Source organism: Semicossyphus pulcher, unplaced genomic scaffold (genome assembly GCF_022749685.1).
Source record: "Semicossyphus pulcher isolate SPU_LCO1_2020_fin unplaced genomic scaffold, fSemPul1.0.p SCAF_16, whole genome shotgun sequence".
Classification (NCBI taxonomy): domain Eukaryota; kingdom Metazoa; phylum Chordata; class Actinopteri; order Labriformes; family Labridae; genus Semicossyphus; species Semicossyphus pulcher.
Window position 1 is genome coordinate 23721645 of NW_027211670.1, and position 262583 is coordinate 23984227.

A 262583-nucleotide genomic window follows, 5' to 3' on the forward strand; every position below is an offset into this window, starting at 1 on the left:
AACATTTTAAATAGTTTCCTTTATCAGATAAAAACCTGACACTTCCATAAACACATGTAGCAGAAAATCTTTATGAGACAGTGTTCAGCTTTTGTCTGCATGGAGAAAACATTGCACACATGCATTTGCAACATTACCAGTGACAATTTAATTTGCAAGCCCAACTTACAAAGCTGCAGCTAGGGATAAATAAATGGATTACATGTTATTGATTCGATCTGTTGCCGACTACTTAATCGATTAATCAAATTGAGTAATTTTTCAATGACGGTAAAGTGAATATCTTTGGCTTTTAGATGAAACAAGACGTCGTCCTGGGCGTTTGGAAACACTCACCAAAATGACTCCCTATTTTATCAATGAAATAATTAATCGGTTAAGCTAATCTAAAAATAATCACTGATTAATTGACATTGAATTAAACATACGTTGAAGCCACACCAACTTAACTATGGAGGTTACAACATTTTGGATTCATGGTTTTGACACTGGACAGAAAGACGAGGGCTCAGAGAGACGAATCGATCAGTGGATAAACAAACAGTGAACGGTGCGTTACATCCAAACATGTCTGCCTGTAAATCTGTGCAGGAGCAGCCTGCTCTCTGTTACATAAGGGCAGGACAGGACGGGAGTAACTGACCTCAGCGATGACAGCATGTGGTGGAAACAGGATGAAAGGATTTGCAGGTTTCTGAGCTTGCTTACTCAAGGAGGGACGCAAAGTAAACGCAGGTTTTAAACATGTTTCTGTCTAACTGGAGTTACACTACAGCTCCAAAAAGGCTTCAGCTAAGAGTACAAAAAGTTAAGATATGGAGGTTTTTGTAATAGGACAGACTTCAAGTGGCTCACTTTTGCTTTTAAATTACATTATTTACAGTCTACGCTTCTACGGTTTAGTGAGAGACAATCAACATAGACATTTGGCTGCCACGTTTCTTCCTGGTTGACTTAAAGGAGAGGAGTTATGATAAGCACACTAAAGGAAGAGCTTAGTTTAAGGAAATGGGCACACACTAAATAAGATAACTGGTTTGGAGGAGGCAGTTTGAGCATCAGCCGTCAAACTGCAACAAGCCAGAGAAGAGGTTCAAATGCAGAGATTATTATAACCTCATTTTGTGACCAGAAACTGCTGCTAATACAAGGCGGATCAGCTAAGGATTACATGTGTATCAATGAGTGTGAAATGATGATTCTGCAGACTAATGCTTCATTAAATCAAATTACAAGGACTCGGTGTGTTTGTTCACTACATTAGTGGTGAACATATGTGACTGTGTTTGATTGTTAGTGCAGACACAGGAGATGATTTCTCTGTATCTTCTTTTGTTTTGACTAGGAACTAATAAAAGCACATTTAACTGAATGAAAATGGTTCAGTTTGAGAAGTCAGTGTGATCACACACGCCTATTTGGTGTTTAGAAGCCCTTCAGGGCCCATGTGAACTATTCAGGGATGTGCAAGCTCTAAGCTAAAGCCCATTAAGAAATCAACGTCCCAGCGCACAGTGAAGGGGAAGTTTGGATTAGTTCAACCAAAGGGCTTCTTGTATTTTAACAATATGAACAGAGGGACAAGGAAGAGACAAATGTAGACATGTATCATCAACCCAAACTGTTAAGCGACATCAAAGGAAGCTACATGTTAAAGGCCTTCAAATGAGCCTTACCTGAAATCCACCTCCGACTCTCATCCTCTACTGCAGTTTTCCTCTGCGCCCTTTAAATCCAACAAGTGTCTCTTTTTGCGTTTAACAGTCCGTGAAAGCAGCATATCGACGAATAAAACGCTTTCCCATCGAACCCCGATCAAAAAAACAGTCAAACTACATGTTATCTCCGCAGATAATCACTCATTCTGATCACATAATCTCACCGGCGGTGCCCTCCCTGCCGGTGGGTGACACGAGCTTCCTCCAAATCCAAGGAGAGCTGTGCGTCGCAGGCTGCGCGCGCCCGTGCGCAAAGTGTCCTGGGCATTATCCGCATTAGCTGGAATTACACCGAGTGTCTAGCAGGGATGTAGAGGAGGGTAAATCTAGCCAACCTGCTCTCACTGTACACACCTAACTTATTTGTGTTAAGCGTCAAGCAAAGGCTAAGATTTTAAATACACCGACAACGACTTAGAAAGTGATATATAGAATAGTGCATTATAAATTAAAAGTATCTCTATAAATGTTTTTAAATATCGGAACAACATGTGTGTTTTTATTGATTTTGGGGTTTTTTTAACAGCAAAAAAATAATCCACCCTCCTTTTCTCATTAACCAAAGGTTTACACGTGGCGCAGATACATTGTCCTTGTCAAATGTCAAAATAAAAGCATTTTATTTGTCGGCACAGTGACATTTTACACCTTTAATTTTAATCAAAATGCGTTTCAAGACGGTTTCCTTGTCATAAGGAGGAGTATGTTGTCGAAGTAGGCTACCTGAGTGATGTCCGTCTCCCTCAGAGCTGCAGGACATTTTGGACTAACTGACCCAGATTAACATGCTGTAATCTGCAGATTAGCAAATCAGGATCTGTGACCACTCGTGTTTATATTGGCTGGAGACGTTTTCATGATGCCACTAACGTCTAACATGCCGATATTCCAGCTGGTGCTTTATTACTGTATGTACAGTTTAAAAAAAAAGATTATGTACTTAATCTAAGATTACAATTAAATATTTACCTGTACATAATTTTTTTAAATAAATTCCTGCACGTCTTGAATCCAAAACAAATGAGACTGAGCAGCAGATTGTGTTGACATAGTTTATTTATATACGACTATATCCTTAAATAAAGAAATTTGCTTCGGAGAAACTGACATTTTTGCAGAAATGTCCATCCAAGTCTTCCATTGAGTGTGTTAAATTGCACTGTAAAAAGTCACTTCTGCAGACTCCTTCCTTTCCAGTAGCCACAGTGCTTCTATGGGTGGATGCAAACTGAAAGATAATGTTGAATTTAGCATCAGTGGAACAGCTCATCTCAATTTTTTTTGCAGACTTCTTACTGTCTTGAAAATTTGCCAGATTTAGTAGAAGCTACTAAATCAAAGTAAATTCTAAAGAATGCATCCAGTCCAACAGTCCCTCGTCATTCCAAGCAGCTGGAAATCAGCAAAGCAACAGTCCCAGTCATTTTCTCTGCAGCTCTACGTGGCCTCATTGGCTTTAGGAGTTCCCTCTATGGTGGCCTCTGAGCTCTGCTGTTTGACGTACTGCTGCAGCAGGGCGGAGAGGTGGGAGGGGTGGCGCTGCAGCATTAAGGCTGTGCGGGAGGTCATCATCGTCAGCCCGCTGACCAGCTGACCCTGGCTGATAGTCATTGACGGCAGTTTAGAGTAGCTCACCACTCCCTGAGCGCTCAGTAACGTGTTCTCTATACAGGCTCCTGTTGAGAGGTGAGAGGATGAAAAAGCTGCAGTTAAAAGTCTCAATCACAGTGTGTTTAATTTGTCTTTCAGTGCAGTTAAGAAGAGTCCAGCATGTTTTTATAGAAAATACTGTTTCTATTACCAAACCTGAAGAAGATAAGCGAACAGGAGATAAACGTACCTAGGAGCGTCATCTGTGGGCTGGCCCTCAGGACCGACAGCATCTCCCTCGCCTTTGCCTCTTTACTGACAAACAGAACTGTGGGACCGATGAACAGAGGAGCCAAGTTGCTGTACATGCTGTTACTCAGGAACGACCGCATCACCTGACAAAGAGCACAAACAGAGATTAGAATAAACTTTATTGATCTAAAAGTAAGTAAAAAAACTAAAATGATAAAGAGTTCATAGTTGTGCAGCATCGCATTTGTTCTGAATAAGGGACACATGTGCCAATCATTATTCTAATCATTTGTGATAATACTTCTAAAAGAGGAAAAAGTGCACAACTACAAAAGTATTACCTCGTTGGGGAAGAATTTGACAATGATTCCATGTTTATGAAGTCTGTGCTTCAGATTCAGCATGTCTTCAGCGTTGCTGCCGTTGTTCTGGACCACAGCAACCATCTTACACTCCTGGAACACTTGCTTCAAATACCTCTTCTTGATTAACACCAAAGGGCTATCCTGATAGAAAAAAAAAACAGAAGACTTTGGCTCAAAGTGAAATGGAACAAAAGTGGGAAAAAAATAAATGGGATCATCCATACTGTGTATGCTGTTGCTATGAGTGCTTGAGGTGTAAGGACAAAGATAATAGGCATTGAAGTCCAGTTACAGGGTGAGAATAAATTGTCACCCATGTTCCCATATATAAAGACATAATTTAGTCGACTGGGAGCAAAAGCCTGTAACCAGAAGAGTGTGTGTGTGCTCTAGCTTTAGCAGCTTAATGACAATGCTTTGAAAGTAACATGTTTGACAGCTATATATACTGTATTTGTATAATGTTTTGGTGTCCACAAACCTTTGGCCATGTAGTTTTGATATGACGTACAGCTCTGGAAACTCTCTAACAATGTTATGTCTCTTGGGCCTTTATTTCATAAAGACAGTAGAGAAATTGTAAAAACTCGTCAGAGAAAGGATGACAGTTACCTCCTGGATTTTTTTGGTTTGGGATGGATAGGCGCCTGCAGGAACAACCCGTGTAGGAGGAATGTATCGTGTAACAGCCATAAGCTTCTGCTTTACGAAGTGCATGGGTCTCTTGTGGCGAGTCACAGCCTTGGAGCCGTGCCGAACACTTTGTGTCAGGGGAAGCCATGCTGAAATGCAAAAATAAAGTCAGATTAAAACCTGCAAACGTTAAACTTCTGTGACAGAAAGCCCGAAGCTGCTGTGCTAACACTAGCTTACTTAAGCGTATACGCTGTAAACGAGGCACAGCTAACACTGCTAGCTTTAACCAGTTCTACAAAAAAAGGGCAACAAAGTTCTGTTCTAACTTACTAAAGGCAGATACTTAATAATAAAGGTAGAATATTTACACTACATTACCCTGCTTCGGTAGTAATTTAACACACAAGGTCGCCGCCATCTTTCCGGAAATGTTGATTCCGGAAGTGACGTTGAAAAATGCTACATTCACAGTCACATCGACACAAAGATAAACACGCTAGGGAAATTGTGGAAGTCAATCAAAAGCAGATCAACGGTATATTATCGTGTTAAATATTAATTATATTCGCCATCAAGTTAATTCTAATACACAAAACAACATTTGCCTTATATTTGATCAGGTAAATGGTTAGCATTTGGGGGGCATTTTACTAAAGGTTTGTTGACACTTGGGTATATGTTTATTTAACAAAGAAATAGAAATCGATAATTCTTTTTAAGTCAGAGATTAAAACTATTAGATGATACCGTATATAGTAGCTGGCTGGGGTAACCATTTGGGTGTAACGGTTTCCTCTACGTAATACCCGACACGACTTGAATGCAGCATGACGCACCGATGTTCAAAATTAGTGTTAAAATTTGATATACTGTATAAAAAACGCTACATTTATTTTCAATCAAAGGCCAAATGTAACAATGTTATTTCAAAATTCGTCAAAAACTCAAAATCTCGGTTTAGTTAAAACGCTTTCATAATATTTTACGTAAGGGAAGATGCGTGGTTACGTCAGCGTCAGTTTGACAAGCATGAGGCGCATACTCAGTACGATTTTATTGAGGTATATATTATGTAGAAATCCTCCTCCTCATGTCTCTTTGACAGCGGTTAAACGAAGTCTTTTTGTCCTGAATTTCCAGCGGAACGCAACAAGTGACAGTACAACCATGGACCTGAGTGACATGAGGAAGAAATACAAAGGAGATGAGGAGGTGAGTGCTAATATGAGACCTTGAGTAACCTGTGCCAGGTGTGATTACACCGTGTCATATAAGTTCATTAAATGCCTCTTCCGTGCGCCAGCAAGGCTATGATGACATAAGTAGACGTGCAAATACTGCAGTGTGTACTGTTTTTATTCCAAACTCGTTGCAATGAATACAATAGTGCAGCAGCTGGAGAAAGCAGCAGATGTTTCGGTCCATGACTTCTGGCCTGTGCAGCCAATTAGAACAGCTCTAACAGACTACAGATCATCATTTTAAGGTAAATGCATTCATAAATATTTGGTTATTTTGTTCACAGTGCTTTGAGGAGAACCAGCTTGCATCTCTGGACCCAATTAAACAGTTTGGAAACTGGTTTGATGAAGCTACAAAGTGCCCTGGAATTGGAGAGGCAAATGCTATGTGCATTGCCTCAGCCACCAAGTAGGTTACACCAACGTTTGATATGAAAATGCATATTGGTTTTCACTTTCTCACAGCCTAAACTTTATACCTATCTGTATAGAGATGGACGTCCGTCTGCTCGCATGGTCCTCCTGAAAGGTTTCAGCAACGAAGGTTTTCGTTTCTTTACCAACTATGAGAGCAGGAAGGGTTCTGAGCTGGTGAGTCAACATCCAGCCTCTTTGTGACCCTATTATCTGACCTTAAAATCTACTCAAGGCTTATTTTTTTCATGGTTTAACAGATTATACGATATCTTAGTGCATGCATGGCATAATTAATGTGTCAGACTTCCATAGATATAAAACAGGAAGTAAAATGTCAAAAGTTTTTAATTTGAGGGCTGAGTGTGGATCATCTATTTGGACAGGTTGTTGTTTAATCTGTCAATGTCCCTGATTCTAAATTGTCTTGTTTATTAGCTCTACTTATTTTTATTGCACATCTATTATGTTTTATTTTCAGGCTTCTTTTTAATCCTGTGAATCAGATTTGATCGATGTTTTTGTATTAATTCTAGCCTTATTTTTTCTTTGTCTACAGGAGAGCAACCCATATGCATGTCTGGTCTTCTACTGGGAACCTCTTAACAGACAGGTCAGCAGCTTTCATCAGCTCATACATCATCGTTTTTTGAAATGCAATAAATGTTCATGTATTTTATTTTTGTTAAGCAGATTCGTATTGAGGGAAAGGTGGAGCGAATCCCCTTCCAGACTTCGTGTGACTACTTCCACTCCCGACCAAAGAGCAGCCAGATCGGAGCCGTCGTGAGCCGACAAAGCAGTCCCGTTCCTAACAGAGACGTAAGAACCAAAACTAAACTGTAGGTTCTGCGTAAATGTAAAGGGTTAAGTTAGTTATTTTTGTGTTTTTTCTTTTAGTATCTTAGGCAGAAAAATGCAGAACTGGAGGAGAAGTACAAGGACACAGAGGTGCCGATGCCCGACTACTGGTAAGAACAACTTTTATTCTTTACATGAAATTAAACTAAAGCATCTTAAAATGATCAGAAATGTTCTTCTCCTTTCATGCATTTTCTTGCAAGATTCCTCGAGTAATATTGACAGCAGTAACATTCACAACGTGCTCACTTTCATTATTTCGACATATAAGTGATGTCAATCTTCTCATATTACTCTTTGAAAGAAAGCAAGGACATATATGTTCATAAGTTCATAATTAAACTGTCCTTTTGTCAACAGGGGCGGCTACATCGTGAAGCCGTACTACATGGAGTTCTGGCAGGGTCAGACCAGCAGACTTCACGACCGCATCGTCTTCACGAAGCCGAAGGACGGAGAGTCTGAGCCGAAGGAGTTTCAGCACGCTGCAGAGGGAGGCTGGGTGTACCAGAGACTGTGCCCATGAGAGGAAAGCGCTCATTAGACTCAGGGAAGGAAATCTCATCTAATCACTGGTGATTGAAATTTGACATAACTGATCATCCGTAGGTTCTGAATTAAGGCATTAACGTTGATTAAATAGGTGCTGCTATATGACTGATCAACAAGCGGATCATCTGTGTGTGTTTGAGTCTAACCGTGAAACCTCCTTGATGTCAGACACATTGTTCTCAGCAGGTTTTCAGAGCTGTGACCTCACTTGACTGCAATGACTTCACATTTCCCCTGCATCATTAAATGAAAAGACAGTGCGTGTCAGGTCATGTCAAATGATTTGCAGTACAGTGAGTTATTTAACAGTGTTAGACGTGAAAACGGTGTCCTATTTCCTTAAACACACGATTTGTACCTATTTGCATCCGTGATGTCCATTTTCAATGTTTAAGCAGTCTGTAATGTTTGATTGTACTCGTCTGTGATGTCCTTAAAGAGTTCAAAGAAGGCTGCAGAGTACAGTTGGTAATCTTTTACTTATTATATGGAAAAAAAGAGGCAAAATCTGAGACGTTTTGTTGTTTGTGTTGGAGTTATAAGTTATTGATTTGCAGGAGAATATCTGACAAATAATTGAACCATTTCAACCCAAATGTATACACAGAGTGGCCACTTTGTTACAAAGGTTTATTCTGATGCAGTCATGCACAACTACTCTGCCATAAAGTCTATTTTTTTAGATTATTTATGGGACAGCAGGATAGAGACAGGAAATGTTTGGAAAAGAGAGAGGGGGATGAGGGCGGAGTCGGACCTGTGGCCGCTGCGTCCAGCACCTGCTCTACCCACTGAGCTCATCCAGCACCCCATAAAGTCTACTTTTATGCCCCCAAGGTTAAGTGTTTGTTATAATTCAGTTGTACGTTTTAGCATTTCTTCTATCCCAAAAATATAATATCGTCCAAAGCAACGGCACTTTCGTCCCTGACCTCAGAAATTAACATCTGATTGAATGAACACATTCCTGACTCACTTAATTAACTCAGTAAAGGTAGAATTTAAGGCAGAGCTGTTGCATTGAATTGCAATAAATTGTACTAAATATTATTTTCAGGAGAAATAACAAGAATCATAATCAAATGTGGCCACTGACTCAAGATTTTTCTACATGTTTCTTTAGCTGCAGAAAAATTTACATTTTTGCTGAGTTCTTACATAAGATTAAAACGGTCATGTCGAAACAACCAAACAGTTTTTCATGTAATAAGTACTAAACTACACACCAGAAACCTTTCATGCCTACAGTTGCATTCACTGACCCATAACTTTCAAGATGACAAAGAGGAGTTATTCTCAAGTCCCTGATTTTAGCCCACTCCTCCTCATGCTGAGTTGATTGTAGCAGTCTTAGATAAGACAGTGGGTCTACCTGCCTTTTAACGCTGAGATTAAAAGAGCTGCTGATTTGAATTGTGCCAACTGTGATGTGTTGTACTGTTTCAGAATGAGATTGTTGTTAATCATTTACTGATGGAAGAATGTTATTTTGTGGAACAGAAGCAATAATAAAGTTTGATTTGTATCTGAGGACTGAGAGCGTGTTTGTCCAGCAGGTGGCAGCAGCACGACGCCTCCAAGCCTCCAAAGACAAAGTAAACTCAGTTTGACTAAGTACATTTACCACCGTTCTTACATAACATTTGTTTTTTCTGTCACCGTGCTACCTTCTACTACAAACACATTTAAGAGCAATACTCTGAGTCTTTTCCTCCATGACATTTGTCTGGCAGCTGTTGCAACTTAAGATATTTGCAAATAAAGAGTTTATAGAATATTATGTTTCGCCATGAATCAAATACTTAACCATAACAAGTAGAACTTAAGTGAAAACTCGATTCATTTCCAACTGTTTTGATAATAATTGAAGTAAAAACTGTCAATTAAACTTTCTTTATTTATGATTAGATAACTGGGCTGTTGGTTGGAAAACCTTGTTTCAGAATATTTCCATTATCTATACCACTTATCCTGCTCAGGGTCGCAGTGGGGCTGGGGCCGATCCCAGCTGTCATTGGGCGAGAGGCAGGGCTGACACACAGAGACAGACAACCTTTCACGCTCACACTCACACCTACAGGTGATTTTAGAGTCACCAATGAACCTAACGAGCATGTCTTTGGACTGTGAGAGGAAGCCGGAGTACCCGGAGGGAACCCACGCATGCAAACTACCCATGGGCCCACTACGTCCGAACCGGGATACGAACAAGGAACCTTCTAGATGTGAGGTGACAGTGCTAACCACTGCACCATGCAACCCAGGATAATGCAGAATAATTTAATTAATCCTCATTTGCACCTGAAAATGACGAACTATTTACAACAGTTACATCCTGCTTTTACATGTATGCATGAGTAATAATAATCTAGTGATAGAACATACAGTCTCAGGGGGACACATTTCTACTTTAATACATCAATTATATTTTAAGTTTTAAATGCAGGACTCTTGTAATAAAGTATTTTTACAGTGTGTAACAAATGCCTTTACTAAGGTAAAGGCTCTGAATACTTCCTCCATCACTGCCGAGTCACCAGCAGGGGCGTGTCTAGGGGGGATGGCATGGCCCCCCTGAAATCTGATTGGCCACCCCAAAATTCTGAACTATGATTCGCTATTTGCCCTGTCAGCTGCAGGGCTCATGTTCAAATCAACTTTTGGGGCAGCTAGTAGCTTTTGGATATACGTCTCCTATTGTTGTCCTTAAAGAATTAAGAATGGAGGATTTATAAAGTTTAACACTCGGTTTGTGTTAATTCCTACATTGAAAACTTATTCAAACAAATATAAGATCTGTGTGATACCTCAATGTTAGTAGTTCTATGATCAGTGGAGACAGAAATAGTAATGTTGGTCATGTCGATTTGCCCTGTACAACATCAGGAAGATCAGACCCTACCTTTCAGAGCATGCAACACAACTGCTGCTACAGGCTCTCATGATATCATGCATTGATTACTGCAGCTCCCTGCTGGCAGGCCTTCCTGCATGCACATTCAAACCACTGCAGATGATCCAGAACGCAGCAGCGCGACTGGTCTTCAATCAACCCAAAACGGCACACGTCACTCCACTGCTCATATCCCTCCACTGGCTCCCAGTCGCTGCTCGTATGCCTGCCTACCTGAACGCCCTCATCCAGGGCTATACTCCATCCCCCCGCTACGCTCTGCCAATGAAAGGTGCCTGGTACTCCCATCACAACAGGGCCCTAAGTCTCTAACTAGACTCTTCTCCTCAGTCGTCCCCCGGTGGTGGAACGAGCTACCAAACTCCACTCGGTCCGCAGGGTCCCTTTCGCCTTTAAGAAGAAGCTAAAGACCCAGCTCTTTATGACCTCTGACCTTAATGATGTTGATGCTATTGATGATGATGACATCGAGGATGTAGTTTATGCTGACTAGGATTTTCATGATGATGATGATGACTATACTGATCGTTGTTGTTGCTGATGATGATGATTATTATTTTTAAAAAAAAACGGCCTACACACTTCCTGTCAGCACCAGTGTCTGATCGCACTTGAAGCTGTTTGTTGGCTCTTCCTGACTTTGTTCCCTCCTGTCTCGATCGTTGCTTCACTTGTATTAACTCTCAGATGAACGTCGCTTTGGACAAAAGCGTCTGCTAAATTAAATTAGTAAATAAATGTAATCTGGACGTGTGTGCGCACCCATACTTTATGTCCCCCTGCACAAGTCGGTGCCCCAGATGGGCCACCCCAGTCACAAACGAGTAGACACGCGCCTGGTCACCAGCAGCTGGTTTGTTCTTGAACGTCTGACCTGCCGTCACTCTGACATAATCCCACTTTACAAACCGTAGAAGCACGGCATGTATCGGATGTCAGTGTCTGCTTTCTATCACCATGTCAACAAAAAGCAGCGCACGCTGGCTCGGGTGAAAACAAAAAGTTGTCTGAGTAACCTGAAGCTAAAGCTAACACACTTAAATCACCAGCGTACATGTTCAAATATTGGAGACATACCTGCGATTCTGAGCGTGCACCTGTCTGCAGACATCACACAAACACAACGTGCTCCTTTATGTTGACTCATCTTGTTACATTTATTACAAACAAAATACAAGTTTCACGTCAGGATTCAAGAAAAGATTATATAAACAACGTTTTAACTTTCATTTTGCATATTTTTAGAGTTTCCACAATATTTCATACACAGATAAAAATCAAATCTCTTTTTGCTTTGGTCGTAAAAATTCAGTAAAAATTGACTGGGCTTTGGTTGCACTGTACACACACATTTCTTCACTTCTTTAGTGATTGTTTAGACGTAAAAAAAGGACTTTTAAATCCAAAAATCTTCTTTCATAATAATAAAAATAATTTACAATAATGTTCCTGTTCATTCATCAGGATGTTTGCATTAATGTGTCAGCTTCTTCTTCATGTTACGGATCATTTTTGAGATAAATAACAGCAGTTTGAGCACAGAAAGAAATAAAAAGTAAGCACATGTTTTTGTTTAATGGTTTTCTGCTTATGTTTGTGTAGGTGTGAGTCCGCAGGTAACAGTATCTACCTGGGTGTGGTGCCAGGTGAGTGTTTATCCAGCTTGCAGGTTGCACATGTCGTGCCACATGATGTTGCTTGTGTATTTTAGCCCTTTTCTTAGCTTTTCGAGGTGTGACACTGATGTATGACACGTGTGATCAAGTATGTGCATTTTTAGCGCCTGTGTGTTATTTCTCAGTCTTCTTTTTATGGTTCTCGTCACTGAGGTTGTGCTCGGCGAACAGGTTGGGGTTCTCGGACAGCGTGGCTCGGACCTTCTTCTTCTCCTTGAAGCGTCCCGAGTGGGAGACTTTAACGTGGCGGCCTTTGGTGGCAGATTTGTCCACAATCTTCTCCAGCCTGGCGTTGAACTGGCTGTCCATGTGGTCCTGAGGAGGGTTGTTGTTGCTCGGGTGCTCTTTGTTTCCCGTGTTGCTGCCATACTCGGCCGGGATCTCGTACAGGACTTTGGATTCAGACTTCTTCTTGCGGGAGAAGGTCAGCTTCCACCAGCTGGGGTCAGCCATGGCACCAGCAGAGACTGAGGACTGACCTAAAGGACACAGAGCACATATTAAAGGGGGGTATTATGCTAATTTCAAGCTGTGATACCTGTGGAGTAGCTTAGCATCATTTACAGTTTAAAAAACTCCTCATGTTTCTCACAGTGGTGCTCTGTGCAGGCCCTCATACAGACTCTGCCTGAAACGACTCAGTCAGCTCTTTAAGAAACCCCGCCCCTACAAGCCAGCTTACTTCTGATTGGCCAGCTCTCCGAAGCCTGCTGAGGCTGCACTTTGTGACGTCAGAAAAAACTATGATGTAGTGATTTGGTTTGTCTCCACAAGAATATCGGTAAAAGTCAAAGACGATCGAGGAGGCCTTTCAGATCCGATAGATTTTAACTTTACAAAACATTTTTATTTTCTCATCCAAACAAAGAAACCATCTTACAGGCGTCACCATCTCACACATCAGGCTACACAATCATGTTGTTACTATTTTCAGTGTCATTAATAATCTTCCAAACTAAAGCATAAAAAAATAATAATAAATATACAAAACAGGGCACAAAAGTGATGCAATAATTCCCAAACTTCAGCAACGCTCTGTGGAGTCTGTGAAACACTTCTGAGGGGGTTTTGGGGAATTTAGACTTCGGACTTCGGTATCTCTTTAATCTCGGTTATGCCCTCGTCTGAAATTGTTTTATAACTTTAGTGAATCATGTTTACAATCACTGAGTTATCATTAGCTATCTGACGAGGAAGCTGCAAAGTGTCTTCAACTGACAACTAGCTTTTGGCTTTATTTATACGGTGCTTCTTCTGCTGCTGCTGTTTCCTGCCGTGACAGATCGGAGCTTTATAAATAAAGTTTTATGTTATTATTATTTTTTTTTTTATCTGTGGTGATGTTTCTTTTTCTGTCCTGCAGAGCACTTTGTAACCTTGTTAAGAAAATAGATGAATAAGGTTTATTACAATTATTACAAGTAGAACTAAACATTGTGAAGGCAGAATGTACGGAAGCCCTAAGCGGACATGCATCCATACATTTTATTTACTCCGTTTTCCCGTGATAGCAAGTTATTTCTGGTCGTTTTCTCGCGATCTGACTTATTTATCCCATTATTTTGAGATAACAAAGCTGGTTTTCTCGTGTATCTCGTATATTTACTAAATTGTATTTTCAAAATCAGCTGTAACTTTGTAACTTTGCCTTTAATATGCTACATGTGCTGCACTTCTCTAAAAGGTACCCCGTTAATGTTTTTAATGAGACATCACCGCCTCTTTATCGATCAGCAGGTTCTCTTTACTAAACAGATGTGACCCATCTTCAGACAGCAGACTGTCGCTGCGGATGCTTCCTCTCATCTCAGTGATCCGGACCTGTAACCTGATGGAGGACGACACCTGACTCTCTGCTCTCAGCTCATAAATGAATGAACATCTGAAGAGTATCACCTGTCCCTCCATGTGACCTGATATGAAGTCAGAATGCTTTTCCACTGATGAAGAAACAAACTTCTGCGCTCAGTGATATAACAAAGTGACGGAGCCTCACAGACTCACCTCTGGATTCTCTGTGTTTTAAGCTGCAGTTATTCAGGTCTATGAGCGGAGCTGTTACCTTCAGTCAGTTATTGTTATTCTCGGTCTCCAGGCAACAGAGCACAATGCTAAAATTACTTCCTCAATAATTCAATGCATCAACTCTTTGATGATGAAAGTCTTTGTGTCGTGTCGGGTGTGTCACAATGTGAGCTGTTAATAATATGACACATAAAACGAGCCTGGAAATACAACACACACAAAAACTTACACTAAGTTTAAAGCTGTTTTAAACTTCGCTTTCTTCAGAGCTTTCAAACACGTCTTTGTCAGCAGACAGAGCTCTGAAGGGGAAAATAAAACACTGATTTATCAATACACTTTCTATTTGCAAAAGTTACATTTCTGATCTCTGACTCTGTTTTCTGCATATTTTTGTCTTCTATTTTATTACTGTACTGTATACTGTATGTAACCTTTATATACATATGTGTTTTTAAATATAACCTTGTATGTGTTTTTAAATTGTATCGTGGATTTTTACGATCAATCATTCAATCTTTCAGTCTAAAAGAAAATACAAAAAATAATAAGACTATAAAAGACTTCATTTTAATATTTTAGTCTTTTAAGTCTGTAAAAATGCAAATGTGGGTGTTTAGAAAGACTCATTTTTATTATTTTTAGGTGATAACATCTATACAAGATAAAAAAAGGAATGTAAAAGACTTATTTTTATACATTTTTAGTCTATAGAAAGAAAAAATAGTAATATATTTATATATTTTAGTCTATAAAGTCTATAAGAAGACAAAAATAAGTGTATAAAAGACTTAGTTTTAATAGCATTAGTCTTTAAGGTCTGTAAAAAACAGAAATTAGAGTATAAAAGACTTACTTTTGTTTTTTATAAACTTTATGGGCTAAAAATAATAAAATTAAGTTTATTATTTTTAGTCTATAAAGTTTATAAAAAGACAAAATAAGTGGCTGAAACAATAACTTGCTTAAATCCATATTTTAAATCTTGTTTTTTAAATCGCTTATTTATTCAGATATCCTGCTTTAGGATCAGAACATTTCCACCGTCCTTTAACCTCTAACAACAATCTCTCCTCTGTCTTATTAGTTGCCAAAGCTGCTCTTATGTGATTATAAATAAATAACAGAGACAAGGAGTCAAAGTGATTCCAGGGCTGACTGAACTTAAAAAATGTACATTTACGAGGAAAAGTAGCAAAAAGTCTAACAGTCTTTAACTGAAACATTTCATAGTTTATTATGATGTAAAGATTTTCATAAACGCCTTTTAAACTTCAAACTTTGAACTCTAATTTAAATAAAAATGTAACTTGAAGCAAATTTCAGCTCATAAACCAGGTGGTTTTACTAAAGTAATCTTTACTTTATGAGGGCTGACAGAAGGTAAAGAAACCCTCCTTTGGTGTGGTCACGTTATCATGCAGCGCCTATGCAAATACAGACCTGCCCTCTGCGGGGACGCTCGTCCTCCTCTTATCTGCGGCATGTGATGTTTGGCTGCTGGCACGCACGAGCGGTGCAAAGGTTCAGGAAACAAGTGACCAGATTTCTGATTTTGGGTTTAAAAAGAAACCTCAAAACTGAAGCTTAAGGAACTCTTTTCTTAACATAAGAGCCTTTGTGCTTCATTAAGGGTGGACCTTGTGTTACCTCATGGCCCTGTGTTGCTTAATTAGACCTTTTTCTGACCTGGTTGTTCAGACGCTCAGGTGACAGATCGTGTTTCTGAGCTACTCATCATCAAAAATCCCCTCGTTTCCCAGCTGATTTAAAGCAACAGGCGTGTGTTTAGCCTTAACAAAAGACAGGTTCCTCTGTAACAAGTGTTTACACAGCATTTACATAGTACTGTTGACTTTTCCTCACACAGTCTCTGCGGACCAAGGCCCGAGCAGCACTTTCACACCTTGTTAAGTCAGAGAACACGGCGGTACGATACGCTCACATATTTCTTTTAGTTTGCCGTGTTTGACTTGGACGTGACCTTTGAGACAAAAAGCTCTGTTGACATAAAGGAGGCCCTCCATAGCTCTCTTTAATAAGTTACTATATTCAGTTATGTGCGGGTGAGCCTCAGAGATCACAGCAGGAAGGGAACACTGTGGACACTTTCGGAAATCACTAACCAGCTGCAGAGACTTTGAATAGAGTCGAGGCTCAGAGGGCACCAGAGACTGTGAAGGAGCATTAGAGTCTCAGGTTTCGGCCTGCGTGCCAGCTTCACTGCTGACCCGTAACAGCGAAGTCCAATGAGATGATGAAGAGTTTTTCTTGCCTGAAGTTTATTCCCACCAATCTAAGTGCCTATAATTGTTTTAGAAGTTGTTTTGTGAACATAGAAGTCACAAAATGTTGAAGGAAGTCAAATCAACAGCCCTCACAGGGTCTGTAATATGTAATAAAATTCATTACAAGGCTTTACAACTTTGTTATCCTCACTCAGGATCACAGCCAAGCAATGACAGTAAAATAAGAGGAAACAGTTGTAAAGTTTCTCTTAAAACAACAGCAGCATCTCTTTTATTTTAGGCGTATGTTTTAGAGAAGGTGATAAATAAACCCTCATAAATACGTCTCATTTCTTCCCCAAGTGTTTCTTAATATCAGACATTGAACATTTGCATCCATCTCGTATCCAACCACGTCTAATGTTTTCAATTCATCAACTAATCATTTGTTCTATTTACCATCAGGAAAAACTGTCTAAAAATGCCTGTCGTTAAGTCCTGTAGCCAAAGATGAGCTCATTAAATGTCTTGTTTGTCTGACAAACACACAAAAATGTTCATTTAAATGTTGTGGACGACGAGTAGAAGCAGCAAATTCTCACACTGAGAGCATTTTTACTTAATTTGATTATCAATATAGTTGCATATTAATCAATATGCTGTCGCAGATGACTGTTGGACTGTGAAACTGCAGGTACAACAGTGGACATACACTCACCGGCCACTTCATTAGGTACACCTGCACACTCTGACAGCGCTGCCATGGATTCTACTGTCATGAAGTTTAGTTTTTGTTGAGACTCAGAAGTGTGTAAATAAATGATGTTTATTAATAAGGCCGTAGTTAAAGGTGTTGTACTGAACTACATTATATTGAGATGTGTCTCTAATTTTTTGTCATCCCTCTTTACATACACATGAAGGGGCCAGAGTATTAGGAACACCTCTGAATGTAATGCAGCTCATTGCAGCCCCACCACCACTTATGACCTTGACGCTGAAATATCATTGAATTAACACCTCTGTGACAGCTTAGGAAAAAGCCTGTACATGACAACATGAAAGCAAATGTTATGGCTGAGCTGGTTTATTGGATTACATTCCATTTTTCAGGTGTACCTAATGAAGTGGCCGGTGAGAGTAAGTTTTAAACTTATTTTTTACGCCTAAAAAGAATCTGATATTTTAAAATATATGATGATGAATTAGAAAACGTTGGATGCACTCTCAGGCAAATGTGCACTCTGTTGCACATATAAAACCAACAAGAAGACATGAAGCATCTTAAAGTTGTGTTTTCTCACCGTGTTGATGACGAGCTGGATGAAGGAGATTCTCTCAGACGTGAAACTGTCCCGCCATCATTACAAACTCTTCCTCCTTTATGTTTTCTTTCTATTCTTCTTCTTCTTCTCAGGTGATCAAGAACAGGTGCAGCATCTCTCTCCCTCTCTCTCTCTCTCTCTCTCTCTCTCGCTCCCTCTCTCACCTTGTCCCTCTGAGCTCTGCAGCACACACCCTCCTCAAACACACATACACACACCTAGAGCCGGCCCAGCTCAGTGTATGAGTGAGTTAATGTTGCAACCATGTGATTTAGTGCGGCCCAGTCACCATCAAGATTACTGACCTCAGAGTTAATGTGAACCCGAAACTGCAAATAAATCCCCTTTTATCAGGCTCACTTTTAAACCCCAGACTTGGTTTAATGTGGAATTTGGACACAGAATAAAGTCATCTTTGTTTTTAAGTTTTCTCATTCCTGATACAAAACTCTGGGTAATTACTTTAAGCTGGAGGAAGAAAGAGAAAGAGAGAGACAGAGAGGAAGAGATTATCTGAACGAGGTGAGCGCCCCTGATGTTTTGCATGAGTCACGTAAAATCCCAGACACTGAATGGCAGCTTACTTTGCAAGTTTGGTTTACATTCAAATGACCTGAAATTAGGCCAATGCAGAGGCTCTGCTAAAGGCTGCACATGCAGGGATTTAATGTCACTGTCTGGGGCATTTTAGTTTATTTCCTGCTTGGAGTTCAAAAGAAAGCAAAGTGTTATATTATGGTCTGATGCAAGTACAGAAAGGTCCCCTTTAACACATGTAAATGCAGTCTGCTGAAGGGTCAATCATCACAAACCCAAAGAACTTTATTATAAGTTCTACAATTCCAAAGTTTCAAAAGACACCAAATACTCCAGGTTTAAATTTGGGTAAATGTCTATAAAATGATACACAAGACATCTTGACTTGATGTTAAATGAGCTGTGCTTACCCCCTGTATTTTAATTTTATGCCACTTTATACCTCTACTCAACCACATGAGGGTAAAATATCATACTTTCAACTCCACTTTTTTCCTCTGCTTTCGTTGTTCCAAACCTTTTTGCCCTGTGACGCAAAAGTGCAAAATGCTTCTTGATTGGCATCACTTGAATATTTGTTTGATGTCAAAACAGGTTATTTCCCCAACCACCCCACTCCAAAAAAAGGACTGTTAAAAGAAAATGCCAACAAATTTACACAGATTTGTAAATTAGAGCTTTAATTTTCTTACTTCATCTCCTATTAGTCATCTCAGGACCCCTCACCTTTAATTAGTGACCCTTTGGAGGGGCCTGACCCCTAAGTTGGAAACCACTGAGCTAAAAAAAACCTGAACTGTAACGATATAAAATAAACACATATTGCTGAAAATACTTCCGGATTTTGTATATACAGGATTATTCACACAATTGTTTTTCCATTGTTTATTTGAGTAAAGAATCTACGGACTTTTACCTGCCTAAAAACTCACCATTCTCAGCTCAGGGAGTCAGTTGAAGAGCAACAACGCCCTCTATCGACAGATTTAGACACTGGATTTCGACCATCCACCATTCAGCTGCCTCTGTCAGCATAGTAAATTCTCATTGGTCAGTCCTTCCAGCGAACGTAACACCACCTCATTCTATTGGCTGTCCTTCTCGTAACGTGTCATAAACAGTGGAATACGGATGGTGACAATAATCCTGCACGCGAAACGTTTAATTTAACATATAATGAAGGCATAAAATAGTTGAAGGGGTTTCGTTTGGAAAGACGGAGAAAAAATGGAGGTAAGCTCAAATAACGTCTTTCTGACACGGTTTTAAAGAAGCCTGCTAGCTAACGTTAGCTAGCTAGCTGTCACACAGTCAAAGTCCAGTTAACTGCAAAAGAAACACGTCTCAATGCTATGTAAATAAAATATCTTGTGCCCTCTTTTAGACTTTCTCCTTTTCTCCGTGTTGCTGTTTTAAAATGAAAAGTTTCACAATGATACAATATTTTCCCCTGTGCAAGCTACTGCTACTAAACATGGTAAAAAAAGTGTCAATTGCTAATGTTTTGACCGTTTTCTCACTTCAACAGAATATTCAAAATCTTCCAATCGACGTACAGACCAGCAAGCTTTTGGGTAAGAAAGATACACATAAATGCAATGGGCTGTGTATTCCATATGTTCTGTACGTCCTTATGATTCTTCTCCAGCTGAATTATAACCAACTGTTGCCTGCTGCAGCAGATGAATCTAATGATGCCACATTCACAGATATTAATGCTGTTGGATTATTTCGTGTCCACAGACTGGCTGCTGGATCGACGTCACTGTAATCTGAAATGGCAAAGTGAAGTAAAGGTTATCAGAGAAAAGATCAATGCTGCCATCCAGGACATGCCGGAGAACGAGGAGATCAAGCAGCTTCTCTCAGGCTCCTGTAAGTCACTTTGAGCACGAGACTGTGCTTCTTGTCTTTCATCACCACATCCAAATGACACTAGTTCTTAAGTGTGGTGTTTTTTGATTTTTAAAATATATATATTATAAATATTTTGTCATCAAATATATTGTTCTTCCTCCTCATTTTGTGTATGAATGCTTAGTTTGTTTGTTTTTGTTGATAGACATTCACTACTTCCACTGCTTGAGGATAGTGGAGATTCTGAGGGGAACTGAGGCGTCCTCCAAGAACATCTTTGGCAGATATTCGTCTCAGAGGATGAAGGTAAGAATATGCACACAAACTTCTGTTGTTTTTTAGAATTTCTATCACTGATTTCTTTGTGTCAATAATTCAGAATTGTTTTGTGTTTGTTTTTGTTACAGGACTGGCAAGAGATTGTGTCCCTTTACGAGATAGATAATATCTATCTGGGTATGTGTAATATGATACAAGGGAAAATGCACTTCTCTATGTATTTATCATAGCTTGACAACATTTGTATCACTCGTCTGTAGTTTATAGAGAAGGAAGGCATTCCTAAGAACATGAAGCCAGGATTGTTATTCTGTTAAGCCAGAAAGTTAAGGCTATATTTCTAAAAAGGTGAAATCATTAGTTTTTCTTGCTGCTGTTCAGATTATTTCTACATCATTAATAAAGAATATGAGGACATAAAGCTATAGATGCATGTGTGGACGTCTTTGGTTAAATTAAAATCTGTTTTTGTGTTCCAGCTGAGGTGGCCAGCCTGCTGAGTCGCAATGTGAGTTATGAAGGCCCGGCTCTGAGGAAGCAGCTGGCGAAAGCTCAGCAGCTTCAGCAGGAGCTGAGCAGGCGAGAAGTGGAGTGTCAGAGCTCGGCCACAGATCTGAGGGGACGCTACTATGCTGCCTGCAAACAGTACGGCATCACTGTACGTACAAAAACAGGGAGAAAATTAAAACACTAAAACTTACAGTGAGATTGTGCAGTGTTCAGGAGTATTTTATTAATGGGCAGGTGGAATGACATGGTGTTGTCTAGACTATCGCTCCTGTTGCTTGATTTTATATTTCTCTGACAGGGAGAAAATGTGCCTCGAGAGCTTCAGGCTCTGGTCAAAGACTTACCAGCGGTTCTTGACGAAGTTGGGACGGATGCAGCAAAGTTAGAGGAGCAAATCCAACTTTACTCTGCTTTCACAAACTTTGTATGTGAGTGGTGAGTATATCATTAAAATACCGTCTATTTTCATTTGAGCTATTTGCTTTGTGTTATGCTATGTAACAACCTGTCACAATTCAACACTCCCATGTATCTAATTATACATTTGTTTCTAAGTAATCATCCCAGCATTACAGCAATAATCATTAGAACCATTATTTAAGCATTCAAACTATTGAACATTTTCACATTTTGTAACATGAGCTCAAATGTTTTTATTTGTAGGTCTGACCCAGTCTTGCCCATGCTTACGTTTGCTCAGAAGAGAGGAAACGCAACATTTTATGAGTGGAGAACGGGAAAAGTCCCCACAGTTGTTGAGAGGCCGGTCGTGGAAGAAGCAGCTCCTGAAACACTCACAGAGGAGACAGTGGGTTTTGGTGTCTATGTGTTAAACTACTGCGTAATAATGTGTCAATTCAGCTAATTTTCCATATCACTGACTTTGTGTTATTGTCTTTTTTTTTGAAACCCACTTTAGATCGACTGGGGGGACTTTGGCAAAGGGACAGATACTCAGGGTGTTACCTCTGGCATCACAGTTGAGGATGGAATCGACTGGGGAATCAGTCTGGAGCCGAGTCCTGAGGCAAGACCCCTAAACATATCTGCATTTTATATTTATTGTCTGTGTTTACATTTTATTTTTTTATCAATTGATAGGTTAACAACAAAGAATATATAATTAGTATTCATTACAATCATAATTAAGTCCTTTCCTTTAATACAGTCTAATTCCCAACCAGGGGTTCAGAAGATGTTGAAGCTTTTCGCTGGGGGACATCAGACAGATAAAACTTCTGCTCTTATGTTTTTCTGTTTTTCTTACTCGACAGGATGCTGGTGCTGGCGGTATCGACTGGGGCGACAGTGAAGCAGCTCCCATTGAAATAGAAATTGTGGATGTGGGGACGGACTGTAAGTACTTTTTTCCCCCTTTTTTTTATTTCCATTATGCCTCCACAACATAATGCTGTTGAAATGTTCCTTCGTTGAAGTCCAGCATGTGATCCTGTAGGTCCTGAGGGTGTGGCGAGAGGGGAGGATGCTTTAAGTATACTGGAGAACTCTCAGTCGCGCAGCCAGTTTATTGATGAGCTAATGGAGGTAAAGACTACAGTCATCTAGTGTCATATTACCCTTTTAAGACCATAGACCCACTTTATCTTTCTGTATAAATCAATGTCATTAACATTGGGCTATTATTATAGCCCTAAGACAAACCAAATATGAAAAATTAAAAACATGGCTGCAACTTGTGAGTATTTTCATAAATGTTAAAAGCATTATATTATTATTTATTTAAAGAAAATTGAAAAGAGAGCAAATGCCGACCATTTTTTCCTACAGTCCAAAGTGATGTTTTTATTCTGGTCTTATTTTCCGTTTTAAAGATATAGAGCTAAAATCAATCATATTGGACATTTTTTGCCCAGAAACAAGACTTTAAATCAATATCAATGTTGCTGAATGTATAAATAAGCAACTGTGTGCTTACAAATTCACTGTCCCCTTTATACAGTGATTTAAGGGTATTGTTTTTACAGCTTGTTTCAACTGCCCCCAAGTGGCCAAATGGAGTTAATGCAGGCTTAAGAAGCCCCCTTTCCAATAGTAACGAAGCAGAAGTTTTACATTTGAAAATTCTAAACCAGTTCCTCAAGACAAAACAAAAAATGCGAGTGTGCGTTACAAAAATATTTGTTAAAAGAATCCACAGTAATTGCTTTAACTTGCAGGGAGTAGCAGGTAAGTTGAAGAATAGACAAAAGCTAAATAAAATGTTGAGGTTGGTTTAGGGGGAGCAACTGTTTTTACTGAGGCATTCAATTGTATTGTTTTATTTTGATCATAAGTCAGATTTTCCTCAAACATGTAAACGTGGTTTAATGTTTTTCTACAGCTGGAAGTGTTCCTTACCCAGCGCATCAGTGAGATGGGAGAGGAGGGAGATGTAGTAGCTATGAGCCAGTTCCAGCTGGCCCCGTCTGTCATCCAAGGCCAGACCCGTGAACGTGTCCGAGAGATGCTGTCAGAGGTGCAGGACCTCCTGGGCCGGCTCACCTCTCTCCGAATGCAACACCTGTTCATGATCCAGGCGTCACCGAGGTACACTGCCATAATTGTTTCCTTCACGTATTTGTGAGTTTGCTCAGTCCGAGGTAACTTTAGTAACAATCCGGATAGTTGGCATGGAAATTATGGGAAAAAGGAAGAGAAACTGTGTTCAAACCCCTTGTTTTCCATAAGAAACATTATTCACTCTTTATTTAGGTATGTTGAACGTGTGTCCGAGGTGCTGAGACAGAAGCTGAAGCAGGCCGACATTCTGGTACTGAAAGGTGCCACTATGGTTGAAAAAAGGCAGGAAGCCCTGGAGGAGCAGTCCAGACTGGAGCCTCGTGTTGACCTGCTGGCAGGATGCACCCGAGAACTCCAGAAACTGGTATTGGATTACTATTTCTGTTTGATTAAGTTAACTGGGCTGGCAATTTTCCAGCTCACTACAAAGAAACGGCTGTGTGGCCTTTTTCTCACCCCTAAGAGTAAAGTAAACACAGGAAATAGTTGGCATAAAGATTGTTATATTCATGTTAATGTATCCTAAAATAAATGTGCAGCTGCAGATTAATGGAAAGGATATATATATACATTGCAGAGAGGGCTCATATAGTCATTTAATATACTTTACTAATTGAAGGATCTCAGCATGTATCATTGCCAGTAATTCTGACTGATTGTTTTTTTGTTTTTACAGATTGAAGCTGACATTTCAAAGAAATACCACAAAAGGCCAGTCAACCTAATGGGAGTTAACATATAGTGCAACACAGCTCACAGATGCTCACTAAACATATTTTGTAATGATCTACTCAGAAAAATAAAAGTGGTATTTAATTTTAGGTGTGGTGTGTTCTTTACAATTTCTGGATTAAGACTGTGTAGAAAACTATGTGCGTCCAAGTATTTCTTTGTGTATTTATGGAAGTTCAATGGTCTATTATAATTTGGTTTATCAATTAATAATTTTTGTCATTTTATTTTATGTAAAACTTTAATTGATAATGTGTATTTAATTAAGGTACTGGACCAGGGAGTGCATTGCACAGTTAATATCATATATAAAACAAATAATGTATATTTTGTGTAAAAAAAAAAAAAAAAAAAGGACATTGAGTACCAGTACATTTTAAGTAGCAAATATTAAAGTCTGTTAGTTCTTTTTTTTTATTTCTTTGAAGAGAATACATTAAATAAGTTTGTTGCCGGTAAATAACTTCAAAATGTGACTCTATTGGAATAGTCTGTATATATATATATATATTTATTTATTTATTTTTTACCGTTGGGGGATTTTTAGTCGGCTGATGAAAGCTCGCCACTAGAATGTTCTACGCATGCTCTGTGTGAAAGCGTGTTTTGGTGTCAAGCGGTGCTGCTAGGCTAGCCGGGCCAGCTAGCAATTCTGCAAGTCATGGTGGGCCATTCAATGAGGAAAGGCTGGAGAATGCTATATCGGGCAGCACTGTGGAACTTTTAATGAAACAGGACTAAATGCTGTTTTTAGGTGGTAGTGGACTTTAGAGCATGAAGATACAGTTGCAAAATCTCCATGCGTAAGTATTAAATCAAGACATTTTCAATTAACTAATGCGTAAGCCGACATATGATTTGCAGTGATTCATTGCACTGGCTGACGTTAGCAGACAAGTAGATGAAAAAGTCTTATTTTTGGGTGATACCGTAACGTGTCTTGTTGAAGACGAAAGTTACTTTTTAAAGTAGTTGAATGATTAAGATAGTTAGCGGTAAACTAGCTTACAGGGCTAGCACAGTATAGGTTGTGAGTTCCAATAGTAGTGTAGCATTTTCGCTAAACCCCACCCATGCTTTATTCCTATTGGCCTGGAGTAGCTGGAGTCATGTGTCGTCACAGCGCTCGTCGCATGTGAATGGCTGTACAATCCGTCAACCATCTTTTCACCACTTGTTGCTAGGGAGATTGTTTGATGCTAGCCCCAGCGGAAGTGGGTAGTCCTAAAAAAAAAAAACAGTAGAGGTACCTGTCACTTTTTAAGGGAAACAGAGATGAAAGCGAACTAGCTAATGTGACGACTTGTCTTATAACTGCCACTTTATGTTATTTAACAAGGTTATATTTGCTTGTATAAAAACAGTAGCCGGGTCTTAAAACACAAGGTAGCTAACGGCTAACGTCATAAGGACGAAGATAGGCGCAGCTGTGCGCGAGGAGGGAGGGACCCTGCCTGCCTCCTAACGTTGTGCGTGTGCTAGCCAGCCCAGCGAGCTTTCTCGACTCCCTCATTCACCTTCAGCAGCACCCACAAGAAGTAGTTGTCCTGTCAAGGGTGGGGTGATGTCTATAGCTTTCAACAACTCTGGTCTGAAGAATTTTCAAGAAAGAAAAGGCATTGAGCGATGCGAGCAGACATCACTTCTCTATTCTCGAGTCGATGGAGTGGTTGCAGTTGGCTTGCGAGTCCTGATTTTATTCATTAACATGTGCTACATAATGCAAATGTAGGTAGGTAAAGCTTGCCTGGCTTAGGGCTGAAAAATGCATAATTTTGTTGAAGTAATTTTGTTTGTAGTGTAGCAATAAAATGTAATTTCTCACTTTTGCCAGGAATGGGAACATGAAAACCTTATGAAGAACAAAGCTTTGAGCACAAACTGGACTCTCTCTGAGTGGAAACCCCATCCTGGATCTCATATGCCTTCTAAACAAACTGAATCATTTTGAAGACCCTTCCCCTCACTATCTTTTACCACTTTTTATGTTTACATATCTATCTCTGTCTTCTAGTACAACTACAGAAGTACTGATCAAAGGTAGTTAGCCCCCTTTTTGTTTTTATTTTTTACTTTCACCTTTTGTTCCTTTGTAAAGAAATGCTTTACCTGAAAAAGTACTTCACAGAGGGCCTGATTCAGTTCACCATCCTTCTGAGTCTCATTGGGGTGCGGGTGGACGTTGACACCTATCTAAGCAATCAGCTGCCCCCACTGAGAGAGATCATCCTGGGCCCTAGCTCAGCCTACACCCAGACACAGTTCCACAACCTGCGCAACACGCTGGACGGCTATGGCATCCATCCAAAGAGTGTGGACCTGGACCATTTCTTCACCACTCGGCGGCTGCTGAACCAGGTGCGCCAGCTGGATCGCCTCTCCGTGCCCAGTACCGAGCTCAACACCTGGCTAGTGCATCGTGACTCTGAGACTGTGGTGTCCCCCAGCAGCCAGTCCAGCCCCAGCATCACCCTGGACAATGGGGCCGGCCTAGAGGACGTTAACAACCCTGACGCTACCCCGGCCATGAGGGGAGGAAGTGGAGCGCCTGAATCTACATACAACCTGAACGCAGCCGACAGCAGCCTGGGAGCTGTGGCCCCAGAGGGCAACCAGGAGCAGGGCAGCAGGGATGGCAACGACGACCTCACCAAAGAGGTACTGCAGCTTCTTTCTGTCTTCACTTTGTTAACACCTGGGGAGCATGTGTCAAAAGACAGGGCTAACACCTCCTTTTGACATTTGCTTGTTGTCAACACATTCACAATGATGAGAGCAGGATTTAATCACATTTTAATGTTAAAATAAGTTGAGAAATTAATGTTAGATTTGTTTCCTGGCTCTACTTAGTGGTTGACTAATCTTGCAAGTAGTCATCATCATAATCCCCGGATGTTGCCGATAATTTATGATAGATGCAGAAAAACATTAATTAAACTTAAGATAACTTGATCAATCACAAATACTGTTATAGTTTCATAACAATGGGGAATTGTTGCATTAAGCTCGTACTGTATTCCTAAAAACTAAAACATACTAAGTGAAGATGAACCATTCGTATTCCACAGCCCTGGTCTTTTATTAGTGTCAGATATTTTTAGTCAAACCAGTTGAGTCACATTTGTTACAGCTGTGATTGTGGTCACATTTAATGTTGTTCATGTGGGTTCTCCTCGGATAAAACCACAGCGAACAGACTTCTCCTTTGATTCTCTCTCTTGAAATGGGACAAAACACAAAATAACAGTGCTATTTTTTACATTTACCTGAAAGATTTTTACAAACTTACTTTGTATGATAGTTTATTGTTTATAAAGGGTATAAGATGAAATGTATCATTATAGCTATGTGAGGAAACTTGCACATAATGGCCATATTGATGCAGGGAAGTTAGGAGTGACACAAAGTCATTGTTTGGAGACTTCCCTCTGATCACATGTTAACCACCATGTCAAAGTGTTTTTATCATGGTTGCATCATCTTCACTTGATGTCTGTTACATGATCTGCCATGATCTCCTGCCAAGTACTCTTGTGTAAAAGATAAACAGTCTAAGTACTATTATTTTGTAAACAAATAATTTAATCATAGGCAGCACAGATATGTTGGGTTTCATTTGCACTTTCAATACATTATACGCCTACCTGGTTATTAAAGTCACTTTTCTCTGCACAGGGCCATTTTTCAATGGTTGCTATATGTTTTTCCAGGACATTGACTTGATTGACATCCTATGGCGACAGGACATCGACCTCGGTGCGGGAAGAGAAGTGTTCAACTACAGCAACCGGCAGAAGGAGAGCGAGGAGGAGCAGAAGCCCAGCCCACATGAAAACAAAGACGGGAATGAGGAACAGGAGAGCTGGAGAAACGGAGTGAACCTGCAAGGTGCTCAGCCAGTGGACGGGGAGACGGGAGAGAGTATTCCAGAGCAGGTTTGTGGACTAAATGTGTCTCTGTATTCTTCTGTTTTATCCAGTGGAAGGTGGATTTAACGGTCCTTTTACACATGAAAAGAGCTTGAAATTTAGGAGCTGCACGCTGGTGATATAAGATAATTCTGCTGAATGTGAAATTTTATTCACGTGGAGACCTTTCAAGCTTGTTTCTTTTTGTCCACCATTTGCCTTAAAAAAAACGTGGACTGAGATATTACTTTCATCTGTAAAAATGCTCAGTTCAGACATAAGAGTTTCATCCCTTTGTTGAGTCACAGCAGCCAGTGAGTTAAGTCCCAGACAGTGGAGGGAGAGATCAAGCAAATCGAGCTGAATCGCATTTTTTTTAGTGCTTAACAGGCAAGAGAATTTTCTATCGGACCAGTAGCCACACACTGAATATAGTCCTTATAAAACTACTGATGCCCACACATGCTGCACATCCAGGCAGATATCTGTGGCATCAGTTAAACTATTAGACAAACACACAGAATATTTATTAGGAAAGCACTACAAACTCATTTTAAATAGTAAAATTGTGTCCGTCTATGAACAGAAATAAATTGGCCTTTTAATCAAGACACAAAACAGCAGACAGGATAGTTGGGTTCATCAACAGTGTCAGAATGATGGATGTTTAGTCCCTAACCTGTTTGGTTAATTTGAACTCAGTGTTTCAAGGTTCATTTATTTCTCATTATGGAACACGGGGTTGCACAACAAAATGTAAGATGCAGCCTCTTTATGCTGCTCAAGAAAAACAGTTGTGAAGGTGAAGTGCAGAGGACTCGAGGAATCTTAACAGTCTGATAAAAGACGTCTTTTTTGTACTGTTTGTTAAGTTTGTTGCGTACAAAATAACCGCACGGAATAACCACGGCTGACGAAGACTCCTTTTCACGGTGGTCTGCGTCAAATCGGACTCCAGCTGAGTCGTTTGTGGCCTGAAATCGAAGCGTATCACCCGCAGGATTGTCTAACAGTTTATGCAGAATTTTAGCAGGAATTCCAAGTTCTTCAAAGTACTAATATGACTTCCATCATGTCTATAACCCAGTCCCAATCTCCACCCTAAAGCCTAAGCACTGGCTGGACAATCACGTTCATATACGTCATCAGGTTGGTTATGAAATCTGGGTAACTACCAAAGGAAAGTCTGCGTTTGGCTTTGAAAAGTCTGCATCAGAGCCCTCACGTACTAGATTATTTGACAGTGGGACAGCACTAAGCGCCCACACACTTACCGGGAACGCGCCTCAAAGTCTGTGAGTGTGGAGATTGGGATTTGGCCTCTGTGAACACAAACCAGACCAGAAGTAAAATGCAACATTTTTTGTATTTGTCTGGACCAAATTAGTTGAACATGAAAAGTGAAACCATAAAAGCATCATCAGGGGTTGACAATGAGCACAATTTTTCACCGGGTCAACGAGCCAGTAACTTTCAAAAATTCACTGGCCCTGCCATTAAAACCACTGGCCCTGAAATGATGTTATTTCTGTATTATTTAAGGTCAAATTTGGTTTCTCCTTATGTCAGGGTTCTTATTACTATATGTGTTCAATTGTGGAACTATTATAAAGTCATAAAAATAGATAAAAATAATCATATGGGTATAAATAAAGAGGTTTATTAATAACATTAACTTTTGAAACGAAATCTTACCGTCTCCTACTTTCTGCAGGTGTAGCAGTTAGAAGGAAACAGTCCGCGGCACGTTCGCTCCGTGAACAGTCTGTTTATGTGGCCACAGCGTTAACGTGCATTGGGACAAGGTGTCGCTGATAACGGGAATACACACACTTATAGCCACCTCGCGTAACTGCCTGTTTGCCTCCATCATCCTGCAGGTACATCTGTGACGGCAGAAGCGTCGCATGCATGTTTACAGTTCAGGTGGCACACAGACTCTGCATGCACAGCGGGGGGGAGTAAATCTCCCTCGTGTGTACGAAAACTAAAACTTGTGTGTTTATACTAGTCTGCGGTAGCTTGCTAACGTCAATTAGCGTGTTCTAGAATCTCTGTCGCGAGTGAAGCGACTAGCATGTAACGTGTTGTTGACAAAGGCCAAAGTGCCTGCAGTGATTCTAACATTGGAGATTACTGCGGGATTCTGCGTAGAAAGTAATCAGTCCCATCCATCGGGACTGTGAATCTCGGGAGGTCTACTATATTGTGTACACTGTGGGCTTGTGGATCCTACTGGCACACCGGGCCAGTTAAATGCTTTTTTTACCCGTGGCCCGACGGTATGCTTTTCACCCCCCGGGCCAGTGCTTATGTCGAGCCCTGATCATGTTTTTTGACTGTATTGGTATCTCTCTGTTTTTACCCAGCTCCCAGGAATCGGCTCACAGACTTCGCTGTCTCTACAAGAATGCTTGAGGCTGCTGGAGGCCACGTTTCCTTTTGGAGAAGAATCTGAGGTAAAAACACAACATTTAATGCCCTGAATGTATCGCTAGTATCTGTAGAAGAAGTTTGGAATATTCTGCTTGATGTGACAGGGTTTTTGTTTATATATCTATATGTGATTTTCTGTTAGTTTCCAGCCCCGGTTGTCAACCCAGAAATAGTTTCCAATGAAGCTCCTTCTACATCTCAGGGCCTTCCTCTTGCACCACAGCTGCCCCCAGCAGAGCCTCAGTTAGACCTGGAGCAGCAGTGGCAAGACATCATGGCCATCATGGAGCTACAAGTATGTGCCCTTTGAGATGCATTTGCTTTTATTGAAAGTGTATCTTTATAGGGCGATAGTGTAGTATGAAAGATGCTTCCTCAAAATGTGAAATAATTCAACCATAAAAGGGAACAAAAACAGAGATTTAACCTCATAACAACATGAGTTATAATTAGAGCAATACATTTGTATCTCCACTAACAAAATCCTTCTTTCTTTCAAAGGCGATGGAAGTGAACAACACTTCGGTTCACACCAACTCCAGCAGTGTTAATGGCACAAGTGTGACAACTGAGTCCAACACTGTCGGGAACTTTGAACTTTCAACTGGCTCTACACCAGTAAACCAGGATGTCAGCCTTCACCAGGCCTCCCTCCCCAGCTGCAGCCAAGACTTTCCCCAGATTTTCAATCCCCAGTTGGACTCAATTAGCATCACCCCAAGACCCACCTTGCCCAGACTTTCTTCCAGCAACTCCAGCAACATCAACTCCACGTTTGGAACCACTAACCTGACTGGGATCTTTCTCCCACCTCACATTAACAGTTCTAGTAACAACATTACATCCACACCTATCCTGCCTGATCCGTTCAGCACCCTCCTAGAAGAGTCTATGCTCGATGAGATCAGCCTGCTGGACCTCGCCATGGAGGAGGGTTTCAGCCAGGCCCAAGCTTCACAGCTGGAGGACGAGCTTGACTCAGATTCTGGTCTTTCCCTGGACTCCAGCCACAGCCCGGCCTCGCCGAGCAGCTCTGAGACATCCTGCTCCTCTGCAGCATCTTCCTCATCAACTTCTGCCACCTTCTCGGAGGAGGGAGCTGTGGGCTACAGCACCGACTCTGAGGTTGCCACTGTGGAGCCAGAGGAAGGTGCTGTTGGGGGTTATCAGCCCGGGTACAGTAAGCTCTGCCGTATGAGCTATCAGGACCCCTCCCAGTTTCACAGCCTCCCTCACCTCGACAGCATAAGCCACAATCACACCTACAACCTGCCACTCTCCTCTGCGTTCGCCGAGCACCCAGAGCTCCCACTCTCAACTGGGAAGAAGACCGTCCGCGACAAACACAACTCAAAGCTTCAGACTCATCAGGACCTGCTCGACAAGCACTCAAGTCGTGATGAACGCCGAGCCCGGGCCATGAAAATCCCCTTCTCCAACGAAAAGATCATCAACCTGCCTGTGGAAGAGTTCAATGAGCTTCTTGCAAAGCACCATCTGAGCGAAGCCCAGCTCGCCCTCATACGAGACATCCGCAGGCGCGGCAAGAACAAGATGGCCGCCCAGAACTGCCGCAAGCGCAAGCTGGACACCATCATCAACCTGGAGCAGGGCGTGCAGGACCTGAGGCGGGACAAAGCCCGTCTGCTGAAGGAGAAGATGGAGTTCATTCGTTCCCTCCGGCAGATGAAGCAGAAGATGCAGAGTTTGTACCAGGAGGTGTTCAGTCAGCTGAGGGACGAGGAGGGCCGGCCCTTTCCTCCCAGCGAGTACTCGCTGCAGTACAGCGCAGACGGCAGCGTGCTGATCATGCCCCGCTGTGTGACAACTGCCGAGCAGAACCGTAAGCCCGAGAAAAAACAGAAGGACAAAAAGAAGTGAGGGGGGGCAAACTGCTGTGTATTCTATAACTTTGCTAAGTCAATAAGAAAGATTTCTGCAGATGCAAGAGAGATGTCCTTTTTTCCTTTAAGAAGATTCTGGTGAGTAGAGAAATGGCATTGTTGACTACTCTTCCTGCATAAGTTTCTCCCTTTTTCATTCTGTTCCTACATTTATTTCCTGGAAACGACTTTGAAGCTGAAGTAGCTCTTCGTTTGAGTACTGATATTTCATTATTTAGTCGGGGGGAAACAATAAGCAAAGAGGAGGGATATAAAAGGACATAAAATGAGCTATTAGAAAAATTTTAGCTGCTCTTGATCCTTTTGCATCAAACCACTGAGGATGGAGGAGATTTGTAGGGCGAAACAAGGGACTGGTAACGAGAAAAGTCGGAGTACGAACACTGTCAACAAGGATGGTTGGATTACCTATGCACGGAAGGTTTTAAAGGACTATCAGATCACATCCCACCCTGGAGACTTTTAGTGATTTTTATGGTCACTGAGGCTTTTTGAGTTCAGGAAAAGAACATCATCAAAGGTTGTGAAAGTTAGATACCAAAGGCTAAAGAAAGTCCATCATTTTAGGATGCCGTTAACACCTTTACTAACCAAAGGTTGTATGGTGCACATCCCTTGATCTGAGTACATCTTAAATGCTCAATAACTGCACTCTAATTCTGTAGGTTTGTATCGCAAATTCCAGTTTTTGAGTCAGTTGCATCTAAGTTTGGAAGGCCCTGAAGAGATTGGGTTTGTTGTGTGGCTGGAGGATGTTGACACAAGAAAGAGTCAGAGGTTGAGAGTTCCCGGGCTGGCCGCTGCTAAAGGAGGCCTGGAGGTGAAGTCCTGCAAGAGGGGCGGATGGATGTTTTAGGGAGGAGGCACACTGCATTGCTAAACGTATCAACTTCCTTATAAATTATACATAGCACTGTAATTTGTCTTTAAAAGGCTTGGCTATATGCATTTTGCTGTGTCTGTCGCTATTCCTTCGCTGCAGGTTTAAATAACGGGAGCTGCGTTTAGGAAGGCTCTTATTAACTGTTCATAATCTGTAGTATAAGCAAGGTTAGAGGTCAATCCACATCAGCTTTACATAACGGTCTACACCCTCTTTGTTTATTTAAACACTTAAGTCAGCAGAGCCTGTATTCATAAGAGGAATTTGAGTTGGAGTGAAGGGCCAGGAGCGCCAGGAAGTACTGTATGATCTGCAGCTCCGGGCTGTCACAGATCAAATTTACAGATTATTTAAAGAGGTGTTCCGATACCAATACCAGTATCCAAAATGCCTCTGATACTGCTAAAATATCAGGTATCGGGGAGTCAATACAGTACAAATTGTCTCTTTTATGGCTGCAACAAGCAATTACTGTTTCAGAGCGGCGGAGAGGGAAAGGGCAATGCTAGCAAACACTGTCACGTTAGTTAGCAAAAGCCAGCGATCAGTGTTTTCAAATCACACGTTTAAAGGCTCTTTTATTTAAAGTTGCAGATAAGATATTGAAGTGGGAAATAATACATTTTAAAGCAGGTTCTTGATTAAAAATTAGGGTTGCTCTGACACTTTTCTGCGGACAGCAGGGGTCATGAGCTGAGCTGATGCTAACGCTAAAGGTACTCATCTCGTTTCGAGGTTAGGATTCCTTCTGTGTACTGAGTCAGGCCTTAAAACAATAAAAGCACTCGTACCACATCCATACAGGTTATGTAGTATAGCACACAGCTGTTAGATAATAATAATATGATTTTTATCACTCTGGTATCGGAGGGGTTCTTGCTGCTCGCTAATAAATTGGTATCAGGAAGGAAAAATTGGTATCGGAACATCTCATTGTTTTTCCTTTCCTCTTGGATGCCTCGTTTTTAAGCGTAAACTTAAAACAGGCTACGTGGTCGCTGTGGTATAGCGATATCTCTTTAACTTATTAGCCAACATGTCCCGACAGAAAGCCACTGGAGGCAACTTTTTAACTGCTGTAAAAGCCGAGCTGTTGGCTTGAATATTATTAGTCCTGTTTTTAAGTTTTTGTGTTGATAACAAAGTGAGCCGAGTTGTTAAACGAGATAAAAAGTTATTTGGACGCGTGGTTTGTCGACGTGTGTTACGGCCACTTTGCTTTGAATGCCTTTATTTCACAGACTCATTATCTTCACTTTAAATGTTTTGAGAACTGACGGGGAAAATGTTCTCAGAGTAGAAGTGCTATTACTTGTCTTTTTGAATGAAGTTTGTCAGTACATGTTGCATCGCCCTCTTTTTAAAAATATAAAATAGGTCAATTGTTGCAGCTGAGATAGCAGTTAGGCTAGAATATCTACAAGAGGCTGAACAGAAGTCGCAACATTAAGATGATGTCCAAAAAAATAGATTTGAAAGGAGAAACATCCTCATTAAATGTGTTATTCAGGCATGAAACTCCGGTTAACATTCACTTCAGTGTAACCCAGTGCGACACCAACTATTTAGTACTGCTACTACTTAGTGCACTTTTTTTTGTCTGTCTTGTTCTGTAAATATTTTCATGTTTGTGTTTGTCATGATTTATGTAGTTTGTCAAATGTCTCCATAACGGTCTCACCCTCTGCTTTGAGTTTGGATGTAGTTCCCTCTGTTTTGAGATATTTGCTGGCAATCAAGAATTGTTTTTATTGATTAATAAAGTGTTTTTATTTTCACCTGTGACTCTTGTGTTCTGGCTGTCATGAATGGTACATAGTTTATTAAACTGTAAAGTTACAACACATTACTCAGAAAACTTGCTTCTTGAAAAGAGGCTCAAGACAACCACAACTAGCAAACAGACCTGCAACAGTTAATTTAATCAGTGAGCAGACGTGTAGAAATTATTTTGACAATCCATTGGTTGTCTCGAGCTAATGTGCAGCTTTTCTGGTCTTGCTAAAGATTGAATGGAACATTTTCTGATTGTTGACGGCCAGTGATTCCCAAACTGTGGTGTGTGTACCTCTGGTGGTACAAGAGCCTCACTTGGTGGTATACTAGTGTCTTGCTGAAAAGCCTGACAATTATACTCCAAGTGGGCTAAGTACTCATCCCCAAAAATGTAATTTAATTTAATATTTTTTATTTCATATTTTGGACCATTTGAATTAGTTATGTAACATTAGTTAAAAGCATTTGGATTGGGACTGTTCAGTACTTGATTAAAGCAGAATGAGTGGGATTGAGAGTAGGGGGGGGGGAATCACAGGGTAATCTCTATTTACAGATTCTACATAGAAATGTAGAAACGATCTGTTCTAGATCAAACATTCAACTTGAGATAAATTCCCTTGACGCTGTGACACGAAAGCCGTCCACATTTCCCGACTTCCTCGAATGCATCAGAAATGATCGATCCGACCTCCGTTAAACAAACGAGCATTTTAAAAGTCGTTTTCTTCTCTTGAAGACAGACCTGACAAAGTTTCATTCTGACTCATCTGCTTCATGATGTCAGAATTTTTCGGCAAACGCAAGACTCGTTAATTAAAGTAAATTACAAGAAAACAGTTTATTTTTCTGTAAACAATGCAGCACGCAGAAAAGGAAGTCTTGACTGGAAGTCATTTGTCGGCAACTGCTGGCTACACGCCCGGCATGTTCACCGTTGTCCCCTATAGCCAATGGGATCTGAGGTCGATCGCAGTGTAACTCACTATACGATATGCGATATGTGGCCCACAATAACAATAATATCACGATACAGTGATTCTGTGATAAATTGATATATTGCAAGATAATCATATAACAATACATCACAATATCAGATTGATTGAAGAATACAATATGCCCCTAAAAAGGTCAAGTGCTGGATTCATGTATTTATTCACTTCAATTTGGTGTCAGTTTCACAGAATTTGACACAAACTGCGATGAAACAATGAACGTGTTTCCAGTCTAAGTTTACAGAACTTTAGAACTGTAAAAACTAATCAGGACTTTGGATTTGAAAGTGTCTGTCGCATCTCTTAACTTGTTTTCGCCGCTGTCCCACGTTATCCCGCTAAGCTTCTTCTTCTTCTTCGGCCAATTAATGTCCGTTCACATTACCCTCCTTCATGTCATAAGCGCCACCGTGAGGAGTCATGTATCGCAGGGAAATCTGTTTAGAGTGCCATATCTTTGTAAATAGAAGTATTGATATTTGGCGCCAGCCGATCGATAATTGTATTGCACAAACCAGTAGGACTATATATTGACGAATCGATATTTTGAGGATGCCTTATGGTTAAAAAAACAAGCGACAGGCTGTGTCTACAAATACACCTGACATTTCAAGACTTCCTCCCACCGATATATTATTATTATTATTATAAATAATGCTACAGGCGAGCTGGCTTTTTCATTGTTAAAATGGTCTTAAAAGTTCTGAAATCTCTGCACTCGGCTATTTTCATGGGGAAATGTTATAGTTTATAGTGGCAGCCCTACCAGGTAATAACCCTGTTGTAGTAAAAGTGACACCAGCATGAAACAGCACGTTAACAAAAAGTGGTTTATTCTCCAAAAACCGACAAGCAAGACAGGATAATGAAAAACACTACAAAGATTACAAATGACCGAATTAATCACTGAAAATTTTCATAACCGTACATCAAACAAGTCCTAAGAAACAGCTAAGATGGACACAGATCTGCCCTCGAAAGCACCAAGTAAAAAAACATAATGGCACACTAATGAAATAAAAACATCACCTCACTGATACGATTCAAGAGCAAGATGACGGAGCACTGTACCGAACGTTGTGTGGAACTGATACTGACGTAGCCTTAAAACTGAGCTGGATGCTGTAAAGTAACGCTGCTTGTACATTTACGTTGGGGATTTGTCAAGCAAACCTGAAGCTTATTTACAGTTTAATTGTATCCAGATAAAAGTAGAATCAAATGAGAGATACTACACCAAATGACGAATGAGTCCAATGGTGTCTTGCTTGTCTCAGTCCCCCCTCCCGACCCCCCTGTTGAAAGTACAATGAAGTTCAAAACTACCGCTTCTTTCTTTCCCCCTGCCCCGCTGCCCTGTGTTAGTTTTTGTCGTCTTTTTTCTCGTCTTCGGTCGGATACGAGTGCCAAGTGAGTCTCTCCTCGTAGAAAGAGATGACCACCTGCGGACACTTCACGTTAGCCTCCTTCGCCGGCACCAGGTCGGCTTCATCAGAGTTTTTCCTGCACGAAAAACACAAAAACAAATGTAACTTTTGAACATCTCACGACGCATTTTAATTCCCAATCAACCAAGGTAGATATTTAGTCACAGTTTCAACATCTGTCCTGTATGTACGATGCATACAAACCATTTCATGAGAAACATAAGTTCTCCTGTGGAATCTGTGGCGCCAATAATCCGCTCTGGATCCAGACCTCGAGCAAAGCCCCTTAGCTTCTCTGTCTGAGGATCAAACAACCAAATACAACTTAGATACCAACAGCACATAGAATATCAAGGTTCCTTCCTTAATACAAAACATATGGCGTTTGGCAATCTTATTTGCCTCTTTGCATATTGTGCAGACAGATAGATAACGTCCAATCGCTAGTGGGACGTGCTCAAAATCACTTATGTAAATATTCTGTTAATGCACCTTACTGTTGCCTTTTTCCTCACAAATTTGTCAGACTGCAACTAACAATTATTTTCCCTATTGGTTCATCTGGGCTACACAATTAATCCAAATATTATGGATCTCCCAAAATGGCCAAGAGCATCATCTACATCCCAGATGCTGCAACTTCTGATAAATCATGTGCAATGCTTCCGCTTATTTATGAGCACCATGCACAAAATCACTTTATCTTTTAGTATCAGGAGCAATACAACCTTTTCTTAATTATTATACAACATACATTACATTCTGTATCATGTGCTATCTTTACATTCATAATCTTGTGCAATATAAGTTTTTACTGCTTTATAACTGTCAATTTAATTGCCAACATTACTTCCTGCTTACTTTTGTAGATAACTTATTGTAATATTGTTGTTCTGTTAGGCACTGTCTCTTCTGCATTAACCCTAACTCTTCATATGTGTTTTCACAATATTTGAGTGTTTTTTTGTATTTCTCTGGAGATATTTGGCACTAGAATTTGCTTCGGGATAAAGTTCTCTTATCTTAAAGGGAAAATGTGTTACCAAACAGCACTATTGTCTTATCAGTGCAACTGTAATGAGAGCCTGTGGTTTCTGTGGTTAAAAGTTCCCCCTTGATGGGGTGTAAGGTTAGCCTAAACTTATCTGCTCTGCCCACAAAAAAAGCTGTTATTCATGGTTTTATTTAGTTAAAACTTCAAGCAGAGCAAAGAAACACTAAACAGTTCTTCAGTGTCAGTTTTAACACATTTTAGTTATATTCTTAGTTTTATGTTAGATGTACCTGTATGTAAAGTAAATGATTACTGATGACACAAATTTAAAGTGGGGTTACAGTTAGTCACAGAAGATATGATGCAGTCTTTGTCTTTGCTGCTTCATTGGTGTTGTCTGTGTGTGTCAGTGACTCCCTGAAACGATAGGCAGAGTGACTGTTTCTGGACTCTAAAGAAACAGCAAACACTGGGGACTCACATCGTCTTTTTTCTTCTTTGTTTTGCTTTCATCTCCTTCTGCTTCTCCGGCCGCCTTCCTCTTTCCGTCGTGTGCCAGCTTCTGGGACTGCAGAAACTCTGCAATCAAATCTGGACAGTCCAGGTTGTCTTCAGGCTCCCACGTGTTATCTTCACTGCAGAAACAGGCATAAACAAAAACTGTATTTTTGTGTTTCTTGGTTAGAATATACTAAATCAGATAATGACAGAAAAACAGGTAAAATATGCAGCAATAAATCTCCCTAAAGCACTCACTTAGAGAAGCCTTTCCACTTCAGAAGATACTCTACTCTCCCTTTCACCACCCGCCGATTCAGGACCTTTTCCACCACGTATTCCTCCTCCTCCTCTTCTTCCTCTGGCACATCGTCTGGCTTCTTCTCCTTCTTCTCAGGTGTGGTCATTTTACTCTCCGCTGCAAACAAACAGGTGTAATGAGCAGGTAGTTCCTGTAGACAACACCCATCCCTTTAGCGGCTGCTGAGATTTAAAAGTGTAAACTGTGATTACCTGCAGGTGATAATATTTCAGATGTTTACATTAATTTGGGAATCTTTCTCTTGAGTTATAAATGGGTAACAAACATGTAAAGTGCCACATTAACAACGTTTCCCACCCATTGACTCTTGACAAACACCTTTACCGCACAAGGACAAGAGATACAGAGAAAATGATGTTAGAAAATAATATTTTAAACCTTCTGTAACAGTGGGGACATCGTTAGGGGGTTCTGTTGTCAGGCTCATACTCATCAGGTAGACCTGGGGACCAGCAGGTTCCTGGTCAACATGGAGATTGTTGCATGATGGAGGAAAGCCGGAATCAATGTGGTAGAGAGGAGAAAACATTGGAGAAGGGGGTTTATTGAGGAGATGCATGGGTAACACTTTGAGGCAATGTGGATTAACAGTGATCGATATGTTTTTTCCCTTTGTGATATTTTTTAAAACTAGAGCCCGATTGATATGGGATTCTTAACACCGATACGAGCTGATGTAGTGAATTTGTTTTAGCTAAAATGACAAATCAATCCCAATACTCAACTAGAAAAACTATGCAGAGGTACTCAGAAGGCTGCTTTTTCTAAATCACTCAAAGCATTGTTTTCAGTAATAATATAAACATATAGAATGGTACCCGTATGTCTTTAACAGGCCTCTAATAGCCTGATAGTTTATATAAATAGACATCTGCAGCACTTGTAGACGTTGTGTCTCAACTCCTCAAGTTGCTGGGACTGTAAACAATAACCATCGCAACAAGGAAGTCCAAGCCTTAATATCAGTATTGTCTTTCTAAATACCTCTAAAGCCCCCCAAAATGTTCATCTCTCCCAGACATCGTCGTCAGACCATAGCTGATGGCTTCCAAGGTTGTAAGCCCCAAAATATCGGCCAACCAATATATCGATCAGGCTCTATTTAGAACACACTTTATATATGTTTTGACCCAGTTGTCTAATCTGCATTGCCTGAAGTTACCCATATATCATTACTTTATATAATTCATTTGATCTCTTGGGTGTTGGGGTTATTGTTACAAGTTTGTTTTTACAGAAGCTGATCACCTTAAACAAGTAAACAAACCCCAATATGTATCAATTCACTGATCAATAATACAGCTGTGGCAAACCGGGGACGTATTTATGGAGGTGCCTGGTACTGCCAGCATCAACAACAGTGCACAGGAGGTTTGCAACACCTGGCGGCGGCTTAGCAGACTGTAATGTTAATGTGCCCATGCAGAGCTAATAATAACATGAAGCAGGCTACTTTAAATTAGCATAATAATGGTGTTAAAAACATTGTGCATCCTCAGTTAAGGGTTTCTGTCTCTAACATTAGCAAGCAGAGAGAAGAAAACACCGCACGACAAAGCCTTGCAGGGACCCTCAGTTTGCAGCTCCTCCATATTGCTTTTGCGTTAGCAACTAATGTAACATACTCCGGGATGTCTGCAGATTATGATGATTATTTCTGCTAAAACGTAATGTACAAGGTGTTTGAGGATTATACATTAGGCGCAGCGCCAGTTTTCATTGAAAATTTGCACATTAACAGCTACCTAATGTCAGGCTCGTGCACAATCAAACGTTACCGAAACAACACGTTTGGAGGGAGGAGGGAAGACAAAAATTGAACTCACCGATGACTTACAATTAAATTTTTTAAAGTTCCACCCCGAACCGAAATAAAACAACACGAGAACCTCTGCCTCGCAATTGTACAGTTATAACGTCGCTGTGTGTCCTGATTTGTTAAAATAGAGCTCCACTAGCTTGACTACAGTGAAATGTATCGTTTCCGCCCCTTCGTCTGGTATGAGAGAAGAAAAAAAGTCCCCCTGGTCTGGTGCTGCGCGAGGACCGTGCAGCTCCACAGATTGTTAACTCATGTGGATTTACTCATCAACGTGACAGGAGGCGGGCGTGCTGCGTGCATGTGATGTGTAGATCTGTGACTGCGGAGTGAAGGCAAACGGCGGAGTGGATCAGTGGAACGGCCCTGCCTGCATGGCAGATAGAATACATAAATACAGAAGATAAACAGAGAACTTAATTGATCCATTTTGACCTTATCAATTTCAAGTATGAGACATGAAGTAGATTTTATAATGTACATGACTTCCCCAGTAATTTACACGTCAGTTTTTGTTGGAAATTTGGTTTAAGAAATATTTTCTGATGTGAATATATTATGTTTTAACTAAAACAATCTTATTCAGTACCCAGGTGTTCAGCAGGTTAATTTCAGCTGTGGGGTAAAAAAAAATTGTATTGTAGTACAAAAAGGGTCAAGAAGGGGATTTTTCATATTCATATTCACATCATAGGTATCACTTGACTTGACCTTAAACAATTCTAAGATTTCCCATTAAATTAATAGGTTTAATCATTTGTGATTTGAATGGATTATAACAAACAGAGTCTCTTGAGTTTAAGGAGTTAACAGACCTGATTTTTCACCAAAATTGAAATGTTAAAGGCATAACATAGATGCAGTCAAACAAACAACAAACAACAAACAAAATCTGTCAGGAAAACGTTGGGCTCGATGTCCTGACAAACTAGAATGTGTTCAATCCACACAAACGCAATACTACCGAAATAATATCTACATAGTAAGATACGACCAATAACTATACATATATATATATATATACATATATATATATCTATTTTTTTATACAGTCTATGTATACGACCGCTACGACTCACTACCACCTACTACTGCAAGTTGAGCTAAAGCAGACTCGGAATCCGCAAGTCCCTTTTGTTACGTAATATAACGCAAAAACAAAAAACTGCGGGTTTAGCAGCTTTACTGAAAACGGCCACGTTTTCCTCTAAATGTGTGCTCTTATGTCTTGTATATTATATCAACTCAAGGACTAACTTCATCCACAACTTTTTTAAGACAAGGTTGAGTATTAATCTCGTAAAAAAAACCCTGCAAGTTGCTCTTTAAAAACAAATTTTAATTTTAAATCCACGCTCCCTTCCGCGCCTTGCTTTACTTATGCCGCGCGCGCAACCCCGGAAGCAAATACGTCATGGTATGACGTAGCCGCGGCGCTTGTGACTTGCGAAATGGAGATAGGAGGTGTTCGGGAAAACAAGCCTCTGTGTTTGAGGTTTTTGTACTTAAATAAAACAGAAACCTCGACAAGAAGGACATCATAGACAACAGCAGGCTGGATATTAACACAGCAGCAAACTTACACCTCATGAAAGTAAGTAATTATCGTGTGGAATTAGCCTTTAGCTAGCTGATGTTTCCTATAGTTAGCCTGATTGTTTAGAGTAAGTGTTGTCATTCAGGCCAGACAACTAGCTGCCGTTTGAAGAGTCGTTAGCTGATTTTAAATGAAATAATGTTACCTGTTAATTGGTTGGGGTTATTACTGGTACATAGGTGGTTTTGTCTTTTTTTTAAAATTTATATAACTTTGAGATTCTTTGCACTGTATGAGAAAACGCCCATCGTAGCTAGAATACTTTTGTTTTGAAGAAGAAATAGCCACTTGAAGTGTTTGAATTTGTGGCAAAAGGTGTTGGAAGTTAGTTTAATGATCAATATTGCCTGCTTTTTTCATATATCCTTACAGTTTAATTCCCATTAGTCGTAAAACGTTTATTCGATTGTCAGAAAATCAATTGAAAGCTATTTTGACAATTGATTAATCGTTTATGTGTAAAGGGGGAATGCCACATTTCCATCGGTTCTAAGTTGTCAATATGATGTTATGCTGTCCTTTCTCTATTCATACCATTGTACACTGAACATTTTATTGATTTTGGCTGAGGTAGACAAACAAAAGGAATGTGGAGACCTCACCTTGGACATTTTTTCCTCCAATATCTGACATTTAATGTACATAAAAAATTGAATAATCAAAAACCCAGCAAATACATTATTAGATAACGGAAATAATAGTTAGCTGCAGCCCTAACAGGCACATTACACTCCTAACTCTCTGTTTGTTTCACCAGGTTTATGAATGGTATACCCTGACATTGAGTTATGTAAGTCTGGCCTCCCAGCTGTACAGTACAGACTAAGCCAGCTACTATAAGTCCTGGAGGGGTTACTCTGCCTGTTACTCCTTAAAAAAGCTCTTAGGAGTCTGAAGTCTTTACTCCCCTGAATTGTAAAGAGAAATGACCGCAAGAGTGACTCAGTGGGTATTCACTGACCAACTTCTCTATTGTATGAGTCATCATATAAGATGAACCAAGCTGGGTCTTCTGATCCTGTTCACTGAACACCCCCTTTAATGCTTTCTCCTTTCTTTGCAGTGCAGCACTCGATAGGATGATCAGCAATCAAGAAGAAGATGTAAGTTACCGTCATTAATTCCAATATTTACACCTTATGAGAATGAACTCTCGCATTGGTGAGCCCTCCTCTTTTTAAGCTTCCAGTAAATTACCAGAGAACAACTCTACCGATGCATATAAAAGATTGAGGAAGTTGATCTCTTTGAATAGTTGGTGGTATAATGTGTCACGCCTGCCAGTAATCTGCTGTAGATCTCAATCATTTCAACCAGATAACAATAAAACTCAAAGCGTCACAGTTGTTTTATTATTCATTTATAAGGTGAAACACTATTTTATTGTCTCTGACCTTCAGGAGTTTGTTGCAGTGCGGGTCCAAGATCCCCGCGTTCAAAATGAAGGCTCATGGAACTCATATGTGGATTATAAAATCTTCCTACATGTGAGTATTAACAATTAAATTAAACTATTTCTGGTCACTTTAAGTGGGAGATACTTTGGGAGTTATTTGTTTTAGAGCTGAATTGATTAGTTGATTAATCATTCAGTCAACTGAAAGATTGTTTTGGTACATTTTCAAGTAGAAATGTCAAACATCCTCAAGTTTCAGCTTCATTTACATGATTTTTAAAAGGTTTTTTTGGGACTGTTGTTAAAAGAGAGACATTTGAAGGCCACAGCTTCGGCTCTGGAAAATGGAGGGGGCATTTTTTAACATTTTCTGATTTCTACTTTTAAGAAAAAAAGTCAGAATAATCCACAACAAACATAGATGTTCGTCTCTTATTTGTTTTACTTTGGGATTACCTACACTGTGATTCAAACTACGTACATTAAATGTAAGTAAATCTTGAAATTCACCTTCAGTACACTTAAAATAAGAGAATACGATGATACTTAGAAATAGCTTCTCAACAGATGAACCCTTATATACTGCTGTACTTGTCTTTGACACTCATCCCCAAAGTAACGGCCTCTACATACATCAGCTCGGCCTCACTCAGCAGATAGATTTCCTGCGTTGTGTTTGGACAGGACTTGATGTTGTTGTCCAGGCAGTTGCCTGCGTTGAGGAATGCTGTGTCAGCAGCAAGTCTCCATGACTTGACGGATGTGTTGTGCGAGTGTTGACTCATGAAATTGGTTTAAGTCATGTGACCTCACATGATCACTCATCATTTTGTCTGTCATTGATACGCCTACACACGAGGGTAGAAATTAGAAATCCAGAGCTCAAACAAGCAGATATGAGCTCATCTCACCTCCACAGACACAAATCTTTACATTATTTTAACTGTTCAACCTAACCTTAAACATTTTGGGGACATTTGTAGTATTTCAAAGTTATGTTAAATACACCTGAACATGTCTCATTGTCCATTCTGTTGGGCTGCAACTAAGAATTACATTCATTATTTATTCTGTAGATTGTTTTCTTTATAGCCTGATGAACGACTTTCATCTATAAAATATCAGAAAATAGTCAAATTATATTTCCCTCAGCCCAAGGTGAAGTCTTGTTTAGCCTGGCCAACAGTCTAAAACTCAAACATATTCAGTTAATTATCTAACAAGACAAAGAAAAGCATTAAACAGTCACATTTTAAAATCTGGAACCAGGAAATATTTGGCATTTTTGCTTAAAGGATATAATCAATCATCAAAATACTCGCCAGAATATTCTTTTTACTGTGGTCTCGTGATGTGTTGATGAAACGTGGGGTCACAGTGTGGTTGTAACTTTTATCCTCTAATGGAATTGGTCCTCTGCTTTTATTCTATGGGAACAGACTGATTGATTTTGGCCTATCACAAGGAAGCTTGTTATACAAACATCCCTGGACTGTGTCACACGTCACCAGCACGAATCTGACATGTGATAACGCTTAACGCTCTGCCATTAGGTCAGCAGCAGTTTAACAGGTGGGGTCTGAGTCATACCTGCAACAACACAAGTGACGAGATTAGTTGTGTAAAATTGTAATATGTCATAAATTAAAGGATAAGGCTGGTGGATTATATGTTTTTCTCATTGTCAACAAATCCCTTGAAAAGGCCAAAAGCAAAAGTGTGTGAGCTCTCAGAACTTGTTCCTTCTGAAGATGCAGATCACAAATATTCAGTTTCATTTTTAGCATTTTTTCTTTAAACAGCCGCTCACTGTAGTTTTAATCAAAGTCGAAGCCGAAAGTTCAAGCAAGCGGAAAAAGGTGGATTTTCGGGGGACTATTTTTAGATGCAGATTAGTTAACATGTTGTGCTCTACTCAGTTAGCAGGACGTGTATGTGGAAGTCAAAACAAATCAAATGCGTGTGTTTATGGTAACTTCTTACTTATCAACCAGTGCAAAGAGTGGTTCACTGATGTTTAATAGTCTTTGGATGACAGTGGAGCTCTATGGCACAGTGGAAAAATATATATTAGACTTTTGACACAAAGACAGAAACTGTTAGAAAGATTACATTATTAGAAAGTTGCCCATCTAACCCTTTAATGGGTATCTACAGTAGCTCACACTGTGGCTCTGTATAATCTATTATTGTTGACTTAAATACATGTATTTCTTTTCAACTCCAGACCAACAGTAAAGCCTTCACAGCCAAGACGTCCTGCGTGCGCCGGCGCTACAGCGAGTTCACCTGGCTCAGGAAGAAGCTGCAGAAGAACGCCGGTTTGGTGTAAGTTAAAGCTTGAGCAGCTTGTTGTTTTAGGGTTGTAAGATGTAGACGGAAAAGTTTAGATGACAAATGTTACAGCTTTAATTAATTTGTCGGTTTAAAGCGACACTGTGGCTCAAATGTCACATGAAATGGGTTGCTCACAGTGACGTTATTTAGCATAATCACTATAAATCTGTGCTTTCCTCCAGGCCTTTGGGGTATTTTAGCATCTGTAGGATCGTTGTTTCAGCTTCCTTCACGGCTCTGATTAGATCTAAATGCTCCACCGTCTTCCAGGCAGTTGTTTTCAGTGAAACCCCACCCAAAAAACTGCTGTACACTCCAGTTAACAACTTGACGATGAGCATCGTGAGGCATTTAGCAGCTAAAGAGCCACGTCCCTCCAAAGTGGGTGGAAACCAGAACAGAGTTAAAATGAATGCATGTTAGACGTACATTCATCAGGAGGTCAAAAACCCGACTCAAAATTCATGATGTTGTTGCTCTGAAACTGCTGGATGTATGAACAGAAAACTGTCTGCTAATACCTTTGCATTATCAAAGTTAGAAGGAGATATTAGGTCAGTGTTTACAGGTTGTTTTGCTTCAGTGCTGCGTAAAATAATTCTGACTGAATGCAGGTTTCATTTGTCACAACAACCCAGAGATTTCAGTAAAATCACACATTTTGTACCTGACCTTTTAGGTGACCTTTCACTTTTACCTTTATTACTCTGTGGTATAGTGTAAACACCTTTGTCTGCATGTTCACTTCCACATACTTGGCATTTCTGCATCCTTTTTATTGGAACATTTAAATCTACAAACATGAAGTGTGAAGTGTTGTTTGTCTGACTTCTCCTCCCAGGCCCGTCCCCGACCTTCCTGGAAAGTCTTTCTTCTCCTTCAGCAACGAGGACTTCCTGGAGGGGAGACGGAAAGGACTTCAGGTCTTCTTGGACAAGTCAGTTCTTTTTCTTTAACTATGTTATGCAAGCTACCTGTGAAAGGTAACTTCCTGATAACAAATGTTGATACAGTTTTAATGTTTTTGTATCTTTACTCTTGCAGGGTGGTTCACATGACGGTATGTCTGTCAGACAGCCAGCTCCACCTCTTCCTGCAGACTCAGCTGCCGGTCGGGCACATCCTGGACTGCGTGCAGGGCCACACTCCGTACTCGGTGATGGACGCCATCCTCACCTACGCTTCGTCCAATCAGGGTTTCGCACAGGCTCAGGAGGAGGATTCCATCAAGGAGCCAAGTCTGACGGTTTCGTACGAGTCCATGGAGAGGTAGGCAGGAACTGAACTATTGATGCAGATGTAGTGATGTGGAAGTAACCTTTTACCTTTGCCTTTTCTCTTCTGTGTAAATTCAGTTCACTATAGGTGAGTCATGCGGTGTCTGGCACGCTGCCAATGCAGGAAAGGATCTAGAGTGTGCAGCATAGTACAACCCACCCTTTAACTGAAACATTGAATCTATTAAATATATAATTGAAAATCAAATTACCCTTCGCTAAGCACCTCCCTTGAACGTTGTTGTGGCAAACTTCAGGATGTTGTTGGGCTTTCCTGCTGTGCCTTTAGGAGATCCAGTGTTTGGATCAAGCCCACGATATGCGAGCAATATCCTGACACGCTTTAAACAAAATGAGAAAGTGGGATCATTTAGTTTTGCTAGCAATGGGCTAAAACATTGGAAGTCATAACTAATCATTAGCTTAGAATAAAACAATATATTGATCTACCCTGCTGTTGTTCCTGTCTATGATTGTCCTTGACATGAATCAAGACGTTGGGTGACAGATTATATTCAGGGTGTAGCTTTCAAATGTGACTTCTCTGATATTTGGAACTATTTTTCCAGAAATGTTCTGTTGTCTCTCTTGGAACATCTCTCACTGTTAAAGCTGAAAACGCCATAATATTTACATGCTGGTGCGAAAGCTTGACAGGCATAGCAACAGTAACCAAGGGGGGCGGGACTTAGCGAAGGGTCAATTGTTTAATGTAGGTTTGTATGATATATTCTGAAGTATTCATCTGTGACTGGACGCAGATAGATCCTCATTTCTGTGTACATTTTTGATGTATTGAATTAAAGGAAAGGGTTTTATATTCTTTCTAACTAAGAGCTGGATAGAAAATTGATACCACAGAGTGAATGGTGTTGAAGCTAGTTAGCTTAGCTTTGCATAAAGAATGGAAATGAGGAGAAACATCGAGCTTGGCCCAGTTCACAAACTGGACGAAACATAACCCTAAAAAAACACATATTCTCATGTATAAACTTCCTTGTGTGAACAGTCTAAACAAACAACATGTGTCAGTTATTGAGCTGTTACGTGCTGGTATGTAGTTTTCTTACAGCTGGATAAATCCTGTTTTCCTGTGTTTACAGTCTTTACGTTAGGCTAAGCTAATCAGCGTTGCCTGTAACTTTATATTTCACACACAGACATGAGTTGAATCTTCTCATCTAAAAACTAAAAGCTAAAGTGTTTTCTCTCTCCCACTCCACAGCCCAGCTCCTCATCAACCATGCCCACAAACTAAGGACACCTTCAGCCCTGAGCTTCTCTCGTGCAGCGAGCCCAACCCTCTGGAAGGTTTACTGGAGTCCTGCGATGAGGACACAGCTGAGCTACAACACAAGGAGAAATCTTCAATAAGGGTCCTTCAGAAGAACAACCATCTAGAGGCAGTGGTGGAGGACTGTTGCCCAGGAGAGGCAAGCTTTTTTGTGGGTGACAGCCCGTATGAGAGCCTTAGTCTGGCAGAACAGACCCAGCAGAGGAGCTGTCTGATACAGACACCAGTGGAGGTGCACTCGCCGATAGGGACTGGCTTTGAGGAGGTTAGCGTTGTGACATTTGACACAGAAGAAAAGACTGTCCCTCATTCAGACACAGAGGAGAAGGATGATCATGAGGAAAGGTCTGAAGAGGCAGATTTAGAAAAGGCCAATGAGCCAGAAAAATGTGAAAATTCTGTAGAAACTTTAGATTTTAAAGACGAGGATGTCGGATCTCAGGAGGGTGCTCTGGAAGACGTCTGCGCTGGGAAGCAGGTTTTAGAAAATCATGTCATCTCTGAGGATAATTGTCTCGAGTTTGTTGGTGGCACTGAGGGTCACGTTGCTGATGTCAGCTGTCCGGAGGAGCTGAGACACTCTGACGGCCAGGAAGAGCCAGGTAATGAAGAAAGTGACGAATTGGAGAGCAAAGACGAGATGCCACTTGAGCCAGAAATCCAAACAGATACTTGTAATGAGCACAGTGTCCCAGAGGTGGAAAACAGCAGTGACAGCATCGTACAAACGGACCAAGAAGAAGCTGAACAGGAAGTGGATTTGATTAGGACCAAAGACGAGAGCGACGAGGAAAGCCGCTCGCTGCCATCTTCCAATGAGAGCATCGTCAAGGTCAGCGATGAAGAAAGCATTTGTGATGAAGCTGAGGACTCGATTCAGGAAGCGAACGGCTACATGAAGACGGCACTCGAGGATGGCACTCAGTGGTCAGAAGTGGAGCCCTCTAGTGGAAACATTCTGGACCTACACATGAACGGATGCCCTGTGGAAAAAGAGGACATTTCCACGCAGGAGGACGAGGACCTGCATTTTACAAGCGACATCAATGACTTGAACTCGGCTGTGACTGGAGGAGATTTGACTGAAAACAGTGACTTCAGTGTGATAGAGACCAGCTGCTCGCCTGTGTTGGCTGATAGCAAATGTTCGGAGCAGGAAGCCCTGGATGCGTCAGAGGAGGCTCAGGAGGTGGAGGAGCATCAGTGAAGCAGCTGATTGACACCTTTACTTCTAATTCTAACACGCACATTACCTAAACATACACTGGGAGCTGTTGTTGCAAATCCTCTGCTCATTATTCTGTCTTCACAATGTGGATGTTCTGGTCTGTTGTGCTTTAAGAGCACCACATCATTCGTACACTGTGCTGTCATTCATGTTGTAGGTATAACTTTTTACTTTTTGTTTTTTATAGCATATTTTATTTTAAAATCTTCATTTACACTCAGGCACACTAAATATCAGCACTGTTTTCCTCCGCTAACTGGCTTCTCTACTGTGGATGATGGGCTTGTGAACAGCAGAGGGCGCCCAAGGTCACAACAGGGTACATGCATCGAAGTAAGGGGTTGAATCATGCATTTGTAAAGAGCTAAAGGTTTTACTGTCGTGTAAACAGATAAAATTACAAGTTTTATGTGACTGCTCTGGAATCTAGTTAAGTTATTTTCCTGTGTACCTCAATAACAAAACACCTGAGAGACTTATCATGACCTTTAATTTAAAGATAGATTAAATGTTCAACTCTTTTAAGACTCACATGTTTGTAGGTACGTTGAAAGAGTTTTTGGTTGCTTCTCCTACAGACTGTCAAGAGGTACCTTCCTGAAAATGCTTTCTAAGGTTTGGTTTAAGCTCATATAATAAGAAAACAATGACTTTATTCATAAACCATCTTTCAAAACGGTCTTAAAAGGTGCTTCAAAAACAAAGTCAAGAGGACAATCAAATGCACAGTCAACAAATAAAATAAAGTGAAACAGTTAAAGTATAGATTCAAAAATAATGGGAAAAGTTAACACATGTAAAAGAAGGAAAAGACGTGCAGAAAAAATAGGTCTTGATTAAAAAGAAGACAGTGATTTTTTTTTTTCTCCTCCGGTTAGCCATTAAAATCGAATAAAATATACATGATTTGAGGCTCCAAGATGAATCTTCAAGTCTTATTTAGTACCAGTTTGGATCTGTGCTTCCTTATCGAGCTGCAGTTAAAGGACAGTAAGAAAAGAGGAAATTCAATCCAAAAAAAGGGACAAAATTCAACAGTTATTAATTTAATTTTTTAACTCTTTGAAATGTAATCCAGAAGATTTCCATTTAAATAAATGTCTGTTAAGTCTCTATTTATCGCTGAATGAGGCAACACAATGGTGATTGAGCCTATGGCCCACTGATGAAAGCCTTTGCATTTGCAGTGTTACAGACAGGGTGTCTGTGGCGACTGTGACGGTTCTCCATCAGCCAGCAGTGGTTGGTCTGCCAGAGAGGGTAGGCGGAGCTAAGCGGCTGCTTTTCCGCTCTCTGCAAGTGTTGTGAGTAAACAGTAATCTACTATGGCTGAACAAACAAAGAAAAGATGGATGACTACAGATACAACTTCAACAAGAAGAGAAACAAACGCTCAGATGAAGCAAACAGTCTGAAAAGGAAAGCGACCGTCAGCCAGGAAAATCGCGAGTTACAACCGTCTGGTTAAATTAGACGTATGCGCCTGCAATTGCCTTTAATCACTATTAGGTGGCGATAAAAAACAAAGAAACTGAGAACTTTGAGATTATATTTTTAACTTTGAAGACTGCAGATTTTTTTTTGTAGGATCGCTAATACTGAAATTATTTACAGGCAATTACAGCAACCAAGACTCTGTCAGCGTACATATGAACATGTGAGCACTGTTTGAAGACTTGAAAATATAAATTCTATATTTAAGTCGCTGCAGAAGCTCACACATCTTTTCCTGCTCTTATTTAAATAATGTGAAACCTGTAAGAAACACTGTTATTACAACTGTCCTACTGAATTTCAAAGCTGATGTAACGAGTCGTCTAGAGATGGATGGAGCACTGTATCAGACACGAACTTTAAACCTACTTAGTCACAGTTAAAACTGGGGCAAACTAATGTACACACTGTTTTTCTCTTGGCACACACTACTCTGAACAAACTATGTCACATAGGATATAACAACATAATGTCTCAGCCCAAAAGATGACCAGAATAACAGTTTGACATGTGGCAGCAATGGTAATAAATTACAATAGTTATTTGTTCACTTTGCCACAGAATTCATTTCTGTTACATGTTCTGCAAAATCACACCTTTAGGACAACACGATGGTTTACATACACAAAGCTTTATTAATGTGACTTCTTTTTCAACAGGTTATTTATTTTTTATCGGGAGCTATATTTCTTTTAACTGATGGTCAAAGTGAGAAAAGACTGTTTTTGTTCAACCTCATTAAAGATCTGTGAGTTAATTTAGTGTGAAACTCTGTTTTGTGACCTCATTGTTTTCTCACACACTTCAGCTGCTTCTGTTTTGGAGTCTCTCGTTTCGTTGCATAAAAAGGGACTCGGAGTTTATTGTGCGACTGCACACAGAAACGAGCCTCGTCCGTTATCCTGTGTCACAGTGGGGTCTCGTAGGTGGATTGTAGAGTGCTGGGTTTTGCTTTCTCTATACGCTGTAAATTATCAGGTTATTTTTATGTTCAGAGGTGAAGCCCCTCTTTAAAGGAGACTTCTGTTTTATAACATGGATCGACAAGGGCAGAAATAACAACCCGAGTGACTGTGTCCATGTAAATACACAAACTATATATTGTTGTTTTATTTCAAATAAATAGTTTTTCCTTGTTTACGGTGGTACTTGTGACTGTTTTTTAATATGACGTGGAGCAACCCGGCCACATAATTGCTGAAAATGTAAAAACCACACTAATGGATTACAACAGAAATATCAGATTAAAAACACACTGTGTAAAATGCATAAACAAAGGAAAAGTCATAATCCCAACTGCAAAACAGCGATGGACAATATTCTGTTCGACAATTTGGTAGCCTCAACGGTTTTCAAAATGTTAAAGAATTCTACTGAGACAGTGAGCGTCAAAATAAAAGCTTTTTTTTAACTGAGGAGAAGCCATGGCAACCGTATCTGTTCTCACAGACTGATGCTGTTTCTTTGTCTTGTTCTAATTAACACATCAACTATAGGATAACTTTATCTTCAATAAATAGTTCTTCTCGTATCTTTAGTTGTGTATCATGGAATTATTTATTTCTTGAATGCAGTTACACCATCTTGCAAAACACAAAACAAGTCACTGGAGCAATCCTGCCCCCTAGTGGCGGAAAATAAAACCACACGCTGGATTTCAACTGAGAAATCGGACTCCAGCAGCAAATATTGCCGCTATTTGGAGCAATTTCTCTAAACTACTGCAAAAAGAATGCATGTTAACATATTTTACATATGGTACAGAACATCTGCCACATTTTTTATGATGTATGTCAATAATACAAAAGAAAAATCGACATATTTTACCCCATTTTTAAAATGTTATAGTGCAAAAATTGCAATCAATTTGCACTAGACCGGCCTAAATTATTTCCACCAATGAGGACGCTGTTAGTGATTTTTCTAATTAATAAAGGAATTATTTAGTCTATTTAAAATGTGTAAAAAAGTCTGATGTGTTAAAGGTGAAGGTGTCAAACGACAAAACAACAAATTATTTCTGTATTTTATAATTTTATGATGATATAAAAAGGCAATCAGCAAATCGTCACATTGGACAATCTTTTATTTTTCTACATAAATAATTTAATCGTTTATCAAAATAGTTGTTGCTTAATTTTATGTCCATTGACCTGATGTCAGTTTTAAGCTCTAGTTTGCACATCAGTATTGTCTTTGCATTGATAGTGTACAGGAAGAAGTTTGTCTGCAGCAGATTTACAAGAAATAATTTACAGATTAATTTCAGGAGGCAAAGAGGTGTCGGAGCGGGCTTTGTGTGAGATTCATGGCCGGGTGTGTCGGCAGCGGAGCTGTAGAAGAAAAACACAGTCAGAGGATCATGCATTAATAATTTAGTATTCATATTAAGCTGTGCCTATCTCACTGTATTAGGGAATCATTTTCTTAAATAGGACAACTGGCGCTGTAATCATGCTTTTGTTGCACATATTTATCCTCACCCATTGCCCATTGCAGCGCTCAGATTGCTTAATGCAGTACTTCTTCCAGCCAGCAGATGCCATAAATGGCAGGTCAACGACTGAATCCTACCTCAATGGCACTCTGGATGAGTACCAGGGGGACCGTTTCTGTGTATTAGGCCACAGTAATGGTCCATAATGCTGATGATAAGAGAGTGCTGGATACCTGTTGGAGCTCACAGGATGTAGGCAGGGTGCAGGAAGTCCTTGGGGACGATGCCCACGGTGCCGTTCAGCTCGCCGACCCACCAGCCGTGAATGTTGTACTCCTGAACCCAAAAGGAACAAATAAAGAACCGTAAGTCTCCGAGGGGTCCGAGGACAAGTAAACGAAGCAGGATTTAGCACCAATCACACATTTTTATTTGATTTGAGTGTACAGTATGTCTCTTAAAACAACCATTCCAGTGATTTGAACTGCAATCATACGTGGCCCTGATCCCTTACAGTGGCCACTCAAATGTTAAGGTTAAAAAAGCCGTCTTGTACTGCACACAAAGGAAATCCGGGAGAGGCTACCTCACTAGTCTCGTGGATGTCGGGGTGCTGAGCCTGGAGGATTTTCAAATCGGTAAACAAGACTATTGAGACAGCGAGCGACTAAATTAAAACAGCTTTTTTTTAACTGCTCAGGAGCAATAACGGCAGCCGCCTGTTCTGCCAGACTAATTATAAGATGACTGCCGCACAAAATCAAACAGGAGCAGAGTCTTACATTTTTACTTTCAAAATAAAATGCTGATTGTAACCTGAACTGGCCACTTAAAAAAAAACACCTCAATTAAGAAAATAAAAGCTTCTTTTTTTTTTACTGGTAAAACAAAATAAGTAGATTTAATAAATTGTGTTTTGTTACTTCTGGAGGGTGATTGCATTTAATAAATTAAAAACAAAAAAGTGTTCTACAACCATTTGATTTGTTTTAATCAATAAAATGATATTTAAAATAAAATAAGGGTGTTTCTTGATTCTTCAAAAACAATTATATCTGACTTTTCTTCACAGAAAATATAATCAATCAGATTACTGTGTATTTTATTGTTGTGTTATATTTGTTTATGTGAGGCACTCGGTAATGCTCGGCTTGAAAAGTTCTAAACAAATATATTTAATTTACAATTTATTTATGTACTTTATTATTTAATTAGTATTATAAATTACTAAATTAAAGAAAACGTTTTTGAGCAACTTCAGAAATTTGACATTAAAAATTCTTAGTCTTACATGAAGGCTTAATGTGAGGTTTAAATACTGTCGGCTAAATTAGCTACTGTTGCTTTTTCAAATTTAAATTTGCGTTACACTTTCTTGGGGTTTAAAAATTCACCCAACTGAGAGATTTTGTATTTTTGCCTTCAACCATCATAGAAAGAATAAGAGTCATATCCATGTTAGATAAAATGTGTACAAACCAGTTTACAGGAAACGTGTTAAATCAAGTCATTAATGTTAGATTAATATTTTATAGTTACAGCCAAAAAAGAATAAAAAAACGTGCAGACAGACGACACATTTTCCTTCGTTTTTCCAGATCTAAAAGCCACACAGTCACGTAACATTACATTAACGTTAACACAGTTATTCAGATTTATGTGTTACATTAATGCACAGCAGACTTATAACCTGTCTGCTTACATTGCAATGTTTTTAATTTTATACTGTTAGATACTTGCACTCACCGTGTGTACAGCTTTCAGTCACTTATTGTTCATATTTTGTATTATATTGTTTTTATATCCTTATTGTTTCTTGTTATATTATTCTATTGAAGTTCCCCGACAGCTCCTAGCGACCTACTTTTAAAAAAATTCTACCTCTGTGTTTGTTTCTGCACCAAAGCACCGAGTCAAATTCTTTGTATGTGAAAACCTACGTGGCCATAAACCTGATCCTGACTCGAATGAAATAAAACCTTTTGTTAATTCTTACATCTGTTTACAAGCTTCTTGTGACACACAAACAGCCAGACGATCATCTGATCACAGCAGCTGGGCTCTAACTAGATCTGTAGTAGATCAATATTTGGCCGGAGACCAGAGGGGCGTTAAAGCCCAGCAGAGGAGACGCCAGCCGGCCGTCATTTTTCTGCCCTGATGGAACTCGCCTCTCCTCTGTTCTCCGGCAGATTGAGAACGGCTGCGTGAAGCGTTTATCTCTGCGCCGAAGAGAAGAGGAAGCGGTCAACTACACACAAGCACATACGACGAACATACAAGCACATATAAGCAGACACACAACATGTTTTTCCTTTGATTACCGAAGATGTCTTAGATCAGAATCAGACCTCTCTTCTTGCTCTTACAGGTCCTCGTTGTAAAAACACTCTGACATGATGAACGGCTTTTTGTCCAAGGTTCAGCTTATCATCCGGACCTGACACCTCTCTGAAGCCAGAGGAATGAGGCCTGCAGCTAATGAGCAGCATTTGGACAGCAAGGATGAATGAATCGCTTCGAAAGTGATAAACCACGAGACTCAAGTGTTCTTACAGCACAAACAGGTAGCCACAATAAGCTGATTGTCCATCCAGGCCTCATCATTTTCCTCTACGTGCCTCACTGACAGCTCAGACTGGGATGTCTCAGTGTGCTTGGCTCTCTGACAAACTCTGACTGGCAATTCAGTGTGTGTTTGAGCTCATTACGCAGGGGAAAGTTAGGTCCGAAATGGCCTTTTTATGCTCCCCATAAGACTGTGGAGGGAAAAGCCCGGTTGCGGTGAGCTGGCTCTGGTTCCCAAATTCGTGATATCGTGAACCGAGGAGGAGGAGAGGGGAGACAGACGGACGGGGGGGAGGCATCGCAGAGAGGGAGCGAAACAGTTTTTCTCTCCCTTGGGGGCGTCGCAGCACTATTCCACCAACCGTAGTGACAGAGAGTTTTATTTATCTCCGCGGCCCATCTGTGCAGTCGGTCTCAAATTCTCCCTGAGAAAGGTCTTTTGGATTATCAGCGCCGCCATTTTAATACAACTGCTACATCACAGAGTGGGCGCCAATGGCGGTGGAAGTCTGTCAGGCGTGCAGAGTCCATCTTCCTCATACTTGAAATGGGTTCATCCAGAGTACACCTGCTGTAATAGGGACATTCCAAGAGGCGTGGAGAGTAAATTATCCAAATGACAAAAACTATGCTAACTCCTCAATGTCCTCTTCCTTCTGTTTGTTTTCCTCTTTTTGTCTTTTAGCTTGATTTGTTTTCATTTCATTTTGCATCTTACGCCCTGAAATGCTAAGTTTGGGGCACAGCAGAGGCATATTTCGGCTCATGGTGGCACCTTGAACGAGCCGTCGAGTTGTTTAGTATTCATATGAAGTGCTAGATGTTTCCTCCAAGATGCTCAGGGGATAAAAATCGAGCGTCCCAGGGTGGCAGACTCCTGAGAAATGTCTGCTTTTGTCTCATTAACAAGGTGACAAAAATCAGAGAGTGTTTGCTGCAACCTGGATGCAGATCACATCGGCTCTGTGCGGGAGCAGAGGGAGGGGGGGTGTAAACAGCGCCGTGTCGTGGCGGCTGCGGCACGGTGACTCGCTGACCTCCCGGTGACTCCTCCGCCGAGAGCGCGGGGGAACGAGCGTGGGCGGGGCTGGCACTGAGAGTGGGTTGCCATGACAACACCTGCAGTGTACCGGCGCGATCGTTTATTTACCACTCAGGGGGCTGGCTAATGGTGGCATTCTGATAGGCCCATCGCTCATGTTCCCCGACCGGAGGACGGATTGACAGCTACCCGAGCCTGAAGCGAGGAGAAGGTGAGTCGAGGTTGGTTGGGCGCGGTGAAAGACAACGAGGTGAAGCGAGAGGCGGGAGGCGACACAATCATGCACCTAAACAAAACACAGCTATAACATCTCTCTCTTTAAAAACAATGCACCTGTTTTGGGGAAATTCTGCATATTCTGAGTGCATGTCCTCTTTTCCTTTCTCATCTTGTTCCCAAACGCACACACACACACACACACACACACACACGCGCGCACAGATGTAACACACACACTCACACACAATCCCAAATGCATACAAACTAGGGGGAGTGCTAATAAGCCTGACACATGAGGCATCTTTCCTCGGCCACCAGCTGACTGAGGCAGGCCTTGGGCGTGATGGAGCGCAGGAAGTCTCTCATTGCCCTGCCGCTGAACCCGCCGCCTGGGTGTTACAATCTCTCCCTCCCTCCCTCCCTCCCTCCCTCCTTCCCCATCTCCAACCCCCTCCCTCCTTTTCCTCCCTTTCCCCCTCTTTCCATCTCTCCTGTAGCAGCCTTTCCGCTCGCATCCTCTCTTGTTTTTTCAGTGCGTCTCTCTCTTTCTCCTCTACATGCACTCAGCAGATACTCTGCAGCTCTCTGCAGTTCTTTGATCACAAGTGGTCCCTCTAACAAAGAAACATGGACACCTCCACCGTGATCTGTAACACACTATCAGGTTAGCGAGCTCTCCTCGCTGCTAACGAATGACTTATTACCTGAAACTGCAGAAGGAAAAAAGTGCTTATTTTGGGATGTTGTGGGGATTTTGCTCCAAAAGAAATCCGTCCAGAAATATGGATGATAATTCCGCACAACCAGAGATGGAAATGGCTACTTAGTGTCCGTTTTTTCCAAGTGGGCTTTTAATTAAATCAGTGAATTGGCTTCAAATTGGAAACATGACAGAGCATGAGAACGTTTGAGAATATCTCAGGGACGAGGAGATTTAATAAAAAGAAAACCTACTTGCTCCTTTCTAATGCACGCCTGGGATTACAGATAGCTCCTTAACTTAATAGCAATTTAAAGTGGATTTGTGTATGCCACTGAGTGTCTGTAATGATGGCTGTTTACGCCGCCCCTCATTTATAATAATTAAGCAGAATGGATTGGGGGGTGGGTTGCTCGGACGCGGTTCTGGGCTATTGGCTTGGGCTGAATAATGACCTACTGTAGTTGACCGGGGGATGACCGCTGCCTCCTGCATGACCCCGAACCCCAGACTCACCCCCTGCTACTTTGGGTGGTAAATAGGATGTCTTGCCTGTCTATAGCGTCTTGGTGTCTATGGCCACAATAGCAGCCAGGGGTCTTTAAATGGGTGTGTGACAGAGAAAAGGAGAAAGGAGAGGGGGGACAGGGCTCACACAAAAGAATAAAGGGATCCACGCTCTTTGTCTCTCTTGCTTGACTTTTCCCATCTGATTGTTTGCCCACTTTTCCTTTTTTTGCAGCTGCATTCAGCCGGTGTGACCTGTGGGCAGCGGGCCAAACCATCTTGTTAAACACAGAAGGAGCCTGTTATGACCCCAAAGAGAGACGTTCACAGGTAGCCTGCATGGAAGTGTTTTTTTTTAACACAAATTGACGTTTAAAATTCCTTACTTCCATTTTTATGCCACAACTTGTGTTTTTACGAGGCCATAAATCACAACGCATAAATCTATAAGGCGGTAAATCAGCTTTGGGTGTTTGTATAAGTTGTCATGTAATAAAACCATCTTGCTACAGAAACAACCACAAGGTGTCAGTGGTGTCCACGCTCTCATTGCCACGTCTGTAACGGGCAGCTGCAGCTGAACACTTTGGCCAAATGCGTTATGACGCTCTGCTTTGGGAGGCGCGCCTGATTGGCTGGCTCGTCTCCCTCTCTCTGGGTTTTGGTTGGACGGCGGATTGTGGAGGAGAGGTGAGCAGGGCGATGGAGAGAAAGAGGAAGAGGTGGCAGCAGCAGCGCTTGCCAGAGTTTTAAGGACCCTGGACGGGTTTGAGCCATAAATCTCTTCCCACTCCATCCCGCCGTTCTCCATGAGTGCCTGTGGGAATACAGGAATGTGACAGCTGACCTGTAGAGCCCGTGTCTTTTGATTCGGGATACATAAATTAGAGGGCAAGAATGCAGGACAGCCTTATGGTGTGGCGTGGGACATGGCCGACAAAATGCACAGGCATTACACGTGTCAGGGTGAAGCCAAACAATCGCCTTAAGCCACTGTTATAAATTATTCTGATGCTGCAACAACACGCTGTAAATCCCCTGACAAATATCTCGCTGCATGATTCAGGATGTGATGCAGCGAGAACGTGTCACAACATCTCAACATGTTCCAGCGAGTTTAAAAATCTGAGGGTGTCATTCTGCAAAAAAACAGAGCTCACCAGTATTTGTCAGCGCACACTGGAACGTCAGAGCAGAGCCATAATGCGCATTAGAAAAATGCAAGCTCTCAGAAATGAAATGCCAGAGCAAAACTCGGGAGATGGATTTCATGGCGTGTTTGTACCTCATGTATCAGCACGCCGAGCGTCGTCATCGAGCTCTGCGGAAAGCAAGTTAGGCATCGCTGAAAACGGCGGCAGAGGCGCACTACGAGATTAATCCCCTCGAACTAATGGGATTCATATGAGTTGTGAGGTCCTTAATTTATTTACTTTGTCAGCGACACACAGATATGCACACACACAGCAACACACACGGGTAAAAAAAACACACAAATACAGTAAAAATGCCCCCACTTTACAGTAAGTGAGAGATCAATAATGATGGATGAGGGCCTTTTATACAATCGGCATGTTCTCCTCAGTTCACAGCCATATGACACCACGCCTGTGGCTATCCCATTCTGCACTTCAGCAGTCAATCACATCCCAGCTTTAAAAATAACAGTTTGTTAGCACCATTGATTTAGCACTTAGAGCGTGTCCTTATTACCTTGTAATTATGGTCAGTGTTGACATAACAGCACAGACAACCAGGCCTCCCACCCTCTAAGAGAATTTATGGGCCCTGGTTTTATTACGGCCATTTCATGTGTCTGGGTCCCCAGTTAAGCGACAGACTTGAGTTCTAGCCAAGGGCCCGTATTTCACTCATCGAGGTCAGGGTTCTCAGGAATCCCCCGTAAAACTGAACGCCAGCGTCGACACACAGAAGACGCAGGGAAGCCCTCCCCAAGGGCTCATTAAAATAAACAGCCGATTACAGGCAATAATCCAAATAATGCTATTCAGGAGGGGAACGTGATGCTTTTAGGACGCAAAATGGGACACGGGTGGAGTCACGCCGTCACACAATACCAAACACTCAGAAGCCGTCCGGAGATCACCTCTTAATAATTTACAACCAGCCCCTCGCTTTAAATCCATTAGAGGATAGTTAGGATACTCTCTGGTAGTCTGTCACCATGTTATGACTTCTGCGCACAGCTTGACAAAACAAGAGTAATCTGTGTTATTAACACTGCGAGATACTACAGCCAAGTCTCGCTTCCAACCTGGACTTAGTTTTGCTTTTACGGTCTTCAGAGAAGCAGTAATCTGACCCGTACGGTGAAAAAAGATCCGGCGGGCAGGGCCGAGGCAGATCTGAAGCACAGAGCCAGGTCCCCTTTGTTTCCTCAAGTACGCCGCCTTTGTCATCACGTGTGAAAAATGGACATGGCTGTTTTGACATTTTCCCCTATCAACCAGCACACACAGACAGAGGAGGCTGGCATCTCATTAATCTGCCGCTGCCAAGAAGCGCTCAATTAAAAGTCCATCTTGTGTGCAGAGCATATTTCACCTGTGCTATATCTGCGCTTACAAACACAAGGCTCCTTTTTGATACTCTTTGTTTGTCTAAACTGTAACAGTGAGAACATTAATGTTTTAAAACCGTATATAACAAATAATTAATATTCAGTGGCTCCAACTGCTGATTAAAGATGCAAAAAATCATGATGTTGATCATTTCTCAAACTCTACCACATAATTACTTAGAAAACAGCTGAATATACGGCAATTTCTTCCTCCCTCTGCTCTTCAGATAATTTAGCCTAAACACAGAACATGATGATTCAATTTCAGAGCATCCAATAGCAACACTCAGGGAACAAGTCCCTGAACGCTGCAGAGTAAAAGTGCCTAAATTACAAGCCATTGATTTCCAGTAGGGTGGCTTTTCACTGGTAGATACTCTGCATGTAACTACACGATGGCCATAAAACACGAGGAAATAGATTGAGGGAAAAGAGCTGAGATGCAGGATGGCTTCACCTGCAGTTTATGTCAAACAGAAAGGAAGAGCTTCGCATGGCTGCCTACTCAATTAACCCCTGTGATAGAGGCTCCATAATGAACAACAGCACCATTACGCAGCGCCCGAATGGCACTTCACCCTAGTGGCCCCCGGAAAAAGACAATGCCACTGTTGGTGCTTCGCTGCTGCATCGACACAGAAGCGCTCAGTAACAGAAGGGTTTAGATGTTGGGGATATCAGCATGTTCAGGAAGTAAATGAGGACACAGTGATTACTGGAGTTGATGTTGTTTAACCCTTAAATAATTGCACATTGTACACATTTACATCACATTTAACTCATTTTAAACTACTAAAATTGCTCCGGTAATTATGTCAACGAGTCCAGGGTGCAATCAGGAATGGTTCCCATTAGAGATGAATGACAGAACAGTAATCTCCCATTTCAACCGGCTGGGAAACATGTGTCCAGAAAAACCACAGAACTCTGAGAGAACTTTAAATAACCTCTTTTTTTTGGGGTGTATTTTTTGCTGATGCTGACCTTGCTGATGATGTAGATGAGGTCTCCTCTCTGGAAGGCCAGCTCGTCCGGCTGGTCCGCGAGGCAGTCCCATAAACCCTGGTAGTAGTTAGCGTAATCTGATGACCAAGCTGAGAGGAAATGCAGAGCACGGATTTAAACAAAAGAACAAGACAATGTTCTTTTCTCAAGTTTTAGGCAAAGACCATCACGGCAAAGCATCAAGCTGGAAGTGTTCTTGTTATTAGTGAAAGGCTGTAACGAGGGTCTGACCTGATTTGTTGTTCTTCTCGCTGCTCTCATCTGCTGGATCTGGGAAATCCTCTTCTACAAACACAACAAACAAAATGATATGTGTTAATGAACAGCTATCTTTGTCTGACTTAATGTTCAGCAGCAGGAAGCATTTTTTACTAGATATTAAATCCCAAACATCCTATTTTCATCTTACGAGACAAAACAGTACAATGATTATAAGAAGCATTACCTGCTGTGGGTCTGACTCAAGTAAAAACTATTTATTAGGTTTCATTCTGTCTCACACACTTCAGGAAGAATTTGCATTAAAGAAGCTTCATGATGGAGCAAAACGTCACACGATACAAGATGTCTATTTGTCTTTAACAAGCCTAAACTCTTCCATGAGGATCATTTGTTCACATTCGAGAGCCAGAGAGGAAAAGTTAAAGAAAAAGGAGGCTGTCTTTTAGGCACGCGGCGGAGGCGGACGTGTCATCGACTGTGGGGCGTGGCACCCGGTGGTCTGAGAGGTGACACAGTGATATGCCTGCCCTCTGTCTCCCACATCCATCCTTTACAGGAGCAGGCTGACAGCCACAGCCACAACCCAGCAACACTATCCACCTTCCAGCACAACCTGCGCCTCTGCTTCCAGGAAGACCGGGACGACACACACACACAAATCAACACACTGAGACACACACACTGTATATCCACATGCATATTTGAGTTTGCACAGAGTTTGTATATTTTTGATGTTTTCTTTCTCAAACACAGACATTGACTGAAATGTTTGCATAATTCACGAAACAAAAGGTTATTTTAAATACATTAATTATGGATATTTATGGATTAACTACTGAAATATTAAGTGAAGAAAAACAGGTTTCAATTCTGTTTGCTAAAGGTCCGAACATTTGTCCAGTACTCTTCCACTGCTGCACAAAGGAGCATCCTTCAGTCGAGAGGCCACCGCTACGGGCCAACGGTTTCTATATCAAAGTGATTTAATTTTCCAGTCAATAAAATCAGTCATCAGCACCAGAGCCAATACCACCATCGCTCTGCAATCTGCCCTCAACTGAGCCATGTTCAGAGTTTTGCTGCGACAAAACTGTGGGAGCTCATCAGAGAGAAAATGACGCTTCACTATCAACCGACATTTCTCCACTTGTTTGGCTACTAAACGTGCAGCATGTATCTGATAAGGGTGCAATAATCTCCTGATGTTAAACATTAACAACTTCAGGAGATGGTGTCAAACTTGTAAAGTAATCTTTAACATGCATATGAGCGAGGATGATTATACAACGGATATACAATCATTGCAAATAAAATATTTTAATTCTTCAAATACAAACACAAGCAGCTTCCATCGTCTGATCACTGTGTAGAAGCTGTAAGTGGGCAAAGAGAGGTGCAGAATGATTGATAAGTGAAGGGGTGAGAAAGTGAACGAAAGAGCCCGTCATTTGATACGCCATCTGTGGTCAGGGTCTGTACCTCTTCCCAGATGGCTTTGAACGCTGGCGTGACAGTCTGAAGACTGATCTCCCTCTCACCACTGATTTTGGCAAAGGTAATGTACTCAGTGAGTGAAACAGAATCTTGATGTATCTTATTTAATAGAAAGAGTGATGGACGACGGCCTGGAGAAGATCAGATCACCCCTTTTGTCCTTCTCAGGAGCCTGTAGCCACCCTGACACATGGGGCTGTCGCGCCCTCGGTAGGGACTCACAGGCACTGTTCTGGGGTCTTAATCAAACTCTAATTTCTATTAAAGGAGTGACAGAAAGAGCTGCAGAACTATTTTAAGCCCAGAGAGATGCACTTTTTTACTCCCTTTCAGCTAAATTGCTGTTGCTAGGCAATTTTAGCCAAAACTCTGCTTAGTGGATTGAATTGTAGGCTATTTGTTGCCTGGCAACATTAGCTAATTGGACATGCTATGACAGAGCATTCGACAACAACACAGCTCTCGCTGATTTCAACAACATAACTGTTCCTCCACAGATCGCTCTCTCTGTGAGATAAGGAGGGAGAGCGGAGGAAGCTGGTTTTAGTCGGGATGAAGAGGATCCTGTGTGCCTCTGCAGCAGCAACCTCAGTCCTGACAAGCTTATTAGTGTGGCTTGATTTAAAATGAGTGATCAGTCTGGGTGTAGTGGTGTTAGGGAGGCACCTGGAAACACAAATTTCAGAGCCAGGGGAGATCATCACTGATGCTTCTTGCTGAAAAAATCCCCTAGGGCTCGAGTGTGAGTGTGTGTGTGTGTGGCAGAGCGACTGTGTCTATTTGTGTGACTGAGTATCATGAGAGTTTGTGTGTGTGTGTGTGTGTGGGTGCTCGTGTGCCCATATTCTCATACCTGGCAGCACCTCGTAGATATCCTCGTCCTCCTCTTCGACCTCCCCTGACTCATGCCCTCCTCCCGGTTTGCCCCTCAGGTGCGGGAGCTGGGCAGCACCGGGCCGAGGCGGGGGAGGGCCGCTCACCCCCTCAATGTCATCATAGGTCTCCTCTTCCTCCTCCTCGTCGTCATCGACGGGGATGAAGTTGGAGCTGAGATCTATGGAGGAAAGGAGAAACAATGTGACGGGCAGCGTTAGCGTCAATATGGAGCACAGCGTGGCACAAAAGACTCACACGTGCATTAAAGAGTGAAGTAAGAGAAATAGTCCAAGGGTTCTGACACGTGCTGTGAAGTAGCAACAACAAGCAATGGAGGCTTATTTCCATACCATAAACACACTACTACTTACAAGTTTTTTTCACTAAGCTATCAGTTTATTAAAGCGAATGGCTTTTATCTTTTAGAGCCTCGGTTTGTGTCTTCAAAATGCTTGTTTTGTCCAGTTAATAGTTCAAACTACTAAAATAGCAGGAAGAAGAAACCAGCAAATCGACAGCCTTGTGATTATACCATATGTAAAGAGCTGCAACAATTAGCTATCTAAGCGATTAGTTGATCAACAGAAAAATAACCAAAATATAAAACCAAAAAATAACTAAAGTCAGCCTCACAAATGTGGAGATGTCCTGCTTTTTTATCTGGTTTATTTCATATTGGATTTGGATTTCTGACTGACTAAATGAGACATTCAAAGACATTACCTGGAAGACAGGGATGGACATTCTTTATATTTTTCTGACATTTATCCACCAAACAAAAAATCAATTAATCTAGGAAATAATCTGCAGATTAACTGATAATTGTAGATTTCAGCACTAAATACAACAAAGCACCTTTCCTTGTTTGTCACACCCCTCTCTTTCCCTCCCTCACCTTGCAGTTCCTATATTTATTTTTAATATCTCTATCAAATAAAAGCAGAAGGCCTAAAATGATCTGAAAATAAAATACATTTTTATAAAGGACCCGAAAATGAAAGTAAATGTTGAGAAGAAAAGTCAGCATTGTTCTCAGGTTGACTCAGAGGCTGAGGAGGGTAAATAATCACCTACGAGTTCAGGATCAGACTGTGTTTGGTAGTAAAACTGGGCTGGGAGGAAGTAAGACAAACTGCACAGTGTCTGTTACTTCCCGCAAATCAGTGGCCCGGGCCGAGCCCATTTTAGAGGAGACTAGGCACGAGTGCTCGCTCAGATGGAGGAGCCGTCTCATTGCAGGCGACTGGCCGCTGCAACACAGGGTATCAGGTCCTCTGCCGTACACCAGCGGCCAAGCAGAAATCAATGTCACTGGAGGATAACCAGAACAGCTACCAATCAATTTCCTGTAAGCTGGAATTCGGTAGGAGGGTTAGGGGAGGAGTGGTTGGGGGTGGGGGGGTGCTGTATGATGGTGCACATGACATGGTGGTTGACATGTCGAATGAGGAGATTCAGGACTGGTGTGTTCGGCTGTTAATGATGGATCAGGTGGTTTTCCTCTGAGTCAGAGATGATAAAGGGCTCCCTTTCATTTCTGACCTTTCTCCCCCTCGGAAACAACCAAACTCAAGTAGAAAATAGACGGAGCTATTCAAGTCAATTTGATCTCTATATCTATATCTATAAGACACACATCTTTATAAAAGACACAAAGCTGAAAAACAGCACATGCAAAAGGAACCACAAAAACAGAAGAGCTTTCTTACCTCTAAGAACAAAATTGATTTGGTCCACCCATTCCCTGGCCTCTTGAGGACTGCTGGCAGTGAACTGGTGGGAAAGAGAGGCAATAAACTCGCAATTATCATCACATCTAACGGTGCACAGATATAAAAGTGATTCTTAATCTCCGAGCCGTAAAATAAAATCTTTTCCTAGCTGTCAAATAAGGAAGAAAAAGAGCAAATAACAATTCCCCTTTTTAAAAAGGGAAACATCCGTTAAATCTGTCTCTGAAATTAAATTAAATTAAATTCCTGGTGACCCAGAAAACAGTGTTTATGTGCCACACAGACATGAAGAAAATGTCCTTCACATGGGTTAAAGACGGACTTGGACTGGATTTGTGAAGTCAATCCAAATATATTTCAGAACATAACCATATGTTGCCATTACAATCACATATAGGGCAACTACTAATGACGATTTCAATTATAATTTACTCTGATGATTATTATCTATTGCCGGTTTATAAAATGTACAAAAACAATGTGAATCCTAATTTTCTTAAGTCCAAGTTTAAGACCTTAAATGTGTTGTTTTGTCATTTAAAATGTCCAAAAATACTATTATTAAATCCCAAACTATAAAACAAGGTCAACATATCCATTAAAAAATAACGTCCAAAAGGTCAAAGATTTTAGCACATTTGCTCAAAAAAGGAAAACAATGAATCAATGTTGGTTAATTTTTGTGTTGATCAATTTGTTGGTTAATCCACTAGTCAAATAAGGTTAACGTTCTTTTATAAGGAGCCATTAAATTAATTTTTGACAGTGAGAAAAGTATCTGTTATAAGCTCAGATTTGCTGTGATGTAGATAACTGATGGATAAGAAGGGCTAATTTTAAGTAAGGACACTACCATAGCCTCATTAAGTCTTGGTACCATTTTAAAAATACAATCTAGTCATATTCCTTTATTTAGATTTTCTAGAAACATACTTTTCTATCTCAGTGATATTTACAGGCTTGTTGTGGTGATACACACCTGGAAGGCTCGCCGTCCGGGAGCAGAGAGCTCGAAGCAGGCGTTTTTCTTGGAGTCTTTTCTCAGGTTGGTCACCAGCTGCACGCTGTAGTCGTTGATATAAAAGGAACCCTTCTGCTGCTTATCTGCAGAGGGGAGCGCACACGTGAGGATTTAATCTGATTCAATCTATGAGCCTGTTTTGTTTCTGTATGTCGGCGTTTCAAACGAACCTTTATCACTCCCAAAGTAGTAGAATATTGAATTGTTCAAAACGCACCATCTCTTCTGCCACTCTGAGCCGAAGAAGCTGTGATCTGGAGAAAGATGACAATGATCAGCCCATATTAAAATCATTTCTTTATATATATTTTCAAGTATTTTTAGATTATCGGCTCGTATTTTTATGCTGATATACCTCTTCGTTTCTTCTCCAAGTAGCCTTGCTTCAAGATGTTGCTGAGGTCCTGGACTGCCACAGGGGGGATGTCAAAGTCTGTGAACAGAGGGAGTTAATTAGTTAATACAAAGGTAGAAAACAGTTAAAATGTTCCCAAAGAAAGAGCAAATATATATAATTTACAATGATAGAAAAATCAGAAGCAGCAACAGAGACTTTTTGTATTTTTCTTGATTAATTAGTTAAAAAACAAGTTCTTAAAAGAGTTTCTTCCCATTAAATAATCGACTGATGGTTTCAGCACTCACGTCTGATAATGTGCACCTACTTCATTCCTAAGGCAAAACACGCACACACAAACACACAGCATGCATACCAAGTCTCCAACCCTGTGGATCAGATACATTCGTGCAAGGCTTTAGGAAACTGGGGATCAATACATGTACAGTGCTGCTGAGCGCTGCAGTCCATTCATCAGCTCACATTGCACTTTTAATGGGAGTAACCTTCCTGTGGAAATTCAAACAACTCTCTTCAATTTGCAAAGTCAAATGTTAGAGATGAGAGGACAATTGCACCGCTTAAGAGGCTTAAGTTAATTAGTGCAGTTGTTGGACAATGCAGTGCACATAGTTTTTAGCTTACTGAGCGACTTGTGCTGGAGAGAAGTAGTTTCAAAGAGGAACTTATATGTGATTATGTTTTTCACTGTAGACATTATAATCACAGTAAACATATTAGAACATGTGCTTCTGTGCTTCTTCTTTTGTCATTAAGGGGAACTTGTAAAGCAGACCTCTGGGTCGACCTCAATGCTCTTCTTCCGCCCTGTGCTTGCACTGAAGTACCTGGCTTTCCCATGTGTCAAAAACAAAGCTTCCTCTGAATACATTAGTCAACAGGCATTAGCCTTGCAGGGGGAAAAAAAGGCAAAGGGAGAGCAGGAACTGCCTTGTTAGTTTGAAACACAGGAACAATTTAAAGACCATTTACACTAGTCGGTATGACACCCCATTCAGACCACTGATGACAAGGGAAATGCCTGGAGTACATCCCCCTCAGAGAGGACCTGTTTAACTGCTGGGAAAAACCAAACATGTCATCCCACAACTGGTTTAAATAAAGAGCATCCCCCCACCACGAGACAAACAGGAACCTCAATCTCATTCATAAAAATCAGGACATGAAAAGGCTTCCAGGTTGAACGCCGACTCCATCTATGGGCTCCTCTCTCTCTCTCTCTCAAAGACGTGGTTTGGAGTTTATTTTCAGGGTCTGAATAACTTTGATCTAGAGAGCAGCGTGCAGCTTTTTGCTTGGCTAACTTCCCAGAGATTTAAGTTCAATACAATCCAGCCTGTGATCCCATAACCCCGCACCGCTCCAGCTCGTGGGCCTGACGGATGAGCGGGTCATTCCAGAGCAGAGCCCCAGACACCTCACCGCACTAACACGCTCACATATCATCAGCCTGCCTTTGTGGATGGACTGACCGGTGACACTATAAATACACAGGTGCTAAGGACTGTTTTGTCAAAGAGAACCTGATTCAGTACATCATAACAAACAGCTATCATTATGCTCCCCCACCTCATCTATCCGCCGGCAGTCCGTCCATTTTTTTTTCTCTTCTGGATCTGCTTCCCTGTTGCGGCCCACTTCTAATCCCCTCATCCGTCTGCTCACCTCGCTCTTCATTTATCTCAAAAAGGTCGAGCCCGGCTAATAGATGAGGAGGTGCAGAATCAACACAGGATCACTCTGATCTGCCGGAGTCAATAAACATTACACATTCATGCGTGCTTAACACTTTGACGCCGCGTGACCTGACCTCACTTCGGCAACCAAACATGGACTTTGGGTGAAGCACGTACGCAGGGAAGCAGCACGAGCTAAAAGCTTCACACTGCTTGATGATGCTTAATCCCACCCTGAACAAAAGCAGGACCTGATTGGTCGGGCACTAACGAATGCCTCCTTTAATGAAAATTACACACTAACACCTCTTTGGGACCCATGCAATTTTAAGTGGATATTCCAAGGTAATGTTATTTGAAAATAAGCAATCTAGGGCGTTAAAATACCCCAACAACCATCATGGTGTTTGAGTTTTGAGTTTGACTACAGGCACAGAGAGACACATTAATGCATCTAATTAAGCCCTCATCAAAAATCGCAGACAGACGGCACTCCTTCATAAAAATCATAAATTGCGTTATCAATTATTCAGGGCAATGCCTTGACTTCATTTTCATCCCTTTTGCGTTTTAATTAGCACCATCCACAGCTTTGGTATTGACATTAATTTGATGGCAATTTATTGATATTTCAGCATAACCTATTTAGCTGAGTGCAATTACCAACAAAGAGAAGCAGACAGATGTGATGTTCGAGCTGCTTTTGTAAATCAAGGTGAGGAGTTGCAAGGCGCCGCTAACTGAATCTAACTGCTCTCGGTGGTCATCAGGAAGGAAAGATGTGAGTCATCCTCATTTCCAAATGGAGGGAGATAATCAATAGAAATTGACCAGAGATATGTGTTTAATTGATCCTGACATATGAACATTTCCATAAGCAGGCTGACCTGTGCGCTGATGAGTGCTCCGTTCTGCTGCCTTCCTGAACTTGTTTGAAACAAGAGGGGGGGGGGGGATACACAACAATGCATCTGAGCTGCCAGCGGTTTGCCACAGCCGCACTCTCATTTGGTTATTCACACTCTCCCAGCATGGTGTTATGAGCTCAGCAGTTGATCCCGCAAGAAAAGGCTGATTTATGTAAGCATGACCAGAGGGAGTTAATGTATTCTCTCATTAAAATCCACTTTACTTAGGCTGAAAGTCAATCAAAGGCTGGATAGAGAGTGAATCAAAATGAAGGGAAATGGTTGGGTGGGAGGGCTAATATGTTACATTAGATCTAACGGTGGTCATAATGCAACAAAGATGTTATGAAAACACAAGAAATGCACAGAAGATGTTGATGATGCTACAGAAGATGGAGCGAGCGGTCGCTGCAGCATCTGTTCTGTGAGACGAAAGGAACGACATCAATGGCAGGGTTCAGTCACAGCAGGGGGACGTGTACTCCAACAGGCAGGAGCACTGTGGTACCCCCGGCTACTGAAACATCTAAGACAGCCCGTTCCACTGAGAAAAACTGTGAGGAGAAAAAAGCCTCCCTCTTTTATCTACTTCTGCTTTTTCATTCTTTTAATTTCTGTACATAATCATGTTACTTAAAATTATATGTGTGTGTTTTACATACATGCAGTGTCTTGTAGTACCTTGTGAGACAGGCTAACTGCTTGAAAAGACATGAAAATAAAAATGAATCTAACATATTTGAAGTCGACATGACTCTGATGTCAAATATCTGTTGCCTTGTGTGTCGGCTCTCTTCTTTTTAGTGATTGTCTATGTGTCCTGTGTTCACAGTGTTTGCTTGAAAATCCTTACTCCTGTGATCCTCTGTGCTTTTGAAATTATATTGTATATTTTTAGACGTTTGTGATGCTTGTTTCATCTGCGCAGGGCTGCAACTGCTGATTATTTTCATCAACGATTAATCCGTCGATTCAATTGATCTTTAAAATAAAAAAATGGGGAAATTGGCTTTTACTAGTTCCTTATGCTCAAGTGGTTTTCTTTGTGTCTGTTTTGTAACAGAATACTTTGATAGTGTAAATATATGTTTTAATCAGGATGGTAACCTTTTCTTTCACATCCCCTTTTACGTTTCACAATTTCATTTCCGATAGTTTCAGTTGCAGACTTTTGTTAGGCGGGTGTATATCCGAACTAGGTCCCGTTCTCATCGTCCAATCGCATCTGTAATCTTACATTATCATACTTCTATTGCTTTATATGTAGTTAAACACATCTCTCCTTTACGAGCTGGAGGCAAGCCAGCGACTTAAAATTGCTCTCTTGCTTGCTGCCAAGTAGTCCGCCTATAGTGTTTTTTTGAGGAGGTCTTTTTACATATCTGAGCACATATGGCAATTCTTTTGTCTGTTTTTTTTTTACTATCAGGATACTTCGCCTATCAGTAACCCATCTTCTTCCAGCTGGCGACCCGAGGCTGGTGCGGAGTGAGCATAGAAATCATGACAAGAAAAAGAGTCATTTCCTCTACCCGAAAAAAAATCCTCAAAGCTTATAAAAAAACACCAACAACGAGCCAACGAGATGCAGCGTTACTGTTTAGTAGTCTGCTCGAACAACAAGAAGCAGTCATGGCTGCTCATGAGAAAGATAACACATGTACACAGCAGAAGTACCTGTGGTTGAGACGGCCCTCAGTTGGGGAAAAGGAGAGCTGTTTTCTACTCGAGCTGTGCTGTGTTACTTTGAAGCAGTCGATAAGATTCAGTTAATAGCAAAGCTGTTTGTTTCAATGCTTTATTTATATGAATTTCATAAATATACAACTGTTAAATGGATAGTAACCTGCATGACAAATAAAGTGTTTAATTGAACCCGAACAGAGGCAAACAAAACTAACTCTGAAATACTAACCTGTGAGAGGCTGAAGTGTAATTATTGTATATTTATAATATTCCCTAAAAACAAGTTTATTTTTCTTTCTTTGCTTTGGTCGTTGTTTGTATCAAACTGCCAAAGGACCAGGGATTAAAATGACCCTTATGCTTTCTCTCATAGATAACTAAAAATAGAAAGTAACTACAAAGCAAGAGAATCATAGTTTTTTTTTATCCAGAGGAAAAGATAAAACTACATCCAAAAACACAACACACTGGCAGCATAATCTACAGGGAAATGCATCAGTTTACACGGGCCACTTTACGAGATGAACTGCTGTATTTAGGAGCGAGTAGCAGAGGTGACCGCCCTCATAGCACAGGTAGAAATCAAAATCAGCCAGTCCTCGTATGTTTTCTTTCTCTTTTGCTCAGTCCTTAAGCGCGGGGGCTCTCACAGCGCCTTTCGATGCAAGAGGTATTGCATTGAATGCAGCATCAGGGGGCAGGACCTGACCCCCGTGTGAACTCTGCTGATGAGGTGAAACAGAAGGCAGAGAGAGGCTCCCCGGCCCTGAGGGGGCTGCAGGGGAGGAATGCTGCTGACTCTACAGACGAAGCGAGCGAGACCGCAATCCTCTTCGATACTGTCCTTGATTAGGAAAAAGGATTCACTCGGTGCACCTTCACCCACCCGGCGCTCAATCTGCGCGCGGGCCAAGCTAAATTGATACATTTTTCCTCATTACAGTAGAAGGCCTCTGCTGCGCGTCCCTCCAGCGAGGCGGCCGTCAAAAGGGAGGAGAGAGACTGAGAGGCACTGAGGTTAAGGGCAGAATGTCTTCCCTGCCCTCCCATCCTCCCCCTGATTTGATTAGGACTCCAGTCATCGATACATAAACCGTGTTTAGGACCTCCTAATGCATGTGTTTGAACCAAAGAAAACATGCAGTGCATTATATCAGGCCACATGATGCCTGTATGGATGTCTAATAATGTTTAATGGGGCAGAGAATTAATGTAGGAGTGATTAAGGATTCTTTTTCTTTTTTTAATCAGGGATGTCGATCAGATTAAACAACAAATGTCTCCATCTGAGTTGAGATAAAACTTCACGTCTGATGAAGAAATAAAACTTTTCTTGATCAGGTAAATACTTTGTTTTGGTTTTCTTATAAATATAAGGCAGTGCAGAGATATCTGCTGTTTGTCCCTTTTATTGTCCGACTGCGTCTGTTAAAGTTGATGCAGTTTGGAGGAAAAAATAATATATACTTGTGTGCCTCTTTATATAGATAAGTATAGATATGAAGTAATTTGAGGCTCCTTTTTGCTCCATTTCTACGCTCAAACATCACAGGCCGGCCACTGTAAAGACACTAAGGGGCTAAATTTACTATGTGACATCGGCTTCCCCCTGGGCAGCCATAAGCAGCGTATACAGCGACCCTGAATTTCCCTTTTCTAGATTTACTACCACTATTCAAATGCTTAACTGCGGATACAATGATCCTCTAATCGCTGGGGATGGTTTTCAGCTGCTTCACTGACACAGACAGAGAAAAAAAGGAGTAAGAATATAAATACCAACAATGGAGGAGTTCGGGCCCACAGGAGAGCCTGCATATCTGTGATAAAACCCGATATAACACAGTCAACGACGGAGCCCGGAGGCACAAACACTCAGAGAGAATCCACACACTCGCCCTCTCAATGTGCAGTTATTGCAACTTTAAAATGTGCCTGTTATTTCCACTAAAACGCTTTAAACATAATTTTAGCAATAATAGTAAATAAAAATATGTTTTCAAGGGGCCATGTTATTGCACTGTACGTTCTCAGCAATATCTCATGTCTATTACCTTTTTATATAATTGCTCTTATTTTATAGCCACTGCTGTTACATATACTGCCAATAAACAATTAATGTCATTATTCTTTGACTCCTTCCATAAATCACCTGGCAGTCCGTGGGCAACAGGTGTCACAGGAAATGTTTTCTGTCCATGAAGAAGCTCTGAAAAAAGAGTCGTGCTTGAATCTGACGCAGGTGATTACACATCAAATTAGCTTATTTTTTATTCAGAGGAACAAATTATTATTATTTCTAATTATTGGGAATTATATAAATCAAATAACAGTTCTCAAAAATACTTTAAATAATATTTATTCTGGAAAGTTTTCCCTCTTAAATGCCACTATTGTGTTTTAAATCTGTAGACCTACTGTACATATAATTTCTGTGATATGTTTAAATTACATCTTTTAGCAGATTTCCTTTAAATCTTTTATATAAAGACCTTTTTGGAACAAATAACAATATGTTGGAGATGCAACAGGAAATAGTAATGATTTTGAAATAAATAAAATAAAACATAAGAATTGTGCCGATAAAGAACTTCAGGCTCAAAGTGACAAGTTGGTAAAATAATAACAAAATCATTGTGATTTTTTTTCCACAAATCATTTGTTCTATATAATATTTAAACTTTTTTTTAATGCACCCTTCATGAATTTGTTCAAAAATAAATGACTGAATAAACCGGAAAAAAAGGATCGAATTTGCATTTTCGTCATTGAGAGGAAAACGGTAAATCTTCCTCTGTGACAGTAACTGCCACAGAAGTCGTTTCAAACTGATATTATGAAAATGTACAAATGAACTCATAAAAAATATACCGCTATATGAAACAGCAAGCGTGATGCTTATTTTTATTTTGCACTCATATTTAATTGTTCTGAGTAACCGAGATGGCACTGAAGATTAAGCAAAGTAGCCGGACCTACTAAAGTTAAAAATCAATAATTTCATCTTGTTTATTTAAGCCTTGCATTAAATAAAACGTCTTTCACTGCTATCAGACTGGTTAGTATTCAAATTATAAATCATTGTTTTCTTTAAATACGGCTGATTAGAGCTTTTTTTTAAATTTACTTCCTTTCTTTATGAAATATTTTACCAATCCCTCAGCTTCTGATTTTGTCTCTTTGAGATAAGCTAACTTACAGCTCAGGAATCTGTGAATCAATGGTCAAAACATTTTCATCACAGATAACGATTCTTACTACAGCTTATAAGCCCACGGCAGCCCTGTCCCACTTGGCGCACACACGCGCTGCAGACTTTTTCCAGCCGTGCAGAGACCCCGGCGTAAAGAGGGATGCATCCCCAACATCCTGGAATAACTCCACAAGGGCATGTTAATGACCTTAAAGTGCTACATTACAGCAACAATTAAACAGAGGGATCCCAGAGGCATTGGGAGCCGTCGTGTCACTGTCTGTGTACAGGCCAACACATCTCTCCCATCTCCATTTATTTCCCTAAGAAATCAGCGGGGCCACCTGGGCTTGGCATTGAAACTTCATTCATCTCCAGAAATGGATTCCAGTGGAGGGCAAAATCAAATTCTCATTTGCAAGGCAGGGGGAGAAAGAGAGGGAGTGAATGCAGGAGGTACCTGGGAACGCTAACCTCTGGGTGAACCCGCCGCATCTGATAGTTTTGCTATTTGTCTGTGACATTGACAGCTCTGGGGGAGATTAGGAGCCACCCTGCCCCAGCTTCCCACTTTGCATTCTGCCTATGTGCCTCTTTACAGATGGACTGCTGCACATTTACCTTCGCCTGTTTTCCCTGGGTTTCAACACGACGCCACACCAGAGGCAACGGAGGGATGTAATTATATGCAGTGCAACAATAAAACAAAGCAAATGAGGGGAGAGCTGCATCAGAGGGCTTACAAACCGGGAGGATGCAAAAAACACTACATGGTGTGGCTTTTGGTGGGGGTGAAGCCGGAGATGAGAGTGATGGATGCCCTTCGGTTAAATACGTCCAAATCCCCCCTTCAAGCCGCTCTCTTCTTGCCAGGCCGTGTGAGTGAGTGTGTGAGAGAGAGTGTACAAGATTAATAGTGTAAACAGCGAGGGAGAGAGGGAGAGAAAGGCAGCCGGCAAAGAGAGAGAGAGAGAGAGAGAGAGAGAGAGAAGACTATCAGCATCTGCAGCAGCACAGTAGCCCAAGGGGAATAGAATGAACTTTTGAACCCTGGTGGCAAGCAGTCGCAGCGATGCACAGAGCCTGCTCCTGCCTCGTAATGTGTGTGTGTGTGTGTGTGTTTCTAGAAAAGCACACGAAGAGAGAAGAGGAGAGGAGAGAGTGGAGGAGAATGAGAAAGGGAGGAGGTCATTAACATATCCCTCGCTTCCTTGCAAACTAGCAGCCGCAATCCAAATGTCATGAAATCCATACACCGATAAATGACTGAAAAATTAATCTCCAGGCAGATATTGTGACCGATAGATACAGTAGATAGCTCTCGCAGACTCCAAAGAAACTTTGTGACTGATGGGAGTTCTGTGACAAGAAGGCCAATCATTCACACAACCCTGGACCGAGCGCAGACAGGTCACAGGTTGGCCAAGCAAGAGGTCAGAGGTCAAAAGTTCAGTATGTGGGCAGACAGCACGACCAGAGGCCGACAAACCTGCAAGGAGGTCATTAATGCACACGCGAAACACCGTCCAGGTGCTGCATGAAGACACAAGACAACCTCGGATAAAACGTCACAAAGCAAATAAAGGAGACATTTTTCATCATTTTCTTCTCTCTTTCTTTTAATCCAGTTTAATTTCTTTTCCCGTGAAGCATCCAGAGACTTCCGTTTCCTCCATGACTTAATTTGACTTCAAACACACTCAAGGGCCAGTTGGCGCTTTAAATATTGCTGATTAACCCCCTAATGAAGCATAAATCCGTCAGCTGGCATCGTTTTTCCCAATTTCACCAGCCAAGAGACCCGGGCATGCACCCTCAAAAGCACTTCACTTTATATAGCTTTTTCAAGCTTCAGCCAAAATGACAAAATTTAAGATTTAATATTCTATTTTCCAGCAGCGTGTAATAATGTTATACTGTGCATTGGGTCCTGTTATTCAAATGAGGAACAGGCAACAGCGACGCATAACTTCAGATTGGTTATCCGACGGCATTTTATTGAAAGTAATTGGTTCAGGAAATTGGGCGAGCGCAGTAATCACTGGCATGAGTCCTGCTGTCTTAATAAAAGTACACAACAGAGCACACCTGCATTTACAGATAAAACTTGTGTTTGATTTAAGGTTGAAGTCATTCTTTAAAGCAAAAAGTTCCTTTGTTCCTGCTTCTGAATTGGAGCGAAATGTAGCTTATCTTTGTTTAATGCAACATTTAATTAAAACATTTTTGGACGCGATACAAACTTCAGCTGCAACAATTTGACATAAACTGGCAATTGTCCAATTTCTACTGAAATAATCTATTAGATATTTTTAAATGTAAAAGTCATAATTCTCTAAATTTCAGCGTAAACTGAACATTTTTGGGTCGTGAACAACAGAAAACATTTGAGGACATCGGCTTTGGTTTACACTGATCTCTATCCTTTATTTAATTGCTGCAACCCTAAAGCAAACAATATGAAGAAATCTGCTTAGCCTTTAGGAAATTCTGATCTTTACAATATGTTGTACAATACACGCACAATATGTGTATTTTATATACTAAATAATAACATACTAACCTGACAGTATAATTACATTTCATCGTCAGTTGAATCACTACCTTCCTATATGTCAAATAAAATGATTTCTGAGACATTTCTTATGTCTTCCAGATTTTGTACTGTAAATCATCTCAAAGAAAAAGCTTGTACGTTTAATTGCTCAAAAAAAAATGAGTATAGCATAAAATAAAACGCACGTGAGCTCTTAGTTAAGTTAATAAATTCTTTAGCTCCACACCTGGTCAAATGCAGACTTCATGGTACATCATAAAAGAAACATTATGATCACAAAGGGGAAGAGCGAGTCATATCGAAAGTGTCATCTATCCTGCCCGCCTCCTGAAACAAAGCTCTTCCTGCAGCGCTCTGTCATCGCTGCAGCTTCACAGCAAACATCCCCGAGCGCCCAGCGGCGTTCCCCAATCAAAGGAAAACAAACAGGCCATTTCAACTTCGTAAACTTGACCTGCAAACAGCATGACAGGGCTAAAAGCCCCACATCTCCTGCTGTCTCCTGGGGTCTATATCTGTGTGTGTGTGCATGCGTGTTCATGTGTGCGTGTATGTTTAAGAGATTCTACTCGCCAGGGGGAAAAAATCGAGAGCATATATCTGTTTATGTATGCAAAATGCACTAGAATGGCGAGAGTGAGCGATGGAAGGAGTGTAACAAAAACCCAGAAAATGTGTGTGAGCCACAAATAGCACCGAGCGAGTCAGAGAGAGAGGTGGAGGGTGCTGAAGGGGGCAGACGAGGCTGGGGTGAGGCTGCAGGCGCGGTCAGGTCACCGGTGCGGTCGGCGGGTGAAACTCAGTTCACATTACCATGCAGACACCCAGGCTAACAATGGAGGCTCCATCTGTTCCTGTCAGCCATTACAAATCTGGTGTCACCCAGTCCGCTGAAGACAACAGGCCACCGCATCTAATCAAACGGCACAGGCTCCTCCTGCGTGTAAAAGCAGCCATCGACTTCACACTCACTCACTCTCTGGTTAGGGAACAGAGAGCAGCGAAGGCAGGCAGTCGATTACCACGGATAATACATTCTCCGAGTCACAAAGTCCCTTTTGTGTACAGTAGGCTCAAATAAAATGATACAATTAAACTAAGGAGAGCAGAAACTCCATTTTCTACCATCTCCTCACAGCCAAGCGCTTTTCTCTAAATCACTACATTATCTTTCATTTTTGCAACAAAGGTTTTGTGCTGATTTTTGCATTAAAAGGAGTAAAAGGGAATTTAAATAAACCCAAATCGTCGACCATTGAGGATTGTTCCTCCAAAATTGCCACTGATTTCATTAAGTGGTCGTGCCATTATTTTCCACAAACCCTCCCTCTTCCATTGAAACAGACCGCCCAGCAGAAAAGTGTGAGCCATTTCTTTCAACCGGCGGTGAACAGAGAATGAACTCTGAACTCCACATGCCCTTTCAGCGAGGACACAGGCCATTCACTACGCTAACACGGTCGCAGTCGCCCAGCAATAAAAAAAAAAGACATACAGCTGTGAGGTGGGAATTTTTCTTGCAGAGTCAAAATGTTATGATTATTGATCCAACAGTGAAAAGTGTGTTTTTAAGTGTTTAGTTTTCAATTCTCAAAGCAAAATGCAAATGAAAGAAAAAAGGAAATTCTGGTTCTGCTGCATAATTGGCTATTTCTCCCATTTAACACAGACAATGGTGCCAGATTACACGAGAGCGTTTACAACCATCGCATTCAGTAACAGAAGGCGTAGTTTGTAGCTGGGCGTGTTACCATAATAGCCTTAAGGGGAAATTTTTTAAGCATTTTATAGTTTGATTTTGTTTGTTTGCCCGAGGAAATCTCGCTTTGTTTGTTCGGAAATGAACAATTCTGAAAAAAATTAAATTATCATTGTCTTGTGGATTTTCTTCTCCACCATCTGCCGTGATTCGTTCTCTCTATTTTTCTAAAGTTACAGAGAAAGGCGGCAGTTAGTCTTCAGTGGGCAGAGGACGGAAGAGTTCATTATGTCGTTTCCAAATAGGGAGATCAGTTTTGACTAAATCCAGCTGGCACTGACGCTGTGACAACAGGTTCTTTTTTCTTATCGGGAAATTCCACATGAGTCCAGCATTCCCTCAGGAATGGAGCTTAAAAATCGCAGGGTAAAGATGGGCACCTAAGGCAGACGAGTCAATAATGCCCACCTGCGGCATGTCACGTCAAGGGCTATTAGCTGGAGCATAGAGTCAGAAATACAAAAAGTCTGAACGGGAGGGAGGGCAAGTCGGAGAAAGGAAGATAGAGAGAAAGATTGATACAGGGAGAGAGGGATGTAACACACATGGCCCCTCAGGTACAGTGTTGTATTTCAAACCCCGGTTGTGAAAGAATAGAGGGGCTTGGGGTCAATCAATCACGGCATTAGCCCGCAGCTACAAAGCCTCCTCTCTGTGTGGGCCGCCTTCATGCCTCCCACAGTCCACACGTACAGCTCAAGGGGAAAGATCAAGAGCTGAGGATCCGCCACTGGAGGGAGCTCTAGGTCCCTAATCAGAGCTTTGTGAACCACCAGCCAGCCACCCTTTTCTCCAGCATGAATCCAGCCTACCTAGTACCTGCACACTGGAGGAGGAGAGGGAGGAGGAGTCACTGATGTCACCAGAGCAGGCGAGCAAGGTAGGAGGCCAGCAAAAGGGGGGAATTTCACAGATGTGGTCTGTTTTTTCAAATTAAGAGGGCGAGCAGCAATATACAGCAAAAGGGTCTGACTGTGCTTCCTGTGGTGAGGTGTAGGTGTGCCAGCGAGGAGGGCGAGGGTTGTTTGTCAAAAGTGAATTTGTTTGGTTTTCTCAGAGGAATACTGCATTGTCTCCTGTGACAAAGACTCCTCCTTTTTACATTTTCCTTTGTTGGTGCACGCTGTAGCCTTTCAGCAGAAACGCATACATAATATAGACATGTACGTTTTACTACTGCGTTTAAATCTATTGTCCTTGCTTAAACTTGACTGAGCCTCAAGCTGCATATGAATTAGGGCTGTTATGTGCTGCTCAAATACAAAATTCTTTACTTTGCATTTCAACTTAAAAAAAGCCATGAGAGGTGCTTCACCCCGCATAGACGCCCAGATAAAGAATTAGGCCTTTTTCAGCTCAGATCTCTGCACTGCGCAAATAGTGTAAGATAACACAAGAGCCCACACACACATACACACACACACACACACACACAAAGGGGAATCTGACTCAGGACTATTGTTAACTTACACTCAGGGGCTCCATCGTCCTGGTAGTCAGAAGCTACTGAGGCGTCGTCTGATGGGGCAGAGCGACCCAGACTGGAACTGCGGTTGTCATCAGAACCATCTTCATCTCTTGAGTCCGCTGAGTGTGTGAATGCGTGTTCATGAAAACGTGCATTTGTGTGGAGAAGAAGGAAAAAGGCATTCTTTATTAATCCAACAAAGAGAAATTACATTTTTTTTCACTCAAAATACACACATGCAAAACCTAAACCTCAATACATGCATCAATATATAATAGAGAGATAAGGCAAACATTACTGAGTGAGTCAAGTAAGAAAATCCAGTCTTACAAAAACATAAATATACTACAGAAATCAGTGTAGTCAGAGTAGGTAAAGTAGTACTTTGATTTCAGGGTGGTTTTACTTACATCTGAAGGGGAACTCTTGAGGATTCCTGTAAAATAAAAATACACACAAGCATTAAAATCTTGTTCTGCGCTTACATCTTCAGCTCAGCTTCAGCAGTATTCAGTAACTGTTTCCTGTATAGAAAACCACAGAACCCAAAAGTTCTCTGCAGGGAGCAAGAAAATCATTTCATGCAGTGCAGGCAGCAAGTAGAGACGTTTCCTGTATAACCTCACTTCACACTTCTTGTCAAGGTTTCAGTTTGTAAAGAATGTTTACGAACTTTTGATCATTACTGGAAATGATGTTGTATTAAGATTAAATTATTCTGATCACAGATTATTCTGTGAGATATTTAAAACCTTTCCTTTCCGTCCTGAAGGTGACACCTATTAGACTTCCTTGAGATGTAATTTTACAAACTGCAATTACAGCAACAATTAAGGCTCTTCTGTGGTATTAAAAGCAAAACTTAGATAATGATGTAATGACAGCACATTGTGACACTTGGTTAGTAAAGCATCTATCTGTGCCTCTTGCTGATTTAATGCTGCATCTACAAGTAAAATCCTACTTCATATGGACGACCCTGAAGTTATTCAGCAGGACTTGTCTTGTCTCTTGGGCATCTTCAGTCAGGTCTTCATCTTGTAGGAGCTCTGCTACAAACAGCTCACAGTCTAAAGAGAACAGAAAGCACTGTAAGTATGGCAACCATGATGTGTTTTAAAAAGGACACAACTCTGAAGGATTCAAACACTGATTAGTTTATATGATTAGACTTATAGTGAGTTTAAGAGATAAAGATACTAAAGTACAAAGACATAATCCTTTTATCACATGTTGTCCTATCATCTGTCTGTCACAGTCACAAATCCAGACCTTGAAGTACAAACTAAATGTCTTTAGAGTTTGAGAACCACCGTGTGCCATCTAGCACTGCGATGAAACCCGTACACTAGATGGAAACAACAATATAAACACCTGTCCACTATAACACACTCCAACAGAACAACCTGTCAACAGTTTTCAGTGCAACTTGTTTCTAAGCACATACATTTGATAATTGTGTTTTGGTGTCCACTGTCTGTTAGAGATGCACCAACTAGTTGTACGCAAGTGTGGCAGGGGATCTTATTGTTGTGATGTTATAGTAGCAGAAGATCTGTGAGCATCTCTCTCAGAATCTGGTATGCTTGTTCTGCATGTTCCATTTGGCTTTGAAGAAGCATCTGTAGAAACAGTTTGCTAACCCACAACCAAGCTAACATTAGATACACCTGTTTATTATTTGCTCATGGTATTTGCGCTTCAAACGTTTGTGAAGGTTTTTTTCACATGAACTTAAATATCACCAACAATCTGTCTCCAAAACAGTTCGAGTTGTTTTTTAAGAATAAAAAAGTCAGTTATCTTATTACAGTTTCTTAAATGTGAACACTTTCTCTATATCTCTTTGTTTGACATTGGAGGAAGCCATCTTTGACTTTGAGAAGCACCGATCAACATTTTCTGACATTTTAGACCAAACAATTAATCAACTACTAGAGAAATTAATCATCATATTAAGTGTCCATAAACAGTATGTCCATTAAGAATTCCAGACTTTTTGTATCTGCTAGTCTTTTCTAATAAGATGACGGGCTTTACATGTGAAAATAAGTCCAAAACACAGAGGTGAGACACGACAAGTTCAAAGGTCCGAAGAAAGGAAGTGGTTAAAAGCTAACTTGATTTTAGACATGCTAATATTACCCACTGAGAAAGACCCGTGCTTGTTGAAACAGGTTGTCCTACCCATCGCTTATCTGATTACATTTCTTTATATCCTCTCCAATGTTACGGCAACAGACCAACAGATGCAAATGTTCTTCCAAAGGCACTGTTTGCTGGCCTGGCAGCACATGCAAATGTAGTGAAATACTGTTCGTGTAGGCTAACTGAACATCACAAGCTCATGATTGTTGCAAGACTTTTTTAAGCAAGAAAATAAAACACAAAGATGGAAGAAGTAATTTTTAGTTTTTTCTCTTAATGTTCACTAGCAAAAGAATCGTATCGTAGTATATTGTATATTTTCATTACATTCTTCTTGAGTAAAAAATCAAGAGATAAAACTTATTCCCAAAGAAAAAAAGCATCATTAGTAAAAAAGAATAAAAGATTACCATCCAAAAGCCTCCTAATGTCGATCGGGATCGTCCCCATCCCTGCCTTTCACTTGTCCAATTGAGACACTTCTGCTTGCTGACTTTTCAGACTTCCTCTGAACCTTCACGATTTTGGTTTTTAATCCACAAGACAAGCTATAAACACCCAGCAACTGTCATACTGTTACAGCTTCATGGCAAGATAAGGGCCTTGCACACACGCTCACACACAAACTAGAGAAGCGTCTAACCACCTGTGTCCTTTTGATCTGAAACCTAACTTCCGTGCATGCATCTAGATTTGCACAAAACGGGGTGGAGCAGGTCATGACAACTTCCTCTAGTTTCTCATGACATAGTTTCACTGACGCTGAAGGAAACCCTTTCATATAGATCTACAATAACACAAGCCTAAGTAGGGACCATAATCCTGTACATTTGCTTCCCTATCAGCATGGAAGCTTAGCGGAACTGCCTGTGATAAAGGAGTGAACAAACATAAAATATATCATGTACATCTGTGTATTTGTGGTGCAACACTTATGAGTATGGAAACTTAGTAGTTTCTCTATCTGTCACATTAATACCCGTAAGTAGATAAAATAAAGCAGAGTGTTTTAGTTTTTTAAAAATGACTGTCAACCACCTGTATCCTTGTATAAACATTTTTCCATACCCAGTTTCATTTTACAAGTGCTGTAAAGGATGCTGAAATCTACCTAATCATACCTTTAAACCTTCCACCACATAACCTGGGATCAAACAGTCTAAGTTGGCAGGCACCTGGACTTTGAATCTCTGCAAGCTCCAAATACGCTGCTCTGTTGCAGATCTTCCGCGGCTTGACCTCACTGCAGAGTGGGAAAAGCACACAGACAATTTCCCCCACAGAGATCAATAGCAGTATTACTGTATTGAAGGAAACATGTCAGCAAAATAGGATTACCTTTGAGAGTTATTTTAACTTTACAAAAAACCTATTCAAACCTTAAGGTCCGGGCTGTGTGTGAGGGCCCTGAAGTGCGATAGGGAGTTGAAATAGTATCTAAATATCACTCTGAAGTCAACACTGCACCAAACAGCATAGAAACGACCGAGAGGAAGCATACAGCACATTGGTGTATTGGAGAAATTACTCAGCATTACTTTACATTTAGCCCAGGAGTCAACTGGCCTTAATGTCTTCAACACGGGCATGTTCAAGGCCCTAATATACAGGGTGATTTATGTTTTTTCACCTAATAGCTCCTCAGTTGTATTAAGCCTGTGCTGATTTAATCCCCAGAATTAGAGAGGAAAGACTCAAACAATAGTAACTGGTTTATAAGTGTCTATGTCCCTGTTTTATGGAGAAACAAATAATGATGCAAGTATTTCATTATTTTTCACACAGTCACATTATTCAGCCTTTTAAATTCTACTACACCCTACAACACATCACACCCTCACAACAGACTGTTCTCCCTGCTGCCCTCAGGTCGGCGGTACAGGTCCCTGAAGGCACACACCAGCAGACTGAAGAACAGTTTTTTCCACCAGGCCATAAGACTTTTAAATAAATAAAACCTCAACACACACAAGTGCAATTAAACCTCTTTAGTGCAATACTCGCTCATGAATGTGCAATACCCACAAGTGAATGTATATCTCGCCTCTGCCATAAATATGTATATTGCCTAAGGTCTATATATTTAGAAAAATGTACATATTTCTTAAATATCCTTATTTTTATTTTGTTTTATGAATGCATCCTGTTTTTGTTAATATATTTCATTTTATTATATTTTATATGTCCCTTATGTCTAATATTAACCCTTTGAATTGGAGCCTCCCAGCATAAGAACTTCACACAGTTCTACTTGCATAACCGGAGTGACAATAAACATCTTGAATCTAAATCATCTAAAAATGGTTTAAGTAACATTTTACGGAATGTAGGCGAAAGCCTTAACACTTTCACTACTGACAGCTATTATAAGCACTGTCCAAGCAAATTTAGCTAAATAAGAGTCACTAAGTTCCTTCAATAAAAGTCATATTTAAATTACGTATATGGATTTATATAAATATTTGTTTGTGTGGTACTTTGCCCACCTTTTAGTTTAATGTCCCTGTATCAGTAGTAATCAGACGACCCTAGCTATTCAAATTATATTTTACCGTTTAATACAGGAGTCACGTGACTTAGCCACTTACGCTAACCTGCTAGATGACCGTTGGACCGGAAATGGTGAGTTTGCGCCATATGTTTCTTATATTTTGTCTCTGTGTACGTTTCCTGTAAGCTCACGCAGTACTGAACATGTTTAATTTGACTATTAACATGAAGTGTAACGTTAATTGTTTATCATTGAATTTAAGTTAACTTGTAGCAGATATCGCTAAGTTAGCCTACGTTTTTGTTGCTAACTTAGCGATATCTGGCCTTAAACTGCCTTTACGTTGTTGACTAGCAAACTAGCCAGTTTAACCTGGAGGGCGTTCATCAGCTTCAAAGCTTGATTAATGTTACCTGGCCTCTGAAGGCAGCTGACGTTCGTCTTCAAACTACATTATCTTTGAGTAAGTCCAGATGGTGATTCATTTGGTTTTCTGTTATGTACACGAGCTGCATTTTACCACGACAGTTGGGCGGATGCTGCATTCAAGTACTCATATCCTCCCTATCCCATACCCGAAGTTGTACATTTGGAAGTCAGAATTTTAGCACACTTTCTCTTATAATTTTATTGTACACAGACAACATTTGTCAAAGATGCTATTAAGGAGGAAAGGAATTCGTTTTTAGTTTTTTTTTTAAATGTAAGTGTACAGGTTTGCTACATTTTGTGGCTGTGCTGCCTTCAAGGACAATTCAAGAAGTCACAAATGCAAATTATTCAACATTTAGACATAACAGCTAATTCATATGATCAGTGTTACACTATCTTTACCGTAAATAGCCATTCCTGTCAATTCTGTGTCTGTAATTCTCACTTTCACTATTTAAATCGCAACATTCACCACTTTGATGGGTGTTTAACTTACATTTGAAAACCAATTAGGTTATTTCTGACAACACTTGAATGCAGCATTACTAAATGGGTTCCTCACTATTATATCTGACAGGGCATGGATGAATGGTTTATATTACCAGTTAAGGGGGAACAGCAATGGGATGGACTGGACTGTGCTCTTATATACACAGTTGTAGAGGAGATATTGGTTTTAGTGGTAATAGAAATAGTGCTCGGCCTGACTGTCACCTTATTGATCCTGTATTACTGAAACACTACAAGGAAAGCTATCAAGAAACCAAAGCACACAGCTCACATGGACAGTATTCACTGCATATCAATTAAGGCTATGTTGGACTAATGTAAAATGCATCTTGCCTTTTAAAATGTGTGTGTATTAAAGCTCCCAAGAGAATTATTTCATATCCTGGGCAACATCACACAGACACACACATGTATTTATTTATATAGATCCCAATTAGCCAAACAAAGGAAGCAACTGCTCTTCCTGGAGCCCTTACTACATCAAAATGTATAGCAATTATATCATAACAAATTCAAGACAAAAGAAATAATCAAAATTTGGAACAAGCAAAATGCAAAAACCAAAAAGACAATAAAGTCAGTTATTTACAGTATTTTTACAGAATTAGGTCTTTGTGCAGCTTCTTAATCACATCTAAGTTGTAATATAATAGAAGGCTGTATCCATGGATATTTGCACATTTTATTGAAATTTTTTAAACCCATGAATTTGTTTTGCATTCCAAGGCCTTAAGAAACTAAAGATAAGTTCTGGGTGCTGCAATATACTCAAATCATGCAATTCTTAATGTCTCTTATCCTGCTGTTGCGTTTATACTTCTTAATAAGTTATATTTTCCATCTTAGTAGCATGCTAAGAGCATTTTTAGTTCAATGTATCGAAAGTTTTGTTGAGTATTTTTCAGTATTTCATGTCCTCTCTACAGGAAGCCACGGGGTCAGGGCGAGTTGAATCCCATGTCAGAATTGTCCCCACGTTGACCTGCGCCTGACTGGCCTCCCAGCAAAAAGCCCCTGTGAAGGTAAGAGGAACTGGGGTCCCCTCCCCTGGAAAAGAGGTTCCCTCCCCTTGACAGCTCCACAGAGCCCCAGCCACCTGCCTGCTGGGTCAGCCCCATATGAAAAGGGAAGCCCTTTGTAATCCGACGGGGATTACACCACCCAACAATGCACCGCTGAAAGAGCGACAAAAGCCCTGTATCAAACGCCGCTGAGGGGGAGCAAGGCTATGATCTCCCGCTACTACCAACACTGACTCCTCCGCCACCTCTCATCTCCCCAAGAGGCTCTCCCCCCCTTTAGCATTCGCTGCCTCTGTCCTCCTTCTGCCCTCTCATCTTTAGGATCTGGCCTTTTATCAGCGCATTCCTTTTCATTTGCATTGCGGTGTGGGGAGGGACAGAGGGTCTCTCTGATCTGATAGAGCCAGGAGAGAGAGTCAGGAGGATCCTCAGGGCATGAAGGGTGTGTGTTTGAGTGTGTGTGTATCCTGTCCTGCAAACACACACACACACACCACGCTGCATTCTCAAGATAGGCAGAAACTGAGAGGGGCAAATAGCGAAGCACCCATGCCTGTCTTTCAGGCTTTCAGGTTTTTCTTTATCTTTATTTCAAGACAGGAAGTTATGCGGTTGAAGGGCTTGTTTTTATTCTGAATTAATGTCTAAAATTATGCAAAAAGCTTAAAGTGGCAGGTTATACTTTTACCATATCTTCCCAAATCTTTTCATAAATCACTCTGTAAGAATAAGTGTCACCTTTTCAAAGCAAACATCTCAAGTTGGTGCTCAAACGTGGCCCTAATTTAAACATGTCACAGCATATTCAAACCCTTGACTTTCTTCTAAAAAGAAAGGTGTGTGGCCTGATCCTTAAGAGTCCGCTGTAAATGTTTGTGTTGCTGGAGGAGATAAAAAGAGGTAGTTTACTTTTCGGATTTCCTCAGAATCATTGTATTCCCAACCCACCCATTGCTCAAACATATGTCAGAGTGTGTGTGTGTGTGTGTGTGTGTGTGTGTGTGTGTGTGTGTGTGTGTGTGTGTGTGTGTGTGTGTGTGTGTGTGTGTGTGTGTGTGTGTGTGTGTGTGTGTGTGTGTGTGTGTGTGTGTGTGTTGGGGGGGGTTGAAGTAAAAAGTGATGATAGATTGAGGACACAAAAGACAGAAGAGCGAATGTGCGCTAAATCTACAACCTTCAGTCGGCGACATATTGACTGACTCTTGGAAGCTTGTATTCAAATCAATGTTAGCCATGAGAGCATTGAATGTAAAATCATTCAAATTGTATTATGTTAGGATATATGAGCCATTTCAAAATATTAATTCAGCATTATTTGAGGTGTCTGTTAAGGATGGCAGTTACAGCTCGCTGTGGGTGGACTCGACTGAGCGATTACACACCTCTATTACATGTGATGTATGAATGTATGAGAGGGACCTATTTTTCATTACCAAGACATTGTCCCTAGAGGCAGTTGTTAAAGAAGAATCTGTGAATCATCCCCCTGGAACAACTGGCCCAAGGAGAAAAGAGGAAAGGGGAACAGGAAGAGAAGGGAAAAGGGGGAAGCGCAGCGCTATTGATAGTCGTGCAATTGAGAGACTGGAAGGACGCCAGAAGAATGTGTCTGCCTGTGCTTGTGATCCTGCACACCGCCGCCTCTCCCTCTGTCCAGTTAATTGGAATACAAAGCAGAGCGGGGTCGATGAGAGAGCGGTGGTAGTGAGGAGAAAGAGGGGGGGGGGGGGAGCTGCTGCTGTCTGTCTCCAGCAACGCTCAACCTTCACTGCTCGCTGGGAATTGACTGGGGAAACCAGCAAGCGAGACCGACACACTGTCACTGGTAAAATGAACTGTCACCTTGCATTTCTCAACCTCCTGGCAGCATCGAATTGGCCGCTTTGAACCATGTGACGTGACACTGATTGAGTTCTGGTTTTCCCCCCCTCCTGGGCTCCAAAGGAAGAGGCCGTTTTAATTTCAAGTGTACAGCCGATCCATGCAAAGTATCAAAGCAGCGGCACATCAACGAGCATCCTTTCTAAACGTGCATCTTTACTCAAAACAGCTCACAGGCGCTCTCTTCTTCCTCACCACCCCTCATTATTTCATTGTGCTGCTTCGTTACTCTGCCTCTCAGCTGCTCTTGTTTTTCTTACGGCATATAGTCATGGCGGTCTGACAGGCACACGGAGGAGGAAAACTATTAGGGGTAGCCATTTGGATCCTGGAGGCAATCCCAGGGAGTATTAAGATGTTAACCCTGGCCAAGTCACTTGTCTCTCTCAGTTACTATGCTGATGGAGAGGGGAAAGGATGCAGTCGCAGGGGGGACCCAGGAGGCTTCAGGTCGGCTGGCGCTTCCAGATCCAATCGAGCCTGACTCGGATGGGGGATGGTTGTCAAGAATCTCCCAGCCTGGGCTAAAGAGAGCCTCATAACAAAGGAAGACGAGAGCGTGCCATTCATAACTAGACAGCATTTCTACACAAGGCTTCCGTGAACAAAAACAGCGGAGAAATCATGTAAATTAAGTCATACTTGTAAAAATCTTCTAAATGAAAATGCGTGTGACTTCCAACAGATTTATTACCTTCGTAACTCTCCTAAGAAAGTATATTTTCCTATAAAAATATATATTATTTTTTGTTAATTAAACATATATTTGACCCGGTGAGTCCAGCTGGATTACAGGATCTCTTTTGTCCATGCCAAGAAAGGAGCAATACAGTGTTTCAAGCATACCATAAAAACGCATAAATCAACACATGCAGTATCATCTCCTGAAATAATACGCATAATGACGAACAAGAAGAAACCGATCTAGCTAGGGAAGCAATTACAAAGCCCTGTGAATCTGCCTGCAAACCCTTCAGTGCATTTTTAATGTTCCTAATCTGGATGATCTCATTTTGAATGCAAGTGTTTCAAGGCTGCAGAAGTGGACAGAAAAATTAAGGCCTGTACCTTCAAGGAGAGACATTTTATTTGAACGCATTTTGGGTGTAAAATACCCACAAATATTTTAATAATTAAATAATTGATATCGTATGGAAAACCTTTTGACCCGCTGCAGTTTGCACCTTTAAAACAGGCATACAGCTGGTGTGTTTAGCTGTCTACAATATCTGATTTAAGTGGCCTCCTTTCATGTATTAATTTTCACATTTTTACTTCTTACTTGAGCTGCTTTAGTTTGCCAATTTATCAATGAATGATAATTAATCAGCAACTATTTATACCAGTAGTTCTCAACTGGTCTCGCCTCAGGACCCACCACCTCCTCATCATTCAATTTCAGACTTTTTCAACCACTCAAATATATTGAATAAAGAATAGTGCAGTTTGGACGTGAGACTGAACGAAACATCACAGTATGTCAGAATCACAACAGACAACAGTATAATAGTCAACCAACGTGGTGGCAGTGCATAAGAGTAAAATCTTCCCTTTGATTTAATATGCTGAAAACTGCAACATAAATGTTTCAGGGATGTAACTGTAGCTGGGATTACCCAATCAGTGAATACATGGAGTGTAACAAAACTACACTACTACTGGCACATCAAAGGAAACCTGTGTCCTTCAAAATAAAAGCGCAGCATCAACTTTTTATTTTCCAAGCACACATCCTGGACCCACTGACAACAGCTCCCAACCCACCAGATGAGAACCATAGACTTAGATCAACCATTTGATATATTTTCAAGCAGAAATAGCAAAAAGGAAAAAAAAGTGATGGTTTCTCAAATGTGACAAGTTAGTTTTTATTTGTCTCACATTATAATAAATTCAATCTATTTGGATTTTGGTTTGTAGGACAGAAAAGACATTTGAAGGCATCACCTTGTGTTATTTTGAAGGGCATATTTGAGTGTTACAGACTTAATTAATTGAGTAAATATTCTAGAAAATATCCAATATTAAAATAATTGTTAAAAAGTTGCAGCTGCACTTCTTACCTGACAGTTTTTCTCCGGGCAGCCATGAAACGCCTTCTCCATCCTGATAAAAGTTGATGGACTGTAATAAAACACCAGTGAGATGATTGAATTGTGACTTTATTGTTCTACACCTGAAAAGGTCTGTGAGTTTTATTCTCTAAATATAATAAAATATTGTCAGTATTGCTCTGCGTGGTGATAATTTGTCCCTCACACTTCAGCAGAAGCTCCTTCATCGTCCATTTGTCTCCGTACCTTGTCAGAATACTTCTGTATACATGACAGATAAATGGTGTAAACCTGAAGAGCCGTGTTTGATATCTGCCAATAAAAATGACTCCCCTCCTCTGTGGTATCTCTCAGATGACCAACCCCCCCATCTGCCCCATGAATACTGTATCTGGTTCCCCTTTGAAGCGCTGGGTCCCTGCAGAGTGACATGCGACAGAGGAACTGGTAGAAAACCAAGGAAGTGAGCCTGGCAATAGACTTGTAAAAGAGCCTGCAACAACTGCAAGCAGCATGGGGTACAAACAGCACTGGGTTGACCTCAAACAAAGTGCAAGGGGGGGGGGCGGGGGGCAGCTAAAGATGTGTGAGATATCTGAGGAGAGGGAGAGGCTGCAGAAGAACTCATGCTTGTGCAGTCAGGCGGCGTTTTTGATTATTTTCGTCACCATGTAGGATCTTCCTTCTCGTCCCTCAGTGATCATTACCCGTTTGCTGCTGCTCTCCTCCTTGCCCTACATTCTCCGGCAGAAGGCAAAGAGGCTGATCTGAAGGTGAAAAACATCCTCCTCCTCCTCCTCCTCCTCTCCCCCAGCTGAACATCTGTCTCTGAGTGTTGGCTGCAGCACCGACTCTGACACCTCCAGATGGAGAGCCCGCTGGGAGCGCTGAGGTATTACCTCCAGAGATGGCAGGGATCACACCTCTGGAATGAAGCCCCACACTTGTTTTGCGCACCGTCCCCTTTTTTTGTTGTTGAATCTGTCACTATTCACCACAGCGATCGTCACCTCCACAGTCCTTGGCCTTGTGACTCGTGAAGAGGAAGCTTTTGTAAAGAAATGCATGTCAACAAACCCGCTCAGCCTTTTTCCAATTTACAGTAATGGGCCGTATGGTATTTCAACTGTAACTTCTATTAGTGGAGCCGTATTAATTTTTAATATAGTTGTGTAAGAACTGCATACTCATGCATATATATTTCAAATGATTGCGGATTTCCATTTCCTGGAAACAGCTTTTTCACAGAGCAGTTTTTAGGTCTCCAAAACCAGATCGTTAACTAAATGAAGTTTCGTCTTCTTCCTGTTATTATTAAAAGCGAAACCTGCGGAAATCCAAAGTATGAGAGGCCCGGAGTTCTCCGAGCCACTCTGCTGTCTTGACGGATTGACTCTGCATTCATTTGTGCCTGAACTCTGCGTGAACCTCAGCTTTAGGAAAAAGGGCACCAACAGGCCGGTGCTGCTGGGGCAGAAACTGTGTGCACAGACCCAACACCCCGTGCAAATATTGGAACTGCTGCCCCTTTAACATCGCATGAAACTAGGTGGTCAGGTCGGGCAAACGTTTAGCTGAAGCCAAATGAAATGTGGATTTATCGACTTATTTTCTCAGTTTTTAAAAGGAAAATGTGTTTTTCCTCTAAACTACAATATTAAGAAATCACTTAGATGTCATTGCAACGTGTGTCAGCTGTATCCAGGCAGAATTTGGGTAACAAATCAAGGGTGAGACCTGGCTCCTTGGAGTTTGTTGTCATGTTTAGAGCCCCTGGAGGTATTTCGAGGTGAAAAGGTCACTGGGAACCACCCCATGTGTTGTGAAAGATTCCTCTTGTCACATTATGCAAGAGGCCTTTTAATAGATGTAAATATATAAAAAGAATTTGTGATGCGATTCAGAAACGTTCATATTTAGAACAATTTATTATATACATAGATTTTTTTAAAAACAGGAGGAAAGGGAACAAATTCTGTATCAAAAGTAAAAGTTTTTGTTACAGTCGAACCGTCTTTTTACATAAAACAACAAACATTTTCTTTTATTTTAAAGACTTTATTAAAGTAAATCATCTCAACATTTGTCGCAAAATACCCTGTAAATAAATAGTGCAAACATCGACACTGAGTACTTCAGTGCTCCAACACAAAACAAAGCATGGGCCTATGGTAGGGAGGTTACAAACACAAACACAGATGAGACTTTTTTTTAAAGTTTCTCAGCCTCATTTTTTAAAATCACATCAGCAGACACACAAATACCCTGTTTTCCACAAGTCCACGTGTATTTTTCACAGTGTTTCTGGAATGGTGAGTCTGAGGAAAGGAAGAGAAAACAGCTCTCAGGCCTCCACAGTCATTGTTTTTATTTTTAAGTCTTTCATGGCTCACAGTCTTTCCCCTTCGCCTGTGGGGACGTGTCAGGCCCGGACACTTTCTCCACAGGTGCCGGTGTTTTGACCAAAACGCAGCCCAGTTTCTCGCGTTTCTTCTGCTTCATCCTGCGGTTCTGGAACCAGATCTTCACCTGCGTCTCGTTGAGCTCCAGACTGGCGGCCACCTCCACCCTCCGTGCCCGCGTCAGGTACTTGTTGAAGTGGAACTCTTTCTCCAGCTCGGTCAGCTGCTTGGTGGTGAAGTTTGTGCGGATTACGTTGTGCTGGCCGGGAACCCCGAACTCCGACAGGACTGCTGTGGAGAGAAATGAATGAATGAATGATGGAGGGGAAAAATGAGAGTCATGGAACTGAAGGAGGTGTGAATGAAAAATGTGAGAATAAAAATGAAAAATTACAGAACATTAGTCACTAAATAAATGTTTTCAGAACTATTTCGCCTTCATTATATGTACGGAATTGTGTTTTTACGCACTGTGAGTCAATATGACTTCAATTATTACCCAAAAGGCCTCATTGCTTCTCCTAATGTCTCTTCTACCTCGACTCTTAAATGTGTTTTATGTTAAACAAACCTGTTTTAGGAGGATTCCTCTTCACTTTCATCCAGTCGAATGTTTTCGAAGTGTCTTCCACATGCTCCAGATCCTTCTCCTTGCTCTGGGCCGGTAACCTTGTGTAAACACTCTCTGGATATTCTTGCAGCCTCTGATCCCCGCTGCCATAATGTAAGTACTGGTTGCCGGTTGCAACTCCAGGCCCACAGCTGTCCCCGGTGTAGGGAGCCATGTTTGTTCCCAGGGGTGAAACCTGAGCATGAATGTAGCTCCGGTCCTGCTCGGGTGCGAGGCCGTACTGGTGATGTCCGTAGTCCAAAGGCGACCCGTACATGGAGTTCCCCTGTGTGGCGAACTGTAGGTCCAGGTTGACGTGTGCCTGGTGGTGCAGAGGGAGGCTCGGGGTCTGGTGTGGCGCAGAGGTTGCTGCAACTAAACGCCCGTCTGGTGCGTAACTATCACTTGTTGCGCACGAGTTAGACGACATGTATCCATGGTTTAAATTGTGGTATCCGGCCTTGGCACTGAAGATATTTGCGCCCCTGTTGCACACGGGGTAGTCTAAGTAGGAGTTCATCTTGGACCCGGGCCTGTTGTTTGTTCAGAACTGATCAAGACCGAGCAGTCATTAATCGCTGCTCCCTTTGCCCTAACCCTTCTAGGTAGTATGTCAAAGCTGTAAAAGTGCCTTCCACCCTCATATCACCTTCCTGACACACCATGTGACCCGCTAAACGCCAATGGCAAAGGACCTACAGCACTCTGTCAAGTCTGCGGGCTCGTCCATCAAACGGCTCGCATTTACATGACAAATACTTCAATCAAACGCGCTCATCCATCTGATAAGAACACAAACACGGGGACACATTTTGAGGCTGCAGCGTTAGAGGAGCCGAAAATGACAGATTAATGACGAAATTAAAAAATAATCTCAGTAAATTTGGGTCATAATAATAACAAACAGGAAGTTATAATGGAAGTAATAATATGGATTAAACTATTATCAATCTTATAATAAAGAAAGAACCTCCAAAGAATAGAAAAGAGGACACTTACTGTCAATTCATTAGTGTCCAAAAGATGTCAAATGTTTCTACTTTCTAACTTTTTAAAAACCAAACCAAAAAGAAAAAATACAAAAGATAATTTTTCATATTGACCTTTTTTAAATGTGTTTCCTGTGTGTAGTTTTAATGATATTTTTCTTTTGTGCACTTATTTATTTTCTATCTCAGCGCACAAAAACATTAATTGTAAATAAAATTGTGACACTGAAACTACGCTTTTTATGACTGTTAATATAAATGTGTTAAAACGGTACATTGGCTTATTACCAAAACATGTCTTCTGCTTGAATCCTGCAGACAGACTGAAAAGCAGCCAGTGAATTCAGTGATCCATCATGCGCTCTTTTTACGCACTGACAGCTTGTGTGGCCCACTTTGCCCATAAAAGAACAAAGACACATTTAAGAACCATCTAGACTTTTTCTCGCTTTTTTGTTTCGTGCTTGAGAGTTTACGACACCAGGACTATAGTGTAATATCTTATAAACCTATCACGTCCACACTGAACCGTAAGGAGCCTGTAATTAAGTAAGAGTTAATGTGATGTTAAAGACCTCAAGTGCTAATTAAGCTTTTACGCACGAAAAAGGATATTTAGCATTTTTTTTAACGTTTTGGCTGCTTTCAGTCCGTGTTTGTGTGCTGGTTTAAAGAGGAATATTTACCCAGGAGAGTCTCTTGTCAACAAATTGTGTTTTTATTTAAGTAGCTGAAATAACAGCAGCGAACATGTCAATTTAAAATACACAGGGCAGGTTTAAAACATGTCCTAATGTCTGCAAATATGATTATAAAAAGGCCCATGCGTAAAAGTTAAACACAACGATGGGTAGAAAATGTACAAGATGGATAAATAAATATAAATACAAATAAATAGTTTTCAGACGAGTATTTCGATAAATTAGCCAGAAAAATAAGAAGCATGCGTCTCGACAGATCAGTGAAGTCTTTCCTCGTGATTTAAAGTTTTCGAGGAATCTCGTGCGCTACAGATGAGTCAGTTTTGGAGCCTGCAGGATTCTGTCCTGAGCGCAGCTCTGTTGGAAATACGACCCGTTCAGATCCACGTTAGGGTCTGTTGTGTGTGCGGTGTTGTGTGTGTTGTACTGCACGTGAAACTGCGGGCCGTGCGTGAAGCCTGGAGCTGGATATTTGGAGTATTCTGCAGGATACTCCGGCTGGGACTGATGGTGTTGTTGGGACTTGAGCGGAGGGGAGGCCGGCTGGTAATCCCCGCCCAGATGGACATAACCCAGGCTCGACAGAGTGGGGCTGCCCGGGGCGGAGGGGGAGGACGGGGGCGAGGAGGAGGAGGTGGTGTTGGTGAGGCCCTGCACTCTCTCGTCCTTCTTCTGCTTCATCCTCCGGTTCTGGAACCAGATCTTGATCTGCCTCTCCTGCAGGTTGAGCAGGCTGGCCATCTCCACGCGCCGCGGCCTGCACAGGTAGCGGCTGAAGTGGAACTCCTTCTCCAGCTCCACCAGTTGCGCGCTCGTGTACGCGGTGCGCGTCCTCTTGGCGTTCGGGCTCGCGCTTGGACACTCCTCGTTGACGGTGCAGTCTGTGGAGACAAACAAGTCGGGCAAACAGGAGAGTTGTGATCGGTGGGTGAAAGAGGTAAAGAGGAGGTCTCAACATTTTTATGATTATGACTTGAAGACCTTTCTCAGTAACTCCCCCCTTATAACTTTTACTTTATTGTTTAATTATTAATAAGAGCCCCACATTTGTGAGACTGGCACAACGTGTTCTTCCAGTCCATATTTATATAAGTCAACAGTGTGGACACTGACAGGAAGGAAAGCCAACAACGAGAGGATCAATTAAAGACTGAGGTTGAATAAATAAATAAATGTCATTTCTTATTTTTATAATTTATAAGTAAATCCCTTTGAGTACATTTTCAGTAAAAACAAGTCATAGTTCTCAGATTCTGGCTTCTTTAATGGGACTATTTTCTGGCTTCTTTTCTCCTCTATGACATCATCTTTGGCTTTAGGAAACATTTCTGACATCCAACAGACCAAAAACAGAGTGATCAATGATTATAATATTTGGTTGCAGCTTTAAATCTTATTAGGAAAAAATGCAAAGGAAAGAAAGGAGAAAGACAGAACAAAAAGAAAAACAAATATCAGCCCTATAACCACAAGGAGAGAGATAGATGTGGTGATGCGGAGCTTTGGTGCCGATTAAGTGGAATAATAATCAGAATCTAGGCCGACCAGGGCAAAATATAATATATAATATATATAATATATATACGCAAGATTGGATGTTGATATTCTTCAAAGTTGATCACAAAGTTACAGATAAATATCATTTAAAACTAGAATGTTATTGTGGATAGTTTTTCCTGCTCTAAAGAAAGGGGTCAAAGGTTAAAGGGTGATATTTCATTATTAAGAGCCTTAAAAAACGACATTAATGCTAACAGGTTGTCAGGCCTTCTAAAGTGTTTATAGTTTAAATGAAGGGAAGATCTCATAATAACATTTCCCCTTCTAAACTCTTTCATGTGTATTATCTTAAATATTATTTTTACGTTTCTATCTGTAAAGCATTTAATCTTTTTTTAAAGAGTGATACAAATAAATTTGTCTCTTTAAATGACGTCATAAAACTGACACGAGCCTGAAACCTGCGCCAAGGTGTGTTTATCCTCCTGCTACACGTCAGACTGTGTTTGATTAATGGCCTGCTGACCTTTTGAACCTGCAGAGGAGAAAATATCAGATAATTAACTGCTTTAGAGCTCGTTAAATGGAGCCTCCACGAAAAGGCCTCGCTTCTGTCTGAGGTACAGACCTGCGATCCTCCTGCTGTGTTTCTGATCGGAGTGTCTGGACTCTTTCATCCAGGGGAAAATCTTTTTGCTCATGGGGAACTTTTGTTTGGACCTCCGGGGGAACGAGCGCTCGAAGGCCTGCGCAGCCGCCTGATGATCGCACCCGAACCCGCTGACATCCTCCAGAGACTCCCTGAAGAAGTCGTGGTGCGGGATGTGTTGCAGGTTTTCGCTGCTTTTCTGCATTTCCATGAATCGCGCGGCCCCTCTGACCTTCTGACGGAGCGCTGGCAGCCAAATGTCACATGGCAGGTTTCCAGAGAGCGCTGGGCTTCTGGCCTGAGAAGGGGGGAGAAAAAGACGGAGACAGAATCAGGGAGGAGACTGCATGATCCATCTTATCAACTCAATAGTGTGCTGACATGAATAGCAAAGCCTCTCGTGGACACAGAGGCCACGAAAATAAAGAGATTGGAGGAAATAAACCCTCTGGAAACCAGATCATTCTGGAAAATCTGCAGAATCTGTGCAGAAATAAAATCATTTTCCTTTTATTTACCCCTAAGAAGTGTGAATCTCAGTAAGACTCATATAATTTTCGTTTTTGTTTGAATAAAACAAAAAGAATATAATGCTTTCCGGTTATTTCTAAACATTTACTCCACAGGATAAATGAAAGACGAGCAAGGCAACAACACCAGTTAGTCTGCACACAAACATAAACAGGCTTTTTAAAGGAAAATGCATTTAATTTAATATAAACAATCCGGGAATTGTTTTGTATAAAACATAAACAGGCCCACAAAAGAAAAATGCATTTAATATAAATAAAATATAATTTCTATTAGTGCGTTTCGTGAAATTAAATTAGCCCTGCGCCTGTTAATAAATAACAGCCTTTATTCAATAATGTATAATCCTGTCTCTGGCATTTTCAAGCAGGAAAATTAAATGTTGCATCAGGATCTGGTGAAAAAGTCATCCATCAAACATAAAATAACACACAAGTCCATTGTGCGCTGCAGCTGTTTGGAGCCTGGACCGGAAACAAAAAGAAACATCTTTCCACCAAATATCTGTGATTACATTTAATGCAGCCTTCATACGAAATTAAACAGAAGAGAATTATTAAGCAGCAGATTTTTAAAGACGAAGAGAGGCGGTGTAAAAGAGAGAGAGAGAGAGAGAATAAGTCTGGAGGCATGCAGCTTTCTGAACTCTGGTTGAACCGCGGCTGGAGTCAGGCTCGTAAATCATAAAGACACATCACCCAGCCCGGCTGCCTTACCTCCACAGCCCACATTCATCCCGACCTGAAACAATCCGCGCGGAAACAAACATACATCCTGCCCCCTCGTGCTCCTCTCACCTTTTGGAGAAACCTCCCGGATTATTGGAATAATCCGTGCAGAGAAAGCGGCTCTGTGGCGGTGCTGCTGCTGCTGGTGCTGCTGGTGTGGCTTTGCATGAAGCAGAGTGGACAGTGTTTCTGCAGCTCACACCGCCCTGCAAAGCATTTCTGCACACAATGTCAGCCTGTGTGTGTGAGGGTGTGTGTGTGTGTGTGTGTGTGAGGGTGTGTGGGAAAAAGAGACTTTCTGCTGATCATGCAAGCTCATATATGGTAATAGCCTCTGCGATAAAGACAAGACATGCCTTTTTCTCTACATCTTGATGGGAATAAAATGAACTTTAAAGAAGCTAAAATATTTTGCCTTTGGACTTAATTTTAAGTGGATTTATATCAAGAAGTTTGCATGTTAAGAAGCCACAAATGCATGAATTAAAAGACCTCGAAATGCTTCTTTTTTAAATATAAATTCTGCAGAAATTAAGTTGCACTTTCATCCCTTAAATAACACTCATATGGGCACACAGGCGTCTCTGTTTTGTGTGTAATAAACACTCCTGGGAACGTGTCCAACGCTGTAATAATAAATTCTACATCCCCATTTAGGAGCGATGCCAGAGCTGCCCATAAATAACACAGGCAGAGAAAGCTATCAGTATTTAGTCTGCTTCTTCTACACGCTCACATACCGGCCGCATTACGTCCTGTTTCTAATTTCAGTCAAACAGAGTCGCTGTTTAAAATAAGAGCTCAGTTCAGACTGTCAAAATAAAGGCCTGACGCGTCTGTGCACGTGCTGACCGTCAGACTGATGCAGGTGCTGGTGGCGCGCGGGGATCGATAGGCGGCTGCTTTGATCTCTCATCTTCACGTTCAGCTCGATCGCTCCGATTGGCTCTGAGGGGTAATATTTAACTAATTAATGCAAAGGAGCGCCTTTGATCTCTGAGCCGTGCACGTCGCCCCAAAGAGCATTTAAAAGCAGAGTGGTCAGATCTATAAGAGTGTCTCCAAAGGTGAAGTGGCAGATGCTGGCTATGTTGGCCTTTTTGTACATTATTTAATCACGTGACATTCATATGTAGCTGTGTTTTGTTATGTTAAATTAGCTACTGGGTGTCCCTTGGAGTTAATAAAGTATGTTTCTAATTCCCTTTAAAGATTATAAAAAGTGTGGATGTATAGTTGCCAGTTTATTGCTAAAGCTAATGCAGCCAGGTGCAGCAGACCAGTAAAAGCAGTTTGAAACGCAAGATGTTAGCACGCTACCCACTGGACATTTTCTGGAACTTTAATCCACATCTTTAGATTTTATAAGTTTATAGTTCCCAGGGTATCATAGATTAGATAGTTATGACAGCTGAGCTAACTCCACCCACCGATGAAGGCCATGTGGCTTAAAGCTCGGGAAATGTGTAGCTATCTTTATGGTTTCTTCTTTTATAGCCTAGAGAGGAGAGTTTAACTTTATTTAGGTTAATTGTAAAGACAAAGAATGTCTCTATAGCTTCACATAATAGATCAAAACAAGTCTATACACATAAAAGTCCGTTTGTGAGGTGCACATGCTAAAACTAATGCTAACAAAGCCCCGGTGTCATGCAGGATTTTGTTCAGATTTTGATGAAACTGTTGTAAAAATGTGTGGATTCCATGTCATTTTTAATCTGTTGGTAAACATCACACATGAACAACTTAAGTGTCGGCTCGAGGTCCACTAGATGGAAATATTCAGGAGGTTTTAGTAAAAACATAAAACATGAACAACGGAGCTCCTGAAGCTGATTGTAGGGGAATTAAATTGCCGTTATGTCGGCCTATGAGAGCTGAACTATTTGCAGATTATTGTAGAGTAAAATGTCTCCACAGCTTCAACATGTTTCTGTACATACACGTAAAAGTCAGTTTGTGAGGTGCACATGCTAAAAATAATGCTAACAAAGCCCCAGTGTCACGCAAGATAGTATTCAGTTTTTGATGAAACTGTTGTGTGGATTCTCTGTCCTCAGCTAGAAATGTTTTGTTCTGAGAACGTGCGATGTTTTTAACAGTAGAAGAACGTTCTCTGAAAACATTCTCAGAAAGTTGCGGTGTTTATATCACATTTCAGGAATGTTTTATAAATCACGTTCTGAGAGTTCAGGCCGTACTAACATCCTGAAAAGATCCTCAGCATGTTGCAGTGAGCAGGTTCTACCTTTGTTTTTATGTCACATTGAGCAAATGTTTTATGAAAGGCGTTCTGACGTCCGAGGCCTCAATAACATCCTGAATATCTTCAGAATGTTGACGTTCAAACGTTTTGTCTTAGTATAAGTTTTAACGTCACAAGAACTTTATTTGAAATTATAAATATCCTTAAAAGGTTCTTTGAATATTAGATTAAAACGTTTCTTTCTAACGTAATTATAACTTGTAGCTAATGTTAGCCGATGTTATGGGAACGTTCCCTGCTAGCTGGGTCATCACTAATCTATGGAGATTATAGGGCCTGTGTCCCATCCACTTTTTTCTTTACAAAATCGATACATTCAGTGTTTTCAGAGCTCTCAGTTGAAAATAGTTCGACTTTTGGAACACCGCCGCGCTCGTCAATGTCACTTCTAGCCCACTGACCAATCAAAATCAAGAAGGGGTGGGATGCACGATATCAACTTTGTCAACAACAACGGCGGTGGAGAAGCTAATTGTTATTAGCTTCTATAACACCAGGACACGACTCCTTTCCATTGTTTTATATTTTCTAAATATTAAACACACAGAGCGATTTGAAACAGACTTAACAGTCACTACCAAGGAGAGCAAAGTGCCGGCAGACAACCTTTGTAACCTAGCAACAGTAAGCGGAGGTGAGAAGCACTCTGAAGTTGAGGTCGTGGGTGGACACAGGCCCTGCAGCTATTTAAGCCTGTATCTTTAGTCCCTGCCTTCGCTTGTATTGCATATAAAAGCTATAATAAACATATGAAATACCAATGACACTGCACTTTGGACTGACAGTATTAATGTGAACCAGAGTATACAGTTGAAGTAATGCAGCTCTGCAAGGGCGAGGCTGTAGCTGCTTGCGTGCAATGCATCCTGGTATATGTAGGCACAGCTTGCAACAGCTACGAAAGCAGAATGCAGCTTTCTCAGTCGAACACACTGTGAGGAATTTATCACTTCAAAAGAATACATTAACCACCAACACTGATTCAAATATAGAAGTTGTTCTAATGACATAAAGATTCGAAGAAGAAAAGGAATCTAAATTTTAAATCTTGTGCATGTTGAAATGTCCAGACAAACATTTGGATTTTTGAAAGACAAATGAAATTTCACATTTCACTGTCTGAGCTGAAGGTCCTCTTACTGGAAATATTCAGGAGCTTTGAGGTCAAAAACATCGTCAACAGAGCCAACTCCTCAAGCTGAGGAAGGCGATGAGATGTGGCCTAATGAAGCTCTGGACATTTCCAGTGAGTGACTCTTCCTTTTCAGACGGCGTATGGAGGAAGTGTTTGAGTAAAATGTCTCTAAAGCTTCACACAAAAGGTCCAAACCTGTTTGCACACTCAGTTCAGAGGTACACATGCTAAAACTGATGCAACAGCCCTTTAACCAAACATCTACTTTAGTCTGAAGGTTTGCAATTTGACACATAAAGTTGGAGCTTAAGGCCCACTTACGGCACTGTTTCAGGAGCTTTTAGCTTCTAATAACAATGACAGTTGAGTTAAATCCATGAGCTGATGAAGGCCATCAAATGTGGCTTAAAAGCTCTGCTAAATTTCAAGTATCTGGACCTCTATAAAATAACTTTATGGAGGATAGTGTGTTCTCAACATTGACTGCATATACATGGGGATACAGAGGTGTACCTATTACACTGGCAACTTAGCATACACAGAGGCATAAATCTCCCTGATGGCCGTTATAGTGCTATAAAAAGTGTCATATAAATACAAAGAAAATCAGCAATAAGTGCGCTGTCTTCAGAAAGTCTAAATGTTCTGTGATGTATGAGGAAGAGGAGGAGGAGGGGAGCATGCAGATGGAGCGACACAATAAGTCAGTGTGCTGAATGAAGACGTACAGTAGAAATATAAATTCACGTCTGATCTCTGTGGCCTGTAGTGGGTCACACACACACACACACACACACACACACACACATGAACACACAGTTATCGCTCAGAAGTGACAACATCCCTGAGCTGCACTTTACATCCCGTCTTCATGCAGCCTGACGGACATGTGCACCCCCCTCCTCCTCACCCTCCTCCTCACCCACCTCCCCCTCCTCTATTCAGCGCACAGGCCTGCTGACAATTAGCTGCAGGAACCACGTGTCCACATGTCGAGGATTTATGTCTCTGAATGGAGTCAAAGACAGTTGAATCAACAGTAGCTGAACTTTGGTTTCCCACATTGTGAGAGAAAAATGCAAATTAAATAATTAAGGATAAATTTAATAAGTTAAGACATTTCTTTTTTTCCAGCCAAATCATAAATAAAACTTAACTTTCAACTTTGAATAAAACATTTACACAGGAGCTTTAAATCAACAGGTCACTTCTGTAACACTCAATGTTTATAAGCAGTACGCACATTTAATGAATGGTTTATAACACTATTTTATGTTATTATAAGCAGATAAATATGTTAAATTTACTGTGTTTACATATAACGTTGAAGTACTTTTAGGATATTTTACTTGAATATTCAGAATCAGTTTTATTGGCCCAGTGTGTGGGCACATACAAGGAATATTACTGTTTACTTCACTCTCAATGTGCAGACACGCACGTTGACACACTCCACTTAAAACACTAAAAACTAAAGCTACTATTTACAGGCCTATGGATACAAATATATATTAAAACGTATTTAAAAATATATGTATGTATCTATGTATATATATATATTATTAAAAAAAACAACAACACTTAGACAATAGATTAATGAACAGTGCAAAGGTGCATAGATAAATATTGTTATGAATGGTTGTTGTGTATATATATATGTATGTATATATATATTCACGTCTTCTCCTCCAGTTCACACTTTGAAGTCAAATATTGTTTCTTTTTATTCCTTCATTTGTGTAAAAGCTTTATTTACTTTTCAAATTAACATAATTAACACAAAATGTAAATAAACTATTAAATGATGATGTTTTATCAAAGATTAGTCACATGAATTAATAGAATATGCTCAATCTTTATAAGCTGCAGCATTAAAACAATGAACACATTCATAATATCACACATATTGTTCCCTGCACAATGACTCCTCTTTCTTTTGTTATTGTTTGTATAGCATTAGCATTTTCATGCTAATACTTTTGCACTTTTACTTCAGTTTGAATGAAGACCTTTCCTTGTATCAGAGTGTTTAAATGCTGCAGTATTTCTGCTCTTACTTCAGTAAAAGATCTTTATGCCACAAGTGAAGGCTGAACAGATATTAAATTATAACTGTAATTAAAAATGTTCATTATAGGAGAGATTATAAATATTCTGATTAACACTGTACATTAATCATTAGATAAAATGTCTTTACAGCCACATTATCATGTGTTATAAACCATTCATTCACTGTTTTTCTGCTAAATGTCAAACCTTTCCATCAACACAGTAAAAATGTTTGGTATAAACTTACATGTCTGTGGATCTCATCTCGTCACCAGAGAGCCGGTTCTCAGTCCGGTCTGTTGGGAGTCGGTTGGAGCAGTTTGTTTGAGGTCCTCCTCACGTTTCCCTGCAAACTAAAACTCCTCCTCGACCGCAGGCCGGTGCCGCCGTGAAAAGAAGACAAATGATGTGCTGAACAATGAGCCACATTGAAGGCCTGTCCTGCAACTTTCACAGATGTCATATTCTCCGACAATGTGCAGCTACGAGAAGAAGAGAAGAAGAAAAAACACCCTGAAGAAGTGCAGCATGAGGACTACAAACCAAACCCCAGTCAGAAAAACAACATTTTAACACATCTCACCAACATGAACCAGGGTCCGTGTTATTCTCCACTAAATCAAACAGGAAACACTTCTTAGCTTTTTAAATGTTTTCGTCCCCACTGAGCTGAAATGTCATCACCTACATACTCCCCAAGACGCGAACTTGTGGCTGCTGCTATATTTACACAAATTCGGATCTACAGGGTATATATAGATGACAGGTCGTCAGCCTGAGGCGGCATGTGGACAGAAGCTTCAGCCCTCTCGGAATGAGGCTATTTAAAGCATCCACTAAATAATGTACTGATATTAAAACCCACATTTTACTTAGACGTAGTCTCGTCCTAAATGGACCCTCTTACAACTTTAATGAAGGGTCTATAACTGACTATAAACTGCTTTATTAATGGTTTATACCTCATTATAAGCATGTAAACAACAAACTCTCTGCTTCCAGGTTGTGACAAATCCTAATCTTCTGCTGTTGGATCCTTTTCTATCAGGTAATAAGGCAGTTAAAAATGTATTTTCAGATGCTCATGGGTTTCTTATTGTCTAATAATCCACCACACATGCAGTGATAATGCTAATAAGTCGTTAATAAGGGAGTTTAATCCACCGAGGCTTCAGTGATGTTAATAAATCATTAAGTCTGCAGTTATTCATGTAAATAAAAGACAAATAAAGGGGATTAAACACTAAGTCTGCCTAACAACAGATCTATAGTTAGTGATTAGTTAAAAATATGGCACCAAAAACACTTTAATCCACCATACAGACGTTTATTCTACAACTATGTCACCTTATATCGTGGCTGTTTTATTTCTCTGTTATATACAAGAGAGCATAAACAGGCTATAGTCACTTATAGTTGCACAAAATCTGCACATTATGAGCAGTTAAAATAACAATGAGTGTCTCTGTCACAAGTTGCAGATGTGTAAAACATAAAGCATGGAATGTATCCTGCTCGACGTCGTGGTCTTTTACTGACGCTTAAATGTTTGTTGGCCATTTAACGCCAAAAGAAAGGTGAACAGTTTTTAGTCGTCCACCAGTAAAAACTACTCTACTGTTATTGTCGTTGCTGCTGCTCAAGCTGGAGCTAGTTTTAACTGTTTTATGTAGTTTAGTCCAGTGGTTACCAGCCTTTAGGGCAGGCCCCTCCAAAGGGTCACCAGATACATTTCAGGGGTCGTGAGACGTTTAAGGGGAGAGGAATTCTGCTGCATACTTCTTTTTGGGGCATCTTTGTTGTTTGTTTTGTGCAATATTAAAATATTTGACCTTTTTGAGCCTCAAACAGTCATCAAATGAAAATCTGGGGACTGAGGAGAGGAAATGTTTCTTTTGTCTCAACTCGGCCTACATTTTATCGTAACAGATCCCAAGCCAAAAAGTTTTGTGAATCACAAACTGAGTCCCGTTAAGACTTCTGTAATGCTCTCTATGCGGGTACATCTCAAGCTTCCCTTCACTGCCTTCAGTTGGTCCAAAACGCAGCAGCTAGTCTCTCTGGTTCAAGAAAACATGATCATGTAAGTCGATCCTGGCCTCCCTGCATTGGCTTCCTGTTCATTTCAGTCGTGATTTTAAAATGTTTCTACCTTTTAAAGCTCTCCATGAGCAGCCCCCTCTGTGTATCATTGACTTCCTGACCCGAGATCCTGGGCACCTCTCAGATCAGCTGATTTGGGGGTTCACTGGTTGGACCCAGAGCCCGCTAAAGACTAAGGGCAATCAGGCGTCTGCAGTCTGCGCTCCCAAACTCTGATGACCTTCCTGTTTGCTAAATCTGTCTCTGCTTTTAAATCTTTAAACACCCTTATTTAAGTTTTTCTTTTAATGCGTTGTCATTTAGCATTTTAGTATTTTAAATTGTATTTTAAGCTGTTTGTAAAGCACTTTAACTTTGATAAGAAAAGTTGTTATTATTACTAATCTTTCAAAATAAAGTTCCAGGTTTTGTTCTTTTGCACCAAAAAGAAACAAATAATTTCAGCTGTTAAACACATGTAGAGGTGTAAGAAGAACATATTCTTCACTGAAGTGTAGCAGAATATTACAAAACATAAAAATAACAAAAGATAAAGAACACAGAAATTAGGATGTATTATTTTAGATGAAGCCGTATGTAGTTATTAAAATGAGCCACAGCTTCAGCAGCTGCAACATTACACTGATGAAAACATTAACTCATCATAAGGTTTAATCTAAAACATAATGATTGGTATATTTTGTTTCTGGGCCGGTCTACATGTTGATGCTGATTTTTCTTCTGTTGAAAATTTGAGTATTTTTACACAATAGTCGTGCTGTTTTTACTAAATAATAAAAGCCATGCAGGTTTTCACATATCAGGAATTTAGTAGCGATGCACGATATTGGATTTTTTGCCGATATCTGATAGGCCGATATTTTCCAACCCTTTGTGCCGATTGCTGATTTCAACACTGATATATTCGGCACATGTTTTTTCCACCAGAGAACATTGAGTCTCCCCTGTAGTGGAATTGATATCATGCTTATTGTAGTGGCCCACTGGCAGATGCAGAAATAACATAATGCAGTGCTTTATAAAATGTGCACATTCACTGAGCAATATAACTAAAGTACTTAAACGTAGGTTATGTACAAAATGCCAGATTTATGTGTATGTAACATTTTCTTTTCTTTTTTTAGGGAGTCATCGAGCGTTTAGGCAGAATTAAAGCATTGTTTTATCAGCAGAATATATCGTCCATAATCTGCAGATACCGATAACATGCCGATAATATCGTGCATCCCTAGAATTTAGCTCGGTGTGTTGATGTATCATTACAAACATAGTATAAAGATAAGGATAAAAGCAAGTATTACAAGTACAATTATGTTTAAAAACAGACGATACAGACGTAAAATATTGATAAAGCAATCTGAGAAGTTTTACCACTTTTGGTGTTAAATTAAAATAAAGTTGAGGCACTTAAAGTAAAGTATAAATACCTCAAAAGTGTCCTAAAGTGCAGGACTTCATCAGTACAAAGAAATATTTACCGTCTGTTTTTCACGCTGGGATTTAAAGCTCTTCTAAACCTTCACATCTCTCTAACAAACACCCTCTCTGTGACTCTGGTGTTTCTGAAACCTACAGGCCCCTCGATGATAAGAGCACGCGCAGAGGAGGAAGAGAAACTCATCCATCATCCTGCGGGCCGGTCTGAGGCGCCCTCTGCTGGCGGAGCAGCTGCACTGCATCCTCCCCCCCTCTGACCAGCAGCAGAGAGGTGAACACACACACTCGCAGGCTGCCAGATGTTCAGCATCATGACACACACACACACACACAAACACAAACTGACCTCACAAACAGGAGCTCAAGGTGACATTTGTTTCATGTATGTTTTAATTCTGATTAAATCGGTGAAGCTGAATTAAAGTCAATTTGAGGGGATTTAAAATGGCTGATTTGCTTATTTAACTGCAGAATAAATACATCTTTCTTATTTAGATTTAATGTTGGAACAGATTTGTGATTTTATAAGCTAATTTATTTTGTTTGAAATGAAGTTAATATTCTTTAGATACACTTTATTCTAAAACTGTGACAGTTATACGATTAAAAGTGGTGTTTGTGGTGCTTTAAATGTGGCCTTTTAACCATATTATGTGCTTTAAGCTCATCTGTTGCACCAACATACATCAAAGTTTTCTATTCACATTTAAAAGCATCATCTAAATCTAAGTGCAAAGCAGAGCAGACAAACGACGAACTGAATTCTGTTAATTTTACGCAGAATGTTTGCAGTGATTTTACTTTTCAAAATAAAAACATCTAAAAAAAGATAAATAGAATATTTAAGACATAAAAAGTCTTTTTTTCTAATGTGCAAACACAGTTTTCCTATCAGGTCTGAGTCTCCATCGTGACAGTGCAAAGTGTGGCAGCAGTGCGCTTCCTCCTGACGCATCTGCGGCTGCAGTCTCTCCCGTCTACTGACCCAGCGATGATCCCCGCCGCCATGAATAATGCATGAGATCCGGCTACAGATTACCCCTATCAATATGCAATACTCATTACGCTGGTTAAATTGCCACTTAATAGTTATGAATATGTGGAAAATGTCTGGGACCCATATAGCCCACCACTGGTTTTAACTTTTTTTTTTTTTTAAACCTGAAATGAGTTTGAGGAGACTTTGAAAATATTGCGGAAATCTCCCGCAGAAGATAACATCATTATGTTTTATAAGTGGACCGGTAGACAATGCACACACAGGACACATAGGAGCGAGGGGTCTTTATGTTAAAGCAGTGAAGCCTGCGTCCACATCAGGGTGTCCGAGACTTCACCTTTGGCCGCTCGGTGACTCGACAGACCGGGATAAATCACTCCGCGCGCTCGCTCAAGTTCGTTTCATGTCAGCTGCACAAAGACGCGAATTTGTCTTTTTTTCCCCCTTTAAAACATTTCGCAAAATAAAAGCACTTCTTTCTTTTTCTTTTAAATACGAGAAACTCTCATTAATATTGGTAAGTGCTGAATAAAAAAAGGCCTGTAGAGCCATTTAAAGTAAAAGCTTTTCATTAAAAATATTGCAGAATATGTTTTCTTCTTCTGTGGAAGAAAATCTGGAGCTTTTTAGGAAAACGTGCCGCAAAAGCCACAATAAAAACTCCAATTTAAATCTGATATTTCAGAATAAAATATTAGCAGCAGTATTATTTTAATGGAAACATTATAGTCAAAGTTTTTCCTTCAGTTATTACCGGACATCTCTGCCTTCCTCGTGCAGACCAGCCTTTCCAGTCCCATCCATGCAGTTAAGCCGTCACTTTCATTCAAGGTTGTGAATTATATAGTACATTGTCTACTCCCCAAAACCATAAAACCAACTTTATGGACCTCACGTGACTTTTCACAGTCTGTAAGTAATATAGGCCTATACAATCTTTGGCAAGGGGGGATTTTTACCAACTTCAGCCTTGCTTATACCTGAAAGCCAAAGACACTCTTTTTTTTGGTTGTTTGGATATTACCACCAACATATTTTCTCGCGTGGGAAAAAAGCGCACCTCGCTGCAGAAGGTCAGAGGAGGTAAGTTTGGAAAAAGTTTGTTTTCTTTGCTGCAAAACGTCGCGTGAGATCTTGTTTATCATGTGACTCTTTGAGGTTAATGATTAGCGAGTTTACCAGAAGTTGTTACGCGTTTGTTACAAAAATAAAAGCCCTAAATAGAGGCCTGTGGCGTGGCTTTAATTTGAAGATAATACAGTCGAAGACACGTTCAAAGCAATTGAGAGAAACTTTATTTCCAAGCGCTATGAGTTCACTTACAAATACAAAAAGCTTATTGGCGAAAAAAGCTCACATCACTGCCTATCCACAGAATAACCCTTTGCACTAAAAATTTATCACATTGACAGGTTGAATACATTTGCATTGCTCATAATTAGACCTAAACAATAATAATAATCATAATAACAGATGCACAAAATATCCTATAGAGCTACAACAATTGGCTTGTGTATGAAAGTTTGAATGGATCTGGCCACAAGATCAAAAATAGCATTAAAAGTTACACTAAAGCGCTTTTAAATGGCCCCCGGAATACATTAAGTAGGTTTACATTCAATGAAGAGCAGCATATGGTTTGGAAACTTCTCCTTCCTTTTTCTTTTCTATAACTGTACAATGAATTTACTCCTGTTAGACCGTGAGGAAGTCACAATAAAGAGCTCAAAGTTGAAACACCTTCAAGAGAGACAGAGAGAGCAAAAAGGACAGATAATTCATTAACACCCCCCAGTTATTATTTACATCTTCTTTTCCCCCCAGTAGGACATCTAAGCTATCATAGAACAACAACAGGAACTAAAAATGGCATTTTAACACCACAGGATACTTCTTCTTCTATCACAATAGCATGCTGGAAGGAAGGTGCTGCGCTTTTAATAGCTTTACAGTACTCATGGATTCTTTTTTATGTGTTTTTCTTTACTATTATTATTTTTTTACTCCCCCCCAAAAAAGTTATTCAGTTGTGGAAGGCGCTGCCTCCCGTCACCAGGCTCATGCTTTTCAGTTTATTGTCCTTCTTCCACTTCATCCTGCGGTTCTGAAACCAGATTTTGATCTGTCTTTCGGAAAGACACAGGGCGTGGGCTATCTCTATCCTCCGCCGTCTGGTGAGGTACCTATTGAAGTGAAACTCTTTCTCCAGCTCTAGCGTCTGGTACCGGGTGTACGCGGTTCGGGCCCTTTTCCCGTCAGGTCCAGTCATATCTACAATTTTACAGAGAATTTTACAAAATTAGCAACTGCACTGGAAACACCACAACACAGGAGGACAGCAGGGATTGACTGCTTGATTTTTGGCTTCACTATGAGGATGCACAGAGGGGTCACACAACATGAAAGATGCAGGGAGGAAGCATGCAACAACAAACACTCCACGCTTTTTGTTTTTATCGCCTTTTCTAACTCCAGCTCTCTCCAACAGCCACTCCTGCACATATTCCCCCACATGTAAGCGCCCAGGTCCACATCTCCTTACGCACCCTCTCCCTGGCTGCAGCTGCACTTAACCTCAACCCCAATCTGAAGCCAACAAACCCGCAAACACTCCACAAAAACAGCCCGTTTCAGCCTTACACACCACGCTGCTCACTCATGCAACACCTGACAGATTTATGGCACACACATCAGCGTGACATCCTTCAAATATAAATATTAGTAGAGGTGTAAATATACCATGGCTTATGTGCAGCTTCCGCATCCAGGGGAATATTTGTGGCGATTGGCAATCATTTGATGTATTAGTGGAGGAGGTGGCGTTGGGGTCCTGGTGCTGCTGCTGCTGCTGTTGCTGCTGCTGCTGCGCCCGGGGAACAGAGCTGGATCCGCCGCTGCTGTGCGCGCCCTCCTCGGTCTCGGAGGCGACGGTGGCGTCCTCTATCTCCGTGAAATGAGCGCTCGTGCTTTTGTTGAGGTTGTTGCCGCTCGAGGTCGCGCTCCGGTCAGAGGGAGGAGAGGGGCTCTTTAGTTCCAGCGGCTCCCGGCTGGCCGTGGCGCACGACGGCGGCACCGGATCTGGAGAGGACAGCGAGCAGTTGGGCGTCTGTCTGTAGCGGGCGTCCTGACCGAACCCCCGGGCATCCTCTCGCACCGGCCCGAAGTGGTTGCCGGTATTGGTGCGGTTCACGGTTAGGTCCATTCCATTGTAGTTGTAGCCGAAGGACCCGGAGTGCATGGTGCCAGGGTCTCTGAAGGAGCCGCTCACAGCGCCGTTAGTCCCATAATTTAGTAACTGATAGTCGGAGCCATTTGGATAGCGCCCTGAGAACGAGTTTACAAAGTAAGAGCTCATTTGCTTGGATTTTTAAAGCCTCGATTTGTAGATCTTTGTCGCTATAATCCTGTGTGCTTGCACGATTTATGGATGCAATCATGAATTATAAGCAATGAAGCCCTACTGTACTTTGCCAGGTATGCGGCCAAATATGGGAGAGCGTTCGGGAATCACGTGCCTTTGTTGACCAGTCGTAAATCCTCACTGATGACTTCAAGAGGTAATTCATGCTCCATGGTTACAAATGATGACGAAATAATGGTCGTTAGGCTCCAGTCAATGGTGCCTCCCCGCTGCGCCCCGAGAGCCGCGCAGGCAGAGAGCGCCATCTTCTGGACAGTTGCGGTACTGCTCCCACCGGGACGCGCTGTCAGGCCGCGGAGTCATCCATCATTTATGTAACACGCTGATAATGTAGGCCACAAAAGGCTCAGGTAGCACATAACAGCACTTATCAGGGAGGAGAGTGGCAGTTTAACGTGCGGAGCTTTAAACCGGAAATTATTTTAATCTTTACACTGATTTTATTTCGATTTATGGGCTTATTTTGACTCCAAAAGCACCCTGTAATAATATATATAGAAATAATGATAATAAAAGTGAACGCAGCTTTTTCTGGAGCATGAATGACGCCACAAGATTTTCCAATATACATCAAAAAGCCTTTATTTCTATGTACAATTTCCTAAACAAAATATTGCACACAATATCCAGATGTGCATCGAACACAGGTGAACAACAATAAATAACATGTAACATCTGTACAAATGTGGATGGCACAGCTGTAAACAACAAGCCTATAGACTAATATTAATATTATTATCATCATTATTATTATAGAACAACTACAGCACAAGATGTACACCAGAGAAGGACTGAGCCTCTTTTAATGTCATGAGGGGACAAAAACAAGGAAATCAAAGTCAGTCGATGAGGTAACAACATTTTCAAAAACTAGACACTAAAAATTATTTACATTTTGGCGGATTTTTGCATAGTCCCCTAAATAAACACACGAGCACAAGGACAGACAGGTTGATTTTAAAACCTAATGCAGACAGTATCACCGTGCACACACTGAAATAAAGTCTCTATTTCTAACGTGGGGTTCGCAGCACTTTATCTACAAAGAAATGATACATGTTATTATAGGAGTGTGCACACAAACACACACATGCCTCTCTTTCTTTCTTTCTTTTCTTTCAGTGTCCTTTTAGCTCTTTTTCTCCGCCTGCTCCTCCTCCTCCTCCTCCGCTGTCTTTGAGGGGTTCAGTAGTTTGTTCTCCTTTTTCCACTTCATCCTGCGGTTCTGGAACCAGATTTTGATCTGTCTCTCCGTCAGGCACAGCGCGTGCGAGATCTCTATCCGGCGCCTCCTGGTCAGGTAGCGGTTAAAGTGGAACTCCTTCTCCAGCTCCAGAGTCTGGTAGCGGGTGTAGGTCTGTCGGCCCCTGCGGCCACTGTTGCCAAACGGACCTGGAACATTAAATAAAGAAAAAAATCATCGATTAATAATTCAATATTCGTGTGAAGTGATTTTCCAAAGTGTAGGAGAAAATCTACCTGACAGTGCAGAAATCTGTAGGCGCGTGTCTGAAAATACAATATAGAGGTAATTCAACTGTAAATCAAAGTATTATAACATCAAATAGAATATTTTATTGTGTATAAATATGCTGTAGTAATAAACTTTACTTTGTTGTACATATCTTTTCAATTTCCCACTTTAGCAGCCTTTTCCTATAGGTGCGTAAACGCCTCACAATGGCACACACTAGCTTATAAACATTTTAAAATAATCTAATCTTTAATTTCTATTTATTCTCTATCAGTGATTCTTCATTATGTCCATATCACACATCATAGTGAGTTAACAATCAGCTTTACTTTCATTTTATTTTGAAAAATCTGCTAAATGATGTCATTAACGCAGCTACACTTGGATGTAGCCAGTAATGTGTACAATGCGTAAGTGCGTAAAAGTGGCCTCATGGTGCGTTTCCTCTCTTATAAGAGCAGTGTAATGTTCTGTAACGTTACAGTAAAGGTGTACAGTCATAATCAACCTGCGCAGTAACGAGCAGAGCTTCAATCATGGTTTTGTGTTTTGATTTTTAACGTCAAATTAAAATGTTTGTGTGTTTATTCTGGACATTTAAAATGTTTATACTTAATGAACGTCAAAAAAGGCTCAGTCTGAAGGTGCCTGGAACTGTAAGAGCTTTAAGTTGAAGCTCGGATGGTGTAGGCCAAGTCTGCATGTGTGTGCGTGCGCGTATGTGTGCATGTGTGATCGTGTATGTATCTATGTGATGATGATGATGAAGCAGCCGAAGCCCTGAAGGCGCACAAAGATCCATTAACGATCATCTAAAACTCAGGTTATTTGATGTTTCTGTGCGTAAAGTTAAAATCAGTGCGAGTATAAGACTCTGCGCAGCTGTCAGGTAACTCTGTGAGGCTCGGGACGCTCACTCCATCACGCAGCGCGGGACTCTTTTACCTCCGGGCTGCGTGACAACAACACAGTGAAAACGTGCGCTTCTGTACTCACCGGCGGAGCAGGCGTTCATCCTCTGCATCCACGGGTAGATCAGGGTGGAGGACTTGTCGTCGAGGCTGCTGCTCATGCTGACAGTCTGCTCCGCGCACTCCGCTTTGCGCTGCTGATGCTCCTGAGTGACAAACAGAGGCTGCTCCTCGCGGCTCGAGAAAGCGCACGAGCCCTCCGCGTCCTTGTAAAAAGTACCGACCGGGTTGTAGTCGCAGGGCGCTCCGCCGCTGGCCCGGCCGTAGATGGCCGCCGCAGCTGCGCCCGTCTGCTGGTAGTAGGACGCGGGGTAAACCTTGTCCTGCATGTTGGCGGCTCCATATGTGGCCGCGTTGGAGTAGTGTCTTAACGGATCGGTGTATCCCGAGGAATATAACGGTATCTGACCCAGGAGAGAGTCCTGTCCTCCCGGTAGAGACACGGGAAAAGTTGAGTTAACAAAATAGGAACTCATTGGGTGGACAACGGGGTGTATATACTCCGGAGGAATATGATTTGTTGTCTTTTATAGTCCAAGTGGTTTTGCCATTACTTTATCCGAGATTTGGTTTTTGCTGAAAGGGGGGGTTGCGAGGTGCCACTGAATACAGAGGGGAAGTGTACCATCTGATCAACCTCTGGCCAATCACCGCAGCCTGTGTTTGCACTATTGCACCCATGGGGGGCTCTTGTTGCGCGCAGGGGTCCCCGGTGAATCGAAATGAAGCGCTCGAGCCTGTCCTGGCTTTGCGCACGCTCACGCACACGCTCACAGATTTGCTCATAAAATCCAAAAAAACAACATACATGTAGGAGAAATGTTTGTGTGGTAACTTTGTGTTTCATGCAAATACACTCAGCACAGGCAGACTTCTCTTTCTCTCCCTCACGCGCACAAACATACACACACAATGCAGAAAAGACAAAATAAAAACGCAATGAAATGCCAAACACTTTGCGCATTATCTCCATTTACGCACAAAACACCAGCGAACATCCCCCCCTCTCCTCTCTCCTCCTCTGCCTCCAGCCTGCTCCTCCACCCTGCTCAATAATCCGCTGTAACTCATGAACTGTTCTCAGACCTGCAGCAGGAAATCTAAATAATCAGGATCTATAAATAGTTTATTAAAAGAAGACGAGAGCTTCAGTAATGTTGGGTTTTCATTCTTTTAAAGGTGCGAGCTCGTCCTGATGTCTGGGACTGAAGTGCACGAGGACGTGCAGAGAGCAGGAGAAAGGACACGCGCTTGTGCACAGATCATCATCATCTTCATCATCTTCATCCCCCGTGATAAAGAGTAAACTAATAACCAATTAAAACAAATGTGTAAGTATAAGTGTTAATCACCAATCAATATCCAATATTTTGAACGTAGTATTTGGAGGTGTATGCAGATCGATTTACCTCATTATAGCTCCATTATTAATATCATAATGTTCTTTAATGTTACTGTTTGTTTCATTATGTATCGATTAAGTTATATAAGCTTATTATAATTAATAACCTCCAGTTTGAGAGTCTGCTCTGCGTAAAAAGCATTTAATAAATAAATAATGAAACGATGTTTCAGGATTTTCTTGGTTAAAAATGTCTGAATTTGTTACATTAAATGTTTATTCTCATATTTATGATTCTTATAATTTAATAAGGACAATTTCTACCTTTAAATTCGTCTTTGGGAAAGTCACCTGATGAAATAATAAATAAATAAAAACAACGAATTGGGCGCTGAAGTGTTAAAATAATGTGACTGGTTATTACAGTGTTTAGAATTAATAAAACTTGTTTGAATTAAAAAGATTAAACAAAAATAAAATATTCATATTTATCGTCTTCGCTTTTGCTTCACACGTAGCGCGCCATGCAGGCCTACACATCTGTGTTTGGATAATGTCCGTTATGAAAACATTTGTATTTAAATGTTTGTATTAAATATTCGTATTATTTGGATTCAGTTAGTAAACGACATCAGTCCTCCAGCAGGCCGCAGCCTCTGCAGACTGACAGCTGCTGCTCACACCTGGAAACAAACAGCAGCTCTGACACAGAAACACCAACGTTTTCACATCACAGCAAAACACCGCAGCATCGAACCAGAGGCAGGAAAACGCTGCGGAGGCGCCAGAAAAGCAACAAAACACTCAAACGCGTCCATTTTAAACTCTGCCGTTTTTGAAGAATCAGAAATATGCCACAAAAAGAGCAAAAATGTGTGAAAGACTTTAAATATTTGGATAAAAGAGACGCGAAACAGCTCGATGGAGAGACAGCGCCGCGCAATAACAAACCAAAAGGACGTCTGACGCGATTTTCACAATAAAACAAACAATTTAATTTGAATGAAATAATCTGAAATCGATAAGAAAGTAAAACTGAGGTAGATTTAGCAGAATTTTAAGAAAATTACGCCTCAGCATCAGAACAGGCCCTGTGTGACCATCATCGTCAACATCATCACCATCAGACACGAGCCTGTCTGGCCTGCAGCTCTTCTGATTGTATAACATCATTAGCAGCACGTAAGGCCTCAAACACGGATCGTTTTGGATTATTTACACTAATTTTAACCCAAATGTTCTCCTCTGTTTGAGGCGCTGCAGCATCTCACGGGTTAAAACAGACAAAACAGCAACTAGTTGTGAATCTCTCTCACAGCGCAGGAGGAAAAAGACGCTTTGGATGGAGGATAATCACCATTTCTTAAAGACTGATGATCTTATTTCCTGTAATCCAAACAGCAGGCCTACAGTGACAGTCCAGCCACAACAGCGCAGCAGCGGCGCACTTGTGCTCAGATAATCGCCGGCATATTAGAAACATGGTGCCCTTACCTTTGTTGATAATCCATCATCCGCTGTGTGGGTGCCACTCCTGCAGAAGCTGCTCTCGCCTCCTCGCGGTGCTTTCCCCCCAAATTCCCCACTTTGCTCAAGTGATGTCCTGAAAGTAATCCCAGCATCCAGGAGTGTGATGATCCCTCATTTTCACGCACATATAGCCAGAAGAAAACACATTAACATGGCGCACACAGAGAGGAGGCACCGCGCGCAGGCTCCATCGCCCACTTTGGGGTAAAATTACGCACGAAAACAGCCGCGTGCTTCCCAAAAACAACACTGCATTTACAAAGAGCCAAGAAAAAGGTTGTGTTACTACTGTTAAGTGAATGAGCGGGGAAAAAACAGCAGCTGCAATATAACCTCATGGGAAATAAGTTCCCATTCCTGCTGTCCACATGACCGCCAGCAACCAATCCCCGAGCCGCGCGAGTCGTAAACTTCCATGGCAAAGTTGTAAATTTTCATAAACAGCCGCCGTTTTTGTGCTTTAGACGCGCTTTCCCATCGCCATCTTTATTTTCTCCAAGGCCTGAAATGTTTAAATGTGAGGCAGGATTTTTGAAAAAGGAGGGAAAGTGTGAGGATGTGGGAGAGTGAGGGTGACATTGTGCGTCATGCACCTGGTCCTGTTCCAGCCTCGAAGGTCTGTACAGCTTCCTATTGTCAACTGTGGTGTCATCTGGATGTTTAAGAGCTTCAATCTGAACATTTTTCGCTCCAATCTCCCTAAATCCTGAACCTGCTTTGATCTATTTCTTTAAATTAATTCCACCTGAATAATAGATCCCTAAACGAGGATGTTTGGGGTGATTTTTTGGGTCCAAGGTTTTAGATTTTTGCATTAAAGATTTTTATTATGATCTCAAAATGGAGGATTTTTTTCCTTTCGTCGTTGCAGATGGATTTAACCAAACTACAGGCCAAAGATGGAAGACGTGTTCAGGCTGATTCAAGTCCTGGGGGGAATTTAAGGTCACAAAACTTTTCTTTTAATCAGATTATCAGGACAAAATGAAACTACCGTCTTTAAGTCGTTTAGTTTAAATAAATTCTTCATTCTCTTATTTTTTCTTTTATTATTTCCGTTTTCTTTGTTTCAAAAGGTCCTTTTCAGTCTGGATGCTGCTGATTTCCACTTCCAACGACGATTTCCGACATTTATAGACGCAATAAAACCATAAATTCCTTGAACGCAGCACAGTCCTCCTCCGCTCTCACGTGTGGTTTTCGTTTTGGCCTCCAAAAGACACAAAGTCCAACAACGGGACTGTCGTGTCCGTTAATGAGTGTTTTTAGATTTAAAAAAGAAAAAGAAAAAGATTAAGAATTACGGGTTTAACTTTATTTTCAAAATAAAAGCCTTATCTTTTGATCTACTTGTTATTTTATAATCATCTCAGATTAATGAAGCTAATTAGGCCTTTTATTGAAAGCTGTGTGTGTAGGCCTGAAAATTTCCCTTTAATTTTGCACTATTTTACTCCAAAGTCTCGTTGCTCTGCAGGCGGAGGCCTTTCATAATAAAATATATTTAACAAAATCTCTGTCGATTCAAATCAGACTTTAAATTGATCTCTTTAAGGCCTTTCCCGCATTTTTACACATTTAAACCGGTGCATTATTTATTTATAATTATATAATTAAACCAGCTGTTTCTGAACACTTTATTAAACGTGGCCTGTATTTCCTACAGGACGCAGCAGCTCGTGATGCTTTGGACCTTTCGCCTCATTGGGTCGATCAGTTGAAAGTTTTGTCTCGTTTTGTCTTCAGTCTGCGACCAAAACAAAGACACCGGATGCAGAGGTGTTGTAAAACTTTACGACCTCTTTATCCAACTGAAGAGCTTCAAAATAAAACCACAGCAGTGAATTTATTCTCCAACACTAATTAAAAACTCTGCAGGAAAAACGATTCTAATAATAAAAAAGTATCTTAAAATATAATTAAAAAAATTGTTAACATGCTTTTTCCTGCAGAATCCACAAATGTAAGATATTCCTGACAAAGATGAAACTAAGTCACATAAAAAAAGTTTTATTTTCCATCAGTGCGTTAAAAAAAATCCATACAGGACTGCAAATCAAATGTCCGAGAAAAAGGAAGCAGAAGGCCTTTATATATTTGTTTATATAACCCCCCAGTTTATCTTAAACTTAAACTAAGGTTTAATCTTAAATTAAAGCACTTACATTCTGAAGACATTTTCAGCTCCCATCAAAACCCAATAATCTGAGTTTGTTAGATAAAATCTTTAAAGGTTGAGTTCATGTGGAATCAGGTTCTTCTGCTTTTATTTTGGCACTATGTTTTCATTGTTTAGGTGTGTGTGAGATGTTTCATCCTGAGAGCAGAACATTACACATGTGAGCAAACACACGGCGGGTAGGAAAGTTAAAAAGCCATCATGTTGTGTCTGTGGAGGTTTTGTGGTGGCAGGCAGAGTAAACTGCAGTCTCATTCATCAGGCACAGTGTGTTTGTGTGTTTTCACAGTTTTAAAGGCCTCTCTACCTCCAGTCCTCCTCAGCTCCTGAAGGTCTACACAGCCTAAATCTGGACTCCCCGCTCCTGCTTCTCTTCACTGCCCTTTCCCGTGCTGGGGGGCTCTGCGGGAGGAGTTGCGGCCCATGTGAGAGAAGCCAGGCCTCCGGACCAGGGGGGCGCGGGTGGAGACGACGAACAGGCTCTGCAGGGCGGCGGGGTCGTGGGACGTGTGGGTTGTGCAGCGAAGGCCTCCTTTAGGGACGTGGTTTACGAGCGGGATGCTGGGACGGGACAGGGAGGTGGTGTGGGAGCTGCTCCTGCTGTCCTGCCTCGCTGGCAGAGAGCTGCCGGCTGAGGACGAGACAGAAGAAGAAATCTGACATGTTGGAGAAATCTAATAAAAAACAAACAGGCTGTCAAGTTCAATTCAAGTCTCTTGTTGATTTTTGTTTTAAAATCACTGGAAACTTTATGATTTTAAAATAAACAATTCAGACAATTCTACTCAGACAAAAAACTCATAATAATCAAAATTTTATACCTAAATTAAAAGTAAAACTAAATAATTTAAGTTAAATTAGATTCTTCTTTGTTATAGGACAGTAACAGAAAGGAAGTATTTCAACTGTGCTTATTGAAAACAAGACAAACTATATTAAAATATATAAATATATATCTAAATTAAGACCACAAACTAATTATTGAATCTTAAATATGTCCTGTGTTTAAAGGTAAGTATTTAAAAATGTAATTATTGAATATTAACACTTTTTTCCACTTGAAACTAAATGAGTTTGTTTCCTTACAGTAATATTTATTTTTCTAATATAGCAGAACAAAAGTTTTAGGTAACTTTTATTACAAAGAAAACATAAAACAAATACTGCTGTAGAAAAAAGCCAGAAGCAGCTTGTAATCCTCTAAAGAAAACCCAAAGGGAAAAAAAAAGACATAAATAAATAGCCTTTCTGCCCAATCACAGCGTCCTGTGTGCAGGTGTGTTTACCTGGCCAGTGTATCCTCTGGGCGCTGATGGTCCTGCGCATCTCTGCCGCTCGGTTGTGGCTCTCGGTCTGCAGGAAGCCGGACTCATTCAGGCTCCTCTGGTCCACCGAGGGCCAAACACGCAGCTGAGTCATGTGGGAGTGGAGGTGCTGCGACACGGCAGGGATATTACGTCAGTTTAATTCTGCTTCATGATGATTTAATTAGCTGCAAATTATCAGAGATATTCAGCACGACGCCCTTCAGGCGGCTCACAGTCACCGACAGTTTCAGCTGTTTATGAAGAGGATAACATTTGTTCATGTTACTATATGACTGTTTTTTATCCATCATAGAGCTGTGTGTGATTTACATTTAATATTCACATTTAAAACCAACGCATGAATATAGATTTACATCATATACTGTTGATTTCTACACTTTCAGAGATACAGTTTGTATTGGAATACAAGATGCACTGCTCGGCCTCTTAGAGAGACTAGCTTTTAAGCATATGTCTCTCAAATCCTGCAGAAAAGTTTAATATTCTTTGTGTTACAAGAAAAGTTGAAAATCTGATTTATTTATAAGTCAAAATTACATAAATCTGCCATTATTTTGATAATTGGTGGCAAATTCGGTCATTTTTCAAGCAGATTTTTGCTGATTTATCAAATGGGAGAATTCCCAGGTTCTCTTTTTCATGTATAACTGTAAATTAATGTCCTGAGGTTTTGAACTCTTGATCGGACCAAACCAAGACATTAAAATGGGCTCAGAAATGTGTATGAAAATGTTTGTTTTAACATCTCTGGGGAAAAAAACATAAGAGACCGCTCTAAATGTTCCTTAAATCAGCGTCTCTCTCTTCATGTCATGGCCGGCCCAGTCCAGATCTGAACCCCATTGAAAACCTCTGAATGTGATCAAGAGGAAGACGGACGCTCACAAGCCATCAAACAAAGCCGAGCTGCTCCAAGAGCGGCCTAACGTCACCCAGCAGCTCTGTGACAGACTGGAGGAGAGCGTGCAGAGATGCATGAGAGCTGAGATTACAAACCAAGTATTGATCTGTGAACTCGTCCTGAGTTAAAACATTCTTTTATGTCAACATGAACTTGTTTTCTTTGCTTCATTTGAGCTCTGAAAAAAACATCTTTTGGTTTCTTAACCAGTCGACATTTTCTGCAAAAAAAAAGACCCGAATGAGAATATTTGATTTGGGAGAAGAGAGAAATGTTGTTCACAATAAAACTCAAGTTCATTTTACACAAACAAAAACTTTTAAATAGAAGAACCAGAGAAAACAGATTTTTGCAGTGGTGTCTGAATTTTTCCAGAGCTGCAGGTTGAACCAGAAATCAACAAAATAGTTGGCAGATGAATCGATATTAAAATAATCCTTAGTTTGCAGCGCTAAAATTAAGTCTGAAACTGCAACCCAATTACGGTTTTTTCTTTTCTTTACTTTGGAATAGATAAGAATTCATTTTAAGTAGATATCTGCAAATCAAACTATGTAGCTGCAGGTCTGGGATCGATTAATTGTGACGTGAACAGGACCGGAAAGGACGAGCAGGGTTTTCTTTTCTGTTCAAAGAGATTAAAGGAAAACTGTTGCATTTAAATGCAGTTAATGTCTTTCTAACGAGACATTATTTGTGTAAATGAATCTGAATTTTGATTTTTCAGGAAACATGATTGTAATTCCTTTGAAACAGCCACATTTAGTTAAATAATATTGGATTATTTTAGATTGGACCGGTGTTATCCTGGGGTACCTGTCGAGGGACCGGAGCACAGGGCTGCTGCTTTGTCCTCTGTGGAGGAAACTGTGTCTCCAGCTGAAACACAAACAAGCAAACAAAGTTAGGATCATTTAGCTCAAACTACATCATGTTGGCTGTTATGAATAAGCACTTGTGGTACCTGTATCTGTGTCTCACCTTGCTCTGCTGTTGTCTCGGATGCGTCTGTTTATTCTGCTGGTGGCTGCCGGCGTCCTTGTTGTCCTGCAGGACCCCCCCTCCTCCTTTCCGGCCCTTCAGCAGCTGGTGGATCTGGTCCACCACTCCCAGGTCCTGCAGCAGTTTCTTCCTCCGGACCAGCGCGTCCACCCGCTCCTGCTCCTCCTCCTCTTCTGTCTCCTTCTCCTCCTCCTCCTCGTCTGTCTCCTTCTCCTCCTCCTCTCTTTCTTCCACCTCCTCTTGGACTTCTGCAGCCTCGGGATCCACCGACACACCGGACAGAGGCGGCTGCAGAGAAACATTTGATTCAATTTGTTTTTATTGCCTCACTATTTGTGCATTCACAATATATTAGCAATTACTGTCAGTGAATAACCTTGATAACACTGTTTGTTTCTCCTGTCTTGACAATAAAATATATTTTGATTTGAAATAAGAGGCATCAAATAAAAATGATCTGCAGGAATATTATTCTAGCTTTATTTAAATTGTGTAAAAGTACATTTATTCTAAAGGGGTCAGCCAGAATATGAACCATCCATCACAGCACGGAGGCTGTTTAACGCCCTCTTGTGGTCACATGTGGAAACTCACCGGCTGCAGGTCGGAGTCATAGTTTGAGATGGGGGGCTGTGTTTGTGTTCGTCGTTGTGGTTGGACTCTCTCCCCTGCCGTCTCCCCCTGCAAGTCTCTCCTCCGGCCTCCTCTCTGGTCTCGCTCCTTCTGCTCCTGCTTCAGACGCAGCTCCTGCAGTTGTTGTCTAAACACATGAAGACACAAAGAAAATGTTTTACCTCTAAATAAATCCATGCAATTGTTGTAGCAGATAAGTAACAATGATACTGATGAAAATGAGAGAAATACATTAAAAAAGTATTTCAATCTAGCCACTTGTAACTCAGTACATTTACTCAAGAACTGTTCTTTAGTACAGATTTTAAGTAACTACATTTATTCAACAGATTTAGGTACTTTAACGGTCAGGATTTTGCATACAAAGATATGTCGAGCTTGCACATACGATGTCTCTAACTTAAAGTCAGTGTTTGTGACGAGGAAGTTTTCACATCATGCTCGTATTATTTGTCTTCTGAATCATAATTGGCTCCAAACTCATTTTGAAGTCATAAATCCTGTTTATAAATTCACATATTAAGCTGAGATTTAATGGGACTCAAAGAAAATCTGCCTTCCAGGCAAATGTGAAAACAAGCTCAGCTAATGAGGCTGAAAATTCATAAAGAAGCAAGAAAGAGAAAAATGGAGAGAGTTCAAGTAAAGGGGAACTTTAACGCTTAATCTGTTTTTATTATGTAAATAGCCGTTTTTCCACAGTATCTGTTTGAGTGGATGCAGAGAGACCTGGATTTAGACAAAGAAGAAGACAAAGAAGCAGAAGAAGAAAAACACAAAGAAACAGAAAAAGAAGAAGAAGACAAAGAAGCAGAAGAAGAAGACAAAGAAGAAGACAAAGAAGCAGAAGAAGAAGAACACAAAGAAGCAGAAGAAGAAGAAGACAACGAAGCAGAAGAAGAAGACAAAGAAGAAGAAGAAGAAGGTGTACTTTATTAATCCCTGAGGGGAAATAACGTATTCTCACTCCGTTAATACAAACATGCTACACACACATCGGCCCAAAATGCATTAATGGTGAGATGTCAGAGTGAGGGGGCTGCACATGGACATGCACCCCGAGCAGCTGGAGGATTCGGTGCCCTGCTCATGGACACCTCAGCAGTGCCCAGCAAAGGACCTGGCAGTTCTCCAGCTACCAGCCTCACTGTCATGGTTGGTCTGTACCCGGACTTTAACTGACCACCCTCCGGTTCCCAAGCCAAGTCCCTACAGATTGAGCTACCATGTACCCAAGCTTACGGCTAATTGGTTCATTATTTAGTAAATTATACGGCCAAAAAGAGCAAAGAATACGCATGGCAACTTCTCAGAGTCTAAGGTGACAGTCGAAAAACTAAAGATAGTGAATTAAATAGTATAAAAAACATAAAGACAATAATAACAATCCAAATATTCAGCTTGATAATTACTTTAACTCTTAAAAGATGATCAGAAGTTAATTAAAAGACAAATTAACCCGAGTCTGAGGAAGCACTACAAGAAACCTGCAGCTCCTTGATGATACATTTCTATGTGCTGATATAGGCCATCAATGCAACAAATGCATATTTACTCTGACTACTTGTTGTTAATTTATATTCTCTTAATTAACTCTTAATCACTTCAGCATAATCTACCACTTGTGTCAGGATGCAGAACCTCATATGGCTGCTGTTTAGCGGCAAGTTGAATTTCTTTGGTTCCCTGACGCACCTGTATACGCGATACAACGTTTTTACCTTCTACAACTATCAACACTCTCCACCTTTACCCACTTTTTACAGTTTCACATAGAAAAGGATCCACGTGCATCACTAACAGCTTCAGCTCTTTCCTGTACTGTATGATGGCGGCAGGTACCTGGCACACTCCTCTCTGGCCTTGGACGCTGCCGTCTCCTGGAAGAGCGAGCTGCTGTGTTTGAAGTACTTGTCGTATTTCTCCGCTCCCTCCCTGGGGTAGATCCTCCTGAAGCCTCCCAGGTGTTTGGCCTCGTACCTCTCCATCTGCTCCACCGTGGCTGCCTGGCACTGACGCAGCTCCTCCGACCTGGTGGCAGAACACACAAACATCATTCAGGTGTGGGAGTGTGACCTTGGAGCGCAGGAAAAATCACATATAATTAGCGAATGACAGAACCCTACCTGGCCTCTCTGGAGCAGTTTTGCTGCAGCCTGTCCTTCACCCTGCGTCTCTCCTCTTTGGTGATCTTGCGGCGGTCGCAGGCGCCCAAGTTGATGAGAACCAGGGTGTCGAAGAGCAGCGCGTCCTTCACCTCGCGGTCCAGCTGGGAGTCGGTGGTGAAACTCGGGGAGTGATTCACCTGGACGCACACATATAAACATACTGATTTATTTAAACTAAAGAGGATCATTAACGTTTTAACACGCTGAACCTCATTAAAAACTACTTTTATTTTGAAATCTAGATCCTTGAGCTTCAAAAGATCCCAAATATGACTGAATTTTAGGGAAATGTGTGTAAAAATGATGCAAAATATTCACATTTATGTTTGATATTCAAAATATGATGTCATGTTACTTCACCTCCAGCACCCAGGGTCTGAGCCGGTGATCCAGCAGCACATCGAAGCCCAGGATCTCGAAGCAGGCGCTGCCGGTGGTGTGGTTGGGGAAGCAGGTGTGGTAGTTATGCTTGAGGATGGGGTGAGCTGAGATCAGAGTCTTTATGATCACGTCCTCGATGTCGTTCCACATCTTGTCTGTGTTGCAGCTGATGGACTCCAGGAGCTTGTTCAGGGTGGACAGCTTTCTGGAGGACAAACAAAAAAGCATTTAATATGCAGTAGATGAAGTGCAGTAAGATGACTGTGGAGGTATTTACCGTTTGCTACCCGTGTCCTTGTCACGGAGAAAGTTCTCGCTGTTCTTGTTGATGGAGTAGTTGGTGAGATGCATGCACACGTCGTCCTAACAGAAAAAGACAGAGCCTGCCTGATGAGCTTAGCGTATTTCTCTGCAAGATGCAATATGAGCTGCAAAAAAATATTGATTGATTAATCAACAGAAATTAATCTGCAACATTTTTAGTAATTCAATAATAGTTGTAGGAGCCAAAAGTGGGATTGTTGTGGCATCATCTAAATGTGATTTGTGGGTGTTGCTGTGCAACTGCAGCACTGTTGTAAGATCGCTGGGCCGCTGTGTCTGATCACGCCGTCCGTTTGTTTGTAGCGTTGTTTGTTTCATCTTGATATTGCTGTGTTTTGTCTGTGCCTCCTGCTAAAGAGCAGCTAAACTGCCTTTGGTTGTTTTTAGGCCTGCCTGCCAGCCAGCCAGCCAAACAAACAAAGGTAGTAAGTTTACTGTCAGGGTGTGCATTGGAAATTCACTATATGAACCTGGATTTATGGAGAAATCAATAAAAGAACTGTGTCAACTGCAATCCGTTCTGGCTGCTGATCAGCAAATAACGGTAAATAACGTAAAAGTTGTTTACAAACTACAGCGAGGCGCGTCAGGCAGGTCCTCCTTTAACAATAGTTTCAGAATTTGTAGTTTCAGAAGTAAAAACAGCAAATTTTCTTCGATTTCAGTTTCTCTGATGTGAGATTTTTTCTGTTTTCCTTGAGGTAGATAATATGTGTTTGACTTTCCATGTGCTCTGGGAGATTGTGAACATATTTACTTCCAATAATCAAAAAATAATCAATACTGAAATTAATCCTAAACTGCAGGCCTGGTTGTTCTAAATGTTGCAGCTCCCTGCTTTACTCTTCTACTTTATTTGTACACAACCAGGGTTACTTTGTGGCATTTTAGTGCAGGTCTTAGTGATATCTATTTCTTATATTTTGTCTGAGAAGCTCTGTTGGATGTTATGGTAATTTACTACAGCCACAGCAGGAGCTTTCCCCAAGGACCAGGAACCTTTGGATGACCAGGGTCATTGTTCTACCCCCCAAGAAAGCGCCTGCTTGATTGGTGGCACTTTCCAAAAGAACAGGAACTTCTGCATATTAAAAATCTGCAGCCCTGCCTGAACCGGATGTTGAGTTCTTCGAGTTTAGAGTCTCACCACATTGCCTTGTGTCGGTTCGTTGTACTTGGTGGTGCAGAAGCGAGCCAGCCCCTCCTTGAACATGAATATGCTGAACGGGTCACATGACGTCACCAGCACGTAGATTCTCAAGTCAAACTTGTACCCGTCGATAATGAAAGGCTGAGAAGAGAATGAAGAACACCTGTAAATTTCCACCTGCATGTGTATCTGCAGTGATGCTGTTTAAACAGACCCTCACCCTGGAGATGTAAACCTGGCAGATCATGTGCTCTCCCGGCTGAATGTCTTTACTCGATCTGGTGATGAAGATGCCTTTGCCTTGGCACCCGGTGTCTGGCTTACAGATGTATGTTTTGCTCTTTTTGGCCCTGGTGAAAGCCTGGAAGTCGCTGTAGCTGCAATCAGAACAGAAGTTAGTATGTTAAAACTACACAGAGGAAATCACAGAGTAGAGTGCACACTGACTCTGCAGGAAGGCACCACGTCCTGGGGAAGATGTTGTAGTCTTTGGGGAACAGCTTGAGCATACGGTTCATGTTTCTTGCCAGCGAGTCTTTGCGGCAGATCTCGCTCATCCCTGGGAAGTGGTTTATTTTCTGCAACGACACAAGAGACCCACAGGAGGGGAAGGGTTCTGTAAGCAAGGACTGTCGCCACAGGTATTTCATAAGGTGTTTTAATTTGTAATATTGCAAGCAGTCGACTAAATAAACCTATCCGCCTTATTAATTCAGTGAAGAATCGTTGGTGCCGAATAGCTCCTGCACTAAATTACCCACTTAGATCACAAACTGATTACCTGAGCTGAAAAACTGTTATGAGCCATGAATACTGCGCCCTGAAGAAAAACACAGTCTCATAATCTCAATGGAAATCTACATCTTTTATTAGTCTGTGAGCAGGCACATCGAGCAGAAGAATTAAATTACACATAAGGATATTACAAACTGACAGAGCAGAATGACGAGCCCCCCACGCTTCATTTTCTGTTTAATTTGTATGTTTGATTTCAGTTTAATTAGCCTTCAATGATGACGGCGGTAATGTGTCTGGTGTGAGTGTGTGTGAGTGAAATACCTGGTAACGCTTCATGTCCTTAACGCGGTCTAAAGACACGGAGCAGTCTGTCCAGAACAGCGTCCAGTCTTCACCCTCCATTGCCTCCCTGAGCCGATATCTGTGAGCAGCACGACGCACTGAGACGGACAAACAGGAAGTGGTATTTGCAGTGTGATTAGTTTGTATGTTTCTTTTTCAAGTGCACATTTTTCTGCTAAAAGGACTCATCCAGGATCTATGGATAAACCAGAACAAATAGTATACATTTTAAATACACTACATGGCCAAAACTATGTGGACACTTAACTCGTACACCCTTACGTGGCTGCTCGTTGTTTCCAAAACCATTAGCATGAATCTGCTGCTACATCAGCCTCCACTCTTCTGCTTTCAGGCTTTCCACCTGTTGTTCAGTGTTGCTGAAGGGATTTGCTTTGTATCAGTGAGTTTCCTTGTTGAGGTTGGTTGATATAAACAGTATGTAATCTCCTGATGCAGACCTACAGCAGTCTTGTCAATCAGGGGCTTTGTTACAAGGTTTCAAAGGTTTGCACTGAGTTGGGAAAAGAAGCCTTCTCCTGCTTTATTCCGCAGACTTGGAATCCTCTGCAGATCATTCTATATATTATTATTTAGTCCCATTGTAAGCCTGTTACAAGTCCATGTAACAAAGAGCGACAAATGTTCTCTCACCGTGTGTTTAATGTCTGTATTTGCCTTATTTTGTGTAGACATTAGCTCAGCCTGTAGGGACTCAAGCTTGAGAACCAGAGGATGGCTGGTTCAAGTCCTGATACGGACCAAGCATGGAACCTGGGGCCGCTAGCTGGAGAGGTGCTGTGTCATTTCACGGGCACTTGAGGTGTCCCTGAGCAAGGCACTGAATCCCACACTGCTCAGGGCGCATGCCTGTTTGTGCATGTGTGTATTTCGGGCCTATGTGTGTGTAGCATGTTAATAAAAGTTTTAAAACAAAAAAAAACACCCAAGTTGATCGAGCTTTGAGTTTATAGCACCTGAACTATGTAACTATTTAACTAAGTTAAACATACCTGTTTATACAGGTGTTTGGGTTTACCTGTTTGCAACACATCCGCAGTTTTGCAGTCTATTTTTATTACTTGGCTCTGGAGGTAACGTGATAATTTATTATTTCACACACTTGCACGTTGTATAATCTTTTAAAGCCCTTTATGACCTGTGTCTGTGAAAGGCGCTGTATAAATACATTTTACTGACTTACAGGACCGCATGTCTTTTATGTACTACATTTTTGTTGTTATTCTATTGAAGTAGTTATAGGAGCTGTCGTCTCCTAACTTTAGACACTTTCTGCCCTCAAGAGGTTTTTACCTCATTTCAGGCTTAGTTGAATAAAAGTACCCTTGGTGTCCACATACTTTTGGCCATGAAGTCTATCAGGTGCTTCCCACTGTTCTACTACAGTCTCTGTTTTCCTCCAAGTATTCATACATGACTTAAGTGTAGAATGATATGGATCTCTGCACTTAATAACAGAATAACAGACACTCATGATTTGCAGTGTTTTGGCCCAAACGTACCACTTTCATATTTGCAGTTGGCGAGGTTGATCCACAGTCATCTGGAAGAGAAGAGACACAGAGAGAGGGACAGACATCTGCTTTGCTGCAAGGTCCTACAAACGCCTCATTATACGCTCATCTTCCTTTTCTCAAGATAATGAGGACGAGTGAGGAAACAAAAACTTCCGAGCCTCCAGGACAAAGTTATAAAATCATAATTGTCAGGGTGCTCGCAGGTAATGTAACTGCAGGAGTACAAATAGAGGAGATCCAGCAGTAAAGTACCTCTTCTTGCCTTTTCTCCTCTTCTTGCTGATGGGCGGTGGGATGCGGGTGCAGGCTTCAGTTTGGCTTTCGCCCTCCTCCCCCTCTCCGTGCTGCTCGTATTTATGTGCATCACTTCTGTCTGGGCTGTCCACAGGTAGACCCATCCTGGACGAGCACAAACACAAACAAAAAGCTGCTGTGATCCTGTAGACAGAAAGGTTTTATGCTACTTAATTTTATCCCTAACTTAAATGTTATGTTTAATAGGATGTGCTGTACAGCCTCGCAGTGAAATCCAGTCAAACAGAACAGAGTACATGCTGTAAGTGCACGGATGGAGTCATGTTTCCGTTTCCATTTCTCTCATCAGGTGAGTGCTCTGGCTGTCAGCACACTGTCGCACGGCCCGATCAAGAGTTATTGTGGCAGCACGGATACAAATAGTGGATTAAAGTGCAACAACAGCCAGGGGGATTAAGGCTAACAACAAACAGAGCTTAAACTTTTATTGCTTTACAATATACTCAATTACAAAACTCTAAGTACTCAAAATACTAACAAGCATTAAAATATCTCCGCCTTCTCTTCTTTAAAGGTTGATTTCAGGTGTTTTAATGTCCTTATGATTGTGTTTTTGAGCAGCCAATTTTTCATCAGCACTCTTTTAATATCATATTTCTCTTCAACAATGTTCAGCCACACTCTAAGAGTAAGGAGGTCTGCTTTGCACTACTTCCTTTTTTGTAACTCCTGACTAAGAAGAAAACAGTCCTCATGTTTTATATCTTCCTGTGACAGGTTGCAGCACAACCCATGTTTGGTATGTTTAATGTAGTGTCACCATTAATACAACACGTGCATCATCCTTTTTCCAACACTTCCTAGTATATAATGTCTACACATAAAGCATTTTTAAAATGTGACCACTCTGGGCTGAGATGTTTCATCCTGAGTGACGTGTACTCTCATTAATAGACAAACAACATTAAACAACGTGCACGAAATCCTTACTTCATGCTAATTTTAAAGCAGGTTTAAAGTATGTAGTAACAAAAACAAGTACACTCAGACAGGTTGTAGACTAAAAACAATTGATTTGAGCATGCAGTTAGCGGAAAATCTCCCACAATGCAATGCACAAAAAATGTTTTTACCATTCACAGCTGGAAAAAACAACAAATACATTTAGATAATGTTGAAACTGTTCCAGAAAGATCTTTTCTAAAAACAAAGTTGACAAGAACATTTAGTTTATGTTTGTGACGTTTAATTGGCAGTTATACATATTTCAAGTAACGTCAGTTTAGAATAAAGCGGTTCAGTATGGTGAAATTAACTTCTAATACAGTAAACTATGACAGTATGTAGTTAATCAGTATGTAGTATGGATTTGTTCAAGAGTCTACAGCTATGCTAGGGGCTTTGTGAGACTGTACTTGAGCTAAATGCTAATATTATAGGGGCAGCTGTGGCTCAGCAGCTAGAGATGTTCGATTCCTGACGGCTGCATTCCCATGTCAAGTGGCAAGACACTGAACTGGGATTAGTACTGACTGACTGTTGGGCACTTTACGTAGCAGCCTCTGCCATCAGCTTTGAGTGGTCGCAAGACTAGAAAAGCGCTATATAAGTACAGTCCATTTATCCGCATGACATGCTCATAATGACCACAGCATGTTTGCATGCTAACATTTGTTAGCACTAAAAAAGCGCAGTTGGAGTGCTGGTTTAGCTCAGTTGGTAGAGCAGGCGCCCCATGTACAGGTCGCAGGTTCGACTCCCGGTCTGTCATTTGGTGCACGTCATCCCCCACTCTCTCTCCTCCCTACATTTCCCGCCTCTCTTCAGCTGTCCTCTCTAACACAGGCAAAAGCCAAAAAAAATCAATACCAAAAAAATAGTGGCAGTTGAGTCTGATGGACACTAGATGACTTTTACAGGTGAACTATTTGTAGTGGGGTTGTATGAGGAGCCTGTCCGTGGTAAGAGTATTACAGATGGTGATCATTTATATTTTCTTTTATGTGCAACTCTTCTATAAACCTCTGACAAAAACAGCTGTTCTTTGGCATAATAGAGTGTGTAAGTTATTACGGTTTTTCCTCAAGGTCAAGTTAATGTTGACCAAATTTTATCATAGATGATCAAATACTTGTCGAGACAACCTCATGGTGGCGTTACATGAAAAGTTCAGATCACTAAAGTTGTGAGGATTCGTCCTGTGGGACACTTTAGAGTCTGTTATAAATTTTATGGCATCTATTTAATAGCTTTTGAGATATTTAAAGTAATAAAGAACATTGCTTCTTTAAAGCCGTGTTGCTAGAGAGGCTAAAGATCTACAGGTTTATCAGGATAAATTCAGACTTGTTCTTCTGTTAAAGTCTGTCTGCACTTTGACCCGAGCACACCAGCCAGCAGTCATCACAGCAGCGTCTCAGCTCTTCACCTCAGCCTCCTATCTGGTGTCTTGCAGGGTGAAGGGGAGTTCAAGTTAATAGTGATCGTGACAGATTACGGAGGGGGGTGTTTGTGATGGCAGTAGGGAGGGACACCCCGGCTACACTGTGGGAGGTTATGGTGCCAGGTAACGGTATTCTGATCCAACGGTCTGGATAATCCTGAGCCTGAACTGTGAGCTTTACACTGGGCCGAGACGCCCCGCTGACCTCAGACGGATACGGTTACAGCGCCGCAAAGGATTTCTCGGAGGTTCTCCTTCAGTGTGCAACAACAACTACAGGTACATGAATAACACCTTTGTGTACCTGTCCTCAGTGAACAATTACTGGATTCAGTATGAAAGACTTTGTTAACTGCTTAGTGTCATTACATACCATTCAACATTCAAACAACAAATTGACACGCTATGCTGGCATAAACTATCATCTCATTTACTTTAAAAGCTTTTTGTGCAACATTACAGGCATTGAAGACAGTTTTTAAAGACACTACGCATTAAAATGTCTGTTTTAATTAATGTCATAAAAAGGAAGAAAAAACAAATATTAAAGCCGCAACTAATATTTGGTTTAATTTCTATTAAATTACCAATAGTTTAGTCTGTAATGATGCAATCACAAAATGACTTATTATAAGTCACCAAAGCCCAATATCATTTCTTAAAACTGATGGTTTTGCCCAGTCCCAAACCCAAAGCAATTAAATATGAAACAGAAAACAGGAAGGCAGGAAATCTTTAGCAACATTTTAGCGACAGAGGCACACAAATAAAATTACCAAGTTATTATTAATTATTACCAAAATCACGATTACATTAAGTTCTTCTGTTTGCCTTGTCATATATATTTGAGCCAGGCTTTTCTGCACAACTCACATTCACTTTAGTTTCAGAAACACCAAGCTCAAACTAATGCAGTCTGATACAACAACAATTAAGCTATCAATGTTCAGCCATCATTTAAGCTGTTTTAAAAAGGTTGTAAATTTAGCTTTAATGGCTAAATCCCTTATTTATTTCACCTCGCTTGATATGAATGATGTGAACAAAACATACTAATCAAAAAATGTGTGGAATGCATTTTTACAATGACACACCTGGTCGTCCACATAACTTAGATTTTGTGAAGTTATGTGTTGTTGTCTGTATGGACTGTGATTGCTGGATCTCCTCTGTCTTACACTGAACAAACACAACCGTGCACTATGTTTTTGGCTTACTAGTTTGGTAATAAAAAAACATGTAAATATTCGAGAAGAGTCTAAGAAACACACTCTGCAGATCCTAGGTAAGTTTCAGCTATTTGAACCTCATATTGACACCTGAGTTACTTTACTTACTAAATAGCTTTCACTCACCTCCACTGTTACGCCCATGTGAGGACAATAGTGCTGCAAGATGCCACGGTCTGTCTTCCTTTACGCCCCTTTGACACAAAAATCTTGGTCTCAAGAGTCCTTTAGGACGCTGTCACACTCCTCAGCAGACAAACCAATGAGCCACATCTCGACCTTCAGCACCGTCTGCCTCTGAAAAAACAAAAAGAGTAGATTTGTATCAACACAAGGATGGCTCGCTTCAGATTGACTTACACACTCCTGCAACAGGCCCAGCGGTGGATCTGGTGACCAATTAGAAGCTGAAGGGACAAAACACCTGATCCCACCTGACATGATGGACAGAAAATGAGCGGTGGACCTCAGCGGGGAGCGAGCAGAGAGGGATAATCCCTGATATTTGTTGGCTGAAATAGGAGAAGTGTTTTTCAACACCTCGAGTTGTTAAATTTAAATCAGTGCTGAAAAGCGTTGTGAGGTGTAAGTGAACAGGCTGGACATCTATCTCCTTAGCCAAGTTGAAATGGAGTACCTCCAGTTGAAGCTTAGTCTAGCATTGCAGACATTAAAAATGGAGGATAGGCAGTGCTGGCGAAACAGAAAGCAGACAAACATTTTCCAGGTGTCATGACAGCCAGGTATGAGTCTGATAAAACAAGAGTGGATTATAACGAGGTGGAAAAATAACTGGAATTCTTCGACAATCTAGTGCTGATTTTTTCCATTATTTATCAATCAATCAACATTAATTAATCATTAGTTGACATGCTACACCCTTCCACACTCACTTGTCTAACTTTTATCATCCTTATAGTGCTTTAATGATCACCCGCTAATCTTCCAGCACTGATATCAGCTGTTGAATTTAATTATTAAAAGTCATGTCTGTGTGTTTGTGCAAAGCTTTTGTGTGTCTGTGTGTGTGAGAGAGAGTTACATGGGCAACATGAGCTCTCATTCAATTACAGAGCAATGCAATTCAAATTTAATGTGACAGTGGTGTATTTTTATAGAGACATTAAACGCGCTTGGGAAAAGATTATGTGCTCACGCTATTATTTATAAAACACAGTGTCCTTGGTGTGTTAAATCAGGACCAGTTTTGTGGAGTAGTTTTATCTGTGAACAAATAGAGCTTTTGAGAATTTAATATGCGATTCTTCTTAATGATTTGGAAATGTTTTTAAATACTGCTCAACATTATTAGCAAAAAAAGAAGAAGTTTCGGGCTTCGATTTCTAACCACTTGAGGTTACATGCAAAAATAAATCCTTCTACATACAACTTCCACCTACTGCCATCTCTTGTTTTTTTAAATTTGCAATTGTAGTCCAATGCAATGTCTTGAATTCTATGCAACTGCAAGGCTAAATTAACATTGCCACATTAATGCCAATTGTATGCTGCTGCCACTCCACTCCTTTTCAGAAGAACATATTGACCCTTTTACTTCACTACATCTTTTTTACAGGTTTAGTAACCTGTTACTTTTCAGATCCTGATTTTATATTGAAAACATCAAATCAGTATAAAATACAAGACATAGTTGTATATTAAAAAGACCAAAAGTAAAGAAATAATCATTATTGTATTGCTTGTTTTACCAAAGTAAAAGTAAACGTCTTCCACTCCTGTTCGTAAGTATGACTACTTAATTAGTATCCCGTAATAATTAAATACAGCACGACTTTATACGTTGAGACCAGGAGCCACATTTAAAGAAAAACGTGTCTATTTCATTATCACTGATTAAGTAAACTATATGAATATTTAGGTAAGTCAGTATCTGAGGTTTAACACACGAAACCAAGCCTTACTTTAAGCTAACATCATGACTTAGAGCTAGCATTTATGCTATATGTACCGTGCTGTTTCTATGGTAACGGAATGCTGACTTCTTTCTAGCTAGCAAGAGACTTGACAATCAATTTTTAAACGAGGGAAAACGCCGTAAACGTGACTTTACCTGAAGAAAAACCGTCTCCTTCCTGTTCCCGGTCAGAAAAATGAACTAAACAACCTCTGTTTTAAATCTTGTTGTTATCCGGCGTGTTGAAGTCTTGGTTTGACGCAAAAACGTAACCTTACAAATGTAAACATGAATGAACTCGAGTCACACACGCGCGTGTGCCTTTCATATGGAACGGCCCTGTTTCGCCTTTAACCAATCAGAAGCCAGTAGTGTGAGAGTACCCGTCTCTCATTGGTTCTCGGCTCACCGATGAATGAAGATGCTCTCACAGGATGATCAACTGGTGCACCTTGCAGTGTAGGCGGTTTCCAGATAACGTATCCCATCAGAGCAGGTAATTCTAAAAGAAAGATAAATAATACATATTGAATAATATGTACAATATATAATGTATTATTTGTATAAATAATACAAATGTTTTAAATATGTTTAGTATCATCCCAAATATATCATACGATCATTAGTTTTAAACGTTTTTACACTGTTTTCAATGAAGATGCAACGTTTTAGTCGTTTAAACGTTTTTATATTGCGCTTTAGGTTCTCCAATTGGATGTAGTTTAACTGTAAACAAAATTAATTAATGAATTTAATCAAATAAAAATGTATTATTTATTTATGTATTATATATTCTTATTTTTAATACTATATTTACTGACTTTATGTCTTTTATGTCTTTGTACTGCTGCAACACCCGAATTTCCCCCCTGGGGATCAATAAAGGATTATCTTATCTATCTTTTTATAAATCATAATTTTCAGTATTTCATTTCCTTTTACCCCAAATATGCGTTTTAGTAGAAAAGTGGAGGTAGGAAGTGTTAAACTCTATCAGTGGATAGATTTACAAGGAACGTTGTTGCGGATAAATACATCTAAATTAAAATGGTAAATGTACGCAGAGGGAAGTAAAGTGAAGAGTGTGGCTCCCTCTTGTGCTTTTATCTTACACTGCAGAAGAGAGCAGCGAGTTATTAAGAATGGCCTACATTTCCCACAACCCAACTACTGATACCTTCAAGGAACATCGGAAATACGGCCGCATATGTTTGATTTGTGTGCACATGAAATTAAGCAATGGCGAAGTTTGTCTGAGCTACACTGAGGTCATGCTGTGTCGTCTTGTCAGAGTCCAGTTTCTGCTATTTTGTAGCTGATTTATGTTTTTCATACAGAACAAAATTATTCTAACCAGAGTCTATGTTAACTGTGACTTGACTAAAAAGTACCTTATTTTGACTTAGTTCAGATTCTTTGTATATATATACATGAATACTTGCACATACTGCACATTACCATTATGTTGATCCAATTAAACAAAAGTATTTCGTTTTAATGTATTTGAAGGTGTAAAAATGCACAGAAAATACACAAATGTAAAAAAAACATTCAAAAATAAAAGATCATTTCATTTTTGTGTAAAAGATCATTGAAGAAACTACGACGGACATTTTGGAATCACATTTTGATTAGAGGTTTATTTGTAGCATTTTCTTCGTAAAATATGATAATATTGTTCACTGTAATGTAACACTTCTGCAGGAAATCACAGAAGCAAATCTAATGAAACTTTTGCTTTGGAAACTTGTACTTTACGCGCCGGAAGTGCTACGTCGTGTTTACATGCCTGGCAGTACAAATATCCGAGGAGCACCTGAATGCAGCACAGCGCCTGGTTCTGGCAAGCGGAGCTGACTGCTGATCGCGTTGCTGTGTCAAGTGACAGCAAACATGTGAGTTTATTGTCTTAATCCAAACATTTTATCCTACTTTAAGTGTTGTAAAGACAGCTTGTAGTGATATCAGTGTTTATTATCAAATAATAAGTTATATAATGTTTCGGGTGCGGTCTTTAGCATTCTTACTTTCGGTTTCTTTATATTAATGTTATTGTTTAAGCTAACTGTCATTAAAAGTTTTTACAACAGATTAAATAGTATCTCTTGGGTAAAGGAGACGTTTGAATACATATCTCTAGCCTTTTTAGCTCCGGGAAAGTGTTTTTAAGTTAATTGTGGATGTGTAATCAGTTTGGAAACAAGTAAAACCGAGATTGTAAGTGCGCAAAAACAAAAAAAACAACATCAGCAGGAAGTAGGAATTTAAATCACTGGTGCTGCTTTCTGTAATGACACACACCAGCTTGTAGCACCTGCTGTCATCAGTCAGACACATGCAATGTTGTTTCCTCATCAGTCTTATTATATTTACTCAGCATGGAGAGCCCTACAGAGGCTGCTGACTCCTCAGCACGTAGCTTCTCCAAAGTGGTGTTTCAGGACATCCCTCACTCATACCCTCCTTCAACCTCCGTCACCTGCTGCTACACCCTCACTGACTCCTTTCAGCCGAACCCTAGGGACTGGGTGGGCATTTTTAAGGTAAGATATCACGACAGATTTGCTTTTTATGTAACTCAGACATTTTTTTTTTAAGCTAACTTTTCTTGAACAGGTGGGGTGGAGCACAACAAAAGATTATCATACCTTTGTGTGGGTGGAGCCATGCCTGGATGTGGCAGGACAGGAGTCGGTGACGAGGCAAGCTGTTTTTAAAGGCAAGAAATATAGTTTCACTTTCATGCTGGGGGGTAATGCTTGGTCATGTTTGTAGCGTAAACATCCTGTCAGAGGTTTCTGAAAACTCAGAGTGTCTGATGTGTAAAAACATAAACATAAATTTATGTTGCAGTTTCTTCAATCTGTTTTTTATAAAGCTGCTGTTACACAAGTCTGATCCACTGGCTTTGTGTTGTTGACATAGCCTCTCAGTGCATTCATGCCTGGGACAGTCAGGTCATGGAGTTAGATTTTGTTTTCCATTTAGCTGATAAGTCCAGCAGACAGTCAGTTTCTATTTGAGTCAAATATATTTTAAGTTTCTCTCTATGGTCTTTTAGACTAGTCTGTCTTTTCTCAGCACATTCTGCCACATCTACAGCACATGCTTTAAAGACATAATGGGCCTTTTTACAACATTTTGAATAGTAATTAATTTGACCATTTTTGGGATAAAAGATTAATTGTTTCATTTGTCATTTTTCAGGCAAAAATGTCAAACATTTTGTGCGGTCTCTACTTATTGTACATAATGATTTGTTGCTGTCTGATGTCATTTTTTATATTTAATGAAGAGTCTCTGGGTTTTGGACCAAAGAAGCTTTTTAAAGACATAGCTTTGTGCTCTGGGAGACTGTGATGCGCAATGTCCCCAATTTCTAACATTTTATTGAGTAAAAAATGACTCAATAAGAAAAGTGTTGGAGTGTTTTAGGAAAGTGTAATATTCTTGGACTTCTTGGATCGTGCTCTCTTTCAGTCCCTAATCTGTTCCTGTCCTGTCAGATTACTACCTGCCTAAAGATGAGATCGAGTTCTACCAGTTCTGCTATGTCGACAGCACCGGCCAAGTCCGAGGAGCCAGCACTTCTTTCTGCCTCAGAAACCCAGCAGGGACGTGCCTGGAGAGCAGCCCGGACGATGACCTCCTGGTTATCACAACACAGGTATCAAATGAGAAAGAAATCATTTGCAGTGTGTCTGTTCCTTTGATAGCGTTGCTCTGTGTGACTATTGAGGAAATACTTGATTAAACCAACTAGTAACAGTGTTTTTAAACTAGCAAAAGGTTTATTGACTGGTTTTCTACACGTAAAAGATACAACAGTTTATATCAAGTCTGAGGGCAAAGGTAAATAAAGCTTCTTATTGACTTAATGTGTTTTGTTGAACTCAGGAGCAGGTCGATCAGAGCGTACGGGAGAAAGCTGAACTGCAGAGAGAGCTGGATCAGATAATGGCGGAAAATGAGACCTTAAAGAGCGCTCTACGGCAGGGACAGCAAGAAGCCACCACTCTGAAGGTATGCCTATCTATACGCTAATTGTGCACATTGTGCAATAGACATAGTAGTTAGTTAGGGTTGAACTTTGAAGTTTAACACCGCTCGGTTTATTTCTACAGGAGCAGAATGAACAGAAAGAGAAAGAAAACGGTCAGCTGGTCACAGAACTGGATCAAATGAAGGAGCAAAATAAAAGCGTAAACAGCGTCTTACAGCAACAGCTGAAAGAAATGGATCAGTTGAAGGTTTGTGTTTAATCCATGTGTGAAATTCAAACTCTATATCAATGTGGAAACCTAACTCTGATGTTTCTTCTAGGAGGAGATGACTCAGATGACAAAGCAGACGCAGCAACAGGACGAGACGGAGCGGAAAAAACGGAGTCAAAGCTTGTGTGAAGACGCAGCAGCGAGACAGAAAGAGGTGAGATCGTTTTCATCTGCTGGTTAAAATTGAATGTAAAACTTAAACATTTAAAAGTCTAACAACAACTACCTCTGTGTTATATATGTGGTTGTGTTTTTACTTGCATTGTTCCAAATGTTTTTAACAATGTTTACGCCAAGAAAAACTCTTTAATTCAAGGTGCGTTTTACTTTGTCGCCTGTGTTTCCATGGAAACACCTCATGATGCATCAGTTAGCTAGAAATAACACAACAGGAATAAACATCAATTAGCATAACATAAAAGCTTTAAATCAACATTGCCTGCTTTCTGCCTGACTCACATCAACTATAAAGACAACAACTCCCATGATCCCATGCTTCTACACGGCATCAAACTACTGCATCTTTTGTGATTGCTTTGATTGATAGATGAATAATAATAATGTCGTATTAATGCTTCTTTTGTTCATTTTGTTTCAGACACACGCTCAGGAGAAGTACGACCGCGCTGTGTTGAAGATCAAACAGCTCAAAGCGGAGCGCGAGGAGCTGGGGGGGAGGGTCGACTCTCAAAGTGTGGAGATTACCACGTGAGTCAAATCGTTAGAGTCAATGACAACTTTAAGAACGTGTCACATGATGTTTCCACTAATCTTTTTGTGTGTTTCAGGCTGAACTCCAATCTTAGAGAACAAGAGAGAGAACTGTTAAAAATGAAAGACAGCATCCAGCTCCTACAGGTAAATCTGCTTCGATATTTAACTCTTTTGTTGGAGCTTTTATTATTGGTGTTATTTTACATTTAGTCATTTATTTATTTATTTTTTGTTACTTTGTTTAGGGAAGATAAAGGATTTACTTACCATTTGTGTTTATAATATATTTGAGTATTTAGGCTTTTATTTTGAAAGAATCAGTAGTATTTGCACCGGGTGACGTGTACATGTGGACAGGTAAGATAGGGTGGGCGGGCACCAGGAAGGTGAACAGTTATTTAGGAGGTCACGGCGTAAGTCACATGAGCATGCCAATTATCACTGATTGTAAGACAAAAAAGAAACTGTGATGTGATTATCTGCGACCAAATCACAGCTGTGATGATATTCAGTACGACATCACGACCTCGAGTTAAACAAGCGGCAAATAGGCCTCGTAGTAAACAGTAATAATCAACAACAGATTCATTTTTGCTCCCTCAACTCAACTAGTTTCACAACTTAACTGAAACTGGACCGTTGCTAAGCAACCCAAACATCCTCCTGCAATCTGTGTCTCCAGGTGACCACAGATCAGCTGTTTTTATCATGTACATGTATCTGTTTGTTTAAATGTATCAACCAGTGAAATCAGAGTCTGCTGTGTGATTCAGAGGTACCAGCTTGATCATTGTAAATATACACAGTCCGCTGTGATGTTAATTAATAGTATTCAAAACACCCGGCTGAGGTGGAGTGATACACAGAGGGAAAAGTCCCAGTGATGATGTACTCTATGTCAGCACTCATGGAATGCCTCTTACCCAATCCGATTACTTGGTTGGATGTAACTGTTGTATAATTTGTTTTATCCTGGTACGATCCACTCTCCCCCTGCCCCAGCGGCTGGTTTGATTTTGAGTTTTCTTTTTTGTTAGTTGACCAAATCACCAATACACTGTGGGTGTTTTTTTGTGTTTATATTCTGTTTTTTAAACCCCATGTAAAGTCCACTCTCTTAATACTTCCTAGCTTTTGTATCCTGTTTTTTAACTCAGGCCATACAAAAATATGTAGTTTAGGTTTTAATGAAGGCTCATAATTTCCTAAACCAGCCGCTCTCTTTAGGAGGAAATAATGCATGTGTAGGGGACTTTTTTCATGGTGTATTAATCCATATCGGGATGCTGTATCTGGGATTAAGTCCAAATTAACCACAGAGACCTTCAGCCTAGTCACTAGCTTTTCCTAAGATTAAACCACATCTCAAGGATTTAATAAGCTGGCCCATGTGGGATCATGAGACCCAAATAATAATGAGCGTATGTAAATGGGTGCGCGGGTGGGAATCATATCCCCTGTCTCGGTCTAAATCTAATCTGTGAAGTTTGATTTAAATTGAGGTTATTTTGTTTCACATTTTGTTTGTATTCAACCTCTATTTAACCAGGAAGTCCCTTCAGATTAAATTCTCAAACAAACACACACTGGTTATAAAGGAACATGTCGGCCAGTGCATCAGTGTGGCTCACTCGTGGGTATTTATAGCTGTTAAGAACAATACAGCTCTATGACACAGAGGAAGAAGAGATCATGATGTTACCCGACAGATCATGGTTGGTATTGTTCTAAGTGGGATTTGTTGACAAGAAATAGAGTGATTAATCTCATCCTTTTAAAGCAAACTGTGTTGGTAAAAGTACAAACCTCTAACTTTTAACTTCTTTGCAAGTAAAGCAGAGTAACTCATTTGGGATTACATATTTGGATCCAGACCAGAGCTTTTGTTGGTCCTGTATTTAAAGGTGTGCTTTACCTGTGGCAGGTGGACCTTCAGAGCAGTGAGAAAGAGAAGGGCAGGCTCTCTGAAGATGTACAGAGGCTGAAAAGCGTCACACAGAACATCGACGACCTGACGAGAGAGAACCAGGAGTTAACCAGGAGGCTGTCGCAAATGGAGAAACTGCAGAACAGTCCAGACGACGAGCTGAGGGTACGAATATATTTGTTTCTTGTAAAGATATTGAATTACTTTCCTTTGCTTAATGCTCTGTCTCCTTCAGGTGGAGTATAAGACTCTTTCCAGCAAGCTACAGGACACTCAGGCAAAGTTGTTGGCTGAGAAGGAGTCGTCCAAAACTGCAAAGTGGCGAGCAGAGAATCTGGACAAAGAGCTGCAGGACACCAAAGAGCAGCTGAAGAGACTGATGAGCTTGTATAATGTGGCCGAACAGGCGACGAGCAAACAGGAGGTGAGTTAAGTATCAGACAAAATCTAGGCCTTTGTGTCGTTTGTGGAAAAGTTTTTTACTTATAACCCTGACTTTGCTTTTTTTAAGCAAGATTCTTTAGTTCCAATGACGAAAGAAATCCTATTTCTACATCAAACAAAGACATTTAACGAACAATGATAGGAAGACAACCCTTTCCTGTTTCAACATGACAATGACCCCCAATCACAATCAGCAAGCAAACTTTGTTTATGTAGAACTTCTCGAAGTTCCGTAGAAGGAACAAAATATTGAAATGGGGGAATATAAAGCAGGGAAGAAAGTATGTGAATGTCTATAAAAACATAAAAACTCTTGGTACTTCCTGACCTCCCTCCCTGCCTCTAACCCGAGTCCATAGGTTTCCCATTGGGGATGTAAATCTTCAAAAACAGCTCACAAAAAAATAGTCTCATCACAAAAAGAAGACTTTAGTTACATCCTAAAATAGCTACTGACTAGTTTTTATCAATTGTTACTGAAACAGGGGGAAATAGCACATTTGTTGGGGCCGATGATTCTACATTTTTTGCTTTAGGGCCTGTGTCCACTTCTGCTTCCAAATTTCAAGAGGAAGGAGAGGCTAACTTTTTTAAAGGAAACAAACTTCATCAACGTGATTTAAAAACCCATTTGAATAATAGAAAATTGATTGCATAGCTAAAATGTGTCCCCTTTGAGTCTGTTTTAAATCGCCTAAAATGTTCTTTTATTCAAGTAAATTTTACAAAGTAACATAAAAACAACAGACAGGAAGGTGTCCTGGTGTTAGCAGCAGCTCGTCACCCCTTCTTGATTTTATTTTAATTTTAATTCGGTGAGGGAGAAGAGATGTTCCAAAAGTTGAACTATTTTCAACTCAGAGCGCTGTGAGGGCAGCGACACAAAACGCCGAGGATGTTTTCGCCATTAGCGGACCCATTGAGTATTGCCAGCATCGGGAGGGTGTATGTGGGACTGATAAATTACAGACCCATGTGTGACAAAGTAATCTCAACTTTTTCAGCATCTCAAGAATTTCAGAAGCAGATGAAGTGTAAATAAATGTAAATACAGGATGCTAAACCCAGCGGAGATCGGTGTACATTCAAATTCAGTGGAAAGAAATCGCTCTCAGTTGTTTGCATTTATGCTAAAATATCACATGGTGCATAAGTCAGCTTCTATGTGTGCTAAAAACTCTTAATTATTTACCAGATGCTGCTCAGAGAGGCACGTGGACAGATCGAAGATAAAGACATCATCATCAAGGAGAACGAGGACATAATGAAGCTCGAGAGACAAGACAAAGAAGAGCTGACCAGAGAAAACCAGGTAAACTAAACTGTCCGTTCTGATTGGTTCAGGGTGTCCACGGCTGCTTGTTCACTTGTATTTCCTCCGTCAGATTCTCATGAGAGACAACGAGGGGCTGCGGAGACTCAATGCTGAGCTCCAGGCCGCTTCCCCCGCAGACCCACCAGAGATTCATCCTGACCCCAGCGTGCCATCGTACACCTCTTCCACCAGCTATGAGTGGCAACAGCCGCAGATATCTGAACAGGAAGAGCACCCTTATGAGACCATAGGTGAGTACCAGACGGCTTCCAAAGCAGCTAAAGACAATTAACGATAAATCCCTTCAAAATAAAGTTCCCTTAAAATGAAACCCAAGAAGTTTGCATGCTTTCTTACCAGAGATTTTTCAGATGAGAGATTTATACCGACTTCCTTTTCTTGCAGCGAGTATTGAACCAGAACCACAACCACAGCCAGAGGAAGAGGTGAGTCAAAACACTTCTCAGGAAAAAAAGGTGAAGCATTTACGACAGTGTATGGACTGAAGGGCTCATCATCATGTTTGCATTATCCATCCGTCCATTATCTATACCACTTAACCCAAGGGTTACAGGGGGGGCTGGAGCCTATCTCAGCTGTCATTGGGAGAGGCGGGGTGACACCTGGACTGATCAACAGTCAGTCACAGGGCTGACACATAGAGACAGACAACCTTTCACGCTCACACTCACAGGCAATTTAGAGTCACCAATGAACCTAACGAGCATGTCTTTGGACTGTGGGCGGAAGCCGGAGTACCCGGAAGGAACCCACGCATGCACGGGGAGAACATGCAAACTCCTCACAGAAAGGATCACTACGTCCAAACTGAGAACCTTCCAGCTGTGAGGCGACAGTGCTAACCGCAGTTTATTTTTTTGGGCCATTTTGCCTTCATTAGAGGACAGCTGAAGACAGACAGGAAATACGGGGAGAAGAGTGTGTGGAATGAGAGCACAGGGCGGGAGTCGAGTTTGTGAAATAAATGTCTGTTAAGTCACTATCTATCGCGGTGATTGAGCCTATGGTGTTTTCCATCAGCCAGCAGTGGTTGGTCTGCCAGAGAGGGTAGGCGGAGCTAAGCGGCTGCTTTTCCGCTCTCTGCAAGTGTTGCGAGTAAACAGTAATCTACTATGACTGAACAGACAAAGAAAAGATGGATGACTACAGATACAACTTCAACAAGAAGTGAAAATCCAAAGAAGAAGAAACAAACTCGACGCTCAGATGAAGCAAACAGTCTGAAAAGGAAAGCGACCGTCAGCCAGGAAAATCAAGAGTTACAACCGGAGCCAACCGTGGACGTCACACATGCAGCACTGTCTGGATATCTGGGAAGTGTGCTCCCGCAATTACTGTTTATCACCATAGGTGCCGCCAAAGAGAACAAACAAATGTCTTAAGTTTTTCTTGATTCTTCTATCCAAAAATCTTTGCAGCTCAACTCCCTACTCATGTTGAGGCCAAACATACTTTGTTTCCTATCCCAGCACTCGACACAATTCCTATTGCTAATAAGTGTTTATATTAACTTAATATTTCCAGTCAGTGTTCGCTAAGACGCCCTTAAATATCTCAATGACACACAGATGAAATTATAAAAGGTGGTTAAAAATGGACTCTTGAATGAACTTGTATTCAAACATATCAGGGTTAAAGAAGCAGGACCCCGAGGTGATTTTCACACTCCAGCCCGAGTGTGACTCGTCTGTTTACAGTTTATTTTAGCAGCTGGTTTAAAACATAATCCTCTCCCTCTTCTGTTACCACTCCTAATGTTCTGCCTCTATTTCTGTTCCCAGGCGTCTCTGGTGTGTCGTCACTGCCAGGAGAGCTTCCCTGGAATTACCCCAGACGAACTGGAGCTGCACGAGCAGAGCCACAGAGTTTGCCCCTTCTGCACGATGATCTGCGACAACATGGAGCAGTCGGTGTTTGAGGATCACGTCTACGGACACGAGCTCTGAGAAAAACACGGGGTCGAAAAGGTCGCGTCGGGTGTCATGTGGATGTCTGGAGGAGAATAACGTCTTACAAGTTGGGCGGTTGTGTAACCATACTCATGTTATGTTTTACATGACTTTATCTGACTATTTTACATTTTTCAAAGCATACTGGAGATTTTTTGAGAGGGTTTCCGACCTTTAACACAATTTGTTAACATTATTTGTCCAGTCAGAATCAGCTGGCAGAGACATGAAACCATCCTGAGTTATGTAATCCATCCCAGCGTACATGATGTCCTTGTTTATTTTGGTCTAATGTTATCTTGTCATTGCACAGGACTGCATATAAAAGTGGATTTGCTTTGGAACAACTGCAGCAAACTAGCAGATAACCGGGCTGGAGATCATTTCACATGTTTTTATACTTATAGAGGTTCTGTATTGATGCCCAAAAACACAAACTTTTCATTTACCTAACAGAAGAAGTTTAAGTTTTAAAATGTTGAATGTTCTTGTCTGAACACGAGCAGGCGTGTTTGTCTGAAACACATCAGGCTGTTGAAGTCACATATTAGCTTAAACTTTTTCTTCTCATATTTTTCTTTGTATTTTTAATGACGTTTCCCTCATGCTTGGCACTAGTCTTATATTGTGCCTAACTTAAATCGATCATAATCATAGTGTTTATAAAGAAATCAATGCAACCCTGAGAGGTGATTTAGCCAAAAAAATATTAGTCTGATGGATCCAAAGATATGTGACATCAGCTGTGGACAGACACTCACAGGACAGAGCGCATGACCGCCTCCAGGCTTACACCTAGCTGAGATAATAAACAACATAATGAATCTGTTGTCCGCTGTTTGCAGGATATTTTGGACACATTTCTGTCTGTTCTAAACGGAGAACTGATGTTTGATTCCCCGCCTAACACAACGCTTTTATAGAACAAAATGTACAAAAATGATGGTAGGGATTACTTCGTTTCGAACCCCTGAAAGCCTCTGCACTGAAGTTACAATGATTGTTTGAAGTATAAAGTAATGAGAGGTACAGTTTGGAAAATAAACAGCTGTAAGGTAAATATGATCTGTCATAAATAGGCTAAACTATGCTTAAACCAAGGAAGTGGACTAAACTATGATTTAAACTAACAATGGGAGATTTAAAACTTAATATCTTAACAGTCTGGCTTTGCACTGAAACTCTGATTAACGGTAAGAAGATCATGCTGATTTAAGTGTTTATTACCTTTGGTTTCTTTTGATTTTACAATGTAGGACGACAGAACGAATTGTTGATTATGTAAAAAAGGAAATCGTCACTTAACAATTCAAATGAATAAATGTAAGTGCATTTATGACCCTGTCGAAATAATAAAAAGAAACTGGTTAAAAGCAGCAGATTGAGTCTTTTCTTTAAAATGATTTGTTTATACAAAAAAAATACACGTTCTGTACATTAAGGTTTTTCCATAAACACCCACAAACCGTGACACCAAGGGGAAGACACTGAATTTATCTGCAGTGTTTTGGAACTCAAGCAGCGCTCTGTGACTCGTTAATGTCACAGAGGAAAGTTTTCCCTCCTCACGTCCAGAAAATGACCTCAGAGGAGAGTTCGCCTGACCTGCCAGCTCCAGTGAACCAGCCAGCGCCATCACATGATGCCGTCACCAGGCACATGTGTTTACCACCAAGTCTCTAAATCTGTCAGTGTTTCTTAAGGTGTCATCTGATTGGCCTCCTCCGGTGTGACATCACGAGAGGTCAGCTCTGAGAAGAGAGCGGGCAGCCAGTACTGAGGCTCTCCAGCTGCCTGAGAGTCCAGCCAGGCCAGGCCTTCTTTCAGCAGGTGATCCTGGAGACATGAGAGTGGTGCGTTAGGGTAACTGCAGGTTCACTATCTACAACTTGAGATAAAATTACTCAGAATTATTTATTATCAAATGCCTTTTATTTGTCTTTTTCAGTAGTTCACAGTTCCATAATAAATAATTCCAATGTGTAGGATTAATCATTATTTAAATCAATCATTTTTTATTTATGTAGCGCTAAATCATAACAAAAGAGAAGGACTGGACCGTATAAAAAGAAACAAAAAAAACTCACAGCAAATTCAAATGATTGCCACTGTAAAGTAATTCAAGTTTCTAAAAGTGAAACTGTCCTTATTAAGAGGCGATGAACTTCCCTGCTACTTTAACTAGCAGTAGTATCAGTGCATAAAAGCCGCACAATCTCAGTTTAACTTTACAGGTGTGTCATATAGGTGTGACAGCCCACAACCAGATACAAAAACAAGACCTGAAAAACCCTGCAGATGTTTAAGAGTCAAACTCGCATAACGTGACCTGAAATGAGTTGATGTTTACTCACCAGGACATGACAGGCCCGTTCCTTCTCCCATTTGAGACTGTCCTTGATCTCACTCACCGTGACATAGCCTTTTTTCTAGAAGTGAACAAAGTAAATAACAAACAAACATGACCTTTCTTTTTGGAATAACAGACCCTTTGTTAGGCAGATAAGCTGTAGAATCTTTCTGCTGGCATTCAGACATACAGAGTGGGTTTAATTCACACATGGCAGGGCTGCGTTTTACCTCGGCCAGCTGTAGAACGACGGTGTGGTCCATGTTGAGCTCTGCTGGGACTGACTGGACCAAGTAAGAACCGCCAACAGGAATCATCCCAAAGCCGTTACCCATCACCTTCAGCTTCTTTATGGCTCTGACCAAATCATCTCTGGGAAGCACATATTCAACTATTTTAATAATCACACACATCAGGACTGACACATAGGCATTAAATGATTAAAATTACATTTAGATGAGTAAGGAAAGAATGAATAATAGATGTGTAAATAGTTATTTAATAAAAACAGAGCATTTAACCATGAAATATTTAAATAATGACACTTACTGGCTCACGTCCTGGGCGTATTTACCTCTTCCCTTTAGCACTCTCTGATGGAGTTCATCCAAAGTAATAAGCCCTGAAAGAAAATAAACATCAACATTTAAAAGCCAGCAACATTATTTGGTGTTTAAGACTGGATTATTATTGTCTTATAATATTGCCATGTTGACATTGAGTTGAGATCTAAACACAGCCACCTCTGATAACAAAGCCTTTTCGTCATCTCATTCTTTCTAGTCAAACAAAATCAACACTAAGTTTTGAGTTCTTAAATAAATTACAAACCTCCATTTCTGTGTTTCAGGGCCAGGCACACTTCAATAATCTGTACCCCGAGCTCATAATAGAAGTCACCGACACCAAGCATCTCAGACCAGAAACCTTTGCCAGCTGTGTGTGTGTGTGTGTGTGTGTGTGGTGGGGGGGATAAGACAGAGAGGTTAAAAAGTGAATTTGAAATTTAAAAAACAGTGACCTCTAAAACGATGGGCTTTAACAGATTATATTCCAAATGCTTCTCACAGGCCAGTGGGTCAACTCCTATGGTGGCACACATTTCCTGAAACTGAACCCTGAACTGTGAGCTCTTCCGGATTTCTTGTTTGTGTTTGCTGGCAAATTCCTCGAGGTTTGATTTGAAGGTGTCCAACTGCTTCGACATCTGGCAGTTAAGAGAAACGAAAAAATATATATATATATATATATATATTAGTTTTTAGTTGAGTAAAATATTCATCAACAGTAGGACAAAAGTGGAATAATGTATGTACACAAAAATACACATATGGCAGCTATAGACATACTGAATAACTGTCTTAATAAGTCATGTTTTTATTGTTGTCAACAACAAAAATTATATCTCTTGACACAAGAACTCACTTGGACAATTTGGTCCTCTGCAAGAACATTTCCTCTCTCCTTATATTTAGCCTAAACACAAAAACACACAGGTGAAAGAGCTTCTCCAACATTATGAGTCAATACAAAAACACAAATATTCAGTATCATCTGTACTCAGACTTACCTCTGCGAGCTTCTTTTTGGCAATTGCTCCCGCACCGACACCTCTCCGCATTTTGCCTCTTGTCAGTGCAAACTTTGAAAACGGAGACTTTAAACGACTAGTGCGTTAATCGTGGAGTAACGCCAGGTAAGAGTCTTTCACGGCAGGTAAGAGTCTTTCACGGCAGGAAAGAACTAAGATAACCAAACAAACGCAAAGTGCGAGGGTATCTCCTGCCTTTGTCACAATTCTCCGCTCAACACGCACTTTGCCCTTAACGTTAAGTTTCAGATTAGAAATTCACGGTTAAATTAAACTCCAAAAGTACAATTTTAGGAAACGTATGTTGATTAGGCGAAATATAATGCTACTTTAGCATAACTGTTCCTTTTTTAGTGCAAGGAAGTAGTGTACTTCCTGGTTAATGATGTCCCCGTTATATTTCATACCGCCCCCTGGTGTCTTGGCGAATATTGCAGGGCAGTTTTATTTTTAATTATTAAAGGCTTTATTCTTAAAGACCATGTAAAATTTGAACCATGCGACAGAATAAATCACCGAATTAAAGAAGACAAATAGGACAAAAAATGTAATAAAACTTTACACTATATAAGAGGATATATTTCATGACATAACCAGTTTCCAGTTCAAAAGAATCAGAATCAGAAATACTAACACTAAGTTATACATAAGTTTTTATCCAATGAAATCATGAAATGGGGCTAATTCTACACAGCTTAAGCTGCCTTTTCTTATTAACGATTAAAGATACATTTGCTTTTTGAAATTCAACCTTCAGCATATTAATGGAAGCGAGCAAATTAAGAGAGAAAAGGTGAAATAGAGATGACCAAGCTCAAACAACACTATATTCATGGTGAAAGAGAAAATTGTGAACTAAATCACAGCTGAACAAGAATAATATAATAAATTGCTGGACATAACACAGGACTCTAAATGGCCAAAAAGATAAGTCAAAATTGTAGCTTAAAACCAAATGTGTGAAGGAGAGTCAAACATGATTCAAAGCAACATATTATGTGTAAGAATTAAGTCTCTTGATGCAAAAAAAATTACTACTTTCAGTCTGTTTGAAACAAAACAGTGATGGTGGCAATGGATCATTAAGTCCCTGGTAAGTTAAAACGTTTTATAAGCATGAAAATTACTCAATAGTGGATCATTTTTGTATTTACATGAGAGCAAAATAAAAGAGATTACTCAGCTATAAGAAATTAGTAAATAAGGTCACCATTCCTCTTGATTCACATCAGTAAATGCATCCATAATGTTGGAACTGTAGTACAAAACAAGATGTTACACAGTCAAATTTATGAATCAAAGTAAACCACATAAAAAAACATTTTTCTACTTACATATGTTGTTTGTTTGCTCACCAGTCAATCATTTTTGGAGGGAAAAAGCTGTCATGCCTACAGGAAGGGTTCATGTAACTTCCTGGGTGTGTCTCTTTTTTTTCCCCTTCTTCTTCTTTTGTGGGGCTAAAAAGACTTAATAATACAGCAGCATAAATTTAGATGGCCAAGAGGAAGGGTAAACATATAAAGTAGCTATAATCAAGTGTATGAACTGATACATGAATTTAGATTTTAAGTATATATATATTTTTTTTACTTTAAATAGAGAAATCTTTGAAAAAGGTGGTGTTTACCCTGCTGGAATCCATTCAAAAAATCAGTTTATATTTAGTTTCCTCAGAAATGTGAATGGGAAGGAACAGGAAAACTTTGGGAAGAGTACTTAATTTTAAATAGCATAATGTTAGTGTTGTATGACTAGTTGCCTTGCATAAGTAGTTTTAGTGTTATGTCAGTAAAATGGCTATATGTTAAGATTTACTGCAGCTCTCTGTCTCCCCCCGCTGGCGCCCTTCTGATCAAAACCTTCAAAACACAAGAAATGGCCATCTAACAAATTACGCATGCGCAGTAGTCGGCGCTTTAAAACAAGTCTTGAGGAGGGAACATGAAGGCACTTGCAGGTGGACTTACATTATAGTCGAGGTAAGCTTTAAATACACAAATATTTGCTTTTTTGAACTTGAATCTCCGAAAAATGATTATTTTGACTCGGCCGTTGTAACCACTTCTCTCCGGACCCGCATTTTGTTGGTTAAACCAGCCGGCTAACGTTAGCTAGCTAGCTAGCTGTTATTGTTTTTCATGATTTCGCGAGAACCAAAATGGAGGAGATGGCTGCTGCCAGTGTCCTGCACAGCCACTCCCGAGTCCTTTTTTCAAGCCCTCGCTGTAAAATGTCTTCCATGACGCACTACTGGGTTTAAATTTTCCCAGCATGTCTATTTCGTCTCAGAATTAGCGCCTGTGTATTTTTACTGCAGTGCTAATGTAGCTTAGCTTGAATTTCAAACCGAACGATTTTAGGAAAATGATTCCCGGGATCAGGCACACGATGTGTGTTATACTTTATTCGGTTTGTCCAAGTATTAGTTGCTGATGCATATGTAGTATTTTTTACCTCAGAGACAATATACCTCCAGTTATACATACAACACTAACAGTACAAATGTCTGTATTGTCTTTGTGTTGTAGGACAGAACTCCTCATGGGAGGCAGCAGTGGTTGAAATGCATCGCCGAGGCGTTGCAGGATGAGAAGTCGTCGTGTTCGCCATGACGCTGAGAGCCACACTGTTTCCAAATACAGGGTTCAAGCAGGACACTGACTCCATCGACTTCGACAAAAAGTATTTCGGGCCCGCCACTCTGAGTCCTGTGAGCCTCAAGAGGGAGTCCCGCGACTTTATTTTAAATGTTCAAAACGTACAGGGGGGCGAGATCCCGAGCAAATCAAAGGACTTAGACCAGAATTACATGACAAGCAAAGTTTCCCTCGCTGCCACAGTTTCTGAACGAGTTCAAGGAGACAATAAAACTGTGGGGATTTTGTCCCCTGTCAGACAAATGGGGGGTGAGGGAACCCCAGTGAAAGGTAAACCCCTCTCTGCTGACACTATGGATAACCCTCAGATGGCTGTGAACAATAACCCCAAGGATGGTGGTGCTGATGACAGTGTGAAGGGGGTCGTCCCTGGAGTCCTTGGCACTGCATCCATTGAACTCTCCTCTGAGGGCAAGTGGAGGAACATCAGGAAGACCCCTGCTAATCCCCACACACAGGCCAACTGCCTCCGGCAGATCCTCCTCCTCCAACTGGACCTCATCGAACAACAGCAACAACAGCTGCAGTCAAAGGACAAGGAGATAGATGAGCTCAAAGCAGACAAGGAGACAGTATGTAAAAGCACTTTTAAGCAAATATTATAACCTCCATTTCTGTGTTATAATGTGTTGATTTTGTAAGCATATAGGTTTCATCTCCTCTTCTTTTGCAGCTGCATGCACGCATTGAGCGCATGGAGCGTCGCCTGCAGCTCACAAGGAAGGACCCGCCGCGTGACAAGCGCCTCTTTCAGCCTCTGGAGCCATGGACCCCTGACAAAGAGGACATGTGGGATCTGGATATGGAGGAAAGTCCACAGGCCAACCCAGCCACTCAGCTCCCCTTTAGTCGAGGTGGCAAGGGTCAAAAGAGGTAAAACTACAATAACCAATGTTGGACATGTGATATTAAATCAAGTCACGGTAACAAAGCTGATTTTAGAGAGGCGAAACAACAGTCCATTAAATGTATTGCTTCAGATTTTGTCTAAAAGAAGTCGTTTTCATCACTTAATTTCGTTGTAACATTGTCGTAGCTTTTAATTCTTTATTATTATTCTTTGCACATGCAGGAAATCTTGCTTTGGAGATCCAAAAGGTCAGAGATCACGTGGTAAAAGTGCCAAACTTAGCCCCCAGAAGCCTGAGCTTCAGCCCGGCTCTCCTAATCAAAGAGAGCTGCGCAGTAAGGAAACCCCAGAGAGTACAGTCCCTATGAGATCAGGGGCAGAAAGGGACATTATGCTCCCATGCAAAGAGGAGCCTGAGCTGAGCTGTCAGATGGAAGATCTGCCCTTCATGTCTACTACAGAGATGTACCTCTGTTGCTGGAACCAACCTCCTCTGTCCCCTCTGCGTGAGACTTCCCCTAAAAAGGAGGAAGAGGTGGCCAGTGAGTGGACTCCTCATGTAGTACATGATATGCTGATTGTTTGTAAGCCTAACCTATATCCCATCTTTAATCACTATATCCATCAAATGTCCTGCACACACTATCAGTGAGTAACTTCCTCTGCCTCATTCTTCCCACACGTCAGTTCCATCTTGGAGAGAAAATCACATAGAGCCCTTGGAGGAGGAGGACTCCTCTTGTAACCCTGCAGAGGTGAGACAGTTAATGAATATTTAATGTTAATTTTACCTCTAGTTTGAAATGTTCTCTCACATCACATCCTAGGGTATTAAACGCATGATTTTCAAGTGTGAATTTGTGTTCCCTAAAGCCGCTGGACGACAGTGTGTTTTTGAAACGCCACATGAAGCTGGAGTTGGATGAGAAGAGGAGAAAAAGGTATAAATCACTCACTTACATAAATAGATCTGAGATGTTATTTAACATGTTCTTGTAATTGATAAAAGTATCCTAAACTGTCAGTCCAAGCCTGTAGTTTTAACATTAAATATCTTATTTATAGTCAGTAGGCTTAAACTGTCACTGTCGATCAATCTGCTGGTACTATTTATTCACTCCATGTAATGCGAATTACAGGAAGGTCTTGTCAACCCATTATAGTGCTGTTGTTACTCAAAGATTACTTTTGAAACTGTATTTTTATATTTGACCTTGAAAAAGAAAACTTAGCACAACTGAAGCTACTATTTGTTTTGTTTTTGCCAACTTAAACGCTCACAACGTGCAAACAAGCCATGCAAAGGATAAATAATGTGATTATTTGCATCACAAACATGTAATAAATACAGGAGATTTGATATTTTTATTGCTTTGCTACGGATGGAATTTGTGGAACAGGTAAAGTTCCCGGCCTTTTGTGAAATCTGCAGGATACAAATAATCAGTCATTTCTTGCCGCTGTGAAGCAAACGCATGACTCAGCAGCTCTGTTGTCCTGTGTGGGATGGTGCGAAGATTGGTCACTTGTACTGTCTTATTTTCTCCTCCTTACATTTTTATGAATCTGTGTGTGTTTCAGATGGGACATCCAGCGAATCAGAGAGCAGCGCATGTTTCAGCGTCTGCAGCAGCGCATGAACAGGAAGAAAGTCGTCACGGAGACCGAGCCTGAGCTTTCATCCTTCTACCCCGACACTGAAGATGGTGCGTATACATAACTTCATATCCAACAGCAGCATTGATTTTTAAACAGATTCAAGACAGTTTAACGTATTTCTTTTTACTCTGTGTCTTCCAGTTGAAACCATAGTGATCACTCCCTTCTTGCCTGTGGTTGCGTTTGGCCGACCGTTGCCCAAAATGTTACAACAGTAAGTTGGAGCTTTTCATGATTTTCTGTTTCTGTGCGATGAGCTCAGGCTGGCTGGATTCATACAATAATGGATTCAGCCTCTGAATTTCTCTGGCTATTGTAAAATGCAGGAAATGGAGCCAAATAAGGAGCAAGCTGATCCCACAAACTACAACATTTACAGCCTAAACTATCTGAATGAACATTCTTAGATTAACAATATTTTATCTACCCTTTAAACTGGATGGAGATCTGGTCATTTTGAAGGCTACAGCATATGATTTAAATTCATCAACCATTTGCAGTAAAATTAAGTCTATAAACTAACAAAAGTAAAATATTTATCCTTCCTCCAGGAACTTCGAGCTGCCTTGGCTGGATGACCGAAGCCGATGTCGCATCGAGGTGCCCAAAAAACACACGCCTCACCGGACCTGTCGGAAGTGAAATCCACTTGGCGCTATCAGTGCAGAGATGCCGCTCCATGCCCCGATTACAAAACATCCCATTTGTCTCGGGAAGACAAGTCACCAGTTGCTATACATATATACATATATATATATCTGCTGTTGCTTTCAGAGAGTTCATGACTCTCCAGTGTCAACGTGTTGCCGCAGACCAGCTGATCTTCTGCTCAATATTATAACAAGGATGGGAGAAAGCTGCGCCATTGTGCGCCCTTGATATTTTTGGTCTCATTTACACTTCGAAAAGGGAGATTAAATGCTTGATGCAACCAGATTACAGTCCACGTGTTTGCAGCTTAACGGTTATGTGCATGTTCTGTAACATGTTGTAGCAGCTGTGCCATCCGAGAAGGATTTCATCACCAAAAAGTGGAGTTTCAGTCACTTTGAATGCATCATCAGCAGGATGAAAAGATCTGATGCCATTCTGAAGAGCTTGAACGTGTAAGACATGAGCGATACAGCTTCAACTTTATGTTCTGGGTTGTGCAACCACTCATTCTGCCTAAGTGGAAAAACATGTCAATCTGACTGTATCGTGCTGTGTATTGCCTATACTTCAAATACGATTTTATCAATGTTTGATGTGATATCAGGAGTTTTGAGCCACACGCAGCATGAGTTCATCTGGAAAAAAAAGCATTCTAGTCAATCTAATGTAAGAAAAAATGAAAAGCCAACAAATGATTGTTCTGTGTTCCTGGTTATAAAAAAACAACCGCACGAACAATTCGACGGGTGGTAAACTTGGCGTGATAGCCAACGTTCTGTTCCCTGTTTGTTTCTGTTAGTTTATTTTCTATGTGAGTTGCATGGACTCTAGCTGTTTTAAAATGGTAGCATGGCTTCACCCCAGAATGGAGAATACTCTCCGCTCATCGGGCTACAAAACTACAAAGTATTGTTCTTGAAAGCATGACTTCTGGCTGCTCTGTTCAGTGAGCACTGCTGCCTCTTCGTAAGGCGATCTGATAATAACAAAGTCTTGATCTTAATTTCCGTGTTTCCAATCTTAACGCTTACATCAGTAAATATTAGGCAAGTTATGTGTATGCATTGGTTCCTTGAGGATGCCGATATTCAAGGGAACCAATTTAGACGATAAATAAGCTTTCTAGCTGTAGATCTAGCGATGTTCACCAGTTTGCTCTCTAACATGCTGCCAGTTAATCTCTCCGTCTCCGAGTTAATCTCAGTTCACAATGGCTGCGTTTGATTTCTTCTCTTCCCCGCTGCGTTTGCTGAAACCTGTTTTACACGATGATGCAATGGCTTTCTGCAGCTCCAATACTTCAAACTGCCGGCCGCATGTGTCGGCAGATTTTGGAAATACAAAAGTTGATTTTGTTTTTGTGTACATAGCTTTCCGAAACAAATGTACATAAAACATGGCTGTTATTTTTTTATTATTTAATGTTGAAAGTGTTCAGTACATTCAATATTGTTCTATGATTGTATGTTGACAAATTGACAGTTTTGAAAGTTAAATTTTTTTGGAATAAAATTAACATGTCTACGATACGTTGAATTTGTTGAGTTTTTGGTTTGACTTTTAGTCTCGAATGTGGGTTGAATACTACACTTCCCATAATGCACCTGGAAAGTACTTTAATCAAACACTCCCTGTCCATATCTGCAGTTTGGAATGCATGGCTTCCTTTAAAGATTTGTAGTCTCCAATTCTAGATAACCTTGGTGACATCACAATGACATCATCAGAGTCTCATGCTTCATCAATCCATTATCTATACGGCTTATCCTGTTCAGAGCCAATCCCAGCTGTCATTGGACGAGAGGCAGGGTACACCTTGGACTGATCACCAGTCAATCACAGGGCTGACACATAGAGACAGACAACCTTTCACACTCTCATTCACACCTACGGGTCAATTTTAGAGTCACCAGTCAACGAGCATGTCTTTGGACTGCGGGAGGAAGTCGCAAACTCCATGAAGAAAGGCCCCCTACATCCGAACCAGGATTCAAACCATGAACCTTGTAGCTGTGAGGCGACAGTGCTTACCACTGCACCACTGAGCTCAACAACAGAGTTCAGAAGTCTTTCTTTAGACTTTGTTTGTTCATGAGCTCTAAGTCTTACTTTGGAAACAACATGGAGGCTACAGAGATGTGCTCTTTTGTCCCAGACTGGTTGGTCTTTTTTTTTAAGGTTAATAATAATCAATACATTTTCTAACTAATCTAGGTCACTGTATGTAGACAACAACTAAAGGAAACAGCCACATGAGCCTTATAAAGTCAGCATAAAAATGATATGCAAGAAGGGAATTCATTAAAAGTTTCTTAACTTGGTGCTGATTCGGCTAAGTTGCTAGAGCAGATGATCCATGTAAGTCCATGATGTATCTACCGTGGGTTCGACTGTAGTTTTGTGTTGTGTTTTCTGTGTGTGTCTCTCTCCTGTGTTCTCGGGTGCTGCTCTCCCTTCACTGCAGGTGATTAACCTCACCTGCGGGATGAGTGTGTGTTGGACGTCAACTTGCTTGTGTTCTGTCTTCGAGGCCTTCGTGTTTGTTGTTAGTTGTAATTTTAGGTTTAATAGTCTTTTGACTTATAGAACAGCTTCCCTTTTGTTTTTGTCAGCTCGCTTTGTGTTCCTATTTTGCTTTAATTTGTAAATAAATTCCTTTAAATTTGCTTATACTTTGTTCCTCCCTTCTTCTTCCTGGGTTTTAATTTGTTACTCCCCACATCCCCTCTCCATCTTCGGGGAACGAAACATCCCCATATTTCCTGTTACCCTTCACTGTCCGATCTAATAAAGGCAAAAGGCCAACAAAATAATCTTTAAAAAGGTTTCTTAGCATTAACTTACTTTCTTCTTAAGCTGGTAAATCATGTACCAACATTTTTGTTTTGACTTTGAGGATGTTCAGATAAATTCTCCAGTCTGGGACTAATTTTAACTTTTACTCAGACACCACAGGAATGCAGCTCTTCCACATGCACAGAAGTCATTGTACACCCTTTATTGTATTTTAAAATGAGACAACCAGTGAGTTAAATCTGGAAAAAATGTTTATTGAATAAAGAAAATCAAACCAAGACAGTTTATCAAGAAAACAACACCTCCGACTCCTTATTAACATCGTGATGACAATGCTTCTGATCTAAGAAACATCACCGACAGAACTGTTACCGGGCAGAAAAACAGGAGTGCTTTCAGGCTGGTGAAGAGTCAGTTCAACACACCTTTCTTTACATTCCAAACCATTCTGTGAGTGACTTTAGAGCCTGACTGCTCTCAACTCCCACAAATAACGAGAACCAAAAGTCATCAAAGGCAAACATCTGGGCTGAAAGCGTTTTTATATGATCATGAAGAAAACCAGCCTGATGTACAAAATGTGTCCCCCATACAAAATATCCACCTCCTCACTCATGTCACTAACTTTTATTTGGGTTCATCTTAATATTAAGTTTTAGTGTTAATTTAAAATGTGAAAACATCATGCCTTGAGGAGTTAGTATTTATACAAACTGTGAAATAAATCCTCACTTTTTCTTTTTTTGTATCTTTTGGCAATGTCTTAAATGAGACAAGAAGACCCATGAAGGATAATGACCCTTGTAGGTGTTTGTTTGATAAAATAGATAATACACAAATAAAAAAGAAAACACCTCAAACAGAAAGCCATATAACCCACACTGTTTGCTGAAGCCGCCCCTGCTCAGCCAGTTATACCTTCAAAAGAATCTGAACACAGAGATTCGAGTATGCTTGTTTCTGTATTAACAATCCCTCCACAGTGTCTGACGGTTTTAATCTCTCCGCAGGTTATTCAGCCGCTCCTCCAGATCTGCGTCTGCGTCAGCCAGGGCGGCCTGGGGCTCCGCCTTCTTTCCTCCAGCCACCGACAAACTTCCTCCGGTGGTCGGGAGATCTGAAATGATACAACAGATCATAAATAACAGGGAAAAAAGTGAGAAGAAACACTGAGAATTTATTTTTATTGTGCTTGAAGTCTTGAATTTCTTACTTGACAGTTCATCGGACAGATTAAGACCCAGCTCGTCCAGCACTTGGGACACGATGGCGTCACTGAGCATGAGACACATCATAAAAGTCAATACATAAAATGTAGTGGGTAAATTACAATATATCAGATTAAGCAGGTATGTCTGGATGTATAAGTTAAAGTAGCATTCCATTGACTCAGTTTTGCTGTTCTTTTATTGAGGGACTTGCTGGAGATGTCAACATTGATGAAGTACAGGCCGTGGTATCCTGACTTTATGGGTCTTGAAACTCTGGAAACTGGTGCATCTAAGTCCTACCTTATACTAACTTTGGTTTTTCGTAAGATTGGCAGCCTTCAAGAAGACAAAGGCTAAAAGCAACTGACAATTTAGATCTTGGAATTGCGATTCCACAGTTATATAAATGTCGATGAAAGGAAGAAGTTAAAGATGTCTGATCTCTCACCTCTCCTCCTCGTCATCCTCATCACCCATGGCATCGTCGATGGCGTCGTTCATCATCTCCTCTTTCATGTCCATGATTTCACTCTGTCTTTCAAAGTCCATCATGATTTTCTGAATCTGAGGCAGTTTCAGCTGTGGAAATGAAACAAACATAAGACTGTCAACCCGGGAGGCTTAGTGTTTATTTCCTCTGTGTAGTGCAAGTCACTAATCGTTTTAACAAACCTGTCTGTTCATGGTTGCCATGGCTTTTGTGACGCCTTTCATAGCCTGTGCCATGCTGTTGTTGGACTTGAGCGTCTGTATCTTCAGACTGACAGCCTGAATGTTGGCTCTCATCATGATGAACTTCTTGACGTAGCGCCGTGTGCGGACCAAATCCTTAGCCATGATCTTAACTGCGTCCTGTTAAAAAACACAACTTGTTGGATTTCTGTAATACAACTCATGCTATCGCCATGAATCAAAAATTATCTCCCTCAGCCTCACCATTTGTCCCTGTTTGGCCATTTTCTTGATGTCAGCGATGATCTTCTTCTCCTGTTGCTCCAGTTTCATTCGCTCTCTGTCCAAATCTCTCATGGCTCGGTTGAGAGCCCGCTGATTCTGCCTCAGCATCTCCTCCGGAGTCTTCCTCGACCCAAACAGGAAATTCATCTGTTTGGAAACACGAAAAGGAAAACATCAGTACAGTCTAATCAAATAGGAAGACAATGATGAGTTCTCAGTTTTATATCATTTTAAAGTTAATGTCTTTGGGCTTTAGCCGTTTGGTTCGTCAGGGCATGACAAGTGAAGTTGTCACATTGGGTTTTGGGAGTGATGATTCCATTGTTTTCTGAAATTTTAAAGACTGCATAATAAATCGAGAAAATAAATAAAGGGTGAAAACGCAGCGTTAATGCTGAGATGAAGAGTCAAGAGGGTTTTGTTTATTTAAAATATTTTTCCTGTGCTTTTTCCTCCCTTTTGGAAAAAGATTGAAAAAAAAAATACACTCCTGCTCTCATGAGTAGTCAGTTAATCAGTGAGTGCACTTAATCCAGAATGTCGCTTTCCACACGAAACGTTAAATGAGAAATTTAAACTTGAAAAACCTGAAGAATACTAAGAACAATAAGTTGCATAACTAATAAGTTTTTGACAAAACATGTTTGACAGTCAATCAATTTGCCAAATAAAAAAGTTGACCCTTTCCAGCTTCTCAAATGAGGAAACTATTCACAGTTTTTTTCTGATCTTTACCATGAGAAATGCTGTGTTATTGTTAATGCGTTTGTCGGGCAAAGCGAACAATCAAGCCCTCGTCACTTGACACACCAGAAACAGTGATGTCATGTAATATAACGTATGACGTAACGTTGTGATGGAAAAGTTGAGGCATCTGAACTTTTCTTCCCATTTGGAACCAACACTGGAAAATAAATAACACGGACTTTCTTTTACACAGAACAGTAAACTTCTAACGCCTTTTCAGCCATGTTACTGCCAATGACCTCCTATTTTACTGGAAAATACTACTCAGCAGTTAGTTATGTGAACAGAGGCCTATTAGGAAAGCTTAAGTCTCCTCTCAGCCGTGTTTTATTTCGGCTGTCCTGTCAAATCTGTCTCAATATCTTCCATGATGACTAGTTAGATGTTAGCCCGAACACCACGACAGTCAAAACCCGCTGTCCGAAAGCCAACCCGCGGTGTGTTACCTTCACTGTGTCTGGAGCTCGACGTAAGAAAACGATAATCCTCAAACTAAAAGCTGTTTAGGGCGTCTTCCGACTTCAACTGAACACAATTTCGAACGATTATTTGTTTTCTTTCCGACACTTCCGTGTTGCGATAGTTTCACTTCCGGGAAATGACGTATATACGTAGACAAAAAGAGACGTAATTTCTTTTTACCGGCGTTACATACGTGAAGTTCACGAATCAAAGAAAGAAACTTGCTTTCAAAATAAAACCGTAATTTATAAATCATTGACATTTTTTCAGACATTTTAAACAGTTAATAGATACAGGAAAACTGGACAAATAATACTTATTAATATGCAATGGACAAACAGGATTTTGACTTAGACTAAGTTTAGGATCAAAAATGCACATCTATCTATGTGCTTTAACCATTCCAATGTTGTTGAAATTGTCTTTTTATGTATTTACTTAATTTCTTTTTTGCTTTATTTATTAAATATATTTTAAAGCCATTCTTTTTTTTTATTCATTTTGCATTCTTTGTTTCCCGAGTTAAGATAAAAATAAAAAAACATTCATGCCAACGGTTAGACTTTTATTTTATAGGTACACTCAGTCGACATCCGTTCGTAAACCAGCGAACTTTACGCTGCCGGATGGCACGTGCGGAATTCAATTTAAGGCTAGAAATACAAGTTCAGGAGAGAGACAGCTCGTGTTGGAGGTTGAACAAAGGATATACTGTAAATGTCAGTCAAAGCGGACTCAATATGTATGGATTATTGGACTTCTCCGGCGGTTTAAGCAGGCTTTTCTTGGGCAGCTTCCTGTCTTAGAGCCACTGATATATTCACAACTAGCCTACTTCAAAATGTGGGTATTGAGTTTTGCACATCAGCAAAACTTGCTACTTTTTTGCACTAGAAATTTGCACAAGAGTGTATCAGTCACCAGGGTGGGCTCTCAGTTTGCCTACTACCATGTGACCGCCTTTCTTGAGAGCAGCAGCAGCAGCATCAAACCTTTGGTGAAGAGACGACGCAGACTAACTGATGAACTGCAGGACCGTGAGGGGTCTTTTCGGAGTAAAACATGGAAAAATGAGACCCCAGTGTTGCAGAAGCCAAATCAGAGGAGGGGAGACGACTCCAGAATGTCATCTGAACTCAGGAAGTTGTGTCTGGAGGATTTCCCCTCAGACAGGGAGAGGCCAGTGAGACAGAGTCCAACACAGGACTCCAAATCAGAGGAGTGGGAGATTGTTTTTGGCATCTCCCCCTGCCTCTTGGCTCTCACTCAGGGTAGAAGAAAGGCTCGTAAACTGTTTGTTAAAGATGGAGAGGCCTCTCATAGGGCTTCTGTGTTAAAGGTGTGTGAGGAAGCTAATGGGCGAGGAATCCAAGTCCACAGGGTCAGCAAAAAAGATCTGGATAAGATGTCTTCAGGGGGAGTGCATCAAGGAGTTTGTCTGCAAGCGAGTCCTCTGAGCTATCTCACTGAAAACAAAGACTCTGCAAACAAAAGAAAACACAACACCGTTCCTCTCTGGCTCGTCCTGGAGGGGATTCAGGATCCGATGAACCTGGGCGCCATCCTTCGCTCTGCTTACTTCCTCGGTGTGGACAGGGTGGCCAGCAGTCTTCACCACAGCTGTCCGTTGTCTCCGGTGGTCAGCAAGGCCAGCTCAGGCGTCATGGAGGTGATGGGCGTGTATGGGTATGAAAACCTTGAAGAGATGCTGAGGTCAAAGGTGGAGCAGGGCTGGCAGGTGGTTGGCACAGTTGGAGCAGAAGCAGAGGAGTCTCAGATTCCTGTCACTAAGTGTTCGGACTTTCAGATGACCAAACCTACGCTGTTGTTGATGGGGGGCGAGGGTGAAGGATTGTCTCGGGAGCTTCTCCCTTTATGCCAAACCCTTCTTACCATCCCGGCTGGCAGAGAGCTGTTCCCTGGTGTAGAGTCCCTTAATGTCTCCGTAGCTACAGGAATCCTGCTGCACTCCCTGCTGTTCTCCAGGAAGTCGACCAGAAGATCACGTCCATAAATATCTGCCTGGACTTAAACTGAACATGCAAAGGAGCAAATAATATTCAGATGTTTCTTTTAAGGATAAGGCTGGTGATATTCTACATTTTGGTCATTGTCAGAAAAAAATCTATTTAAAGACTTTATTGTAAATTGTAAAGCCTGATATATCTTATTTCTTACCTCTTCTGTGACACTCTAGGCAGGGTTACAAGTTCTTTCTAACATACATGGTCCTGCTGCCAAAAATACCCACTTGAGCATCAAATGTGTATTAATCCGCTGCTGAAAATAGTCCCCAACAATTGCACCATTTACTCCAGATTGAGTACCTTCAGTTTAAAATTAAAGTGCCCACTCATTTAAGATAATTGCTGAGCCCTTTTACGAATAAAACCATATATTTGTGACAATTTGTTCCATGTTTTGACGGTAAAATAATGTTCCAGACTTTAGACTTTTAAAATGCGTCTCTGAAAATAGATCATATTAATCGGCAGTGTTTTTTCCATATGGTATGAAAAACATATTCTGCTTGCTGGGGTTTCGTGGCCATTATAGTGAAGTAAAACATTTGATTTTATTTAGTTTGAATAAAATTATATTTTATCATATTGACTCTTGTACATAGTTCTCTTGTTTTCTGTTTCTTTTTCTGTCTTATAATTTATTGTTTTGTCTCCACATGCACACACACTGTGGATAGTAACTCCCATGGTTAGCTAGTACTAAGCACACTGAGGTCATGTTCTCATTGCATTTGAATTACACATGGTGTTATTTTTAAGGCTAATATTAACATGTTTGGAGTCTACATTGTAAGATTTCAGGATTCAGGGATTTTCCATTTGAATTGAACTGATAATTCAAATGATATTAAAGAGAAGCATTTGGGACAGTGAAATGGATTTCTTAGACTGACTTTGACCCTGTACACTTGGTGCATGAGCACAGTGATAAGTCAGGCTGTTCAGTCTGTGTATTGTGCATTTACCCAGATGTTAACATTATACAGCGTCAGTTTTTCTTTTTATGTCTTTCTTCAGTCCTACTTTTATATACTTAATCCTGTTTGTTGCTCTTTTTTGTGTTAATAACAAAATATGAATAAATATAAATCAGAATATTAGTTTATACTATAGTCTGGAAGTTTATATATATAGCACATTTCAGTAACAAGACAATTCAAAGTGCTTTACACAAGACAACAGAAGCAAGAAACACATTATAAAACAAGACATTAAAAAGCTAAGTGGAGATAAAATATAAACAGCTAAAACAGAAGCCAACATATAAAAAGACAGTTATAAAATGTAAGAATAAAAGTTACAGTGCAGATATAAATTATCAAAATAGTTTAATAAAAGGCAGCTTTAGACAGGTGAGTCTTGAGCCTTGATTTAAAAGAAGTGTTTCAGCAGACCTGCAATTTTCTGGGAAATGTTTCTGAGAGAGTAACAAGGAAGGCAAAACTGAACATTGAACCTTGTCATAGAAAAACATATAGATTATTATTAATTTAATTTCAAACCAAGGTTTATATAGCACAAACAAGGAAAATCAAATATGGACTATTGTTTCCACATACGTTTGGCCATATTGCGTAAATTAGACAAACATTATTGCTATGCCCCAGCTTGTTTCTGTATATCAGTATTTATGACAGACTATAAAAAAGCCAGCCGATTGTCTGGAAAGCTGACAAATACAGTACAGAATAACTTCACAGACGCTGTCCACGCGGTGGCAGTGTGCACAAGCAGAGCTGCCAACCAACCAGTTTGGTGACTGAGGAAGAAGAGTGGCGCACACAATGCACTGCACGGCTGACAAGGGTTGTGTCTCCCTGATTTTCACGATAAATTTCCAATTCAGTGGAAACTTGTAAAGGGACAGCAGCGGAGCCGTTCTGTTTTTCTCTTCATATATTTTCACTCTGGATTTAGTAAGAAAAATAAATCGTTGACCGGAAACGACGGCGAGGGGTCCAACTAATCCTAAACACTGGATTACACAGTGAAGGCTTCATGAAGGACCTGCCCAGCCCAACGGGGGCTTGGCCGACACCCTCGTTTATGGAAATCGACACCGAGGCTTTCATATTTGGGCCTTGATTTTTTTCTTTATGATGGAGGCGGAACGAAAGAAGAATTGCGTGTGAAGAAGCGAGATATCGTAATTACATTTGTGATTAGTTGCGAAAAGCTTCCGTATTCTGTCTGCTTCCTTTAAAAAAATTGAAAGGTCTTGCTTGGGGTTTAGCTGGCTAACAGCTGGATCGGCTAACGCTAGGTAGCCGGAGTGCTAACGTTACGTCTTTCTTTTGATGTGATGCGAATTCAACCATTACTATCGGCCATCAACAACTCGGCTTGAGGAAAATCTGCTCTCCAAGCCGCGGGATATTAGTTAGCTGAATTGTGTGATGTCCGGCGTTTCAGTTTATACAGACAAATTTTAAGAATATAGTCGTATTCTTAGGTTGCTGGCTGACTATATTGTACTGTATTGAGTTAGCCGTATACATGCTAACCAAATGAGCAAAAGCTAATTGGCTACACTGACCTATCGTTAGCTAACATTAGCGTTAGCTACTTTAACTCAACCAGACAGGTCATTTACTTTTCGTATTGGGAGTAATTTACCGTAGCTGTCAACTATATTACCTAACATTTAACAATAGCACGGTATAATGTTACGACCACTGGTGTGTTAATGTTAGATTTGTGGGTTAAATGGGGCCTTGCTAACAAGCTAACCGTATAATTTTGCTAACGGGCAAATAAATTTGTCAGCGTGTGCAGAAATTTACGAAATCCTGGACGTAAGAGTTGTATTGAGCAATGCAAACGTTGGCGTGATTTTCTTTTTGAAGTCTGTCTAAAGACGATTTAGCTTTGCTTTGTCTATAACACAACCAGGCTTGTCCTTTTTTGTTTACATGCGTATAACTTATGTCGGTTGAATTTCTTGCTAGCTAGCCGTTAGCCGTCTACGAGACACAATCTGCTATGTCCTGACATTTGTGTGCGTCGTGGTTATTTTAAATTCCCATGTGGATCTAGGTTTTCGTTCAGGTAAATTGAAATGACTCTAAAATTTCGCCGGAAGAAAGGCACTGATGCCAATAGACTGTTGTCAAAGGACGGTAAATAATAGCCACTGGTTCCATTAACGCCATTTTAACAGGGAGGGCCTGCCTGTGTAGTGGTGTTTTATTTGCGGTTCGGTGCCTTCCACCGGACCGGGACTTGAACAAAGTGCCTTTGGCCTCACTGGAGTTACAAAAGGAGCTGCTGTCTGAACATGGAGGGCCCGAGCCGGAGCACTGGATTCAGGCAGAGCCGACGGTCCCGTTCACAGCGCGACAGGGAGCGGCGGAGGAGGAGAGTGGACCTGGCGGAGCAGAGGGCCACATCCCTGTCCTCAGGCTCAGATCGGGAGGCTTGTGGGACAAACAGTGTGCTGGGACCCGGTGGGAGAGAATGCCGGCCCGGGTTTGGGAGACACAGGCCTCCACGCCGGAGGAAGAGAGAGTCTGTGTCCTGCGAGGAAGACATCATTGATGGCTTTGCTATTGCGAGCTTCATCAGCTTGGAGGCTTTGGAGGTAAACGTCTTTATTTTACACGCTGTCATCAGAATCAAAATAAAGTTTATTGGCAAGTAGGTTTACACATACAAGGAATTTGACTTGGTGTTTAGGTTCAGAACAATTAACAAATAACTAGAATAAAAAGAAGTTAAACCCCCAACTATTTAACAGTAGTACTCCTACTATCAGGGACCTTAAATAGAATAAGATAAAAAATAGACAAGAAGAATTAGATACAAAAGAAATATAATACAAAATATAAACAACAGGTGAAATGAAAGAGATGTCCAGGTTTGTGCAAGATGGTGGTAGTGCAAATATACAACAGTATACAATTATAAACAGAGTGCTATGTAAACATAAAGTATATAATTCCAGTGTGTCTTAATGTAACACGTAAATCTGAATTAAATCAGCTGTCATTGATCACACCCAATTTTTTAGTTAGTTTACCAAGTTATATGTCACAGTTTATTATAGCATGGCAGGCATTTGACTGTAAATATGGGTTGGGATCAATCAAATATTTGCATTAAAACTTGATGACTGGATCAACTGCATGATTATATTTAAACGTTGTCCTCTATACTCCTCTTCATAACGTCAAAACATGCCTTCATCCCTTCAACTAAAAGTGTGAAAAAGGTGCATATTGAACTCCTCAACTCTGACACCATTTCTTGCTTGGAGAAAGCAATACACTCCGACCCCAAACCCCAAGGCATCCCTGTGATGGCTTTTGGGGGCCTTAATTATTCATGTTCTAATTCTGTGAGGTGTTGATGAGCTGCCAAATGGCCTTTCAGAAAAGAAAGGGAAAGACAAATCCACGTTAGGTATAATATAACTTCTTGTATTGTTGTCTATCTATCAAGAAAGAGGAGGGAACTGGTTAATTAGCACACATTTCCCACCATAAGATAAGATAGAACTTTATTAATCCCTAAGGAAATTATATCCTTTATCACCACGACTTTCAACATTATATCTTTGCATCACCATGCCAAGATGATGACACTAGACAAAATTGGCAACCTTATGAAGATAAAATAATCCTTTAATGTTATTAAATAAGCTTTCAGGGTGAGTTGGATGGCATTTCCCTTGATCACCGCATCATGAAAGGAAACCAAATAATCTCTTAGTCGGAAATGTTGTAATGTTGCCTATTTACCCACAAATACACTTCCACTATTGTCGTCACTAACTTTATATGACAGTCAAAGATCGATGGCCAGTTAATGTCTGAAACAACTGATAAAAAAGTAAAAATACCACAAAAGATATACTGTTTTTATTGGTGGAACTTTATTTCCTTTCCAAATTACCAATTTCCTGCCTGAATTAATTAACAACAGTACCTCCCTGCAGTTTTTCTGTTGTAAGATCATTTAATTACCAAATGAGCAGTTCCACCTGATAGACAGACAGGCTTTCATGACCTTCAAGTCTTTATTCCAAAAGCAAGTATCTGTTTTAGCGGCTGTATTTTTCTATAACAAACTTAACTTTAAGGGCTCAACCAAACTAACTAAAGGTCTAACTTTTCATTAGGGATAAATCTAAATTTTATTATTTAAACTATCAGCTGTTTTGAAAATAAAATATCAGAAAATTAATCTTTAAAATTGTATGTAACCGGATGTCCTCAAATGTTTAGTTTGTTCCAGAACCAGACGATATCGGGTTTACTAGCAGAGGAGTAAAAAAAGCAGTAAATGTTCTTAGTTGAGAAGAGTCTGAGAATTTTCAGCTTTTTTTTCTGTAAAGAATTCTTAAAATGATTGATTTAATAGTTGACAACTTATCCATTTATCAATTCAACTCAAAACCAAATCCTTTTTTAACCATTGTCTTTTTCTTTGTGCATTTAAATCTGTCCTTTTTAAATGACTCAACAGAGAAGTCATTGCATATATGCAGCAGTGGGCATGTCATTCCCAATGTTGCACTTGTTTCATCCATTGGAAAGATATTCATTTGGATTATGTCCACCTATACTTTTCTCTTATACAAGCAATCAGTTTTTATTTATGGTTCAGGCACCTTTTTTCTCTGGGGGTTGAAAGAAACACTTCGTACTTGATCTGCCTTTGCATTTAAAACGCTGGTTCTCAATCTTTTTAGCTTGTGACCCTTCAGAGCCAAGCACAGCCTCATGACCAAGTGGTTATGTTTATGAACAGTTTTACGTCACTGAGATTTTTCTCCTTTTAATCCAATCATTTTTAGGGGGCCTGATGTTGTAATACTTTCCAGTATCTCACTGGAAAAAAATGTTTTGTCAGAGAGGTTTTGGTTAAACTCTACAGCCGTCTCTTAGGCTTGTCATTAATTCTTTAGACATGGTTGACAAAATACAGGAATCAAACTCAATGCAATTTCAAAATACAATCTCCAAAACGCACCATGTAATTGAGTCTTCACACAAACAGCTGTAGCTATTGTCTCTGCAGACTGTTGTCCTGCATTACATCATTCTGCTCTTTCTATTTTTGCGATCACTCCGAGTAGGAGCCGCTGAAATTAGCTCTGTCGGGCCCTGAATTGGCATGTAGCTAGCTTCTGGCCTTTGCCCTGAAGCAGACACATTCATGAATATTGGTAGCTATGTAAACACTGATTTATTCTCCTTCTTATCAGATGGACTGCTCTCTGAAGCCCAGTCAGCACAATGTAATGCCGGGAAGGAGGAACAAGGGGAAGAGAGGGCCAGAGGAGAACGGTGGAGGGCCGCTGTCTGAGCCGGAGGATGAAGCCCCGCACAGCTGCAAGAGAAATAAGAGAAGAAGGATGGAGGTGAACACATGACTCCACTGGGCTTTTATGTTGTGGTCTGTTTATCTTTTCACCTGAGATGTTGGAGCTAATTCCTCATCAAATACAAATGTTAACATTTCCTCAGTGCTGCTCACCTGTACGTCCCGCCTTTGTAAACGCCCTCGTAAAACTGGTTTAGAACACATAACGTTGAAGGTTGTTTATGTTAAGCAAGGCAAGACAAGTTTATTTATAAAGCACCATTTATACATGGAGCAATTCAAAGTGCTATCCCAGTTAAAACAGAGCATTAAGAGCTTTAAAAGAAATATAACATTAAAACAAAGACATTACAATACAAAATAAGAATAAAAGGCGAGTCCTTACATCTAGGAAATATTGTTTTTTTATCAACATATACTTCAACCTTTGCCTTTTTCTTTACAACTTTATTGCTGTAGATGATATAATTAAATTCAAATTAGTACTTTTGGAGCTTATAGTATATATTCTTATTTTCCAGGGACACCCTATGGAGACTGGCTACATTGTAAGTTTTCTAATACTGAAGTGAACTTGATGATGTTATGTCCTGCAGCACTGCAACATTTTTACAGACTGCTTTAAACCTGTATATTGATCGAATGTTATTCTTCTTTTAGTGTGACACTGAGAGTGATACAGGAGACAAGGTGTGTACTACTGGCTTGTCTTTTCAATATCAACTGCATTTTCTTTTCATTAATGTTCACTGCCCGTCATAGTTTAAAAGGAACCACTGTTGTCATTTCCTGGTTAAAACTGAGTGGTTGCATTTTTGTGGTCCTGAAGTAGACAGTCACACATGATGCAATCTTGATGTGGTGTAAGGAACTGTTTGCTGTAGTAAAGATTAAATTAAATCTTTGTTTTTCTCCCCATCTAGGCTTCCGACAATGACATGGACCCAGTTTTCACAGTCAGTACTAGAAAAGGTATGAAACACTTTTTTCTGCTGCAGAACTGATGCATCCACTGGCCCTCATGGCTCTATATTTAGAGCCCAACAGAAGTTTACTTAAGTAGCTCGCATTGTTTTATTCTTGATTTTTAAATCAAGGGGATGTTATCGCTTATTTTCAGCAAATATTAAACTCACTGGAGACAGATTGACATGCGCTTCTGGATGCCAGAGCCGGTACTGAGCTGAGCACAGCCTAGCCTAGCTAACAGTTCATCGAACGAGGCATTGGTCAGCCCTAAGTAGCTAGAAGAAACACTACATTTAATACGGATTTGTTCTAAACACAGCCTCACTGTCCCTCTGTGCTGCAATGTTCAGGAAGTCCAAACACTGACTGTTCTTTTCTCTTCAGTTGTGGAGCCTACTCCCTCAAACATGGGCACATCCATGGGCAAAAGCCTTCCGCCTCTACAGGCCCGTTGTGGCGGCGTCTCGCGGTTAATGGTGACCCCGAGAGTATCTGGCCTGGAGCGAAGTCAGGAGAAAAACCTGGAGTCGCATTTCCCAGAGCCTCTTTCTTCTTCTACCTCTTCTGCCCCCTTCGGCCTACCTTCCCACCCAGTCACAGCCTCAGGCACCGTCCCCCGGCCCAGCCCCTTCAACGGCAATGGCAGCCGCCACAACAACAGCCCCCCGCTCTCCAAACCCAAACCCTTCGTCACATTGCATGGACGATCCCACTCCATCTACAACAACAGGTATGTAAACTATCACTACCGATGTCATGGTTTTGTGTTCTAAATGCCAAACATGATTCCTTATTTATTCTTCTTCTCTACTCAGGAGCAGCACCCCAGTCAAACCTCCCTCATCTGTTGCGTCTTCCTCATCCTCCATGCGCCCCCCGACTCCCTCCACCAGTGTGTCGCTGCCCTACATCAGGGGCTCAGGATCCTCAGGGCCCCTCAGACCCCCGTCCCGAGCCAGCTCTGGTGCGCTGTACACGTCTTCACCTGGCCTGCCTCCCCCTCCTCCTCTGCTGCAGGGCCCCTCCCACTCAACAGCTGCAGGTATGATCAACAGGAATCCTGTGCACTACTGTTTCTCTCTGTTAGTGGGAACACAATGATTATTATGGTAGTAAAATTAACCAAACACAGACCTCCTCTGGCAATTATTTCAGTTTGTCTGAGATGCTGAGGAAGTTGTGTATTTATGAACTTAGGGCTGATCGCATCAGGACTTCAAGTATGAAGACTGGACAAGTAGCACTTAAAATCTGGAATATAAGTCACACCGGAATATAGGACGCAGTCTGTTTTTGGGGGTATTTCAGAGGGAAAGGTTTTCTACAGCTATTTATTAATAAAAACGTGTATACAAGTTATTTCAACAGCAATCCTGCTAGCTAGCGGTAGCTGGCAGCCTTAAGGTAACGTTGATTGCTGTAAGGATGGCGTCTGCAATGGCGATCATGACGGCGCATGTCCATGACGAAGCGTTGGCAACAATCTTTTTTTATTAAAAGTGTGTCTTGTACACTGAATTTTACAGTATTTGAAAAAGGGTCTATGATATAAAAAATTGACAGGATCGTGACAGCATTTTTGCCGATAATATTGATAAGATATTGCCTTTTTTTTGCTGCATATGGATAGATCAAACAGCCAGTCAAGCTCCAGAAATAAATGTGACAACAGCCAATAAATATGCAGCTTTTAACTAGGCATGTCTGACATTAAAACATAGAGAGACCTGACCACCAATCTTTCGTTCCTAGATGTTAAAAATTCTAAGTTTTAACCGGATGAAGAATTTTAGTCAACAAATTAAGAGAAAGAACAGCTGAGCTAATGCGGCAGCTCCGCTCGCAGCTCCAGAAGCCCCGTCAAAGCCAAAGAAAACAGATTATAGAAACCATGTAAACAGAACTAGCATAAAAACTGAGCTAAAGTTGTAGCTGCAGCAGCAGCAGCTCTACTCGCAGCCCCTCCTTACGTCTCATGTGTTCTAAAGAGCGTTGAAGAGAAACAAGTAAAAAGTTCCTCTGCACTATATGATAACTTAAATAAAACTTATGAACCCTCCGGTCAGTCTTCCGTCATTTGAGGGAACTTCTCAAACTGGCGGCATGATCAAATTAATTATATAACGTTATAAATAAAGAAAATATTGTATGTTTTAACAGCAAGTGCTAAAAGCAGGCCTTTTACTCACCTTTTATACTCAAATTTAAGTGCCAATCTGCTGTGATTGTGATGTGAATGTTGTATTTTCAATATCTCTTCTCCCTTATTTTGATACCCTCTACTATAGAACAAGAAATTATACGTCAAAACTTAAACTCCCACTTCTTGAATTCACAAGAGCGCGAGGGCAGACGCAGCGTCCCCGGGGCTGAAAACAACGCAGCAGCTGCGGGCCGCTCCACTCCCGGTGGTCCATCAGCATCCAGCTCCGCAGCGGGCTCCTCAGGCCGGACGTCTCAGAACCAGCCGAGCCTCCCGCAGCTGGCCTTCCAGTTTCATCAGCACAACCACCAGCACCAACACACGCACACGCACCAACACTTCACGCCCTTCCTGCACCCCACAGCCACCGCACCGCCTCTGGTGAGATGCTCCCTGCTGTTATTGCTGAACATCTGTGTCGTACTTGAAATTCCAGTGTGGCTGGAATGTGGACAGTGTTCAGTTTATTGTGATGCTTTAACCCTCGTACTGCTTTTGTCTTTTAGTTTGATAAGTATCCCGGCAAAATGGACGGGCTGTACCGACACCCTGTGAGTACTTTCTGTAATCTTACTGATTATGTAGCTGATTAAAATAGATTAAATTGTAAAACAACAAGGCTGAGAACATATTTCAGCTCCTTCGTAGGCACTTAAACAGTTGAAACTATTATATTTGTATGAATTTAAAAACCAACATTAATTAAATTAAATTCCTCAGCTCTTCTGGCTCACTAAAATACATGTGTCTGTATCTTGGTAGTTCTTCCAACAGTACCCGCCGCCCTCAGTGCCGAGCATCCAGCCTGTGATTCCTCCCACTGGGCCTTTCAGCTCCTTGCAAGGAGCATTTCAGCCAAAGGTGAGAAACACTCTCTTTACATCCTCGTATTAATTACTCCTGGGTGTCAACTAGACATCAGGGGACCTCTCACATTACCTGGTGTAATCTTTGCCAGGTTGACTGTTCATTTCATCACCCACACTGGGACTCCGCTGATGAAAATATGATAACAATTAGGATAAACCCGACAGTGTCAACAGGCGCTTGAGGAGCAGTGACCCTCTCACAGCAGGGCAGCCACAGGGCCTCATAATGACTCGAGCTTCTTAATCTTGCATTCATGCCTATTTCTGTCACAGAACCTGTTTACACTTTTAAATGCATCTGCCTAATCTGATCACAATAACCAGGAAGTCACACTATGATATGATCACTCAAGTAGTCAAGGAAGCATTTAATCACACACTCTAATCACCTACCCACCTCTCCTGCCATCAGTGCACGACGAGGTGGTTTGTTTTGTTTTGCTCTTTCCTGCGCTTGTTTGCAGGTCATATATGACCTTGTGCTTCCAATACTATGTATATCTTTTGTGCTTCCTAGTGAGCTAGGGCTGTGACGGTGGATCAAGTCACCGTCATCAACCCTTTATTATTTTTAAAGGTAGACCCAGTGATGTTGCTAGGTACGCGTCCAGCACCTCTGGCACATTAAAATCTAAAGGGACGCAGTAAACTCACTATCCATACATCCCAGGGACGCGCCTCATCTTTCCATACAGAACGATACATTATGAACAACAAACTCGTTTTAAAAAATCACAGTAATCAGCAAAAGAAACCTGGCTCCCAGAGTGCTGTTCTTTCAACCTTCTGCGCATCCGATTGGTGCTGACGGGCCCATGTGCAATGTGACGTGCTAGTTTAGCCGCTACAACAACAACTCACCGATCACCACGGATTTCATTTCAACAAATAACATGCTCTGTTCATGTTGACGATGTTTTACCATTTGGTAGACACGCTGTAGTGAAACAAACAAAACATACTCCGGCAGCGGTTTACCTCCATATGTTCGTGGCGTTAGTGTTTCACCGTGGTTAGAAAAGTTGTGCAAAACAAATCTGGGACTTAAAGCCCAAATGACTGCTGAATACCTACCTGTGGGTCTATTTGACCTTGATGTGACTTAGACAGTGACAAACTTGCAAGTTGTCTGCTGGACACCCTGGAGACGCATGTTTGAACCAATGACTGTATATATAGATGAATGACACGTCTCCATCTGCTCTCATTTTACGGAATTGATGCCAAAATAGCCCCCGTCATAGGCGCTGCCATCTTGTGATGGCGACATCATTTGGAGTCAGAGTTGCGCAGTAGAGATCGGGCGAGTGGTGTGGCTGTAGCCACTGCCACTAACCAAAACAAACACTTAAATTACCTATAAAAAAAACCCAGCTAGTATCCGGCACGCCGGCGTGTTTAACAACAGAACAGCTTCTTTGTGTTGGTCTGAAGCAGACGTTCACAGATATGGGAACTTTGACTGTAGTGATTATTTTAGTTTGGTTTCCTCTCACCGATCGTCCTCCACTCTGCTACTCGGGAACGGATCGGCTGCAGGAACCGGATTTGTCAACAGATCTGTCAATCATCATTTTGACAGCATCAAATACGTAATTAAAAGTAAACATGTCAGAAAAATGAACACTTGGACATAAATCAGCATGATAAGAACTAACTATAATGACAGACACCATGTTTGGAAAAAAATGTATTTGACGTGGATTTAGATTTTGTAGTTTGACTCATGTCCCATCTGTTAACATGGAGGAGGCGGGCTTTATGACCTATACTGCAGCCAGTCAGCAGGGGGCGACAGAGAGGGTTTGGCTTCACTTTTAGGGAGCTGTCATGCGACCATCTTTTTATACAGTCTGTGGTTTGAACAGGGTCAAAGTGATTTCAGCTTCTGATCCAGCTTGGTTCTTCTGGCTTCTGCTGTAGTGAGAACACATGAAAAAGAATAATATTGGATGTAAATCAGATGCAGACCTCTGTAGGTTGTTGCTGATGTGTTGTGCTGTGTGTGTGACAGCCTCTTGTCCCTCAGGGAACGGGTCCTGATATAAGCGCACGACTCGGGGTTGTGCCTCACCACCTGCAGCCCAAAGACCCCAGGGTGAGTTCAACATGCTTACTTAAAACCTGCATCATTACTCTAGAGATTTTCTTTGTTTGCAAAGGACTGAACAGGTGTCAGTAGAGAGTATAAGATCAGGATGTGCTGAAACGTGGGCCTAGTCAGTGCAGTAAAGAGTGCAAAACTATTCCTGCTACAGAGTGAGAGTTGTTGATTAAAAGTGGTTTCACACTTCTGTTCTCTTGTAGCTAACTGATCCATTTGGGACATCGTTGAAAGTCAGTAATGTAAGCAAAAAACAGCTGTTTTTGAATCCCTTGGCTCCTTAAAATTTCCAGCCTGTTTTACTTTCACTGCTTCACTCACTCTTTGCACTAATCTCACTTGTAATCTTGACTGCTATCGGTCTGTTCTCTGCCCTTGCACACCCAGTTAGATTTTACAAACCCTGAATTTACCCTGTGATTAATGATGTAGTTGTAACGCCCCCTATGATTTTCTTGTATTCCCGCTTATGCATTTTTCACTCTGTTTTATATCCTCAAATTTATACTGATCTCTCGTGAGTAACATCTCCAGCTAAAGAACCTTGTGGAGAAGCTAGATGAGATATTTCTGAACAAGAAGAAGAACGTCTGACTCTGTGTGCAAAGGCTTTAAAGTTGTACATGCAAGATTCATGGAATAACTTAGTGAACCCCTGTGATCTTTCTTGTGCTGTGCAGAAACCAGGAAAATGGTGTGCTATGCATGTGTATGTGGCCTGGATGATTCTGAGCCATCAGAAGAAAGTAAAAGTAAGTGTTTCGTGCATTTACATTGTGAATTAACATCAAATTTTATGAGAATAAAGTGGTTGTTAAAGGTATAATAAGTAGGATTTTTCCTTGCATTTTGTCAACAACACATTCAAGCTCGGCCCCTCCTCCTGGGCTCTTCGTCACCAGAAGCTCACCCTCACTCTCTCGTGTGAGAACACACCTACCCCACCAAGCTAACATCGACAGCATCACAGTTACCTTTGTGCTAGCGTGCTAACTGCCGGTTACCGTAGCATGCTAGCTAATTTGCTAATTTGAACCACTCCCACACTCACCTGTACACTGTGATTGGCTCAGGGAACCACAACAGCGCCCCTCCTGAAAACGTCCTGTGCAAAGCAAAACAACAGAATAGACGCAGAGGGAAGGGTCTCACAAGAGTCTGCACACACACTCACCAACACACATGTATAGAGGCCCATAGGTGGTTATTGATATTACATTATATTAGTAAAAGTCCATATCCTACTTATTATACCTTTTAACAAGATATTCAATCAGGAGACAGAGAAAGGTGCTGTGACCCTTTAAATGCCTGGTTAACTGTTGTATTTGTTTCTTTCAGCTGATGCAGGCTGATCCTCACAAGTTGGACTTCCGCAGTGACCTGCTGGCCCGTTTTCCTGGAGCTGGGGGTCTTGGTCCTCTGGGGCCCATGGGAGGAGCCATGCCTCCCAATCATGATCTGACCAGACCTCCCAGTCTGTTCTCAGCCACAGGTGCATGACCTAAACTTTCTAACGGAAAGTGGATTTACCCTCGTATTCATTAACAGCTGCTCATGGCTACAAGAGGGTGTTCAAGCTGTCTTTACGTGTTCCTTTAGTTTGGTTTTATGGAATTGTAAAGCTCCCTTTAAATGCCATCAGAAGGCTGTCTGATTCTCTTTTTACAGGGGTATCTAAAGCGGACTTTTGCAGATATTAAGACATTTGCAGGAACCAATAACACTACATTAACACAAACACAGTGAGGACCCAAACTTCTAAAATTAGTATACGCCGCTGAATGCAGCATGAGTCATCAACGTTTTTGTTTACCAGGGACATGACATGATATAATTGATACATTAAAAACATTATTTTTTTGTCTTGTTGGGCCCGATACTTTTGTACGTAACACGGCGCAAGATATATTTGGTAACCAACTCCTGTAATGATTTGCTTTACGTTTAACTTCTAAAGACATCCCGTCCTCTCATCCCTGAGATCTGACAGCAGTGCCATCCTTGTCATAATATGAATTGTACGGGGAATTTGAAGCATTTAACTACTTAAGGCATTCTTATTTATTTTTCTACTACTCCTCTCCCTCAGGGCCGGTCAATCCATCTTCGGCTCCTTTCATCTCTCCATCAACGCCCCACTCCTCCTTCCTCACACCAACTGCACACTTGGGTAAGAGCAGCTTGAAAAAGGGCACATTTGTATGTCACTCGTGCACCACAACCAATGTATGTCACCGTGGTTTACCCATGCCAGATTTTACTTTTACCTAGAGCATTTATAAATGTATTTATTTGCGGTAATGATGGAGTTTCAATAGCTGTTATGATGAATGAAACTTTAGCTCTAGTTCTGATGTCATCGAGTGGTGTTGTTGTCCATGTTCTCACATCTGACGGCAGATATATTAAAGGTTCAGCATAGCTTTTACTCTTTTACTATTGATGTTTGTATTACACAGTAAGTCTAATGTATATCTGCTTTTGTCTTTCAGATCCATATGGCCGATCCCCACCCTTCACCCCACTTGGAGCCCTCGGTTCTGGTGCCTTTGGAGGACTTGGCAGCCCGACACTGGGTCAGTCTCACTATGTCTCAACTCTTAAAACATAAAGCTTTAAAGAGAGTGGGTGAAAAACATTTAGTCCTCTCACCAGTGCAGTGTCAATGTGGTATTTAATGTATAAATCATCAACAAATCCCTCTGCATACACTGATAATAAACATTTACGATGGGCTTGTTGTAGCTTGTTGCACCTATCCGGGCTCACATCGCCAATCAAGTCTGTTCAAATCCTTTTCCCATTGCCAGTGGAGAATACTCTGTTCGGTATCTTTTCCGCTGCGTCACTACTGACGTCACAAACGTGCAAGAAACCTGTCGCCTTATTCCTTCTTCCCCTCGGATCAGAAGAAGCTCTCTCACCTCGCTGTCTTGCAACACATTCGTTGTTGTATGTTGTTCCTCTGTATTTACGCTCCATAGATGCCTCCACAACTAATCTGGCATATTTGCTGGACAATAAAAACATTAATTTATTTCATTAAAGACATGTTATTAACTTGTATTAAATGTCTTAAAGAAGATAATTTAAAGGTAAAGGTAAGGAATGATCAAAATATTAGCTACTTGTTCAGCTCATCTGCAACAGTGTGTTGGGATTAAAAGCTAATTTATAGCATATATCGGAAAGGGGGGAAGGGCAACATCCAAAGACAGTTTGTCTGTTATTTCCTGTTATTCTCATGTTAACATCCTCTCTTGCCATTCTCAAACGGTAATTCTCAGTGAAGAAGAATGAGGATAAAATAGACATTGTATAGTGAGCAATGCAGAGGCTTTGTCAGTCATGTACTAGTAGAAGGTCAGATGCATCAGTATGAGTCGAAGTGAAGACAGGAAGCAGTCCAAATAAAAGTCTAACATGACGTCCTGATCATTGGTTCAAGCTTCAGTTGTGTCGAAACCATTAGACCCATGTGGTCTAAGCCACTTGTGTTGATCAAGATTTCCTTGCACTCTGAAACGGAGGCTGATCAAGCTTATACAAGCAAGTTCATTATCAAGTTTGACTGACTTGATAATCATTCTCACCAGGATAATATTAGTTGCTAAGGAACAAACATGGTGTAAAATAAATAATGTGTTTACATTGACCACTTTGCGTCTAACAAAAAATGTCTTTTTGCTTCACAGCGAGCTCCGTCTTTGGCCCTAAAGATTCCCCAGTTGGAGGCTTACCCACCCCCAACCATCACGACCCATGGAACCGCCTACACGGTGGCCCGTCTGGGTTCCCTCCTGGCCCCAGCTGGGCTAAAGGCGCAGACAAGCGGGACGAGAGGGATCGAGGGAAGGACGGAGAGAGGAGAGATATTCCCCACATCAAGGATGAAAAGGACAGGTATGATTCCGCTGATTTCAATACAGCCTTTAAACATATTAAAAAAAGGCAGGGAGAACTTGTGAAGGACATTCAGTGATATTTTCAGCAGCCGATAGTGCAGAAGTTAAATCATGTTTGGGGACATATTTGGTGTTGGAAAAAATCCAGAACAGCAGGGAGAGGGGCTGTGAAATCAAAAGGGTTAGCATACATAGGATGCTAACCTGCTAACTAGCTCGTAGGTATTGCAGTCTGGGTAACTGGCAGAGTTTATAGTCATAGTGAAGGGATGTAAAAAGTGCAGGATGAGACATCAAACCTTTTTTATGTTTTCTAGAAAATGAAAAACTCCAACCAGACTTTTACTAGTAAAAAACTGTGGTTGCAGTGAAACATGCCGTTGGGACACTAGTATGACTTTCTATTATGTAACTGTTGTGCACGGTGGTATGACGTTTGGTATGAATGCGTTCCATTATATAACTTGTGCTCATTATGTTTTGCAGAGACAACATGCTGTATGGCCGACAACCTGTGAGAATGTCTCCAGTCGCCCCCTCGTTCAAGCCCCGCAGTAGCACCCCAGTCTCCCACATCAACGGCCACAGCAGTTCCCTTGGAGGGAGCAGTGGGCCCATCGAGGACCTGACACGCAGCCTAAACAGAGACAGAGACCGCGAGCGAGACAGAGACGGGGATAAGAGGCTGCTGCCGACAGTGTCTTCACGGGGGCTTCCTCTGGGCTCTTCATCTTTAGTAGCAGACAGGGACAGGCCGCGGTCTTCCTCATCTTCTGTGCTCACTACTCCCCCGCCCTCCCGCTCAGCTGCATCTCCTTTGGACCTTTACCCCCGCTCACTTGCCTCAACAGCACACAACCACCACAACGATTCCTCACACTCCCAAAGAGACGGCAGCCTCCCGTCCTCCTCTGCAGCTTCTGCCTCCGTCACTTCTTTGTCTCAGGCCAAGAAGTCTGACCGGACCACAACACCCATCTCCAAACCACCCCTGCTCCTCCCACCGGTTAAAGTTAAAGAGGAGCGGAAAGAGGAGCCTGAGCCCATCCCCATCACCCTTCCTCCACCAGCGCCCAACCACAGCTTTGACCGCCCAAACAGCCATCCCCACCACCCAACTTCTGGTACCCCTTCCTCCTCTTTATCACTGACTCCCACTCCTGGTGTCCCCCTCATGCAACACACTCCAAACCATCCTTCCCACCAACACCTCTCCCTGCTGGACCGTTCTAGAGCCATTGAAGCTTATCTGGGGAGCCAAGCAGGGGCAGCAGGGTTGGTCATGGGTCCAGGAGGAGAACGTTTTGCCCATGGTCCAGGCCAGGGACCGTCACACGGTCCACATAGCTACACCTGGGACCCCTGGAGGGAGCTGGCAGCTCAGCAGCAGCATCATCAGCATCGCAGGGAGGCTTTGGCACTTCGCACAGACCCTCATTTAGCCCTAAGATCTGATCCACATCTGGCCCGGCTGCTCCAGCATCAGCGCCTTCTGGAGGCAGAGAGGGTTGCAGCTGTAGCAGCTGCAGCAGCAGCAGCCAACCCTCACCACCCTCCAACATCTACCTCTTCTGCCTCCTCTGCTGTCCGCCAGGAGTTTGGCCTGATGGGACATCACTTTGAACGGCCTCCTCACCTCGGACCCCCAGGAGGAGGACTGATGGATGAGGAGCAGCGTGCCCAGATCCTGAGGGAAGACTTTGAGCGAGCGCGCTACTTTGGGATGCACCCACACCTCCCTCCTGGCTCCCACCTCTCAAGCCCCTCTCATGCTGCTACTGCCGCTCACCTGGAGCAGCTCCACCCCGGCCTTCTCGCCCACTCGCTCCCTCATGGAGCATCTCCTGCTGCCCAGCACCACCACCACGCCGGCCTCTACGCCCGTCTAGGCCATCTAAACCCTCACCACGTGCCCAACGGCATCCTGGCAAAGACCCCTGCAGGCCTGGTAGGAGCTCTGTCAGTGGGGGCACCACCTCCACTCATTCCGTCCATGACCAGTCGGTCGTCCACACCTCCCCGCAGACTCGGAGGGCCGGGTGAGCTGGCACTGTACAGCGCCCACAAAGACGGAGAGTCCAGATAGTACAGGGACACTGGAGGAGATTAAGGGAAATGTCAGGATCACCGTGCTGCTCTCAACCTGCCCCCTTTTCCTCTTGCAGACTACTAAACCCCACCCTCCCAGTTACACAACCATACCAGCTACAGTCCCCTGCCTGAAAACGCAGGCCGTGACTGGCTGGAGGTGACGGTAGGGAGGGAAGTGCAAGACTTGGAATACGCGCAATGGTTCTATCAGTGCAATTTAAAGGTACATGGTTTCTGTGCATCCTTGGTGTATTTTTATTTTATACTGGCTGTTGTTATTACAGTAGTCAATTTATAAAGCTGTATGAAGAGGCAGAGGACAGCTTTTCTCTCATTTGTCAGGTGAATTATGATCCATGCTCTTCAGCAAGCCTTTCCGGGGGGATTGGAAATGACTTCCAGAGGGATGTACACTGTGAAAACATGTCAAGGGTTCATCCTGGGATATTATAAAGCCCTCCTCTACATAAATCAACCCTGATTAGGTATTGTGGATGAGGGTCTTTAGAAATACAGTGGTAAAGTGGTGCTTTCTGTTCTGTCTTTGTGTCTTTTTGTCATTGTGAAAAGACAAGATTACTGATGAGACCATTTTAAAGAAGATTGGTAAGCATCGCACCTCAGTTTCCTGCTTTACCCAAAAATCTAGAACCCAAACCCTTCAAAGCTTCACTGATGAGATTCAACCCTTTTTTGGCTTGTTTTGTTTAAAGGATGAATGGCGACATGAACTGTGCTACACTGTGTGAGTGAACACAGTATTTTAGAGCTTCCTGTAACTGTTTTCCCAGTCTCCTCTCGACTATATGTGCAGGACCAGATTATAGTAGTCTAGAGAAATTGCCTTTGTAATTATTATTCTTAACATTAATTATCTTCTATAATAATAAATATATTCACTGTTATGTTATTTGTCTTTGTTTCGGGTATCAACCAGTACTCTCTCCCCAGGTAGTAATCTGTTTCAAATCATGCAAGAGACGAAGCAAAAGGCTTGCTTCACACGGAAAACTTTTTAATGCTTGTGAACATTAAGCCGTCTCCTTTGCGACCTCTGGCCTCTTCAAGGATCTCATCTATGACTGTGTTATGCTGAGAGGGATGTTTGCCTGTGTGTCATTGGTTGTGTGTTATATCCATTTTGGGACTTTGGGAGCCTTGTACATTGAACTGTCGAAGTTGTTTCATCAACAAAATAAGTTATATACATGGATAAGTGGGACATCTGCTGAAGAACTGAAAAAAAATATATGTACTTGTGTCAAAGGACAACTAGACAGTGGGTATCCTGAGAGGGAAAAGACTGGGTCGATTATTTTAATATGACCATTTTATACCTTTCAAACCCCTCCCCTAGAGACCACAAAGATTAATTATTAAATGAATTGTTGTTTACTCTGTTGTGTGGGTCTTTTGTTCTGAGTCTTGTCATATTAGGACAATTACTATTATTTTTGTCAGTGGTTTATCCGCCAATTATGTTCTTTATTACAAGATTGATACGCAGAATCATAAAACAGTGAGAAGAAAACCACAACATTTTTGAGATTATATTGAAACCTCATGTTTGCTTTGTTTGACTACCAGTTCAAAGCCCTAATATCAGTTACATATTGTCTAATCTATCTGAGAAGGCCAAGACATCTAAAGTATATTTACATAAACCAGTGAATTTCTGGTATTTTTGGTGAAAATAGAGATGAATTCACTATTTTTCAACTTGTTGTATTTTAGCCTTTTTGTTATACTAAATATCTCAGCTAAACTACTTACCCAAACACAGTGCGACGATTCATTGTTAATAAAGTATATACCGGTATACTTATCCATAAAGACATAAAAGGAAATTATTAAGCACCTCGAGTCATCTTTGATTTAAAGGGAATATAGCAGGTTATAAGTACTCCACACTTAAGCAAGAAACAGAGGGGAAACTTAAGAAAGAAATCTTACATATGATATACTGTTCCTTTTGATCATAAGTTTATCCAAATAAAAAAAGTTTTATCATAACTTTAAGCTTCATCATTATTGACGCTTAGGGATCAAACGAAGTTACATCAAAACTATTGTTACATCTTCGTATTGCAGACGGTGAAAAATATGACCTGAAACTGTCCGAATACTGTCAACTATCGCAGTAATGTAATTAAGTCGGTTATTTATAAAAATCCTCGTGGTTACAGTAAAAAAAAACCGATCGAATAGAAACATTTCATCAAGTTGGACGCTAAAGAACAAACTACAACCAGAAGTATCAACATTTCAAGTGGCGCGCTTGACGATATCTCGCGAGATGTCAGTGTGCTCTGTACTTTGTCAGCAGCAGCGATCCTCCACCATTTCGCTGCGTAAAGTCTCCTCCCCGCGACCGCTACATTCTGCGCCGAAACCCAGTCTCTCCCGGTCCGTATTTTAACTTCTTCCCACAGACCTAGTGGTACCTCGTTGGGTACCGGGAGACAGTTTGGATTACTGGCATAACGGATTGAGTGTGATTTTACGCGGATGACGACTCCTTCAACGAGAATTTAGTAAAAGAAAATTGGTCGGAAATTTCAGGTAGGTGGGAACTTAAGATGGCGGCCTTGAGAGGGAGGGGGGCAAGGAGGAAGTAATGGGGGAATTGAGGGGGGGCTCAGACTAACGAAAGGACACAATCAGACTGCATGTCGCTTGGTAGTATGTTGTTGAACATACTGCGTTAAAATGTATTTGTATTATAATTAACTGAGCCGGAATGACGAAACAAAAAGCAACAGCAGCGAAATCGATTCACTGAGACTGTGCTTAACGAAATACATCGCATTAGAAACATCATTTCCTTGTTGTCGCTTCCAAAGTGCCAGCCGTGGGACAGTGTGGGTCCCCCTAAATCCCCCGTTTAATCATTGCAAAATTTATATGGAACTTTAGAAAATTTTATATTTGCTCTTTTTTATATTCCGGTAGAAAGTAGTATGTATAAATGCTTAAAACGTAATAATTTTAAATCATTTATTTTTGTAGAAACAGATTTGACCCCACGCAATGACGTCACGAGCGATTGTTCCCCTCTGTAGTGCATGCAGAATCGGGGTCTAATGCGACTTTTCAGATGTTTAGTCTCATTGCTAAGTAACTTATCAAATGTGTCCACATAACCGGGATTCTTTGAAGCTGGAGCAGCATTATGTAACTGCGGGTGGGATGGGGCGCCTGCGCATCAAATGAACGCACCCTACTAACTCTTGTACCTTGCTAGTTAGCAAGCTTTCCTTAAGTGCCACCCAAGCAGTGTTTTTGTAAAAGCTAGCGTTAGCTAGCTAACCACACTAGCCCAACCGGCAGTGTTAGGCGTTAACCATTTAATTGTATAGCTTTTGGAAAGAACACGATCACGAGCTTTTGGAATCATTGCCACATAAGGATAGGGATGAAAAGTCGATTCATTTCTCTTCTTTTCATCTGCTATACGAAGCCAGAACACACAACTGCCGAATAAAGACGCAATTTCGTATGGTATATATTTATCCACAACTTCATGTGCCTACAACTCCTAACAATTTATACAATTTACATTTACAAGAGCACAAAATGAATGACTGGAGGCCCGCGCGCTTGGTCACCGGCTTTTAGCATGAGAGCGCGTGCTGCAGAATTCCTAACATCTTCCTGTGGGCGACTGCAGCAACTTGGAGCTAGCTAACGGAGCATCTCGTTTAGCGCTGCCTCACGGAGTATTTTTATTACCGCTGCAGATGCCCTGCTAAAACAGTCAGATATACCAACCATAGTCCTAGCAGTTGTTGGCTAGCCTGGGTATCTGAGTGTTACTGCTGCTCTCGTGACGTGACATGTTACTCATCGTCCCACACATTGTGATATTTTTGTTTACCAATATCACATCTAATGAAATCCATGCTAGCTTTAGCTCCAGTTTTATTGCAAAACTCACTATAAACCCAAAACCGTTAAGTTGAGGGATATGCAGTCCCTCCTTTGGTCTAAATAATAAAGTTCCCAATCCGTTTTTTTTCTGCTTCCTCAGAATATGTGGAGGGGACCCTAATTTCAGCATCCTGGAAGTAGAAAGCACAGAAGATCTGTGTCTCACACCACAGACAGGTGAGAAGTTTTTGCTTTGTATGCATCCACTAACTCTGAATGTTTTATCATGTCAAACATTTCCCATTAGCTATCTTATAGACTTTATTTAGTCTCGTGCAGTAAGTAAGTTTAGTCTGATGTAGATGTAGACGTGTCAAAGCTTTTTTTTTTTTTATCTCTTTAAAGACAGTGAGTTGGATGACTTGCAGGCAGTGAGGAGCATACAATGTCATCTATTTGTATAAGCACATATACAGAAAAATAGCCACTGCTGTATTGTTTTGTTTAGTTATTTTCCCTGTGCTCTTTAAGTCCCTCAATAAGTTTCCCACTTGGTCCAGACTCATTGTTAAAAATCTCTATTCCCACAGGTGCAGTGTGTAGCCGGGGCAGCACAGAGGAAGGAAGCTCTGGGGAGGAGGCGGTGCGGCAGCGTGCCCCTCCGGCTGTGGATGTGCTGGGTGGCAACTCCCAGGCTGCACAGAATGTGGCTGGGGAGTCACCTCGGCATGCCCCGCAGCCGGTCGCAGCTGCCCCCCGCCCAGTCCCTCCGTTCACCAACCCGTCCACTGTGCCATTGCCAGAGAGCAACAACTCAGCATTCCTCGGCATGGATAACACACCTGAGACTCTCCCAATCAGCAGCAACCCTAAGGACAACATCTCAAAAGGAGTCCTTGCTGAAGGTGGCGGAGTTTCAAGGTCCTTGCCAACATCCCTCAGTGAGGACTGTGGTTCCTCTGCTGAGATGCAAAGGCCTCCAGCTCCCCTTTGTCCACCCCTCACCCCAGATACACAGATTGACAGCACAGTGCAAGAGTTGCAATACGGGTCACAAACTGATAAAGAGAAAATCCTCTCACATAGTCAGACAAACCAGATCCAGCCACCTAGAGAAGGTTCTGGACTTGTGGTTATTACAGAGACAAAGGAGAAACAAGCGGTCACTTTGGAATATAAACAAGAGACTGGAACAAACCTCGAACTTAGTGGAAAAGAGCACACAGGCGGGAGTATTCTCCCTCAAACCCAATCTCAAGTCTGTTTCACAGCCTCATCTCCATCTGTCCCACAATCAAGTGTTGGTTTTAAGGTCCAAGACACGACAGAACTTGGGGCTGTGGAGCAGTCTGACAGGGAACCACATGTCCACGCAAATCAAGGGAGCCATATACCTCCGTCGGGAGATGCGGAGCAGGCAGGTGTTCACCAGGACTCAAAATCATCTCCGCTCCCTTTACCATCAACTGACAACGGGACTAAACAAACTGACCTTTCAAAAACACAACCTCAAATCATCAAAGAAATCTCAAATGATGCCAGAGATATTCAAAAAGCGAATTCTTTGGGATCAGTTGAGATATTTGTTGACTCTTCTCACACAGAAACACAGCCTCCATCTGCTGAAATACTTGAGACCCCAAAGGCAAGAGAAACACTTCCCGGATTATACGTTTCTTCTGGAAAAGACAGCTCACTGTCTCGCAGTAACATCCAGACGAGCTGTGAAGGAGAGCAGGTTGAGAGTAGCACAGGAGAAGAACAAACTGACACCTCCTTATCTGACTTCACAATGCTGCCAGAGTGCTCCTCCACACAGGAGAGCCCCTCGAAACCCTCTGCTGCACCCCCTCTGTTTGACACAGGCGTAGTTGTCTCACTGCAGGCGGAGCAGGTTGTTGAATCAGAAACATCTCACCCCTCTGATCAAATCTCAACAACAGAGACACAACTGACTGCTCAAGAAATAGTAGTTGTCAGAGAGGAGGCTCACATCAGTGGGGACTGGGCTAACATGCACCTGAATCAGAGTTACCTTGTGCAGCACGAAGACGGCAGCGTCTGTGAAGCTGCCATCGTGAGCGAGCTGAACTCTGAACTCTCTGCTGGAGAACCAAAGCTGTATGAAGAAGGCGTTCAGGCGGATATGGAGTTACACTCGCAACCTGTGGAGGTGTACGAGTTTTGCGGCCTGGTTGAGGAGGTCGCTGAGGAGACGGTCTGTGCCACCAGCAGCGCACAGATAGCTCACTCTCCAGGATACGAGGTGAACTTATTCAACGCGTTACTGGAAAACTCTGAAGAGCACCTAGAGTCGCATCTTGAACCATCTGTTCACACAATTAATGAAAGTGGCACTGTCATTATTTCCCAGCAGCCCTTGCCTTTATCACATGATGCAAATCAAATACAGGCTTGCTCTAATGATGATGATTCACATAGTTTGTCCATAGAAAACACAGCAGTCTCTGCTGTCGGGCAGCATGTGGTGTTAGAAGCTAACCCAGCTGGTGAAGTGGATAACTCAAGTGAGGTTTGTTTAGTTGAAGTAGCTGCTGTTCCATCTGACTCATTCACTAATGAGCAGGTCAACGCAGCAGAGCAAACACAGGTGAGTGATTCTCCTGTTGTTCCAACAGAACCCCCAAAACAGGAAGCAACAGCTGCTGGATTACCTCTCATATCCTCAGTTGTTACTAGTGTGGACATCTCGGTGCATGTTTCTCATGTAGAAGATCAGATCCCAGGCGCCACTGTTGTTGGTGCCACAGAGGCTCCATCACTGAGTATTCTGAGTGTGCCCACAGAAACCAAACCAGAGGCTTCCCGCACCACTTGCTCCTTTGGTATAATTAATCCAAATCTGCTCGTTCTTAAACCAGGAGAAACTCCTCTCCTGAAGCACCCACCCTCCCTTTTGGCACATGTGTCCAAGCAACAGAGTGCGGCTGGCGAGCTGGCCAATGCCCACAGCTCTTGCTCTGGCACGGTGTCTGAGGAGTGCCTTCCTCAAACTGTCCCAGCAGCAGACTCTTTATGTGCGTCTGTGGCTCCTGGCAGCGACAAAAATCAGACGCAGTGCTCCGTCAATAATACTCCTGTGACGACGGCTCCGCCTACAACGAGCGGTAACATCTCCCTTCACCTTGACCAGGCGGCGTCTGTCACCCACACACCTTCAACAAGCAAATCTGACAAAGAGGCCTTAACTGTTAGCGAAACTTCAACATGTGAAGCAAGTGATCCAAAAGACGCCGTCACCCCACCTGCTGACACCCTTTACACGCTCGCAGCGTCAGTGGAAGGGGAGGTTGTGGCATCTACCAGCCTTGAAGACCACATCGGCCAGCCTGACTCGCTCTACATGGAGGAGGAGAGCGAGGACATGGAGCAGGACGAGCCAGCGGAAGAAATGGAGGCTCAGGAGGAAAATTCAGGACAGGTTAGCAGTCCAGAGGAAGGCAGCGATGAAGAAGGGGACGCGGACAAAACTGAAAGCGAGATGACCACCCCCAGCTCGGCACACAAGGTATTTATATGAAGCGTTTGGTTTTTAAATCTATTCAGAAAGTTGTAGAGAAGGGTGGACAGAAAGATAATTAACGTACCCAGTGAGCATCAACTGAAAAGACGTTCAAAGCTGCTCCAAAGTGCGTTTTTTCACCGACTATTTGAAGGCGTTGATTAAACGCTTGTTTTGACCATACTTGAACTAGAAAATCTGCCTCTGTCAAAAGATGAATCACACATTAACACACACATTAATGGCAATTTTCGCATCTCATAAAATTAATATAAGTGAGCAGAGCAAATAACTGATTCTAAATGCAGTCGGATTAGATTCGAACTCACGAGAGCTGCGTTTAAGTCCAGCATTTATCCCCATCGGCCACCGAATTTGCATATCTCATAACTTTCCGTTTGGTATTTTGTGTCTAACCTTTATTCCACCAGGAAATAATCCCATTGAGATACAAAATCTCGTTTACAAGCGAGTCCTGGCCAAGACAGCAGCATAAAAAGTTTCACATACAGAACAAACAACAGACTAAAACCAGCAGAAAATGTATCAAACATTAAATTAGCAGCATTCAGCAATAAGACAGGTGCATTCACTAATCAGATGATCCATCACCCTGTTTTTATCGTCTTCCAAGCTAATAAACCGCTGCAGTTTGAGGTGACCCTGCAGCTCAGACGAAGGGGAACAAAAACATTAAAAGCACTTTTACCAAACACAGATCGAGTTCGAGGAGAGACAAACATGATATGTCCATGTGACCGAAGGCTGCAGCCACTGAACGTTTTAGGAGTCAATCGACAACACAAGTAAGAAGGCAGTTCATGTGGTATCGCCTTGGAAAGAAAGATGTACCAATGTTCCATCCTGCGGTTTTTAATGAAGACAAATCAACTTTCTTAGACAAGATGCAGTGATGGGTGCGGAAACCCAAACCAGACACAAATCACAACGCTGCACGAGTCCAGCATTTTCAGTGAAGATGAGGTAGCATGCATATAAAGAATATCACCGTAGTCAATAAATGATAAAAATATTTTTTTCTCAACGTTTCTTTCTAAAAAATAACGATAATTTCACCCGCAGTTATTTTGTGAGGTATAAATCGCCTACATCAGCATCCAGGGGTCGTTCTGCCTTCATAGTCCGAGCTGCACAGCCGAAGTTCCTGCACATGCTCGGTCGTCTTTTTGCTTCTTCTGTGGGAAATGTTTTAGAAGGGCTTCCTTTACAATGTCTCTAAGCATTCTTGTTAACATCACGCAGCTCATAAAGCGCCGTATTTCTGATTTTAATATGAAAAATTAAATGCTTTGTATTGAAGTCTGTGTAGACCGGATTTCACCAACCGCAGCAAAATTCCCAGTGAGCATTTTTCTGTTGAAAAGACGTTCAAAACTGGTTTCACAGACTATCAAATGTTTGTTTAGACCAGATTTCACCTGCTTCTGTCACAACACTAATTTTACATTCACATACATATTAAGAGACATTTCTCAGAGAGGCTAAAATGATTGTATAACTGAGCCGTGCATCACAGTCACCAACACATTTTTTTAGCAAAATGGGTTGACCTGGATTTGATCCCACGATGACTGCATCTAAACCGAGCACTCAACCCGGTCGGCTACCAAGTAAAATACGTTTCCGCCAGCATCCAGGGGTCGTTCTGCCTTCGTAGTCCGATCTGCACAGCCAAAGTTCCTGCACATGCTCAGTCGTCCTTTTCTTCTTGTGTGGAGGATGTCCAAAACGGCTCCTTTACGATGTCTCTGAACCTTCTTGTTAACATCACACAGCCCATAAAGCGCTGTATTTATGATTTTTGTATGTAAAAGAAAATGTGTTGAAACTACTGGAATTTCACCAACCGCTGAAAAATGATCTTTTAATAAATGTCGCTACAATCATCGCTTTAAAATTAAATTATTATCATTAAATGAATCACTATTATAATCCTCATCATTATTATCATTAAATGAATCACTATTATAATCCTCATCATTATTATCATTAAATGAATTTCCCTTTGGGGCTCGATAAAGTTATTTGTCTTTGTTACTTTTGTCACTCTTTCATTGCTAAAATGAACAAACTAACAAAATGATTAAACAAAAATGTGTTTCTGACACGTTGATGTCATCAGCGTATTTTAGCCAGTTTGAAAAAAGGTTGAATTTATGTCTTAGATGTTCAGAAATGATTTCACCCTGTTTTCCTCGTTGAAATCCTGATTAGTGCTCGCTGGGTAGTAGACACTGAAGCGCCTGCCAATGCTATTTCACCTGATGGTCTAAAAGCTAATTAGTTCTAATTCAGAGCTAAATTTGCTCACATGATTGGATATCGTATATCTTGCAAGCTGTTAGAGCAAAAACTAACTTTAATCTATTTTATTAAAATCTGGGCTACACATAGCCGGACTAAATATAAATATAAATATGTTTGTCTTTTGCTTGCTGGGTTGTGACAGAAGCCGGTGAAATCTGGTCCAAACGTTTAATCAACAACTTCAAATAGTCGGTGAAAAAACTTTCACTTTTGGACGTCTTTTCTGCGGGGGCCATAGTCGTCATTTTTAAATGTCTTTTCCACTGAAAAATTCTTGCTGGGATGTTTCTGACACGTTGATGTCGTTTTGTAGCCGGATGAAAAAAGGCTGAAATTATGTCTTAGACGTTAAACCCTGATTTCATCCTGTTTTTAAACCAAATTTCAATGTTGAAATCCCGGCTGGTGCTCACTGGGTAGATTTTAAAGGTAAGAGTCTGCGTTGTAGAAGTAAGACTAAACAACACTGTGCCTCACAGTAACAAAGGGTTTGTCCTTGAATGCCAAGATGAAGCATTTGTGTCCGATGCCGTGAAACAAAGGCGTAGCCGAGGTGAAAAACACACATCCTGTATCCTGACATCTTTTCAGCAGATACATTGGGATTAAAATGATGCTAATGTGTGTTCATTAGCTATTCTGTGGTGAATCTTGTGCTTTCAGACTGATTTCACCTCCTAATGTGATGCTAAATTGAATGCTACAGTGATGCATCCTGTCGAACAAACCCAAAGCATTTTAGGCTCCATAGTTGTATTAATGTATGGGGTGTACATCACAAGTTTCACCGTCGTTACATCCCTAATTTTAGTGTGATAGATGATTTTGTGAGCTGTAAATTAGCTCTTAAAATCACGTCTGAAAACAAGACAATCATTTGTTATCACACAAAGATAAACGCCGTCATGTCATCACGCTTCTGTGATTCATATCATGTGTGCTGGCACCTTTACACAGTCTAAATATGGCATCGTTCCACCCCTCTCTCTGCATGTGGTCTTCATTCATGTCACTCGTGTGAACTCGTGTTTTCATTATGATTTAGTCTTTCTTTTAAGTTGGCCGCATGCTAAGCCATGTGTGTTTTTCCAGCATGGACAGAGCAGGACAGACAGAAAGGCACTGTTCCTCAAGGTAAGTGCTGGTTGTCAGTCAGGTTTCACTTTCAAAAGGATGTTCAGAGCACTTTCTATGCAGCTGCACTCTTGAAGCATTTCCACTTCAGAAGGCATTACCTATTTTGTTAGTTTAAGTTCTGCACGTAAGCTGATAGACGATCACTGATAGGCAGTTTAGACGCCCAACGCATGGCTGGATTGACTTTAACGCTTCTTCTTACCTTGTTCTTGCATGTGGCTTTCATCTGTTTGCATCTTACTGCTCTCCCCTCTCTTAACTTCATTTTTAGACTAATTACCTCATCATCTTATCTTTCGACCTCCAGGTACGCCAGTGGATATCAGACAGGGTCACCGTGAATTCATCTCCTGCCTCACCCTCCTTCTCCTCTCCGTACCCCGGACCCTCATCCAGCAGCGATTGGTCGACGCCTCGACGGGAGAGGTCCTCACCTCTCAGGGGTCCTCATGGGAAGTTTGTTTCTCCTTCCTGTGTCGGTGGCTACAGCTCCTCCTCCTCCACGCCCGATCAGGCCACTCCTCAGCGCTCCCGTGGACACGCAGACATGGCAGAGCAGGCGAAACATGTGAGTGGGCTCAAACATATCAAGTGAATCAAAATACCCTCCTGAACAGCTCGCAGACTCATCAGTCATCTAGACAGTTTCTTTTTTTTAAGAGTATTTTTTGGGCTTTTTGCCTTTTATTTATAGGACAGCTGAAGGGGGAGAGGAAATGTGGGGAGGAGAGAGAGGGGGATGACATGCACCAAGTAGATCAACAGACCGGTAGTCGAACCTGCGATCAGTGCATCGAGGACTTGAGCCTCTCTACACGGGGCGCCTGCTCCACCAACTGAGCTAAACCAGCGCTCCCAGATATTTTCTAACGTGTTTGGTGTTTAGGATTTTAAAATCTGGTTGATTTGGTCAGGGATTTTCAAGCTGGACCAGGATGACCAAAAACAGAAGTCTATAGCCCCTTTTACGCTGCAAGTTCAAGGCGGGATTATTACGCCTCTGTTACGCCTCGTCTTCTACTTAAAGTAATAATTTTGAAGATTTTCACTTAAATAAATGTCTGTTAAGACACTATCATCGAATGAGGTAACACAATGGTGATTGAGCCTATGGCCCACTGATGAAAGCCTTTGCATGTGCAGTATTACAGACTGGGTGTCTGTGGCGACATTCACAGAAAAATTCCCGAGCGGCGCCCAGTTAGTGACGCGTTTTCCATCAGCCAGCAGTGGTTGGTCTGCCAGAGAGGGTAGGCGGAGCTAAGCGGCTGCTTTTCCGCTCTCTGCAAGTGTTGCGAGTAAACAGTAATCTACTATGGCTGAACAAACAAAGAAAAGATGGATGACTACAGATACAACTTCAACAAGAAGTGAAAATCCAAAGAAGAAGAAACAAACTCGACGCTCAGATGAAGCAAACAGTCTGAAAAGGAAAGCGACCGTCAGCCAGGAAAATCAAGAGTTACAACCGGAGCCGACCGTGGACGTCACACATGCAGCACTGTCTGGATATCTGGGGAGTGTGCTCCTGCAATTACTGTTTATCGCCATAGGTACCGCCAAAGAGAACGAAACTGAAGTCTTTGAGATTCTAACTTTAAGTTACAGAGGCAGAATGTTGAGGCGAAGTCGTTCCGCCTCTGAGCTGGCATCAGAGGTAGTGACAGTGTGTGCGTATGTGAAGCATGCGCCGTTTGTTTACACCTCGTGCACATTTTACTTCCATAAAGCCTGAATGCTGAATGTAAGAACACACACAGGGGTGTCTTTACGCTGGGGTTGTTTGACGGGGGCTACAATGAGCGACATACTGATCGCAGGTTCGACTCCCGGTCTGCCGATCATTTGGTGCACGTCTTCCCCCACTCTCTACTCCCCACATTTCCTGTCTCTCTTCAGCTGTCCTGTGTAATAAAGGAAGAAGGCCTCATAACGGGGGAGCTTCTTTATGGCGCTGAGGATGCGCGTGTTTACATGAGATCTGGCAACATGATAATCTTAATGATCTCCTGCAGTGTGTGATTATCTTGTATGTGCATGTTTGAGATTAGATAGAAAGAAATCCATGAAGTTTGTCCTTACGTGCGTGATGCAATCCAGATACTCTTGTAGTCTCACCCTGGCCTAACTCAGAGCTTCAGAAACACTTTAATTTGCCGTCAGGATTTACCGACTGGTTTCTGTGTCCTTTAGGAAGCCGACATCGAGCATCGAACCCAGGCGCTGAAGCGAGAGGGTTTCTGGTCAATGAAGCGTCTCACCCGCCTGACAGAGCCGCCACGACCCAAAGTTCACTGGGAGTACTTGTGTGAGGAGATGCAGTGGCTCTCTGCTGACTTCGCTCAAGAGCGGCGGTGGAAGCGAGGGGTGGCCAGAAAGGTACGTTAACTCTCAAAGGGTGTAAATGTAATTGTTTGAAGCTTGTTTTAAAGGTTACGTTAAAAGATATCTAATGATCTGGCTTTGTTTGTTTGTCTTTTAGGTGGTCCGAATGGTGATGCGACACCACGAGGAGCTGAGGCAAAAAGAAGAGAAGGCCAAGAGAGACGAACACGCTAAAATTAGAAGAGTCGCCTCGTCCATCGCAAAGGAAGTGCGGGCTTTCTGGAGCAGCGTCGAGAAGGTACAGACGACTCCCAAAAACCGAGCAAACAAAACATTCTGGCTGTGGAGTTTGGAAGGATCACGATTGTTTGATGCTAGAAATAAAATGCACTGTACTTTCCAGATTATAAGATGACTCAACAAGTGAAAATAACCAGGGCCTTATGTTTGTAGCTTTTATTTCTGCCTTCTTTTAAATCAAAGTGAAATGCTGGTGTTTGTCTCTAAAGGTGGTGCAGTACAAGCAGCAGTCCAGACTGGAGGAGAAGAGGAAGAAGGCTCTGGACCTTCAGCTGGACTTCATCGTCGGACAGACGGAGAAATACTCGGACCTCCTCAGCAAGTCGCTCGCACCCAGCAGACCTGCTGAGACGGTCCCTCCGACGCCCCAGAAATCTGTCCCACCTCCAGCTGACGAGGATGGTAAGCAGAAGAGGAGTTTACTGTCTCTATGTTGTAGCTATAAAGCTGCCTTCAGAGCTGAATCATTGGCTCAGAGAGGCACGTTGTCATAGCTACACACCAATGACTGAACCCTCTTCAGCGTCCACAGAGAGAAGCGTTGATGGAAACAAAAAGCTGGTTGTCATTTCCAAGGTTATTCCATCTTTAAGAGAATCAAGCATGTTCTGGAGCAAATCCCACCTGTTTACCTGAGCACAGAGACATCTCGTCTTCACCAAGATGATGTTTTATTGAACTATTTGTCAGTGCAGTCAAACATTTCTTGGCAGAACATTTAGAGGCTGCTGTTCCTCCCCGCTCTGTAACTGACAGCCGTGAGACTCGTCAAACCTGTCAGACGAGTCTGCTTCCTGTTATCAATGGCAGGTGATTCCAAAAGCGTGGAGGGTAACAGTGACTTGAACAGTTTGATCAGTCTCAGGAGCAGTGCATTGGCTGGTCATTTCTGTGGGTCCAGTCCCTCCTAAATTATGTCTCCATGCCGACCACAGCCATGGGCGCAGCCATTATGTTTCCAGTTTGTTCGTCCCATTCGTGTGAACCTTTTTATTTTGACACTTTTAAGGGAATTCCCTCAAACGCTTGGATTACAGTTCAGTTCAGTTCATTTTCAGTGAGAAGCAGAGGATAAAAAAACACCTTGGGATGAAGGATGTGCACTTTAACGAGGGTCGGCTATCGCTCAGAAAATAAATTCTAAATTAGCATGCCTAGTCCCAGACTTTTATCCAACCGGTTCCTAACAGTTTAGAGTGTCGGTTAACCGGTCCAAAAAAAAAAGCCTAAATGCACATCCCTACTTCAAGTTATGTCAGCATGTAGTTTATGTCCAGCAAAGCAGGGTAGCAGTAAGTCTACATGTATTCCAGCTCAAATAGTCTCCAGCCCTTTTTACACTGCAATTCCGCCTCAGCATCATAGCGACGCGCCGCCGTCATGCCGCTCGGGCTGGGCGATATGGCCACAATACTTCATCACGATACAGTTTCTGGTAATTTAACAAATAATAAGTCGATCTGAGATAACCACAGGGTAAAGTCTATGTTTGGATAATCCTATGTGAATTAAATATTTATTAAAATAAGAAAATACTCAGCAGCCCACTTTTTATTTGTCAAATCATGCAGCGCTTTCCGCTAACATTAGGAGTTGACTATAGGCCTCTTGTACGTTGTAGCCCACTCTGTGCCCACAGGGTCAGTGTTCCTGTTTGGATCTTTTAATACATGACAACATAGAAAAATAATGTACCCTGCTGTAGCTGCTACTACAAGCTGTGATCAGCTTAGACTCTTCTTACTTATTGATAAGAGGTTTTTGAACTGCCATTGTAACAACAACCCCTGTATGTTTATTTAAATGTTTGGTATCGTGATATGAAACTTTCTTATCACGTAAAACAATTACACCAGTATAATCTGAAGGATAGGACAGGCACAGCCCTACATGCCGCCATTTTACAACAGTGCATGCTTCACATACACACATGTTCTGTTCCGCCCTGCCGGCTCCGGCGGTTACACTGACGCCATTTTGCCCGTTACTACCTTTGATGTCGGATCAGTGTGTGTTTTACTAAGAAAGGTCTTAGAGTAAGAAGAGATGTGTTAGAGCATCTACTGAGGCCCAGAGGACTCAGAGGTCAGACCTTAAGGGAAAGTGTTCAACAGGTTCAGGATGACCCCTGGCAGTGTCAGTCGTAAATCCTGCTGTATGCTAGAAGAAGATACGCACCATTTGCTGCGTGGCCTTCGAGTTATCTGTTATTGTGGACTGAGTGGCTCCATGTTCCCCTCCCTACACTTATTCTTGTCTCTCTGCCTTTTGAGGCTGCACGTCTTATTTGTCCTTAGGTAAGATTGCTTATTCAGTACTTTTAACTTTAGTGAATGTCCTTCTAGGGGAGATAAACACCGTATCGTCCAATGTGGTTAAATGCTGAGCTCAAGGACGGGTCTGTTAGAATTGACTTGGCATTACACTGAAGCTCTGAGTGACTGTATCGTCACTTCTCCTTGATCAAGAATATAAACTCTTCAACTTAAGACGTCTGAGTCTCCTGAGTCTTCTTCGTCTCTTGGTTCATCAAGCTTAAGAATCTCCATCACAATGATCCGTATCAGTTTAAATGCCTTGTTGATCTCTTTGAGAAGTTTCTCTGTTTGTTCGCAGTCAGGAAACGAGTCTCTTTCTGTGAAAAATCAATCCTGTTTTCTTTCTGCAGACAGAGACTTCGAGCCTCCCTGTGAGGAGGAGGATGATGAGGAGACCATCGAGGTGGAAGAGCAGCAGGAGGGGAATGATGCCGAGACCCATCGGAGGGAGATTGAACTGCTGAAGGAGGAGGGCATGCTGCCCCTGGACCAATTACTCAGCACCCTTAAGATGCCCCAGGTACCTCCACAAACACCAGAGGACTGGGACTGATTTTTAAAAGTTTTCCACGTCTACAGGGTTCATTGTCCTATCCGTTACTAAATGATTAGCACATTGAAACAGTTTCTAATAAGTTGAATGAAGCCTTGCAGGACGAGGCCCTTCACCAGGGAAAGCTCTGTCTTGTTATTTAAAAAGCCTTAATTTGACATGAAGCATAACAAAGGTGTAAATCTTTGCAGGTTAAAGTACTAAGAATGTTACTTAAATGTTTAAAAATAGGCAGCGGATGGTGACGCGTTTGCATTCAATCCCTGGATCGTTGTTTTATTTAGGAGTCGGGCTCAGATGAAGAATGCTCAGATGAATCCTCGTCATCGGTCGGGGAGGAAGAGGAAGACGGCGAATTCACTGCGAATGAAGAGGACGGTAAGATCGCTCTCACTGTATAAGATATGAAACTTACTTTTGCTTACATGGAAGTCCACGGAGGTCTTTATGTTTGATCTCTCTTCCCCATTTCCAGCTGAGGATGAGGAGGACACCATCGCTGCCCAGGAGAAGGTAGAAGGAAATATGAATCATGCTGAGGAGCTGGACGACTTGGCCAAAGAAGGTATCTATTCATAAAATGAATGATCACTTATTTTTGACCTTTTATGCCTTTTATTGTGAGAGAGAGGACAGTGAATAGTGTCGGAAACATGGGAAGTAAGAGTTGGGGATGGCACGCGGCAAAGGGCTGAGGGTGGGAGTGTAACCCGGGCTGCTTTATCGAGGACTGAGCCTCTGTTTCTGGGATGTGCGATTTAGCTGCTGAGCCCAAACAAGGGTGATCACTCATGTTGAGTCGCCTCTTGTCACGTTTTGTGATGCTCTGGAGATGTTTAAACTGCAAGAGCTTCTGTTGTTATCGATCCTTTGCAAGACAAATGAGTTTATTTACCATAAATGAATGAGTGACACATAAGGGGGGCTCCTGCTGGAGGTAATTTTTTAAATATTAATGCTTCAGTAACTTTAACTTTTTCAAAGTGAACGGGTTCTGATAGAAAAGCCTCATACAGCATATTTTTAACATGCAGAGGAGTGAGGGAGCAGCATCTTTAAGAGTGGCTATGTATGGTGCATCCCAAGTCTCTTAAACTGTATCCAGGTTTCCCTCACTGTTATTCCCTCCTACTAGGAAATAACTGAGAGATGCAAGGAAAGCATTCTAGGAGAGAGGAAACGAGAGAGATGCTTTAAGAGAAATGAGACGTCTTTTCCTCTGAAGCTTAGGCAACTGATCCGAGCTGCATCGGCTGTCACGATAAAAACGATGATGATAAATGTTCGTCGGTGACATTTTTTTCATGACGAAGACGAGCAACACCTGTGTTTTGTTTTCGTTAACGAGACGAGACCGGACTTAAATGTTAGTGTTGGGTCGTCGGACATTTGAAATCTGTGATATTTTCCCACGACAGTGCGTCTAATCTGTCAAAATACAAGCAATGCGTTCTGTAACTGGTACGATTGGTTAAGGGGCGTGCAGATCCCCCTGAAACCAAGCCAGCCGTACAGGCGAGGATGTCCCAAAGCGACAGCGTGACAACAACGCACGCAAAGCGAACATGTATCACAAAGGTGGTTATGAGCTTTCTGCGTACGCTCAGGCTTTCTGCTTCAGGCTCTGGAACGCTTTACGTATCATTCGACGCTTGCTGTCAGCTTCAGTCAGACTGTTTAAATGAGAAGCGATGATGAATGTATAAAGTTTTTACCGTTAAAAATAGACACTGCTGCTGCAAACAAAGCCAGAGAGGAATGTGCAGTATGTGCTACTGTAACTGCACGGCTTCGTTCTGTCCTTACCTGCGTAACGTTACGTTCCAGAAGTTTCCATGCACACATTTAACCTCAGCTGAGGATCTATATGACCCGTGCAGAACATCGTCAGGAAATAATTAATGAAAGGACGGCTTTTTACAGCCAAACTGAACACTGCTGCACGCTATAATACCAGTAATGCTCACAGTTAGCAGCGACAGAGCAGAAGTGTTTTTTCCTGGAGCTGCTTTGGTGTAGGCTCCTCTCGTGTATCCTCGCTCATGGAGTTTAAATTAGGGGTTTGAGACGGCCTGTTTAACATCTAGCCTGACGTGTCTGTGCTCCCTCGTAGGTGATATGAGTGTCGAGGAGCTGCTGGAGAAGTACAAAGGAGCGTACGCCTCAGACTTTGAGGTTCCATCTGCATCTGGCTCTAAAGCGAGCTCTGATGAGGAGGTGTCTGGAGATGAGGAGGAGGAGACTGAAGAAGATGAGAGTGATGCGGAAAGCAACTCTTCCTCCTCAGGTAATAAGCAGCTAATCTCATGGAAACTGTTTATAAAGGTGCAAATGTTTCCCCCTCCATGATTTTTAAAGATGTGCTTTTCTCAGATTCACCAGGAGACAGCGCTGAAGATGAAAGTGAGAGGGAGGAGGAGGAGGAGAGTGAGGATGAGGAGGACGATGACTGTGGAGGGATGGAGGTTCTGCTAAAGGAGGGAGACAACAGCCCGCCTTCGTCGAGCTCACGACCGAAGAAAGAGATCAGCCATATCGCTGCTACGGCAGAGAGTCTGCAGCCCAAAGGCTACACGCTGGCCACCACAAAGGTCAGTCTTGAATACTTAGAACGATACAGATGTAAAATGTCGGCAGCTCTGAGCATTAAATGTCTTTTATATTTTCGTCAATTAAAGGTCAAGACCCCCATCCCATTCCTGCTTCATGGCACATTACGAGAGTACCAGCACATCGGACTCGACTGGTTGGTCACCATGTACGAGAAAAAGCTGAACGGCATTCTGGCTGATGAGATGGGTCTGGGAAAAACCATCCAGACCATCGCTCTGCTCGCTCACCTCGCCTGTGAAAAAAGTAAATGACTATAACTGCTGTTCCCTGAAGGAGAGGAACGAGGTACAACACGTGTAGTAAGGACGTGGAATCCCATACGATGTGTTGTACCGAGTGAATCGACTTAAAGGGAACTCGTGTTTTATACAGTAACACAGTTAAACTACGTTCAACTGCTCATATTTGTCCTGTCTCCTGTTCAGGTAACTGGGGCCCTCACCTTATCATCGTCCCCACCAGTGTGATGTTGAACTGGGAGATGGAGCTGAAACGCTGGTGTCCTGGGTTTAAGATTCTCACGTACTTTGGCAGCCAAAAGGAGAGAAAGCTGAAGAGACAGGTAAAGACTTCTTAAAGCTTACTCTAGTTGGCACAGGTGCGATTTCAATGATTTTTACGGCTCTGCTTTTTGAGCGAATTTTCAGCTCTTCTGGTGAGCAGTTTAGGGATTCCTTAGGACCAAATCATGCAGCCTTTTCTTCCCACGTTAGGCAAGTAGGAATGTCAAAGGCGGGTTTTATGCTAATTTCAAGCCTCATATTTCACTCTGTGATACCTGTGGAGTAGCTTAGCATCATTTACAGTTTAAAAAAACTGGTGCTCCGTGCAGGCCCTCATACAGCCTCTGCCTGAAACCACTCAGTCAGCTCTGTCCCTTTAAGAAGCCCCGCCCCTACATGCCTGCTTTCTTCTGAATGGCCAGCTCTCTGAAGCCTGCTGTGATGTCACAAAGTGCAGTGTGTAATAAAAAACTGTGTGAAACCTGGCGTTCACAGCAGCCTGCAGACTGAGGGGATTACGCCAACATACTTTCATCTACAGATTTGAAACTTCACCCACATTTAGTCTGAACATCCAACATTGTAACATATGTCTTAAAATGTGAAACAGCATAATACAAAATATTTAACCATACTGATTGTCTCTGTTTGTCCCTCAGGGTTGGACAAAGCCGAATGCCTTCCACGTGTGCATCACTTCGTACAAGCTGGTGCTGCAGGATCACCAGGCATTCAGACGCAAGTCCTGGCGATACCTGATCCTCGACGAGGCGCAAAACATCAAGAACTTCAAGTCCCAACGCTGGCAGAGTCTGCTCAACTTCAATAGGTCAGTAGAGCTTTCTGTTCTCGGATGTTAAAACGCACAACTCTCGAGCTTTAAGAAGCAATTAATGTTTTATCGTTGATGCTTCAAACCTCCAAAAGTAAAGAATCTCCACTTTTGTTGAAACATCTGTGAACCTTTAAACTTTGAGACGTCATCAATGATGTAAATTGTTTTCATGTGGTTTTTAACAAAACACACCCAGTTGGACGAGCCAGGATGGATGAGTCCCTGTTTTATGTCCAAGGGTTGTTGCTTAAGACAATATGCTTCAGCACATGCACCCTCGCCTCTGGACTTCTGAGTGAGCTTCAAGGTTCCTCCTTTAAAAAACATGCTTTTTCTTTTATGTTCCCCGAAATGTCCAAGCTCAGCTTTACTGACTTGCATGGATGCACAGTTTGTCACTAGAGGTGTTTTCACGTTCCTCTAGTGAAGCAGGAGATCTCTCTGCTCTTCCCTAAATATGTGACTCAAATGCCCCTCAGGTGAGCCCACTTTTTCAACATGAGCCGCCCTGATGGATTGGGATTAACTGCCTTTTTGCTTAATCTTATAGGCAACCTGTTAGTGTTCATTTCCTTTACCAAAACTATGACCAAAAATGTTCGTCAATTAACTTTTTCCATGACGAAGACGAGACACTGACGAGCTTAAAATAGATCGTTGATAATAAAATCTCTGACGGCAGGTATGTTTTGTTTTCGTTAGCGAGACGAGATGGGACTAAAATGTTGATGGTGGCCTGTCGGACATTTAAAATCCACGATATTTGAAAACCTCAAGCACCAGTTAGAGATAACAGGCTTCCTGCTCCAGGCTCTGAGTGAGAAAAAGGGGCGTTTCACGCGTCACTTGACGTCTCTTTCGCATAAAAAGGAGCGATCATCGGCTGCTTGCTTCAGTCAGATGCTTCAATGACAAGCGATGATGAAAAGTGATCTTCAGGTGCTGTGTCCTCGTCGTTCTTTTATTGTATTGACGAGCTGCTGACATATAAAGTGTTACTTTTACCTGAAGCAAACAGGTAAAAGTGAGTAGAGGGAGACTGGAGGGGAAGTCATATTCTCTCAAGAGAGAAAACCTCGCAGAGTAGAGCCGCTACTCCTTCACATCGAAAGGAACCAGTTTAGGTTTGGGCATCTGATTAGGATGCCTCCTGGGCGGCTCCCTTTGGAGGTTTTCTGGGCACATCCAACTAGGAGGAGGAGACACCGTGGCAGACCCAGAGCTCGCTGGAGGGATTATATATCCCGTCTGTCCTGGGAACGCTGCGGAATCCCCCAGGTGGAGCTGGAAAACGTTGCTGGGGAGAGGGACGTCTGGGTCACCTTGCTGCGACCCGGCCCCGGAAAAGCGGAAGAAAACGGATGGAGAAAACATTTTGTCATTATTTACGAAATAAACTCTGGCAAAGACTAAATCTAAAATCACTGCAACCTATAAATGAATCATTGCATTTAAGAGTGCAAAAGAACACTGCATGGAGATTTAGGGATTAATCATGTTCTCCGTATGGATTATCTAACAACTTCATTCTGTTACAACACCAAGGTGAAGCTAGAAATATTCAATCAGTTTTATTTTTCTTATTTAATATTTGAGTCTTGGAAAAATGTACACATGGAAGTCTCCCGAAGTCTCCGTGCTGCGGTTGTGTATTTCTCACTGTTTGACACAAACACAATACACTGAGATGATCGAGGCTCCAGCTTTTCTCTTCAGGCTTGTAGGCGGAAAATCTGAATAGGTGTCATAAGCAAGTGTTATGTACCGAGTTGTTTTGTACAAACTTGTAATGCTCATTGAAAAAAAGCACTTCCTTTCTCTGTTCTTTCAAAGTACATTTCATCTGTGAGCAGATCACAGAAATTCAGTTTGCATTCAGCTTCAAAAGACGAGCCGTCGTTCGGTGTCGGCCATGTTTGATACACAAGGACCAGAAACCGTTGATAACAGGACACAGTGGATCGTGGATGTGAAGGTTTAACCAGCTAGTTAAATAATTGAAGTGTTCTTTTTTCTTAAGAAAGTGTCTGTAATGAGACTAACTTGCTGTCATTTGGCTGCCGGCCCGCTCCAGCTGGTGGTGATTTCTCACCGTTACACTCAGAGGAGCTTCTGCACAAGAGGAAGCGAGCACGATGCTTTTTTACAGACACGCTTTTAGACACAGCTCTTCTTCAGGCCTACAGGATACATGGACAAAGAGAGCAATAAAGTGTGTCTGTATGGCAGTTAGTGACTCCTTAAGCGAAACCTCTTTATGGCTAAAATGCAAAACCGTGCACTCGAGGGTATAGCAGTCCTATTTAGGGCTTTGCAACATGACCAAGATCTTTATCCAGGTGATTATCCAGATACATGATTCATAGGTGATTGACGAGGTTAGGGATTTTAGAGTGATTTGTCTGTTTCATCATTTTCAGATTAACAAGGTTTTCACATTAGGTACGATTGCTTCGTGCCGTGCCTGAGTACAGTTGCCCCTCCCCCTCTCCTCTCCCCCGCTGGTCAGCTTTCACATGAGTAATTTCGTTCTGTACCTGAGGACACTATCGGTAGGACTCTGAAGCAGAAGGTGGCGGTAATGCTCCTCAAAAACAAGAAGAAGAAGAGTATCGTCAACTACGGAACATTGTTTACCCGAGTACACATGAACCGTACTCGAGACCCCCTTTTCAAGTGGACCGGGCACGGGTCAACGAACCGAAATGAACCAGATTTTGGAGTCAAGTGTACTCGGATCCTGGCCTGGGTCCCAAATCTGAAAGCCCCCTAAAATACCCAAACTAACATACCTAAACGACGTCCATGCTACGGAAGAAGCTCCTCTTTGAGGTTCAAGCTCCTCGTCTAGTAATGGCTCCAGGGGTGGATCCAGAGCGGAACCCAAGTGCCACCCCAAAATCCTAAACCAGGATTGGCTATTTGCCTTGTCAGAGGCGGGACTTGTGTTAATCAACTATTTGGGCTGTGTTGCAACAGGCTGCTAGTAGCTTTCTTGCCATCCCTGCACAAGTCAGTGCCCCAGTTGGGCCAATCCAGTCTAAAAAGTCTTGAACCGCCCCTGAATGGCTCATCAGAAACCTTCTGCTGTTTAGAATGACCCTGATCTGTGTCACCTAAACCGCGCACACTCATCACAGCACAAGGTTATGATATATAACCAACATATAACAGTATTGGAGATTATTCAACTATCAGTAATGGGGATTAATCTGCAGTTCCCTTCAGCTCTGCAGAGCTTTATAGCGTCCTTTAGCTCTTTGTTGTTGCTTTTCCTGCTTACATTTTTACTGTTCTTGATGCAGTCCCAAAGCGTTCAGCAGGGCTGTTTCCAGCAGCAGCAGGCGGCTGCTTCCAGAGAAAAACTCCTATAAATCCTCTGTGCACTACCTGCATGGCACCAAACAGCAGGCAGAGCTCCTGCTACTAGCTGTTATCAAAGTGGAGCATTTATCAGCTTAAGAGCCGGATATTTCCCCCAGGAGTTAGTGGAGAAGAAAACTAGAAAGAGAGTGAATATATTGGACTTCATCTGTTAGTCACTACAACTGCAAACTTATGTTTATGGCTCTCTGTATTTCCTGGATGTGTAGTGAGGCTACTTTAGACTTTATTGCCAAGTGGCAAAAAGAAATCAGTCTATACAGGTTTAATGATTCTAAAGCAGCAGATTTTAAATGATATGGTTCTGTGATTTATCTTTTTCTTGTTTTTTGGCACATTAATGTAAACACCTACGCTGATCTCTCACAATCACAGCCACCGGCGCCTGCTCCTGACAGGAACCCCCCTCCAGAACAGCCTGATGGAGCTGTGGTCTCTGATGCACTTCCTCATGCCCCACGTCTTCCAGTCCCACCGCGAGTTCAAAGAATGGTTCTCCAACCCGCTGACGGGAATGATCGAGGGCAGTCAGGAGTACAACGAGGGCCTGGTCAAGAGGCTCCACAAGGTGCTGCGGCCGTTCCTGCTCAGGAGGATCAAGATCGACGTTGAGAAGCAGATGCCCAAGAAGTATGAGCATGTGGTGCGCTGCCGCCTCTCCAAGAGACAACGATTCCTCTATGATGACTTCATGGCGCAGGCCTCGTAAGTTAAAATGAGGAAAAACTCCTTGACATTAAGCTTGTTAAGTGTTTATTGATTCCTGAAGGATAGGCCAAATACAAATCAATCACACACTTTCCCCCCTCATCTTATTCATGTACTATGATTACTCTTATTTCTTTGTATCTTTATTCATCAACTTTTTTGTCTGTGACCCACAGGACCCGGGAAACGTTGGCCAGCGGACACTTCATGTCTGTAATTAACATCCTCATGCAGCTCCGCAAAGTCTGCAACCACCCCAACCTGTTCGACCCCCGACCCATCCAGTCTCCCTTCATCACGAAGCCCATCGTTTTCAACACAGCCTCCCTGGTGCAGGAAGCCTTGGAGATCTCTCCTCTGAAGGTTAGCATCAACAGAAAACCAAAATAAAGAGGCTTCTGAACGAGAAATGTATTTTGATTGAATTTAAAACGGTGTATTTTTGTGTCCACAGCGCTGCGACCTTTCCATGTTCGACCTTGTTGGTTTGGAAAGCCGCGTGTCTCGGTACCAGGCAGATGTGTTCATGCCACGCCACAAGGTCAGCCGGCAGCTAATCCAGGAGGTTGTGGAGTCCCCTGAACCCCTTCCAAGGCCCAAACCAGTTCGCATGAAGGTCAACAGGTAAACAGCACAGCTACTCAGAGTTTCATAACAGAGCCTATTAGATTTCGTTTGTTTATATCTTTACAAGCATAGACCGTATAAAAAGATGGCCGACATGACAGCTCCCTATAAGTGAAGCCAAACCCTCTCTATCGCCCCCTGCTGACTGGCTGCAGTACAGCTCATAAAGCCCGCCTCCTCCATGTTAACAGATGGGACATGAGTCAAACTATAAAATCAAAATACACGTCAAATACATTTTTTTCAAACATGGTTTCTGTCATTATAGTTAGTTCTTATCATGCTGATTTATGTCCAAGTGTTCATTTTTCTGACAAGTTTACTTTAATTAGTTATTTGACATTATAAAAAGGGGGTGTGGCCTCATGATTGATGGCTCTGTTGACCAATGGGGCTCCTGCAGCGTTCTGTTCCCGAGTAGCAGAGTAGAGGAGGAACGTCGAGACGTAACTAACACTACAGTCATTGAACTTTCCATAAGCGTGAATATCTGCTTCAGACCGACACAAGAAGCTGTTCTGCTGTTACTTTTTTTTTTTTTTCGGTAATTTAAGTGTGTGTTTTGGTTAGCGGAAGTGGCTACGGCGGCTCCACCATCTCTACTGCGCAGCTCTGGCTAAACAGTCTAAAGACTACCACTCATCATCAGCGGGAGGATGTTGGATTTTCCAAGGCAAATTTCCATTAAAAAAAATGTAAAAAAGCTCAATTAAGATTGAGAGAAAGGTCGAGTATGAGGCAGACGTGGACATCAGTGCGTTGTAAACAGATGCTTGATATATGGAGAATAAGTTTATGAAGCAGGTATATCAAGAGGACAGTGTTTGATCTGATGATCGTTGGTCTTTCTCTGTTGTAGGATGTTCCAGCCGCCTCCTAAAGGTGATAACCGGCCGGTCCTGCTCATGAACAAACCGACCTGCTCCGTGCCTCCTGCAACACAGACCCCCAAACCTCCTCTGGTTTCTGAAGTCACCTCAACTCCTGCACCTGCTCCTGTTGTTCAACAAGGTTGGAACAGGAAAAACAACATGCATGCTTAAAGCTTGAATGTGATTATTCTTCTATTGCTAATTTTCCTCTCTTCTTTTTTAGTGGTGTGTTCAGTGTCGACGGCGCCCCCTCCTCGCCCGTCCATGCATCTGACAGCTCAAACTGCAGTGAGATCGAGCGCTCCGAAGCCAGTGCTGACTGTTCGGCCTCCCACTGCCGCTTGTGCAGCAAACATCCCGGCTCATCCCAGTCCGAACCCCGGCAACGTCCTGCCCCAGAGGGTTCTGCTCAGCCCAGACATGCAGGCCAGGTTGCCTTGTAAGTGTGCTCTGAAGTCATGAAACATTACACAACACTGTTAAAGAGTTAATGACAAAAGTGTTTGAGACAAGAGGAAAGCTGAAATAATAATGTTTCTTTTTCTTTCTGTAGCTGGAGAGGTAGTTAGCATCGCCCAGCTGGCCTCTCTGGCAGGGCGACCTGTGTCCTCATGTCAGGGCAGTAAACCCGTCACCTTCCAGCTCCAGGGCAACAAGCTGACTCTGTCTGGAGCTCAAATCCATCAAGTCCCAGCCGCTCCTGCACGCCCCGTTCAAGGTTGGTGTTAATTTGTTACAAGCCTTTAAACTTGATCTTCAAATGAAAGAATAATGTAACTGGGAGTTATTTGATACTATGAAGAACCTCCTTAAATCACTGTCATGCTGCAGGTAATGTGATGCACCTGGTGTCCAGCGGGGTGCAGCACACCCTCATCAGCCAAGCCGCTCAGGTCACCGTCCAGAGCAACGCCAACACTCATCCTGCAAGCACCACATCCACGGCCCTACCTGCCAACCGGCTGCCTCACAACGCAGCCGCACAAGGTTTTTACCCCATCTTTCTTTCACTCTTTATCTTTCATGCTCTGCCTCTTAACAGTTCTCTTGTTTTGGCTGTTCTATTAAAGAAAATCTGTCAGAGAATCTGTGATTCCTTTAAATCTTCTAAAACTGTAAGAAATTTACGGCTTTATTAAGAAGTCTCTGTTATGTTTCCTCAGTGCCCCCCTCCTTGGTGAGCAGCCCCGGCGTCGTGAAGATCGTTGTGCGCCAATCAGCAGGCAAGGAGGGCGGGCCTGTGCCCACACTGGCAGTTGCCCCTTCCCCTCGTGTTGTTCCCCAGCCACCCCCTTACCCTCACGCCAACACAACCCCTGTCAGAAACACTGCTCCACTGCAAATAGCCCAGCGCACACCTGGTCCTGCTACCGCCCACTACACCATAGCTCCTCCCGGAAACCCTACCTCCACCCCCAACCAGCCCCACCCTCCTCGTCCTGTCCTCAAAGTAGTGCAGCCTCCTCCTCCGTCGAGCACAGAGCAGCCAGGTGAGAGAAGAAGAAATTATTCTCTCTAAAGTGCTGTTTGCATGTACGACGAGCAGAACTGGGTCACATCGTTACTGCAGCTAATCTTTAGTTTTACTTCAGGCAAAGTAACAGCAGAAAGGTTTGTGTTTTAAGGGAGAAATTATTCCCCTTTGACTTTCTCTTTCTTCCTCCCTCAGCTCCAGTTCAACCCACCCCCTCTTCCTCTGCGTCCAAGACCTCCGCAGCACCACGAGACAGCAGCAGCAGCAGTCAAACACCAGTTAGCACCAAGGCTAGGCCCAGTGCAGCGGCAAAATCCTTTCCTCCTCCCAGGAAAATGCCTCGTCCTCCTCCTCGCTCTCCTTTCTATGTGGTAGGCACAAAATTTCAGACAAAAAGCAACTTTCTCTTATTTTTACAGCTGTACGAAACATGCAGTTGTAGCATCTTGTGTTGCAGTTCTTGCAGCTCCTTGCTAACATTCACCCTCTTACTCCACAGTCATGGCTGGCAGATAGTCATAAGCAGCAGCGCAGCAGCCAACTGGACTTCATCAGTCGAGTCAACGAGCTCCGCTGTGAGGCAAAGCCCGCGTACGGCCGGGAGGTTTTGGACTTCCTGACATTTCTCCCTGGTAGCCGCCCCTCGCCGGCCGCCCAGAGCTCTCAGGGGGAGTGGGGCCGCTCGGGTCAAAGCAGCTGTCTGTTCGCACAGTGGCAAAACAAGTACGACTACTGGTTTCAGAGTCACGCTGTGAGAGAGGCCATCAACAGCATCGAGGAGAGGCTGGTGCTGCTCAAGGAGGTTGTAGACAGGTACTTAGCTGATCAGTACATTTGTTGTCCTATATGATATTTTTCTGAGAGGCAAAATAAGAAACAGTGAAGTCACAAATCTTTCCTATTTCAGGTTTACATTTGCGATTCCCCCTGTGGAGGCTCCTCCAATCTCCATGCACTGCTGCCACCCCCCTCCCTCTCTGAGCCACAAGCAGGCCGTCTTCTCCTCCACGCTCTCGAGTCAAGTCACTCCGCTGACTCGCAGCCTCCATCGTATCCAGTGTAACATGAGGACCCAGTTCCCCGACCTGAGGCTCATTCAGTATGACTGTGGTAAGATGTCAAGAGGCTTTTTTTTTTTTGCATCATGTGTGGTAGGGATGCCCCCAAAACGTCAGTCATAGTAATCATCAGTTTAGAAGATTTGCAGTATTTGTGCACAGAGCAATTCTGTGTTCTTTTCGTTAACGAAAATTATGACGAAAAATGTTTGTCAACGATGTTTTTTCCATGACGAGGAAGGATGCTGACGAGCTAAAAATAGATCTTTTGATAATATGTATGTTTTGTTTTCGTTAATGAGACGAGATTGGGCTAAAATGTTAGTGGTGCTGTCGGTGGTGGGCGAAGTCGTTCCACCTCTGAGCCGGCATCAGAGGTAGTAACAGAGTTGAAACGGCGTCTGTGTAAACAGCGGAGCCGGCAGGGTGGAACAGAACGTGTGTATGTGTGTAATTGAAGCACCCATTGTTTGTTTACACCTCGCGTATGCTGGAGCGCTTTGTAAAAACACACACTTGTGCAGCTTAACGTTGTCGTGGCTTGCTCAATGTAAAATGGCAAAGGCTGCATGACGGCGGAGGTTCGTTACGGTGCTGAGGCGGAGCCGCAGTGTAAAAAGGGCTTCTGAGTGAAGAAGTAGGAGCGTTTTACGCTTCTTCAGCACATAAAGGAGCGCTCATCGGCTGTCTGCTTCAGTCAGACCGTTTAGATGAGAAGCGATGATGAAAAGAAATGTTTAGATGCTGCGTCCTCATCGTTCTTTTACTGTTTGGAGGATCTTCTTAGAAAGTTACATTTGCCTGAAGCAAACAGGTAAAAACAAGAAGAGGGAGACTGGAGGGGTCATTTTTCTCAAGAGAGAAAACTAAAATAAAATGTGACTTTTTATTGACTAAAACTGAATGAAAACATTTTGAGTTTTCATCGACTAAACTAGACTAAAACTATAAAAATTACTAAAGTGGGACTGAAACTAATCGGTATAAGACTAAATCTAAAATAGCTGCCAAAATGAACACTGCTGCAGGAGCAACAGCATGTTAATCTGTAAATAAGTTTCTAAATGACCCTCAAATGTTCATCGTTCACAAGGTTTTTACTGGGAGCCGAGTTATCGTAGAAGTGTCCTCTCTGAAACAAACCGATCTGGCGAACCAATAAAATGCACTTCAAACACTAAGAACGTAGATTGCTGATGACGCTTTAATGTACAGCCCACAGCCCACTCTGAAAAGGCAGCTTAAAATTGAACAGCCAAAACTGTCGGGTGCAGAAGAGCAGGAAGACTCCAAGCTTGCAACAGATAAGTTCTGTATTTGCTCGTAATCTGCTCCTAATTTCCTCCTCATTCATTATCTACAAAGTCATAAAACTGCATCAGTAAACTGAGTTTGTGTTTTATCTCTGGTCACTCCTGGCTGAAGCTTCAGGCAGCCAACAGGAACTGATTATCCTATTAGTCTTATAATTTATAAAAACACCACAATCCTAATCACTTAATTCTCCCCAAGTGCTCCATTCGTGCTTGTTTTCATATCCTGTGTTTATTATTCTGCAGTGTTAGTTACTGTTGGTGATTCAGTTTCTGTTTCTAAATCATTTGTATTCTTACTGTGTGCAGGTAAGCTGCAGACTCTTCACACTTTGCTGCGAAAGCTGAAGACAGGAGGCCACAGAGTGCTGATCTTCACTCAGATGACGCGCATGTTAGACGTGCTGGAGCAGTTCCTCAACTACCACGGACACATCTACCTGCGTCTGGATGGCAGCACGCGCGTGGAGCAGAGACAGGTCAGTCTATAAACATATCTTAAACATTACTTCCATGCATTATCCTGACATCTTGAACTGACTCCTCTTAATTAAAGCAGAATATGTATTTTGTCTTGTCCTGCATACGCTGAAAAGGAAGGAAAACTATGCAACAATATAAAAGTTAGGGACTAGATCGCACGCTGTCTCTAATCCGAGCATCTTCTCACGTCTCCTTCAGGCCCTCATGGAGCGCTTCAATGCAGATCGCCGTATTTTCTGCTTCATTTTGTCGACTCGAAGCGGAGGTGTAGGAGTGAACCTGACCGGGGCCGACACGGTCGTTTTCTACGACAGCGACTGGAACCCGACCATGGACGCTCAGGCACAGGACCGCTGCCACCGAATCGGCCAGACCAGAGACGTCCACATCTACAGGTAACTGTGTTACATGAGCGACACATTTACTGCGCCTTCATGATCGCCATTGCAGCCGCCATCCTCACAACAGTCAGCTTTACCATAGGCTGAGCTCAGCTACCCCACCGGTAGCTAGCAGGATTGTAAACTCGACATGGGGAAAACAGATGGAGGCTGTAATTTGTGTTTCGAATGAAAATAAATTGAAATAGTGTTGAAATAACTTATCCTTTTGCACATTTTTATTAATAAATAGTTTTAGAAAAAACTTTTTCCCCTCTGGGATACCCCCAAAAACTGACTGTCTTATATTCTGGTGCGACTTGTTTTCCAGATTTTGTGGCTACAATGTGTTTTTTGTGTGTGTTTCTCTCTCTCTGTCTCAGGCTGATCAGCGAGCGCACAGTGGAGGAGAACATTTTAAAGAAGGCCAATCAGAAGAGGATGCTGGGAGATATGGCTATTGAAGGAGGAAACTTCACCACTGCCTTCTTCAAACAGGTACGACGACAGTGGGTGTAATTTGCACAGACCTGATTTTCATATGGGACACAGCACCACGGTTTACAACAGGCACTATAACTACAATCAGTCGCACATTACACATAAAGGTGCAGAGCATAAACTAGAATTCAATTATGTATTTTATTGATCTTTCATCATCTTTACCTTTAAACTGCCGTCTCGGATCACTAGCACACACACATTATTAACATGCCAAAGCCTAAATGACTGCTGACTCATAGAGAATTATAAAGATGTCTTTTCATTGCAGAAGAAGAGGCTATGCCCTCTTACGCTGTAATTAAATTTGTTCTGATCTACCTTTTTAAAGTAAAACCACTTGTTCTGTCAAAGTGCGCTGACATTGTCACATCTTCTAATTCGTGCGCTGAGAAGATGACAGCATTAGCATAACTGCTCTTTTTGAGTATAATGTTGTGATAATGTCGGGTCATTAAGCGAGTTCAAGTGCCACTTATTTGTGCGGGGTTTTTTCTGTCAAGTACAGAGAAGCGTTTTCCTCTGCTGAACGCGTCTCTCTTTCTCTTTGTTCCTCAGCAAACCATCCGAGAGCTGTTTGATATGAACGACGGCGAGAAGAGAGAGATGGCGGTGGAGCTCTCTGTGCCTCAGGCTGAGGAGGAGGAAGCTGTCAACAAACAGAGCACCACCATTCTGGAGCAGGTAAGATCATCATATAGGCCAGATACTTACATATATTATGTATGCAGCACCGTGCATTTGTTAAGAAGACGAAACACTATTTTGCATTCACGTTTTATAAACCTTGGGTTCTAATTTTAGCCTCTGGCTTCTATGCTCATTTTTAATTTAGACAAAAAAAATTAAACTTCAATGTATCTATTATGTAATTCAATTGCTAATTAATACATGAAACAAAGTCAGAAATGCAGAATCAGTATGGTGGTAAATATAGAGACCTGATTATCCTGAATTGATTCTTGCAGGCTCTGTGCCGTGCTGAGGATGAGGAGGACATAGTCGCGGCCTCTCAGGCCAAAGCAGAACAGGTGGCAGAACTGGCAGAGTTCAATGAGAACATACCGTTGGATGACGGAGGGGAACAAGAGGAAGTGGAGGAGCTCTCTAAGGCAGAGCAGGAAATAGCTGCCCTTGTGGAGCAGGTAAACTGATTTTCATTCAAAATTCTGCTAAATATCTTCATTATGTCGGTAGAGTTTTTTTTTTGTGCTCCGTTAACTCACCATTTTCTCTTATCTATTCATAGCTCACTCCCATTGAACGCTACGCCATGAACTTCCTGGAAGCCTCACTGGAAGATGTCTGCAAAGAAGAGCTGAAGCAGGCTGAGGTAATGCCTTTTTAAACTTTTGACTTTAGACTCATCAAAACATGAGGACATTATATCGTTCTTTAAACCAAACTTGTTTATCTGTGGAAGTGTAAAAATCTGCTGTGCCTGTGTCTATTTAGGAACAAGTGGAAGCAGCCAGAAAGGGCCTGGATCAGGCCAAGGAGGAGGGCCTAAAGCTCCATGCTTCAACTGATGATGAGGACGATGACTTTTTGTCACCACCAGCCTCTGTGGAGCCGGCTCAGCCAGCCCCAGCCCGCCGTGGACGTAAACCCAAGGAGAAGGACAAGATTGTGGCCTCTACAAGGACTAGTGGTCGGCTACGTGGGGCCTCACCCGAAACTGAGGCTGAGCCTACAACCCCTAGAGAAGTGCCTGAAAGACTCCGTGCTGGTCTGAGAGGACGAGGAGCTGCCAAAGACACAGCGACTGTGTCTACTACCCCGTCCCGTGCAGACCATCACAAAACCTCCTCATCAACCAGACTTCAAGATTCCTCCAAATCTTCTAAAGCTTCATCTCCTGCCAGAGATCACCAGACCACCAAAACCAGGACTCTACCAAACCGCTCCCATGCCAGTCCAGTGCCTTCACCTCCTACAACCTCCCCCCCTGGAGGGAAACAGTGTGTTGGGGAGACTGACAGCAAGAACTCCAAAGCAACCGGAGATGAGAAAGATGGGGAGAATGAGACGAGAGTGTCTGAGTCTTCACTAGAATCCAGCTGCCAATTGGACCATCAGGTAAAAGATGAAGACAGCAAAGACCACAACGCCATGTCTCCCCCCTCCACAAGCTCTCGTTCTCCTCGCAAGCGTCAGTCAGCGGACGGTGAGGTGCTACGAGGCCTTGTTGAAGACTCCCCTTCTGCTAAAGTCCTGAGGAAGCTTCCTGGGAGGCTGGTGACGGTGGTTGAGGACAAGGAGCCAAGAAGGAGGAGGAGGCGAGGAAGTGGCACTGGAGGTGGAGCTTCTTCAGAAGAGGCAACTATGGAGGAGAACTCTGCTGGAGTCGCAGATGAACCAAACAAGGATAACACATCACCGAACACTGACGGCAAAACAAAAGGGACCGTTGTAAAATCTCCTCAGGACCAAGACTCCACTCCTAGTCCGTCAGTGCACCCACAGCCTGTCAGAGCATATCCACCATATTCTCCACCCCATCTTTCTCCTGACATGCCTGTGCTGAGGAATCTTCCTGTACGGCGCAGGTTGGAAACTGAATCGCGCATGGCTGCTCAGCTGGGAGAGCAAATGCAGCATCTGGGTAGAGGAAGGGGAGGGAATCAGTCCAGAAAAACAGACATACCACCAGGAAAAGACCCCTCTACAGACTCTAATGTGAATTCTCTTGGGGCACCTTTGAAAAGAAAGAGGGGCCGGCCCCCTAAGACTCCACCAAGGTTATTAGAGACTGACAACACAGCTACACCCTCCCCACAGCCCACTTCGCCTAATGAGGACGGACACCCCCCTCTGTCCCCAAAACGCAAGAGGGGTCGTCCTCGCAAAGACTCAACAACCGTGCCAGATAGTGTTATAGAAGGAAAGAACTCTAAAAACGAAACTGCTACTACTGGTGTACCTGCTATATTAACAACTGATGCTAGCTCAGAGCCAACAGACCCGTCTCTCCACAAGTCGGAGAACCCCATAGCTGCTGCTGTTGCTACAAGTCAGGACTCCCAGTCTACCAAAGCTGAGGAAACAGACACTAAGAGTGAGGTTTCAGCCCCTGCTCCAAATTCAGCTCAAGCTTCCACAACAACAAATGAAACTACCACACCAGTCTCAGCTTCAGTCCCAGCACCCACTGCCCTTGCACCTTCACCTGAACCCCTTCCTGTGGCTGCTCCTACTTCAGCCTCTGTCCAAGTTGTTAGTTCAGTTCCTCCAACAGTTCCAAGACCAGATACAGCATCAACCCAGGTTTCCCCTGCATCCTCTGTCACACTTTCCACATCTGTCCCTATCCATGTCACTGCTACCACCACTACAGCAACTCCATTGCCACCTGCAAGCACTGTCACATCAACTCTTCCAGGTGATGAACCAGCAAAGGTGGTTTCCACAGATTCCAAAGCTCCTGCAGAGCCAAAACCTTCAGTTTCTACAAATGTGCAAACAACAGGACCACATTCTGCCAAAACTACCACAGTTGCCACCACTACTACTGCTTCATCCCCTGTGTCATCTTCTGAGATGGTTGTAAAAGCAGTTCCAACACCAGTTTCTGCCCCAGTTGTCACTGACATAACATCAAAAACCATCAGTGTTACATCAGTGAAATCAGTCCCAACCAAAGTTACTGCTGCAAAGGACATGTCGCAAGACTCTGCTCTATCAGTTACAACATCTACCGCAGCTGCTGTGACCTCCACATTAGCTGCAACCCAGAAAGTTTCAGCAACAACTTCACCAATACAAACCTCAATATCTTCCCCCACTACAGCAACAACTGTGACAACAGTCCAAACAGTCCAAGCCAGTCCTTCAAACTCCAAAGGTCCAAGCATAGTGCCCAATACAAGTCCAACCACGTCTGACAAGGCTTCTACAGCACCACCAGTAACAACAGTATCATCATCTGCTACAAGTTCAGTAACATCTTCTCCATTCATAGCAAGGACTAATGTGACAACTACCAAAGTTCCTACCAAACCAGTTCCAACCCTACCAACAATTACAGTTCAAGTTGCTGCACAGGAAAAACATGTTCCAACGGCTGGAACGCCGTCAGCAACTTCCCCAACTACAGAATCTGACAGTGTAACTACCACAGTGAAGGCAAAGACAGTTAATGTAACTACCCCACCCCAGAAAGAGGTAGTCCAGGTCACGACTCCCGTAGCAGCAGCCCCTTCCAAGGAACCCAAAACATCAACTTCCCCTGCCACAACGGCAGAAAAGACTGCCAAGATCCCAGTCCAAGAAACATCATCCACAGGTGCTACACAAAATCAATCATCAACAGTCTCCACAGCTACATCATCCCCAGATAAGTCCATTACTATTGCAACAAGTGTTGTCAAAACCACCCAAGTATCCACTCCAACAGCCACCCCTGTGTCAGTTCAAACAGAAGCTGCAACCACAGCTGCCCCTACCGAAACAGTTCCTCCTGTGTCCACCACAAATGCCACTTCCCTGCAAATACCAAGCCCTACGTCCAAGGATGTTTCCCCAGAGGTCTCCACACCAATTCTGGCAGTCCTGCCCCAGACACCAACATCGGATTCTTCTAGTGTTTCACCTGAAAGGCAAACTTTTGAGCCAATGCAGAAAGTGTCTGTATCTCAAAGTGATCAGGACAAGGTGACAGAAATGGAAGTAGATCCTGTAGAGGCTGAAGCAAAGAAGGGGGACGATGACAATAAGCAGGACATCTGCACGTCTAAAAGGCGAAGGGTGGAGAGTTCTTCTGAGACCAAAGATTGTGAGTCAGGAAGGGAGTGTGCAGGTAGGGATGAAGCACAGACTGCAACTGCCCCTAAGACAGAAGAACCCAAGCAAGAGGTCGATAAGGAAACTACTGAAGATCAGAAAACTCCAATCCAGAAAAGGCCTCTTAGTCGCCAGAGTAGCCAGGAGTCTGCTCGTTCCTCTTCGCCATCATCTGGGTGCTCTACATCAACCCTCACTCGTCATGCTCACCACAAGAGGACTTATGAGAACAGAAATCCGACCAAGAAGAGGCGAATGGACGGGACGTCAGAAACAGGGAAGGACAAAGAGGAAGAGTTTGAGGAAAAGAGAGAGGAAGGCAGCGAGAAGGAAGAAACTGCCACTACCTCTCGGAGAAGGCGCTCCAGGTCTTTCTCCTCCTCTGAGTCTGAGTCTGAGTCTGACAACAATGAGAGCAGAAAGGAGCACCGGTTGACTCGCTCGGCCAAGCGAAGGCTTCAAGATCAGGAGGGGGAGAAGGGCAACAGGCAAGGAAAGAAACCTGTGCACAACTCTGAGAGAAATGCATCAAACAATACCAACACATCCACTGGTGGAGATTCAGGCAGTGATACATCATCTGTTAGGACCACCAGGAAGTCTGCAGGATCTCAGCCTCCACAAGACAGTAAAACTCAGACAAACAGCGCACCCTCGTTGCCTCCTGAGCCTGAAGTCCTGGGGAAGAGGTGCTCGGCACTCAATGCTGCAGCCAAGCTCCTAGCAATGAAAGGCAGGGTGGATACCCCAGGCCACACCCCTCGGAAAGACTCAGGATCAAAGGCAGCAGGGACTTCCCCTGCCTCGTCTGACAAAAACCAAAAGCCTAAAAGCAAAAGTATACCAGCCTCCCCTCAGAGTAACTCTGTAAATGTTACTAATAATAAAAGCAGTGGCAGCAAATCCTCAACACCAAATCAGACAAGCCGCTCTGCTTCCCGCTCCACCAGACAGTGCCCTGGTTCTCTGGTTCCACCCCTTGAAGTGGAGCACAAAAGGTCTAAAGCAGAGGACAAGGAGAGGGGAAGTAGGAAGTCATCCGGGGGTAAGGAAGGCGAGGCAGAGGCGCAGTCCTCGTCCAGAGGCCACAGTGCCTGCAGCAGCATGAGCAGCGATGGTGAGGGAGACGGTGGCGGTCGCAGCAGCAGGAGCAGAAGCAGCAGCAACAGCAGCCAACGAACCCATAGCATCAGCTCTCAGAACACAGAGCACAGAGACTCCCGTGCAGCTTCCTCCGGCAGCGAACGCAGCTCGGAGCGGACTAAGAGTAGGGACAAAAGAGAAAGGCATGGCCAGCACAGGGAGAGTCGGCAAGAAAGCAGGAGGTCTCAGAGGCTCTCACAGGAGATGGCGAGCAGTTCAGGAACGGAGGGGACGCCAGACAGGGTGCTGCGAAGCGTTGCTGCCCTCGCAGCAGTGCACGCCCGGACACCGGCCCTAAGCACCCGCTCCTCTTCTGGTCAACATCGTCACAACAAGACATGATCGAGTGCCAAAGGGATAATATGGAAACAAGAGTGTACGTAACAAGAGCACGTCATGACCTCCAAGGTTGCTGCTTTGTCTGCACTCTAATGAATGCAAGGGAACTGAGTGCTGCACAAGCCAGGGACCTCCCCTGCCTCTTGGGCCCTCTCCCTTTCCAATTGGAGCTGGTCCCCTCACCAGCTCAGCCATTGTCAGCTGGGGGAAGGCTCAGGGATGCCGGACTGAGAGTAAAAAAACATGTGGCGCCACTGTTGGGCGTCCACAAACAGATGCAGAGATGGTGCAGTGGGTCAATTCACCACTGGGACTCGAGGGGGGCGAAGGTGCAAAAGAAAATAAAGAAAAGTTGTTAGTTCACATTCTGTACTGTAATCATTAAAGACTGGAACACTCAGATCTTATGTGTTAAGACGGGATTATACAGCACCCTCTTATTAGGGTTATAAATGAAAAGTCATTTGTGTGACATTAAAAACTTTGGAGTGACCAGTTGTATTGTAAGTTGGAGGTTTTAGAAAGTTTGGTTTTGAGAATATCGTCAGCTGTCCTGACTGTTTCTTTGTAGTCAGTTGATAAGTTATGCATATTTTATTATTTCTTCCAGGGTATTCGGAAGAGAACTGATCTGTCAATGTGATCTTTGCTGCACTATGCTGGAGCTTGTCTTTGCTTGGGCCCCTTTTTTCATGTCAGTTTCTGTTCATTGGATTCATTTTTAAATCCAGCCTTGCATTTCTCATTTGCACATCTGATAATGTGGCCCTCGGCTTTTTGAGTACATTGTGGTGTAGTAATACGTTTTTCCATCAACTACAGTTAAATAATTGGTTCCTGGTACCTCACGATGTATCTCTACTGTTGGGAAATGTATTAATTGAAGTTGCAAATTGTCTTAGAAGACATCTTTTGCTCCTCACAACAGACCTGGAGCGGGGAAAATCCAATTTATTTTCCTAATCTAGCAAATGGCGGTTATTGTTGCGGTCCACTTTGTCATGTATTTATACTAAAAGGGCAAGTAAGTGTTGAAATTAAAGAGTGCCTCTTGGCCAAATGGGTTTGAACCTCAGATTGCCTTGTGAAGCACCTGGAGCAGGGGTGTTGAGCTTCTTATTTCAAAAAAAAAGCCAAACAAAAATAAAAATCCACCAGAAGACGTCAACAAGAGCACCCTGTGCATCAGTGCTACCCAATTAAATGTTTTATTTCCACATGGATTTTTGTCACCATCACTTCATTGCTCTTAGTTCATGTAAAAAGAAATTACTTGGACAAAATGTGAATAAAATAACTGGTACAGTTCCAGATGACTGTAAATTGTTGATTTACTTTTGGACTCGTCGGAGCGACTTTGAGCAGAGGTGATATTTTTGGGGGGGAGGACGGGGGATTGGGTAGTTTATGGTGATGGTCTTATTATTGATTTGTCTCTCTTCATTTTTGCATTCCTTTGATCCCTTGTAATTCCACATTGTTTTACTTGAAAAATTAAGACAATTACAGTTGAATAAAAAGACCAAAAATTAGTTGCCATTTTTCATTGTGTTGAATATTTTGTTTGTAGATGAAGTACAAGTTCCTGTCACACTGTTTACATCACAAGTGTCACTACGATACCTTACTGATAATGTTTGTTCTAATAACAAATTCTGCCACAATACGACTTTGATTAAGTTCAATTCAGGGCCCTGTGATGGATACGAAATCGTATCAAATGCCCATTAAACTCAATTGGAACGGATCTGGAACAATAACTATTCCTAACCTGGTGGCTTTTCCCATGGGATTTTCAAATTAAAAGCATATCATATGTGATGTACGGATGGATACTTGAACTTTTTATCAATAATATTGAATCGATATAGATTTATTGGTCATTACACCCCTTCTTTTTCAAAGGGTTAATACAATGTCTATAAAGTTTGGAAAAATGAATAATTAGAACTTTTATTTTGAAGGTTAGAAGTATTAAATTTGAGTTTACTCCTTAAAAATGCTTGTTTTTCAGCATAATCAGGTGTTTCATTTACACGTCATTCATTTAAACCAAAATAGATACACTATTATAATAACTTAAACTTACATAACGCCTTTCATGGAACCCAAGGCCACTTTACAGAGAAAATAATGATTAACAAACTGATAGAAGTCATTGATTGCCTTGGTTACAAAGGAATCACGACTTTTTGTTTTGCAACTACCTTAATAGTAATTAAGATGTGATGATAAAAGCCTGAAACCATAAAAGTAGGATAAATAATACAAGAAAAACACAGTAATGTAACATGGCAGTATTTTATTTTAAAAACAGCTATATTAAAATAAAATGAGCGATGAAACATTCAACAGTAGCAACGTCACTGCTTTGCCCTCTCGTCAAACCTTTTTCTGTTCAGACTTAAGCGAGGACTGGACAACCTTTAACAAACGGCTGTGGTTTATTTGTCATATTGTTGTGCAACGAATGTGTTTTCTGTTTAGTTAATAGAAAAGTAGTAATAAGTCATTTTTTACTGCAAAAAAAATCTGTTCTTAGCTTCTTATATTTGGAGTTGTAATGCTTTTAAGTGTTTTATATAATTTTAAACTGAATATATTTCCGGTTTTGTTCTGACAAATGAAGACATTTAAACACTTTTCCTTGAGACAGATAGTTTTCACTATTTTTATTTTAAGACCAACTGATTGTTTTATCTGAAACAATCGTCTTCCACATATATTTCCAGGATTCAACAGCAGAATTTAACTAAAATGACTAAACTAGCAGGACAAACGGAGACCTTTCACAATATGACAAACAGTTAAAGAAAAACAAAGTCTTATTTAAAAAAAGAAAAGAGTATATTTGTCTGGATACAGTGAGAGCACCCTCGGCTGAAACACTGCTGTGTGAATTCACACATATTTATAAACAAGAATAAAAACTCACTCCGTCCCTTCTTGACAATGTTAGTGCACAAGATGACATTCTCAACTTCAGCTGTTCTCGAGCATGCAGAGGAGAAGGCAAGAAAAGATTTCATTATGTGTTGTTGTTTCTCGTAGCAGCTTACACATCAAATCATAAATACAAACTGGTAGGACAAATAAAAATGGGCCTTGGGCCGCTCATTGCAGTGCTGAGACACCTTGAAATAAAATGTAAAAATAAAAAGGGGGGGCTGCTATTTCACCAAAAAAATCTGTATTTACACTTGTTACATGAAGGCAGTTTCAAGTTTTAAAAATCTGCATAAAGAATGTCTTAAACACAAGCACTTTAGGTTATGTACAATTATATTAATAGACTATTTACTATCTATAAAAGAAATCGCTAATCTAAAACAATTGTTGTTTATGTCTCAAATTTATCCCGAAACAACATCGTAACGAGTCAACGCACACTTTTCCTGAGTACAGTATGACCAGCGACAGGGTGAGGTCTCAATACTGCTTTGTGCTTTCTTCTAGGACACTTAATCTCCTCTGTCTCCGTTTTTAGGAGAAGAGCTGACGGTGTAACAGTTCACGAATCGTCCTGGTCTTTGTGTGGCAGGCCAGAATCTGACGGGGGCTGGGGAGGTCCAGAAACAAGGGAAAGGTAACGCAGGGAAGATTGTGGCTTTTCTGTGAGTTAAGAAAACCGAGAGCGCATCTCTTCTTCTTAAAAAATGAAGCAAAAATATACAATAAAAAAAGGCCCGTGTGGAGGGTTTACAGGATGACGCATTGGAAATGTTACCAAAAAGAATTCATAGGGGGGCATAATTCACACATTCATCCTGTGGGCTGAAATTATTTACATGAAACCAGAATGTGCTTCTTCCAAACCGATTTACAACAACTCACACAGTCTGCTGTTAGGTGCCGAAGGTGGAGACCAATGAGATGACTAAGATGAGGATGAGGATGGCCAAACAGATCGCGATCCAGATCTTTTTCTGTGTTGGAGGAGACACAAACAAGAAAAATGCAACATTAATTCCGGTACTGTTGAACCTTGGGCCCAAATTTTACATATTTAAAGAATCCAAATGGCATAAATTCACTTTTGAACTGCTCCAGTAGATTGCCTCAGCAGGCAGCAATAAAATGGGGGGCAATGGCTACAACAAATCCTCGGGGTAACAACCCTTTGTTGCTCCGTTCTAACAGGTCACTACCCAGACAAGCGCAGTACAGAATTAGGACTTAGTCTTTGACAAAAGGTCTACACCTGGAGGCATCTTGTGCCAAAATTAGCGCATTGACGCAAGTTTTTTAGACCCAGGACGACACGCTTATAGATGCAGATTGTCTCTTTTCCCATTGCCAGTGAAGTATACTCCTATTGGTCTCTTCTCTGGTGCGTCATCGTCTGACGTCACAAACGCGTCTGAGACAGGGTTAGTAACCAGTGAAGATGTTACGGTGGTTAGGTCTTTATTGTATCTATTACTCATTCACTCTGTGTTTTGTAACGATGTTCGAGCGCTGCTCGGCCGGAGACGGGCGGAATTTGTAGCTGAGATGACGAGGAGTTGCAGAAGTGACCGATGGAGCATAGCATAGCAGAAAGGGGGCGGAGATTATTGTGTCGACATCAATACCGATCGGAGCCGAGATAATTACCCGGGTCTACTGCAGCATCAGTTGAACCGGGTCTGAATGCCGATTGTAAGGGAGGGAAAGCGGCTTAATTTGATTGGTTGCCTACAAGGGAGACATTGCAGCCAATGTAGCCCATTTTGCGACTGCTGTTTGAAGCAATGTATTGGAGCAAGTCTTTGTATCTACTATTCATTTAAACCCCAAAATATGTAGAGATAGTGTAAAAGAAAAGTGTAAAAGAACCATTTTGTACCTTTCGTGCTTTCTGTTGATACGTTACAGCCTTCTTTGTGTCGTCCTTTGCTTTCTCCACGTAGTTAGACGACTGTTTGATGTTGTTTTCAATCCGGTTCACCATCTCCCCCTGTGGAGGAAAAATTATCACAATCAGATCATCTTCACAACCACAGACAAGCCTGAGAAACTCATCAGCGTTCAGCTGTACCTGAGCCTCCACCTCCATGGCCAGGTACTGGAACATGTCGTGCAGGTCCTTGATGCTCCTCTCCAGCTTCAGGATCTCATCGTGCCGGGACTCGATCTCATTCAGGGCCTGCTTCGTAGCTTTAGCGTCAATCAGGATCTGGACCACAAAGTGCAAGTTGTTATTTGCTGCATTATGGACAATAAAAAAATCTGCAAACTGTCACAATCACTCCACATCTATGACTAGTGTCGGAGGAAGTACTACAGGTGTCACCAAACTAAGGTAGCTCTCTCCATAGGGTCACAAGATAAATCTATGGGACCAGCACACAAAACTAGGTCTAGCACATTTTTCTTTTTTTCAGTTTTTGATTATATATTGCTTAAACCTTTGAGCCTTGTGTCATTTATCAACAGTAAGGGCGTGTGTCAGCTTATGTAGTCCAGCGTTTACAGCGCTCAACATCCTAAGCACTGAAACGCCATCATCGCGCTCGTCAGTGTCACTTCTCACTCACAGACCAATCAAAATCAAGAAGGGGCGGGATTTACTTTATCAACTTTGGATGTGTGATGTGTTACAATGCCTCAACACACCGCAACTTGCATTGCAACTTTTTAAAAATCAATTTTTGGCTGCAACAATCCGAGAAAATGCAGCAAAGTCCCGGAGGGACTGACTGAAACACTAGAGACATGTCTAAGGGCTGCACATGACTTCCCTTCATGCTTACCCAATCAGGTGTCCAGTTTGAGCATTACAGAGGCAACAACAGAGCAAATCTGTCATCAATTCACACATACCACTTATACTATATGAGTATAGTACACCCACTGCTGTCTGTTGTTCACTGAAGGGGAAACACCTGCAACTGTGACAACGTTTTGCTAAAGCAGGTGTGTCTGTGTTATGGTTTCAACATCTCAGAGTTTCCACTTCCTTATATCAGACGTACTCACATTCTGAGTGAAAACATCCGTCTGCCCGCTCTCCAGCATCGTATCCAGCTCCTCGTCTGTCACATCAGCGCCAGCTGACAAAGGGAGAAATATGTTAGCTCTGAGAGATAGTCACTGCACCAGGGAAGTCATGTACCATCTTAAATTAGGGATTAGATATACCATCAGAGGGTGAGCCTTGAAATGTCACACTATTTGAAAGCCTTTCTTAGCTTTTGTTGGGGATGTGGACACTGACTGCACGACAGTATAGTCGTTTGTGTTTTTTACTTTTATTTTCAGGATGTCTGGTGATGTATCATGGATATACGTGTGGGTCGGGGGTTCTTTCTTCTGTTGAACATGTTGATTCTGTAATATAATGTGAAAATAAATAAATGGGGAGGATTATCCAAAAATAGGCTTTACTTCATAAAGACTAATTATTTGTTAAATTACTAGAAAACATTATATATCGTTATGGAGATATGATTGTGGCCATATCGCCCACCATGAACTATCCAATGTTTAGTATATATGCCTAAAAATTACTTAAACATACAGTGCAATTTCTGCTGCTGCAGGTCTGTCAATTAAAACAATAATTAAAGACGTCGTGTGATGACATCATGAAGTAGCATGGGATCATGGGAGTTGATGTCTCAACAACCACTGCAGATAAAAATCTATCAAACTAGCTCAAGCAGAAATCCTATTCAAGGACTTGGTAGTGTATAATAGTCTACTTGACTTCACGTTTATTCTCATTCCAACATTTACATGAGCTAACTATTGAGTCCACTACCCTTACAGTGATTGTGGTTAACCTTAATGATGGGGCAGCCCAGTGCTGTTATTCTTGGTCAAAACTATCAGGCTTCAATAACTTAACTTAATAACTTAATCATTTTGAATGCTGTTGTATTGTATGAAAGGTGCATTACCACCTGTCATAACAGCTCACCATAGAAAGCTCGTTTTATTAAGAAGCATTGGGAAACATTTGGGATATAATATAAATGTAAAACTTTATTTTAGATTTATTTTCTTTCAGCAACCACTTAATTAATCAGGTTATTAATTATTTAATAAGTGGTAATTACACACTATAATTTAGTTGTAGAAGATTTATTAATATATTTATCAATAACTTTAACCTACAACCTTTAAGAGGAGGCTCTTGTACAGACAGATAAAGAATTATAACACAGCTGTAATAAGAGGACATATAATATAAACTACTGTACATTAAATCATATAATAGAGATAATTAAACCTCAGCAGTGTGGTTTAAAAGTGAAGTGAGTGTTGGGATGACATGTGACAAATATCATGAGACAAAGTGAAACTCATGATGAGGCAACTTCCAGTCCAACACACTGAGTGAGCAGCGAGGGGGGGGGGGGGGGGGGGGGGGGTGCCCACTGACCACAAAATCAAACACACAGACGAATAAATCAGAGCTGTTCTCCTTTTACTCACTGATCTTCAGCTGCCTATGTATCCTCTCCACGTTGCGGTCTCTGTACTGGGCCTGGATGGTGTTACAGTGACCCATCAGCTCCACAAACTCCTTGGACAAGACGCCGTGCTGGACAGAAGGAAACACTTAGGTCACTATGCCGCTGGATCAAGATGCATGGTAGCCTCGGTGTTGCAAACGTTGTATCCTTTAATGTGTTATGACTTCAGGCTAGGATGTTGTGGCATAAAAGCAAAAAGTTTAAATCAACCTGGGTACGCTGCATCCGAATACTTATGGGGATATATTTTCCATCATCATCTCCCTTCTTCGGTTCAATACCTGTGGAAGGACACGAGACGCAGATGAGTGTCAATCATGTTAAACTAAAACACTGCTGACTTGTTTTCATCGACACTCACTCTTCAGTTTTCTCTGGATCTGAGTCGCCAAAGTTTTGATCTCCTCTCGAAGCGTCTGGAGCTCTTTCTTCATACCTAACCAAAGAGGAAAACAACACATTCAGCATTCAAATGCCGCAGAGTGACATTTTCTTTTCAATTATTTGATGATTTTGTCCAGTTTCACTTCACATGCACGGTTTCCAGTTTGATCAGAAACCAAATCTGTCCTAAATGACTTACTCTCCTCTGGCAGCGCCACACCCAGCACCGTTTTCTGTTTGTTCTCGAGGTCGGACACCATCCGCTTGAGGCTGTTGAGCCCCTCGTGAATTTCTTGCATCTAATAATGAGAAAGGTGTTGTTTTAAAGTTTATCCACAAAACACAGATTACAGTCTTTGGTGGACATTTATTTGTTCATGAATAGAAAATGAATCACAAACAACTTTGCAAATCAATTATAAGTTTTTACTCATATATCAATCAAGAATGCCAAAGATGATCTCGTTCCAGGTTCAGAAATGGATCCTGCCTGCCTAACTGACTGCTAATCGAACCAAACATGGTTTCAGGCTTTAGGCTCTGGAGACTTATAGACTTCTAATTATTTTTTTTAAAACAACATACTCAAAAATAAATCTATGTAATGAGAAAAAGGTCCAAAGAGTGCATATGCAGATCATTTGAGTTATAATATATCAAAGAGTATAGAAAAATGTCCATCCAATATCCCAAATAATCAGAAATGTTCAGATTTCAGAATCAAACACTTTACTCTAAGTCTGTAGAAAATTATGTCCTTGCCTAAACACCTATATTATCTGTAACGTGACATTGTGACACAATTTGTCTTCACAAATAACGCAACTCTTGCTATTTTCTATGGATATGGCTCAAGGCATCAATAATTTAAATTTTGCAATAGGCCATAATGCATTGCAATAATTAATGTATAGTTCATCCCTAGATGGAATCAGTGCTTTTTAAGCTCAGCCCAAAAGGCATGGCAATAACACTGGGTCCTTCTAAAGCAGCCCAGTACAAGAACACTGCATTGAGCTGAGACTGAGATGTTGCCAAAACAAAAGTTACAAGATAGAAAGATTTAGAGTTAGACCTTTCCTTAATTTAACGATATAAACAAACCCCATGCTGAACATACAACAAACTATTTTCCAACAGAAAATGCCGATAAAGTAATGCTAAAGAATAAATTAAAAAACTTTCAGATAAGACCAAGTGATCTGTCATCAGTCAGTTAATTAATATTATTGTTAAATAAAGCTCACCTTTTTAAGGAAGGCTTCATTCTCCTTCTCCTCTTTGGCTGAAGAGGTTCCAGTTTTGTTCATGAGGGCTTTCACCTCATCATCCTCATCTGAAGCGTCCGCATTCTGCAGCCAGAGCGACAAAAACAAAGGTACAAATAGAAAACACAGTGAGTGCTTTTAATGCGTATGGAGATGTTTCCATCTTAAGCACAACAAACTTCTCCAGCCCCAGCTGCCGTGCCCTTTCCCCGGCCTGACATTTCCTTTACGGCGAAAGGGCTGGAACGGAAGTTGGACATAAAACGGTCGCTAAAGTTCACATTCAGGCAGACAAACCGTTAAAGCGTAGTTACTTTAACCACTCTTACTGGTTTACTTTCACAGTCAAAGTTGTCACAGTAGGACAAGTAAGCATGCGTTAACGTGTTCAACAGGAGTCAACTAGGCTACGTTTAGCAGGCTAGCGCCCAAGTGCTAACGTTAGCAGTTTACTTTGAAACTCACATTTCCTAATTCCTTAGTTCGGTCCCGCATTTTTTCAGGACGAAGCAGTCAGCCAGGTGTCAGAAACGCTGCAGCTTCACGCCGAAGTATGGTACGTTGTTCCCAGGCACATAAACTGACTGTAAAAACTGTAAACTTTGCTCTACTGTCATTCAACGAGTGAACTCCTTTTTCTTCTTCTGGCAATATTCAAAACATTGAACGTTGACTCATTGGCGCCCCCTTTGACAGCAGAGCGTTACTGCTACTTACATCTCACAACGATTTACAGTCTATTTTTTGTTTATTATTTACTTGGCGTTTTCCACATGTTTATTTGAGTGAACTCATTTTGTACTTGGGTTTTCTTATTTTGAATGATTTACATATACATAATGGCGTAAAGACTCTATTACTTTCACTTTCCACTCCCCCAGGAATTCCATTCTGGGAGGGAAAATCAAAGGTTGCTTTGAGTTATTGGCGACAGTTGATTCATGTTTGTTTCCTCTGTACAACTGTGGAATCTGCAGTAGAATACGCAGTTGCCAGTTTATCAGGCACTCTCAGCTAAAACAGCTTGACGATCCTTCAGTAGATTTTAACTTTAACATTCAGCTTTTGTTAAACCTGTTTTATAAGAGGTTTTGATTAAACTTAAATATTGTATTGTATTTTACTTAGTGTAGGTTTATTTTATTGGCTGGAATATTAAAAACCACTTTCCTTGAGCTGCAAAAATAAACATAAGTGCAAACCACAACTCTCTAAAACAGTTTAAATAAAAAAGAAAACGCTATATCTTCCATTGCAGGACTGTTGTAGACTGTATTTGCTTTGTCTATGTGTACTGAATAAACCGGCAGCCGAGTGTATTTATAAGGCTGCATGTGGGCTACACCTGTGACAAGTTCAGAGTGTCATCATTGCTACTCATGCATATCAAACATACCTGAGAGCTGCACACGCGTTCCCTACTGGCCTCTGACAGCCACAAGAGGGCGTTGTTTGCCTGCACAAGTTGCTGCACCAAAGCTGTAATTTAATATCAAAGAGAGACACATTAACATGGAACTTATGTACTTCAGTTAAGAATTTCACCTGCGTTAAGAATAAAGCTTGTGTAGAAATTAACAATTGTCTTATAAATATTCATGTCTAACATTTTCTTTTCAGGGGCTATTAATAGCCCTGTTGTAGACTGATGAGGTTTATACAGTATGTCTGACATTTCAAGTGCAGCCTCAACACTTAAGATAATAAACCTGCAAAACAGTAAATTATCCAGGCAGCAAGTTGATGTGAAGTGTTGTTTGTGGCTAAATTAATTAAGTTAAAGACAGTAAAACATCATCTCTTTTTCTTCATTTTATCTATAGCCATTTTCAATTTAAAATAAGCGTTAAAAAATAATGGTTAGGTGCCAATTTAGGGATTTTTTAAATGCCTTTTGTGCAAAGGTTATTAAAGTCTAAATAAATTAAATGACCTTAAACTAATTACCCTAAACTGAAGTATATCTGAAAATCAAAGTTATTCATTTAATGCTAACACCAAAAAATAAATAATAATAAATAGTCAGGCCTATGTTATTATTTTAATGTATTTTATTTCCAAAGTTCTAATTTGTAAAGTACAAAATAACAAAAGTACAGGCAAGAAAAGATTGTTTCTCGTAGCAGCTTACACATCAAATCATAAATACAAACTGGTAGGACAAATAAAAATGGGCCTTGGGCCGCTCATTGCAGTGCTGAGACACCTTGAAATAAAATGTAAAAATAAAAAGGGGGGGCTGCTATTTCACCAAAAAAATCTGTATTTACACTTGTTACATGAAGGCAGTTTCAAGTTTTAAAAATCTGCATAAAGAATGTCTTAAACACAAGCACTTTAGGTTATGTACAATTATATTAATAGACTATTTACTATCTATAAAAGAAATCGCTAATCTAAAACAATTGTTGTTTATGTCTCAAATTTATCCCGAAACAACATCGTAACGAGTCAACGCACACTTTTCCTGAGTACAGTATGACCAGCGACAGGGTGAGGTCTCAATACTGCTTTGTGCTTTCCTCTAGGACACTTAATCTCCTCTGTCTCCGTTTTTAGGAGAAGAGCTGACGGTGTAACAGTTCACGAATCGTCCTGGTCTTTGTGTGGCAGGCCAGAATCTGACGGGGGCTGGGGAGGTCCAGAAACAAGGGAAAGGTAACGCAGGGAAGATTGTGGCTTTTCTGTGAGTTAAGAAAACTGAGAGCGCATCTCTTCTTCTTAAAAAATGAAGCAAAAATACACAATAAAAAAAGGCCTGTGTGGAGGGTTTACAGGATGACGCATTGGAAATGTTACCAAAAAGAATTCATAGGGGGGCATAATTCACACATTCATCCTGTGGGCTGAAATTATTTACATGAAACCAGAATGTGCTTCTTCCAAACCGATTTACAACAACTCACACAGTCTGCTGTTAGGTGCCGAAGGTGGAGACCAATGAGATGACTAAGATGAGGATGAGGATGGCCGAACAGATCGCGATCCAGGTCTTTTTCTGTGTTGGAGGAGACACAAACGGATCAATTCATCTACAAGAAAAATGCAACATTAATTCCGGTACTGTTGAACCTTTGGCCCAAATTTTACATATTTAAAGGATCCAAATGGCATAAATTCGTTTTTGAACTGCTCCAGTAGATTGCCTCAGCAGGCAGCAATAAAATGGGGGGCAATGGCCGCGACAAATCCTCGGGGTAACAAGGTGTTTTCAGATGCAGACTGCAATCGCAGAAGCCAATATCTTTGCAAATAATCATGCAAAAATGTTAAAATCTGCTGCAATTAGTTAAAAAGTTAATGTAGATGCACGTAAATATGTGAATGCTTTATGGAAAATCCGAGACAGGGTTAGTAAACAGTGAAGATGTTACGGTGGTTAGGTCTTTACTGTATCTATTACTCATTCAGTCTGTGTATCAAACTCGGGGCCGACAAATTTGCCACGATGCTCGAGCGCTGCTCAGCCAGAGACGGGCGGAATTTGTACCTGAGATGACGAGGAGTTGCAGAAGTGACCGATGGAGCATAATATCGCGCCAGAAAGGGGGCGGAAATTAGTGTGTCGACATCAATACCGATCGGAGCAGAGATAATTACCCGGGTCTACTGCAGCGTCAGTTGACCCGGGTCTGAATGCCGATTGTAAGGGAGGGAAAGCGGCTTAATTTGATTGGTTGCCTACAAGGGAGACATTGCAGCCAATGTAGCCCATTTTGCGACTGCTGTTTGAAGCAATGTATTGGAGCAAGTCTTTGTATCTACTATTCATTTAAACCCCAAAATATGTAGAGATAGCACTTCAGATTGTACAACAGGACAAAAACTGTTTAAGAAGAGCAAGTAAAAGATTTGCCACTCAGTTAAAGTGTCCGTTTCATGGTGCTAAGCAGATTATACGTGTAAAAGAACCATTTTGTACCTTTCGTGCTTTCTGTTGATACGTTACAGCCTTCCTTGTGTGCTTCTCTGCTTTCTCCACGTAGTCAGACGACTGTTCGATGTTGTTTTCAATCCGGTTCACCATCTTCCCCTGTGGAGGAAAAATGATCACAATCAGATCATCTTCACAACCACAGACAAGCCTGAGAAACTCATCAGCGTTCAGCTGTACCTGAGCCTCCACCTCCATGGCCAGGTTCCGGAACATTTCGTACAGGTCCTTGATGCTCCTCTCCAGCTTCAGGATCTCATCGTGCCGGGACTCGATCTCATTCAGGGCCTGCTTCGTAGCTTTAGCGTCAATCAGGATCTGGACCACAAAGTGCAAGTTGTTATTAGCTGCATTATGGACAATAAAAAAATCTGCAAACTGTCACAATCACTCCACATCTATGACTAGTGTCGGAGGAAGTACTACAGGTGTCACTAAACTAAGGTAGCTCTCTCCAAAGGGTCACAAGATAAATCTATGGGACCAGCACACAAAACTAGGTCTAGCACATTTTGAATGATTTGTTTTGCACATACACACATAAGGGCTGCACATGACTTCCCTTCATGCTTACCCAATCAGGTGTCCAGTTTGAGCATTACAGAGGCAACAACAGAGCAAATCTGTCATCAATTCACACATACCACTTATACTATATGAGTATAGTACACCCACTGCTGTCTGTTGTTCACTGAAGCGGAAACACCTGCAACTGTGACAACGTTTTGCTAAAGCAGGTGTGTCTGTGTTGTGGTTTCAACATCTCAGAGTTTCCACTTCCTTATATCAGACGTACTCACATTCTGAGTGAAAACATCCGTCTGCCCGCTCTCCAGCATCGTATCCAGCTCCTCGTCTGTCACATCATTGCCAGCTGACAAAGGGAGAAATATGTTAGCTCTGAGAGATAGTCACTGCACCAGGGAAGTCATGTACCATCTTAAATTAGGGATTAGATATACCATCAGAGGGTGAGCCTTGAAATGTCACACTATTTGAAAGCCTTTCTCAGCTTTTGTTGGGGATGTGGACACTGACTGCACGACAGTATAGTCGTTTGTGTTTTTTACTTTTATTTTCAGGATGTCTGGTGATGTATCATGGATATACGTGTGGGTCGGGGGTTCTTTCTTCTGTTGAACATGTTGATTCTGTAATATAATGTGAAAATAAATAAATGAAAAAGACCTTAATCAACAAAAAGTTCTGACCTTTGGGTACAGGAAGTTCACGTTTTGAGAAATCATCCAGAAAGTGAAAATATAAAAATTCCCTCTAAAGTGAAATTAAAAGAAAGAAGTCTCACGTTTTCCCTATTTCCCTATTTTCTGTGAGGCTTTTGTAAATGTGTTTTTCCCCAATATTAAGATTTATATAGATGACTGTGTTGGGCTGCAAAAACTTGTTCCGACTACCACTTAATCTCGTAATTATTTACTCGATTGTTCTACAAAAAAATTAGAAAGCACTGAAAAATTAACTTCACAATATATTAGAGCAAAAGATGATTTTTTTCTACCAACAGTACAAAAAACCCCCAAATAATTTAATTTAGTTAAAAAACAGAAAACTGTAACATCTAAGAACGATGAACTAGGGCTGGGCAATATGACAGTATACTGTATATTCTTAACACAATGTGAGAATGTCTATCATATGTGTTTGTCTATATCGTCTCTATCGTGATGTCACAAAACCAGCGGCTGAACGCTCCATGTTCTACTCCGTGCACGTGGGAGTGAGCCTGGAGCGAACCACAGAGGGAGGCGCTGTTTATTAACACAGACAGTAACGTGCAGAAAAGGACTCGGTACTTTTAATTTGTCAGGTATTTGTTTCACAAAGGATTATCCAAAAATAGGCTTTACTTCATAAAGACTAATTATTTGTTAAATTACTAGAAAACATTATATATCGTTATGGAGATATGATTGTGGCCATATCGCCCACCATGAACTATCCAATGTTTAGTATATATGCCTAAAAATTACTTAAACATACAGTGCAATTTCTGCTGCTGCAGGTCTGTCAATTAAAACAATAATTAAAGACGTCGTGTGATGACATCATGAAGTAGCATGGGATCATGGGAGTTGATGTCTCAACAACCACTGCAGATAAAAATCTATCAAACTAGCTCAAGCAGAAATCCTATTCAAGGACTTGGTAGTGTATAATAGTCTACTTGACTTCACGTTTATTCTCATTCCAACATTTACATGAGCTAACTATTGAGTCCACTACCCTTACAGTGATTGTGGTTAACCTTAATGATGGGGCAGCCCAGTGCTGTTATTCTTGGTCTTCAGGCTTCAATAACTTAATGATCATTTTGAATGCTGTTGTATTGTATGAAAGATGCATTACCACCTGTCATAACAGCTCACCATGGAAAGCTCGTTTTATTAAGACAGGTTATCTTATGTGGTGCTTTCCATACTTCCCTGGACGTTACTGCAACTGATACTCACTGTTAGCTTATATTCAGTTCTGTATTTCTCTGGGTTTAAACATGGTGGGAAACATTTGGGATATAATATAAATGTGAAACTTTATTTTAGATTTATTTTCTTTCAGCAACCACTTAATTAATCAGGTTATTAATTATTTAATAAGTGGTAATTACACACTATAATTTAGTTGTAGAAGATTTATTAATATATTTATCAATAACTTTAACCTACAACCTTTAAGAGGAGGCTCTTGTACAGACAGATAAAGAATTATAACACAGCTGTAATAAGAGGACATATAATATAAACTACTGTACATTAAATCATATAATAGAGATAATTAAACCTCAGCAGTGTGGTTTAAAAGTGAAGTGAGTGTTGGGATGACGTGACAAATATCATGAGACAAAGTGAAACTCATGATGACGCAACTTCCAGTCCAACACACTGAGTGAGCAGCGAGGAGGGGGAGGGGGTGTGTGAGCACCGACCACAAAATCAAACACACAGACGAATAAATTAGAGCTGTTCTCCTTTTACTCACTGATCTTCAGCTGCCTATGTATCCTCTCCATGTTGCGGTCTTTGTACTGGGCCTGGATGGTGTTACAGTGACCCATCAGCTCCACAAACTCCTTGGACAAGACGCCGTGCTGGACAGAAGGAAACACTTAGGTCACTATGCCGCTGGATCAAGATGCATGGTAGCCTCGGTGTTGCAAACGTTGTATCCTTTAATGTGTTATGACTTCAGGCTAGGATGTTGTGGCATAAAAGCAAAAAGTTTAAATCAACCTGGGTACGCTGCATCCGAATACTTATGGGGATATATTTTCCATCATCGTCTCCCTTCTTCGGTTCAATACCTGTGGAAGGACACGAGACGCAGATGAGTGTCAATCATGTTAAACTAAAACACTGCTGACTTGTTTTCATCGACACTCACTCTTCAGTTTTCTCTGGATCTGAGTCGCCAAAGTTTTGATCTCCTCTCGAAGCGTCTGGAGCTCTTTATTCGTACCTAACCAAAGAGGAAAACAACACATTCAGCATTCAAATGCCGCAGAGTGACATTTTCTTTTCAATTATTTGATGATTTTGTCCAGTTTCACTTCACATGCACGGTTTCCAGTTTGATCAGAAACCAAATCTGTCCTAAATGAACAGACTTACTCTCCTCTGGCAGCGCCACACCCAGCACCGTTTTCTGTTTGTTCTCGAGGTCGGACACCATCCGCTTGAGGCTGTTGAGCCCCTCGTGAATTTCTTGCATCTAATAATGAGAAAGGTGTTGTTTTAAAGTTTATCCACAAAACACAGATTACAGTCTTTGGTGGACATTTATTTGTTCATGAACAGAAAATGAATCACCAACACCTTTGCTAATCAATTATAAGTTTTTACTCATATATCAATCAAGAATGCCAAAGATGATCTCGTTCCAGGTTCAGAAATGGATCCTGCCTGCCTAACTGACTGCTAATCGAACCAAACGTGGTTTCAGGCTTTAGGCTCTGGAGACTTATAGACTTCTAATTATTTTTTTTAAAACAACATACTCAAAAATAAATCTATGTAATGAGAAAAAGGTCCAAAGAGTGCATATGCAGATCATTTGAGTAATAATATATCAAAGAGTATAGAAAAATGTCCATCCAATATCCCAAATAATCAGAAATGTTCAGATTTCAGAATCAAACACTTTACTCTAAGTCTGTAGAAAATTATGTCCTCGCCTAAACACCTATATTATCTGTAACGTGACATTGTGACACACTTTGTCTTCACAAATAACGCAACTCTTGCTATTTTCTATGGATATGGCTCAAGGCATCAATAATTTAAATTTTGCAATAGGCCATAATGCATTGCAATCATTAATGTATAGTTCATCCCTAGATGGAATCAGTGCTTTTTAAGTTCAGCCCAAAAGGCATGGCAATAACACTGGGTCCTTCTAAAGCAGCCCAGTACAAGAACACTGCATTGAGCTGAGACTGAGATGTTGCCAAAACAAAAGTTACAAGATAGAAAGATTTAGAGTTAGACCTTTCCTTAATTTAACGATATAAACAAACCCCATGCTGAACATACAACAAACTATTTTCCAACAGAAAATGCCAATAAAGTAATGCTAAAGAATACATTTAAAAACTTTCAGATAAGACCAAGTGATCTGTCATCAGTCAGTTAATTAATATTATTGTTAAACAAAGCTCACCTTTTTAAGGAAGGCTTCATTCTCCTTCCCCTCTTTGGCTGAAGAGGTTCCAGTTTTGTTCATGAGGGCTTTCACCTCATCATCCTCATCTGAAGCGTCCGCATTCTGCAGCCAGAGCGACAAAAACAAAGGTACAAATAGAAAACACAGTGAGTGCTTTAATGCGTATGGAGATGTTTCCATCTTAAGCACAATAAACTTCTCCAGCCCCAGCTGCCGTGCCCTTTCCCCGGCCTGACATTTCCTTTACATCGAAAGGGCTGGAACGGAAGTTGGACATAAAACGGTCGCTAAAGTTCACATTCAGGCAGACAAACCGTTAAAGCGTAGTTACTTTAACCACTCTTACTGGTTTACTTTCACAGTCAAAGTTGAAACTCACATTTCCTAATTCCTTAGTTCGGTCCCGCATTTTTTCAGGACGAAGCAGTCAGCCAGGTGTCAGAAACGCTGCAGCTTCACGCCGAAGTATGGTAAGTTGTTCCCAGGCACATAAACTGACTGTAAAAACTGTAAACTTTGCTCTACTGTCATTCAACGAGTGAACTCCTTTTTCTTCTTCTGGCGATATTCAAAACATTGAACGTTGACTCATTGGCAGCCGAGTGTATTTATAAGGCTGCATGTGGGCTACACCTGTGACAAGTTCAGAGTGTCATCACTGCTACTCATGCATATCAAACATACCATAGAGCTGCAGTGCACACGCGTTCCCTACTGGCCTCTGACAGCCACAAGAGGGCGTTGTTTGCCTGCACAAGTTGCTGCACCAAAGCTGTAATTTAATATCAAAGAGAGACACATTAACATGGAACTTATGTACTTCAGTTAAGAAATTCACCTGCATTAAGAATAAAGGTTGTATAGATAATTAACAATTGTCTTATAAATATTCATGTCTAACATTTCCTTTTCACGGGCTATTAATAGCCCTGTTGTAGACTGATGAGGTTTATACAGCATGTCTGACATTTCAAGTGCAGCCTCAACACTTAAGATAATAAACCTGCAAAACAGTAAATTATCCAGGCAGCAAGTTGATGCTGTTGACATTTATTACCACAGTCTCGAGCGTTGTTTGTGGCTAAATTAATTAAGTTAAAGACAGTAAAACATCATCTCTTTTTCTTCATTTTATCTATAGCCATTTTCAATTTAAAATAAGCGTTAAAAAATAATGGTTAGGTGCCAATTTAGGGATTTTTTAAATGCCTTTTGTGCAAAGGTTATTAAAGTCTAAATAAATTAAATGACCTTAAACTAATTACCCTAAACTGAAGTATATCTGAAAATCAAAGTTATTCATTTAATGCTAACACCAAAAAATAAATAATAATAAATAGTTAGGCCTATGTTATTATTTTAATGTGTTTAAAAGTTCTAATTTGTAAAGTACAAAATTACAAAAGTACAGACTCAGTCTGAAATGTTGAACAAGTAGGGAGTGGCATGTCAAAAAAGTACCTACAGTAAAGCACTCATAGTACTTTGAGTATTTGAGCACCTAAAATTTAGGCATCATTTTTTGCCTATTGTGAATTAGCCCACTACACTGCAACTGCGTACTATAAATCAGAGGTCAACATTATCTTAGGTGCTTTATTAACAAAAAAGTCATAAAAACTTCACCCAACAAAAGCTGAAATCATCCTTTGTGACTTCATGCAGGAGACATCAAAAGTAGACTACAGTTCCCATGATGCACCGGCTGGGAACGTCGTGTCGCCAGCGAGCTGTCAGTGTTGGGGGAGAGCAGAGGGAGAGAAATCGGTCCAGCATCTCTGGAGCAGCGGAGCGGAGCGGATGACAGGGACACACAGTCTTCATCAGCCAAAATGAGGAGGATTTAGCCGAATGTTTCCCCCCAGAGTGGATGTTTAAAGACTGACCCTCCTCGTCTGCCGTAGATCAGCGCAGGAGATCTGACTTTATTCTATCAATGAGATAATGTGGAGTGGCTGTACCGCCCGGTGGTAACGCAGAAAAACACAAGATGAAGAAGCAGTTCAACCGAATGAGACAGCTCGCCAACCAAACAGTGGGCAGGTAAGAGCTGAAATTAAGCAAAGACACGTTTTATACGCGAAATGTCAGAGCTGTAGGTTTTAATTTGACATGGCATTTGTCGCTTGTTTGTTCGGCTGCCAGTTTAAAGCATTCAGTCATTCACTCGATGGGCTTTCGCTGCTCAGCTGGTTTGATTTGCACAAAGCATTAACTGTCGGTGTAGGTCACAGTTGCAGTGTGAGCGTTGTGTGATTGATTGAGCCCAGCAGGGAGGAGCGTAGCCGCACACTGATGATGAGGGAGCGGACATGGTACCCGAGGAGCAGGGCTGCTGCCCACTGACCAATAAAAGCCGGGCAGAGGGCGGCCTGCGGGCACCCTGCTGGGGGTGAGGGTGGGGGGAGAGGACACCCAGGGCCACCACCATGCCTGCAGTGACATATGTTTGTTTCACTCTTTAATCTGGGAAATGTGCCATCATGAGCGGACACAGATGTTTGTTGTGAATGCAGTGGATAGAAGAATGTCATGGGTGGGTTTTTTTTAACATAGCCTCCCATTCATTCAAAGGCAAAGCAAACATTGAAATGAAAGCATGGAGAAGGTCTTCAAAGTCACATCTGCAAGCGAATTACCAGAGATTTGCTCTGTTTGAAAAGGAAAGTTTCTACTCTCTGACTAATTTGTTTTCTTTTTGAGAGTTAAAGACGAGGAGATTGAGACCACTCGTGTTTGTTTGCTAAATATGGAGCTCAAGCCAGGAGTAGTTAGCCTAGCTTAGCATTAAGACTGGAAACAGAGGGAAAGAGCTAGCTAGCTAGACTCAAACATAAATTTAATAAAGAAAATATAATGTGTGAATACCTGCACTTTATATGGAATTAGTTTCACGTTTGGACAAAATAAGGCTAGCTGTTTACCCTAATTTTTAGATTTTATGCTAAGCTAAGCTAACTGTATCCTGACTTAAAGTGTGGTGTCAATCTTCTGATCTATCCCCCAGCAAGGAAGTGAATGTCAACCTTTTCCTTCTAGACGATAGAATAGCAGTTTTGTTTTGAGTCCATGATGACACTAAGGTTTCTGACTTTGCTTAGGGTTTTTTCGAGGATGGAGAGCAAGACAAGTAATTTACTGGGAAACATTTGAAATCATTTTATATATGATCAATGCACCTGCAGAGAAAATCTATGGGATGATTTTTACTTGTTTACAGTGCTAGGTACACTTAGGTTTTATCTGCGTAAGCATGTTGATGTTAGGAAAACCTGTATAAACATTCAATCGCTGATTAAAGCAGCAATCTTGAATATCTTGGTTAGTTCTCTTTAGCAATTTAGCTATGACATCAAGGCATAGTTGTAGGTTTGTGTTTTTGTTCTTTGTCTTTGAATTTGCTCCTGTTTTTTTAGTTTAATCATCTATTGTCATTGATCTTTCTTCGGCCGTATAGTCGTTTATTCACCACTTGACAAAAAACACAGTACGCTATTTCCATCTAATCTCTCTGGTGGACCAACCACTACCAAATTATAATACAAATGCAAGGGCTTTCACCATGGAGCTCAACTCGTGTAAAAGATAGGGGCCTAACAGACATTTATATAGCTCAAATTCAAGAGATTATAACTTTAGAAGAGGCCCAAGGATTGAGCCTTGGGGAACTCCAGAAACTATCTCTCAAGTTTATGTACTGAACTTTCACTCACCTGTGTCCCTATTACATGTGCATACATTTTAGTCTTTAACCTGGCTGCTTGCATACATGACTGACAACAATATATTGGCACAGCTCTTGATTGCTTTTCTATATTGGTTTGACTTAGTGGTTCAAATGAGCATTGTTTTTGAATGTGTGTCATTTTTCTCAGTTTTTCTGATGTTTTTTGGTACTGCAACAAGTCCTTCTGCATGACATGGGACCCATTACCTCTAGCTACACCCTCCCTCGGGAAAGAGAGCTCTACCTAACCTGATGATGGTGGAAAGGATTGTACTAACCAGGGAAATTACAGGTTGAAAGCCCACACACAAAATGCTGTTTGGTGTCGAGCTTCAGTAAAGCTTTTTTTAATCCTGGAAGTTAGAGCCCAGTCCAAGCTGTATTTAGTGCCTCACATACTGCAGCATTCAAACACGGTGACATGTCACAGTTGATGAACGTAGAAGTGATTAATCTCAGTAAATCCCGACAGCACGAAAGCTGCATCAGATAGTATGCAAATGTGAGAATACTTTAGATTAATGTGCTTCGGTTTATGTGATTTGTTTGTTATCAGTGTCTGTTTTTTTCCCGTGAGGTTGATGCTTCAGATAAATGTAGAGTTTAAATCTCTCAGTCAGGACTTGAGGCTTGTTGGAAAAAAATGACCCATTTTGTCTGCCGTAGAAACATGCTCTTCATGTCTCTATTACAAGCATCAAAGTGCAATTCAATCTTGTTTTTAACCAGTGTTACAGCGTCTTTGTAGGCAGGAATCACAGTTGAATTCCAGCTAAGAGGTGTAGCTGCAGCTTAGCTCTCAATAGGTGTTGTAAAGTCTTTGTCTAGATCCTTCTATTTGTCGGCCCCACCCTGAGCTCTTACCTGGAAGTCAATGTCATATGTCAACACTGCGCCCGCTGCAATTTAGATCAAGTGTTGTTTAACCCTCCATAATTGTTGCATAACCTTAAAACAGAATCATTGATGTGTCTCTCTACAAAGTGGAGCCATCAAACCACAGAACAGGTTGATGTGCGTCGATGGGATGTGTCAGCGCCTGAAGTGGGGGAATGCAAACAAGTCGGGCACCTGTCCTTCTTTAGTTTATCCGTTTAATGCAACTTGATTCTTCTCGACATCTCAGAGGAAAATATTCTTCTCTCAGGGCCGTAGTTATTGTAAGGAACCTGAGGTCACATCCTCAATACTTCCTCTGAAAATGTAAGGTTTTAGCAACTTGAGGAAGTTATATCATTCTGCATTTTATGGGCTGGTTCCGTTAATTTATAGACTCAATATTCTTTAGAGAGGATTCTTCCTGTAATTTTCCAACCATATTTTTATATTTGACAACTTGGAGAAGGCTGAAACGGCATTTAGACCTTTAATTTTCACTTTAAGGGAATAAATGTTTAAAAAATCTGAATGATTTAAAAAGTTGTCTGGTCAGAAATGTTTTGGGGTTGGGAGCTTGGACCGATGACCTCTATGTTTTTAAAATCCAGGCTACAGTCCTGTCCATCAGCTACATTAATAAAAAAACTTTACGAATAAAGACTTTGCCTACAAACCACATGAAGAAATTATAAAATCTGATGTTTCGTTATAGATTAAACTACTTGACACTTACCGTAAAATCTGGAATATAAGATGCAGTCTGTTTTTTTTTTGGGTATCCCAGAGGGGAAACAGTTTTCTGAAGCTATTTATTTATAAAGACGTGTATACAAGTTATTTCAACACTTTTTCAATTTATTTTCATTCAAAACACACACAAATTACAGCCGACCATCTGTTTCCACCATGTTGAGTTTGCAGTCCTGCTCGCTCCCGGTGCGGTAGTTGAGCTCAGCCGACGGTAACGTTGATTGTTGTGAGGATGGCGGCTGCACTGGCGATCATGTAACACAATAACATGCCTCTCTGCATTGTATACTGGTATATTGGTCGAACCAGTTTGTAGGAGACAGCCCAGTTTTTAGATGAAAAGAAGTGTATTAAAAGTGCATCTTATACAATGAGTTTTACGGTAATACAAGAACAGGTGAAACAGAATTTTTCATGTTAAACATTTCTTTAGGATTTGCTGCTTTTTCTTTAAATTGTATTCATAAAGGTCGAGTACCGAAACGTTGAAAGCAAATAAACATATTTTCTGCATGTTGGACGGCGTGCAGGAGTTTACTTGCAGTTTTTTTCCTCTCCTGGTACCTGCAGCATGAAACAGATGTGCAAAGTTTTTCTCTGCCTTTAAATTTTATAAAATAGATTAAATCTATTAAAATAATTTAGAGGTTTGGTCTGTTGGTTGGACAGAAACAAACATTATGAAGGTGTCACTTTGGTCATTGTGACAGCATTTCTCACTAAAATCAGTAAATGAATCCATAAAGAAATGAATCATTTTAACTGTATAGCTGGGTATGGTATGATGTTAGTGCTTCTACATAAATAAAGGATCTGAGTCTCTCTTTCTTCACTGCAATTAACTCAACTAATCCTGCAAATAGATCTGCATGTTTGCTTGTTTTGCTCAGATGCATGACAGGTTTTAATGCTTAGGTAAATGCAGGCTGAGTAACATGACACTTTAACTTCTAATGTCATGCATCTACAGCAGAAGACCGTGCTGTCACATTAATGCACGAGTAATGCAACTCTAACAATAGAATATATGTTAGTGGAACAATCAGTGCATGCAATACTTTTACTTTTAAGACATGTTCCTGAGCAGGTGCTCCAGGTTTGTTCTGAAGCAGACATTGCTGAGGTGTTGTAAGTTCACTGTAACCTGTTTGTTTTGCTTGGCTGACGACAGTAACTGACGACGCTGGCGCACCGCAAGGATTTTGTGTCAAGCTATCTCGTCCCTCCCTCACCCACGCTCAGACTGCAGGCAGAGGCGCTGATACAAATCAATGAAAGGTTTTACTGCAGCTAATGCCCAGCAGAGTGGACTTGGCAGAGGTATCAGAAATCCCTGGAGGACATTTACCCATTACTAAAAACTTACTGGAATTGTTCCTTACTGGGGCCTGAAGGGACAAAGGCTGTAATGCACTTTAACAGATAAAACCAAGCAATTATTTGTGAGTATAAAATCATAAGAAGTGTGTGTGTGAGGCCAGGTGCTTGTTTATTTCCCTCTCATCTGCCTGAGAGCCGGAGCAGCGGAGCCCAGTGAGGCAGAACATCCCGGTAATGAGTTCTAACCTGTATCATAAGAAGCAGAACAGCAGGGGCAATTAGTCATATTTAGAGGGTAGAGACGCCGACATGCCGCCGCGCTGCTGGCCACACAGGTAATTGTTGATATCTCCTCCATGACCTTGGCAGCCTGCATCACCTGGTTTGTGGTGAAGGTTACAGGTTCCTTATGTCCTGCAGATATAAGGATCATAAACAAGACAGTTTTGCATTGCCAAGTGTGGCTGTTACAGATAATTATCGTTCTGTATGAACGTGAAGCTCTTTTGATGCATAATCTCTATTAACAGAGGCGGGGGCGCCCTGGTAGCTCACCTGGTAGAACATGCACCCCATGTGAGTCCTTTCACAGCAACTCCAACCCCGGCCCTTTGCTGCATGTCCTCCCCTCTCTTCCCTGTATTTCCTGTTGATCTTCAGCTTGCTGATCCAATGGAGGCAGATATCTGCGTATGAATCCAGAATCTGGAGGCGAGTCGCTGTTTTTTTTTTGGTGTTGGAAGCGTTCTGGTTTCCGTTTGTAGTCCTTGTGACTGGAAGGGGTATACGCTTTAGTCTGAAGACTAATGAACGTATACGAGTGCATATTCATCCATTTGTATGGCTGTGATGCTCTCGCTTCTTCACGCTGCATTAGAGAGCTGATGGGTTCCGAAATTTTACAATGCATGATCAATAATTCAGAAGTCTCCTGAATGTGGGCTAATGTTTTCATGTTTTCTATATGTCTGTCCTCTTTTAAAGGAAACGTCTTCAGTTTCGGTACACATGAACCAGTTAGAATTTGGTGGTCAAAGGTTGCTCGACATTTAACATGCTCGGATACATAGTCATCAAACCAGACAGGAATGAAAGGCGAGTGGTTTCCCTGGATCCACGTGATGTTTGAATACGGGGAGCGTGGGCGGTGCTTAATGTGGCCCAGGACACACACGTGTGTACACACTGCCAGATGACTGTGGAGAAATGCACCTCAGACCACCTCTGAATGTGGCCTGAGTGATCGAGCTTAAGGCTGTCCACGTGTTGGTACCATAGACTGTATAAAAAGATGGATGACATGACAGCTCCCTAACAGTGAAGCCAATCCCGCTCTATCGCCCCCTGCTGACTGGCTGCAGTATAGGGTAAAGCCCGCCTCCTCCATGTTAACAGATGGGACTTGAGTCAAACTTTAAAATCAAAATACACGTCAAATACATTTTTCTCAAACATGGTTTCTGTCATTATAGTTAGTTCTTATCATGCTGATTAATGTTCAAGTGTTAATTTTTCTGACGGGTTTATTTTTAATTAGTTATTTGATGCTGTCAAAATAACAACCCATGATTGTTTCTCGCTGATAAACCTTCATTCTGGTGTCTTGGTTTGATTATTAGATTATCAGCAGAGACAATTTAATCTCAGAGCAGCAGGTACAACCAGAAGTGGACGGTTCAGCTGTACAACATTTAGGATTCATTCTCTGCAAACCTTTTGAGGAAAAAGTGCTTAATTTGTAACACAAAGCCTTGAAATGCTCATTAGTTTCATTCAACTGTTCCAGAGACTTCGTTTTGACTGTTGCAAAGAGAATCGAATCAAAAGTATTTTCGTGCATTATCTCTTTGCTCTGCCTTTCTCTGCCTCTGGAGCAGCATTTGGAGCCTCTTAAACGCCCATCTGTCTTTATCGCTTCGCTGTGCGCAGCAAACACACACATGAGCATCCTCAGACTAATGAAGCAGCTCCCTTCACGACAACACTGCTGCACTGCTCCAGTTAAAGATATAGGTCAAGAGAGGTTCAGACACAGCCGAATTCATCTCCAAAACGGTCGGCCTGCACCATTAATCCTGCGTAATGCTGCGTAAACTGTGCGACTGAATGAAAATGTGTAACTCTGTGTGAGCACAGCAAGGTTATGGCAGCGAGGGGACAAGCGTAATCCTCTTTTGGCTCCGTCGTTTGTGCTGCGGGGTATTTTTAACTCATCTTCTCATTCACATTTTTGTGTTTGTTGTTGTTTTATGACTTAAAAAAAAACATGTTTCTTCCTGGAAAGCAGAAAATACATGTTTAGCAAAGGATGTTGGATAATGTCAAGGTTATTTAAGGCTGAGAGCAGGAAGAATCTATTAAAGAGATGTTGGAAAATTCTAGTCCCCATCAACAGGCTGGGAAATTGTTTCTTTTGTCCGTGTGGAGCCGCAGGCGACAAAAACCCAGAAAGTACTTTTTGTGTTTGCTAAATCCATCATCATCTGTCAGTCTGTTAGCTGTGGTGATTGAAGAGGGCATGCTTTTCATAGGCTTCCCTTAATGGCTTCATTATTTTTTGTGAGTCATTTCACGCATTATTGTTCCCCCCTGTCCAAATCAGCTGCAGGAACAACTTCCTGATTGATGGACGAACCTGTGAGCGATGATTCTTGTGTTTTTTCCACATTAGCGGACGCTGGGCTCGGTTGCTCCCCTCCGTCTCCCTTCAGTGAAATCTGAAGTAGAACTCGTGTAACCAGACACGCTTGTTAAGCTTTGTACGACTTTGTGACAGCGGGAGGGAGGAGGGCGTGATGTGTTGCCCCGTGGTGCCCGCAGACCTCTGCTCCGGCCTGTGACACAGTTTAATCTGTCGGGCACGTCGCTGCTGCTCGGGGCAGAGAGACGAACAGCTGGATGCTGAGATTCAGGGAGGACGGGACAAAGAGAAATTTTACACCACTTAAATGTTGCCTGTGAGGTTCTTTGACATTGAGAGGACTGAATCCAAATATTCACCGACCTCTTGCAGACTTCGGTCATTCCAACTGGGAAGTCTTGGTGTGCTCATCGTCACCTTATCAAGTCTTCTACATCGCAGGGCCATGAGGGGATCTAAAGCACAGGACTGCAGACTTGACCAAAGCAGAGACCTGTTGCCTTTATGTGGCAAGGCAGAAGAGTTCAAGGTGATTAACAGCTCCGAATTTGTGTCCTAACCAGGGCCGTATAAAGGGGGTGCCATGGGCCCGCCTGATTGGCCACCCCAGTTTCCGGCCCATAATCCCAAACAATGATTGGCTTCCTGCTCAATCAGAGGCGGGGCTTAGATTTAAATCAAGTTCAGTCAGACAGCTGACGTTTGTGATCGTGTGAAATGTTTATCGCTGCAGCAGAACACAGCTCGTGTTTGGCGTCTCGGCCCCGACCTCATCGCTCCTCGCAGATTTATTTTATACGCAGAAATTTAAATTAAAGTTCCATCAAAATGAATTTGAAGACTGCATAATTTTCTTTAATTGAGGATTAGGACAGCAGTCGTGGACTTTCCAGTGAAGTCCACAACTCTGCAGGAAAGTCCAGACATTAGGATTCAGCAGGCGTGCGTGTTTGGGTCCTCATGGGTGCTAAATTCAGTCTTGTATCCCCAACAGTCCTTGACCTCCTGCTGCCTGGTCGTCTCATTGGCCAAGCTCCAGACACACTGTTATCACGTCTGTTGACAGCCCGTCAAAGCTGAGCTCCAGTGTTTTATTCTCATAGAGAGATTCATGCATCGGGCTCCTGTTGGAGCTCCTCTCCTGCATACAAACATCAGATTAAAACAAATGGCTCCACGGAGGTGAACATAAATTATTCTGATATGATTTTTCGTACTTTCCTCGACTGCGGGACCGTTTAACGGAAAGATAATGAACCCATTTGTCAAACATGGTGCGTGCATGTGCGTTAATTCCAACAACATCATCAGGATTTGGTAATTGATTGCCCTTAATGTGGAACATCGTTAGTATTCACAGCGAGGCTCCTTAAAGCTCTGAATACAGTGAGGATGTTCTGTCCTGGAGCAGAAAGAGAGGAGCTGAGTGAAACCAGGTGATGAAGAGACGCAGCTCACCTGACATCATGGTTACAGTGTGAATGTTGCATCTCTGCAGGCTCCTCTGAGGTGTTGATACGCTGTAGGTTTTATCTGAGCATCACTATGAGGCATTACTGTCCGTCGCTAACGCTAACACCCAGGCTCAGTTATGTCTGTGTGTATAAGTGTGTGTGTAAGTGTGTGTGAGATCGCCTACCTGTCCGAGTCTTCCTCATTAATCACGCTGAGCGTCTGTTAATGAGGAAGTCCCGTACGCAGTTGGAGGCTGACCCATTCTGCTAGCTTAAATGTTAATTATGAGTCTATGAGAGAAGCTAGCAGCCGACTGATTGATGAGAGGAAAGCTCTCGCTGAAAGGAGGAGTTTGATATTTTGTGAAATTTCCACATTTGCTTCTTTCTAGAGACTAAATTGAGTGGATGCCTGTCAGGATGATGTTAGCTTAGCTTAGCATGAAGACTGGAAAATGGGGGACACCGCTAGACTTGCGTGTCCAAAGAAGACAATCTTCCTATGCCAGTGAATGAACATGTGGTATACTTGTTTTATAACCTACTGTTTCATGTGTTTATGCTAAGCTAGGCTAAGCTAACACTGACTCTAGCTACATATAAGGGGCCGGTGTAGAGGTTTGGCTTCTCTGTTGGGGGAGCTGGCATGTTTCAACAGAGAGCGGTGTTTCGGTTCTACGTTAACCATGTTAATGTGTCTGTCGTCATGGTTACAGCATGTAGCTGTCCTCGTGAATGCTGCTTTGTTGTTTTTTATTACAGTCTCAAAATATACTTCTCTGTAAACGATACGTCTTTGAAGTGTTTATTTTGTGTCATGAAGGCTGCTGACGCTCCGTCGCAACTTAAACGCTGCTTGTTGTTACGCTAAAACAGGAAGAGAGAAGGTCACACGTTAAACCGAAACACCGGTCCCCTGAAACAGCTCGTTATCAGTTGTTTGGAGGTATTTAGGTTTAGGGCGAGCGATGTTAAGCAAGAAAAATGGCAGCAACACTTGATATCGACAATTAACTGATGATGAAAACAAAATGTCGCCTGTCTGATGGATGTTACACAGCTACCTTCAAAGAAGCCAACGTTCACTGTTGGTTACACACAGGACTCAAACCGTGCTGTCCTGGTTGATCATCATGTTTTCTCCTGACTGCCGACTCAAGAAGATGTCTATAAACAGTTTCTTTAGTACGTAAGTATGTGACTCTCTCGACCAAATTGACAGTGGTGAGTTGCATTGTGGGTAATGTATGCGCTGTGTTTTGACAAGAACCCAAAGAATCAAAAAGACGTTATCTCGTTCTGCTGAATCGATTGTTTAATAAAACTGTCCATCTTCAGTCTGGGAATCTCACAGGAAAGAACTTTATGATTACTTCTTTGCAATTCAATATTCCCCTCGCATGCTTTTGTCCTACTTTTGGTCTGTAGATTCAGAATGTGAGTAATTCCACTGTGTTGGTTAATTGAGCAGCTCGAGCTGTAATTTTCACGCACAAACAATCAGATCCCTCCTCCTGTTCCTTCACTGTCTTCACTCTCTCCTTTCAGATGTTCTCTGCTTTCTCTCCGTCCTCCAGTGTAATCTTTAATTTGTGAACGCTCAGCAGTCGTCGTTCGATGCCACTTTGACAGGTCTGCTGAAGGTAATTAGCATATAGAGAAGAGAACAGGGTGGCTCTGTTGACAAAAATAGCTTCCTTTGACGCCCTGCCGGAGACGTATGATGATATATTCACACTGTGCCTCATTGAAGCTCATGAACTGGATCATGTTTCAGATTAAATTACTTCAAAGGCTTTAAGATCCTGTAAATAAGCTGTAGATGTTCGTTTATAAAGCAGTAGTGACATGTTTTCTGGACTCGCCTGTCAGTGTTGTTCTGGGTGAAACTGAAGGAGTCACTGAGGGAGACGTCAGTGTCAGTGGAGCGTTAGTGAGGAGGTGGTGCAGGAGACGCTGCTTCAGGTTGTTGCTGATCCACAGAGGAGCGACAGACAGGTAACAGACCTCCTCTGCTCAGCTGCTGACGACTGCATGGCGCTTCAAAATAATTGCTTAGTTACAAAGTTTGGAAATCTTTATACAGGAAGTTGCTAAGCTTCCTTTTTAATCGCCAAAATAACTACAACTAACATTAGGTCCCAATTCCCTCCTTCATACAAAAGTAACAAAGTCCTGATGTTTTGATGGTTCTAAAGATGATCTGTTGGTGTGAGGACTTCGTGGCTGCACCGATTTCAAATCATGTTCAATATTTACGATCTGATATCCTGTTGTGTGGGGGGGGAACCCCGAGGACAGCCGAGCGCGCTCTCTGTGGATCGTCACGTGGAACCAAACAACAGCCAATCAGGAAGCGAGCTAACTTAAGAAGGAAGCACAACAACCGCAGCCATGGCGACAAAAGCAAACGTGAAGCATAAAGTTAAAGCCCATGTTCATGCCGTGTCCACCACTTCATCCACACTTTTCAGGAAAAAAACTATTCTTCCTGCCCGTCGTCCGCCATGTTTGTTTGCTCTAAAGTCTCGTTTGACAGAGAGAGATGTGAGAGTCGGACTCTGGTTGTTGGTGAATGAATCTGTCAGTGTGTGGTGTGCTGTGCTGGGTCACATCGTTGCTCTTTTAAACATCTTTGAGTGTGGGCCACGTTTCATACTGCAGCTCAGCTCTGAGGTTGCAAGTTGTAATGGAAGAAGTATTCACCCTCTCTCTAACAAGGAAAATCCTGCAGAAAACTCAAAGTAGAAGTGCTTATTATGCAGAATGGCCCATTTCAGAAACAAATGTCATGTTTTTAGTTCGTGTTCACACTTAAATCTCGCAGCTGGTAGAGGTTTGGCTGTGGTTAAATGACTTTATATGACGCTGGTTGCTTGTAAATGTTCCCTGTGGTCGATAAAGTTTCAACTAATCACGTATAAACTTGTTCTAATACCTCTTAAATAAGTATTTTTGCTTAAAGGGGGGGTATAATGCTTATTTCAAGCTTCATATTTCACTCTTTGATACCTGTGGACTAGCTTAGCATAATTTACAGTAAAGAAAAACTCCTCATGTTTCTCACATTGGTGCTCTGTCCCTTTAAGAAACCCCGCCCCTACAAGCGCGCTTTCTTCTGATTGGCCGGCTCTCTGAAGCCTGCCGAGGCTGCTCTTTGTGACGTCACAAAGTGCAGCGTGTAGAACAAACTGTGTGAAACCTGGCGTTCACGACAGCCTGCAGACGGAGCTGAGAAGCCTGGGGATTACTGCAACATACTTTTACCTACAGATTTGAAACTTCACCCATGTTTAGTCTGTGAAACAGCAGAATACCGCCTCTTTAGTAAAAGTACAACACTTAGCTCTGACTGTGGCGGATGGAGCAGAAGTAAAGTAAAGTAAAACACAAGTACCTTTAATAATTGTGCAGTTCTTATATAAGTAATATATACGTCATTATGTAAGTAGTTCAAGTCTCCAGATGAACCTGATGACCCTGCTGCTGCTGCTGCTCTCTTTTATAACTCTCTCTTAGTAGCTGTTCATTTTGCCAACACTTAAAGGGCAGTCGTGAGAAACTGCTGCGTTCTTAACTCTCTGGCTGCGAGTTTAAAATCAGAATCAAGCCTCTTAGCGGATTAAATTATGATCCAGTGTTTCGTTAGTGTGTTAAAGATGCACAGAAGATCTGTGACGACGTGAACGTGATGAAGGTTTTCCAAGAAAAAGGGGAGACACCTGGCAGGAGACCAGCGTGCAGAGTGATTCAGAAAGTGTGTCAGCTGTGTGAGCGATCACCGGGACAAACGGCACCACAGCACAGTCTAATATCAGAACACATATTAGATCAACTCCTCTCTGACGCAAATACTGCAAGAATATCATACTGACTGTTTATATATTTAAAGGGTTTGTCTCGTATTTTGTCGGGTAAAGTCCTGCACACATCAGCGCTGGTTCTCAAGGATCCACTGCAGTTTCATCACTTAATATATTTATGTTTTGGACTGTTGATCTGGGAAAGCAAGCTATTTAAAGACATCAAAGTGAGCTCTAGCCTTAACAGTTACTCATAAAGATAATCAGATTATTTGACAATGAAAACAATCATTAGCTCCTGCCCTAGTCCCCATATGGCCATACTTGAATGCACAATAAATGGCTAAAAGTATATGGACACATGAGCATTACACCCCTATGTGATGCTGAGCATCTCATGCAACAATAATAGTTATTAGTGTGCATGAACGACAGCCTCCGTTCTTATGGTTTCAGTCTTTCCAATGGGTTTTTTGAACCTGGCTGCAGAGCAGTCGGCTTTATCCTAAAGGTCAGCGCTCTCTGCAGATCCGTTAACTTATTCTACACCAAGCTGGAAAGCTGTATTTGTGCGTGGTAGCATCATCACATTGAAAGTCGAACTTGGAAGCATCTTAAATATCCTTTACTGTATGTTGTTGCACACCCAGAGGGGCCCAAACTACAGCTCCAGACTGCAAATCAACACGAGGACACAGTGCAATCAATACTAACATGCATGAAGGCACACACACAGAAAGTAGTTCCATATGTGTGTTTTTGTGAGGACATGCCGTCCTGTGACACACCCGTTTTGCCACAGCAACCTGGGTCCCTCAGTTCTGTTGTCGCTGATGTCACCCCCACCCAGTCACAGCCACACTCCACCTTTCCGGTGTGTCAAACAGCCACCGCTGAGCCGTCCTGGAAACATTAGCTCAGCTGCGACCGGGTCCCACCTCGTGTAAAAAAACACACAGCCGGCAGCCGCTGTGGAAAATTAAAACCCGCTCAGCTGAAACCTGAGTGCTTCAGAAACACGTGAGGAGAGTCTAAACAGGGCAGGAAGTGACATCATAAGGTGGGGGGGCAGGGTTAGGAGTCCCAAGAGCTCCTGCAGTGTTTTCCCTCTTATAATGGAGGCTAATTGGGAGTTTGTGATGGAATATGAAAGCTGATGTCTCCGTCAGAGCTGTGAGGTCCCAGAGGAAACCCATCGAGTCAACATCATGTCATCGCCTGATGCAAACAGGAGGGCTCATGGTGAAACCGTGATGGAGTGCAGCTTGAGGAGACGTCCTCGATCTGTTTCAGAGGATGAAGTTATGCAATGATACAGCAGGACAGGTGCATGCAGGTGCTCTAAAAACATCAGGAAGTTAGATATTGTAATTAAGCCTGCTGATTTGGACTACTTATCAACACCTCAAGCAGTTTCTAGGTAGAGCTAGAGAGGCAATTATGGTACTTTAAGACACTTAGCACATGATTGCAGCAATTTGCACTAAAAGTCGCACTTCTTCTCAGAGACATAACTCAGTCAGATTTGAACACACAGACATGATAAGCAAACTTTTACATTCAGTTTGACTTACACTGAGAAAAAACTTTATCTTCATGTAAATTGTCGTGAATACATATCCATAAATCTGCTTAAAAGTCCCAGAACAAACATGCTCCTTGTATCTGCAGAACATGCCTGAGAATTCTCACGTTTTAAGATTTCTTCAGTCTCAGAATTATCCAGTGATAGTTGTTTGTACGCTCATGAGTGCATGGTAAAAAATGCACTTCTAATATATAATAATTCGGCATACTTCTAAAGCTGCCAATATGCCAAAATGTAAATATAGGCTCAACTTAAAGCCCAGCCCCACCTGTCAGGAATCTGTCTGTACCAACAGTGTTTAAGACCTGATTGCAGCACTTTGCACTCAAAGTTGCACTCAAAGTTGCACTCCTTCTCAGAGCCATAACTCAGACAAATGTGAGCACATGGACATAACATGCATACTTTTAGATTCAGTGTGACTCAACCTTACATATCCAATATTACTGCAAATAAATGTCCCTTAATCGGCTTTAAAGTCAGAGAAAAAACATGCTCCTTCTAGCTGCAGAATGTGCCTGAGAATTCTCACGTTTTAAGATTTCTTCAGTCTCAGAGTTATTCAGTGATAGTTGTTTGTAAGTTCATGAGTGCATGGCAAAAATGCACTTCTAATAGCTAATTCGGCATACTTCTAAAGCTGCCAATATGCTAAAATATAAATTTAGGCTCAACTTAAACCCCAGCCCCCCGTCAAGAATCTGTCTGTACCAACAGTGTTTAAGGCCTGATTGCAGCACTTTGCACTCATAGTTGCACTCCTTCTCAGAGCCATAACTCTGTCAAATTGGAACACATGGACATGATAGATGAGCAATGTAAATTATTGCAAATAAATGTCCCCAGATCTGCTTTAACATGTTGTAAAGATACACTTTGTTGCTGCAGAACTTGCCTGAAAATTCTCACTTTTTAGGATTTCTTGCATCTCAGAGTTATCCAGTGATAGTTGTTTGTACATTAATGATTACGTGTCAAAAATGCACTTCTAATAGCTAATTCAGCATACTTCTAAAGCTGCCAACATACAGAAAGTGTTTAAGACACTTGATCACATCAACTTTCACTAAAAATCGCACTTCTCTGAGTCATAAGAGAAGTTTACCTTAGAAAATACTTTATATCCAGTGTGAAACATCTTGAAAAAATGTCCATAGGTCTGCTTATAATGTAGCAAATATACGCTCTTTGTAGCTGCAGAATTTGCCTGAGAATCATCATGTTTTTAAGTTTTCTTAGCTATTAAAATTTAAATAATAGCTGTCTGCATAACCACGAATACATACAAAAAAGGAACTCCTAGCTTATAATAGCTTATTCGACATACTTGAAAGCTGCTAACATGCTAAAATGTAAACAAATACAGGCTCAAGTTAACTTATCTTGAATCTGTCTGTACCTGAATCTGTGCTCTCTGTTCTGAAGCACATTTGAGATGAGGCGGTTGAAACCTCCTGCAGCGCTCGCATCAAACGAAGAAATTAGAGTTGGGCTGATTGAGTGCAGAATCCACCCTCGTTATTTACACATTATCGTGTGCAGCCGGCGCTCCAAGAAAGAGCCCGACTCATTCATTTCCCGCTCTAATGGGGAAGATTTTTTACTCCTCTGTGGCTGCTTCCCTCCGTCTTCAGAGAGATCTTTAACATCCTGCAGCGAGTAGCTTCAGCCTGTGCAGCCTCTCAGTGGAGGGTGATTGAGACACGATATTTTAGATGCCGGGAGATGATGCAGAAAGCTTTGGTTTCATTTTCTGGGTTTATTATTTCAATCAAACACAAACAGGAAAGATAATTGAAAAGGGAAAGAGTAATCATGGCAAATATGACACGAGTTACATCATATTGTTTCAGATTTCTCGACTAATTTCTACTCTCAAACTAAACTTTTCTTTGCGTGTGTGTGTGCAGGTTTTTTGTGTGTTTTCTATAGCAGTGAATCATCTTCAACACGACAGAATGAGCTTCTCTGCAGGAGGGAAAGTGGCAGTTGTTCTGCATGTCGTCTGCAACAACCAACAGTGAACATGTCATGACTTGCAAACATGTAAATCTGCTTCTGTGTGAAATATAAAGGAGCCAATGTCTAATCAAACCAGTTGAACAAGGTGAAAGAGGTTCTTCACATCTATAAATATGCACAATTGCATAAAAAGTCTGCGGGACGATTTAATCCAGTCGTAGTGAAACACCCCGGGCCGCCAGCTGTTTGAAGGTGTGGCCTGAAAGCAGCACTAGCCTGTCATACTGTCGCCTTACTGCCTCCACTCCTCTCTGTGTCTGTTAAACTTTAATGTGAAGTCAAACCCTCGGAGCTCAGGTGTCACTGCTGCACCGGCCGTGGTGTGAGACGAGGGGCAGGGGTGAAGAGGACAACCTCGACTTCTGTCTCACTTTGATGATGGAAAAGATGTGACGAACGTGTGTAGCTGAGTTAGCATGTTTTGTTGCAATCTCCCAAACATTACCGGTATGAGCCTGCTGCTAAGTTGTCATGAAGTCCTGGGAGAAGACTCAAATCAATAATGAATCCTACTGACAAGTAATGTGCGTGCAGAGCCTGATGTAACTTCTTCCTCTGTGCCGTACAGCTCCTTTGTCGTCAAAGAAACTATAAAACACATCAACGAGCCACGCTGCACTCGGCTTAATGTTGCTTCATTATGATGAACACACACAATCAATAACATACCCTCCTGCAGCCCCATATTTGGATTAATCCGCAGCTTAAAATAGTCCCCAACAAAAGCACTGTTCACTCCTGTTTCAGTAACGTTTGTTGGGTCCCTAACAAAAAAGGACTTTGGGTGAGGGAGTCAAACGGCAGGAAGGTAATGACATAACAAAAAGATTACATTGATTGAGAAGATCGAGCAGTCGCTGCAGGATTTTAGAGCTTTTTCCTTGATTGTTACAGACACAAATGCCTGATTTCTTCGGCAGCTTATTTTAAAAAGGTGCAATGTAAGTTGTGTTGTTTTTTATTTTGTTTTTTTAATTGCAAGATTGCAGAACTTCCTGAAGGGACTGATTAAGAGAGATTTGTTGCTGCCAGATTTGGTCAGTTGTAGCTAGCTAGCTGATTAAGCTAACAGTGCTTGATTTCCTTCCATCCATCCATTATCTATACCTCTTATTCTGTTCAGGGTCGTGGGGGGGCTGGAGTCTATCCCAGCTGTCATTGGGCGAGAGGCGGGGTTACATTGATCGGCAGTCAATCACAGGGCTGACCCCTTTCCCACCAAAATTAGCGCATGATGCCGATTGTCTCTTTTCCCATTGCCAGTGAAGTATCCTCCTGTCGGTCTCTTGTTTGCTGCGTCACCGTCTGACGTCGACAGGGTTAGTAAGTTAGTCTGGTAAGATGAGTCGCAAAAGTTACCGACGGAGCATAACATCGTGCCGGAAAGGGGGCGGAGATTAGCACGTCGACACAGGTTTTGTGTTCCCATCAATGCCGATCTGCGCCGAGGAGATAATTACTCGGGTGTACTGCAGAGTCATGTGACACGGGTCTGAATGCCGATTGTAGCCTTTCCCATTAAGGAAAAAAGCTGAGTGTTAGCGGGTGTTTGCAGGTTTTTAGACCAGATGGAAAGCAGACAACCTTTCACGCTCACATTCACACCTACAGGCAATTTAGTCACCAATGAACCTAACGAGCATGTCTTTGGACTGTGGGAGGAAGCCGGAGTACCCGGAGGGAACTCATGCCTGAACTGGGATTCAAACCTTCTAGCTGTGAGCGCTAACCACAAGTAATTCTTAGTGATTTATTTATCAAAAGAAGGTCACTAATTTCAGACAGAAGAAGTCATGAGCAGCGTCTCACTTCTCGTCCGCAACCAAGGCTTTCTCTGGCTGAATTAAAGACTTTGCACCGCTGACAACAACCCTCTTCGCTCCACTTCAACATGTTCAGGGATTTGTTGAACTGAAATTTAGTGAATTTATTTCTCAGTCTGGGAACAGAAGCTGCTGAACAAATGACCGTCTGATGAGGGGCGACGGGTAATCTCGGCTCAGAGGATGAAGGCTGAGAGAGTTTTTGCTCAGCGTGTTTCTTCTCTTGTCGTTACCTCTCCAGCCACAGATCAGTTCAACAGGCGGCCTCAACCCACACTGCCTCATTTTCCTGCACGAGTTTCATGGCAACAGTTGAGTCAGTCACTCAGAGACCTGCTGAGGTGATGATGCAAACGTGCTGATAGTGAATGTGAGTTAATCAAGTGTAATTATGACAGCGTCTGAGGTGATTCTGGCTTCATCATTAAATGTTGCTCCTGCTTTCTTCCGGCCTTTCGTAATATTTAGCGCTCTATAAAGTCTAACAAACACACTGGCAGTGAAACTGATGCTGACAGCGTTTTACTTCCAGGATTTTTTTACCGTCAGGTCGTTCGGGGTTGGCAAAGACGGGCGCCAGCAGCTTTTTGTCTTTAACACATAAAATGAGTGTTTACTCGTCTGCAGGAGTCCTCAGATGCCTTCAGTCTGCACACGTCGTAAACAGCAGTAAAGCTGCTAATGTGCTAACTGAGCTGTTCAGCCCAAACCGCAGCAGAGGTCCACAATAAAACGTTATTTTGGGCCCGAACTGGGTGAACGGAGCTAATTGTTCTCATAAAATGCAAATGGATTCTGCTGCTTTTTTTGGGAGTTGGTGTCGAAGTGAAGGAGAGAAAGTGGGGCAGACTTAACAACAGTCTGGATGCTTCAGCGTCACCTTTAAAGTGTTCTTTTATATAATCTATACACTGTAAAGCCTCTTGAGTCAAAGTTATGATTTAATAGACTTGATGTATCGTTTTAAATTAGTTTGGATCTTTAAGGGAAGTTTATTATTCTCTCACTACTTACCCTACTAATGATTTAGTGTAACGTATCACTGCCTAAGCTGCAGTAACTGTCTGACAGTTATATGCTGTAATTATTCTCGGGGTCTTGTTCACGAGTGAGGGTAAAATGGATCGTGAGATTGACAGACGGGTTGGTGCAGTGTCAGCAGTATTGAGAGCATTGTACTGGGGGAGCTGAGCCTGACAGTCGCCTCACCTGTGCTCATGAGCTTCGGGTAGTGACCGAAAGAATGAGGTTGCGAATACAAGCTTGTCTGGCCTGGGAAAACCTTGAAGTCCCCCAGGAGGAGCTGGAAACTGTTGCTGGGGAGAGGGACCTCTGGGTCAACTTGCTTAGCCTGCTGCCACCGCGACGCAGCCCCCAGTTCGCCGATTTCCAACCTCAGTCCTATCACGCTGTTACGTGGAGCTAATGCCATTATGATAGAAAAACAATGCAGTTTCGCTCTGTGTCTTTGGAGGACGCTATCCGCTTCTCCAATTGGCCCTGGAAAACCTCCGCCAGACTACGTAAAACACGTCATCCGGCGGAGGCCAGGGAGCTCACTAAACTACACTTCCACATCCAGGACGCCCGCCTCTGATGTCATGTCTCGTTCAAAGTCGTCAGGTTTGAAATGTAGACTGCAGACCTGAAGATGTTTTAGAGGATCCACTGGTATATTCGCGTCGTGTTTCAGATTCTGTCCCGCTCTGAGCCATCATCTGCAGAGAAACGGTAGTATTTCACTCCAGCGTCTCTCGATGGGCCGTTCCTTTCAGAGGGAGTGGCGCAATGCATGCTGGGTGTTGTAGGAATGTAGAATGGGCGAAACCACGAGCTGTTTGTACAACTTCCTCCACAGCTATGTTGCCAGTTTCAAATATTCTTGCTTCTATCGATTACAGAGAACACCAGCTTTGACTGACCTTCTGCTTCTTTAACCAAGTGCTTTAATTACCTAATGTTTTAGTGTTAAGTAATAATGCAGTGCTGCTAGTGTAGTGATGAATTATCACCTGGATCTGCAGCTCCCCTGGAGCCTAACTGAGAGCAGCAGCCTGAGATATTTCCCTCAGGAGTTGGTGGAGACCAAAAACAGAGATACAAGAGAGTAAATATTGGACTTTAAACACCACTGCTAATAAAGGATCTTGTTGCTCTGTAGTTGCTGGGCTTGTAAAAAAGCAACATTTTGCTATCAGGTTCATCATATCAACTAAATGGTGATAACGTGTCTCTGCTGCCCCCAAGTGGCCAGTAAAATCAGTTATTGCAGGTTTAATTCTGCCGTCGTTTCCAATCATAGAAATTGCAGACCTGGAACACACTGCAGCTTGTTTTGTTTCCATCTGAATGAACTCTGAAGGAAACACGCTGGCAGCTTGTTCTTTTTGCTCTGAATCACTGCAGCACACGGAGACACGGCTCCTGCTGTGAAGCTTCAGGTCCAAACCGCCGCACAAAGCAACGCCGAGGATTCAAGCTGACAGCAGACAGACGAGCAGCTTCCTCACACACCTGACGACGCACGCGGTGCTGCAGGAGTTTTTACAGGAGACGGTGTGACTCCCTCCCCGTGCGAGCTGTTTGTGTTCTCGCAGTTATTTTAGCTCTCTGCACTCTGCGTACCCTCTCCTCAGAAATAAGTTCAGTCCCGAAGCAATCAGCCGAGCGGCTCTG

The 262583-nt window shown here is 41.7% G+C and overlaps 22 protein-coding genes across 32 annotated transcripts; 9 read left to right on the forward strand and 13 right to left on the reverse strand.

Annotated features, from left to right (window-relative positions):
• Positions 1–2762: 2762 nt before the first annotated feature.
• On the reverse strand, positions 2763–4990 carry mrpl10 (mitochondrial ribosomal protein L10). The gene is made up of 5 exons (XM_069664923.1): positions 4940–4990; positions 4538–4707; positions 3902–4066; positions 3559–3703; positions 2763–3394 (listed from the first exon to the last, which is right to left on the reverse strand). The coding sequence occupies exons 1-5, from the start codon at positions 4977–4979 to the stop codon at positions 3156–3158; spliced, it is 759 nt and encodes a 252-aa protein (XP_069521024.1). The 5' UTR covers positions 4980–4990; the 3' UTR covers positions 2763–3155.
• A 567-nt stretch (positions 4991–5557) lies between these two features.
• On the forward strand, positions 5558–9154 carry pnpo (pyridoxamine 5'-phosphate oxidase). The gene is made up of 7 exons (XM_069664665.1): positions 5558–5773; positions 6087–6211; positions 6294–6393; positions 6776–6829; positions 6910–7038; positions 7117–7187; positions 7438–9154. Exons 1-7 carry the CDS (start codon positions 5558–5560, stop codon positions 7601–7603), a joined length of 861 nt encoding a protein of 286 aa, XP_069520766.1. The 3' UTR covers positions 7604–9154.
• A 2636-nt stretch (positions 9155–11790) lies between these two features.
• On the reverse strand, positions 11791–17945 carry prr15lb (proline rich 15 like b). Its single transcript, XM_069665030.1, has 2 exons — positions 17777–17945; positions 11791–12698 (listed from the first exon to the last, which is right to left on the reverse strand). Exon 2 carries the CDS (start codon positions 12670–12672, stop codon positions 12334–12336), a length of 339 nt encoding a protein of 112 aa, XP_069521131.1. The 5' UTR covers positions 12673–12698; positions 17777–17945; the 3' UTR covers positions 11791–12333.
• A 1497-nt stretch (positions 17946–19442) lies between these two features.
• On the forward strand, positions 19443–24321 carry cdk5rap3 (CDK5 regulatory subunit associated protein 3). The gene is made up of 14 exons (XM_069664684.1): positions 19443–19567; positions 19863–19908; positions 20078–20209; positions 20397–20497; positions 20599–20647; positions 20950–21128; positions 21279–21415; positions 21644–21788; positions 21900–22007; positions 22255–22336; positions 22437–22525; positions 23322–23527; positions 23693–23864; positions 24177–24321. Exons 1-14 carry the CDS (start codon positions 19562–19564, stop codon positions 24240–24242), a joined length of 1518 nt encoding a protein of 505 aa, XP_069520785.1. The 5' UTR covers positions 19443–19561; the 3' UTR covers positions 24243–24321.
• A 583-nt stretch (positions 24322–24904) lies between these two features.
• Positions 24905–35141, forward strand: nfe2l1b (nfe2 like bZIP transcription factor 1b). Of its 3 annotated transcripts, none has more exons than XM_069664792.1 (6): positions 24905–25035; positions 26067–26890; positions 27943–28167; positions 30510–30599; positions 30719–30871; positions 31078–35141. In XM_069664792.1, the coding sequence occupies exons 2-6, from the start codon at positions 26333–26335 to the stop codon at positions 32455–32457; spliced, it is 2406 nt and encodes an 801-aa protein (XP_069520893.1). In that variant the 5' UTR covers positions 24905–25035; positions 26067–26332; the 3' UTR covers positions 32458–35141. The 3 variants fall into 3 exon arrangements, with proteins under 3 accessions (XP_069520893.1, XP_069520894.1, XP_069520895.1); XM_069664793.1 differs by lacking the exon at positions 24905–25035 and adding an exon at positions 25799–25964; XM_069664794.1 differs by lacking the exon at positions 24905–25035 and adding an exon at positions 25799–25960.
• Positions 35142–36950: 1809 nt separating this feature from the next.
• On the reverse strand, positions 36951–41370 carry cbx1b (chromobox homolog 1b (HP1 beta homolog Drosophila)). 2 transcript variants are annotated; one of them, XM_069664919.1, is made up of 6 exons: positions 41213–41370; positions 39754–39835; positions 39312–39471; positions 39037–39190; positions 37766–37860; positions 36951–37637 (listed from the first exon to the last, which is right to left on the reverse strand). In XM_069664919.1, the coding sequence occupies exons 2-6, from the start codon at positions 39806–39808 to the stop codon at positions 37496–37498; spliced, it is 606 nt and encodes a 201-aa protein (XP_069521020.1). In that variant the 5' UTR covers positions 39809–39835; positions 41213–41370; the 3' UTR covers positions 36951–37495. The 2 variants fall into 2 exon arrangements, with proteins under 2 accessions (XP_069521020.1, XP_069521019.1); XM_069664918.1 differs by having other exon boundaries at positions 41202–41370.
• A 1283-nt stretch (positions 41371–42653) lies between these two features.
• snx11 (sorting nexin 11) lies at positions 42654–50800 on the forward strand. The gene is made up of 7 exons (XM_069664863.1): positions 42654–42788; positions 43855–43894; positions 44192–44278; positions 46415–46515; positions 47366–47461; positions 47569–47793; positions 49027–50800. The coding sequence occupies exons 2-7, from the start codon at positions 43871–43873 to the stop codon at positions 50300–50302; spliced, it is 1809 nt and encodes a 602-aa protein (XP_069520964.1). The 5' UTR covers positions 42654–42788; positions 43855–43870; the 3' UTR covers positions 50303–50800.
• A 2538-nt stretch (positions 50801–53338) lies between these two features.
• skap1 (src kinase associated phosphoprotein 1) lies at positions 53339–84616 on the reverse strand. The gene is made up of 13 exons (XM_069665074.1): positions 84386–84616; positions 82792–82897; positions 82238–82263; positions 81830–81946; positions 68578–68655; positions 68393–68476; positions 68181–68305; positions 67178–67241; positions 65446–65646; positions 63108–63161; positions 62856–62965; positions 54488–54590; positions 53339–54150 (listed from the first exon to the last, which is right to left on the reverse strand). Exons 1-12 carry the CDS (start codon positions 84423–84425, stop codon positions 54498–54500), a joined length of 1098 nt encoding a protein of 365 aa, XP_069521175.1. The 5' UTR covers positions 84426–84616; the 3' UTR covers positions 53339–54150; positions 54488–54497.
• A 10131-nt stretch (positions 84617–94747) lies between these two features.
• hoxb1b (homeobox B1b) lies at positions 94748–95897 on the reverse strand. Its single transcript, XM_069664985.1, has 2 exons — positions 95339–95897; positions 94748–95058 (listed from the first exon to the last, which is right to left on the reverse strand). The coding sequence occupies exons 1-2, from the start codon at positions 95895–95897 to the stop codon at positions 94748–94750; spliced, it is 870 nt and encodes a 289-aa protein (XP_069521086.1).
• Positions 95898–97373: 1476 nt separating this feature from the next.
• Positions 97374–99427, reverse strand: LOC138593082 (homeobox protein Hox-D3-like). The gene is made up of 2 exons (XM_069663919.1): positions 99196–99427; positions 97374–97948 (listed from the first exon to the last, which is right to left on the reverse strand). Exons 1-2 carry the CDS (start codon positions 99425–99427, stop codon positions 97374–97376), a joined length of 807 nt encoding a protein of 268 aa, XP_069520020.1.
• A 13061-nt stretch (positions 99428–112488) lies between these two features.
• On the reverse strand, positions 112489–113820 carry hoxb5b (homeobox B5b). The gene is made up of 2 exons (XM_069664695.1): positions 113205–113820; positions 112489–112736 (listed from the first exon to the last, which is right to left on the reverse strand). Exons 1-2 carry the CDS (start codon positions 113818–113820, stop codon positions 112489–112491), a joined length of 864 nt encoding a protein of 287 aa, XP_069520796.1.
• Positions 113821–115015: 1195 nt separating this feature from the next.
• On the reverse strand, positions 115016–116807 carry hoxb6b (homeobox B6b). Its single transcript, XM_069664605.1, has 2 exons — positions 116357–116807; positions 115016–115278 (listed from the first exon to the last, which is right to left on the reverse strand). Exons 1-2 carry the CDS (start codon positions 116805–116807, stop codon positions 115016–115018), a joined length of 714 nt encoding a protein of 237 aa, XP_069520706.1.
• A 4949-nt stretch (positions 116808–121756) lies between these two features.
• Positions 121757–132285, reverse strand: ttll6 (tubulin tyrosine ligase-like family, member 6). Its single transcript, XM_069664207.1, is given in 15 exon segments — positions 121757–122013; positions 122669–122816; positions 124428–124490; positions 124593–124901; positions 125208–125373; positions 127089–127277; positions 127373–127551; positions 127775–128000; positions 128073–128158; positions 129267–129410; positions 129490–129646; positions 129717–129847; positions 130329–130447; positions 131873–131913; positions 132140–132285. Coding segments are annotated over 15 exon segments (2361 nt in total).
• Positions 132286–139544: 7259 nt separating this feature from the next.
• Positions 139545–149371, forward strand: calcoco2 (calcium binding and coiled-coil domain 2). The gene is made up of 15 exons (XM_069664208.1): positions 139545–139624; positions 140107–140272; positions 140346–140448; positions 141236–141396; positions 141627–141752; positions 141854–141979; positions 142053–142157; positions 142602–142711; positions 142792–142861; positions 144642–144809; positions 144880–145068; positions 146284–146400; positions 146474–146654; positions 146809–146849; positions 148206–149371. Exons 2-15 carry the CDS (start codon positions 140108–140110, stop codon positions 148368–148370), a joined length of 1827 nt encoding a protein of 608 aa, XP_069520309.1. The 5' UTR covers positions 139545–139624; position 140107; the 3' UTR covers positions 148371–149371.
• A 249-nt stretch (positions 149372–149620) lies between these two features.
• On the reverse strand, positions 149621–152716 carry snf8 (SNF8 subunit of ESCRT-II). Its single transcript, XM_069664209.1, has 8 exons — positions 152294–152716; positions 152149–152199; positions 151792–151930; positions 151555–151659; positions 151273–151345; positions 150954–151095; positions 150728–150802; positions 149621–150209 (listed from the first exon to the last, which is right to left on the reverse strand). Exons 1-8 carry the CDS (start codon positions 152342–152344, stop codon positions 150072–150074), a joined length of 774 nt encoding a protein of 257 aa, XP_069520310.1. The 5' UTR covers positions 152345–152716; the 3' UTR covers positions 149621–150071.
• Positions 152717–154224: 1508 nt separating this feature from the next.
• msl1b (MSL complex subunit 1b) lies at positions 154225–159666 on the forward strand. Of its 2 annotated transcripts, none has more exons than XM_069664410.1 (9): positions 154225–154296; positions 154846–155546; positions 155648–155847; positions 156047–156408; positions 156512–156579; positions 156698–156765; positions 157406–157530; positions 157625–157697; positions 158035–159666. In XM_069664410.1, exons 2-9 carry the CDS (start codon positions 154926–154928, stop codon positions 158123–158125), a joined length of 1608 nt encoding a protein of 535 aa, XP_069520511.1. In that variant the 5' UTR covers positions 154225–154296; positions 154846–154925; the 3' UTR covers positions 158126–159666. The 2 variants fall into 2 exon arrangements, with proteins under 2 accessions (XP_069520511.1, XP_069520513.1); XM_069664412.1 differs by having other exon boundaries at positions 156047–156366.
• A 1500-nt stretch (positions 159667–161166) lies between these two features.
• Positions 161167–164431, reverse strand: chmp2a (charged multivesicular body protein 2A). Its single transcript, XM_069664418.1, has 6 exons — positions 164295–164431; positions 163081–163248; positions 162817–162996; positions 162593–162723; positions 162147–162208; positions 161167–162050 (listed from the first exon to the last, which is right to left on the reverse strand). The coding sequence occupies exons 2-6, from the start codon at positions 163246–163248 to the stop codon at positions 161929–161931; spliced, it is 663 nt and encodes a 220-aa protein (XP_069520519.1). The 5' UTR covers positions 164295–164431; the 3' UTR covers positions 161167–161928.
• Positions 164432–164944: 513 nt separating this feature from the next.
• mrm1 (mitochondrial rRNA methyltransferase 1 homolog (S. cerevisiae)) lies at positions 164945–166919 on the forward strand. The gene has a single exon (XM_069664955.1). The coding sequence runs from the start codon at positions 165152–165154 to the stop codon at positions 166322–166324; it is 1173 nt and encodes a 390-aa protein (XP_069521056.1). The 5' UTR covers positions 164945–165151; the 3' UTR covers positions 166325–166919.
• Positions 166920–168131: 1212 nt separating this feature from the next.
• On the forward strand, positions 168132–186200 carry fbrs (fibrosin). Of its 4 annotated transcripts, none has more exons than XM_069664620.1 (18): positions 168132–169914; positions 172543–172698; positions 173183–173209; positions 173322–173351; positions 173585–173633; positions 174015–174360; positions 174446–174672; positions 175919–176214; positions 176340–176384; positions 176596–176694; positions 178717–178800; positions 179010–179048; positions 179487–179558; positions 180148–180301; positions 180899–180979; positions 181302–181385; positions 182505–182712; positions 183201–186200. In XM_069664620.1, exons 1-18 carry the CDS (start codon positions 169612–169614, stop codon positions 184798–184800), a joined length of 3900 nt encoding a protein of 1299 aa, XP_069520721.1. In that variant the 5' UTR covers positions 168132–169611; the 3' UTR covers positions 184801–186200. The 4 variants fall into 4 exon arrangements, with proteins under 4 accessions (XP_069520721.1, XP_069520722.1, XP_069520724.1 ...); XM_069664621.1 differs by having other exon boundaries at positions 178732–178800; XM_069664623.1 differs by having other exon boundaries at positions 175970–176214.
• Positions 186201–187184: 984 nt separating this feature from the next.
• srcap (Snf2-related CREBBP activator protein) lies at positions 187185–223485 on the forward strand. 2 transcript variants are annotated; one of them, XM_069663983.1, is made up of 34 exons: positions 187185–187367; positions 188836–188912; positions 189266–192204; positions 195619–195660; positions 195971–196231; positions 197857–198042; positions 198146–198286; positions 198498–198690; positions 200957–201126; positions 201444–201537; positions 201635–201724; positions 203273–203446; positions 203533–203750; positions 203838–204015; positions 204198–204334; positions 204935–205104; positions 208870–209199; positions 209379–209565; positions 209657–209826; positions 210689–210840; positions 210925–211140; positions 211255–211419; positions 211533–211688; positions 211865–212191; positions 212371–212546; positions 212675–212988; positions 213083–213285; positions 214856–215025; positions 215228–215424; positions 215793–215907; positions 216469–216594; positions 216879–217055; positions 217160–217243; positions 217366–223485. In XM_069663983.1, exons 3-34 carry the CDS (start codon positions 189505–189507, stop codon positions 222175–222177), a joined length of 12831 nt encoding a protein of 4276 aa, XP_069520084.1. In that variant the 5' UTR covers positions 187185–187367; positions 188836–188912; positions 189266–189504; the 3' UTR covers positions 222178–223485. The 2 variants fall into 2 exon arrangements, with proteins under 2 accessions (XP_069520084.1, XP_069520085.1); XM_069663984.1 differs by lacking the exon at positions 195619–195660.
• Positions 223486–224459: 974 nt separating this feature from the next.
• Positions 224460–232752, reverse strand: LOC138593179 (syntaxin-4-like). 2 transcript variants are annotated; one of them, XM_069664067.1, is made up of 10 exons: positions 232686–232752; positions 231269–231373; positions 230221–230320; positions 229999–230073; positions 229848–229918; positions 229597–229705; positions 228136–228209; positions 227195–227332; positions 227003–227113; positions 224460–226100 (listed from the first exon to the last, which is right to left on the reverse strand). In XM_069664067.1, exons 2-10 carry the CDS (start codon positions 231329–231331, stop codon positions 226020–226022), a joined length of 822 nt encoding a protein of 273 aa, XP_069520168.1. In that variant the 5' UTR covers positions 231332–231373; positions 232686–232752; the 3' UTR covers positions 224460–226019. The 2 variants fall into 2 exon arrangements, with proteins under 2 accessions (XP_069520168.1, XP_069520167.1); XM_069664066.1 differs by lacking the exon at positions 232686–232752 and adding an exon at positions 231755–231916.
• On the reverse strand, positions 232696–240523 carry LOC138593180 (syntaxin-4-like). Of its 2 annotated transcripts, XM_069664070.1 has the most exons (11): positions 240280–240523; positions 239898–240002; positions 238850–238949; positions 238623–238697; positions 238472–238542; positions 238221–238329; positions 236024–236097; positions 235404–235541; positions 235212–235322; positions 234196–234287; positions 232696–232768 (listed from the first exon to the last, which is right to left on the reverse strand). In XM_069664070.1, the coding sequence occupies exons 1-10, from the start codon at positions 240307–240309 to the stop codon at positions 234207–234209; spliced, it is 894 nt and encodes a 297-aa protein (XP_069520171.1). In that variant the 5' UTR covers positions 240310–240523; the 3' UTR covers positions 232696–232768; positions 234196–234206. The 2 variants fall into 2 exon arrangements, with proteins under 2 accessions (XP_069520171.1, XP_069520169.1); XM_069664068.1 differs by lacking the exon at positions 232696–232768 and having other exon boundaries at positions 233389–234287.
• Positions 240524–262583: the final 22060 nt, after the last annotated feature.

What these genes read in the sequence shown, in the direction of transcription:
- pnpo (XM_069664665.1), top strand. Translation starts at nt 5,558, where the DNA reads ATGCGTGGTTACGTCAGCGTCAGTTTGACAAGCATGAGGCGCATACTC. An exon ending in TGCATTGCCTCAGCCACCAA is followed by an intron (nt 6,212 to 6,293) that starts GTAGGTTACACC and finishes CTATCTGTATAG; the next exon opens with AGATGGACGTCCGTCTGCTC. An exon ending in GCAGGAAGGGTTCTGAGCTG is followed by an intron (nt 6,394 to 6,775) that starts GTGAGTCAACAT and finishes CTTTGTCTACAG; the next exon opens with GAGAGCAACCCATATGCATG.
- srcap (XM_069663983.1), top strand. Translation starts at nt 189,505, where the DNA reads ATGGATAACACACCTGAGACTCTCCCAATCAGCAGCAACCCTAAGGAC. An exon ending in CACTGCGAATGAAGAGGACG is followed by an intron (nt 201,538 to 201,634) that starts GTAAGATCGCTC and finishes CCCCATTTCCAG; the next exon opens with CTGAGGATGAGGAGGACACC. An exon ending in TGGAGATCTCTCCTCTGAAG is followed by an intron (nt 209,566 to 209,656) that starts GTTAGCATCAAC and finishes TTGTGTCCACAG; the next exon opens with CGCTGCGACCTTTCCATGTT.
- hoxb5b (XM_069664695.1), bottom strand. Translation starts at nt 113,820, where the DNA reads ATGAGCTCTTACTTTGTAAACTCGTTCTCAGGGCGCTATCCAAATGGC. An exon ending in GAAGCTGCACATAAGCCATG is followed by an intron (nt 112,737 to 113,204) that starts GTATATTTACAC and finishes GTAAAATTGTAG; the next exon opens with ATATGACTGGACCTGACGGG.
- snf8 (XM_069664209.1), bottom strand. Translation starts at nt 152,344, where the DNA reads ATGCGGAGAGGTGTCGGTGCGGGAGCAATTGCCAAAAAGAAGCTCGCA. An exon ending in CAGAGGACCAAATTGTCCAA is followed by an intron (nt 151,931 to 152,148) that starts GTGAGTTCTTGT and finishes CTTAACTGCCAG; the next exon opens with ATGTCGAAGCAGTTGGACAC. An exon ending in AGGAGTTGACCCACTGGCCT is followed by an intron (nt 151,660 to 151,791) that starts GTGAGAAGCATT and finishes ACACACACACAG; the next exon opens with CTGGCAAAGGTTTCTGGTCT.
- fbrs (XM_069664620.1), top strand. Translation starts at nt 169,612, where the DNA reads ATGGAGGGCCCGAGCCGGAGCACTGGATTCAGGCAGAGCCGACGGTCC. An exon ending in CACAGTCAGTACTAGAAAAG is followed by an intron (nt 173,634 to 174,014) that starts GTATGAAACACT and finishes TTTTCTCTTCAG; the next exon opens with TTGTGGAGCCTACTCCCTCA. An exon ending in GCCATCAGAAGAAAGTAAAA is followed by an intron (nt 179,559 to 180,147) that starts GTAAGTGTTTCG and finishes TGTTTCTTTCAG; the next exon opens with CTGATGCAGGCTGATCCTCA.
- hoxb1b (XM_069664985.1), bottom strand. Translation starts at nt 95,897, where the DNA reads ATGAACTCCTACTTAGACTACCCCGTGTGCAACAGGGGCGCAAATATC. An exon ending in GAGGAATCCTCCTAAAACAG is followed by an intron (nt 95,059 to 95,338) that starts GTTTGTTTAACA and finishes TTCTCTCCACAG; the next exon opens with CAGTCCTGTCGGAGTTCGGG.
- LOC138593082 (XM_069663919.1), bottom strand. Translation starts at nt 99,427, where the DNA reads ATGGAAATGCAGAAAAGCAGCGAAAACCTGCAACACATCCCGCACCAC. An exon ending in ACACAGCAGGAGGATCGCAG is followed by an intron (nt 97,949 to 99,195) that starts GTCTGTACCTCA and finishes TTGTCTCCACAG; the next exon opens with ACTGCACCGTCAACGAGGAG.
- cdk5rap3 (XM_069664684.1), top strand. An exon ending in ATTCGTCTCAGAGGATGAAG is followed by an intron (nt 20,498 to 20,598) that starts GTAAGAATATGC and finishes TTTTTGTTACAG; the next exon opens with GACTGGCAAGAGATTGTGTC. An exon ending in ATGATCCAGGCGTCACCGAG is followed by an intron (nt 23,528 to 23,692) that starts GTACACTGCCAT and finishes CTCTTTATTTAG; the next exon opens with GTATGTTGAACGTGTGTCCG.
- LOC138593179 (XM_069664066.1), bottom strand. Translation starts at nt 231,784, where the DNA reads ATGCGGGACCGAACTAAGGAATTAGGAAAT. An exon ending in GAACTAAGGAATTAGGAAAT is followed by an intron (nt 231,374 to 231,754) that starts GTGAGTTTCAAA and finishes CTCTGGCTGCAG; the next exon opens with AATGCGGACGCTTCAGATGA. An exon ending in CGGATGTTTTCACTCAGAAT is followed by an intron (nt 227,333 to 228,135) that starts GTGAGTACGTCT and finishes TTTGTGGTCCAG; the next exon opens with ATCCTGATTGACGCTAAAGC.
- calcoco2 (XM_069664208.1), top strand. Translation starts at nt 140,108, where the DNA reads ATGGAGAGCCCTACAGAGGCTGCTGACTCCTCAGCACGTAGCTTCTCC. An exon ending in AAGAAGCCACCACTCTGAAG is followed by an intron (nt 141,753 to 141,853) that starts GTATGCCTATCT and finishes TTATTTCTACAG; the next exon opens with GAGCAGAATGAACAGAAAGA. An exon ending in CAGCAGCGAGACAGAAAGAG is followed by an intron (nt 142,158 to 142,601) that starts GTGAGATCGTTT and finishes ATTTTGTTTCAG; the next exon opens with ACACACGCTCAGGAGAAGTA.
- LOC138593180 (XM_069664070.1), bottom strand. Translation starts at nt 240,309, where the DNA reads ATGCGGGACCGAACTAAGGAATTAGGAAAT. An exon ending in ATGAAGCCTTCCTTAAAAAG is followed by an intron (nt 238,950 to 239,897) that starts GTGAGCTTTGTT and finishes TCTCATTATTAG; the next exon opens with ATGCAAGAAATTCACGAGGG. An exon ending in CCATGGAGGTGGAGGCTCAG is followed by an intron (nt 235,323 to 235,403) that starts GTACAGCTGAAC and finishes TTTCCTCCACAG; the next exon opens with GGGAAGATGGTGAACCGGAT.
- snx11 (XM_069664863.1), top strand. Translation starts at nt 43,871, where the DNA reads ATGATCAGCAATCAAGAAGAAGAT. An exon ending in CAGAAGAACGCCGGTTTGGT is followed by an intron (nt 46,516 to 47,365) that starts GTAAGTTAAAGC and finishes TTCTCCTCCCAG; the next exon opens with GCCCGTCCCCGACCTTCCTG. An exon ending in CTTCAGGTCTTCTTGGACAA is followed by an intron (nt 47,462 to 47,568) that starts GTCAGTTCTTTT and finishes TTACTCTTGCAG; the next exon opens with GGTGGTTCACATGACGGTAT.
- skap1 (XM_069665074.1), bottom strand. Translation starts at nt 84,425, where the DNA reads ATGGGGACGATCCCGATCGACATTAGGAGGCTTTTGGATG. An exon ending in TCAAGAGTTCCCCTTCAGAT is followed by an intron (nt 81,947 to 82,237) that starts GTAAGTAAAACC and finishes TCACACACTCAG; the next exon opens with CGGACTCAAGAGATGAAGAT. An exon ending in TCATCTACATCATCAGCAAG is followed by an intron (nt 54,591 to 62,855) that starts GTCAGCATCAGC and finishes TTTTGGGTTCAG; the next exon opens with GAGTACAACATTCACGGCTG.
- hoxb6b (XM_069664605.1), bottom strand. Translation starts at nt 116,807, where the DNA reads ATGAGTTCCTATTTTGTTAACTCAACTTTTCCCGTGTCTCTACCGGGA. An exon ending in GATGAACGCCTGCTCCGCCG is followed by an intron (nt 115,279 to 116,356) that starts GTGAGTACAGAA and finishes TTAATGTTCCAG; the next exon opens with GTCCGTTTGGCAACAGTGGC.
- mrpl10 (XM_069664923.1), bottom strand. Translation starts at nt 4,979, where the DNA reads ATGGCGGCGACCTTGTGTGTTAAATTACTACCGAAGCAGG. An exon ending in TAAATTACTACCGAAGCAGG is followed by an intron (nt 4,708 to 4,939) that starts GTAATGTAGTGT and finishes TTTGCATTTCAG; the next exon opens with CATGGCTTCCCCTGACACAA. An exon ending in AAACCAAAAAAATCCAGGAG is followed by an intron (nt 4,067 to 4,537) that starts GTAACTGTCATC and finishes TTTTTCTATCAG; the next exon opens with GATAGCCCTTTGGTGTTAAT.
- nfe2l1b (XM_069664792.1), top strand. Translation starts at nt 26,333, where the DNA reads ATGCTTTACCTGAAAAAGTACTTCACAGAGGGCCTGATTCAGTTCACC. An exon ending in ACGACGACCTCACCAAAGAG is followed by an intron (nt 26,891 to 27,942) that starts GTACTGCAGCTT and finishes ATGTTTTTCCAG; the next exon opens with GACATTGACTTGATTGACAT. An exon ending in CTTTTGGAGAAGAATCTGAG is followed by an intron (nt 30,600 to 30,718) that starts GTAAAAACACAA and finishes ATTTTCTGTTAG; the next exon opens with TTTCCAGCCCCGGTTGTCAA.
- mrm1 (XM_069664955.1), top strand. Translation starts at nt 165,152, where the DNA reads ATGTGGGTATTGAGTTTTGCACATCAGCAAAACTTGCTACTTTTTTGC.
- cbx1b (XM_069664919.1), bottom strand. Translation starts at nt 39,808, where the DNA reads ATGAGTATGAGCCTGACAACAGAACCCCCTAACGATGTCCCCACTGTT. An exon ending in TGTCCCCACTGTTACAGAAG is followed by an intron (nt 39,472 to 39,753) that starts GTTTAAAATATT and finishes GTTTGTTTGCAG; the next exon opens with CGGAGAGTAAAATGACCACA. An exon ending in CTTATGTTTCTCATGAAATG is followed by an intron (nt 37,638 to 37,765) that starts GTTTGTATGCAT and finishes TTTTTCGTGCAG; the next exon opens with GAAAAACTCTGATGAAGCCG.
- chmp2a (XM_069664418.1), bottom strand. Translation starts at nt 163,248, where the DNA reads ATGAATTTCCTGTTTGGGTCGAGGAAGACTCCGGAGGAGATGCTGAGG. An exon ending in TGGCCAAACAGGGACAAATG is followed by an intron (nt 162,997 to 163,080) that starts GTGAGGCTGAGG and finishes GTTTTTTAACAG; the next exon opens with GACGCAGTTAAGATCATGGC. An exon ending in TCTGTCCGATGAACTGTCAA is followed by an intron (nt 162,051 to 162,146) that starts GTAAGAAATTCA and finishes GTATCATTTCAG; the next exon opens with ATCTCCCGACCACCGGAGGA.
- msl1b (XM_069664410.1), top strand. Translation starts at nt 154,926, where the DNA reads ATGACGCTGAGAGCCACACTGTTTCCAAATACAGGGTTCAAGCAGGAC. An exon ending in ACATGATATGCTGATTGTTT is followed by an intron (nt 156,409 to 156,511) that starts GTAAGCCTAACC and finishes CCCACACGTCAG; the next exon opens with TTCCATCTTGGAGAGAAAAT. An exon ending in CCTCTTGTAACCCTGCAGAG is followed by an intron (nt 156,580 to 156,697) that starts GTGAGACAGTTA and finishes TGTTCCCTAAAG; the next exon opens with CCGCTGGACGACAGTGTGTT.
- prr15lb (XM_069665030.1), bottom strand. Translation starts at nt 12,672, where the DNA reads ATGGCTGACCCCAGCTGGTGGAAGCTGACCTTCTCCCGCAAGAAGAAG.